The sequence below is a fragment of the Bufo gargarizans genome, chromosome 2 (assembly GCF_014858855.1).
Source record: "Bufo gargarizans isolate SCDJY-AF-19 chromosome 2, ASM1485885v1, whole genome shotgun sequence".
NCBI lineage: Eukaryota > Metazoa > Chordata > Amphibia > Anura > Bufonidae > Bufo > Bufo gargarizans.
In genome coordinates this window covers 604,347,679-604,591,471 of record NC_058081.1, presented here as the reverse complement: position 1 = coordinate 604,591,471, position 243,793 = coordinate 604,347,679, and the positions used below count along the sequence as shown (strand labels likewise).

The window sequence follows — 243,793 nt, the reverse complement described above, 5'->3', positions numbered from 1 at the left end:
AATTATCAATCGGCTCCATTCAGGAGTTGGTAGTGCATTGCGGATCCGCAATACACCCGGTCGGCACCCCTATAGAAATGCCTAGTGTTGTCCGCAATTGCGGACAAGAATAGGACATGCTCTACTTTTTTCCGGAGCTGCGGACTGGAAGATCGGGGCCACGCTCCGGAAATGCGGACAGCACACTGTGTGCTGTCCGCATCTCTTCCAGCCCCATAGAGAATGAATGGGTCCACACCCGTTCTGCATAATTTTGGAAATGGATGCGGACCCATTCTACGGACGTCTGAATGGAGCCTAATGCTCCATGTCTCTGCTGTCTGGAGCGGGGTTTGGCTCTGAAGTCGCCATCTATGAGCCCTGATCTAAATCCTATGGAACATCTGTGGAAGGAGCTGAAACATACAGTCTGGAGAAGGCACCCTTCAAACCTAACAGCTGGAGCAAAATACCTGTGGACTGGTGCAGACCTCTCATTGAGGGCTCATGCACTTGACCGTATGTATTTTGCGGACTGCCAAAAATACGGATGACGTCCATGTGCATTCGGTATTTTGCGGAACGGAACAGCTGGCCCCTAATAGAACAGTACTATGCTTGTCCGTAATGCGGACAAAAATAGGACATGTTCTATTTTTTTGCGGAACGGAAATACGGAAACGGAATGCACACGGAGTACCTTAGTTTTTTTTTTTGCAGACCCATTGAAATGAATGGTCCTGTATATGGTCCGCAAAAAAACGGAACGGACACGGAAAGAAAATATGTTTGTGTGCATGAGGCCTGAGAGTTACAGATATCGCTTGATTGCTGTGATTGCCTGAAAAGGTTCTGCAACAGAATATTAAAGTTTTTTTGTTTTTTTTTCTTACCGATGACCCATCCTCAGTATAGGTCATTAGTATCTGATCTGTAGGGGTCCAACACCTGGGAACCCCGCCGATCAGCTGGTTGAGAAGGCATCAGTGATCCTGTGACCGCCACAGCCTTCTCTCAGCTTTTCCTAGACCAAGTGATGACACATTTATGTATCATGTGGCCTAGGAGCAGCTCAGCCCCATTCAAGTGGATACCAAGCACACACACTATACAATGTATGTAATTTTTATTCATTTTTACTTTTGTCACTTTCAAGTTATATCAGTGACCATTGTGGGTTTTTCTTTCTTTAATGGAAGGGTTTCGATAATTTTGTCCATTTGTGTATCTGTGGTGTTCTGAGGAACCTCACGTTCTATTAAGTGTACGTTCACACGACATACACGTTAGAAAAAAAAAGTCTGTTATAAACAGATAAACTATCATTCCCCTTAGAATATATGTAATGGCCCCATAGTGCCCTTAGTTTCTATAATACCACCCATAAGGTAATCAGTATACATAATACCTCCTTAGTGGCCCCAGTATATAAAATGTCCCCCTAGTGCCCCTGTATTTATGGACCCCATATATGCCTCTTCTCACGATAGTGCCAATAAATTAAAAATACTCACCTCAGGCACTTGTGGGAACAGTTACTCCACACTGGACAAAGCAGGACCTGACACTCCAAGTGTGATAATATGACAATGAGTCAGGTCCTTCTGCGTCAACTGCGGAGTGAGTGTTCCTGCACGTGCCATAGGTGAGGTGAATATTTTTTTTTTTAATTACCTACCTTCTGTACAACTCATGTACATGTTTTGATGCCCATTTCTGTCTGAACGGCCTATTTTTTTAGTGGCCACTATTCACTGGCTGTTAAAAATGGCCATGTGAATAGCCCCATAAAATCCAATGGTTCTGAAAACCGCTGTGTGACCGCTGTTAAAAAAAAATGTCCATCACGCGACCGTTTTTAACTATTGTGTGAATGCACCCTTATCCTTGACATCCCTACATTCCGGTTGTGTCTTTCTGATGAGGTATCCAGGGACAGGCGGTGCTGCTCATACTGGTGCCTCATGCTGGTATTATAAGTATCGCATTCCTGGGAGCCCCTATGTGATGAGGCACTGCTCTGTGTCTGCGCCTCTGCCCAGCCACCACCTCTCCCCAGGGTCTCTATTATTTTGTTCTGCCATTGAATTTCAGTGCATTGTAAAAGTCCTATATCCAGCAATGTATTCCCAGAGATGGATTATTAGTAGAAAACTCTGTGACCCCCACAATGCTCAGAATTCATCAGCATGAAATAGATTATCTCCAACCTGCAACTAAATACATTATTTCAGTCTGGGGAGAGGATGGCCATAAGCCAGATGAATACAATCTACTGTTCCCTCTTATCAACCATTTCAGGCTGGCATGTTAATGGTTGAATGCTGCTGTCTTAGGGAACCTGCACATGGGTATGGGTTTAAAAACTAGAACAGGATGTAACTCAGGACCAGTACAGGATAAGTAATATATGTACAGTGACTCAATCAGCAGAATAGCGAGTGCAGCTCTGGAGTATAATACAGGATGTAACTCAGGATCAGTACGGGATAAGTAATATATGTACAGTGACTCCATCAGCGGAATAGCGAGTGCAGCTCTGGAGTATAATACAGGATGTAACTCAGGATCAGTACGGGATAAGTAATATAAGCACAGTGACTCCACCAGTAGAATAGCGAGTGCAGCTCTGGCGTATAATACAAGATGTAACACTTTTGTCATGTATATTCAATATTTATCAATGGATGCAGCCAATCTATTGTGTGGGGATAGTGTCAATTTAATTTACTGACAAATATCGCTGATTGTCCATCTCAAAGGTATAAATTGATTCACCGTCTGTATGGGACTGTTAAAACAAAACCAAAAATCTTTATTAGAATTGTATTTAAATGAAATAAAAGAGGCTAAATCCTTGTGATTCTTCAAAAACAGACAGTGGGAACTGGGTCCTAAATAGATAGAGTATGTAAACTACTCTGTTGCTACTATCTGAAAGGACACAGAGGTCTGATGAAGGTGTGCTTTACGGATAGTAGCACATTTACCATAGACCCAGACTAATATAGGTGTTGTATACCAAAAGGTCTGGGAATATAGGACCTAACACCCACTTAAATGAAGTAACAAAGCCTAGCAGTTTAGGCTCCTTTCACATCACAGTTTCTTCTTTCCGTTCTCCGGCTCCGTTGAGGAGGAGAACAGAAAGGACGGATTCTGCAGATAAATGAGACCTAACTGAGTAGACTTATGGGGTCCTTTCCGTTCTCCTGCCCCTCAACGGAGCCGGAGAATGGAAAGAAGAAACAGTGATGTGAAAGGAGCCTTAGCCAATATTTATGACTGCAAGTTAAACTGCTAGTGCACATATGGATACACTCAAACTATCAGCTGATACATTTTGAAAGAACCAGGGACAAGTTTAGCAACATCTGTTGCAAGCCCTGGTTTAGCAAGGTGCAGTGGCTAGACAATATACCTGTCCCCCTTGATCCTGCTGTAGTGTATAATACGCCGACATGCTGTGCCTCTTGTAGTCTGCACAGCAAGAAGCATGTGCGGGTAGCATTCGTGACCGCTAAGAAAATATCCTATCTAGCCTAATATTTAATCCCGCTTGATGCTTTTCACGTGTCCATGGGACAGACACCTCATCAGGAGCAAGGATTAGGCTTCGGGGAAATGCTAACTACCTATAGATAGGAACAGGCGGTAATCACTGAACTAGTTACCACAATACAAATACCTCCACGGCAGCGCCCAATGCCATAGTACAGCACCACTGCCATCAGAACCTGTACTGCTAAATTTATACAGTCCATTATATGTAGATGTGGTGTAACTATTTGCTAATTCAAAACAGAGCAGAAATCTGTTAGAATGTTTAGCAAAAATCTTTATTTGTAGCATACAAAATTAATTTTGGGCCTATTACAAGTGCAGTCACATGACGCTGCCTCAACAGCGCCACTTGTAATAGACCAAAGGGGTCGTCTGTCACAGTGACGGCTTCTATGAAGATCTGCCCCATTGGCTCCTCCCACTTTCCGTTGGCTGCTTTCATATTGTGGACATATTTTAGGCTCAGGATCCCGAGGTCATTAAAAGTCTGTGTTGAGTTTGCGCTGTGTGGGCACCAATCTCTTCTGCCATGTCTCCAACTGGCGCCACAAATCTTGCACCTGCTCCTGCTCTCCATCCTCTCTCCCGGGGGCCGCATGCAACAAGCCTTGTGCTTTTCTTTAATTTCAGTCCTGTCATTCTGTACAAGCGAGAGTGCAAACATCGTACTGGCTAGAAAACTTGGCACATTCAAAAACAGCAACATTTTTTTTATAATGTACAACTTGCATTTTGTAAATTTTATAAATATAGTAACGTCATTTCCATTCTCCAGTTCAAGTCCCCGGAAATGGGCGCAATTATTTACATGAGAAATACGAAGGAAAAAAGTTCTTAAAAAAACGTCATAAATAAGCCATGAATGGAAAATACTGGAAAAGTTTTAAAGTGTCTTTGATGAAACATCTCTGTGTACAACGTCTCGGTTGGCAGTTAAGTTACTCCAGCGGCAGCCGAGGTCTCCTCATCTCTTGTCCTGGGGGAATGGAGACAAAATCCTCATTAATTGTGGTTTCGCAGTATCGTACTGAACAATACCATTCTAATTACTACACACTATTGTTCGCCAAACTCTTCAAAAACATTTTATATATCTAGTCACCTCCAGCTGAGCTCCCACAAGACACTGCACTTTGGTTTGGCAGACAGCAGGGCACAGAAGTGAGAAAAGAGTTAAAGGGGTTGTGCCAAGTATTAAAGTTATCCCCTATCAACAAAATAGTTAACTGATCTGTGGGGGTCTGGCTGCTAGCACCCCCACCCATCCCAAGAACAGGGATCCAATGTTCCCGTCACAAGTACAGCACTTTATTTGCACCAGTCCTATACAGAATAAATGGAGTGGCAGGGCACATGCCCAGCCTGCTGTTCCATCTGGACAGGAACATGAGACCCCTGTTCTTGGGTGGGGGTGGTTGAGTTCCCCACCACTCAGTAAGTTATCCCCTATATTGTGGATAACCAATAACTTTCATACTTGGCACAACCCCTTTAAAAGAACAGACCAGGCAAATGCTGTTATAGTGCAGGCTCAGAGGGAGTGGAGACTAACAAGTCATCTCTTTAAAGAGGTATTTCACAATTTTACTACTGATGCCTATCCTAAGAATAGGCCATCAATATATGATTGTTGGAGTCAGACACCCCGCACCCCCACCAATCAGATGTTCTGCAGTAGCTCACGCTGGAACTACACGGCTCTGTCCATGCATGGTAGACAAATCTTGTTACTGCAGCACTGCTCCCACTGAAGTGAACGGGAGCAATGCTGCTTTAGCCACTACAGGTCCTTCTCAAAAAATTAGCATATTGTGATAAAGTTCATTATTTTCTGTAATGTACTGATAAACATTAGACTTTCATATATTTTAGATTCATTACACACGAACTGAAGTAGTTCAAGCCTTTTATTGTTTTAATATTGATGATTTTGGCATACAGCTCATGAAAACCCAAATTTCCTATCTCAAAAAATTAGCATATTTCATCCGACCAATAAAAGAAAAATGTTTTTAATACAAAAAAAGTCAACCTTCAAATAATTATGTTCAGTTATGCACTCAATACTTGGTCGGGAATCCTTTTGCAGAAATGACTGCTTCAATGCGGCGTGGCATGGAGGCAATCAGCCTGTGGCACTGCTGAGGTGTTATGGAGGCCCAGGATGCTTCGATAGCGGCCTTAAGCTCATCCAGAGTGTTGGGTCTTGCATCTCTCAACTTTCTCTTCCCAATATCCCACAGATTCTCTATGGGGTTCAGGTCAGGAGAGTTGGCAGGCCAATTGAGCACAGTAATACCATGGTCAGCAAACCATTTACCAGTGGTTTTGGCACTGTGAGCAGGTGCCAGGTCATGCTGAAAAATGAAATCTTCATCTCCATAAAGCTTTTCAGCAGATGGAAGCATGAAGTGCTCCAAAATCTCCTGATAGCTAGCTGCATTGACCCTGCCCTTGATAAAACACAGTGGACCAACACCAGCAGCTGACATGGCACCCCAGACCATCACTGTGGGTACTTTTTGGCATTTCCCTCTCCCCAGTCTTCCTCCAGACTCTGGCACCTTGATTTCCGAATGACATGCAAAATTTGCTTTGATCCGAAAAAAGTACTTTGGACAACTGAGCAACAGTCCAGTGCTGCTTCTCTGTAGCCCAGGTCAGGCGCTTCTGCCGCTGTTTCTGGTTCAAAAGTGGCTGTAGCCCATTTCCTGCACACGCCTGTACAAGGTGGCTCTGGATGTTTCTACTCCAGACTCAGTCCACTGCTTCCGCAGGTCCCCAAGGTCTGGAATCGGTCCTTCTCCACAATCTTCCTCAGGGTCCTGTCACCTCTTCTCGTTGTGCAGCGTTTTCTGCCACACTTTTTCCTTCCCACTGAGGTGCCTTGATACAGCACTCTGGGAACAGACTATTCGTTCAGAAATTTCTTTCTGTGTCTTACCCTCTTGCTTGAGGGTGTCAATGATGGCCTTCTGGACAGCAGTCAGGTCGGCAGTCTTACCCATGATTGCGGTTTTGAGTAATGAACCAGGCTGGGAGTTTTTAAAAGCCTCAGGAATCTTTTGCAGGTGTTTAGAGTTAATTAGTTGATTCAGATGATTACGTTAATAGCTCGTTTAGAGAACCTTTTCATGATATGCTAATTTTTTTAGATAGGAATTTTGGGTTTTCATGAGCTGTATACCAAAATCATCAATATTAAAACAATAAAAGGCTTGAACTACTTCAGTTGGTGTGTAATGAATCTAAAATATATGAAAGTCTAATGTTTATCAGTACATTACAGAAAATAATGAACTTTATCACAATATGCTAATTTTTTGAGAAGGACCTGTATACAATGGATAGTGCTACTCAGGAACCGCTGATCGGCCCTGCCAATCAGATATTGATGGCCTATCAGAAATGATCCATGTAATTTCCAACCTAAATCTCTGTATTTATATTCCACCTGTCAGGCCATACACTAGGCAGAACACAGCGTGTGAGTTATAGACACAGCTCTGGATGTGACTAGAGTATATAAGTATAGAGCATATATAGTTACACAGGCTAAAACTCAACGCTCGTACTATACCATTTTTTTCTTTTGTTTTCATTTAATTTGAAAGCAACTTTATGTATATCTGATCAATGCAGTAAATATCTGCAAATGTCTAATATTTAGTTTAGCAAAAATTTTACTCTGAAAAAACAGCAGATGCCGCTGTTGCTAAAGTTGGGTACATAATGACTTCAAATGGCTGACAACAGGGACAACAGATTTTATTTACCCGCCTCCCCTAGTCTGAAATGGTTGATAAAGGGAGCAATAGCTTGCCTCCTCTGCATTAGAATATAGACTGTGGTTAAACTGGTCGTTTAATCTGATACTTATGCGCCTATTTTCTTACGGGACCCTCCTTGTGTTGTATCTGCTCGGTCATATCGCCAGCAATTCCTAATAATACACTTATTCTTATGGGAGAAATTCCCCAGGATGAGAAATGTTGCCCTCTTGAAAGGAAACCATGAGTAACCTGACATGAAGAGGCCGATAAATCCATCACGTCTCCTGTCACCTACAGAAAGGTGCACAAAAAAGAGCAAATATTTCCCCTGGGAAGCAGTGTGGCTCTAGGCTTTCACGAGTCTCGTGTGATCGAGTTTCCGCTTCGGGCCTCGGACTCTCAGGATCTTTGAAGTTTGTTTGTTGAGATTTTGGTGAAGATGAGATATGGCGGCATTTACTGCTCTGCAGGGCTGAGTCACCTGTGCAGGTAGGTGCCATGTCCTGGGGTAGGAGCATGTAACCAGATCTGCTGCTCAGTACAGCCCAACCTCTATCAGCAGGGCAAAAATAAAAAATATTCTTTCAAATATTTCTAGTAGAAAATATTACCAGAATAAACTGCCTGAATGATTGTTTTTAGTCAACGTTTTCCTGTGGCCGGTAAAACACTGGTGCAGGAGCTATCAGACTTCAGAATGGCTCATCATTGTAAGAATGCAATCATTAAAGCAGAGGATGTATCTCCAGATAATTCAACAGTAGGAGTGTGGGAAAGCTGGGTGGTGAGGTCTGAGGAACCTGTAATGGTGGCCACACTTGCATGCCAATCAACTTTCCTAGAGGTCTGAATGGCAGGTCTGCCTACTTATGTGGTGATCCCTCGCTCTGGACGTTCCCCACATTTGTCGCTATTAACGTTAATTATTTTCTTGTGCTGAAAACCTGCACAATACGTCTGTGAGATCAGTCAACGCTGAAACCCTCCACAGCTCTGCTTCTATGGGGAGAGGGAGAACCGCCAATACTCATCGGGCCCCATGGAAAACAGTAAGATGTGAAATATCTTGTGAGACTGAAACCTTAGAGCAGAGTCCAGACAGCTGTAAAGAGACTCCATATCCAGAAAGAGAGGCGAAAACGCCCCATTACTACACATTGTCCACAGAACGTGGCTCCGAGCTTGTGTAGTCATCTATTTACTAATGGTTTAAATGTGCTGATCTGCACACGTGCGATCCATTTTTTCTTTCAGGGTTGAGAGGTGTGTGTCTAAGCCGTTGCAATATACCAGATATACAGCCCCCTCCCTCAACCACCAACCATTTACAGCATATAAGTCCTTCAACACCACACATGGACCGTGTCACACTCCGGATTTGTATCACTGGACAGGTCATGTATATGTACATCATCAAAACAGCAGCTGGAGGCCCAATGTAAGAGAAGCCCCCCTCCCTGCGAGATCATATGTAGACCAGTTGCCCTCTTTTAAACCATTATCTATAAAGCTGCCTTTTCGGCAGACTTGCCCCTTTCCTGTATGATCAGCAGATTTTGTGACGTACAAACCCCAAGTCTCACCTCTTTCCTTTCACCTGTTTTGCCTCTTCCAGATGGATGATTCCTGGACCCTGCGGACCCCCGGGACGAGCTGCTTCCTGATGTGGAGCAATTGCTGGATATCTGACTTCTGGACAGGAAGTTGGGTTTACTGTATGGAATGATTTCTTCATCTACAGTGATAAAGGGAGATGGAGGATCATTTCATGGACCACGGTCATTACTAGGAATAGACGTCATGTATCCAGACCGTCTGACAGTGACAGGACAGTAGATACCATACACTAAGGAGTATTTATCATGAGGGAATTTGTTTTAGTCTGCATTGGTGTAATATGCGCCAAATTTATCAAAAGTTGTGCAATATATTTTGTCTACAGACTGGACTCCAGTTTTTACACCATCACCATACTGGAGTTGACCAGATGTTATATTGTGAGAATTACATTTTTATATTATTAAAAGATTTATCTAAGGTTATATAAGCGATGCAACATAGAATGTACCCGGCAGTGATGTCCCCACAGTGAGAATTACTGTAGCGGCAATGGTTATATGTAAGGTAGAAGCTGATGCATAACCAGATATTACCTTCTCTGTGGTAAGGTGGGTGCGATGTACCCCCTCGCTGGTGTCCTGCTCCAGATCTTCTCTCAACAGAAGACGTGGCACAGGCCTCTCTCTCTAGTGACGATCCACAGTATTCCATGCGGGGGGAGCCTGGTTCTTCATCAGCAGGAGGGGGCTCTGGCGGTGGGGGGAGATCTGGGTAATTCAATAAAAATGTAAAAAAAAAAAAAAAAAAAAAAAGACATCTATACCATAAAACGATCACTTTATGTATGCATCTTTCTAAAGTGTAAATCATGTTAGGGTATCTTCCTAATATACCTGGGGTGCAATCACATTGTCCAAGTCTATTGGGCAAGGTCCTGGCATAAGTCGTATGTATCCACAACCCCCGCCCCATCACCTAACCTTTTTTTAGCATAGCATAGTGTGGCAGACTAAGCTATTCTATACACAGGCATCCAGGCTTTGTGACCTATGCTACTGACATAGAAGCTGATAGGCAATGTATGCCGCTGGTTGCCTATACACTGGCATCGTTCCCGAAATCCTCCCAACATGTAATGACTGTTCTGCCCCTCTCCCAAATATACAGTGGGATGCGAAAGTTTGGGCGACCTTGTTAATCGTCATGATTTTCCTGTATAAATCGTTGGTTGTTACGATAAAAAATGTCAGTTAAATAAATCATATAGGAGACACACACAGTGATATTTGAGAAGTGAAATGAAGTTTATTGGATGTACAGAAAGTATGCTATAATTGTTTAAACAAAATGAGGCAGGTGCATAAATTTGGGCACTGTTGTCATTTTATTGATTCCAAAACCTTTAGAACTAATTATTGGAACTCAAATGTGTTTGGTAAGCTCAGTGACTCCTGACCTACATACACAGGTGAATCCAATTATGAGAAAGAGTATTTAAGGGGGTCAATTGTAAGTTTCCCTCCTCTTTTAATTTTCTCTGAAGAGTAGCAACATGGGGGTCTCAAAACAACCCTCAAATGACCTGAAGACAAAGATTGTTCACCATCATGGTTTAGGGGAAGGATACAGAAAGCTGTCTCAGAGATTTCAGCCGTCTGTTTCCACAGTTAGGAACATATTGAGGAAATGGAAGACCACAGGCTCAGTTCAAGTTAAGGCTCGAAGTGGCAGACCAAGAAAAATCTCGGATAGACAGAAGCAACGAATGGTGAGAACAGTCAGAGTCAACCCACAGACCAGCACCAAAGACCTACAACATCATCTTGCTGCAGATGGAGTCACTGTGCATCGTTCAACCACTCAGCGCACTTTACACAAGGAGATGCTGTATGCGAGAGTGATGCAGAGGAAGCCTTTTCTCCGCCCACAGCACAAAAAGTGCCGCTTGAGGTAGGCTAAAGCACATTTGGACAAGCCAGCTTCATTTTGGAATAAGGTGCTGTGGACTGATGAAACTAAAATTGAGTTATTTGGCCATAACAAGGGGCGTTATGCATGGAGGAAAAAGAACACAGCATTCCAAGAAAAACACCTGCTACCTACAGTAAAATATGGTGGTGGTTCCATCATGCTGTGGGGCTGTGTGGCCAGTGCAGGGACTGGGAATCTTGTCAAAGTTGAGGGACGCATGGATTCCACTCAGTATCAGCAGATTCTGGAGACCAATGTCCAGGGATCAGTGACAAAGCTGAAGCTGCGCCGGGGCTGGATCTTTCAACAAGACAACGACCCTAAACACTTCTCAAAATCCACTAAGGCATTTATGCAGAGGAACAAGTACAATGTTCTGGAATGGCCATCTCAGTCCCCAGACCTGAATATAATTGAAAATCTGTGGTGTGACTTAAAGAGAGCTGTCCATGCTCGGAAGCCATCAAACCTGAATGAACTAAAGATGTTTTGTAAAGAGGAATGGTCCAAAATACCTTCACCCAGAATCCAGACTCTCATTGGAAGCTACAGGAAGCGTTTAGACGCTGTAATTTCTGCAAAAGGAGGATCTACTAAATATTGATTTCATTTCTTTTTTGTGGTGCCCAAATTTATGCACCTGCCTAATTTTGTTTAAACAATTATAGCACACTTTCTGTAAATCCAATAAACTTCATTTCACTTCTCAAATATCACTGTGTGTGTCTCCTATATGATATATTTAACTGACATTTTTTATCGTAACAACCAACGATTTATACAGGAAAATCATGACGATTAACAAGGTTGCCCAAACTTTCGCATCCCACTGTATATTAAAAATTAAAAAATCATCTGCCACTAGGGGGCACAATCTTTGTACAGCAGAATATTATATTTCTTATTGACTGGAATAGGTGGTACATACAGATTGCCACCAAGTGTCAGGAAGAGGTGCGTATGGGGGGAACGGAACAACAGTACCCTGTACTAAAGAAACACCGCACTAAAGTCTTATCAAATATATAAGGAAAATGCTCCGAATCCTTTAAGATGTCCATACTCTTTCAACAGCTGCCTGTCCTGACTTCACTTACATATACACAATGAGGTTCGGCAGAGCATGTATGTGCTATCAATGGAGAGGGAGGGGAGAGCTGCCGCCGAAAACCTCTGGCAGGGGCTTATCTCTCAGGAGAACAAAAGGACGGGGCGACAAATTTAATTACCACCAACATCATCTGTCGCAGCTCAAGTACACATTAGATTTCAGTCCAGTCCTGCTGAAAATGTCAAGTTTGGGAATGTGTATGGACGGGCTCACTATAACATAGCCTTCTGCAATGTAAAGGTGATCTGGTTCTGTTACTCCCAACGTTCAGCAGAAAAGATCTGTAATCTCCACTTTGTCACTGAATTCTCCAAATTCCCATCAGAAGGCAATGACAGCCCTGGCCGTAACTTAATCCATTAAGTGGGGTTGTCCGAGCTGCTAATGACTTCAAGATGTAACAGATAGGGCAGATAGGATTTCAAGTGATTTTAATTATTCTCTCTCCCCAGAAGTCGCTGTTACAGTTGAAGCTTTATCAGAGGAAACATTTCACCTATTGTCCATGTATGTCAGCCAGGAATGTGGGGATAAAGTATGCTGACTATGGCCATAGGCTCACCTGTAGTAATGTCCATAGCACAGCTGGCTGGAGGGCAGGCAGAACCCTCACATGGTTTTCATTTTTTATGTATATTTTAAAGAGCCTTAATTAAATGAACTGAAATGGTCTTTGACCAGCACATCCCTATAAGTGGATACGGCAGCTCACTGCATGCTGGCTCCTACACTCTTTACAAAGCTTAGAAAAATATAGTAGAAATGTATTTATTTGGGGCGGGGGTCAAATTGAATCAAATTTTCTCCCTAAATGACACTACTCACCTCCCTGCTTGGCTTCCCGTCGATAGTGAGTGGACTTAGATTTTTTTTTGCCTTTTGATTTCTGTCCAGGGGGAGTGCTGATGTCTACCGACAGGGGTTGTGCTTTTCCTGGAGGGAATAAGTATAATAATTTAATATTAAAGCAGATTTACACAGAACATTTCATATCTGATAACACTTTGCACAAAACATAAGTAACTAGTGTCACCTATCAGACAAGATGAGGTAAAGTGATACACCCATTCCTGTCAATAGAGCACCATACCCTGGTAGTTGAACTCTTGTACATAGGGGGCAGTATTATAGTAGTTATATTCTTGTACATAGGGGGCAGTATTATAGTAGTTATATTCTTGTACATAGCGGCAGTATTATAGCAGTTATATTCTTGTACATAAGAGGCAGCATTATAGCAGTTATATTCTTGTACATAGGAGGCAGTATTATAGAGTTATATTATTGTAGATAGTTATATTCTTGCACAAAAGAGGACAGTAATAGAGCAGTTTTTCCTTTGTACACAGAGCAGCAGTAGAGCAGTTCTATTCTTGCACATAGGGTGAAGAATTATAGAAGAGATCCTGTCCAGGACTGACCTATGTTGGGGTAATTGACATTCTCTGAGCTAAGCGTTGGATTCTGGCTAAGGTTCCGTCTGTGTCCATGCCGTGGCGTCTCTCCACCCTCTGTATAGGACTGTATCAGAGGAGGACTGGGGGCTCTTTGCATTGGTACAGATCCAGTTGGCATCCGCCTACATATGAAAATAAAGAAAAAGTAACATGTCTAGGTGCTGGAATAGTCAGACATAATTATGGACTGACTACTTAGTTAATGGAGATAACATATAAGTTGAGAAGAATTCTCACCTGGGATGAGGGGGAAGGTCAAACTCTTGCAGCCTTGGGATGTCCTCTGACTCATGGAGCTCGTCTCGGGGGGACGGGGTAAGTGTAGCAGTGGACTGTTGACCATACGACTGTGCCGGAGAAGAAGCTTCTCCACGAGGGGGAGGAGGAGGACAATCTTCTGGAATGTTCTCCATCAAATATGTCCTTTCTGGTAATGGTGGACACCATTCTTCTGTCTCAGAACTATGGAAAAAATAATTTTCCAACTGTAACTCCAACTGTACATAATGTTAATAAGAAATTTTTTAAAAATCTCCTACCTAACTTAATTTGCTATTCCAAATACAATATAAAATGCTGTTTCACCTGGAATATAGTATCCCCTTTCTTCACCCACCATTTACTTTCACCCGTCCTCTTTTTCAGTATTTAATATTTGTATTATACAGGAGTATGACCTGAATAATTGGTGCATGACGCAAAGGAACTGAAATGCCTAATCTCCAACTGAAGAGGTATTCAAAAAGACATGCTTTTGGGGAGGGTCAATCAACACTTTACAGGTTATGAACACCTTTGGAGGCAATTTTTGTTTATGATTGCATTTTACTCATTTTTGGCTAAAAATCATATTTTCAATTGGCCTTTATTAAAAATATTGAGCCATTCAGTCACAAAGGGTTAACTGTTTTTCTAAGGCCTCATGCACCCGGCCTTTGCCCAGCCATGGCGGTATTGAGTTCCACATACAGCGGGTCCGCAATACACGGGCACCGGCTGTGTGCACCCCGCATCACGTATTCTATTTTTTTACGGTGCGGATGGATCATGAACCCATTCAAGTTGAATGGGTCTCGATCCGTCCCAGCCGCCGCACGGATGTTGCCAGTGCATTAGGGACCGCAAATTGCGGTCCCCAATGCACGGAACAGCTGCACAGTGGCCGTGTGCATTAGGCCTAACTGTGTGATTGGTACTTTCACTTTGTGCTGGTCATCTAATAACCCTTATCTCTAAACTACTAAGAGGTCATAAACACTTATTTAAGCCACATACTTATCAGTAAGATAAGAACTGAGCTATAACGCCACGCAACCAAAAAAATAACTTTTCGTCTGCTACTGGGCAAAAACCATTTGTCCTATACAAAATCGAGTGTGCGGGTTACAAATGCGAAGTCAGAATTGTTGTAACGCGTCACAAAATTTTGCATAAGTATGCCTAAATGAATTAAGCACTTGGAAAGCATTGAATAATTTTGAACAGAACGGGTTTTACTCCAACAATTACCTGATCTACATCAAAGTTTGCGTATTAAACAGTGTATCAAAATGTAATGGAATAACAAAAAGTCCAGTTTTTCAGTTTAGAAGTCTTACTTGAGCAAAGCCCAGAAGTGTTAAAAGTGCTTCAGGCATCTGCTTTTGCGTTTGTGAACGGTCATATTTTCACATTGCAAAAACCAGCAGTAGTCCCCAATCATGTTGGGATTCTAGCGAGCTTGATACCTGTTCTCCATTGTAAAAATATTTTTATGGAACCGCTCTCCATGTTCGTCACTTAAGAATGGGAATGTAAGAAATGCACTTTCAATGACATTCGGCAGCCAAGTTGTTCATATGCTGTAAGCATGTTGTCTACTAATTCAGCATAGTTTGCAGCTCGTCTGTTCCCAAGGAAGTTCTGCACTACTAGCACAAATGCATCCCAAGCTGCAAGACGCACTCGCTTTGTCAGATTCTTGTGCTGCTGATCATAAGTAGTGTATTTGCCAGTTTTGTCACTTCAACTACCCAATATTTTTTTTTTTATAAAAAGTGACCAAAAAGTCACACACTTCAGATTGGTATAACTAAAAAGGACAGATCGTCCCGCAAAAAATGAGCCCTCACACAGCCCCATACACATAACTACTAAAAAGTTATAGGGGTCAGAATATGGTTATAAAGAAAAAAAAAATTTTCCTCAAAGGTTTTAATATTTATTTTTTGTATTTAAACGCAAGAAAAATTATACAAGTGTGGTATCGTTGTAACCATACTGACCTGGAGAATGAAGATAACAGGTAAATTTTACAGCATAGTGTACAGTGTAAAAAATAAAATAAAAACCTTTATCAGAATAGCGTTTTTTCCCAATTCTACCCTATTTGGAAATTATTTCCCGCTTCCTACTAAATGGTATGCAACTGTAAATGGTGCCATTATAAAGTACAACTTGTCCCGCAAAAAATAACCCCTCATAAGGCTATGTGAATGGAAAAATAAAAAAGTTAGGACTATGGGAAGACGGGGAGTGAAAAACGAAAATGCAAAAATGGAAAATCCCAGGGTCCTTAGGGGTTACAATCTAGATGTGTCAGGCAAATTCAGAGTTCATATTTAGAATCAGCGCGCTCATTTTAGTATAAATCACGTTTTTCTCTCAGTAGCAAAATCATTGTTGCGCGGTGTAATGAGTGTTTAAAATGTCAGACATAAGGAGCCCATCAGCTCCCAAAATGACGGTAAGGCTGCTAGTACAGCATCTTAGCTATGTACACACAAAAATTACATATTTTTTTATAAACACCAATTGAAAAAAATGATTTATAGCTCAGAATAAGTACAATGCAATAATTAAAAAAAATTGCCCCCAGCCTTTAATTGCCCGTAGCCTTTAACTTTGATAATGTTGCGCCATGCCCATTCTCTTTTACTATAGGAGTTTTCCAGTTCTTCTATACTGATATTATTATTTTTAGCATAGGAAATCAATATCAGATTGTCTGGCAGCCCCACGATCAGCTGTTTGAGGAGGCTGCGGCACTCCACTGAACACCACAGCCTTCTCAGAGCTTACCAATCACATCGCCGTCCACTGGATAGCTGCGCCTAGGCCAGTGATGGTGAACCTTTTAGAGACCAAGTGCCCAAACTGCAACTCAAAACCCACGTATTTATCGCAAAGTGCCAACACGACAATTTAACCTCAATACTACAATCCAATATAGTCCACGTACTTTATCATTTAGCTATGATAACCTGCCTACATTCAATGCGCTTTTCATAGTGCGCCCTGCGCTGGTGGATGCAGGAGAGGTCTAAGGCACATTGGTACACCATAGACTCTTTGCAGGTGCGGGTGCCCACAGAGAAGGCTCAGAGTGCCGTCTCTGGCACCCGTGCCATAGGTCCGCCACCACTGGCCTAGGCCATGTGACTAATGTATGTGATGTCACAAGCCTAGGGAAAGGCTGCAGCGCTGAGAGGAGCACCTTGGTCTCCTCTAACAACTGGTCAGCGGGGGTGCCGGGAGTCGGACCCCTGCCAATTTGATATTAAAGGGGTTGTCTCACTTCAGTAAGTGGCATTTATTATGTAGAGAAAGTTAATACAAGGCAATTACTAAATGTATTGTTATTAGGGATGAGCGAATCGACTTCGGATGAAACCTCCGAAGTGGATTCGCATAATACTTAGTTTGAATATTGTATGGAGCGAGCGCTCCGTACAGTATTAGAGTGTATTGGCTCCTATGAGCCGAAGTTATTACTTTGCGAAGTCTCGCGAGACTTCACATAATAACGTCATAAATCAATTTCTACTGTAAAAAAAAAAATCCCGAACTCGGGTTCGGTTCCAAGTGGTACCTTGGAACCAAACTTCATCAGAAGTCGATTCACTCATCCCTAATTGTTATTGTCCATATTGCCTCCTTTGCTGGCTGGATTCATTTTCCCATCATCCTGTATTATACTCTGCTCTTTTCCATGGTTACAGACCACCCTGCAATCTATCAGTGGTGGCCGTGCTTGCACAATATAGGAAAAAGCTACGGACTATGTGAGCTCCCATGGTCCCGGCCACCATAGAGGCTGATGCTTTTTACTAAAGTGTGCAAGCACGACCACCACTGATTGCAGGGTGGTCTGTAACCATGGAAACAAGCAGTGTATAATGTGATGGAAAAATGAATCCAGCCAGCAAAGGAAGCAATATGGATAATGAGAATACATTAGTAGATGCCTTGTATTACCTTTTTCCACATGATAAATGCCACTTGCTGAAGTGATACAACCCCTTTAATGACACCTTAAGATAATCGGCCATAAATAACAAAATCTTGGAAAACTCCTTTAATGACGTCTAATATCCACATGTCATACCAAAATAATACCAGTACAATACATTATTTCACTCTTGCTGTTCATTGGATGTGATCTGAGTGACAACCAGGAATATCCACAGATTGTGAAAACCTGGCTTTATTACTATGTTTATTAAAATGAATCAGACTTAAGTCCGCGCTTTACAAACAGCAGCGTCTTAAATTGCAATTATAAACAAACAGGATTGCTCGCCAGGAATCTGCTGGCTTGGCGCAGCCTGACAGACACTAGAGCATAAGCCTAGGCTGGAAGAGGCAGCTCATTTGGAAGCAAACTCACTTCATTTCCACGTCAGAGTCTTCGTCCTGGAACTGATTCAGCTCGTTGGCTGGTGGTGGTGGTGGCAACACTTCAGTCCAATTTAGAGATGGCGTCTTAACTGGTTTCCCCATCGATTTCTGTTTGCCAGGCTTATTGACTGAAACAAAACAATAACACCTACACGTAAATGAGGCTACATTATTATAGAAAATGGCATGTGATATTCAGTGATTACAGACCAAAATTCTGCCTTTAAATTGACTCATAGCAGCTGTATTTTTGTACAAAAGGGTCAGTATTTATAGTAGGAAAATTATTTTACATATGAGGCGGTATTATGTAATTATATTCTTGTAAAGAGGCAGCATTATAGTAGTTATATTCTTGTACATAGGCAGCAGTGTTATAGTAGTTATATTCTTATACAGTATTACAGCAGTTATATTCCTTTACATAGGGGCAGTATTATAGTAGCTATTTTTCAGTACATAGAGAATAGTATTACAGTAGTTATATTCTTGTACAGAGAGAGCAGTGTTTATTGTAGTTATATTCTTCTACATAGGAGGCAATATTACAGTAGTTATATTCTTGTACATCGGGGACAGTATTATAGTAGTTATATTCTTGTACATAGGAGCAGTATTATAGTAGTTATATTCTTGTACATCGGAGACAGTATTATAGTAGTTATATTTTTGTACATAGAGGGCAGTATTGTATTAGTTATATGCTTGTATGTAGGGGCAGTATTATTTATATTTCACTTATTTGCAACACTGGTGCGGTCCTGCACTCTCCATGCCCCGGGGTACAAGTGTGAAGCTGGATACTGGAACTGTTGCCAGTATTAGGGTTCATGCACACAACCATTGTTGTTTTGTGGTCTGCAAATTGCAGACCCGTAAAACACAGATACAGGTGTGAATTCCATTTTACAGAACGGAACAGCCGTCCCATAATAGAACAGTCCTATCCTTTCCTGTAATGCGAACAATAATAAGACATGTTTTATTTTTTTGCGGAGCAGCTATACGGACATGGACATGCACATGGAGTCATTTACATCTTTTATTTTTTTTTGCGGCCCCACTGAAGTGAATGGTTTCTCATATGGCCAGCAAAAAATAAAAACGTAGTGAACATGGATAAAAAAATACGTTAGTTAGAATAGTAGTTATATTCTTGTGCATAGAAGGCAGTGTTATAGTAGCTATATTATTATGCAAAGGGTGCACTTTTTTAGTTATATTCTTGAACAGCGAATGCAGTATTACAGCAGTAATTCTTACAAACAGAGGGAAGCATTACGGTGGTTGCATTCCTGTACTTTGGGGGGCACTATTATATTGGTTGTATTCCTGTACATAGGGGGCACTGTTATAGCAGTTGCAGTCCTGTACACAGGTGGCATAATTATAGTTGCTGTATTCTTGTACTTGTGACAACCATTTTTTTGCCTTAGTAGTTGCTTCGCTCATCATTATCTTTGTAAATATCTCTAAATTCTGCACATCAAAATACAATCAAATACCGTTTTCGGTCTTGTTTCGCTCAGGCTGTGCATACAGGATTCCAGACGTTCCAGCCTGGACATTCCAGGCATTGTCTTCTGACTCTGGAGAGTGCAGGTTCTGACCTCCATAGGGTACAACAGGTGTGGTGGCATAAGGAGTAGTGTGCTGTGAATAAACTCCATTAAAAGTCCTCATGTCATCGCTGGTGGGGTCAATGGTGCTATAGATTGGTCCGTCTGACACACCAGTCCCAAATTTCTCTGTTTGGGCAATGTAGTTGGAGATCCCAGCATCTGTTCAAACCATAGGAGATTTAATAAGCAGAAGATATTTGTAATTTTTTCATTGTTAATGAGATAAGACCAATCTGTAATCTGAGAACTGTAATTGTTTGAATGGTTTTTCAAATTAATATAAACCACCAATGGAGTGAAAATGAGATTTACTCTGCATGTCATAATGAAAAAGACTATTAAAAACCAATGTCTTTATTGCCTAAACATATTTCATGCAAATGCTAAATGGAATGCTAATTAAAAACGGCCCCTGATGTAAGGGTTGATTCACACAGTGTTTTCCTATGTGGATTTTGGTGTGTATTCTGCTTCTAGATCCGTATGGGAATCTGCATGAAATCAGCATTCTATTGTTTTTAATGGGAATTCGTGTTGCCAATTCATAGCTGCAAATTTGAAATACATGACATTTTACGCTGAATGGGGCTAATCAACATGCGGATATACAGCAGAAATGTAAAATGTCATTTACATATGCCGAGTGAGCAGGCAATGATTGGGAAGGAACTGTGCCTTCCTAATAGATGCCTGCTCGTCAAATACATGCAGCAATCACCTCCACTGTATGGGAACGAACAATGGTGACTTCAGCCGCTTGTCCTCATACAGATTCATTGTTTCTGGCCAGCAGATCACTGTTCACACAGCCCGATCTGCTGTCCAGAAACGACTATTTACGCTGGGTTCAGACCTGAGCGTTCTGAAAGGAGCGCTCTGTATGCGCGATTGTACCGGCATTTGCAATCGCGCATACAGAGACAAGCGAACGCCCATTGTCGCGCGTTCCCGAAAGTCTATGTACGGGAACGCGCGACAAGACGCCCCAAAGAAGCTCATGTACTTCTTGGGGCATCGGGCGTTTTACAGCGCGATCGTACGCGCTGTAAAACGCCCAGGTGAGAACCATTCCCATAGGGAATCATTGGTTTCTCCTTGTTGAGCGTTTTACAGCGCGTAGGAACGCGCTGTAAAACGCTCAGGTGTGAACCCAGCCTTAAAGTGCTGTATGTGCTTGCTTATCGAGCGATTGTCGGCACCTTTACACAGGCTGATTATCGGGAACCAGCATTCATACCCAATAATTGGCCCAATAAAAGTATTTTGTAATTCCATCTTGAAGGGTCAGCCTCAGATTTCTGCCATGGATTCCACATTAGATGTTTCAACATGAACAGACAATTGTGTGAACACACCCTAATAGGTTTGGTCACTGTGGCTACTGTTTGCCATGCAGTGCATGATGTTCTGTACAATGCGGGGACCACAATTGGGTATTTGTAGCTTACCATTATAGTATCTCTCTGAAGGGTTGTGATTTCCAGGGCAGCAGTTCACGGCAGCCTCCTTGGGCTTGCCATTTCTCAGAAGGTTGGTTGCAGGCCAGGAATCAGCCAGCCAGGGGTAGTTGGATGCACTAGTTGCCAACATGCCAGGCCTGGGGAAAAGAGATATATGAGAATCGCAAAAGCATATGAAGTCATGCTTATCCTTATATATAGAAAACCAAGCCAGACAAAAATATATAAAGGGAATCATTATAATAAGCAGCCTAGCTCTTAAATTAAAGGGAGCACTCAGAACAAAACGAATACACTAAGGAGCGACCATGACTAATTACACCAGCACTCAGAACAGGAGTGTGCCTTTAATGATTCATACAGGTCTTTGGTTGGATCCATAGTGTGTCTTACTTGCTCTATAGACCACAATTGCGCAGTTCATGTGTTTGACGTATCGTACATAATGATTTCACATACTGTATGATCTCTCACCTGGCCGTTATATGACTGGAGCCCTCAGTGTGAGGAAATGACACTGCAAAAAAAAACATATAATTAGTGTGTAATATGGTAACATCTATGGATGACGATGAGGAGTATAAGCTGACAGTTACCTGCTGGGGTGTAGGCGAAGGAGGCTGTAGAATAAAGACAAAGATAACGTTAATTTTCTGGGTGGTGTTCACACATAATGGCTCAGCTCTGAACATACAAACACGTGTGATGACTTGCCGTCCACTAATGGGCTTACTTACCTGTATAATGACTCAGCTCCTTCCTCTTCTTTCTGCGGCAGTAAATCCAGACGCTGAAGCACATCAAGATGACCCAGCACGCCCCACCGATGCCTGCAATGAAGGCTGGCTGCTTCACGACATCTGTGATCTGCTCTGTCAGACTGACGCTATCTCCGGTGTTAATGGAAATATGATCAGAGGAGGGTTCTGTGAATACAAAATAGAGGGTATAACTGCCATGCCACTAAAAGGCTTACAATCATCGCACGATGAAGAGTGGGCATATAACTGGCATACAGGAGGAATACTTACTGATCTGGATGGTGATTGGCTGGCTCTTAACTCCAAATCCGGCACTCGTGGCAGCAGCGACTTCAACACGGTACAGAATCCCCGGAACCAGGCCCCGAATAACTGTGCTGTGCACTGTGCCATCCACAGTCCTGTTTATATGATAGCGAGACTCGTTTCCTAAACACCAAATCTGTGGAACAGAATTTACCTGTGTGTTAGAACCCGTCTATAAATCAAATGTAAAATGATGTTCAGGGGAATATATACATCCATGAGCAGACTTCCCTAGAGAGGCATAACACTGCCGTAGCACTTGCGATGGAAGCAGTAACTTGTTATTACACTATACTTACCCCATAGGCTTAAAGGGATTGTCCAGGACCAGAAAAACATGTCTGCTTTCTTCTATAAGCAGCACCACATCTGTCCATGGGTGTCTGTTATTACTGCTTGGCTCCATTGAAGTGAATGGGACTGAGCTACAACACCACAACCATCCTGTGGACAGGTGTGGTGTTGCTTTTAGAAGAATGCAGCCACATTTATGGATCCTAGACAACCCTTTTAAGACCTTTTCCAATATTAAGAGTTGTTCACTTTGGGCGTGGCTTTTCACTCAGTATCTTCTTTGATAACTAGCTGAATGTGTCCTGCTGCTGAGACGCCTTGAACCAGCAGGAAACACTTGCTGAAGCATTACATGGCATGCCCTGGGAACAGCAGGCATCTATGGCATGCAACATCACCATGCTCTGGCTAATAGAGGAGAGTCCAGACAGGGGGAACTCTTCTATCATCTCCATGCAGTAAACATTTTTTGGCCTTTAAATGTATAAGATTAATTGAAAATGACCATTCTCCGCACTCATTGCACTCACCCGGTACTCCTGGATAAGGCCATGTTGGTGCTCTACAGGAGGAGGTTCCCATGTAATACTGATATTCGTGCTGTTACTGGTGCCTACTGTCACTACAGCAACAGACTGTGGTGGAGCACTGGGGACTGTGAAAAACAGAAATCATGGAAAGTTTAGAAACGTGAAGTGGAGACAAGATCTGATTTATACCTTCTAGAACCCTAAAATAGGTCATGTCTACCTTGCCTTCCATCTCAGGTATGTACTATTACACATCATCCCCTAAACAGATGTTTTATTTGGACATATTTTCACTGCAGAGAAACACAATGGTGCCCAAAATACATGACACCAACACACACAGTACAAAGCACCCCGAGCAGCACTTCCATCTAATCTATCAAAATGGTTATAATGGGCAGTGGATCATAATGCTATAGGCAGGGGCGGACTGGGAACTTAAAATAGCACTCCCACAAAAATGTTTATTTTCGGACCTGTAAAAGGTGAAAGGTACATGATGTAAACTGCAGTAAAGGTAATCTTCTTACCAGGGACTGTATTTGTGAGTTATCACCTCCCTTCGGATCCTCAGCTGTGTCATGTGACTAGCACTCCGACAGCATCTTATGTGTGGACAGGAATCCAATTTCTCTATGTATTCCTATGGGAGCCTCAATGGCAGTCTCATAGGATTCAAGAGAGGTAACTGACTTCCTGTCCTGTGTCAGCTGGCAATCAGAGAGTTGGTCTCATGATACAGCTGAGGATTAGAAGGGAGGTTATAAGTCACAAACACAGTCACTGGTAAGAAGATTACTTTCTCTATGGAGAACCAAATGCACAGGGCAGCACAAAATACTGCTGCCCCTGTCGCAGCATTCAACACTATCATTATCCTGAGGATGGCAGTACAGTTAAATGCAGGAGGGCACTTTCTTCTGCCAGCCAGGTGTGTAAGTACCAGATGCTACTAGCATTAATTAAGGCTGAGAGTGTCAGATCAATATGTACCGACCAGTAGCCATGAGGAGAACATGGGCGACCCCCCTGGGCATTGGCACACTGGGAAATTTCCCTGCAGGGTCTATGGCCAGTCTGCCCCTGGCTATAGGCTAGGGGTCAGCAACCTTCCGGCACTAAAAGTATAATAAAAGTGAATTACAGTTAAGGGCTATAGCATATTATAGTATTACATAATAATCTTACTGTATACTATTTTAGTGTATTGTGCACTTATGTGTTTCTGAAATGTAAATTTCTCACATGATATCCCCTTTTTGCACAAAAGCTTTACTCCGCGTTCCAGCATCTTATCTCAGAGTCTCATCTCCCCTGTTCACAAGCGCTGCTGCTGCTTAACGCCCGTCTGACTTTATTATTTCGGTTACAGCCTGTGCCTGAGATATTTTGATTCCTTAGTGTCAGCACCTCGGAGTGTGTGAGGTAAAATTACAGGCTATGGAGCAATCTATACTCCCCCGGGTCTCTGTTTTGGCTGAGCAGCAACAAGTTACATATTTTCACTGTTAGGTCGACAGATTCCTGAAGGGGCAGCTCACGGTTTTATCATCCTGAGGATATGACATAAGATGGGATCTGGGGTAGTCACACATGTGCGCACCAGTACCATGTTGTGTCTGCACGCCATTTCCCCGAGACTTGTCTCCAGCAAATAAACCCCAGCTGCGTTACATAACATCCCCCAAGCACAGCACAGAGATGTCTGTGACACAAGATGCACCGAGGATCTTCTTCCTCATGGACAAGGCTCATCATCCTATTAGGGTACCTGCACGCAATGCGGATTACATGCAGATTTTCATGCGGAAAAAACGCAGCATAACACTGCACCAGCAAAGTGAATGAGATTTGAAACATCTCATGTACGCTTTTCTATTTTTCCGAAATTCACCTGTTGTGAGGATTTTTAAATCCGTAGCATGTCAATAGTTTGTGCAATTCTGAAGAGTGCTTTTCTACATAGAGTTTAATGGGTTGTTAACAAACAGAAATTCCCCCAAAAATTGCATAAAAACCACACAAATCTGCCCGGTGTGCAGCCACCCATAGTCCATGGCTGCAGTATTTCTTCCCCACCGCTTACCTTCCTCAGGGGTGCGCACCAACAAGATGTCACTGTCCATGCCTTGGAACTCATCAAAATAGGGGCGGATTTTTATTTCGTATTCTGTGCCTCTCTTCAGGTCTACCAGGATGGCATTGCGCTCGGTGGGCGACTTCACATCTTGAACCACCCAGACACTGGATTTGGGCCGATACATGACTCTATAGCCCTGGATGAACTGTGCTTGGCGGTCGACCTGACAATGACAAGGACGTTAAATCAATCAATAGAAGAACATTTTGTTTTAGCTTTATATAACTGCAAACATTACTCGACAACTACAGAATGCACCGAATGTAAAATCCATTTTTAAAGTACATATCACACCCAGGGAGTCGCTGTAATAGGGATGATTTAAGACAATGTGTATTTTATTTACTATCCCATTATACCAGAACTGATGTCTTTTAAAGAGAATGTGTCGTCTAAAAATTACCTATTGTTTAAATAACGTTTTTAAGTTAATCATATTTTTTAAGAATTTTTGAATTTTACATGTATCCTGCAGTTTTTGCACTGGCCACTAAGGCTACTTTCACATTGGCGTTTCTGGGTCCGCCTGTGAGACCTGTTCAGGGCTCTCACAAGCGGCCCAAAACGGATCAGTTTAGCCCCAATGCATTCTGAATGGATAAGGATCCGTTCAGAATGCATCAGTTTGCCTCCATTCAGCCTCCATTCCGCTCTGGAGGCGGACACCAAAACGCTGCTTGCGTAAGTCAATGGGGACGGATCCGTTTTCACTGACACAATAAGGTGCAATTGAAAACGGATCAGCCTCCCATTGACTTTCAATGTAAGTCAAAACGGATCCGTTTACATTATCATGAACAAAAAAATATATATATATATTTTTTTTATAATTTTTTTTGTTCCTAGTAATTGAAACGGATCCGTTCTGAATGGATGCAATCGTTTGCATTATAGGTGCGGATCACAGGTGTGAAAGTAGCCTTAGCCTAAAAATAGGCGCCGCTTTTTGGTCTGTACAGATCACTTTACTGCCGTTATCTGCTTAGCACTACAGGCAGAACAGATATCACCTATATAAATACAACACAGGATCCCCCCTTTACAATAGGTTATATCACAGCTTATCTACTCCCTCCTGACCTCTGCACAGGTCACAGAGCATGCCTAGAAAACTCTCCTATAGAAGTCAATGAGGTCCTCTCCAGACCACTGTGTCTATGGTCTGTGTGTTCATCAAAAAATAAAAAACTGATTAGAAAAAAAAAGATATGTGTTGGGGTGGGTCCGCACTGGCTTTATAGAATTCAGTTCTAGGATGCAATGCAAAACAGAAGCCTTTAAGAGGCATTCCGTTTTGCTCCGTCCTAATACATGTCTATGGGGGCATGTCGACAGGACTATCTTTTCCATTATATATAACGGAACCAAACAAAAACGTTATTTGTCCCCACAGACATGTATTAGAACAGAGCAAAACAGAACGTCTTCCGTTTTGCATTCTGTCCAAAAATTCCGTTATAAACTCTGTTATAACAGAACCTATAAAGGAATTCCATAACGCCAATGCGAACCTGCCCTTACTATCTGGTTTTAACTGGCAGAAAAAAATTCCTTTAAAGAAGACAAGCTTCAGGCTGACAAATCGGTAAAAGACAAAACTGAATTGCTGCTTTATTCCCATGTCCCTGAATGCCATGAAGCAGATGTATGATAATGCATCTCAGTAGATTGATCACTTTTCACATTCAGAGAAGCCTAATACTGAGACGCTGTATTGCAGTGGATTTTGTCTTGCTACCTCCCTTGTCAATAAAGTTAAGAAAAACAAATGAACGTAAAGCAGAGTAATGAATTACATCCGTGGCTAGAGTTGGGGGAAGGGCGCTCGAGGGCACTTTGGGAGGTTTTGAGTTGGGAGGTTTTGGCTGGAATCTGCTTTGGTCGCCAGGGGCGACGGGTAGCAGAAATGGCGGACTCTAGCAACAACACCTGTCAAAAAAAGCTATTGACTTAAAGCATCTTATTAAAATGCCACTTCCTTGAAATCCCGAATCTGGGCCAACTAATGGGTCATTTTGGAGGACAGTGGGTAATCACTGCAATTTTCATTGTCTGTGACAGCGCAAGAGGCCTTGAGGTCGCATGACATACCCACCAAAACAGAGGAGGGAACCATCAAACCTGACAGGAAAATAGCAAACAATCATGGCGACCAATCTAATATTGAGTTAAACTTGGACAAACTGATTTATTACTATTATCGCTCTATTAATAATGTTTTATTAGAACAAACAGCAGCAGAAAGATGGAAGACCGCTAGACGTGTGTACAAGCGCTCATACTGGCGGACAGTTGTGTGACTGACACCACACAAGAACATATGATGAGGTATTGTCCGTGTCCTCAGATACCAATTGTAAGAAAAGTGGCATCCTTGAAACAAAATGAAGGTAGACGTACCGTCCATGTGACCTGCACTGTGGAGGAGGTGAGAATTATCGGCTTCTGAAGTTGAACCACCACCTCCCCGAGCTCACGCTGTACCTGGCGGTGGTCGACGCCTTGACGTGTAGGACTGACATCTACAAAATACGCGGAGACAGCAAACATTAGTAAAGAAAAAAGAAATTGGCGGACTGGACATTATCCCGTCACCTGACTCACCCTGAGTGCGCACGGGCTCAGATATCGGACTAGGATCGCTGAGGCCATACGAGTTCAGGGCTCGAATGATGAAGAGATAGACTGTGTTCGGGTTCAGGCCGACGACTGTGTGTTTCTCCATCTTTACGTTATCTGCTACCGTCTGCCATGTACTGCCCGCCGATTGGCTTCATTGTGGTCAACAAAACAGAAAATTATTATTAGTATCAAATATGAAAAATAGCGTATTAACAATCACTGTATGTGCATATGCATACCATGACATGACAGCTTATACTGAGGTAGGAGGCAGTATTACAGTAGTTAATTCATAGGAGGCAGTAGAATAATTATATTCTTCTACATAACAAACATTTTAGTAGTATTTAGTAGTATTTTTGTACAGAGGGACAGTATTATAGTAGTTATATAGGGACAGTATTATTGCATATATGGAGCAGTGTTATAGTACTTATATTTTTGTACATAGGAGACAGTATTGAAACAGTTATATTTCTGTACATATTCAACATATAGGAAGCTTTACTGTACCATGTATAGGTGTGTATATAGAAAAAAAGAAAATAAGAAAAAAGTGGCAGCACCGTCTAATGTAGAAACAAAGGGGTGCAGCGGGCCCAATTGGGAATAAGCAAACCCAGTATATAAAATTAGAAAACCGGGCAGCACTCCATATTTATTCACCCATATAGGCAATGTTTTCGGCTCAATGCTGGAGCCTTGTGGCCTGTGTGTATATATATATATGTATTATTTTATTTTTTTAATATAGTGTAATACAAAATACAGTATAGAGTGGCACATGGCAAGACATTGGGGCAGATTTACTATTGCAAATGCTTTTACCAAAAAGCAAGGATTTTAAGGATTTTAGACCCTTTTTCCCACAAGAGGGCATAATGTGGAAAGGAGTGAGGCTTACGATGCGACACCATACATCAGAACTGATCCACAAAATTCTCGTGCAAAGTAGGTCAACTTATAGGTGGTATGACCTTTACTAGACAGCCTAACGGTGCGCTAGATTTACCATAAATAATCTGGCGCTGGGTAAGACTGTCTACTTTAAGTTTACACTGTTTAAATCTTCCAGTATTAGTATTTACACTGAGCTGTAAATGACTGCGGGCATTGGACACTGTACAGCAGAGCTTATGATTTATGACAGAACATTACTACGGATCCTACTTTCCCCAATCCATGTTGGTGGAAGGATGGGGGGGGGGCACTCCAGTGATTTCTCCGCATTCGAGTCTCATCCTTTTACCCTCCTGATTTATGGTAGAATTTCACTTGCTCCGAGTTTGCAGAATATTTTCATTGCTGACTAAACTGTTCACCACCTGCATTCTCCATAAATCTCAGCAAAGAACAAAGCAGTTGTGTCAGACGCCCAGTACTGTGGGCAGCAGCACTCACTTATTGCTTCCTAAGAAGATGTTTGGAGAATCACTGACCCAAAGCTGGGACAGGACGTCTGCATCCCTGAAATCAGGATCATGTTTTACTGGGATGACACAACAGCCCTATAATAGCAACGATGGATTAAATGCCCAATGTGGAATAAAAGGAAAACAACAATTGTATACAGCTGTAGACAGGCCTAGACAGAGAGGTCAGTACTTAAAGGGGTTGCACAGGCAATAGCTATTGATAACCACTACTCAGGGTAGGTCATCAATATCTGATCAGTGGGGGTCCAACACCCAGTACCCCCACTGATCAGCTGTTTGAGCAAGCACTGCTTCCTCTTCATTACCCTGCCGGTTGTCTCGCTTACAGTGGTGACATAGTGTAATTACAAGTACTCGCTCCATTCAAAAGAATGGAGTGAATACCTGTAATTACTCTGCACTTCCAAGATGATGGGCAGTGTAATGAAGAGGAAGGTTGAAAATTCCTGCTGACCTAGTCCTGCTCACACAGCTGATTGCATTGCGATAATGTATTACCGTAGACAATGCTCCGAGAGCTAGACACAGCAGCAAGTGCCTCCTGCCCTGGATCTCTTCTTACCTATACTGATGTATTGAAACTACCTTTCAGCCTTTTTTTGAAGTAAGGAAAGCACATTTTCATTCACTTACAGCAAGCACAGATCTTAGGACAGAATAATGATCTGTCTGTACCTGAAAGCCTCAATGATGTAGGACGACACCTGCGTGTTCCCGGACTGCGGATGTGGCTGCCATGTTAGAGTGACGCTATTTTTGGAGACATCGGTGACAAGAGGTTTGGAAGGGGGTCCAGGCACCAGGTTTGGTTCTGCTGGCTGCATGTGTACCAGGGAACCTTTTTCTTCAAAGACATAATAAAAATTACATGATTAGTGAAATGAAAAAATACACAGTGAGGGGCATTTATTATGACTCTACGCCGTTCTTCTAGTGTACAAAAGTAGCAAATTTTGTGGCAAGTTGTGGTTTGCGACAAAATTTGCAACTTTTTAGCTTTTTCCGACACCCTCGTCGTTTTTCAAAAATATAGGGAGGTGGATGGGTGGGGGCGGGATGCGGGCAGGACCTCCACAGCCCAACCCATTTAACAAATGCACCATGCACTTCTTAACAAATTGGTCGGATTTTCCTCCAACAGGGTCTTTACTAAGATTGGCGTGTCAAGCACCGTCTTTAGTAAATGACTCCCAATGGTTCCCTGAAATTGCGTGTTCATAGTCCAGACACATAATGATGTGGTTGCAGGGGTCGGTGCTTCACCAAGCATGTCTAGCAGCAGTGTGTTTCTGGCGATTTCAGGCACAATCATGTAAAGTCCAGAGCCCCCCCCCCCCCCCCCCCCCATATTACACTCCTCATTACCTTGCACCTCCAAGTATCCGCTCCAGGTTGTTTCTCCAGTGGAACTTGTGGCGACACAAACGTAAACGCCGGAATCTGTTCTCTAAAATGGAAGATAAAATGGTGAATGGTGAGAACCTCAAGATTATTTCATTTCTTGTGCTGTAGGATAATAACCGAGGGTGACCATAGCACAGCAAATGCTTCCGACTAGAGCTTGACTAGTTACTTTAGCTGTGATTTTCCATGACTTTCCATGGCCCCCTGCCTACTCTTTGGAGCTCAAGCATCCTTGTGCCATGCCGTCTGAGACATGGAGGAAAAAATACCAAACTGTTAGGTAGTCACAGCTCCTTCTCTATTACTAGGGACAGTGGAAATTTGTCATGGTCTTGATTTTGCATTAATCTTGCACATAAAATACGACAGAATAAAAAATAAAAAACCCTAGTCTTCCAATGCAAAGCAGCGGGTGCAGGTTTCTTCTACAGCAAGCTCCCCCCAGTCTGATCCCTGCATCTTTTGACATGTACCGGTAGGTAACACTAAGGAACTGTGCAAATTTAGTAGAGTTATGACAGAATAATACGCCAATATTGCTAGCACCTTTAAAAAAAAAATTACAAAAAGACTTTGTAAAAGACCACAGTTGTAACAATACATAAAATTAAAGGGGTTATGCCATGACTGATGTAAAAAATCAAAAGCAGACACCATATAGTACATGATAAATAATACCTTTCTAACAAACAAAAAAGCTAGAACCTCCACCTCACATGGATCCAGAGATCTCCCCATTCACTGTTCCAATTATTTTCCAATTATTTTCAGCCTGGCAGCTTGGGGAGTGTGTCCTTTCTGCTGCAGCTCTCTCCCTGTAATTGCCAAAGCTTCTACCAGGACATATGGCTGGTGGCAGCTGAAGATTTAAACTAAGCATGCACAACCAGTTCAGTGAGATGGACAACATTTTTGCGGAAAAGGATAAGCAGCAGGTGGCGCTATACAGATAAATTTTATTAAATAGCTCACTGGCTATACTATATTTGTAATTGAATTCAATTACAAAAGTATTCAAATCCTGGAGCGGGTTTACAAAATGTAGAATATGCTTTGTGATACAAGTATAACTCCCCCCACAATTCTTCTCCATAACCCACATCATGGCATCCAACTTAAGACTCCTTTTCCTTTACCCACGAGTTATTGCAGGCTGAACCTGGCTTCCTGTGGGACCATTAACTCATGGCAGTCCTCGAATCCACATGACAAGCCTAATTTTTTTCTTCTGGGCAAAGAGACGCAGCGAGACGATGTGATGCTATTAACAGCACAGGGGACACAGGAGTTGCATTAACCTACTGACTCTAACACAACGAAGGAACAAAAATAACGCTGAGAATTTCACTCCCCACTGAATCTGCACATCAATTTTTAAGCAAATATTTAGCGTGCACGCCATGTTTTGTAAGTTATTTATGAGTAACCTTCATTTTACCCTGCAGCACGAATCCATGTAGCTGCAACCTAAACTACAATTCACGGATAGCCCTTTCTGTAGTTGATTGGTCTTTGATATACAGGACTGGTTCACACGGACTCCCTTTCTAGGCTTTTCTTAAGCATGTGTGTTTTGCCTCTGTGTTACACATGAATTCTTCCTGCCACATAAAAAAGGGTCCATTTCTATAATGTGCAGTTTAGGGTGAGGAGATCAGCAGGTGATGCTCCCCCAGGGAACTTACAGCTGCGGTTTATCTGTTTGATGTGCGGTCCCTGGAGGTCCCCGCAAAGCAGCAGGTGGACGCTACATTTACAAGTCTCATAGAATGAGCCTATGATTTCCCTGTGCAAGTGACTTGGAGCAGCTCCATTCTGTCAAACAGCTCGGGGTTTAATGAAGCGAAGGAGCCACCACTGTATAAAACATGAAAGAAGGGCGAACTCCCAATGGTGCACGAAAAAGGTGAAGCTCTCACTGGAGGCTTACCAGAAATCCCAACAGATTCAAAACTGATGGATAAGATTAATTTTCTGATCTGACTTTCAGCCCGTAAAGAAAAAAAAATCTAATAATCACAAACCTGACAAAAATAAAATAAAAAAATAAAACACAGGAAAATATTAGTTAAAGGGGTTCTCTGGGAATGATTTAAAATGGCCACCAGCAACCTGTCCTAGAATGTGGGCACGATTGGTTGTCTCCACTCGTAAAGCTGCCTAGAGGAGTGAGGGGTTGGACCTCACTATGCTCTATGCTCTCGCACTTGCATATACTACACATTGGTGAGCGTTCCTGTCAGGCTGCTCAGCCATGATGGCATATGGTAGGCAGGATCATATCTTTACCATCTAGAGCAGTGTAGTGTGTGTAGAGAGGCCACGCCCCATCATCCCCCCAGGCAGCTCTGCAAGTGCTCACATTCTAGGACGGGTTGCTGCCAGCGATTTTAAATCATTCCTGGAGAACACCTTTAAGAAAAAAAATACTGAACTGGACGTTCGGTCCTTGCTGTAAAGTCATCCGTCCTGCTCAAATTGTGCTAATACATGGCAGCCAATCTGAATGAACAGAGCTGCAGTGTAGAGCATGAAGGACAGAGCAGACAGACAGATCTGATAAGACAGAAGGTGGATTTCAGACAACCTCATGCTCCAATAGACACTGTAGCCAAGCAGGAGTCTCTGCTCGTGTGGAAAAAAGGTAAAAATAATCCCACACATAAGTCCTGACAATAAATAGCAGGTATTACCCAAAGACAATGATTTGTAAAGAATCGTTATCCCCTTCCCCCCATAATAATGAAATAATAGAATGGTAGCAGTTTTCCTCTGATTGCTGCTGTGTCTGGTTTTCTAGGCGCCCCCTCCATAGGTTGATGCTACAATTGTTATATTCCTGGGAGACGTTCACCAGAACTAGTGAAAACCTCCTCCCATCATGGAGGCAGAGGCGCAGGGCGAGGCCTGGGACTAGTACGGACGACTGCACCTGTGTGATAGCAGAACCTGGGCCGGATCGAGTGTACATACCTGTCCCAGACACAGGGAGGAAAACAAACAGTCCCCATCCCCACTGCCCCCACATAAAAGGCCCGAGCTGCCGGCTGAACATGGCTCCGATGAACACAAAAGCTTCTCGTATATTTGAACAAACATCAAACACATCTCAAACATGACAGAATGTTTGTCATTCCAGGTCGACAAGGTTGGTGGAAGTCTGTAGATCTGAAGAAGATGAAGCATGGAGGAAGTTCACACGTGAAAAGGGCAAATCATGATGATATATTTACTAAACATACAGAGCAAAGGAGATAGATATGACAGATGAGAAGGATAGATAGAAAGGAGAGCGATAGAAAAACAGACGGACACAAGATAGAGGAGATAGACAGACAGACAGATATGAGATAGACAGAAGAAATATATGAGATACATACAGGTAGATATTGGATAGAGGTATGAGATAGACAGACAGATACATATGAAATTGCTAGACAGAGATAGGTATGAAATTGATACAGTAGATATGAGATAGATAGATAGATAGAGAGATAGATAGAGAGTTATAGAGAGAGAGAGATAGATAGATAGATAGATAGAGAGATAGAGAAATAGAGAGAGAGATATAGAGAGTGATAGAGATAGAGATAGATAGAGAGATATAGAGAGTTATAGCGATAGATAGAGATATATATAGATAGATAGAGATGCACTAAAGGTTTGCCCACTTTATTTATATCATATCCTCAGGATATGTCATCGATATCAGATCGGCTGGGGTCCGACACCCGGCCCCTCCTCCGCTGCCTCTCTTCATTATTTACCTGCTCACCGTCTGCAGCAATGTAATTACACCTCCACCGTCCCATTCACTTCTTCCTATTCAAGTGAATACTCCAAAGCCGTCCCATTGAAGTGAGTGGGAGGGTGCGGTTGCGACAGCGAGCAGGTAAACAGTGATAGAGTGCACACACTTAAGTATGGCTGAGACAACAGTGGAAAGGGTGAGCAGTTTTAAGTTCCTCGGTCTGTATATAGCTGAGGATATTACTGAGGATCACACATTGTCAAAAAGGCCCAACGTCGTCTTCAGTTCCTCCGAAGACTGAGGACAGTAAATCCAGCACAGCAGATAGGTGACAGTGGAGAGCATTCTGACCAGCTGCATTATCGTTTGGTATGGCAGCGTGCTCTGCAGAGGGTGGTAACAACAGCTCAGGACATCACTAAAGTTGCCCCACCATCCGTGCCACCCACTTACAATAAGAGAGGTTTGAGGAAAGCTCATAATATTTCCTCTGACTATACACACCCTCTGCCATCTGTGAAGACACTGGAATTTCCGAGTTATAGCCATTGGATTCAGGAATAGTTTCCTTCCACGAGCTGTTAAATTGGTCACACCAGGAATACTGACTGCACAGACCGGTGCTGATCTAAACAATGCTGACTGTGTACTGAAAATAGGCTGCTGGTGCTTTGTTATCTCTATTTTCTATTACTGCACTGGAGAAGTAGCCGGATAGTGTTTGGTTATACTGTGCATCTCTGTATCAGTATAATGACAATAAGGTTAGATAGACACAGACAGGCAGAGATAGATAGATTCATGAATGATATTTCATCTTCTACTATTTGTCTTCCAGTTATTCTAGTAGAGCTGCACTTGGTGTTTCATCCCGGCAGCCGCCCTCGCCCTCACTGGTTGTAAAATATTAAACACTTTCTCATCAGATCAAGCACAGCTACAGTAAAATCATTTGCAAGCACTGTATTAAAAATGTATGCACCGTGTCTACTGCACCCAACGTGCCGGGGCAACCAGAGTTCAGAGCCTGACAGCCAGCAGCAGCCCCCGCAAACCACCATCACATAAATAACAAGCCAGGATTATCAGGAGCCCACTTTCCTCAGCCACGCACATATAACACACTGTTCACTTCCCATCATTAACATCTCCCCAGTCCGTGCCTATCGGTACATTGCACTCAGAAAGACTGCAAACCCCTTCTCTTTTATAACATTTCGTTATGTTGCAGCCTTGTGCTAAAATAAAAAAGTTTTCCCCATCAGTCAGGACACTCAATACCCCATAATGAGAAAGTGAAACAGAATTTTAGAAATGTTTTGCTAATTTTTGATAAAAAGGAAAAACTAAGCTTTCACATGGACATAAGGATTTAGACCCTTTGCTACGACACTTGAAATGTAGGTCTGGGGCCTCCTATTTCTCTTGATCATCTTTGAGATATTTCTACATCTTTTGACCTATTCAGTTGATTGGACATGATTTGAAATGACACACTCCTGTCTATATAAGGTCTTAGGCTAGGTCTACACGACGACATTTGTCGCGCGACAGATAGGGCGCAACAGTTGTCGCGCGACATTTTGTTGCACTAATGTCACGCAACAATTTTTATAATGGCAGTCTATGGTGTCGCACTGCAACATGCGACATGTTGCGACTGCGACAGTCGCAGAAAAATCCATCTTGAATGGATTTTCTGCGACTGACGCGTCGCAGTCGCAGCATGTCGCATGTTGCAGTGCGACACCATAGACTGCCATTATAAAAATTGTCGCGCGACATTGATGCAACAAAATGTCGTCGTGTAGACCTAGCCTTACAGCTGACAATGCATATCAGAGCAAAGCCCAAGTCATGAGGAGGAAAGAACTGTCTGTAGAGCTCAGAGACAGGATTGTGTGGAGGCACAGATCTGGAGAAGGGCACATAAAAAAATTCTGCTGCACTAAAAGTTCAAAAGAGCACAGTGTCCTCTAAAATTCTTAAATTGAAGAAGTTTAGAACAACCAGGACTCTCCCTAGACCTGCCGCCCCACCATACTGAAGGTCCCATGGTCACACAGAGCAGCAGATTGCGGGAGGAAGCGCTCCTTCCTGACCATCTGCTGCTCACTGGTGGAGGAGATGGCTGCCTTTACATGAAATGATCTCCTCCAGAGTAAGGGGTTATGCTAATGCCATCACTCTTCCCCATACTGACTCATTGTTTGCCAGCAGCAGATAGTGTTTACACAGCACGATCTGCTGCCGGCAAACGACGATTTTTGTGTGTGAACAAGCGATCGGATTACCCGATGAATGAGCGCTTTGTTCGTTCATCGTGTAATCGGCAGAACTTTTACATGCTGCCTATTAGTTATTATCTTTAGGATTCTCGGCCCGTGTAAAGGGCACTTAAATAATTGAGAGAGAATGGCTTGGGAAGAGAGGTGACCATTAGTCACTCTGACTGAGCTCCAAAGATCCTGTGTGCAGATAGGAGAAAGTTCTAGAAGGTCCACCATCGCTACAGCATTCCACCAATCTGGCAGAGCGGCGAGACAGAAGCACACCTTTTCTAGCACACCTAGAAAAAAAGCACCTACAGCACTCTCAGACAAAAAACAAGATTCTCTGGTTTGATACAACCAAGACTGACATTTTTGGCCTCAATTCTAAGTGTCATGTTTAGAGTAATCCAGCCACTGCTCAATATCATCCCTACAGTGAGGCATGGTGGTGACAGCATCATGCTGTGGGGGTGTTTTTTCATTGGCTGGGACATGAAGAGTGATCAAAGTCGAGGGAAAGCTGAATGGAGCAAAGTACAGAGATATTCTTAATGAAAACCTGGTCCAGAGTGCTCTGGACCTCAGACTGGGCTGAAGGTTTACTTTCCAACAAGACAGTGACCCTAGGCACACAGCCAAGACAACACTGGAGGGACTTGGGGAGACCACTGTGAATGTCCTTGAGTTGTCCAGCCAGACCCCTAACTTGAACCCAGTCAAACATCTCTGGAGAGACCAGAAAATGGATGACCATCAATGGTCCCCATCCGACCTGAGAGAACTCAAGAGGAACTGCAGAGTAGCATGGCAGGACATCCCCATGCAAACCTTGTGGCATCATAGCCAAGAAGACTGGAGGCTGTACTCGTAATTTATTTTAAGATCTCTGCTTGCTGTCAGTGTCTGGAAACATTGTTATTCACATTCAGATGCTAAAAAACAATTTTGATCAAATCCAACTGACAACAAGAAAATTCTGATACACTGTAACAAGTCCTGCACCTGTGTCAACCAGACAAGGTCAGGGCGAGTTTTCCCCCTCTGAATGTAAACAGGCATGCTTTCATTCCTGCTTTTTAATACCACGCCAAATTATAGTTTGTATATAGAATTGTTTAGAGGTGTAAAAACTCCTAGTCTGAATGTGCCTTTATTTCCATCTACAGGAAACACTCTGGTGCACATGTGAGGCCTGGGCTATATCAGCCAGTCTTGGGTGGGGCTCAGAGCTCTCTCCCTCCTCCCATTGTAAGCATGCTGGAGGTAACTGGGAGTTTGCTGCGAGTCAGAACTTGCGCTCTTGTAATTTGCCCACTGGCTCCTGATATTGCCCATACGGCACAGGTAGGTTTAGTGTTAGGTCCCGAGCTACTTGAGAAACCTTGACGCGGTGCTCAGGCACCGATATGTCCTCCACAGTAGGATATATTGGCTAAACTCTCAATTTTAACATCAGGATGAGGGTCTATTCAGACCGCAGAGTACACCTGTCTTTGTAAATGTTATTGTTATAATGCTTTCATTCCTGCAGCAAGCAGATTTGAACTTTCATTTGTTCATAAATCAGCTTAGAAGATCATTCAGAAGAGGGGACAGAGGATCTAGAAACAGAGCTGAAAGCCAGCCAGGCAGTCTGATGGATTTATCACAGAACAGCTTTCTGCAGCTGCTGTGTACTGTGAAACACATAAACCGCAGAAGACAAACATAGCAACATTTCTGTAAAACGCTAAAACTAAAATATTTGTAGCCCAAGTTATATCTGAGTCGATAAAAGAATGGATCCAAAAGTTGTCTACAGCCGTTAAGTATAAAAACTTGAGCATAAAAAAGAGAAAAAACCCTATACCAGCCAATCAGATTCCAGTTTCCAGGTCAAGAAATAAAACCAGTGATCTGATTGGATGGACGGCTTCTAGCTTCTCAGGAGCTAATCAAAGAACATGGCTCACATAAAGAAACTTCTTACATCTGTCAATTATTGTCACCGATGCAAATGACGACTAATGAGCGTCAGCATCTTATCTCCTGATCTTGAATATCATTAATATTTAAGCAAGCGGTTGAATGCTCACAGCTAATAACTAATCATGCAGATCATTAAGTGATATTTAATCAAGTGTTTATAATCAGGTTATACGGTAGTCAGTGTCTGGCGGCTGCACCACCTTGAGTGGCTGTGGATGGATATTTCGACAGATGGCAGAATATCCAAGGAGATTTTACTGTATGTCATCCAGGAACTTAACACTGACCTGCAGATGGGTGATCTGTAGTGTCCCGTTGTCCAGTATGCTGATCCTGGGGTCACTCCCCACAAGTCTTTGTCCATCCTTCAGCCAGTGTGTGCTGGGCAGGGGGTTCCCGGTCACACGACACTGCATCTGAACAACAGAGTCCACGGCCAGCGTCTGGTTGGAGGGTCCTCGGCGGATAATTGGTGGAACTCGATCTGACGTGACTGAAAACACAGAAAAAATTTCACTACTTGGGCAAAAAAAAAATTTGTTCCATTTCTCTTTCACATAAAAAAATTTCCCAATAAATATAATAAAAACTCGTCCTCTTTATGTTAGTTCTATCTGGTTCAACATGGCAGCCATTACAGCCCCTGCATATTTCCCAGCTTTCTGATTACTGCATAACCAGCCCAATCTTCTATTCCAGGCTCAGGACTTGTCACCCAGCTTTTCCAATCAGCTGCAATGCAGACACGTCAGCTATCCTCCAGTTATCCAGACCCTTGGATGCAAATCTGCTTATATGTACAGTACACTGATATACACCTGGCACAAATATTGCTGTTCCGGGCTCCAGGAAAGCTGAGTGACATAACAGGAGGCACCCAGCTTTTCCAGGGAGTGAATAAAGGACTTTCTGGGACTTTTCTTTACACCTAAATACAGAAGAAGACAAGCGTGGTGGAGTCAGGCTTCCGAATAAAGCGGAGTACACGGCGAGAGATCAATGCTTGGTTCACCCCCGATTAATATCCGGACTTAATGAACATCGTTCACTCAGCGGAATAACAAACACCTTGTACATGGCGATCAATGATTAATCAACGATCTGGTATATTACGGGCGACGTCCCCAGGAATCTCTGTTAATGGTGTTGGTTTAACAAACTGTCCGTGAAGCCGCCCTGATCTACAGCCGAGGAAGGAGAATGCATCCACATCAGCGCTTCCTCCGCCACCTAATGAAATCGTCTTCCGAGGGCGTTAATTCATTAATTACTTTCTGAGATGCGTCTGGAGCCGCAAAGGAAACGAGCGGAAACACGGGCCGCGCTCTTATTCTAGTCCAGTTGCTTTAAAAGTTGAAAATAAAAAAATAGGATCTGCTCAGAAGGTCCTATACAAAGATGCAGAATTAGCAGCAAAAAGATCTGAGGGGAGGGGTGTCTGTGGATATGTATACAGCTTGTACTATGTGTGCCCAGAATGCATTCATATACTTAGTCCAGTATTATATAAGATTCATTTTTGCCCTTGGATACCGTGCAGATTAGCTGTGCCCTCTATATTGGGTACAACTGCCTACATGCTTGTTCAGCCGACAGCTCTCTCTCCCATATCCCACATACACATGAACGCTTGGTGTGTATGTGTTTTCTATGGGAGGGAGGATCCTAGTGCGCTTCGGGGACCTCTGAGAGTCCGCTGTGGCCCACAATACAGTACAGGGGTATTTCCGGTCAAAATGAACACCTTATGTGTTCATTGTTCCTCCCTACAAGATAGTCGATTGGTAATGCAGATCCAATGCAAATGGAATATTGCCATATAGTAGATCTGACACCTGCAGGGTGACACCTAGGCTGGTGTTTATAATGGCGCTGGATGTAAGTCGATATAAACTCCACTTCTTGTGTCGGTAAAGGAGTCACCGTGTACAATAAAATAAGAATTCAATATATTTAAAAGGATTATTTTCGGGAAACCCCTTTAATTCATCATTAACTGAATAGCACAATGGCTGCCAGAAGAAGCATTTTATGATGAGTAAGCATCCCGTCCTGCCGGTAAATGACAGTGGTGGCGGTCACCCATCCGGTACATTCAACCACTGTTACTGCCTTGCAGCTGCAATTGTTTTGTAGCCATCACACTCCATCTAGTAATACAGCCTGTCCGGTGCCAGCATCACTGTAAATCGATAGAACTGACTGATTGTTGCTCAGAATGGCTGTCTTAATGGCTGGACATGAAACGAGGAGGGCGCAGATTGCTGCGCTGACACAAAAGAGAGACCTTCTGAGCTTTGTTACACCGGATGCATATTATAAATGAAGCTTACATGACCACGTAGACAGGTTACACAGATCAAGCTGGACATTTGATCCATAGGTGGCCAGAAGCTACATGTAGATATTGGTTACATCTAACAGCTCAATAAACGCGCTGCTGCTTCTACTGTCTGACATGGGGCACCTATGATGTACTTGATCACTTCCAGCTAAGAGGGAAACAGTATCACCGAGAGGGAGTATAGGAAGCAAGGTGGTGACTGTAAAACGCATTGGGCAAGACCCACCGTGTAGGTTGGAAGACAAGTAACTTTCCCTTTTGTTAATATATTTTAGTAGGTTCTGTGGCCATCATACCTATGTCTCCGTCATCCAGTTAACTCGAGCGGTCATTCTTATGACACGCAACGTTCTGAACATTAGTTTGTGATCACGAGAACAGTGGTTTGGATTAACGTGGGTTAAAAATGCGTCATTAATGCTAAAATGCCAGTCCTGGGAATGGCTTTAGTGACAAGTAACTGTACTCAACTGTAGAACTTGGAGACGACTGCCACTGCTGTAGGAGAACCTACAGAAGAGGCAGCATTAAAGGTACGTAACACTACTGATGAATGACCACATTACTATTCTTATAGGCGACATATTCCGCAGGGACGCCCTACTAGGAAGCTCATGGTGTGACAACCACCACCATTTTGGCCACTGATAAAGGTTACGTCTTAGTCATCTGACATCTTACCATCTTCCACTTCCAGTAGAGCCTTGGCCAAAATGCTTCCGGCCACACTGATGGCCTGGCACATGTAGTAACCGGAGTCTCCCGTCTGGACGTCTATTATAGTCAGTTCTCCGCTGGGAGACACAGAGAAGCGTCCTATGGTCTGCGGGGGTTGGCTGGGGAAAAGCAGGATCTGGAAGACAAGCAGAAACACTTTTATGCAATATGGCCATCCTGTAGATCTATAAAAAGCCTCCACATTTGGTCTACATGTATGAGACCGCGAGTCCTGAGCTAGGCAGGCTGCAGGGTCACACAGCGATACTCTGCTACCTCAGTCTTGAGTTATGTATCAGTAAGAGCTTTATTTAATGAGCCATAAATTATTAATCACAACTCAATCCGCAGTTTGTGCACTTCTTCCCCCGGGTCATAAAAGTCACAGGATAGGAGAACAGGATTTTTACTTTCCTTCTGTATTTGTTACAGTTGTGTTATGGATTCTGGAGGTCATTCATGAGGAGACTATAGAAATGGGTTATTTAGCACTGCTCACGGTGATGTCTTCACCAATTATCTGTTGTTACATAAGATTTCAGGTAACATCTACTACTATATCTGTACTCATAGCTGGTCCTCTCTGTCCATCCTGCAATAATTTGTTTCAGATTTCAGCCTTTCTGGACTATTGGAAGGCAGATCATCTGAATTTTCGGATCGTATATTGCAGACAGTCGGGTTAGTTTCCCATGTAACATGCACATTCCCTCTGCACTAAAAACAATTAAGAAAAGTCATTTATTTCAAGCTCCATTGTCCTGAAATATCCCTATTAATAAGATTGTGACTTCCTGGAGTCTCTGACTAATTAGCCAGAAACTTCAATGACTCATTAAAGCTTCTTTGGTCTCAATAAATTTGTCGGCCATTACGATCATTTCCATGAGGTTTAGGACCCTCCCGAAAACAGTAAAAGAGTAATTCTTCAGCAGATGATGTTCTGTTGCTGGAAAGTCTACTCAACCATTTACACCATGTTTACAGCACTCCTCCCATGCAACCTAGGTGATTTTTAGTTAGCAGGAGACTCTATAAGGGCTCATGCCTACTTGGTCTCAGTCTTGTTTCTGAGACCACATGGAAAGGTGAGCTTTTAAGATCTATTCCCATGGGGCTGTGCTGCAGGGTGGCTGTTGTTGCTATTGAGGAGGTCACCATGTAGCGCTACACCAAATTAGAGTAGGAATAATTAGCAGGAGGCTGCATAAGGGTTAATACCTACTTGGTCCCAGTCTGGTGTCTGAGACCACATGGAAAGGTGAGCTATTGAGATCTGTTCACTTGGTGGCAGTTGCTGCTGTGGTGCTGAGCCTGTGGGTTGGTGTGGCCCAGTGTAATGGAGGTTTAACCTGACAACAGTGGTGCCGTTGGGTTGCTGGAACTTGACGTCGGTGGTGGTCGCCATGTGGTGCTGTGCCAAATTAGTGTAAGGACCCAATCGAAAGAGGCAACCTAGACATGGTGACTGGTCCTATGCATTTTGATCAAAACATATACACGGTGCCTTGTGTACATGGTTATGAATTATGCTTAGCAACAACAGATCAGTCCATGGCATGTGGATGTGTGATCCAAGTCTTTACATGTCCGTTTCTCTACAGTTCATCAAGCATTTACATCTGCCACATGGGGCATGACCCAGCTTTTATATAGTGCTGAAAAGGCAAATCTACCTGGCTATGAAGTGACACATCTGCTGCTCCATAACCAAGCACACGGCCCATGTAGATGCTGTAATGGCAACTATGTTGGCGGTTATGCAGCTTTTTTTCAGAGGACAACGTAAAGACTACTTCTTAATTGTTCCGTGCAGTAAATCAGTCCCACAGAAGAGAAGCCTGAGGTCTCACCCGAAAATACACCGCACCCACAGAATCTATTAGAGAAGCAGATGGGTGAAGCTCTACACAACATTGGGTTTACTTAAGAGAGATTGTCTCATCCCAGTTGTTTACTTAAAGGAATCTCACCGTAAAAGGCGCATTCCACAGTGACATGGACCCCCCCCCACAGACACTTCCCCAGTTTATGTGTCTCTCAGTCAGTTTATTTGTTCTAGTAATGGGGCTATTAATGGGAAAGATCATTATTTGTATTAAAACATCAGGGGGTGGCAATATTTGCAAAGTAACCATGGAGGGCAATGATGAGAGTGGCATATATTTTTTTTTATAATTAAGAGATATTAGTATGATTCTTTTAAAATCTCCTATCCAGGACATAATGAAATCCAGCATCCAGTAATGCATAACATCGAATAGTCTGGCACAGTGACATAATATTCCAATAATGCATCCTGAATATTGCAAAACCCATCATACATCAAGTTCAGAAATCCTGTATACTTATTTCAATTGGGCATTCAAAGTATAGTGCAATTAAGTATATGCGATTCACACAGTACAATTCATGTAATCTCATTTTTAAAATTCCTGAATTTCAGGAACCACCAGCATAATCTAGGATTTCAAGATCAGAAGCTGGGACTAATCTGGTTAATAAAGTGATAAGAACAGATTTTTGAACGTGGCTCCTAATCTTTCATAATGTTTGATAGGCTGGCACCTTCTAAATGAACTTCTAAAAAAAAAACAATCCTGCCCTGATAATAGTATTCTGTAATATTTGAGAAATTGGGAGAATTTCAGAAAAACTGCTAATCTCACTCTGTGTCCACATCATTGTTATCACTGTGGTTAAAATGTCACGAGACAGTAAATGGGCCAAGCGCCTACATGACCTCTTAAGGTAAAGGTTCCAGCGGGTCACATTTTCTTTGTAAACACTTCAATAGAGTTGCTTCTTGGGTGGTTAATCTCTGACCTGACCGAAACACAACCTTCTCCAGCGTCAAAGAGGAGAAGGATTGCCGGGTTCTCCTGTCTACAGGCGCTGGAGGAGGCCATCTTAGTATCCAAAGCCAAAACCCCATTAGATGCCAGGGAACTTGTGAAACCACCAGGGTATGAGGGCACAAGTCACTGGATGGTGTGGTCCAGTGTTCCCCAATTAGTGGCTCCCCAGCTGTTGCAAAACTACAACTTCCATGATACCGTAATTGGGAAACTGAAAGCTGTGCTCTAATTTATCAACTAGCCTTAAGGTCCCTTTACACTGGACAACAGAGCAGCAGATTTTTGTGAGAGCACAAATGAACAGATCACCAAATAAACAAGCTTTTTGCTTGTTCATCGGGTAATCAAAGGTACATTTACACCTCCAGATAATCGCTAATGAGTATTCCTATGAATGCTTGTTGGCGATTATCTTTGTGATTCTCTCCCCATGTTAAGGGCCATTTGGTCTAAAGGCTGCCATACACATTCAATAGCTGTTGGCCAAGCAACTCTTTGGCCAACAGCTCTCTCTCCCGTCTCCCGTCTCCCTCCCAACTCCCCTATACATATCCACGTTCGGTTTGGCTGAACATGTACCAGTATATTCATTCAAAGGGGAGAAGGAGGGAAAGCCAGACACTTCTGGCAGTGGCTTATCCTCCAGATCAGGCAAAAATATTCAATTTACCCTGTATTTGTCGGGAACTCCTCATAAGCATTAGACTGGGGGCTAAACCCATGTATGGCTGCCTTAAAGGTTTTCTCCGGGATTTTGATATTGATGGCCGATCCCGAAGATTGTGGGGGTCTGTGGGGGTCCTGGCACCTATGTCAATCAGCTGTAAGAAAAGGCCGTGGCACTCCTTGAGCATTTAGGACTCTTCCTAGGCTAGTGATGTCACGTTTATCGGTCAGTCCCGTTTAAGTGAATGGGGCTCAGCTGCAATACCAAGCACAGCCACTATCCAATGGATGGCGTTGTGCTCGGAAAGCTTCAGGGAGGGCACAGAGCTCACAACAGCCCAGGTGATTGCTGCGGCTTCCTCAAAAAGCAGATTGGTGGGGGTGCCAGGAGTCGGACCCCTGCTGATCTCATATTGATGATCTATCCTGAGGAAAGGCCATCAATACGAAAATCCTAGAGAATCCCTTTAAGGCTCAGCGCACCATATGGTGCAATGTAGCATAGAAAACTAGTACAGTCTACAAAACAGCGGGGAAAATATAAGATTTTATTCAGGCAGTACCATGGTAACTAAATAAGACCATTATATTCATCTAAAGTATTGTAAAAAAAAAAATGGTGATAATTGAGCATGACGATGTCCTGAATGATGACATGGCCTGTCGAAAGCTCAGAAATATACTGCTGCTGATTGATTTCTTGTTAAAGCCTCTGCCAGGAACATCTGGGGTTTTGTTACAGTCGGTTCAGCTCTTACCACATATTTCCAGTGTCAGAAATGTTGCCAATTATCAGCACTGTAACCTGTCATATCATGTTCAGCTATTCCCATAAAATGTCAATTATCAGGGCTGGATTGTAATCGCTTCCCTGAATATCCCTTTTAGGGTCCCCACACACATGAATTTGTCTCTACCAGTAAAAAAAATATGGCAGAATAAAAAGCAGGTTTCTTATTTTTTGCCACCTGCGGTTTTTGCAGCACTTTTGCTGGAGTTTTTCTACACACAGACAAACTCCTCACTCATGATGTTCTTCTCCTATAGAGAAGGTGATGTGAAAACACCTGAAAAAAATGGCAACAGCTACAGCATGCTGTGTTTTTTAAAAGAAGCCAGAAAAGTAAAAAATCGCACCCAATATAATACGGAGGATTTTTTTTATTTATTTCCCATTTATATTTGCATTTCCCGGCAGAAAACGCTAAAAAACAAAGAAAAAAACAAAACAAAACACAAATGTGCAGAAAAACTGCATTAAAACCTAAATGTGAAAACACTCTTAAGGGTACTGTCACACTAGCGTTTTTCTTTTCCGGCATTGAGTTCCGTCCTAGGGGCTCAATACCGGAAAATAACTGATCAGTTTTAGCCCCATCAGGATGTCTTCAGTTTAGTCTTTTTGATTGTTCAGGACGGAAATAATACTGCAGCATGCTACGGTTTTATCTCCAGCCAAAAATCCGGAATACTTGCCGGAATGCCAGATCCCGATTTTATTTCCATAGGACTGTATTAGTGCCAGATCCGGCATTCAAAATACCGCAATGCGCATGCGCAGACTGAAAACATTGTGAAAAAAATAAATGCTGGATCAATTTTTCCGGATGACACCGGAAAGACGGATCTGGCATTTCAATGCATTTGTAAGACGGATCAGGATCCTGATCAGTCTTACAAATGCCATCAGTTGACATACGTTTTGACGGATCCGGCAGGCAGTTCCGGCGACGGAACTGTCTGCCAGATTCCTCTGCCGCAAGTGTGAAAGTACCCTGAGCCGGTTCCATGGCAGTCTGCTCAGGTCAAATGATATTTCTGTTGCTGGTAGCGGACAACCCATATTCATAGATCACAGCCATTATTTCCCCTTCATCCATTCACTAAATGAAAGTGACATCTGGGTAGCTTACCTGGCTGCCCTCTTTCTGCCAAAACACAGCGGGTGGTGGGTTCCCTTTGGTCTCGCACTGAAAGGTCACTGTGCGCCCCTGGACAACGATCTGGTCTCGGGGCCGTGTCACCAGCTGAGGAGGAACTGGAATGACAAAGATGTAAGTAGATGTCTCAGAATGTACAACCGTGCATGCACATCCAGGGTTCTTCACACTATGGCTTCAGGGGCTTAGATACATCAGGTCAGAAGACAGTATCGCTTAGATACACTTGCTCTGCAGCACACTCTCCCTGGAAATGATTGTATGAAGCTCTTGCCCCCGGTCAGGGCGCATTTCTCACGCTGCAGATCTCTCTCTAATGAACAGAAGAATTGATCTGTGCTGTATTGATTATCTCCGTATGAAGCTACATGGATGACTCGGGGGCCGGGGGTGATGTGAACCCAACCTGATGAGTAATGTTCATCCCTCGAAACCAAACACTAAATATCGGATATTTTATGACCAATTTTCTGCTCTTGTACAGTAATGGGGGAGGGGGGGGGGATCATTGATAAAAATTATAATGTTTATCACATTGTACGATACGATGCAGCGAGATCTCACTGTAAATAATCCCGGGTAATTACCACCTCATACGCCAAGATATGAGCGTATTCCCCGCCTGGTGAATCGCTCCCAGAAGGTCTATCTATGAATGCAGCATTTAAATATTCATGGCACCCCCTGCTTTATGTTCCATGTGAGGTATTAAGCCCCAATAAACTCGGCCGTGTCTATGTTTTATCGTTTCACCATCGGCCAGGAGGGGTAAAGACAAAGGGGCAGACGTGAAACCATTATCATGAATTCCCTGGGTTGCGGAATGCTGTATAGCAGGGGGCGAGACTCTAAGAGGAAACCAAAATCCTGATAAATTTTCACTTCGCTTCAAAGGGCCCCACAGAAGCCGCAGATCATTAATAACATCATATCAGGACTGAGCGCTTGTCTCTTCCCTACATCAAACGCGGACGGCGAGTTGAAAGGGACCTGCCTGACTCATGACACGGCCGCCTCAAGTGCTGCAGCTGATAAGGGAGCCTGGTTTACAGGGCAGCGGATGAGCAGATTATTACCTGCCGGGAATTTAATATTAAAAATATAAGCAGCAAAGGGTCTAGGAGTCCCAAAAAAAAGAAATGTTATTGTCTACTTAAAATGTACAGATCAGGATGAACTTGTGACACCCAGGTTCAAAGGGATCATGGCTGAAGGAAAGTGTCATATCTGGGCTCTTGGTGGAAGAGACCAAGGCAAACATGACAATCCACGCTATAGTAAAAAGATGTTAAGAATAGCAAATAGTGAGCGGCACCTTAGGAAGAACATACAAACAAAGAAAGACCAGTGACTTGTGCCCACAGCCCGCCCGTCATGCATGAAATGAGATGAAATGGATACTTACAGAGTGGGCCAACTGGAGCAACGTGAACACACATGAAATAAAAGAAAGCATGAGATGAGTACCCAGCGCAATACTGAGACAACACGAAATATGAACTATGAACATAAAGCTGCAAACTATGGACTGATAAAAATATGGGTGTACACGGACAGCATGTCAGGGGTTAATCTGCTGAAAATGTTCAGTTTGGATTATAATGCATCCAATGACTTGGTTCTTCAGATAACAGGATGCTCTGCTCTTACCATGAACGCTGAGAGAGCCAGAGGCCTCAGATTTGCCGACACTGTTCTCCGTAATACAAGTATACGTTCCCTCATCGTCCGCAGTCACCCGGGAGATCCGCAGCGTGTTGTCACTGCGAATCTCATACCTGCAATTCACAATCAAAAAGGAAAAGCCGCCCAGCTTTAGTGTCTGCTGCCGTTTAGCATTGCTCTACTACAATCAGTGACTCCAAGTTAGGTGCAATGTCTATTGGAGTCCGCGGTAGTATACACCACAATTCCTGTCTCGGAGGCTCAAGCTGCTCTGTCCCCATACATTACACTGGATAGACCATCACTGGCTGATCGTCGGTGGTCCGACACCCCGCACCCCTGCCAATCAGGTGCCCAAACTATGTAGTGAAGGGGACTCAATGGCAGCAGCACTGCAGTGACAAGCTCTGTATAATACACAGTTGAAGGTGCAGCGCTACACTCAAACAGCCAATTGGCAGGGGTGCAGGATGCCAGACCCCCATTGATCAGCTAGTGATAGGCCATCACTTGGTAAAAGCTGGACAATCCCTAGTAGTGAATGTAAATGGCAATAATCACCTTCCTCGGGGTAATTCTCCTTCTTCTTTCCGCCAGCGAGTGGTGGGCATTGGGTCACCTTGAACCTCACACTGAAAGTCCACCACATCATCTGCTAGGATCACCTGGTTTATGGGTCTTCTTACAAATGTGGGTCGCTCTGTGAAGAAAGGGGCAATTATTTGCTTGTAAATACTGGGGAAAACACTTTATTCTCCTACATAATGAATGGACAGGTCAAAAAATGTAAGACCCTGGGTTGTTGCCCGTTCAGCTGTTATTTCGGTGTTTCCCACTGAGGAGAATATATTACTGCATAAATAGACAGAAATGCCATCCAGGAGCCTGAGAAGGCTGGGTGACAACCCCTGTAGGTGCTGTAATGTGGTCACACTGATTGTCACCCCGTTTCCTAAATTAAGGTCTATGGGTGAGCAGGAAAGACTTGACAGCAAGGGTTAATTAGAAGGAACATGACTGAGCTTTTCCTTTCCCATCGGAAGCGTCAGGAATGTGATTTTCTCTCTTGTGGTTTAATTCTCAGGATAATTAGTCTCTATTTTCTCCTCCTACGGAACAAATGTCTCTAGTTGTGCTTTATCTCCAGCATGAATCACTTCCTGGCAATGAGTGACACTTCTTCACTCTGCAATTCCACATATTGTAACGTACCAAAGACTACAAGCTGCGCCGGTTCACTGTCTCGTTCTCCCACCATATTGGTCGCCACACACACGTACATCCCGGCGTCCAGCTTCCTGGTATTGGAGATCATCAGTTTTCCTCCCCGGATCTAAAATGTAAAGATTCATGAAATGCATAAATGCAACAATGTAACAAGATACAGCAAATAAACGCCAGTATTTATCTGTTCTCTATATGGCCCCTGCATGTCCTACAGTGTTGTAGCTACAGTGGTGACCTGTTTGATTGGTTTACAACATAAAGTCCCCACATGAATGACAATACGGACGGCTCCACACATGGCTCCGCACATTAAAACGTATGATCTCCAAGTACAAGGATGAAACTAGTTATCCTGTGTAAACTCACCGTGATGCGCTCATCCTTATCACTGATGCGGACATTTTCCTTCTTCCAGGATATAGTGGGTTCAGGGTGGCCTCTGGGTGGGATGCACTCCATTACTGCTGGTTCTCCTGCTGCCACCACCACATCACTGGGAGCCTGACGAAAGTCATCCCTTAAAACTGGAAAAGAAGAAAAATATTATTATATCTACTAACACAGCACCCACCATGTAATGCAGTGATCCCCATGTATCACAGTACCTCTGCTTATATCTACTAACACAGCACCCGCCATGTAATGTAGACACCCCCCATCTATCAGAGTACCACCACTTACATATACTAACACAGCACCCACCATGTAATGCAGTGATCCCCATGTATCACAGTACCTCTGCTTATATCTACTAACACAGCACCCGCCATGTAATGTAGACACCCCCCATCTATCAGAGTACCACCACTACGGTATGATATCCCTCCCCAATATTTTACCAACATTACAATGTAGGAAATCATATCACAGTATAACAGACCAGAGTATCATCAATGTAATGTAGTCACCACAACTGATCACAGTACCACCATTTACTTTCCCTCCTCTATATCGGAGTACCACAGCTGACATTCCCCCCTTATATCACAGTACCACCATTGACTTTCTCTTCCCTATATCCTAGTAACGTCACAGACTCCCCCCTCCCCTTTTTATATTGCAGACCACCACCGCTGACCTTCCCTTCTCTATATTAGGCTACTTTTACATCTGTGTTTTGCTGGACAGTTTTGACATCCGTCACAGGATCTCAAAACCACAGTAAAATGCTTCAGTTTTTGCCCTATTCATTTTCAATGGGGACAAAACTGAATGAACTTGAACGGAGTGTATCCGAATGCACTACCTTTCGTTTTGTTGCGTTCCCATGACGCACAAAAAAAACGCTGCAAGTGTTATTATGTGCGTCATGGGATACTGAGCAAAACGGACCTGGTATCACAGTGTAAGTAAATGGTGCCGGATCCGTTTTGTTCTGAGATAATACAATAAGATCAGTTCTGAACGGTTGCAGACGGTTGTATTTTTGACCGGATGTGTTTTTGCTGATCCAGCAAAAACGCTGATGTGTAAGTATCCTTAGAGCACCACTAGTGACTTTCCCTCCCCTATATCAGAGTATCACCATTGGCTTTCTATCCCTATATCAGAATACCATCACTGAGCCTCCCTCATCTCAGTGCACCACCACTGCAATGCAGGCACTCTCATTGCCAACATATATACGAACCAGGACGGAACACCCTACAGCCAAATTACAGTTCTCACCCCTGTTAAGGCTACCTCACCCTCCCCTTTGTTTTAGAGCAGAGCACCTGAGGGGGACACACGGTGACCCTTCCTTCCTATCTACCTCCAGACGCAGGCTCATCTGTCGCTCCCAGCAGCCGCTCGCCCCCTGATAACTGATGATTTATTCCTGACTTGTGTTCTCCACAGTTAAAGAGGAGAAGATTCATGGCTTTCATTTAAGTGTTGACACATTTAGAAAAATCTTATTAATCAAGTGGTGTCTTTTTATGGACAGACTTTAATTATTTAGCTGTAACTGCCCCCTTGATATTACACTACTGTACCAGGATAGAACGGCCACTTGGGGGGGAGGGGGAGGGGGCGGTGTATTGGACTACTGTTCAAAGGAAACAAAAATCATACTGCGGTAATTTCAGAGACATCACCCAGATTGCACCCTGGGTTATATCCTCAGAATTGGTATTCTTCCTTGCAAAGCAAATTTTTACACCTAAACAGGATTTCCCTATAAACGCTCGAAAATATAAGCCTTTGTCCATTTGGACAGATGGTTCCTGACAACCTCAATGGACGCCATTCCAGTGCTCACAGAAGTTGTCACCCAGGTTCCCACATTTGGACGGTTTGCTATGTTCATTAAAAGGGGCACATAAGAAGATATTGTAGATGTCATGAAGGATGTGGGGCCCTCAAGCTTGCCTCCTGGAAGAACGCATGTTTTATATAGTAATGGTTGACATTAACCCATGCCGTGCTGAACACAAGCACTGTGGATCACAGATTTGTATAGACTGGTCTTCCATATGACACAAGGTGGAGGGACACACCCAGCAGCCCCATGTAAATCATCACACTTTGCTTTGTTTTGCAACTGACAGATGCATTTTCATTAATGTTCATTGTCAGAAGGAGCGTTTGACCTCCGCCCCGTGCAAGCGACATCTGCCACACAGAGGGTCACATCCTCCCTATGGCCAGGACTAGTCAGGTCACTGCACATCTGTCCACAAACATCTGCAGCAACTGAGGCCTCAGATGATGGACAAATTATCTAGATCACTCAGCTAATTAGTTGTCTGCAGAGAACTTACAAGCAGGGGAAGGGAGCACTAAACTTTATTACCTCTGAGAGGAAGCCCCATGATGACAGACCTGATGACATGTTGGGGGGAGGGGGTCTAATATTACTGCAACTGCCTCATGGGAAACAGGAGCAGCAGGTTCTGTCAGAAGTCAACTGCTGCAAATCATCTCCAAGATGTACTGGGAATATGGACACCCCCTCAACCCCTCCACCAGGGACAACCGTCTCTCCTGTCAGCCTCCAGTACCTGACTGGGGTGATATTCCTTCAGCTTGATACAGGGGGCGCCACCTGCTCATTTGTTCAATACTCCATCAGCTCTATATGGGGTAATAGACATTGGTAGGCTGCTTTACTGGGATTGTCACCCATCATTTCTAGACTCTTAAATGGCAAACAGCCTACTGATAGGTCTTCAAACAACTGCATAACAAGGGCAGGCTTGCTATTCAGGAGAACACTGACTTACAGGATAAATACCTTACATATTGTGGCATTAGAGGCAGAGCTTTCTTTTCTTTTTGGAAAGAGAGCTAATTTGTACATCTTTTTTTCCCCAGAGGAACATTACATGACCTAAAAGACTCATCATACCTACTGGGCATTCTCAATAAGGAGAAATAGAACCCCTGAATCCAGTTCTTTCTGCTCTGCCCTGATATGGGGCAATTGCCCTGAAACAGATTTCTGCAGATGAGGTGCTGGCTTAGCTATAATCCTGTCTAAAGATTGAACATTGGCTTTTCTTTTTGGGAAGAGAGACAATTTATATACTTTCTTCCCAGAGGAGCATTGCATGGCCTGTAAGACTATTTACTCCTACTGGGCGCTTTCCATAAGGAGAAATAACCCACTGAGAACCTCTTTGAGCTATAAAAGAGGCCAGAATGGGATAATGACTGGGACTGTTGCTGAATGCATCTGTTGGGGCCAGTGCCTTATTTCAGGGTCCCTATTACCATTCTCAGGACTCAGAGCTGCAAACCGTCCTCCGTCCTGCACCCCAACATAACAGATTTCCTGCCAGTGTCCCCCCTCTTTATCTTCTTTTATAACGAGATCTCACTCTGTAATAATAAATTGAATTATTTAAAGCCGGGCGCTGTCACCCTGAAGCAGATAAAGCTTTGTGCCTACGATATACTGTAATTGTTCATTAAAACAAATGACACTTTCTCCACCGGCAGAAGCCGCGCTGTCAGAGTGCAAGACCTCGAAAAAGTGATTAATAAGATTGTTGCTTTCCCAGCAAATTCAGCGCAAGTGAAATTTCATCGGCGTGACAGAGAAACATGAGTTTAATTCTGCACATTAGGGGCTGAGGATCGGGATGAAGGACGCACCGAGGATTCCAATTAGGTTAATTGAAAGGACTACTGGAGTCTGCAGTAAGAAGCTGCCGCCATGACACTTACTAAGTATTCTGGGGAGTGGCTGCTGACGACAACCTCCTGTCATTCCCACCTCTAGTTCTGCCCCAATGTGTCCGAAAGAGGCTTTTATTTTGACTCCTCACAGACCAACTAGCAGGAAGGAGTCTGCTGCAGGAAGAATACCAACCCTCACCATCCTGCTCTTTCTGGAAAGCTACGCCTCACCCCTTTAATTAGGCTCCCCCTTTTGAATAGCTACTCAGGCCAACATGACGAAGGTAAAGGTGACCTGAACTTCTGATCTTTCAGACATATTTGATTCTGGAGCTGCAGAAAGTCTTTTAAGCCAGCACATACATAGTAAAACCTCTCCAAAAGACCACCTCTATGAGAATACCATCCCCTTTTCCAGGCCCGATTCCCCATAATGGATTTATATGTATATATATTATTTAGATTGGCCATCTTATTGGGTGGTCATCTTAAAGAGGTTTTTTACTATATACAAGCTTAATTTTCATTCATTCCTTTCTAGATTTAGTATCCCAAAGTTTAAAGGGATTTTCTGGGAATTTAATATTGATGGCCTATCCTCAGGATAGGTCAACATGTGGCGGTCTGACTCCCGCCCTCCCGCCAATTAGCTGTTTGAAAGGCATGTAGACTCTTCACAGCATACCAAGAACAGCGCTGCACGTTGCATAGTGGACACGATTGGTATTGCATCCAGGGCTCATTCATTAGATTGTGACTGAGCTACAGATAGGGCATGTGAACAATGAATGTGATGCCACTACCTCTTCCAACAGCTTATCGGCGGGGGTGCAGAGAGTCGGGCCCCCACCAATCTGATATTGATGGCCTGTCCTTAGGATAGATCATCAATACTGTACTCCTGGAAAACCCATTTAAATGGAGACAAGGCTCATTTTCTGACAACCAGTTTGTAACTTTGGTAAGCCATGTAACTGACATTTTATATTTGTCCAAATCAATATTTTAAATATTAAAATAACGTAGAATACTTGCTCTTCGTAAATGCACCATTATCTGAGGGGAATAAATATTTTAACCGACGTCAGTAAATTTACCAACACAAAGACTAATCGCTATAACAGATTTTTCAAATTTTTAAGGTGTTATTTTTTTTTGTGTTTTAGTGGCTAAATACAGAGAATCGGGTGCCTCAGACACATTGTCCACATCGTCTGCATTGTTCTTCTGGCAAGGAAGGAATGACATCAACCTTGCATGTTACAAAGTAACAGCGCTGTAACCATGGCAACAAGCAATGACCCCCACATACCAATCAGCTCCTATGTGAAGGACTCGAGGGCAATTCTTTTTTCTCCCTTCTTGTTTATTTCACTGGACTCTTATATGGCAGACTTAATGGCCATCATTTGCACATGTCAGAGGAAAAATCATATTTCCACAGTCAGAAAATATTATTGGCCCCTCTGGTAAAATCTGCTTATGGACAAAAGTATTGGGACAGGTACACAAGCTCTTATGACTTCCCTTTCTAAATCCACAGATCTTGGAGTTTGTATGTGGGAATTTTTGTCCATTCATCCAGAAGAACATTTGTGAGGTCAGACACTGATGTTGGATGAGAAGACCTGACTCTCAATCTCCAGTCTGGTTCATCACAAAGCTGTTAGATGGGGTTGAGGCCGGGGCTCTGTGCAGGCTAGTTAAGTTCTTCTATACCAAACTCACCCAACCAAATTTGCTTTGTGCTCTGGGACACAGTCATGCTGGAACAGAAAAGGTCCTTCCCCAAAGTGTTCCCATAAAGTTGGAAGCACACAATTGTCCATACTTTCTTGGTATGCTGAAGCGCGTTAAGATTCCCCTTCACTGCAACTAAGGGGACTATACCGACCCCTGATAAACAACCCCATTGTTCCTCCTCCACCAAACTTTACAGTTGACACAATGCTCAGCCATGAGAACCCATGCCGTGAACTCCTGGTGCACAGTTTGTGTGCTGATGGTAATACCAGAAGAGGTTTGGACTTTGCAGTTATTGAGTCAGCAGAGCGTTGGTCAGGGGCAGATTGGCCATAGACCTTACAGGGAAATTTCCCGGTGGGCCGATGCCCATGGGTCCGCATGGGCCCTCCTCACGGCCGGCCAGTGGAAGTTTTTGGGGATGTATTTTGTGATGGACGGTGGTATTTGGCTCTGTTAGGTTGGTATAATGTGCCACAATATGGTATTGCTGGCCCTGCCTTCCATCAATTTGGACCCGACTACAAAACGGGGCCACTTTTTGTATTTTTTCCAGGGCCACTTTGAGTTCCCAGTCTGCCCCTGGCGTTGGTGGCATTTAAGCACCATCTAGTATGCATATTTACATGGTCACCATTTAATGGCTGAGCTGCAATACTGCTACTCACAGTTTATAGTGGAATATCTAGGAGGGAATACAATTCACAAACTGACTTGTTGCAGCAGTGGCATCCACCCTGGAATTCAGTGATTTCTTTAGAACGAGCCATTCTTTCATAAACGTTAGTAAAGACAAAATGCATGGACAGGGGATGGATTTTATACACCTGTGGCAATGGAACTAGATGAAAGGGAATGACCACATGGTACAGACATGTCATGGCTCCAGCGGGCTCTCATTAAGCTAATGAAACTTGCGCTGTTTAGTCGGTCTGCATAGTTAATTGGTCGGTCTGTGCTGTGCGGCCATTAACAATGCACACGGACTAAACAGTGTGGGCTTCATTAGTGTAATTAGAGCCTGCTGCAGCTGTACGGCTGTGCGGTATTCGACCACAGCGCAGTTGCATCGCAACCACAAGACAACTGCACCGTGTGGTCATACCCAAACACCTTAAAGAGGACCTTTCACCGCTCCTGACAGCGTCATGCATTCCCCATGTAATAACAATTCTGGAACATCTATTCTTATGGCTCTATGTTGCCATTCCTTTATTACTTCTAGATAGAAGTTATGTCAATCAGCTGCTTCCAAGGCCGCCAGGATATTGTCATGCATTAAACGAGGCATGGACTCGCGGGGCAGGGACAAGTTTAAAATAGCTTTGCTCGTAATTAACAACTTGACCAGATCGGCTGGGGACTTCGATTTACTGTTGATTTTTAGACGTATCTGCTGGAAATAAAGGGGGGGGGGGGGTGTATCCTGATGCATAATTCAGTCCGGCTCTGCTCCGCACTACACAGGGTGCAGGTTCCCACGTACATTTAGCACTGTAAGACCCCGCAAATTCCTGGAGAGAATAAATTGGAGCCTCGGGCGTCACCTCACAGAGAGAAGGAGAAGCGCCTTGTGTCAACATGTCACCGGCCTCTGCTGTTCCTTCACCATAATTGAATTTCAGGGAAGATGACTTGACCTTTGTGTCAATAACTCCCCCCATATCAGGTCGGTCGTGCTGTGGATTTCATTACGTGGCAGTGTCCTTACACAGTACATGCAGAATATTATGGTGTGGACATACATGGCAGCTACTGCCTCTCACCAGTGTCATGGCTTCTGCTTTGAAGACAGATCAGTTATAATCTGATATGGACTGTTCTTTATTTGTAGTTGACTTAGGCTCTGTTCACATCTACGTTATTCTTCTCTGTCACAGGGTCGAAGAGTGAAAATAATGGCGCCACTGGATCCATCCCATGATGGACACCAACGGCGCGCTGTACTACTGTAGTGGGGTTCATCAGGTGCTACATGCTGCAATATTTTATCCAGCATTTGCCAGTAAGTCAAAGATGGATGCATCTAAGAGGGCCTCCAACACAGCCTCAGGGTCCATTCATAGGACCGTATGCTGGCCGTTCCCATGATGCATTGACTTGAATGGGTCCCCGATGTAGGACATGACCTATCTTTTGCAATGCGGAGGCACGGACCCATTCAAGTCAATGGGTCTGCACTACAATACAGCAGTACTCACGGTTGATGCCTGTGTTTTGTGGACCGCTGTTTGTGGTCTGTAACATGGGCACGGCGGCCATAGGGTCGTGTGACTGGGCCATTATGAAGGATCCTTCAGGTTTCTGTTATTCTAGTGGATAGAAGAGTGCTGCAGAAGGCCGTCAAATGTCAATGGAGAACTGATGCAAGTGTGAACACAGCCTATCTACAAAGGATCCGATAATTCACCTCATGTGGTAGGACTGATATTTTGCATGTTTACTGTGTTGAGTTGGTCAATAATTTTTTGGGGGATAAAGCTGACAACAACCAATAAGACCACCATTAAAGAACCCAAAGGGGTTGGCATCATCTTTCTTAGAGACCTGAACTTTTTTAGCACTACAGAACAAGCATATACAGGCAACCAGCTTTCCTAGAGATGTCAAGCGACCTAGTTATACCGTGATACAGTCACCCAGCTTTAGCGGAAACAGATATCACTGAATTATAGGGAGTCTGTCACCAGGAGAATCACCGCTAGATCAGACACAATGCCTTGTAGGTCTAGCTAAGCCTTTCACTTAGCAATCCACTGCTTCATTATGGAGAACAAGTACTTTTAATAAACATGCAAATGAGCAGTTACGTGCACTGAGGGCGGGCCTAAGCAACTCTGTGCACCTTTGCTTCTCGTGCTTCATCTGCCCAAGGCCTACTACTACTACTACTACTACTACTACTACTAACTAGAAATTTTATTTCATTGATCGGCAAGAAAAGCACAGACGTGCAGTAGAATTTTGCTGTGTTTTTCATAGTATTCATTCCACAAGGGGGCACTGTTATGTGGAATTAGGCCAATTGACCCAAGACAAGCGATACAATATACAAAGAGAAAGGTGTGTTCAGCATTACTAGATAATCTGTGTCACCGTGTAGCTCTAGTATAACTACACCTCCTAGCATGGCTTGACCTTCAGAAGCTGGATGTTGTACTTTCACAGGCCACAGATCGCTAAGGTACAGACTACGGGGGGTATATAACTCTGAGGCAGCTGACACACAGTAATAACACATAATAACTCCTGTTTGGACCCTGGATGAAGATTCAATATTTATTGGGCCCTGTTGTAAGGCGCCTCGGGTCTTGAGCTTCTAGAGATTTCACCCCAGACAACAAGGCAGAAATAATCAATACAAGAGGCTGCGGCGTCCTGAGCTTATACATAACAAAGGCGGCAGCCTGCACATGAATAACCCTGCAGCTACACCAAGTCTCCTCCATCTGCACACACGCACCACCTGTAAAACCCATAGCCACAGCACAGCAGGTGGCTCGTAATTCTGACCCCTAAAATCTGCTCCATCTTGTGGCAATCACTGCGTTCATCAAGCATGGGTCTATAATTTCCTAATGGGAACAATGCAGAATTAGTCGTGTGCAGGAACATTATGCAAAACTGCATTTTACTGCATCCCGGTTATATACCTAATGGCGGATTTATCATATTTTCTGCCGCCATTTTAACATAATGATGAATGTTTCTGCTCGCCTATTGTTAGCAACAAACAACAAAAATAAAAAATAGCTGTGAAAAGAAAGCTCCATCAGGTCAAACTTTCAGGAAATTATTGATGACCCATTCAATGAGAGTGAGAGAACAGGAGAGGTTAGTGTAACATATAAGAGGACATAAACATGACGTTGGGGCAATACTAGTAAAGGGACCGAGGACCGCGGCCAACAGAGTTTTAGGGTGCAGTCACACGACCGTATTTTCAATCTGCGTCTGATTAGCATTTTATACGGATCGCATGCACACCCATTATTTTTTATGGACTGCAAAAAATGCAGACAGCGCACAGACACCATCATTATTTTGTGGATCCGCGATTTGCAGACCGCAAAACAGATACGGCCCTGTGAATGCACCCTCATTCGTATGCTTATATAAAGGAGATAGTTTATGAAATCTAAAATCAATTACTACTACCTACTTCGCGTTGGAGGATGCTGCACTATTTTTATTTTATTTTGTAAAATGATGGACACAAGATGGAAAACCTGCCCAAATCCATTATACTCAATGGGGTCCGTTGGTGCCATCAGTGTCCGTCAAGTGATGGATCTGGCATTGCTGTCTTTTTCATTTTTCCGTTCCTATGACAGAACAGAAAAGCAGAAATGCGGATGCAGATAACAACCCAGCCTAAGGCTCGTGCACGTCTGTACTTCAGTGTGCTGTTTTTTGTTTTGTTTTTAAAGAAAGCACACTGACCCATTAATTTCTATGGGAGAAAGCACTCATCTTATAACAGATCGCGCTGTGTAAACATGATCTGCTGCTGGCAAACAACAAGACAGTATGGGCAAGGGCAATGGCATTAGCGATCACTCCTCCCCATACTCTGGAGGAGATCACTGCATGTAAATGCACCCGTCTTCTCTACCAGTGAGCATTCCCGAAAATCTGCTTGTACAGCGTCCAGTGTAAAGGGACCTTTATGGACAGGGTCATTACCCAATGGTGAGGAAATCTGGTTAATCAGGCATCCAATAATAAAACTAGATGCTGAGCAGTATCAGGCTGGTGGCTGGGGTCAAGTGTTTCCAAAAGCCTGGAAAAAAAGACCACCCTGCAGCTCGTCAGTCCCTGTGATGCCAGGCTGTCTCGTAGGCCGAGTAGAGGCTGCTCATATAATAGGTTTTACAGCAGGAGCGCGGATATTACACTCTGATCAATATGTGACATTGTTCTAGGGGAAAGACCTGCATTAGCGAGCTCAGATAACAGATGGATGCCTGGGCCCCAAGGGGACACAGCCTCTTATGAGCGCTGTGCTACACAGGAGTCAATGGAGGAATTCCATCATGGCTCATCCCAGCAAGTGGTGTGTATATATATATAGACAGTAGGGTTGTTGGAACATGAAGCAGAAGGGCTGCATTTGGTCTGATAGGGTGCATTTTCTCTAGATACGCCGGCCCATGCATCCTGTTTTCCCACTCCCCTCCCCTTAAAGAGGTTTTCAAAAAGTCCAATACTGATGACTGATAATTGGGGGAGGTTTTACTCCTGGCACCCCACGGTTCGCTGTTTGAAAGTGATGCGGCGCTCATCCGTGGAGCCTGATCTGTGGCTTTGGCCATATTCTTCATTGAGCCTGGAGCTGCTGATGAAATGGAGCAGGCATCTCAGTCCTGATGAACAATCTGCAGGAAGAGGGTCCTTAGCTCAGGATCGCTGCCGCCTCAACCCCTAGGAATTGGTGATCCAGCGCTAGCTCAGATAAGCAGCCACATCATCATAGATCATGATAGAACGCTGAGGAAGGCCTTCACTGGCCGAAACGTCCGGTCGCTATCTCTCACAAATGCGATTACTGTAAATTCCCTATGACGGAACTGGATCATGAACTTTATATGATCTAATATAAAGAAATAACTAATTGCAGACAAAAAAGACTGTGTGCCGCAATTCTCTAGCTTTTAACTCCTAGGAATGACTCCAAGAAATGCAGTTCATCTCAAAAGAGGCATGAAAGCAGAAAAAATAAATACTAAATAAATAAAAACCTATTGTGATTTATTACTGCAAATTCAGGTGAGATCATCACCCATAAGGGATGTCATCCAACTTTCCAAAGACCCTGAATGGCACTGAACACAGTACTGTAATATGGTGCTTTCCTCTCCTACTGCTCTATCTGCGGAGATGTCAGTCTTTATGGTCATGCCATAAGGCTGGGTTCACATCTGCGTCCTTAATTCTGCCAGTCTGTTCCATCGGGGGAACAGACTTCTGGAATTCACTGTACCGTGTGTACATGCCGGACAAAAAATCCTACATGCAGCAATTTTGTCCGTCTGAAAGCCGGTAAGTGTCCGGATCGCCACTGGATCCTATTACAATGAATGGGGATCCGGCGGTGCACCGGAACAGACTGCCGGAGACAAAACGGGAGATGTGAACCCAGCCTTAGATTTATGAACCAGAAAAATCAGGATGATCAGGGATGTAGATTCTGTGTTCTGTTGATAGCGCTGGGGTCAAATATCCAACAATCTATGGCAGAGCTACTGTTAATCCTACAGAATTATCTCCGGGGCAGCGATAAGAAGACACTGGCAGGAGAGGTAATAATCCCAGGGTCTGATCCAGCGCCCAGTACATGTCCCCTCCAGGAGAAGCACCTGCACCCATTCACTGCAATGAAAATAAATTATTACATTGATTGACTGTGTGAATGGCATCCTAATAAACACTGGGAGGGTTCCAGATCAGAGGGATTCCTCCTGCGGAGGCGAGGACCCCAGGCACGTGTGGACCTGACTTCATCTGCTCCATCCTATTCATGTCACAGCTCCATTGTCTGCCTGCGGTTTCTTTTGAAAGCAATACCTCTCCAAGATCAAAGGGGGGAGGGGGTGCAGAGCAAAGCCCCTCGGGGAGATCAGGGCAGAGGGGGTCTCTTCTCCAGTGGAAAGGATCTGACCACACAGGGTAAAGTAAAGTGCACAATACTGTAGATGATGAGATCATGAGGAAATGTGTGAGTGAATTTCCCCTTTAAGATACAGAGTAACACAGGAGAGATACAATCAGACTGTGAAATATGTACTGGGCATCTCAGCGCAGTACTGGAGGCGGCACAATGGTACGGCACAATCTTCATAATCTGCACACCACCCTCAGGGTCAATGGACAGACGTGTGGATTCAATTAGAGTGACAGCTCTGCCAGGAACAAAGGTGACATTGCTGGTGAATAACACAATCTTCACAACCGGTGACACAAATGCAACAAGTAACTGGAGCAATTCAATCAGGAAGAGAAGAATCACATACATCTGAAGGCGAAGATCACATTTACAGCTGTGGATATAAAGATCCATAACTACTGACACAGAGGGGAGATTTACAGACTAAATGTGCCGCTATTCAGACTCAATTTGTACTATAAAACCCCTGGTGTATCGCCTTGTACCACATTTATTAGGCGTTTTGGACACTTTTTGCATTTCACTAGATAAGGAAGCATTTCTTTGAGGGAAAAGGAGAGGCGGCTTCAAGTGTGTGAACATATGCCAACATTTTGGGGCAGAATAAGATAATTAATAGGTTATGTAAAGACGTCTCATACAGCATGAGCCACTGGGATAAAATCACCGAACCTACAGACATAAATGTACGCTGAATATTAGACAATTAGTAAACCTAGCCCAATGTACATACTCCATTCTTATCTAAGTCAGTGCTCAAAAAGAAAATGGGTCCCAAGAATGACAACACTCTGATGCACAAGAATAGGACATGCTGACACTTGGGGTATAAGGAAATGGCAAGCTGACACTCGGGATACAGGACAATGACAGCCTGACCCTCGGAGTACAGGGACATGACAGAATGACACTCGGGGTACAGGGACATGACAGAATGACACTCGGGGTACAGGGACATGACAGAATGACACTCGGGGTACAGGGACATGACAGAATGACACTCGGGGTACAGGGTAATGGCAGCCTGACCATCAGGGTACTTGGAAATGACAAACTGACACTCGGAGTACAGGGACATGACAGAATGACACTCGGGGTACAGGGAAAGGACAGCCTGACCCTCAGGGTACAAGGAAATGGCAAATTGACATTTTGGGTACAGGACAATGACAGGCTGACAATTGGGATACAGGAAAATGACAGGCTGACAATCAGGGTGCGGGGCACTGCCACTTGGGGTGTTCTATGGGTCTGGTGGCACAGGCTGGTGCAGGTACTGAGCATCTCTCGCCCTCTGAACTCCTAATTGTTTAACATTTTGAGCGTGAAATCTTAATCCTATTACTGGATGACCTGTAATCCGCAAGCGGCTTAATCATATAGGTGACACCCTGAAGATAAAGAGGATTACTTTTATCTATTAATAAGAAAAGCTTTTCAGGCACCTAAAGGGGGGAGAGAGGAAGAATAATCACCAGGAAATTAGCCCCCGCTTACTAACAATGGAGTCCAGGATATTTGTGTGCAATGTTAATAGTTATACGGCTCACCCAGTCCAAGAAATGTTAGCCTTGTGACTTTCTAATATAATTTTGAGTTCCAAGTTCTTACCATTTTCAAGATCTCTGTATGCTGTCAGTGAATGTGTATGTTCTTGTTCACATCCAGAGGCTAATAATTTGCAAGGACATAATGTTTCTCAGTGCCTAGGGTTTACTGCCATCAGTGACGGATGGTGTCGCACTGTGACTGCGATGCAACAGTCGCACAAAAATCCAACTTTGTTGGATTTTTCACGGCTGTAATGTTGCAATGTCGCAAGTCACAGTGCAACACCATTGACTATCAATATGTTGCGGCTTTTTTGCAACACATGTCGCAGTGTAGCCCTAGCCTTAGAACGCATGGTATATTCACACGCTCCAGATTTTTTACGGAGAGCTCTACAACTGAAAATCTGTTCCACATGGGACAACTGCAGAAATGTCTGCAATGAATCTGCCCTGTATGAATTTGCCCATATGTTGCTGATGTACAGAGAACCCTCTCCACCTCTGTGACAAGACCATATCCCACATCCACCTCCACCTGTCTAGACCAGATTTTTCCTTGATGGATTTTTAATTCCCCTACCTTCTGTGCATATTGGCCTCTTTAACAAGACCATTTTTATCGCAACTTTGGTTGCATCAAAAATATTTCCCATTATTTGGCTCACAGAGGATTTTTTTTTAGATTGCAGATCTTCATCTACGAGAAGTACAAGGTCTGTGGATTGTCACCCTCTAAATACTGTGGGGATTCGCTCTGGTAGTTAGGACTAGCGGATGCGGTATGGAGGCAAAGTACACAGTTCTTGAATCAAACAGCGGTGTTTATTCACATTGGTGTATAACAAAATGCAGATAAGGTGTATCACAAAACGAACATGTCTTGGTGTTTGTTCACACACAAGGAAAGTCCATAATCAATAAAAGTCACCTTTTCTCCTGGGTGTTAATTCACACCCTGTTAGCAGTTCAGCCTCATCAAGTCCATAGGCGGCCTGTTCGCCTTTAGAGGGGCCTGAGTCCTCCAGCCCGGCTCAAACCTCAAATCCCAGCACAGACTCCTGAGCTCCACTGTCAGAGGGAGGTAAATCCACACACCTGGCAATGCTGGCTGGTTTTTATGCCTGGCAAAACCCGGCCTGGAACATGGGGAGTAGTCACCCACCCAGCACTTTGACTACTCCCAGTAAGAGCCGTCCCGGATGAGCTATGACAGGCATGCTAACTCTCAATGTATCAATTAGCAATAGCTGCTGCTGCTGACACATAAAATACCGACTCTTACTTCACCGAGGCCAGGAACCTCGGTGTTATATACCTTCTATCCACGATGATTCCAGGTATCTTCTTACATACCCCCCCTTTGTTCAACACTGAGGGGGGTGAACACCTGCCATACAGTATACCTGGGACAGGGCATCCGTGTTTCCCTGCAACCGGCCTGCCCTGTGTTCCACGGAGAACTTAAAGTTCTGTAAGGACAGGAATCACCTGGTGACTCAGACATTTCTCTCTTTGGCCTGGCTCATCCACTTAAGAGGGGAATGGTCAGTCACCAGGCGGAACTTTCTACCCAACAAATAGTAGCGGAGAGACTCGAGTGCCCTCTTGATAGCCAGGCACTCTCTCTCCACTATACTGTACCTGGTTTCGGCTGGGGTGAGCTTGCGGCTTAGGAAGACAACGGGATGCTCCTGAGACAGTACAGCAGTGAGGCCTACTTCGGAGGCATCTGTCTGTACAACAAACTCCCTATTGAAGTCGGGTGTCACCAAAACCGGTGACCCACACAGAGCCGACTTCAAAGTGGAAAAGGCTTCTTCCGCCCGCTCATCCCACTATCACTGATATTCGTCCCTTCAAGAGTAGTGTTGAGCGAACTTGTGTTTTAAGTTCGGCGTCTAAAGTTCGGGTTATCGAAGTATCCCGTTATGGATTCCGCTACCACGGACCATAGCGGAATTTAGAATCCATAACGGGATACTTTGATAACCTGAACTCGAACTTTAGACGCCGAACTTAAAACACAAGTTCGCTCAACACTATTCAAGAGCTCTGTCAAGGGCGCGGCTATAGTAGCAAAGTGGGAAACAAATCTCATGTAATAGCCTATCATTCCTAGGAACGACTTTACTTGTTTAGTGGTGACAGGTCGGGGCCAATTTCTTATCACCTCTATTTTGTTTACTTAGGGTTTAATCACTCCGCGTCCAATGACACACCCCAGGCATTTTTTGGGGTTAGAGGTTAGTCCAGCTTTTCAAAGGGAGTCTACTACAGCCTGCACTTTGGGCAGGTGACTTTCCCAGTCAGTACTGTGGATGACAATATTGTCCAGGTAAGCCGAAGCGTACCGACGATGTGGTCGCAGCACAATGTCCATTAGCCTTTGGAAAGTTGTGGGTGCCCCATGCAGATCAAAGTGTAACATCTTATACTGGTGTGATGAAGGCCGTTTTATCTTTGGTAGCCTCCGTTAAGGGTACCTGCCAGTACCCTTTGGTGAGGTCCAAAACAGAAAAATACCGGGCTCGTCCTAACCTCTCAATCAGCTTGTCTACCCGGGGCATGGGATACGCGTCGAACTTAGATACCTCATTTAATTTTCGAAAATCGCTACAAAACCGCAACGTCCCGTCCGATTTGGGTATCAGTACTATAGGGCTGGCCCACTCATTTCTAGACTCCTCGATGACGTCTAGTTGCAGCATTAGTTGTACCTCCTCAGAGATGGCCTGTCGCCGAGCCTCGGGTACCTGGTATGGTTTCAACCGGATTTTGGCCTGAGGCTCAGTGACAATATGATGCTGGATTATGGAAGTGCGTCTGGGGCGGTCTGAGAACATATCCGTGTTCCTGCTGACGAACTCCCTGGCTGCCTGAGTCTGTTTAGAGGAGAGGCTGTCAGCAATCTTCACTGTGGCAACCGCTTCCCTTACATCAGACTTAGCAGCCGGAACCTCTCCCCCTAGAAAACTCGGCTGCGGGCTATCGTCAGTACTGGTCTCCCTATCCTCCCACGGTTTGAGTAAATTTACATGGTACACCTGCTTCGGCTTCTGCCGCCCTGGCTGGTGTACCTTGTAGTTTATCTCTCCAACCTTTTTAAGTACCTCGTAGGGTCCCTGCCACCTAGCCAGTAACTTACTGTCCACTATCGGTACCAGAACCAATTGCAGTACTTTATTTGCACATGGGTTTGTCGGACACTGGTGCGGAGTGACTTGGCAAGAGCGCTGGGGGACGGTGGGGACCTCAATCCCTCATCGTCCTATGTAATGTATTCATGGCAGCGTGTGATCCTGGCTCAGAGCAGCGGGACGCCCGCAGCTGCTGCAGTCACCGCCAGGCCGCCTGTTTGTTTAGTTTCCAATTACAATCCACTTTGCCTGGTAAATACATTCAGCCATCGCCAGATGATCTTCGCTCTGATCTAGTACTTGAAAAAGGGAATGAAACTTCCTTATTTCCAGCTGAAAAAAAATGTATGGAGATAAGGCGGCCCAGGGGACCGGTGAGCCACTCAGCCCAACACTGGAGGTGCGATCCTGCATTTAGGTGCCTGTAAAGGCTATGTTCACACAGCAGATTATACCTTGATTTTTCACTTTTAATGCCGCCAATCCATTTGCAGTTTAGCCCCACTGAATGGAGCTGAACCACAAACGGCTAACAAGAGGTGTCCGTCTGGACACCATACTTAAGAAAAGAAAATAAATATCCTTTCTTGGCTTGGTCACGGCTTTAAAATGGCAGCAATGTGAACGACAGCGTGGTCTGTCATTGAATACAATGGAAGGTGGAAACCACATGGCAGTTTTTTAGGGAGGAATCCATTCTAAAATACCAGCAGCAAAGTCCATTGGTGAATATACCCATAAGTTTCAAAACTGTACAGTCTAGTATACTTTGGGGGTGATTTACAAAGACCAGCTTTTTACTTCGACCGTTTCCTCTTTGCGCCCATTTTACGGTGAGGCCACGCCCCTGCCACTCCCAAGTATCAAGGACAGCGTAAAAACTATTGTGCGACAAAATATTGTCTCATGGGTATATAAAAAGTCACAAAAAGGGTTCTTGGGAATAATTTTATGCCGAAAACTGGTGCAAAGATGCAAATAAATGACCTTTGTGTTTCTCACCATTTTCAAAATCTCTGCCTGTTCTTGGTAAGCTATCCTGACCTAGTCCTGCTCACACAGCTGCTGGGCTGTTACTATGTGTCAGTGTCAGTAACAGCAGAGAGATTTGTGCTGCTGCCGTGTTAGGGCTCATTCACATGACTGTATGAATGAGTCCGCATCCGTTCCACAATTTTTCGGAACGGGTGTGGACCCATTCATTTCAATGGGGCCGAAAAAGATGCGGACAGCACATCCGTTGTTCCGATCCGCGGCCCCGCAAAAAATATAGAGCAAGTCCTATTCTTGTCTGCAATCGCGGGCAAAAATAGGAATTTCTATAATGGTGCAAATTCTAAAACATGGTGCAGTCGTGTGAATGGGCCCTTATACTGGACATACACAATTGATCGTTCAGCTGGCATCTATCCTGACCCCCATACACCTACAAATTCAGTTATATTTTCAGTTATATTCAATGGGGAGAGAAGAGAAAACATGTATTTTGCTCCCCATACACATTAGACCGAGGGTTCTGCCGACAATGCAGTAATGTGTATGGGGGGGTCCTTAATCTCACAGATGCTTGTCTTTACATTGTGACACACCATCAGCTGTGTGAGCAGCAGTAGGTCAGGATGGATTTTTTAAGCTATTGATCTCAGCAATTCCAGTTCCCATTCACTGACAGCAAGCAGAGATTTTGCAGAAAGATGCTGAACTATGTAAAAAGTGGTCTCCAATGCACCTTTAGCCCTGGTCATGTTAATTCTGATGTGCTAGCTATGCCTTTGTGCCATAGCTGCCTGGACTTATAGTGTTAGGTGCATTATGAGATTGTAAGCTCATGTGGTGCAGGGCCTGTGAACTGTTCATGTGCAGCACAGTGCAGTCCTGGGATATAAATGACTCTGTGACCTTGGACAGTTCCAAAATCCAAATCCTCAAATTTCCCAGCCAATGGATAATGACAAAGTTGTGAGGAGCCGCTGGAGGTTCCTGTAGTGAGGGGCGGTAGACGTCTTGGCACGGTCCCGGCACAGGCTTGCTGTGTGACACGTGTGGCTGGTTGGCAATGCAAAGTAAGATTGGCTCAGGAGGAGAACACGATACAGAAATCTATCATCCTGGAAACACAAAGAGCAGACATCGCCCTGGAGCCAAAGTCACCGATCTCCTAACATCTGCACCTTCCTGTTTCTCTACAGCGAGGGAGGGGAAAGGAAGAACAATCCTTTAATCCAACACCTGATAATCCACAACTGTCAGATAAGGATACATTCAAATCTCCGTTTAGGCACTGCGGTGGTCTGTCCTGGCAGAGGAACAGACTAAAGGAATTACCGTATCCGGCTTAGCCGGATACCGCTGGATCCCCATTGACTATAATGAGATCAGATGGGTGTCCAGCGGGTTTCTGGTTTAGACAAATACCGATGCATGAAATATGGCTCACCTGAAATGGCAAATCCTACAGTGCTGCGGTTCTTCAGCGCATTCACACCATGTCCATCCGGCAAAATGGTGGACACATCGAACATGTCATGTAAAGCACTTTAGGAAACTGACCTCACTTAACTCCTGAGGTAAAGATAGGTCAGAACTGACACTTCCATTGCGTTTCTCAGTAAATTCTAGCCAAGGCTGATATATCACATGACCCCCTTCCCAGTGGAAAAAAAACTGAGCTGAATTCAGTACGGTGGATTTCAAAATGGTGGCCGAAAAAGTTTTCTCCACTAAATAATACATCCTCCCTCACAATGAATAGTTTCACAAATTGGAAGTCAACTTTTTACAAATGACATCAGTTAAAAGAGTGGGGCAGATTTATCAAAACTGGTGTAAAGTAGAACTGGCTTAGTTGCCCATAGCGACCAAACAGATTTCACCTCACATTTTCAAACAGAGCTCTGAAAAATAAAAGGTGGAATCTGATTGGGCAACTAAGCCATCTTCCTTTACGCCTTCCTTTTTGATAAATCTCCCCCGGTGTGTCCGGACTTTTTCCTCGCCCAGTATACAGGAAGGATTCAGGGTTTGGCTACAGGGTGATCTTGGTTGCATCCAAGGATCGCAGTGTAGCGGTGCTAGCAGAGAAATGAATGGGGTTGCAGCGTGACTTTTTTTTTCCATTCTGAGGTCGCGGTAAACGTGCAAGTGATTTCTATGCTAGCACCACTACACTGCGATCCTTGGTCACGACAACTGTTGTGTTTCGACCAAGATGTCGACATAGCCAAACCCTTATATTTCTTCTGGATCCAGATCAGGCCTTGGCAGAACTTCCTGCAGGAAAATCTGCTTCAAAACCTCCTCCAAAAACTCTGTGTGAGCCTACCATAGTACAGGCTACGATTGTTGCCACCCAGCTTCCCCAGAAACAGATACCACTTAAGGCATTATGATTTCTGGGGATTTTTTAATTCCAGAGGTAAATGCACATCACCCATGTAAGGCTACATGCACACGACAGTGCCGTTTTTTGCAGTCTGCAAACCATGGATCCACAAAAACCGGAAGCCGGTCGTGTGCCTTCCGAAATTTGCGGAACGGAATGGGCGGCCCATTGTAGACATGCCTATTCTTGTCCGTAAAACAGGCAAGAATAGGTCATGTTATTTTTTTTTGCGGGGCCACGGAAGGGTGCAACGGATGCGGACATCTTTTGCGGCCCCATTGAAGTGAATGGGTGTGCACCCGAGCCGCAAAAACTGCGGCTCGGATGCAGACCCGAAAAACGGTCGTTTGCATGAGGCCTAAAGGTGGATTTACACAGGCAGACGAGCAGCAGATTATCGGGAGAAGTGTTCCTTACCGACAGTCGGCTGCTCGCTCAGTGGAGGTGAAGCGCTGTATTTACATGCAGCGATTACCTCCACAGTATGAGGAATCGCTATTGCTCGTCCTCGTACAGCTGAACTGTTTCTGGGCAGCAGATCGCTGTTTAGACCGCACGATCTGCTGCCCAGAAACAATAATTTATGTTCCTGTACTAATAATAATTTCATCTGATGAACGATCCGGTGTAGATTGTCGTAATGAGCGTTTACAGGAAACTTCGTTCCTGACAATCTGCCCGTCTAAATTCCCCTTTAGTTATAGCGGACACATAACTAGTGCGAGCTGCAGCCACCTGTGTGTGAACCGCAGCCGCCTTGTTAATCTTATCTTCATCCATCTGTATCATTTTCAGCAGATCTTAGGTTTTACAGTCAGGATTATCTTGTCCGATGCAGAAATGTTACAATGGGATGTAACCCAATACCTCGCCCGGCAGCCACCCCAGGGTCTTCTACCAGCTAGGTATGATGCAAACACCTTGTGTGTTACCCCAGGGGAGCTTTATGTGTCCCTACAAACCACCCATAAATCTCCCATCCCGTGTTATGTTTCCACTTCAATGTCTGATCGGGAATGGCCTCTGGCACTGGAACCAGAGACAGATTATTTACACTAATTTTACGAGTAGGATCTACGTTACAACGTTACAGAGATGGGTGGAGATATCAAGAGGCAGGAAACGCAGGATCGGACTGCGACAATCACACAGTTCCTAAGGAATTTGATGTCCATCTGCACAAGCTTCGCTTCAGCTGATAATTAGTTCTGTCTAATCCCAGAAAACATGGGGGACCCTCGGAAAGTCAAGTGGGGGCTTTCCTCTGTTGCCTTGTACTCCTGGAGTTCTGGGTTTGATTCTACGTGGAATTTGCATATTTCAATTTAGATTGTGACCTCTAATAGGAACAGGGACCGATACAAGTGAGGACAATCCCTGAACAGTGCTACGGACTATGTTGAATAGCTTCAGCTTGAAAAATCGTTCACGTTCAGATTCTCAGCCAAATTGGTCAGAGACTTGTCTGATCAGGTCCACAGATCGGTGGTATCTGGTGCGTACTGTAATATCGGCTGCTGTCGGGGCAGATGACACGCACTCATCATATTAAAACAATGCTCCCTCCCTGCACCGATCCTGAGCTGTCACACAGGTCCTGGGGACTTGGCCGGTTATTATGTGACACGTCCATTACTCTCCAGGGAACCCCGGACAAGGGCTGTTTATTGGTTTCTGGTCCAGTGGGACCTGGCAGGACAAAGGCCACAGATGGAGGGCTACTTCCTTTCACCACCTGTTAACAACAAGTCTGGTCTTTAAAGTGACCATCCCCCCCCCCCAACCAAAAAACAAACACTGGACCGTGAGGGCTGTGGGGTCCACACCGCTGTGACTTTAAATAATGCAATCAGTCATCAGTGACAAGGACGGTGTCAGGGGTGAGATTGGGGGGCGTCCTTTTATAGCAACAGTCGTTCAGAATGAAACCCAATGTGGATACTGCTGCTCATGTATCAATGTACACACAGCCAAATACTGGAGTAAATATACATCACAAAGCCAGCAGGATGTCCGATTTACTATGAAAGACTACGAACCAACCGAGAACAGCGGGTTTGGACGAGTCTGGCCGCGACTTTCTCCCCTCTCCCCATTCAATATGTGTATGGGGGAGACAGAAGATATAGCTGTTCAGCTACACTAAATGTATGTCCTAAAGGGGTTATCCAGAAATTTCATATTGATGGCCTATCCTGACGATAGGTCATCAATATCTAATTGCCGAGAGCCCCGGCACTCCCACCAATCACCTGTTTGAAGAGGCCACTGAGACTCCAGTGAGCGCTGCGGTATTCTCACAGCATACCAAGCACAGCGCCGTACATTGTAGAGTGGCTGTGCTTGGTATTGAAGACCAGGCCCATTCACTTGAATGAGACTGAGCTGTGCCTAGGCCACGTGACTAGTGTTGAACGAACTTGTGTTTTAAGTTCGGTGTCTAAAGTTCGGGTTCGGGTTATCAAAGTATCCCGTTTTGGATTCTGCTACCACGGACCATAACAGAATTTAGAATCCATAACGGGATACTTCGATAACCCGAACCCGAACTTTAGAAGCCGAACTTAAAACATAAGTTCGCTCAACACTACACGTGACCAATATGTGGTGATGTCATTGGTCTAAGAAAAGGCTATGGCACTCAAGGCCTCTTTGAACAGCTGATCGGTGGGGGTCCCGGGAGTCGGATCTCCACCGATCTGATATTGATGACCTGTCCTGAGGATCGGCCGTCAATATCAAATTCCTGTGTAACCCCTTTAAGACAAAGGTTAAGATGGTAGGAAATGTGCACAAACTTGACACCCAGGTTCAACCATGTTAGCAAATCTGGTGAAAATCAAACAAGTGTCGATTGTCTACAGGCTGGTGGTGAATACCCAGCACCATGAAACGTTTTAAAAATAATTCTGATCAATTGCACAATCTAAAAAGAAACAAGGTCCGTGGCAGGAAATGTAAATGGCAGATCAGATATCTAAAGAGGGAAGGCGATCAGACAGAAGTGGAAACACACGTACAATGAAATACACTGAAATACACTCTGTACAATTGTCTCCACCGTCTCCAGAAAACGACAATGGTTGGTGAATGTGCCAAGGTCATCTTCAGATTTCTGTACAATCTAATCTAAATCAATCAGATCTCAATTGGGGCAGAGGGTTCCAGACACCTCATGTCTGCAGCAAGCATCTGCGCTAAACCAATATTTACAGGCGGAGCAAGCAGACCTCTTCTTGATACAAACAGTTACTTTTACAGTAAATAAAGGCAGTTAATTACATCCATAAATCAGAGGACAATCCTGACCTCTCCACGTTACCAGCGTCTCTGGTGACGGATATGTTTGCGGTGGCGTTCCCTTGTTTACTGGACACATTGTGTAGACCAGGGATCAGCAACCTCCAGCAGTCCAGCTGTTCAGAAACTACAACTCCCAGAATGCTTCATTCACTTCCATGGGAGTTAGAAGAGAAGCCGAGCATGTTTGTATGCTGGGAGTTGTAGTTTCACAGCAGCTAGAGTGCCAAAGAATCTAAGAATTCATTGTAACTGCAAACTTCACAATATTCATACACTAGGGGGGCATGAATGGCGCAGTTTATGGCCAGTATATAGCGGATGTTGCAGATGTGAATCTCGCCACTGGTCCCATAAAATGTCTCCCTGGACCTAGCCGGGGACTGTATACATGTTGTGTGCAGTAGGAAACGCCGCCACCCTTCTCTATATACATTGTTATACATACGTTTCCTGAAAGTGAATTCCGGGAAGTGTGCTCCAAACAATGGAGAAAAAAATACTGCAAAGACGATTGGCTTAAGACCATAAATATCACCAGAGAAAGGGGGTCCTGACAGGTCTGAGACCCCAATATTATAGATCTGTGATCTCAGCTGAAGGACTGTAATAAAAAGTGACTTTTACAGAATGGACGTGTCAGGCGCAGGGACGGCGATGAATAGACTCCATTGCTCGGATGTTATTTCCTTTGGGAATCACTTCCAAATGACAACAATAACTGCAGTTTATTTGGCTAAAGGGGAAGTTTATATAGTGAGGGAGAATAAAACCAGCATGAGGCAAGGCTTAACATCATAGGGTTAATATTAGTAATGGGGGTGGGGCTGTGACAACCTAACTATCACCAATACCATAGCTGATAGTTTTAATATACTGCATTTGACCTGAAAATCTTAGGCCCCTTTCACACGAGAGTGACAGATTAGGTCCGGATGCGTTCAGGGAAACTCGCACCATTTTGCAAACAAGTTCAATCGGTTTCGCCTGCGATTGCGTTCAGTTGTTTTGTTTGTTCCGCGCGGGTGCGATGCGTTTTGATGCGAGTGATAAAAAATTTAAAGTTTACAGACAACATCTCTTCACAACCATCAGTGAAAAACGCATCGCACCCGCACTTGCTTGAAGATGCAATGCGTTTTTCACGCAGCCCCATTCACGTCTATGGCCTCTTTCACACAGGTGTTCTGGTTTTGACTGTCATTGCGTTCCGATGTTCAGTTTTTTCCGCGCGAGTGCAATGCGTTTTGCACGCGCGTGAAAAAAAACTGAATGCGGTACCCAGACCCGAACTTCTTCACTGAAGTTCGGGTCTGGGTTAGGTGTTCTGTTCATTTTATTATTTTCCCTTATAACATGGTTATAAGGGAAAATAATATCATTCTTAATACAGACTGCATAGTAAAATGTGGATTGAGGGTTAAAAAAGAAAAACATTTTCTACTCACTCATCCACTTGATTGCGCAGTCGGCATCATCTTCATTCTTCTTCTTTCAGGATCTGCAAAAGGACCTTTGATGACGCAATCGCGCTCACTGCGTGGTGAGTGCGATTACATCATCAAAGGTCCTTTTGCAGGTCCTGAAGGAAGAAGAAAGAAGACATGCCGGCTGCGCGATCAAGTGGATGAGGTGAGTTAATTTTTTGTATTTATTGTTTAACCCCTCAAGCCACATTTTAGTAAGCATGCATTCTGAATCGATAAGGATCCACTCAGAATGCATTAGTTTGCCTCCGTTCTGCCTCCATTCCGCTCTGGAGGCGGACACCAAAACGCTGCTTGCAGCGTTTTCACGGACACAGTATGGCACAATAGAAAATTGATCCGTCCCCCATTGACTTTCAATGGTGTTCAAGACGGATCTGTTTTGGCTATGTTAAAGATAATAAACGGATCCGCTTTGAACAGATGCATGCTGTTGTATTATCGGTGTGGATCCATCTGTGCAGATCCATGACGGATCCGCACAAAACGCGAGTGTGAAAGTAGGTTTAAGAATGCTATTATTTTCCTTTGTAACCATGTTATAAGGGAAAATAATAAAATGAATAGAACACCTAACCCAAACCCGAACTTCAGTGAAGAAGTCCAGGTTCGGTTCTGGGTACCACATTCAGTTTTTTCTCACGCTGCAAAACGCATTGCACTCGCGAGGAAAAAACTGAACTGCCTACTTGCGCCGGCTTCCCGCAGTGCACACGTGACGCATCCGGAGCAAATCCGGGACGCCCGGGTGAAAGAGGCCTTAGCTTAGGTGATGAATTTTGGTGGAGTTACCTTTTAAAGGAAAACACCATCAACCACCAGTGTCATCACTCCCAAAGAAGACAAGTGCTGGTAACATTGAAGATGGCGGCTAGGATGAAGCAGGTAGTGAGTGAGCTATACTTTTTGAATACCATTGACCTCAGAGGAAGGGAGGGGGACCAGTCACGGGTCACTGTCCTATGACTCTACATCCCGCCCTTCAATACACCATCACCGGCTCGGATTATCGGCATCTGGTTTTATATCACACTACCACAGACCTTTCATTGAGGGAACACAAGTTAATTCAGGTCACATTAATGAGTTTATGGCTTATTCAAAACTCATGATGACTGGAAAGATAATGTGGAAAATGTGCGTACAAACAGCTTACTGTGGATGCATCGTATGGAGGAAAGGTCACATAAGGATAAGAAAATCACATTTGTAAAAAGGAAATGCCTTCAAGTAATAAGAAATGTCATTATAGTAAAGACATCTCCTAGAGAGATGGTCCTTGGGTTGCCCCCTCTCCTGGTGCTCTCCTGGTGCCCTCCTGAGGCCTCCTAGATGGATAAGAGGCTGGCGGACAAGCACCTATGGCAGCCATAACAGCCTTCTACAGAGCCTAAATGACATATATATTGCAGTCTTCACTGTGGTTCTGTCTCTTACAACCTGAAAAAGGGGTTTTATTTGCGTTGTTGAACGACATTTTTCAAATAAACTGGTACTAGGGAGTCTGTCAGCAGTTTTAACCATGCTAAACTGTTGACAGCATTAGGTAGGGATTGGGGAGAGCAGGAGAAACATAACATTTGTGGAGCTTTTTCATCAAGCATAGTGTGAATATGAAGTTTTATTCTGCCAGGCTCTTCTTCTGCAAGTGTCCAGGTCGTGAAGCTTCACTTCACAAGTCCTATCTGCACTGAGCAGCTTCACAGCCCCTCTAGTCTTTGTGACAGCTGTAGTGGTCTCCTGGTTGGATGCCATGTCTGTTACTGAGAGCAGAGGGGAGTGCTTTTTAAGAACACTTTATAGAGAAGCCCCGCACTGGGCACGTGCAGGAGAAGAACCTGGCAGAATAAAACTTCATATTCACACTACACCTAATAAAAGAACCACAAAATATGTATCTGTATTACTCACTCTATGGTGTGCTTGTTTCACCTGTTCCCCTTTAGCCTGGGTTTGTAAATGTCAGTGTGTTTCTGGCATTCTATATATGAACCTGGAAGCTCAGGATGAATAGAGCAGAGCTAGGCAAGGATGATCATGGAAGTATGGAGAGCACAGAAAATGAACACAATGGTGCAATGAATATATAACACGATTATCAAAGCCACATCTGAGCACACCAAAGTGAAAAGAAAAATGTGCTAGTTTTGGGGTGTTCTTTAAATAAAGAAGATTTCTCCCATTCTTTTTTTTTCTGCTTATGGCGGGAGGGTGTATATAATATGTGATTAAACTATACATTATATTGATAATTTTTCTGTTCCTTTCTAAAACAAAAGAAGAAAGTGAAGAGTGTCATTCATCATGTTCTGGTGTATAAATACCTGGAAAAAACTTAATCCATCATCGCCTATACTTCATGTCCCGGCATAAAGAGCCACAATTAGATCTGCCAAAGGCGTTTCAAAGCAGCCTCACCCACCCAGGGCTTTGTATGTATATAATCTGCAGCCGCCGTACTGAGTGTTGTAATTAGAGGAAGAACTTCCAGCAGCATGAAGAGAATGTTGTGTGGTTAAGGCCCGCAGAGCAATGCAACCACAAAAATCAAAAGGAGCTGCAGGGGAAGGGAAGTCACAGCACTGGAAAAGTGCAATGTTAGGGACGCTCGTAGTCGCTTTCTACGTGTACATATGTTGTACACCTCTTCTTGCTGGTTACAATGACGGCTGTGACATTTGCATTTGTGTGAGGTGCAATTATTTCCAAACTCCTTGTATTTCGAAAGGTTGAATTCATTCATTCTCCGTGGATTAGAGCGGGGGGCGCTGTTGTATTGACCATAGGAAAAAATGCAGCATATAGTGGTGAAAAGGGGTACTGCAAGTTTCAAATATTTTGATACTGATCCTCAGGATAGGTCATCAATATCAGATCGGAGGGAGTCCAACTCGGGCACCCCTGCTTCAGCTGTCTCAAGAGGCCACTGCCCAAACCGGCGCTGTGGTCCCCTCACAGCTTACCAAGTACAGCGCCATACTCTTCACACAGCCGATTGACAGGGTCGTAGAGTTGGACCCCCGCCGATCTGATATTGATGATCCATCCTGAGGATACACCATCAATATCAAATTCCTGGATAATCCCTTTTTATAGAAGATGGCTTATTTTAGGTCAGCAAAGAAGGCTCTAGTTCCATTATATAAAGTCACAATATTCATAGATCCCCTTTAACTGAAGGAGCAATGGCGCTATTTCCAGGAGGAGGAGGAGCTGTAATTTGAAGATTGTTCTAAAACTAGATTTGTAAGTTTAAAGTCAACCTGTCACCATGAAAATGCAGTCCAATCATGTCACAGAACAGGAGGAGCTGAGCAGATTGATATATAGTTTTGTGGGAAAAGTCAGAAAAACTGCTGTTTTTAGGCACAGGAGTCACGTCGGCGGTGCCACTCAACGATTGACAGCTAATTCTGCATGAATAAGCATACAGGCAAGGTTGTCAATCACTGGGTAGGACCGCCCACATGACTCCTGAGCAGAAAAAGAGCAGAGGTTTGAATGAATTTATTTCATATTATGCTGAATCATTTCCTACAAAACGATATATCAGTCTGCTCCACCTGCTCTATAACATGCTTGCACTGCATTTTCATAAACCTCTATACACTTAAAAGGTTTTTTTTTTTAAATAGGAAAGGTCATTAGTATCTGATTGGTGGGGGTCTAACACCCGGGACCACCGCTGATGAACAGTTTTTTAAGGCAGTGGTGCTCGCAGTAGCACCACGGCCTCCTCCAGCTTTGCCTTGCCCATGTGACATCACGTTCATCGGTCACATGGACTAGGCACAGCGCAGCCCTATTGAAGTGAACGGGACTGAGCTGCAATACCAAACACAGTCGCTATACAATGCGGCGCTGTGCTTGGAGAGCTGAGAGAAGGCCGCAGCGCTACTGCGAGCGCCGATGGTGTCGGACCCCACCAATCAGATACTGATGACCTCTCCAGAGGATAGGTCATCAGTTAAAATATCTCAGAAAACCTGTTAAAGAGATATACCTATAAATTACAACTCCCACTCTACATAAACACCACTTTATATCTGATTAAGGGCAGCGTGAATGGTGAATGACTCTCACAAGAAGGTTAGGAGATATGAACAATTTAATGAATTTAAAATGATCATTTATCTTTTCTGTCCCTCTGCGGCTGAATGCAAATTTAAAGGGATCGCACATCAATTTCACCCACGAATGGAAATGCTGATTAATCAAATGTAAATCAGAAGTGGTTGCGGTCTCTTAAACCAGCTTTAGGGCTCATGCACACGGTCGTTGCCCAGCCGTGACCATATTGTGGCCCGCATACAGAGGGTCCGCAATACACGGACACCGGCCGTGTGCACCCTGCATCACGGATGTGGACCCATTCACTTGAATGGGTCTGCAATCCGGGAGATGCGGTGCATGTTTTTTACGGTGCAGACGGATCACGGACCGATTCAAGTTGAATGGGTCTCGATCCGTCCTGGCCACCGTACGGATGTTGCCCGTGCATTGGGGACCACGAATTGCGGTCGTATCCCCCTGTTGACAGATGTTGATTTCAGCATGGAGGGGAGAGAAAGAGACGGCCCAGGGGTGTCTCAGAGACCAAACCAAGCGACAGGGACTACTAGGTAAGTATGACCTCCACCGCAAATCGGCCACTCTTTAGAGGTCTGTCTGACTCTTGGTTAACCCCTTTAACTAAGAATTTTCATAAGGTATTTAAAGGGGTATTCCCATCTTAGAGAAAGGGGGCATATCGCTAGGATATGCCCCCATTGTCTGATAGGTGTGGATCTCACTGCTGGGACCCGTACCTATCTTGTATAGGCAGCCGGCAAAGTCCCGGAGGACACACCGCTCATGCACGACTGTCCTCCATTCATTTCTATGGGGCCGCCGAAAATAGCCGGCTCGGCTATTTCCTTCATTCCGATAAAGACGAATGGGAGCGGTGGCTACACAAGCGCAGTGGGCCCACATTTACTTCTATGGGGACAGTGCTTGGTGGTGGCCGGACTGGAGTCCTCCAACCAACACATTCCCCGATCAGTTCTCGATATAGGTGCGGATCCCAGCGGTGGGACCCGCACCTATCAGACAATTGGGGCATATCCTAGCGATATGCCCCCATTATCTCAGATGGGAATACCCCTTTAAATTTGTTTTTCTTAAAGGAGACAACACCTAGTGCAGATTTCACAAAGTGAGTATAAAACAAAATGGGGGGAGTTTAGTTTTATTTTTTAAAGGAACAAATCAGGAGATATTTTAGTGAAATAATGTAAGAAATGTATGAAAAACTCTACATATTCAAACTATCCAAGCAAGAAATGAGGTGGGGGATAATGTAAAAGAGTATGGCAAACATTATTATTATTATTTTTTTTTAAGTCAACATCCTTAAAAAAGCAAAAATGGAAGCAAAGGAGAAGCAGACAGGCATTAGTGATTAAAAAAGACATTTGTGAGGAGCAAGACTTCATTTAAAATCACTCTGACATTTCTCCATGCTGGGACAGGAGCACTTTAACACTGGGTGGTCCGAACGGCCGTAGACTCCCCCCATCCATAATGATACGGCTAAGGAGAGCAGTTTATTAGAAGCTTTGAGGACTGTCTCGGAACCCCATGAATCTTCATTAATACGCCCATGTCTTTGGTCAGATGTGACTATCATATGTATCTGCAGTGACAGAGCTGGAACACCAAAGATTTAAAAAAAACTTACATACAAATATTTAATCTAAAGGATTTTTATGTTCACTACATCCTGAATGACAAAAACAAACAAACTAGGATTATTATTTTTTTTTAATGTGACTGGTGTGCGCTGGAAGAGGGCCCAATTATTTTCAGTCTGAAAGACTCCCCTGGTTCACGCCTTTCCAGCTTCACCAAATTACTTAAATGTCTCTTGTCGGCGTAATGGAGTAAAAGTGACAGAAAAATCAATGAATAATTCCAATTTAAAATGGCCGGATGGTAGACCGCGTCTGTCTTCCATGACAAAAATATAAGATTTCCCTCAAAAAAGCTTCTGAGTGTCCATCTTTAAGTGTGCAGTTCTCAGGGGAGGCGGCCATTTGTGCCTTTAGTTTAGGTCTTTATTCTTTCTGAGATTTCACAGTTAACTACAGTACTACCACTAAGATATGAGGTGTGATGATTTCACTGCAACATGATCAGTACCTAAAACTGGCCTGGTCATTGTTCAGCAAACAAAATGGCCGTCCCCAATGTGAACAGGTGAGAAATAAATCTCCCAGGACAGCTCTGCTGACCGGAAACTCTCCTGACATGTCTGTTTTAGGCTACTTTCACACTTGCGTTTGATCGGATCCGTTCTGAACGGATCCGATCATATTAATGCAGACGGAGGCTCCGTTCAGTACGGATCCGTCTGCATTAATAACTTAGAAAAATTTCTAAGTGCGAAAGTAGCCTGAGCGGATCTGTTCAGACTTTCAATGTAAAGTCAATGGGGGACGGATCCGCTTGAAGATTGAGCGATATGGTGTCATCTTCAAGCGGATCCGTTCCCATTGACTTACATTGTAAGTCTGGACGGATCCGCACGCCTCCGCACGGCCAGGCGGACAGCTGAACGCTGCAAGCAGCGTTTAGCTGTCCGCCTTGCCGTGCGGAGGCGAGCGGAGCGGAGGCTGAACGCCGCCAGACTGATGCAGTCTGAGCGGATCCGCATCCATTCAGACTGCATCAGGGCTGGACGGAAGTGTTCTGCTCCGCTCGTGAGCTCCTTCAAACGGAGCTCACGAGAGGACAGCAGAACGCTAGTGTGAAAGTAGCCTTAGTAACTTCTTGCATTCCTCATGTAATAACAATTCTGGAGCATCTATTCATACAAGTCAGTGATGTGCCATTCCTTTATTATTCCTGCTAGAAGTTATAAATGAAACTACCAGTTTGCAATGAAGGTCCAGATGGGCGTTACCAGTTGGGGATGTGCCCCTGCACAATCTGACACGATCCAATCACTGCTGCCAGTGTCAGGCTGCGCAGTGACACATACCCAAATGGTATCACCCACTTGGACCTGCTGGCAATTCAATCACAAACTTCTAGTAGGAATAATAGAAGAATTGTACAACACCGAGTCATAGGAATTGTTATTACACGAGGAATGCAAGTAGTTACTAAAACAGACGTGTCAGGAGAAGTGACAAGTCCTCTTTAAGGCCCCATGATTTGAGTCACTGGGACAATCAAAATCAAAATGGTTTCTTCCCCTGAGAACAGGGAGCATTTCATCTCTCAGGGCAGTAAAATGTACGAAATACTAAAATCTGACAACTTAGGACCATAATACATTGCAGCAGAGCCCCGAATTAAAACCTCTCCTAGCAAAGATATCATCCTCCTCATTGCCCTATGGTCGCTGCGTTATCTCTTGCGCCTCCCTGCTCGTTTCTCTTCACATAACGCTGATTCTAGCGCAAAATAAATGGCACCGCGCTCCAATGCGTTTTATGCATTTCAATAAAAAGCATCGTGGGCCTACATGCCAAATTTCTGACTTCTCAGTTAAACAGCAGTAAAGGCATCTTTATATTGGCGCACATTTGCCGCTGTCGCCGTATACGACTATGTATATATGTTTATGGGGGAATGTGCTGAGTCAAGTGCTGGGTATAGTAATGGTTCCCTCCGTACAGCGACGAGTCAATGGACCGAGAAAACCAACGGTAAACACAATTAAGTACAGAATGGAGGGTTTTATCGCAGCCGTAAACGCAGAGGAAGAAGTAAATCATTACCAGGCTAAACGCTATTTTATCACCACCCTCATTCACAGCAAACATCCTCTGTGCGCCGCTGGAACTGAGGGGGTCCTCATAAATAAAATAAATGAAAAAATATATACAGATGTAGCAGAGCTGAGGTAGTTACTGAACTGGTCAACTACGATAAGAGAGTACAGGTGATGTAGTAGCTGTTACCTGCAGTCCTATGTAACACACAGATGCCATGATAAGTGTGTACAGAGACGACTACTACCCCCAATGACCTGGTCTCAGGTCCGCACCTCATTAATCTCCATGTGACACATCACAGCAGACAAAGGAGTCATATCACCAAGAAGCCAAAGAGGTCACAGGTCCAGAAGTCAGCAGAGATAAATATACAGTGACTGCTAAGGGCGCACTCACATCACCGTCTCGTTTTCCATTCTTCTCACCAGAAGAACAGAAAAATAGCAAAAAAAACTGACCCGTTATTTGGAGCGTCAGTTATGCTCGCTTTGCATCACTTCCGTCAGAGATCAGTTATTTTAGATGGGAGAAAAAAATCCTGCGAGGAGGAAGTGACAAAAACAGATGCAAACTGATCATAACCGGTGCTCAAATCGGATCATTAAAAAAAAATGTTTCTGTTTTTCTGACGGATCAGAAGAAAGGAAACCAAACCAGTGATGTGAATGTGGCCTAACACACGCAGCGGTGAGGAGCCCTGGCCACAGCAGGTATATGCCCAAGAAATAAGCTGCTGGCATACAGATTAAAGTGACTGTTCCATATACAGCATACCAGGTGAGATGGTCTGCAGAACATGGAAGCCGAGACCCCGCCTCATGACGCATACATACAACCCATGTTGTGGAATTTCTGATAACCCACTACTTTACCGGATACTTTCACCCTTGCGACAGAGTGATTCAGCAATCTGCATGCAAACGGACAGCATTTGTAGACGGATCCGGATGCGGATCAGTCTTACAAATGCATTGCAAGAACGAATCCGTCTCTCCAGATCCGTCATGTATTTTTTTTCACATTTTTACCGGTCTGCGCATAACCGGAAGGACGGATCCGGCATTGCAGTATTTTTAATGCCGGATCCAGTACTAATACCTTTCAATGTAAATTAACTGATCCGGAATTTTGGACGGAGATAATACCGTAGCATGCTGTGGTATTTCCTCCGTCCAAAACGCTGTTCAGTGATTGAACTGAAGACATCCTGATGCATCCTGAACGGAGTTCTCTCCATTCAGAATGCATGGGGATAAAACTGATCAGTTCTTTTCCAGTATAGAGCCCCTGTGACGGAACTCAATGCCGGAAAAGAATAACGCTAGTGTGAAAGTACCCAAGAGAACTTCAGTAGTTTAGGTATAAATCATATCAGTGGTAGCACTCTGTGCAGACCCATAGTCATCCCTCATTAGCCTCTGACTTCCCACATAGATACATCTGCATCCCAAAAATCCTTTGATTCCGATGTAGACAGAGGTTGTCACAGCCCCTCCCACATACATTCTTATATCCTGTGAGATGAATGTCTATCATCTATCAATCTTATTATAATGCCTCAGATTGCCTCCTATTTTCTTGCAGATTTGATATGATACATCCCGAGGGAGAAAATAAAACCGATCTGTGGTGTAATTGACTGAAGCTGGCCATACACATTAGTCTTCTGTCAGCCATACCTGCTGACAACTGCGGGTTTGGCCAACACTCTTAGGCCTCATGCACACGACCGTTGTTGTGTCCCGTGTTCGTTGTTCCGTTTTCTGTGATTTTCTGCGGACCCATTGACTTTTCAATGGGTCTGTGGAAAATTCGGAAAATGCACCGTTTGTCATCCGCGTCCGTGATCCGTGTTTCCAGTCCGTGAAAAAAATACGACCTGTCCTATATTTTTCACGGACAACGGTTCGCGGACCCATTCAAGTCAATGGGTCAGTGAAAAAACACAAGATTGTCATCCGTGATCCGTGTCCGTTTTTTTTCTATCATTTGCAAGGCAAACTTGACTTAGATTTTTTTTCTATTTCCTTCATGTCTGGTGATCCTCCAAAAATCAAGGAAGACACACGGAAACAAAAACGGAACAATGGAACCCCAGTTTTGCGGACCGTGAAAAAATACTGTCGTGTGCATGAGGCCTAATACGTGTGGGGAGCCCCTAACTCTTAGATGATGTCGGAGGAGACAAGAATTGGAAAAAATGAATATTTTCGCCTTAATCCTTTTGTTTTCCCGGGAGATAAGCCACCGCCAGAAGTGTCTACCCATAGGATACACTTACATCTTCAGCCTTCAATAAGGCTAGGTCTACACGACGACATTTGTCGTGCGACAGATAGTGCACAACTACAGATTTGTAGCGCAACATTTTGTTGCACCAATGTTGGCGCAACAATTTTTATAACGGCAGTCTATGGTGTCACACTGCAACATGCATCTCGAATGGATTTTCTGCGACTTTTGCGTCGCAGTCGCAGCATGTTGCAGTGCGACACCATAGACTGCCATTATAAAAATTGTCGCGCGACATTAGTGCAACAAAATGTCGCGCAACATAGTCGTCGTGTAGACGTAGCCTAAAGGTCCATCTGGGTGTTACCAGTTGGGGGAGGGGGGGTCCCTCCACAGTCTGACACTATCCAATGCTGCCAGTGTCAGACTGTGCAGGGACACACCAACTAAGAAACTGCTAGCAATCCATTCAGAAACTTCTAGCAGGAATAATAGAGGAATGGCACACAGGAATCGATGCCCCGGCATTGTTATAACACAGACATGTCAGGAGAGGTGACAGGTCTTATTTAAGGCTCACATGATCACACCTGCATTCCGAAATCTGCTTTTCTGTTGTGTCTTAGGAGCAGAAAAGGGAAACTCAAGCGGTGACGAATCTGTACATGACGGAAATAAATAGCGCAGCGTGCAGCGCTACATCTTCCATCAAATGACAGATGTGAACAGCGCCTATCCTGTGCCCAGTGGCCCGCTGGTAATGACTGTCACCTCCAGGATCAGCTGAGAGATGGTTTTCTGTTATTATCTTAAGACAATAAAAATCCAATTGATAGTGTCGCTCAGCCGGGGAGAGGTCAGACACTGCATCGGGACGACCCTCCAGACAATGGGGACCTCTGACCCCCGCAAGGCTGATGGATTGCAGCTCCTTGTCTGATGAGATCTGCAGCCAGATAACCGGACAGGAAACGCTACAAGGAAAAGCATCATTAAAGCAGCCCAGCGCAGGAAGTCCCCTTCTGCCCACTAGACGCTCTCCACAAGTGCCCATGGAATACATGCAGAAATTCTCTCATCATCTAATGACAATTAGAACTCTTTTTCACCTTATTTGCTCAATTTATCTTAGTGGTCACAGAACTGGCGATGGCGGCTTAGCACTGGGATGTGGACGAGCCCTTTACGTATATATACTCAATCAACTGACTTTCCTCTACTTTGTGATCTGCTTATTCTATGGGTCAGACAATTGGTAAATTAATCGATTTACTCTTCTCTTCCAGTGACCTAGAAATGAAATGTCACTAAACCCGAAGCCACATGTCCGCCATTACTTCTCCGCTTTTTCAGCGCCTCTTCTTCCCTTCTCTCTCTACAAACATTTACCCACCTCCCGGCTCTTTCAGACATTTTTGTCCTGAGCTGATTTATGTGAAATAAAATTTTTCATTTAACCCCGGCAAGCTCAGCCAACATAAATGAGGTCCTCAGGGGAAGTGTGGAGCAGATCTCCAGAGCTTCACTGATAAACTTCAGGGAGAGAATTGAGAGGCTCGGTTACTCATCATCCTGAGCCGTCAGGCAGACGCCACTGCAGAGCGATCAATAAAGCTCCACAATGGTCGCCTATCCTCCTCACAGGCACGAGAACAGTACAACAGATAGATACATATCGTCCCATCCATTCTGTGCTCTGTACTGGAGTCAGCTCAGATATCTCCAGATGGTAACTACTAATCCCAGCATAACCAGCCGGCCAAACACAAGATCTAGTCAATATAGGGTCTGAGATCTACCCAATACTTTCTGTTAAGGGGTTTCCAATAAAGAACATTTATCACCTATGCACAGGATAGATGATAAATGTATGATCGATGGAGGTCCAAACACTGAGATCCTCAGCGATCATGAGAACTGGAGTTCCCACATACCATGTGTGAATGGAGTGGTGGCACCATTTACTTCTAAGGGACTTCTGAATACAGCGCTCTGCTATCTCCCACAGTCCAACAGAACTGAACACAGCTGCTCATGCAGGTCCAGTACCACTCCTGGGAGCTTGGGGACCCCTGTTCTTATGATCTTTGGCAGTCCCAGAAACCATACTTTTATCGCCTACTCTTAGGATACATGATAAAGGTTATGGGGTCATTTAGTAAGACTGGCTTTTTAGACGCTGGAGCATGATGCAAGAGTCTAAATAACTTGGGCGTATCCACCACCGGCCTAAATCTACTCCCGCTCCTTTGCTGGCGTAGATTTAGATAATTTTATTACTTTTCCCTACTAGCCATTCTTGACAAACACACAATGACAACCCAAGCCAACCAGCCTGACATAGTCCATCTATTTTTAGGTGATTTACATCTACAGCCATACGTGGGGTGGCACCAAGCAGCTGAGACTCTACAAAAGCTGCCATTACACCAACATCCAACTTACGTGCCACTTCCAGAGACGCGTTTCGGCTCACTGATTCTCCGAGATAGTTCCGGGCCACACAGATATAAATCCCTTCATCAGGTTTACTCCGCCGGCCATGTACGATACGAAGAAAAAAGAGGGAACCGCTGGGCAGCAGCATGCGGTGAGAGCGAGGATCGTCCTTGTCTGTCTCCACCCGCTCACCATCTTTGTACCATTCAATAATGGGCGTGGGGCGACCCTCTGCCTTACAGTTCAGTGTTGCAGGCTCCCCTTTTGAGACAATATGGTCCGACGGGTGCTCCACTATTCTCGGGGGGAAATCTTCCAGGCGAGGCCGGGATCCTGAAACAGAAAATAACAACCATATCATCAGTGACTTCACATCATCACAGACATCTTAATATGCCCCTTTTTTCGGGCGCATCTTACTCCAAGAGGACATCCAACCCTCTGTGAGGCAAATTTATTTACCTGCCTGCATCAGAAATAAGAGCCATTTGTGAAAAGTGGAGACATTTAAAAATTAGATACATTTATTATCATCGTGGAATGTTGCAAACAATGGCAACATTGCCTCCGGCAAAACGGATTTTTATAAATACTGCACATGGTAAGTATCTAATCCTGCCATGTGTCCTACTGTGTACTGAGAAGTGTATCTAAGGGCCGCTTCACACGAGCGGATGCCGTGCGTGGCATCCGCTCCGTGAAAGAGTGCCAAGACCCGCTGCAGACTGCAGAGGCACGGAGCAGTAACATGACTGTTACTGCTCCGTACCTCTGCAGTCTGCAGCGGGTCTTGGCACTCTTTCACGGAGCGGATGCCACGCACGGCATCCGCTCGTGTGAAGCGGCCCTCACACTTGCGTTGTCCGGATCCGGCGTGTACTCCATTTGCCGGAATTACACACCGGATCCGGAAAAACGCAAGTTAACTGAAAGCATTTGAAGACGGATCCGTCTTCAAAATGCGTTCAGTGTTACTATAGCAGCCAGGATGCTATTAAAGTCCTGGTTGCCATAGTAGTAGTGGGGAGCGGGGGAGCAGTATACTTACCGCCCGTGCGGCTCCCGGGGCGCTCCAGAATTACATCAGAGCGCCCCATGCGCATGGATGACGTGTCCATGCGATCACGTCATCCATGCGCGTGGGGTGCCTTGACGTCACTCTGGAGCGCCCCGGGAGCCGCACGGACGGTAAGTATACTGCTCCCCCGGAACTGTAGACGACACTTATGGGGGATCTGTGGACGACACTTATGGGGGATCTGTGGACGACACTTATGGGGGATCTGTGGACGACACTTATGGGGGATCTGTGGACGACACTTATGGGGGATCTGTGGACGACACTTATGGGGGATCTGTGGACGACACTTATGGGGGGATCTGTGGACGACACTTATGGGGGATCTGTGGACGACACTTATGGGGGATCTGTGGACGACACTTATGGGGGATCTGTGGACGACACTTATGGGGGATCTGTGGACGACACTTATGGGGGATCTGTGGACGACACTTATGGGGGATCTGTGGACGACACTATTATGGGGGATCTGTGGACGGCGTAGTTATGGAGAGGGGGGGTATGTGCACTGTTATGGGCATAACAGTGCACAGATCCCTTTCCTCATAACAGTGCACAGACCCCCCTTCCCATAGCAGTGCCATACACAGATCCTCCCCCCCTCCCCCTAACAGCCCCGGCGCTTGCATCTTTATTTTACCTTTTGACAATGACGCTCCCGCTCCTGTAACAGCCAGGCAGAGCGGACGGCGGCGTAACGTCACTCAATCACGTGACGCGCCTGCTCCGCCCACTTCATGAATGAAGGAGGCGGAGCAGGCGTGTCACGTGAGTGAGTGACGTTACGCCGCCGTCCGCTCTGCCTGGCTGTTACAGGAGCGGGAGCGTCATTGTCAAAAGGTAAAATAAAGATGCAGCGACCGCCCGCCCGCCCGAATACCAACGAATCGGCGATTATTCGATAACTGGATTCGTCGACAACGAATCCAGTTATCGAATATAATCGATTACATCGATTAATCGTTGCAGCCCTAGCCGGAACAGAACAATGCAAGTGTGAAAGAGCCCTAAGCCCGACCTTGTGTTCTATATATATATATATATATATTTATTGTACATTGTTGCTGTTCTATATATATTGTTCCGGTTCTATGTATAGTGTATTGTATGTATATATATATATATATATATATATTGTACATTGTTGTTGTTCTATATATATTGTATTGGTGTATATATATATATATATTACACTGTTCCTGTTCTATATGTATTGTATGCATATATATATTATATATTGTTCCTGTTCTACATATAGATATTGTATTACACTGTAGTACCTTGTATATGGCTATATGGTTATGTCTTGATATTTTGGCTAGTCTTGTTTTGTTTTTTTTCTCCAACCCATATAATAACAACCTACAATATGGTAATTATGTACCATATGTGACAGGGGTAGAGTCCCCAGCAGCGCAGAGTATTTCAGAACGTATTAATCTTGCAGTTATCAGTTTTAACCATTTTAGCAAATCATTGATGAGCCTAAAATCAAATGTAATAAAGCAACATCAATGTAGAAGGCGGCAGATTATTTCCATCAGTCCCAGCTACAAATGAAATTAGGAACAGACTGCGCTAGCAGGAAGATCTTGTAGCTGAGAAACCTTCAAGCTTCGACACTGTAACAACAAGCACGATGTTTGCAATTCTGCCATATGTCATGAAATCCATCATCTCCAAATGCCGAGTTTACAGTTCTCCAAAACAAGATCCGGACTTCAAAAAAATGTTTTAATTAAAAGCTGCACAGACAGAGCGGCGATGATAAGACCCACATGTCTGCAGCACATCGCCAGGGCGGGAGCTCTCCAGACTGCAAAGCTTCTTAAGGGGGTTTGTCCAGATCTATGCAAGTAAGGCCTCATACATATTTCCGTTTATTACTGACACATGCTGTCCGCATTTTCCATGGACAGCACACGTACCCATTGATTTGATGTGTCTGTTCACAAATCTGTAATTTTTTACTGAGACATATACTACTTTGGTCCGTGATGCCGTCCAAACACGCTAATTGATGTGTATGGGTTTGTGCAAATCACAGACACAACACGGATAGCATCCATGTTGCGTCCGTGGTGCATCCGTTTTTCAGTGAAGACTGATAGGGAGATGCCCTGGAAATTAATTTTCAGCTGAGCAACATCCGTGGATTACAAATGACAAAAACGGACACACGGACCAAACATGGATCCTTCACAAACATCTTCACGGATGAAACAAGGACACTTTTTTCAAGAACTTGAAAATGACACGGAAATGTGGACGAGGCCTAAAGGGTCATTATTATATAATGTAAAGTTCTGCAAGGCTGTAATTCAATTTCTCACCATTTCAAGATCTCTGATTGCTGTCAGTGAACTGAAAACCAAAGATTTAGGAAAATATTACACTGCCCCATCTTTGGGCAGTGAAAGTGTTGATGGACGATAACTCATCCTGCAGTGCTCGTTTGCACCAGCTTGATTACACAGTGAATGTGGGAGTAATGATCGCTACCACAGTCGTTCCTCCCTCATTCTGTTCTTTTCATTATCGGCAGCACATCCCTGATTACACAGTGAGATGCGCTGCCAATAATTGGCCATCTTCCATTCTGATGAAAGACACCCATCAGCTGACCAACAAGCGATTGCTCATTCATCAGCTCCTCAATAATACGGGCCAATTATTGGGAACGAGCGTTGCAGTGCAATAGGCCTTTACATGTGGTATAGCCCAATAATTTCCAAATTAATCCACATGGTTACCCTACAATGGAGAACTCTTTCTGGAAAAAAAGCTAATAACCAGATTTGATGGAAACATTGAGGGATATTTACCAAGACTGGCGCCATTTCTGCCGTGCGCCAGAAACTGAAGTCTACGCCAGCCCATACATGAGCTACAACTCTAGTAATAGTAAATCCAGCGGGTGGCGCTAAGTCCCACACCATTCCAGAAAAGTGTCGAGAAGCTTGCACACATGTGGCGTGGCGTGGCGTGGCGTGGGCCATTATTTGCACATTTTTTTAGGCCACAGTCGTGGTGTAAACTCTTTAGTAAATGTCCCTCATTGTCCAGGCTAACCAAACTGATACAGTTACCTGCACTGATACATTGTAGCAGACTTTGGGACTGGAGGGAGATTTGTGCTGCTGATGTCTTGAGCACGTCACAAAGGATTGTATACACTGGATGGATACAACTGTAACAAACCCTCATCTGTGAGGAGTAATAGGTCTGGGCCTAAAGTTCTGATGTAGAAAAGAAAATGGTAAGAAACTGAATTGACTTTGATTCTGTTTGCTTTACAGGATTATTGGGGCAGCCACGATGCCGGAGCTGTTGTGAACGGAAAAGCTAACATCTATGGGAGCGTGATATGCACATGGGTCATTTTGAAGGGAGAGGGAGTAGATAAGCTGTAACATCACCTATTGTGAAGTGTGGGTTCTGCTTGTAATTGTGACTGTGATGATAATGAGATGACTATTGAGAAGTAATCTCTACACTACACAAGAGTCAGTCTATTGTAAAGCTCAGCGGTGGAAAACTAAGATTTCAGGATTTAGTTTTTTGTAATTTACATGTAGATAGTGGACTTTGTCTGCCTCACTGAAGTAATATATCTGCTGAGGAAAACATCCAATACTAATTTGGGGCATTCAAATGTATCCCATAGCCCCTACCATAAAAACTTGATGAGATATGTCTGTTTTAGGAACTACCTAAATTCTGAGTAATAATTATAGAGCATCTTTTCATATAATTCTACATTATTCATTTCTCAATTATTCCTACTAGCTTTTAATAAATGCTAACTTTAGCTCTAGTACCGAGCACTGCATTGTTCATTGACAGGATGGATGATGGGAGTAGGGATCATATTCTGTCGTCGCCAGTATCCTGACCTGCAGACAGTTTATGGCTGTATCTTCCTATGGCTGACTCTTTCTGTGACCCTACCGAAGCTGGTCCTTCTGGTATCACTTAAAGGGGTATTAAGCTGGCTGACATTAGCGATGTGTTAATGTCAGCTGAACATCGCTGCCCCTGCTCCTAGAGGCTCGGTTCTCCCACCTCTGGCCACGTCCTGCTACACTAGATTGACAGGGGCAGGCAGCATTGGTCTCCTACCTCCGGACCTGTCTGCAGTGTAAATCTTGCGCCGTTCAGTATTCGGCGCAGGCGCTGTGAGTGAAGGGCGCTCGCCGGCTGCCAGCTTCCTCACTACGCCTGAACAGCGCAAGATTTACACCGCAGACAGGGTCGTAGGTAGGAGACCAATGATGCCTGCCCCTGTCAATCTAGTGTAGCAGGGCACGGCCAGAGGTGGGAGAACGGAGCCTCTCGGAGCAGGGGCAATGCCCCCCTGCTCCTAGAGGCTAATTAGCATAATATAAAAGTTTGTTTTTCTTAATAACGGCGGCAGGCAGTGAGATGGCACTAATATAGTTATATTCAGATGACATTAGCACATCGCTAATGTCAGCCAGCTTAATACCCATTTTTCAGGTGACAGAAAGCCTTTAATGAGTCAGGCCACAATGTCTGCAGGCCATGACAGTCCTGGCTGAGCTGTGCTCGGCTGAAGGGGTCATTGTCAGATGGCTATTAAGACCGGAAGATTCTTGGTCATCTGCAGGGTGAATGGCTGCTCCAGGGCATATTCGACAAGCCAAGTCGCCATAACATGACCCTGGAGTGCTCCTTTATCTGCCTCATTAGCGGCAGACTGCGTCACATTAAAATGATGTATTCATCTCACGCAGAACCTGAGACTTTTACAGAAATATCAGCTTTCTGGAAGTCCACCTCCACAGCAGCAGTCATATAATAGTTCAGCTCACATGCAGCAATATTCAGCCCTCATAAGTCACAAAGATTTCAGAAATAAAAAAGCTGCCTTATTGTACTGTTCACCCTGCCGGAACCGCCCTGCCGCTGTTTCGCCGTGCCGCCGGACTGCCACTCCGTTCACATTGACTATAATGGGGACGGGGGCGGAGCTCTGGCGCAGGGTGAACAGCTTGTCGGATCCGTCCTGCCGCTAGTGTGAAAATAGCCTTAAAGGACCAGTAACATATATGATACTGTCCACTTCGATGCTGTATCTAAGGGCCCTATTACACGGGCAGCTAGAGAAGATGATTGTCGGGGAAGCATTCCCTCCCGTCAATCGCCTGCTATTACATGCAGCGATCTCCTCATCAGTATAGGGCCCTATACTCTCTCATTGTTTGCTGGCAATCTGCTGCCAGCAGACCAGGAGTGTTTAACATGTCGGCGGCATTACACTGCCAGATGATTGCTAATGAGCGGTCACACAAAGGCTCGTTAGCGATCATCTTAACAATAATCTGCCCGTAATGCCTGTAATAGGGCCTTAAGCCCATCATATGTAATATTGTCTGCTGAGCTGCTGTATCTAAGACTATCATGTGTGATTATGTCCGCTGATACCCTGTATCTAAGCACATTACATCCCAAACAAATGTGAGGCCATCATGTAAAGAAATGTCTTTGGAGCTAGTGTATCCAAGCCATCCTTTGTGAGCCCGCTTGCTGAGCCGCTGTATCTAAGCCTATCATTAGGGATGAGCAAATCGACTTCGGATAAAACATCCAAAGCCATTTGCAAAAAACTTTGTTCCAATACTGCACGGAGCAGGAGCTTTGTACAGTATTAGAATGCATTGGCTCCAATGAGCCGAAATTATTGCTTCGCGAAGTCTCGCGAGACTTCAGGTAATAATTTCATAAATTAATTTGTACGGTAAAAAAACATTTCCCAAACTCGGGTTCGATTCCAAGTCGGAGCCAATACATTCTAATACTGTACGGACTCCTGCTGGACTTCGAATCGATTCGATCATCCCTACCCATCATGTGTGATACTATCTGATGAGTTGTCATATCTAAGCTCATCATAAGAGATACTGTCTGCTGAACTGCGGTATCTAATCCTGCCATGCGTGATACTGCCTCAGAACTATACAGGACTACTTTTCTGTTCAGTCACTGCCACAAGCACAAAGCTTGAAAGGTAACTGGAAACCTGTGGCCTGCGGAGATGGTGAAGTGGAGACAATAGGTGCCGGATCTCCCAGAGTGTCATCTTGGGGGTCTTCCTGGGCAGAGGGGAGATGAGGCATCCTCTGGTATAATGGTCACTTTCATATCTCACACACTTCTATAAAGGGTGAACTCGGGCACAGGGTCAAGTAAAGTCATGAATGCAAAAGAGCAGTTAACCTCACATATTTGCAGTGGCTCCTCACAGCAGCGCGCCGGCTGCAGCCCCTACGCTGTCCGTGTGTAACCTAATAGCAGCCCCCCACTGTCCTGTACACAACAAGCCCCCTGCAACTCACGTAGCCCCATATGCCTCCAACACCAAGAAGTCACACAGAATCTGTATGGTACTAACCATATACCACTAGAGTATCTCACATTGTTCTTAAAGGGACCATGCACACAACTATTTAAATATTATTCCTAAACTTTGTTCTGAGTGAGGCATGGCAACTCTTACTCCTTTCATCTTTTTATTTCCATTTATTAGATTATCTACCATATTACAATTACATCAGAGAAATACTATATATAAAGAGGTTTTATGTGTGTTGCAGGAGATCAGCCATTTCCTCCTCCTCAGAGTCTGGTATCTGGCTGTCAGATAACTGGCTGCACCAGGAGCCTCTCCTTCTGCAAACAGATAGTTAAAGACACCACTCGAATGAGCTCTTCCTGTCAGCTGGTATCCTGACAAAAATCAAACAAATCAGCACAGGTTTCGGACTGGGGTACCTTAGGCCCACTGGGGTACCTTAGGCCCACCAGAGGAAATTCTTCTCCGGGCCTAGCCCAGATATTCTCACTAAAGGAACTTCTTGGCTCCAAAGGCAGCTCCACTGGGGCCTGCTGTGGTATTAAAGCCTGGGCTCACCGGAGGATCCTCTGGTACTCTGGTGGGCCAGTCCGATGCTAGATCAGCAGAAAATTAACCCTTGCAGAACAAAAATCCTGCAGCGGGGGCAAAATCATCTTCAGTTTACTTTCATCATTTATTTCTAGCGTTCCTTTAAGGAACCCTAGATAGCGGTCTGTGAAACTGCTATTCCTTCTGACCTCCCCCCCCCCCCCCCCCCAACACATGCTGAATTGGGAGATTGGATATAGCCGCTGTCAGACACCTCTTGCTTTACTGTAGATTTAAACAATGAATATTTCCAGTCACTGACAACAATTATAGTTCTTGATCATGGTGCGGAATTGATAGGGAACGTCGATTAGAAGGGTGAAGAACTTTATAAAACGGGAAACCCATTTAAAGGCCATACTATTGGATTTCCTATGTTTTCCATACATTGCTCATCCAGAATTGTCCCTGGAAATGAATGAATTCTTCCCCCATAGGACAGAGCAGCGAAAATGCTGATTTCCCCGCTCTGTGCACACACGGAAAAGAAAACATATAAACTAGATGTGAAATGCAATTAAGAGGAACACATTCTTCACGATAACCCCTGACACGCTTCATACTGTAATTAATGTCACACACAGATCATTTTATCATTAGGTCAGCTCACAGAGATCCGTGCTCGAGCGCCGTGTAATGTGGGTGACAGAGTGGCGAGTGAAAAATAACACTGAAAATTTTAATATCAAAATACCAAGGATTGGATCCCGGCTGTCATGGCAGCTATACTTCAAAGTCAGATTTTTAACAGTTTCTCCGAGCGACTATTACACAAACTGTAATAGGAGCTCGGTATATAAATGAATGCAGGCCTACATCACGCTCCATCTACAGGGGCTGTGAGGTCACATGCACAGAGGACATGTAATGGGTGCAAGTAGTGATGCAGTGATCAGAAGGGACTTGCAAAGTATTAAAGGGGTTGTCCTACAAAAGTATTCTACGTTTTTCAAGCCAGCTCTTGGATCCGAATACTTTTGTAATTGCATGTAATATAGCCACTGACCTATTTAATAAAATCTGTCTGTATTGCGCCACCTGTTGTTTGTTCTTTCCCTTATTTCTCTGTCCACATCACTGAGGTGATTGTACATGCTCAGTCCCATCCTTCAACTCCCACCAGCTGTCTCTACTGCTTCAACTGCCACCAGCTACACCAGAAAGGACCCCCCCCCCCCCCGAATCTTATCCACAAAACTATATCCCCATCTGCTCAGCTCCTCCTGCTCTATAACAACATGGTGCCCGCAGATAGACCATGTTCAATGTGATAGGTTTAACGCATGGCAAAACTGCTAACACCAACTCCAGCAGTTTGCCCACTGGGAAGGAGTTGAACGGAACAGTACAAACATACCCTTTGTGGAACATTTGTCATCAGGAGTAGTGTGAATATGAAGTATTATGCTGGCTGAGTCTGCTCAGGTGCCCAGGGCGGGACTTCACTATGAAGCACTCTCTGATTTGATCTGGTTCTCAGCCCCTCCACTCTGCTCTGAGTGACATATGTGGCATCCAACCAGGAGACCACTACAGCTGTCACTGAGAGGCGAGTGCCTGTGAACCAGCTCAGTGCAGAGAGCACTACACAGTGAAGCTCCACCTCCTGGGCACTTGAGAGAGCAGGATCTGGCAGAAAGTAACATCATGTTCACACTACTCCTGATGAGAAAAACTCCCCAAAAGGCATGTTTCTACTGCTCTCCCCAGTCTTCACCAAGTACTGTGAACAGTTTAGCAAGATCAAAACTGCTGACAGATTCTCTTTAAGGTATGATGGTAACATGTTACACTGTGCTTCATGGAAATTGGAAGGTAGACAAAAAAAGGAAGTCTTTGTTGTTTGAAGACTCACCGTTGGGATCAGCGATCCTTACTTCTAAATGTAATTTTTGATTTTTCATGTTAGCAACTATGTGACTGACAATCCTAATATGTTATCAGCATTGACCATCACACACAGGAGAGTCTGCTTGTTAATCAATTTCAGGGGCACCCCATTACAGTAATTAAGGTCCCCTAGTCTGTCAGCTCAATGAGGTGTACACGGTTACTGAGGCGCCAAGCTTCAGAACACTTTGTAAGTATATTCAAGCTGGGGAGGGGGCCACCGGCCTTTTCAATTACATTTTGCCACTTGGTTTTCCGGAGGAGGATGAGCAGAATACATTACAGCTTTTCTAAAAGGCAGAAAATTTACACTGAATTTGTTGCATTAACAATCCCTGCGTGTCTGATACAAAGCAATTCTATCACTTGTGCATCAGCCTTACTGACACTTCTGTCAGTAAACCGTGATAAAAACAGCACAGCTGAGCGGATGGACCGGCGGCAAGTACAAGCCTGAGCTCCAATATCCAAAGACTACTGAAATATAGTGGTGGCCTGAAGAATATACCCAGCAACAGGGACATACAGGTCAAAAGAAGGGTCACCTAAAGAGTACAACATAATAGTGGTTGGATTTTTTTTTTTTACAGGAGGCAGTATTACAGTAGTTATAGTACATAGTAGGTAACATTATATGTTTTAGTCTTGTGCATAGGACACTATTATATTAGTTATATTCTTGTACATAGGAGCAGTATTATAGTAGTTATATTCTTGTACATAGGGGGCAGTATTATAGTAGTTATATTCTTGTACATAGGGGGCAGTATTATAGTAGTTATATTCTTGTACTTAGGATGCAGTTTTATAATAGTTATATTCTTATACATAGGAACAGTATTATAGTAGTTATATTCTTGCACATAGGAGGCAGTATTATAGTAGTTATATTCTACATTTAAGCAGTATTATAGTAGTTATATTCTCATACATACGGCCCAGTATTACAGTTGCCATATTCTTGTACATAGGGGAAATATTACAGTAGTTATACTGTCATAAATAGGAGGAAGTATTATAGTAAATTATTGCACATGATGGCAGTATTATAGCCGTTATATTCGTATATATAGGGGGCAGTTGTATAATAGTTATATTCTTGTACATAGGGACAGTATGGTAGTTATATTCTTGGATATAGAGGCAGTATTATAGCCGTTTTAGTCACTGTAAATGGTTACCTTCAGAAAGACATTATTATATAACTGATTGGGTGAGCAATGCATTATACCTTATTGACACATTATGGTCCTTTACATCAGTACTCTATATATGAGAGCACGATATTATCCACACCTTCACAAAATGGTAGATTAATAATTTAATTGTAATTTTGGATATATTCTTATTTGACATTTCGTATCCACTTCTTTGTTTGACATAACATTGCTCTTGCCTCCAGATGCCTTACAACCAGGACATCACACCGACCCCCCTCCCCTCCCCGATACCACTACCTACATTCTTTCAGAGCCTTTTTGAGAAGGGGGGTCCAGGAACCTGTTTGCTAATGAGGCCCAGGCCGTCTCTGTTGTTCAGGGAGATTGAGTAGAGCTGGAGAAGACTTATTTGCATGGCAGGAGGGAAATTGTCGAGTTTAGATCCCAGGGTGGAATTCACACAAAGATGCAAATCATGAAGGCCAATTAGACAAAAGAGGATTGTGCAGGATACCTGCCTGACTTGGCCTAATTGAGTCCTTCGCTAATCCACTCGTTTGACTCACCATCTATAGAGGAAATAAATATATAAATAAAACATGAACCCGCCGTGGGGTCGGGATAATCCTGCTCTGTCCAGAATCACCGCAGTTAATCACCTGAAATTTGGGAATAATCTGGTTAATATAAATAATATTTTCAAGGCTTTCCCATCAGGTAACAACAAGCCCACAGCTGTAATTATACAAAGCGTAAGCTCCTGGGCTGCAGGAGTCTCAAGATGACTTCACTTGACCGTATTTAAGGATTATGCGCCGCTACAAACCAATGTGCTATAGGCAAAGATTATAACGAACATATATGAAATAAATGGCTATTCCTTAAAGGGCCAGTAAGCAAGTCTATAATAGTGCAGTATGTGCAATACAGGATTGTACAGCAGACAGGGTCAGCTCAGAGCTCTGCTCCATCTTCGTACAGACTGACAGTGCTGTGCTTTATATATAAACTAGCTGAGATATTTTGGACCATTCCCCAGAGACCCCCAATCTTGCATCTCATTACATCATCTACCAGCGCCTTAAATCAATGGATCAAGATGATGATAAATCTATAGACTAATCAGTGGAAGACTCCGCACCTATGTGTAATGAGTCAGGACCTTGTTGTTACTCACAAGGTGGGGAGGGGAAAAGTCACTTCGAATTTTATTTATTTTACGCATTTATATAGCGCTGACATATTCCGCAGCACGTTACAGACATTATCATCAAGCTCTCCCCAATGGGGCTCACAATCTAACCATTTAGCTTAGAGTCCTTACTGCTAATATCAATCTCATATAAAGTTTAAGTTCTCTAGTTGTCCTATAAATTATTGCTGTGAAAGCTGAATGACAAAAAATGATACAGCCACCAAAGTTGCTCCCGTTTTCTTAACAGCGACACTGTTTCTTCCTGGAGGCTGGGAAACAACTGCTGAGGAGAAGCCGCAATGGTGGCCATATTGGTAGTCCCTCACAAAGTTAGTATTTGCCCAGGAACCACTATAACTTGGATAGAAAGCTAAATAACAGATTCCACAAAAGCCACCGTTTTTGCTTGGAAATCTCTCACAGACTCTAATAATCTGTTCCGTCCCTCCCTTTTCGACCTTCTATTACAACCTCTTGCATATCACAATCCCAGCCTACAACTTCAGCAATGGGTTTCTCGAGGGATTGAGTCTATAGGGCAATTGTATTGAAACTGTCATCTTGTTTCCTTTGAAACTTTACATCATGAGTTTGGTCTTCTCAATAATTTATTTTGTCAGTGTTTGCAAATTTGCCACTTCCTCAGCCTTTCTAAACAGCTTCGTTGAACTCGCCCCTTGCTAAGTACTTGGCTGGTCAAGGGAACTTCTCTAGAGGTTTGTCTTCAGCTTTTCCCTAAAGATAACATAAATAAGTTGAAATTCATGTTGAAATACGAGGAACAACTACGTGAATCATTTTCTTTTTTGGTTTGGATTGGAAGAATGCCTTGCTTTGGGCTCATTGATTATTCTCACTGCATAAACCATGTGGACCAAAATAAGAAAATACAATTATGGAGGTACCTCGCTACAGATAAACTTGGTTCCTTAAAGGGACACTGACAGGCCCAAAAAGCATATTTAGGGGTATATATGACAGTATAGGTCTTATAAAGTGCCCGGCGCATGCGCATAAAGCAGACGCGCGATGCGATCCCGGCCAGTGAGGGTGCCGGGCACATGCGCTGAAGATGGCCGGGGACACTAGTACAGCGCTTCAGAGTAGCCGCCCAGCTCAGTAAATATTGATGAGCTGGGCGGCGCTTCAAACGGCAGTTGTGGCGAGGCTGGCTGGGCGCAAGTTGATATGAAGCACCGCCCCTTGGGCAGATTGAACACGAGGAAAGCAGGTTATAAAACTTCAGATTACTGTATTTATGAGGTGGACAGGGGCGATACTGAGATGATTCTAATACACTTTATAAGACCTATACTGTCATATATACCCCTAAATATGCTTTTTGGGCCTGTCAGTGTCCCTTTAACCTGCATGTGGTGGTTTTCCTGTATTCTCACTTCCCTCTGGAGAGAGGTAGTTCATTTAATATCACAGGTAAAAGCAATTTGCATTTCCCTTTCACCTTTAGGGAGGACGCTGGCCCCTAATAAAACAGTCCTATCCTTGTCCGTTATGCAGACAATAATTAGATAAGTTCTATTTTTTAGCGGAACGGTCATACGGAAACGGAATGCAAACTTAAGTTTTTTTATGCGGACCCATTGAAACAAATGGTTCCACATACGCAAAAATAATGGAACGACACAGATAGAAAATACGTTTGTGTGCATGAGCCCTTAGCCATATTGTGTTTGGGACTTTTGGATATTCCTGATCATGATAGATGGATTTCTGCCCATGTGCTTAGTGCTGCTCATACAGCTATTGCCAGAAATGAGCCATTATTCCTCAAACTGCCGAGGTCATTAGTTTAGCTTATCAGCATATGCAGCATAAGATTTCGTATGCTTCATCTAAGCAATACAGGTTAAAATTTCTTACTCAAAGGAGGCCGGGGTCTACAAGCTTGTAGGCCACGCACCTTTGGCAGTAACGTCACAATTGATGAAGGCTTCCTCACTATGTGTGCGTCTCTCCTTTCATTCATAAACTGTGTATAGATAGGGTCTCCATACACATTGGTATATGGTTGAGTTCAGCCCACAGTTTAAGGTGTGTGGGGAGCCGAGGACTCATCCATGAAAATGATGTTGAAGGTGAAAAGTGACTATTTTTGCCCAATCCTTTTGTTCTCCAAAGAGATAAGTCGCCACCAGAAGTTCCTGGCAGTGGCTATCTCCACTCTCCTCACGGAATACATAGACACGTTTGGCAAGCCGAACACGCACATGTATGAAGGAGCTGGGGGGGTGTAGGGAGCAGTCGGCAGTTGTCTCTACAGATATTGGCATTTATCCACCATCTTTGCATCTGGAAGTCTACTGAAAAAGTAACAACCAAGATGGTGATAGGATCTGGTTATCACTTGCAACAAAATGGCTGCCGCAAAGGAATGTAATAATGCCAATACTTCTATAAGCAAAAAACAAAATAACTGTGTGTTATTCAAAATTTATTAGGGGGGACATGCCATGCTTTAAGAACACCTAAACACCCCTTCATCACCAAGTTGGCATCTTAGACCCTCTCTTATCTGAAGACTAACAGAAGGAGAGCAATTACCCAAATTCCAGATATAGCAATAAAACAAGAAGTATTCTCGCATGATTGCGCAGAATGGTCATAAAACAGAGTGGGAGGTCAATGCACTTTTCAGTAAAACACAAGATGGACATTTTAAAGGTCCCCCAACAAGTCACAAAAAGTCTAGTTTTCTCTATGACCCTTCAGCATACCAGGGATTTACTGATTATCTGACCCTCATTGTCCCTCTGCCATGTAAATTTCCAAATGCTTGGGTCTTGCTCCATTGTCCAGGCCTGGAGGGGCCTTTCACATTCTGATCCTGCCTCCAACAGTTGCTATAGATCTCGTCTTAAAGAAAACACCTAAAAAACAGCTAATCTGTCTTGATCCCGCCGTCCAAAAGAAAAGGAGCCAGGTCCTGACAATAACTTCCCCTATTCTCTGCCATTTTCTCCTAATGCCCAATGGCCTTTCACATCTCTTGATGACCAGGCCTGGGAATTCATTTGCAAATGTGCTCACAGATTAGGGTGGAAATGTTTTTTTTTTTTTTCCTTTAAAATGCTTTTGAACCACAAAAGCAAGGAAGCAGAAAATGAAAAAAAAAATCCAAAAGTCAAAAAAGCTCCAAAAAATACAGATTTTTTTTTTTTTTTTACAAATGCTACATGAAGAAACATTGTGCCCAATCAGGTTATCGTATTTCTTCAGAGTTTCTTCCATGCCCTGGAACCTCATCAACTCTGCTATGTTACATTTGGATTCGTGAAGATTATTTATTTATTTTTCGGTTCTTGGGAGGTGACAATGTGACAGCCCGAGATGATTTATGACCTTATGGATCTGCTTCTCTTTCTTTGCTGTCAGGCAAGGTCTGACCTCAGAAAAAAATAATTTTCAATAAAACATAGGCTCCGCTAAAAGCTGACACGTTGATTTAGTGTTGGAGGGCTGGTGTCAGGCCCCATATCATGGGAGCCTGTGTGACGGGGGCGGCAGGCCAAGTTCTAGAGATTTATCATGAATTTATTTGGCTTTGTGCATCACAAAGAGCTTTTTCTGAGAGGTCTTCTGACATTTAGAGGATACCACTGGTCCTACTGTCCCATATGAAGCCCCGATAATCTGTGCAGTGACAGAGGCTCCATATTGTTTCCATTTCACCAGATAAGTATGGAGCTACTTATGTATTTCATAGGTTACGGTAACGTGCAGACTGTGTAAATGAGTCAATGGCTTCTCAATGTCAGGCTGCGTTCAGTATTACAGATGCAGCAGAGTTGCGTTCGTTATTAAAATATGTTGCAAGATCGCTGGGTGTCACTGTGATGTTACATAGGACTGCCTTGACTGATTACATAATGAAGCAGAATCTGGTTACCAGACAGCCACTCATCGATCCCTATTGATCCAGAGAGATAAGAAATATTTCATAAATCTAATGCATGAAGAACAATTCACACCCCATCGACCACTGCCCATTATCTCTTATGTTTTAGTCAATTACACTGATATAGTTGTGATATTTCCTACATTATAAACATAATGGTGTAGATTGATCGCCATGTAGGCAGAATCAGGTTGTACTCTACATAATACAGGCCCTAGAATGTAAGTCCAGCCATCATCATCCCCGTCACGAGCAGCGGAGGATACAAACCAGTATCACGCTACAAGAAAAATCCTCATCTATTATTACTATCCGGATATAATAACCTCACACCCCAACACGTGTGCCGCCGTTTACATAGCAGAAGAAAATATGTGCCCCCCCCCCCCTTCCCCAACACGCTTCCCTTATTCCTTATCTGTTGTTTGGGAGAATAGTGAGGAATGTCACAGACTCCTCGGCCTTGACCTCTTCCTTCTCTTCTCATAGTCCACAATCCAAACCGAGAAAATATCCTAATTTATTTCCATATTTCCAATAGCTTCTGTGTGCACTCCATTTTTTCATGTTCCCATCAATAGAAGGGGGTATCCTGATCCACAAAGATGGACTGTAGGAGCTGAGGTGAGATTCTTGGATCAGTAGAAAAAAAACGGACGCGTGAACAGCTCCATTGTCTTGTATGGGCAGCATGCATTTATAGGTGGCAAAGCCAATTCCAAAAGCTGGGAAAGTAGATGGCGGCCATAGTGACGGTGAGGAAAGTTCCTCAGAGGCAGATAATGCTAAGTACAGGCTGAAGAGAATGTCTACAGGTTGGCAGAAGATGCAACTCAGGGACTTACATTTAGGCCTCATGCAACTTCAATAGGGCTGCAAAAGATGCAGACAGCACTCAGTGTGCTGTCCGCATCCGTTGCTCCATTCCGAGCCCCCGTTTTGCGGACAAGAATAGGCATGCCTACAATAAGCCGCCCGCTCCGTTCCGCAAATTGTTGAAAGCACAAGGGCGGCTTCTGTTTTTTGCGGATCCGCGGTTTGCGGACCGCAAAAAACGAAACGTTCATGTGCATGAGGCCTTACTGGGAAGCACGTTCCGACATTAATGTTTCAGACGGTAATTACACTGTAATCCAGAAACTGACAGGTGGGAAAAAGTGTTTATGTCGGTTTAATCACTGGAAAAACAAGGTGCGATTTCCTTCAGTAATCAGAGGTAATTAAGGGATAAGGGTTTAACACCGCCACTGCGAATGATGCACAGCGGTGAACCCATGAGGTAATAACCCTACACCAGCGCTAATGGCCATCATGGCTGTAAAATGTAAGACTGTCATCACACTTTTTACAGACTCTAAATGGAAAAATAATCTACATTGTTAGGCTTCTTGCAAATTGCGGGCTGCGATGCACGAACACCCACTGTGGGGCAGCCGCAGCGGATCGCGGACCCATTCACTCTACATAATCCGGCCGTATCTTTTTGATGAACGGAACTACGGGACGAAACCCCACGGAAGCACATTGAAGTGAGTGGGTCCGCATCCGTGATGCGGAATGCACACGGAACAGTGCCCGTGTATTGCGGATCCGCAAATGCGGTCCACAATACGGCCATGGAGCACACATGTTGGTGTGAAAGTGGCCTTTGGCCTCTTTCACACGAACGTAAGGGCTCCGTGCCCGTGTGGCGGACCGCAAATGGACTTGAATGGGGTCCACGATCCGTCCGTTCCACAAAAAGATAGAACAAGTTCCATCTTTTTACGGAACGGAGCCTTAGGCCTCTTTCACATGCCCGTATGGCTTTTTCAGTGTTTAGCATTCCTTCTTTCACGGATTCGTTGTTCAGTTTTTTGTTTCCAGTTGTGCAACTGTTTTTGTTCCGTTTTTCCGTTTAGTTTTTCCATATGGCATATACAGTATACAGTAATTACATAGAAAAAATTGGGCTGGGCATAACATTTTCAATAGATGGTTCTGCAAAAACGGAACGAATATGGAAGACATACGGATGCCTTTCCGTATGTATTCCGTTTTGTTTGCAGACCTGTTGACTTGAATGGAGCCACGGAGTGCGATTTGTGGGCAATAATAGAACATGTTCTATCTTTCAACGGAACGTAAAAAGGGAAACACGAAAATGGAATGCATACGGACTCCGGGAGTACATTCATTTTTTTGGGCGGAACCATTGAAATGAATGGTTCAGTATACGGGCCATATACGGAACGCAAAAAACGGGGGAAAAAAATGGTTGTGTGAAAGAGGCCTTAGACACAGGTAAAGGCGGATTTACATATGCAGACAAACAGCAGATTGCTGACAGTCGACTGCTCGCTCAGTGGAGGTGGAGGTGAAGAGCAGCGATCACCTCCACAGTATGAGGACGAGGGATTGGTATTGCTATCGCTCCTCCTAATACAGCTGCACTGTTTCTGGGCAGCAGATCTCTGTTTAGACAGCACGATCTGTTGCCCAGAAACGATCATTTAGATGCCTGTACAAATGGTAATTTCATCCGATAAACGAGCATTTCGCTCATTCATCGGGTGATCGGCTGCCCACTTAGACGGCAGATTGTCGGGGACGAGCGTTCTCAGGAAAGATCATTCCTGACAATCTACCCATCTAAATCCACCTTAACTTTTATTTCACCTTCACTCCTATTGTTTTGCCTGTGTAAATGTCAGTCTTTAATGCAGCTCTGGGATTCTATTCATGAACCAGAAGGTGCATGACAAACAGGACTATAATGATCTGTAGACATCATGCCTTCTGTCAGACAAATATGTCAGCAGTATTTCCTGACAAATACCACAGTGGGATGGGTTGGCCATTGGTAAAACATTTAAATGTCCCCAAAACCATCCCAGTCCTTATACAAGAACAAAGTCTATATATTTTTTTATTTTTGAAAATGTATGTAATTTTGTCATTTACATAGCTCAAGTCATGTTCTCAGGGCATCTTTACAGTACAAATGGCAATATGTCATACCAGGACCATATGTTTCCTGGAGAATGTGACCCACCTGTAGATGAACACCTGTGCTGCTGAGAAAAGGGGGGAGGGGAAGCTCCTAATTATCAGAGGAGCACAATTACTGTATTATCTATGTAATATTATTACATTCCAGAAGCCATTGGGAAATGCATTCTGGGTAAATGGAATTCACGTTATTTGAGGGGAAGAATAAAAACTCCATTCACTTTACATCTTTAAAGGAGACCCTATAGGTTTACTCCTTTATGGCGGACGTGCTTTAAAAGCCCCCCCCCCCTCCCCACACACACCTGAAATCCACTAATAGTCACCTTGAGTTTTTTCCTTTGACCTCTGTTAAGTAAATGTCATCTCCTGGCTTTGTTATTCTAATAACCTGGGGACCCGGTGGCTGCGGCACTGTCATTACATGAGGCTTTTTCTCTAATTGAGGCCACGGCAAAATAGATTAAGAGAAGGAATCCAATCCTTACAGGAAAAAAAAAGGAGCAGCCTCCACCCTGCAACAAGCCAAGGAGATTAGAAAGGTTCTTTAAGTGAAAGCCGCTTCCCAGAATCTCTGAGCGGGTGGCAATTAACCAAACGCAATGCGACAGAAGCCACGTAAGTTTCTGCTTGATGAAACGGTTGAGGCTAAAATATGAACTGGCCAAAATGGACTTCTACGGACAATGGTACAGACAAATGCACAATCGTTGAGACTGAAATGCATTAGTATAAGGCCTCATGCACACGACCGTTGTGTGCATCCGCGTCCGTTGTGCCGTTTTCCGTTTTTTTTCACGGACCCATTGACTTTCAATGGGTCCGTGGAAAAATCGGAAAATGCACCGTTTGGCAGCCGCATCCGTGAGCCGTGTTTCCTGGCCGTGAAAAAAATATGACCTGTCCTATTTTTTTCACGGCCAACGGTTCACGGGCCCATTCAAGTCAATGGGTCCGTGAAAGAACACGGATGCACACAAGATTGGCATCCGTGTCCGTGATCCGTGGCCGTAGGTTTTAGTTTCATACAGACGGATCCGAAGATCCGTCTGCATAAAAGCTTTTTCAGAGCTGAGTTTTCACTTCGTGAAAACTCAGATCCGACAGTATATTCTAACACAGAAGCGTTCCCATGGTGATGGGACGCTTCTAGTTAGAATACACTACAAACTGTGTACAAGACTGCCCCCTGCTGCCTGGCAGCACCCGATCTCTTACAGGGGGATATGATAGTACAATTAACCCCATCATATCCCCCTGTAAGAGATCAGGGCTGCCAGGCAGCAGGGGGCAGACCCCCCCCCCCCTCCCCGGGGCAGACCCCCCCCCCTCCCCAGTTTGAATATCATTGTGCGGCCCCCCCCCTCCCCTGTTAACTCGTTGGTGGCCAGTGTGCGCACCCCCCTCCCTCCCTCCCTCTATTGTTTTAATACATTGGGGCCAGTGTGCGCGCGCCCCCCCAACCCCCCCCCCCCTCCCTCCATTGTTTTAATACATTGGGGCCAGTGTGCGCACCCCCCCAACCCCCCCCCCCCCCCCTCCCTCTATTGTAATAATAGCATTGGGGCCAGTGTGCGCACCCCCCCCCCCCCCCCCCGATCATCGGTGGCAGCGGAGTAGAAGATTTTCATACTTACCTGGCTGCTGGCTGCTGCGATGTCTGCGTCCGGCCGGGAGCTCCTCCTACTGGTAAGTGACAGCAATGCGCCGCACAGACCTGTCACTTACCAGTAGGAGGAGCTCCCGGCCGGACACAGAGATCGCAGCAGCCAGCAGCCAGGTAAGTATGAATCTTCTACTCCGCTGCCACCGATGATCGGGGGGGGGGGGGGGTGGTGTGCGCACACTGGCCCCAATGCTATTATTACAATAGAGGGAGGGAGGGGGGGGTGCGCACACTGGCCCCAATGTATTAAAACAATAGAGGGAGGGAGGGAGGGGGGTGCGCACACTGGCCACCAACGAGTTAACAACAGGGGAGGGGGGGCCCACTGGCCACCAATGAGTTAAAAACAGGGGGGGGGGGGTCTGCCCCCTGCTGCCTGGCAGCACCTGCCAGGCAGCAGGGGACAGTCATGTACACAGTTTTTTTTGTATATTCTAACCTGAAGCGTCTCCATCACCATGGGAACACCTCTGTGTTAGAATATACTGTCGGAAATGAGTTTCACGATGTAGCTCATATCCGACAGTATATTCTAACATAGAGGCGTTCCCATGGTGATGGGGACGCTACAAGTTAAAATATACCATCGGATTGGAGAAAACTCCAATCCGATGGTATAACAGAACTCCAGACTTTACATTGAAAGTCAATGGGGACGGATCCGTTTGAAATGGCACCATATTGTGTCAACATCAAACGGATCCGTCCCCATTGACTTGCATTGTAATTCAGGACGGATCCGTTTGGCTCCGCAAAACGGGGTTCCGTTGGTCCGTGATCCGTGACCGTTTTTCCGTCCGTGGGTCTTCCTTGATTTTTGGAGGATCCACGGACATGAAAAAAAAGTCATTTTGGTGTCCGCCTGGCCGTGCGGAGCCAAACGGATCCGTCCTGAATTACAATGGAAGTCAATGGGGACGGATCAGTTTGATGTTGACACAATATGGTGCCATTTCAAACGGATCCGTCCCCATTGACTTTCAATGTAAAGTCTGGAGTTCTGTTATACCATCGGATTGGAGTTTTCTCCAATCCGATGGTATATTTTAACTTGTAGCGTCCCCATCACCATGGGAACGCCTCTATGTTAGAATATACTGTCGGATATGAGCTACATCGTGAAACTCATTTCCGACAGTATATTCTAACACAGAGGCGTTCCCATGGTGATGGAGACGCTTCAGGTTAGAATATACAAAAAAACTGTGTACATGACTGTCCCCTGCTGCCTGGCAGGTGCTGCCAGGCAGCAGGGGGCAGACCCCCCCCCTGTTTTTAACTCATTGGTGGCCAGTGGGCCCCCCCTCCCCTGTTGTTAACTCGTTGGTGGCCAGTGTGCGCACCCCCCTCCCTCCCTCCCTCTATTGTTTTAATACATTGGGGCCAGTGTGCGCGCGCCCCCCAACCCCCCCTCCCTCCCTCTCTTGTTTTAATACATTGGGGCCAGTGTGCGCGCGCCCCCCCAACCCCCCTCCCTCCCTCTATTGTTTTAATACATTGGGGCCAGTGTGCGCACCCCCCCACCCCCCTCCCTCCCCCCATTGTAATCATCATCGGTGGCAGCGGAGTAGAAGATTTTCATACTTACCTGGCTGCTGGCTGCTGCGATGTCTGCGTCCGGCCGGGAGCTCCTCCTACTGGTAAGTGACAGCAATGCGCCGCACAGACCTGTCACTTACCAGTAGGAGGAGCTCCCGGCCGGACGCAGACATCGCAGCAGCCAGCAGCCAGGTAAGTATGAAAATCTTCTACTCCGCTGCCACCGATGATGATTACAATAGAGGGAGGGAGGGGGGGGGGGGGGTTGGGGGGGGTGCGCACACTGGCCCCAATGTATTAAAACAATAGAGGGAGGGAGGGGGGGTTGGGGGGGCGCGCGCACACTGGCCCCAATGTATTAAAACAATAGAGGGAGGGAGGGGGGGTTGGGGGGCGCGCGCACACTGGCCCCAATGTATTAAAACAATAGAGGGAGGGAGGGAGGGGGGTGCGCGCACTGTGCCACCAACAGTTAACAACAGGGGAGGGGGGGGGCCGCACAATGATATTCAAACTGGGGAGGGGGGGGTCTGCCCCCTGCTGCCTGGCAGCCCTGATCTCTTACAGGGGGATATGATGGGGTTAATTGTACTATCATATCCCCCTGTAAGAGATCGGGTGCTGCCAGGCAGCAGGGGGCAGTCTTGTACACAGTTTGTAGTGTATTCTAACTAGAAGCGTCCCATCACCATGGGAACGCCTCTGTGTTAGAATATACTGTCGGATCTGAGTTTTCACGAAGTGAAAACTCAGCTCTGAAAAAGCTTTTATGCAGACGGATCTTCGGATCCGTCTGTATGAAACTAACCTACGGCCACGGATCACGGACACGGATGCCAATCTTGTGTGCATCCGTGTTCTTTCACGGACCCATTGACTTGAATGGGTCCGTGAACCGTTGGCCGTGAAAAAAATAGGACAGGTCATATTTTTTTCACGGCCAGGAAACACGGCTCACGGATGCGGCTGCCAAACGGTGCATTTTCCGATTTTTCCACGGACCCATTGAAAGTCAATGGGTCCGTGAAAAAAAACGGAAAACGGCACAACGGCCACGGATGCACACAACGGTCGTGTGCATGAGGCCTCAGCCATAGAGGAACATCTTATCAAGTCCAGCAAGGTCAAAACACCTAAAGGCGTTGGCCACCTGTGACAGATGTGTAGGGGAGATGACTATATAGCACTTTGTTGATATTCTGTGCCGTTTTCTATATTTCACAAGTCATGTCCAATTGTTAGGTAACTCTTCTGTGCTGTCCACAAGATGGCCGCTGATAGAGGACAATGTGTGACCAGCCTGCTCCATTCACAGACACTGCACCTGCACTAAACTCCCAACAGTGCTGGAGCAGATGGCAGGTGCAGTGTATTAAAATGGAGGAGGACATCACATGGAGGTCATTTGCCTGGTCACATGACCTTCCATCAGCAGCCATTTTATGTAAAAGACCTCTGTGTGGACAGCACAAAAGACTTGGCAAACCAGGGGCATACCATATAAAATATAGAAAATGGCACAGGATATCAACAAAGGCTATATTAGTAAGTGCCATATCATCTTACCTTCACATTGACCAACGGTAACCAGAAAGTGGCCAACCATTTTAAGTTTCAAATACCTGATGCCTTTCAGCCTCAACAAGTTCCCACAGGTGGCTCACCAAAGTAACAATCATCTCATGTCTTTTTCCTACATGGCTGCTCATCGTCAGCTGCCCTGACCTCATTTGATGGGTAGGCCAATGTACACCGCTATAGATCCACATTACAGGTCCAATGAAGTCGTATCCAGGTCAACATTCTACAAGTCAATAATTGTAGCAGCATTGTATCTGGCTGATCCTCCATGATGGTTTTAAAATATATTGGACTTGCTAGAAAATGTGTAAGTAATGTCTGCAGGGAAATCTTACAAAATATGGGGAAATTGTTGCATAGTCAATGCTATGGACCCAGATGCTATAACTCGTGACTTGTTCTTCCCATAAAACCATTAAACCAACACATTTTCAGTTCCTTCATGAATACAATTCAAGACCAATCTACAGTTGAATGCTGCACATTCCTACATTTCGTCTCTATTTACTTGTGTTCTCATATCATGACAGTCATGGTGCTCATTCTTCACCACCTCACGTCTTCACCATTTTCATCACCTTACATCTTTGTGTTGTTAGCCAAGGTTATGTAGCATGGCATATGCTATCAAGGTCTGAGCTGTGAGAACATCCAGCAATAATATATTTTTGGCCAGTATGAGTTACATAAGACTCATGAAGCCTCCAAGATCAAGAATCTTTGGCAAATCTAGAGCTATAAAGATTTCACTTCTTAAACGTTTCTGAGAAACTTTTTATAGGCCTGTCAATCACTAGAGGATTGTTTAGGATAAGTGGGACTGACAGAATGTCTTCTGCTGTGTTGACTGCTGTTTCAGGACGTCCTGAGGTCTAACAAGTGAGGGCGTTGAGCGCAGCACATCTGACACTGGTTACCGCCTGTTACTTCTAATAAACCATTCCCGGGGACGTTTATGGAGACGCAAACAGACAACTGATGAAAGGGACATGAAAATGACTTGCAAAATATGTCATATCCCAGGAGAGAGCAGCCAACACCTTCCATGAGGAAAGTCACACTGCAACAGAGATTCAATTTATCAGCAACTTGTACTAATATGCAGAGATTTTCTTATATCAGGTTAAAGTGATCCATTTACTCTATAGTAAGGAACATATCGTAAGAGGTCAACGATAATGCTGAAGAATGGGTGGTCTGAGTAGTCAGTCAACTAGATGACTACAGCTCCCACAACAGGATGCAGACCTGGGGTGGTAGTGGTGTGGATGTTTTCTAGACCAAATAGTGGTCACCCAGATGGGAAGATTATTGCAAAGAAACAAGAATTTTCTCACCAGAATGTACCAGAATTCTGGTGAAAATTGTGCCAAAAACTAGCGTATATAATGTGAACATGTGTTTTAGACACTTCTGGGCATGTTCAGTGACTCGTTCATCAAGGGGAGGTGGCAAAGTAGATAGTGGGCGTGATGAAGATGTGACATTGTGGGCCAAAAATGCACAAAAATGTGGGCTTGTTTTAGGTAAACTACACTAACAAATAGGTGGTGTAACGGAAAGGCCTTTTTACATGGCTGATGATCAGGGCAATTATCAGCTTTTTCCCGATAATTGCCTGCTGAGTCGACTTATCAGATTTATCATCCAGCGTCAGCCTCTGCTAGAAATCTGATGCAGTTTGGGGGTGGATTCCAGCAGTTTAAAGCTGTGACCCCAAGTATGAACATTTTCCTTATTGGAGTGGTGTCTGGACAGATGTCGCAGGTAACCAGGGCGGGTGTCCGCTTGCGTTTTAGCTGCATGCAGTGGGACTAAACTAGAGCGGGTCCAGGGCATTCAATGTGAAAAACCACACTATAAACCATAAGGTTTTCCTGTTGCGAAAAACAAACATGTGAACATACCATACATTGAGTAACTATTAAATCTGCCCCATACTGTAAATAATATACTGGGGAGGTTCCAAGAAGACGAACAGGATCTACAAGGGTTTGTAACATTATTATTTTTCCTATGAAGGTGGTGCTATGTCGTGGATGTACCAATACAGATAAGTAAGCCCTGGGACACTAACTGCACAAAGGACAAAACCGCAGGAAATTAATTTTTCCCTCCTACCTTCTCATTTCCCAATACATCCTAAAGGGGAACCTCTACTTTACAAATGGTCTCCTGCCCTCATCAATGTCTCCTCTTCCAGAAACCTCTCATGCTGCCCCCAATATCTGCTCTACCACATGACAGGCGTATTGTCGAGTCGCTCACCCCTTAACCTCCCCCTTCCCAACATAAAATGACAGACTCTGCAAATGGATTTATTGGCCACAGCAGCCTTTTTATTAATAACATAAACACAATAAATATAACTAACCTTAGGCCTTCCCACCTGAAGGCCCCGCCCCAAGAACCTTACCAAGAGCCTAGAGAAATGCCAGCATGGGGAGGGTCCTTAGAGCCCTGTAAAATGACGTATAACTGCCTCTAGCCGATAAACACCAGCTCAGAGGCAGAAACCGGTAACCAAGGGCAACAAACGTGGGCCACTACCCGCCATATCACACCCCAAAACCAATACCTGCGGAGTCCAGAGCCCCCTTTGGCTCCCTCCCCACCACGCCAGAGCCACCATAACCACCAACTCCAAGGACCCACCACCGCCCAGGCCGCTATGACAAAGCCCACCAACCAACCTTTGCCTGACCAAACTTCAATCCAGAAAATTCAATAATCCGCAGCACTCGCCGGTAGTTGGTGAAAAAGCAGTGATTTATTCACTCAAGCAGCTAGAATACAGTGACGTTTCGACCTTAGTTGGTCTTTATCAAGCATTTCTTGATAAAGACCAACTAAGGTCGAAACGTTGCTGTATTCTAGCTGCTTGAGTGAATAAATCACAGCTTTTTCACCAACTACCGGCGAGTGCTGCGGATTATTGAATTTTCTGGAAGAGTTGGGACCCCCAGCCAGGATCCCTATCTGCGTGCACCATCCGGTTTGCAAGCCCTTTCACTGGTCTGTACCCAAGTGTGTGGGATGAGTAGTGCTGCCAACCCTTGAGTTTTTCCAAACTTCAATCCACTCGTAACCACCCCAGCCCTGCCACACAAGCTTTTAACGCCCCAGGACACCCGCATTAACCCAAGCAAAACCACAGCCTAAAAGAGAGGGTGGATGGGGGCTGCTGCCACACTGCTTTCCCTACAAAACGGCCCCTTTTCCCGACCTTGCTACTCCTTTTAAGCCCTAAACCCCACCCCTAGTACCCTTCCCATACCTATTCCTCCTCTTTAACCCCTTACGTCCCAGGCTCCACTCCCTTCAAGCCCCCGTCATGCCAGGCCTCCACCCAGGCTTGCAGCCCTAATTCCGGCCTGTACTGGAGCTCAATGATCCTTCCACTCCATGTTCCCAGTATTTAGCACTTAGATCGCCAACTCTTTTTAGGCACAATATTTTATTATCTGCACTATATATTATTGATTCCTTCATTTCCTATGTCCAGGCCGTGCCACTATAAAGTCTCTGAATACAAACACAAGATAAGATCACCAAAAAGATGGATTGTCCCCTTCGATCCGAGCTGTTTTGCCCTGTCCTCTCCATTTCCTGTGTACAAGGGACTCAAGGTGATAAATACACTTTTCTCATGTAACAGAATCCAATTGAATAAAAGGAGGAATGTTTCTCCCTAGTCCGGCTCAAGTTCCTAAAATGTATTAGCCTCTAGTACAAGGCTAAAGGAAGGAGGGGTAGGAGGTCACATAACTTCCAGGTTGAGAAAGTTGAGCCAATTCTTTGACTAGAAAACCCCAGTGTGACAAATAGCTGATCACAGGAGATAGAGGCCCAGTGGCGGGGGAGGGGAGGTGGATACCCCCTCAACACATGCTCTGTAAGGAGGAGGAGGGGATGAGGGGCTCTGGGGTTTGAAGCTTCTGCAGTTGAATATTTAATGGCAATTTGTCTGATGTGCTTCGCTACCTATTGTGCAGGATGCAGGTTTGGGCATGACGCTTTTGTCTGGTTTTTATCTGGGAACGTGAAGATACTTTATTTGTAGAGACCCTTAGGTTAGTGCTGGGCAGTATGGTGGAGCAGGTACAGCCTCGCCGCCGAAAAGTAAGAAAAAACAGCTATGGACGCTGGGATGCAGCAGGCACAGTCACAGGAGGAAGTGTCCCATAGGATTGCATTGACACGGTCGGGTAGATGCAGCCGACACATGGACTGCGTTTCCTGGACCGATCATGGTCGTGGGCATGAGCCCTTACACAACGGATGGTATCAAACTGCTAGGCAATGTGGCATCGATGTGCAACTTCTGCTGCCACTTGACTTGTTTTCTTCCAAGCAGGTTCCCATTATAGGATCATCCATGATATATGGCCTCATGCTCACGACCGCATTAGTTTTGTGGTCCGCAAATCGCAGATCAGCATAATATGGATGCAAATCCGTTGTTGTCAATGGATCCGTGGTCTGCATTTTACAGACATAGGGGGAGATTTATCAAACTGGTATAAAGTAGAACTGGCTTAGTTGCCCATAACATCCAATCAGATTCCACCTTTCAATTTTCACAGCTTATTTGGAAAATGAAAGGTGGACTCTGATTAGTTGCTATGGGCAACTAAGCCAGTTCTACTTTACACCAGTTTGATAAATCTCCCCCATAGTCTATCGTTTTGGGAAATGGACATATCGATGCGGAAAGCAAACAGATGATCTGAACCTTGAAGCCAATGGGTCAGAAAAAATACGGAGGCAACAAGGACTGCATCAGTATTTTGCGGATCCGCAATTTGCAGACCTCAAAACAGATATGGTTTTGTGCATGAGGCCTAGATCACATAGCTACAAGCCACAGGTGAATCATGTAATTGGGTGCTGTGCCCCAGTACCTGGCAATGCCATTTTACCCAATAAGCCCCCCATGAATCAGCAGCAACGAAAAAGTTGTTGGCCCACCGCTAGCCCACATGTATGGCACAGCTATGATCAGCGACTCCAGTTACACTGCATTTTGTAATGAGGTGTAAAGTAGCCTGAAATCCACCTCCTGTTTTATCTGAAACTCAGGCTAATGCTCTTCCCCCATGCTTTACGCTGCAGCTCGGCTTCTTCAGACTGGCTGCTGTCATTAGGCACAAGCTCAGCAGGATTTCAGCCCATGGAGAGCGAACTTTCAGTACTTCAAAGACTGAACGAGCAGTAAAGATTATCAGGAACACACCTGAATACGAAGGTGGACCTGGTATAAAACAGGCCTGAGAAACTGGGGTCACGGGGAGAGGAGAGCAGCCGTCATCAGTTCATGTTTCCAACCCCCCCTTTCCCATCCTCCTAATATCCCCTAAAGCCTTGACTCAAAACAAAACTGCTGGAAATTTCGCACTAATGGGGATCAATGTCGGTGCCAATTATGTGGCTGTTCTGGGCACTTAATGAGAATTTATGAGGGTAAAAGCGATTAGTGCGGATACATATTCATGAAAGAAGCAGCGGCTCGGCTGTCAAGACAAATCTCCGCCTGTGACATGAGGCCACACGCCAAGGACACAGCTCGGGGCACTGCCTTCAACTGCAAGTGCCACCCCCCCCCCCCCCAATCTTACCAAGATGCAGACATAGAAAAGCCATATACTGATAATAATAGGAGGTATAAGATATACAATTAGAATATGGGGGGGGGGGGCACTAATAAGAAGCTACAGGGTCATTTTTTTATTTGCGCCAAGTGCTGCTCCCTGACCATCGCTGGGTCTGTGTGCGGTTTTGGCAATCCAGATGTATCCTATGTTTTATGCTGGTTCCAGCTGCACAGAAAGGAAAGATGGCGGCCGAGCCTCAGCGCTGGATCGGGGCACTGAGTGCGGCGTGTGGGATCAAAGAGGAAGAAGCGTCTGTAATAATAATTAAATTCTCTCTTTATGACAGAGGGCGGTTCAGGTTTTTGCGGTTTATATTGCACTTTTTGCTACTTTCCCGATTCCCGACACCTCCGACTGACTCCCAAGTGACTCTTCTCACCCTAAAACTGTTACATTTGTCAGAAAGAAAAAAAAAAGATCTGTCAAGGTGTCAGTTCTGATCTGGGGGGGATGGGGGTTAGAAATTCCTACCTCAGGCCCTCAGGATCATTGAGCGGCCATCCCCGGGGCCTCCGGGGTGACATCCTAATAGCTGACATTACACTGACCCTCTCAGCTCCCTCCATGTTCAGCCCACTTAGCACCTCTGTGCCAGGCAGCCATTAATCCTGGGACTTCAACACTAGACGGTGTCAGTCTGACAGAAGGTTCTCACACTAGTCACACGCTGGTCCCAACAGGCCACAAGCCTCGGTCCTGGAGACGTAAGGCCAGACAAGTAAATGGTGGTCCGAGCTGCGCCATTCACTTCTACTGGCATGCTACATGGGGAATAAGGACCATTTGGGGACCACATAAGTCCGCCATCTTTGATGTGACTGTCATGGTTGGAAGCAGTTTCCACAGACTTCCATGCTGAGACAGCTCCAGATCCTCCATGGTAATAATAGAGTAGACGGCGTTGGTGGCCACAGGAGCACCGTGGCTAATTTAAGCCGCAATCACACATGGCAGCAACTGTACACACAACCCCGGGAGCGTCCGGCGGATTCCACACATACCTCGGCCTTGTAATCACAGCTTCAAAATCCCAGGAAAAAGACCAAAATAAAGCACACACTAGCGGCGGCCGTAATATGGAAGGAAGGAAGTCATGGGGAGAGCAGCGGGGAAGGCACACAGCAGCGCACAGGACGTCCACCTGTGTGCAGGGTCTAATCCAACTAAGCACAATGCAGCTCCATCGTACTGCCTGCAGCGGGGAGGGAGACTGTACACGCACGTCCTTACAATATACTCAGCACTGTACATGCACATCCTTACAATATACTCAGCACTGTACACGCACATCCTTACAATATACTCAGCACTGTACACACGTCCTTACAATATACTCAGCACTGTACACACGTCCTTACAATATACTCAGCACTTTACATGCACATCCTTACAATATACTCAGCACTGTACACGCACATCCTTACAATATACTCAGCACTGTACACACGTCCTTACAATATACTCAGCACTGTACACACGTCCTTACAATATACTCAGCACTGTACACGCACGTCCTTACAATATACTCAGCACTGTACACACGTCCTTACAATATACTCAGCACTGTACACGCACGTCCTTACAATATACTCAGCACTTTACACGCACGTCCTTACAATATACTCAGCACTGTACACACATCCTAACAATATACTCAGCACTGTACACACGCCCTTACAATATACTCAGCACTGTACACACGCCCTTACAATATACTCAGCACTTTACACGCACGTCCTTACAATATACTCAGCACTGTACACACATCCTAACAATATACTCAGCACTGTACACACGCCCTTACAATATACTCAGCACTGTACACACGTCCTTACAATATACTCAGCACTGTACACACGTCCTTACAATATACTCAGCACTGTACACGCACGTCCTTACAATATACTCAGCACTGTACACGCACGTCCTTACAATATACTCAGCACTTTACACGCACGTCCTTACAATATACTCAGCACTGTACACACATCCTAACAATATACTCAGCACTGTACACACGCCCTTACAATATACTCAGCACTGTACACACGCCCTTACAATATACTCAGCACTGTACACACGTCCTTACAATATACTCAGCACTGTACACGCACGTCCTTACAATATACTCAGCACTGTACACACGTCCTTACAATATACTCAGCACTGTACACGCACGTCCTTACAATATACTCAGCACTGTACACGCACGTCCTTACAATATACTCAGCACTGTACACGCACGTCCTTACAATATACTCAGCACTGTACACGCACGTCCTTACAATATACTCAGCACTTTACACACACGTCCTTACAATATACTCAGCACTGTACACACATCCTAACAATATACTCAGCACTGTACAAACGCCCTTACAATATACTCAGCACTGTACACACGCCCTTACAATATACTCAGCACTGTACACACGTCCTTACAATATACTCAGCACTGTACACACTCTTCCCTACAATATACTTAGCACTGTACACACATCCTTACAATATACTCAGCACTGTGTACACTGTATATGACTGTCTTCCTTCTTCTCAGTGCTGTACAAACAGTGTAGCTCCTCTCTGAATGTCACCGAACACAAAAGGTCAATGACCTGCAGTGCATATAGATTAGTCTCCTAGTCAAATGGATGGTACGCACATCCTTCCAATATACTCAGCACTGTACACACATCCTTCCAATATACTCAGCACTGTACACACATCCTTCCAATATACTCAGCACTGTACACACCGGTCCTTCTAATATAATCAGCACTGTACACACTGGTCCTTCCAATATACTCAGCACTGTATACACTGGTCCTTCCAATATAATCAGCACTGTATACACTGGTCCTTCCAATATAATCAGCACTGTACACACTGGTCCTTCCAATATAATCAGCACTGTACACACTGGTCCTTCCAATATAATCAGCACTGTACACACTGGTCCTTCCAATATAATCAGCACTGTACACACTGGTCCTTCCAATATAATCAGCACTGTACACACATCCTTCCAATATACCCAGCACTGTACACACTGATCCTTCCAATATACTCTACAATGTACACATCTCATTACTGCATATCTGATTCATGTTTGCAGTGCTGCACACGCAGGTCCTCTCAGTATACTCAGTGCTGTACAGCCTGGATTATGCACTGCACAGATTTTACCCCCATGAGATATTTTGGCACCAAAAGAAAAATGTGACTGTAACCACTTATGTCTCCACACAGTGATCACAGACTTATATGACAATCCATAAACCTGGACGTGGCACCAGCCCTATTTATCCAAAGCCAGCACAGGGAGTGGCAGGACACATCTGTGCCAGGATTATGGGTGACTTCAGTGGCATCAGCTTCTTATGCCATGTGCCTTGCTTTCACTGACAGTTCAGTATCTGAACTTAGCTGGTGCTGCAAAAACTACCGCCATCCCACAGGCTGCTCCTCTGCCACATACAAGTTATATGTCCAGTGGCACTGTACACACTGGTGCATTCCACATACTCAGCACTGTACACACTGGTCCTACCAACATACTCAGCACTGTGGTTCGTCCAGTGCTGCAATGTATAGACTGGTCCTTCCTATATACTCAGCACTATACACACTGGATCCTCCAGTACTGCATTATATACACTGGTCCTTCCAATATGCTCTGCACTGTACACACTGGATCCTCCAGTACTGCATTGTATACACTGGTCCTTCCTATATGCTCAGCACTGTACACACTGGTCCCTCCAGTACTGCACTGTATACACTGGTCCTTCCTATGTACTCAGCACTGTACACACTGGTCCCTCCAGTAATGAACTGTATACACTGGTCCTTTCTGTATACTCAGCACTGTACACACTGGTCCCTCCAGTACTGCACTGTATACACTGGTCCTTCCTGTATACTCAGCACTGTACACACTGGTTCCTCCAGTACTGCACTGTATAGACTGGTCCTTCCTATATGCTCAGCACTGTACACACTGGTCCCTCCAGTACTGCACTGTATACACTGGTCCTTCCTGTATACTCAGCACTGTACACACTGGTCCCTCCAGTACTGCACTGTATAGACTGGTCCTTCCTATGTACTCAGCACTGTACACACTGGTCCCTCCAGTAATGAACTGTATACACTGGTCCTTTCTGTATACTCAGCACTGTACACACTGGTCCCTCCAGTACTGCACTGTATAAGCTGGTCCTTCCTATGTACTCAGCACTGTACACACTGGTCCCTCCAGTACTGCACGGTATACACTGGTCCTTCCTATGTACTCAGCACTGTACACACTGGTCCCTCCAGTACTGCACTGTACACACTGGTCCCTCCAGTACTGCACTGTACACACTGGTCCCTCCAGTACTGCACTGTACACACTGGTCCCTCCAGTACTGCACTGTACACACTGGTCCCTCCAGTACTGCACTGTACACACTGGTCCCTCCAGTACTGCACTGTACACACTGGTCCCTCCAGTACTGCACTGTACACACTGGTCCCTCCAGTACTGCACTGTACACACTGGTCCCTCCAGTACTGCACTGTACACACTGGTCCCTCCAGTACTGCACTGTACACACTGGTCCCTCCAGTACTGCACTGTACACACTGGTCCCTCCAGTACTGCACTGTACACACTGGTCCCTCCAGTACTGCACTGTAGGTATAGGACACTTGCAGTCAGGAGATGCAGTAGATCACTGGGCACTCGGCCTCCCTGCAGCCCGTACAGACTGACCCCCATCTGTACAGAGCCCCCAACAGTCTGCAAGAACCAAAATAACAAAAGAAAGTTCCTAATAAGTCAATCCAAGAAACATCCAGAGACTGGGCACAGACCCGGGCACCCACTGACAGGGCACAGACCCGGGCACCCAGGACACCCACTGACAGGGCACAGACCCGGGCACCCAGGACACCCACTGACAGGGCACAGACCCGGGCACACACTGACAGGGCACAGACCCGAGCACCCACTGACAGGGCACAGACCCGGGCACCCACTGACAGGGCACAGACCCGGGCACCCACTGACAGGGCACAGACCCGGGCACATTAGCCACCTGCTCCCAGTGCATCTGCCCTCACGGGAAAAGTTGCGGGGTGCGGCCTCCCGGGTCCACGCGGGGCTCCTGGCTTCTTACCTAGCGCAGGGCAGACGAGCAGAGCGGGCACAATCCACAGGAAGGTCCGACATAGAAACCGCATCTTCTGCTGCTAGAGCCGAGTAATCCGGGAGATAAAGTGCTGGGGCTACTGGGGCTACTGGGGGCGCTGCTGGTCAGTCACTTCTCGTCCTGCCCCATCCATGCAGGGTCCCAAGTGCGGAGCTCAGTGCTGCTCCCTGCCCCCTCCTCATCCAGCTGGATGCTGCTGGGTCCTGGGAGCTGACACTCACTACTATGCCCTTCTGTGCTGTTCTTCCAGGCAGAAGCATGAGCGCTGCCCCGCAGTAACGCAGCCTCCCAGTGACTCCCCTCACCCAGAGCTACCCCCTCACCATTGTGTCAGGGAGCCCTCCTCCCCCTCCCTGCATGCATTTAAAGGCACAGGCACCTGCAGCCTCCCAGCACAGGAGCTGCTCCCTCCAGAGCTGCCGCTGCTGGCTCCAGCTACTACATTTGCTTTTTATTTTGATTCTTTTCTGTAACAATCATTGGACAGCTGAGCTTGCAATCTAAGGTTTTTCTTAGTATTTTGTTTACAGGTAGCACTCTGACCCATTCATTTCCACGAGGCCATGCACACATTTGTATTTTCTTGCAACTTGGTGCCACAGTCGTATGTATTTTGAGGATCCGTCCATGTTGCAACCATATTTTTGGCGGAACCATTGACTTCAATGGGTCTGTGGTCGCATTTTGCAGCAGAGTATAGGACATGTCCTGTTCTTTTGGGGAACAGACATGTGGATGCGGAAAGCACATGTGTGATGTTCCAATGTTCGTTCTGCATCCGTAAATAGAATTTTCTCACCCCCATCTCCTAGATTGTAAGCTCTTGCGAGCAGGGTCCTCATTCCTCTTGTTTTAAGACCCCCTGCACATGAACGTGTGCACCCTGTGGTCGTGCTGTGGCCCGCAAAATGCTGCAATGCACTGCAATGCACAAACACAGTCCGTGGGGCAGCCGCAGCGGATCGCGGACCCATTCACTTTAATGGGTCCGCGATCCGGTCTTTCCGCAAAAAGATAGGACATGTTCTAACTTTTTGCGCAATGGAAGTACGGGACGAAACCCCACGGATGCACTCCGTAGTGCTTCCGTAGGGTTCCATTCCGTGCTTTCGTTCCGCACCATTCTGTATCTCCTGATTTGCGGACCTATTCAAGTGAATGGGTCCCCCATCCGGGATGCGGAATGCCCACGGAACGGCACCCGTGTATTGCGGATCCGCAAATACGGTCCGCAATACGGTAACGGGAAGCACACGTTCGTGTGCAGGGGGCCTAATTGTTGACCTGTTTGTTGCTATGTTATTTATGACTCTGTTTGTACATGGACCCCCTGATTGTGAAGCGCTGCGGAATACGTTGGCGCTACAGAAATGAAGATAATTATAATTATGTCCGCAAAATACAGACCGCAGACCGCATCCCTGATTTGCGGACAACAAAATGGAGAGAGTTGTTTTCACGAGGCATTGTAGTGTAGCTCCTAGTCTTGTCCGTATTCGCAGATGAGAATAGCCCTTCCTATTGATGGACGGAAGAGAAAATAATGGAATGCACCCAGAAGCTTTTCCTATTTTGCAGATCTGTTTCTTCTGGACCGTAATTCGGACATGGCCATGTGCAGGAGCCCTAACCATATACCGTTAGTATGTCCTATCATAGGACTGGGGCGTGTTATACACTTTATATAGAATTATATAGAATGCCATCTGTATAGTGGAGAACAGACTGCCTATGGTGTGGGGCTGCCATGCTGCTTTATGCAGATTCTGATGGATACTGGTGAATGAGTGTAGCTCTGTACTGACACCAGTACAAACAGCGCCATCTACAGGTCACATAAAGTATTACCTGTTATAATAAATTGGTCCTAGACTTGAAATGTGAGGGGGGGGGGGGATTTATAATAACTTTGATTTGGAAAAACAGACTTGCACACTGTGTTCTGCTATTTTTTTACTACTGGGACACAGGTCATTAAGGGGTGAACACTGTGGGAGCGCTGGAGGGATGGGATGAGAGGATTTGTCCCTGATGGTTCCTTATGAAGAGCAATTCTTCCTTGATTACACTCATTCCTGTATTCATCATCACTGTAGGTCTGGACTGAGGACCCGAACGCGTCACATTCTATGATGATGGCAGCCATCGGTGTCGCTGGATTAAGGAGCGCATAGGTCCTGGACTGTTTCTACACTGGGACAAAAACAGGGACCACCTTTCTTTCTTCCGCTGCAGATTTTGCCACGGATCTACAGCAGAATCCACGGCAAAGGATGAAATGAATGGCAAAAATCTGCAGTGTAAATTGACATGCTGTGGATGTAAGAGCTACGCCACACGTCAATTTTCGCGCGGATTACCTACGGACTTTTGAGGCATGTGAGTGAGATTATTTGAATTTCACCAATCCTGCAGATTTTCCACCCATATTTCCACAGCAGAAAATCCACAGCATATATACATCTCGCGTAGATGTACCCTTACAGCCCCCAGACCAAAAATAAAGACAAACCCACAAGAAAAGCCCCTTTAACACAGACCCAAGGCAGACCCCTAAATGAATAGACCCCCTCAATACAGACATAGTGCAGGCCCCTAAATGAATAGATCCCCTATATACAGACACAGGGAAGGTCCCCTTAAGACCCCCAAAATACTGATCTAGTAAATAAATTCAGACCCTCTAATAGCATACACCAAACCTCATACATTTAGGCCTCATGCACACGGCTGTGCAGTTTTTTTGCGGTCCGTAAACCGCGGATCTGCAAAAAAACGGAAGCCGTCCGCGTTGCCTTCCGCAATTTGTGGAACGGAACAGGCGCCGGCAATATAAATGCTTATTCTTGTCAGCAAAGGGCGGACAAGAATAGGACATGTTATATTATTTTAGTGGGGCCGCAGAGTGGAGCCACAGATGCGGACAGCACACGGAAAAAACGGCGGCTCGGATGCGGACCCAAACAACGGTCGTGTGCATGAGGCCTAAGAAAGAGAGGTCAGGAGAGATCAGCAAGGAGGCAGAGGAAGAGCTGCAGTGTAGCCTCCTGCACACGACCGTATGACTTTTTCAGTGTTTTGCGGTCCGTTGTTTCTGCTGTGTTTCCGTTTCTGTTCTGTTTTTCTGTATGGCATATACAGTATACAGTAATTACATAGAAAAAATTGGGCTGGGCATAAAATTTTCAATAGATGGTTCCGCAAAAACGGAACGGATACGGAAGACATACGGATGCATTTCTGTATGTGTTCCGTTTTGTTTGCGGACCCATTGACTTAAATGGAGCCACGGAACGTGATTTGAGGGCAATAATAGGACATGTTCTATCCTTCAAAGGAACGGAAATACGGAAACGGAATACATACGGAGTACATTCAGTTTTTTTTGCGGAACCGTTGAAATGAATGGTATACGGAATGCAAAAAACGGCTCGTAAATGAAAAAAAAACGGTCGTGTGAAAGAGGCCTTAAAATGATACCAAGATACTTTCATACTTAAAAAGCAGATGACTAAGGCCTCATGCAATTTGCGGAAGGGAACAGGCGGCCCATTGTAGAAATGCCTATTCTTGTCTGCAAAACGGACAAGAATAGGACATGTTTGTTTTTTGTTTTTTTGCGGGGCCATGCTGGCTGCACCTTTTGCGGCCCCATTGAAGTGAATGGGTCCGCACCCGAGCCACAAAAACTGTGGCTCGGATGCGGACCACAACAACAGTCGTGTGCATGAGGCCTAAGTGGCAGATTTCTGAGGTATACTAGTAATATACAGTTATTTTCTTTATCTAAGATATTTTTAAAGTCAGATTTTTTGAATCTTTCCCTAATCAGAGTCTCATAACCTGCGACACTTAGTGCCCAATGTCCCCATTAACTCCCAATATCCCCAGGAGTCCAATTGCTTTTCTATCCTTGTTATTTTTAATTAGCAATCAGCCCAGTAAGAAATGTTCTTCCTTCAGGTGTAAATTGGCAAAATGTTTATCCACAGTGCCAGCTGGGACCTCTGCCCCCAACCACCTAGCACTGAAGAATGAGGCAGAGGAAGTAACCACTGGGATCGGCCTGCTCCTGGGCACCTGGCCCATGCTGGCAAACGTGTCCCATATTGTCAATCCTGTAGCTTTGAGGTTCTCCAAGACTGATCACCCATGACAAGCTTAGGCCTCATGCACACGACCGTTGTTGTGTCCCGTGTCTGTTGTTTTGTTTTTCTTGATTTTCTGCGGACCCATTGACTTTCAATGGGTCCGTGGAAAACTCGGCTAATGCACCGTTTGTCATCTGCGTCTGTGATCTGTGTTTCCAGTCCGTGAAAAAAAAATTTTTTTCACGGACAACGGTTCGCGGACCCATTCAAGTCAATGGGTACGTGAAAAAACACGGAGGCACGCAAGATTGTCATCCGTGTCAGCGTCCGTTTTTTTCCTATCATTTGCATGGCAAACTTGACTTAGATTTTTTTTTACTTTCCTTCATGTCTGGTGATCCTCCAAAAATAAAGGAAGACACATAGCCTTAGGCTATGTTTGCACAGTGGATTTTTGCCACAGATTTCATCATGGATTCCATTCTGAAAACTGTCCGGCATGTGCGCCAAAATTGATGTTTTCAAGCGACAGCAGATAATTTACGTGTGGCTTTCAACACTGCGCTAAGAATGGGTATATCCATTCTTTGTGTGGATTCTGCCCCAAGACCAAGGGAAGCCGCGCCAGGAGACTACTCTCAGTTAGGCCTCTTTCACACAGGCGTGTGCGCCCCGTGGTCATGCTGCGGCCCGCAAAATGCAGGCCGCAATGCACGAGAACAAACAGTGGGGCAGCCGCAGTGGATCGCGGACCCATTCACTTGAATGGGTCTGCGATCCGGCCGTTACGCAAAAAGATAGGACATGTTCTATCTTTTTGAGGAACGGAAGTACGGGACGAAACCCCAAGTATGCACTTAGGGTTCCGTTCCGTGCTTCTGTTCCGCATCTCCGGATTTGCGGACCCATTGAAGTGAATGGGTCCGCATCCCTAATGCGGAATGCCCACGGAACGGCACCCGTGTATTTTGCGGATCCGCAAATGCGGTCCGCAGTACGGCAACGGGGTGAAACGCCCGTGTGAAAGAGGCCTTAAGCACCATTTAGTCAAGCTAAACGGCAAACAGGTATGCAACACTGACATTGAAAAACTGAGGCAGAAACCATGGCGGTTTCTGCGCAGAGTATGCAGCGGATTTTGACCGTGTGAAACTCCACTGTGTGAACATAGACTCAGATACGCCTGTTTAACAGCTATCATACATAAAAGACTTAGGCCTGTTTTACATTTGCATTACGGCTGGCTGTTATGGAAGGGAATAGCCTGCCGGATCTCTCTGCATTCCAGCATTTTCGGAAGCAAACGCATCGCTGTCCGGCTCAATTCACTATAATGGGGACCGGCAGTGATCCACCTGCGTGCATCGACTTTTGTCCAGCCACTTCTCGGCATGTTTGCTGGGTTGTGGACGGATCTGCACTGATCCCCATTAAGCGTCATTCACATGTCAGTGTTTTTGTCAGTGATTTCCATCAGTGATTGTGAGCCAAAACCACAGACATAAGGTGTAAGGGCTCATGCATACGGCCGTTGGTCGCACCGACCGCACCGCAATTTTTTTTAACATCTGTTTTTTTGCGGTGCAGAGGCACAGAGAGAAACCGCATGGAAGCATTTCCCACGGACAGAAAACGTACCCATTGATTTAAATGTGTCTGTTCACATTTCAGTATTTTTTTACTGACCGCGGGGCAGAGACATGCACTACTTTCATCCATGATGCAGACCAAGCACACTCATAGAAGTCTATGGGTCTGTGAAAATCACGGACACACCACGGATGGCATCCATGCTGTGTCAGTTTTTCACTGAAGACTGATAGATTGGATATTAATTTTCAGCTAAGCAACGTCAGTGAATTACGGATGACATACGGATGGTAAAAACGGACACATGAACCAAGCACAGGTCCTTCATGGACATCTTTACGGATTAAACGCATACACGGAAATGTGGACGAGGCCTGACTGTGTGAGAGTGGCCTTAGGCCTCCAGCACACAACCATATCTTTGCTGGCTGCAAATTGCTGATCCACAAAATACGTATGCGGTCCGTATGCCTCCCGCACTTTTTGTGGTAACCATTGTAAAAATGCCTATTCTTGTGGCTGGATTAGATACGACTGAGCAGACAGTATCACACATGATAAGTTTAGATACAGCAGCTCAGCAGACAGTATCACACATGATAGACCAGCTCAGCAGGCTGTATCACACATCATAGTCTTAGGGCTCATGCACACAAACGTTTTTTTTTGCGTTCCGTATACGGGACGTATTTTGATTCTGTATACGGAACTATTAATTTCAATGGGTCCGCAAAAGATGCGGACAACACACAGAGTGCTCCGTTCCGTGGCCCCGCAAAAATTATGAGGCATTACCTATTCTTGTCCGTTTTGCGGACAAGAATAGGCATTTCTATAAAGGGCTTCCTACTCAGTTCCTCAAATTGCGGAAGGCACGCGGACGGCATCCGTTTTTTGCAGATCCGCAATTTGAGGACTGCAAAAAACGTCACCTTCGTGTGCATGAGCCCTTAGGCTACTTTCACACTAGCATTTTGGCTGGATCTGGCAGGGTTCAGCAAAAAAACAGCACACTTCCGTTACTGATAATACAACCACCTGCATCCGTTATGAACGGATCCGGTTGTATTATCTTTAGCATTGCCAAGACGGATCCGTCATGAACTCCATTGAAATGGAGGACAGATCAGTTTTCTATTGTGTCAGATTGTGTCAGAGAAAACGGATCCGTCCCAGTCTTGCTTCGCATCCCAGGACGGAAAGCAAACTACAACATGTTGCGGTTTGCTCTCCGGTCTGGGAACGCAACTAATGCTCCAAAATACATTGCGTTCTGTTCAGTTTTGTCCCCAATGAATGGGGACAAAATGGAAGCGTTTTTTTTTCCGGTATTGAGCCCCTATGACGGATCTGATTACCGGAAAATGAAAACGCTAGTGTGAAAGTAGCCTTAGATACAGATACACCTAGATTTTGTCATGTGCAGTGAGGCATCTTTGGATGCAGCGCTGTTCCCGTTCCTGAATGAAGCATTTAGTACTGTATGTATATCTCATTAGTGAGGGCGGCCATTGTCCGCACACTGTCCACGCGTTGCTGGTGGTAATACCCCACAGGGGGTTCGTTTGCTCATCGCTTGTCATTTTACTTTCCTTTTATTTGACTGTTTTCTGGTCAAACACCATGTAAAAAATAATGAACTTTAAAACCAAGGCAGCAGCCACCCCTCCCCCGTGCAGCACACAGCTGTCCTGATGTCCCTGTTTGGTTTGCAAATATTTAGACTGACAAAAGCTGGAATGTGTCTTCACCCTACACAACAATATAAAAGAAAAAACCATCTATCCTGCGGCTTCTTAGGTATATGGCAGCACTACACCTCCTCCAGGCTGGAGACGCGGGAGATGTACTGTATAACTGCATTGTAATGACCGCCATACTGCATGTCATCCAACTTTTCCAAAAAATATTTCCACGAAGCAGACAAACAGAACTTTATAAGGCAGGACGGTGGTGATTAATTTAGACCGAGACGTTCACATCTGCGTTGAGCGTTCTGTTCTTCTGATCCATCAGAAGAACAGAAACATTTAAATTAACGGATTCGCCTTATTTGAGCCTCAGTTTGTGTCAGTTTCATCAGTTATTTTTGACGGGAGAAGCAGGCAGGGTTTTCTCTCCCGTTAAAAAAATATATTGACGTCTGATGGAAGTGACACAAACTGAGGCTCAAAAAAGACGGATCCGTTAATTTAAATTTTTTTGTTCTGATGGATCAGAAGAACAGAACGCTCGAAGCAGATGTGAACTCTGCCTATTTGGGATGTTCGGTGCCTTTTAAAAATCACGTAAAAAAGAATATTGCTTCTCGGTAATGGCTTCTTATAGACAAGCTCTCTTCTGCAACAATGTAACAAATTCCTCCAGAAGTTTCTCCTCCTCTCCCCGCACTCTTTACCCTCATAAACCCTCTTCACTCATTACCTCATACAACAATGTGCCAGTGACAATAGGGGCAGTGACGTCAGTAATGAGGGAGCAGACAGCACCAGGGGTCACTCACAAAGACGCTTTTTAGACTGCAACTTTTCAGGAAATGTAGGACTGGATTAACATTGGGGGGAGGTGGGGGATAATGCTAAACCCCCACCCGGGGGAAAACAAAGTCCATGACCAAGAGCGATATAAACATCCAGGGAGTACTGTATGGGCTCATGCACACGACCGTTGTTTTTTTGCGGTCTGTTTTTCACGGATCAGTTGTTCCGTATCTGAGGTTTTTTTCCCTTTGATTTAAGTCCTCTTCTGTTCCGTTATTGCACTTAACATATCCGTATGGTTAAAGTATTTAATCAGTTTTTTGCGGATCGGAAATAGAAACAGTAACTTATCACCAAACACATGAGCAATATGGGCTAAGTATAGCATTTCTACAGTATGGATCCGCAAAATACGGATGACATACGGATGTGTTCCGTGTGCGTTCTGTATTTTTGCGGACCCATTGACTTTAATGGGGCCTCGGACCGTGATTTGCGGACAATTGGGGTACTTTCACACTTGCGTTTTTCTTTTCCGGCACTGAGTTCCGTTAAAAGGGCTCGATGCCGGAAAAGAACTGATCAGGTATATCCTCATGCATTCTGATTAGAGAGCAATCCGTTCAGGATGCAACAGGATGTCAGGAGGCAAAAGATAGAGTCTTGCCTGAATACCGGATCCGTCATTTTTTTTCCATAGGAATGTATTAGTGTTCCAGCATTCAAAATACAGGAATGCCGGATCCGTCCTTCCGGTCTGCACATGTGCAGACCGAAAAATAGGTGAAAAAAAATAAAAGATTTTCTAGAAATAAAATTAACATGACAACATGTTTTACAGCCATTTTTCATATTATGCTTTCCAGTAGGGGAGCGCTATTTTATCCATTCTAAGGCCAGTTTCACTCTGGCGTTTATCTTTTCCGGCAGGCTGTTGCGGCAGGGGACTATAATGGGGCACTGTAACCCTAAGTTCACACCTGAGCGTTTTACAGCGCGTTCAAACGCGCTGTAAAACGCTCAACACGTGAAAACCAATGCTTTCCTATGGCCCTGGTTCACACTTGAGCGTTTTACAGCGCGTTTGAACGCGCTGTAAAACGCCCGACGCATAAGCAAGTTCAGGAGCTTTTTTTGGGGCGTTTGACGCGCGTTTGGGCCATAGACTCTTTGGACAACACTGCTGTCAATCACCCAAACTTTACTATTGCAAAAAACGGGCATAAAAACGCGCGACAAAAACGCGCGTTAAACGCGCATATAAAATACGCTCAGGTCTGAACCCAGGGTAACGGGGACCAGCCGGAGTTCCGGCCGCAGCACGGCAAAAATGCCGAGAGGTGGCTGGACAAAAACCGCTGCGGCAGCACACACTGTACACTGTACTGTGCACACTGTAGTACAGATCCAGCAGGCTGTTCCCCTGACGATTCCAGTTCTAAGATGTTACTACTGCAAGATCTACCTTTAGGGTCCATTCACACATCCGTGTGTGTTTTTTGCGGATCCGCAAAACACGGACAGCGGCAATGTGCGTTCCGCATTTTGCGGACCGCACATTGCCGGCACTAAGAGAATATGCCTATTCTTGACCGCTATTGCGGACAAGAATAGGACATGTTCTATTTTTTTCAGGATCGGAATTGCGGACCCGAAAGCGCGGGTCCGCAATTCCGGATCGGGGACGCACATCGTGCAGCCCCATAGAAATGGATGGGTCCGCAATTCCATTCCGCAAAATGCGGAATGGAATTGCGGATGTGTGAATGGAGCCTAACTGTTACTTGCTTGTTGTCATCAGTTATTCTTGCACTTGTGTGTTTAAAGGGAACCTGTCACATTGAACTTGGTGTTGAGCTGCAGGCAGCATGTTATAGAGCAGGGGGAGCTAAGCACATTAATATATCGTTTTGTAGGAAAAGAGTCTGTATAAATTGTATTTAAAAACCACTCCCAAAAAATTGTTATTCTCTAACCTTTTGAAAAGGCGCATGATGTAAATTGTAGTGAAGGTAATCTTACCAGTGACTGTATTTGTTATAATCTCCCCTCTGATCCTCAGCTGTGTCATGTGACCAAGACTCTGATCTCCAACTGACCCAGGACAGGAAGTCAGTTACTTCTCTATTCATTCCTATGAGACTGACATGGAGGCTCTCATAGGAATACATAGAAAAAACTGTATTCCTGTCCACGCATAAGATGCTGTGTCAGTTGGAGATCAGAGTGCTGGTCACATGACACAGCTGAGGATCAGAAGGGAGGTTATAACTCACAAATACAGTCGCTGGTAAGAAACGTACCATCACTACAGTTTACATTATGTACCATTCTAACAGGTCAGAGAAGAAACATTTTTGTGGGAGTGCTACTTTAAAGGGGTTCTGCACTTTCAATTAACTGATGATCTATCCTCTGGATAGATCATCAGCTTCTGATCGGCGGGGGTCCGACCCCCGGGACCCCCGCCGATCAGCTGTTTGAGAAGGCAGCGGCGCTCCAGCAGCGGCGCTCCAGCAGCGCCGCGGCCTTCTCACTGTTTACCGCCGGGCCGCCCGCCCACTGACGTCACGACTTGTATCAACTAGAGTGGGCGCGGCTAAGCTCTGTTCACTTGAATGGAGCTTAGCCGCGCCCACTCTAGTTAATACAAGTCGTGACGTCAGTGGGGGGGCGGCCCGGCGGTAAACAGTGAGAAGGCCGCGGCGCTGCTGAAGCGCCGCTACCTTCTCAAACAGCTGATCGGCGGGGGTCCCGGGTGTCGGACCCCCGCCGATCAGAAGCTGATGATCTATCCAGAGGATAGATCATCAGTTAATTGAAAGTGCAGAACCCCTTTAAGTTAATTTAAATTGCTGTCCATTTTGAGTGGGGATGAGCGAACTCCTTTTAAGTCTGAAGGGGTGTCCCTTTACAAACAACTAACTAATGTTCCTGCAGACCACCATGGCCACACATCTCACGTGGCTATGATAATCTTGCACATGTCCGTTACTGCCAGTATCTGGGTACGTACAAATGATTTGACTAGTTAAATGAGTCAACAAATGTGCACACACCATTAAAATTTGTTTAGTGGTACATGAAAATTCATTGATGCCGATTTTTTTAAATATCATAATGTATGAGCCGATAGAGTAATGCAGGGATGTACAAGCCGAGGCTCTCCAGCTGTTACAAAAACTACAACTCCCAGCTATCAGCCTACAGCAGGGCAGGGTCGGAGTTGTAGTTTTACAACAGCTGGAGAGCCACAGGTTGGCCATCCCTGGAGTAATGGCACAAACCAGAGATTAACAAGGCCACCCGAGATGTGTAGCCATATTAGTCTGCCGGCTGAGGAAGAGTCCTGAGCTGTGGCGACACTCCTAAAAAAAGTCTAAATTAATTAGATGAACGTATTAATTCTCTCTTTACTAATTCTGAGCTTTGATGTCAAGGAGGCGGTCCTATCAGTGATTGACAGCCTTTCCTCTATGGCTGGGCAGAGATGAGGGCTACATTTACATGGAGCAATCACCTCCGCTCTATGGGGACAAGTGATTGATATAGTGAATGCTCGTCCCCATAGAGAATCATATAATGGGGGAGATTTATTAATTTTTGGCGCTGTTTGCGCCATAACTAATTTTCAGAGCTGGAGATGAAAGTGGTGAAAGTTGAGACCAAAATTATCCGATGTCGTACAGAGCATAATAAATGAGACGTAGTGCAGATTTGTGACATTTTGACATTAATTGTGATATTTTTATGCCGGTTTCCGGGAGAAGAGCAGGAAGTACTGAATATGGCCATCTACACAGGGGCCTGGTACTTTTGAAGAAAGTCACAATTTCGTTATATCATGCGCCTTTCCATGAGGTAACACTTGTGTGGGGTATGCTCACATCACCTATATTTGCGCCTTTTCTCTGATAACACATTCAAAAATATCACAGCCCAACTACCACTTTATTAACCACGTCCACTTTTTCAGCAGATTTCTATTTTGGAGTGGATACTAAATTTAAATCTAATTTTGGCACGTTTTGGGGTACTTTTTTGGCACAGATTGATAAATCTCCTCCATTGCTGTTTGGCAGCAGATCACTGTTTAGACGGCAATGATTTTTGGCGCTGGCACGATAGAAACACCCGATGAATGAGGCTCTGCTTGTTCATCAGATGATTGCCGACACCTTTTACAAAAGCTTGTAAATGAACCTTAAGTTGCATCCTCACAATCTGGATCCATTCATCATGAACACCTCAGTTATGTGACCCCAGTCTCACTACCAGTCTGTAGATAGGATATCAGTCTCTCCTGTGTGTCTGACCTCCTGTGAACTACAGGATTGCATCACCATCTATCACATTCTTTCTGGCAACTCTCGGACAATTCCCCCAACGAACTTAAACCTTCATTATTCCTGTGTGTGTACCCCATGAAAAGTCCCACAACCCCCCAAAAACAGAGCACTTTCATAAATGCTACTTTTCACCACCATCTGTATCAGCATTAAGTGACCTCCTCACATGACCCAGACATCCATGAAGCCCATACACTCTAATCTTTACCCCACCCATGTATAAAGCGCCATTTCAGATATCATATCTGTCTTATATAAGAGACCAGGAGTGCAGTGATATAGTAGATGGGTTCATACAATGATTAGTTGTAGAGCTATAAAACGGTGATGACTCCCACCAACTGTCTGTACTATGCGTGTGTGTATAATTTCCAGTGTTGCTCTATGATATGCTGCTTCACACGACTCTCCTTTGCCTCCTGCTTGTTAGAGATGACAGGAAGAAACCCATCACAAGCAGGAGGCAGGGTAGAGCAGTGTGAAGCTGCATAACACACGGCAGGAATACATTGAGACTGTAGTTATGAGGACAGCAGTTCTGTGTCACTATCACTTGTTGTTTAACTATCACTTGTTGGAAGGGGTATTTTTTAAACTCAACATAATTGTAGTATTTTATTTCTTTTATCTCTTTAGCTCTTTGAAATTGCTAAGCAGTATCCAAGCTTTCTCAGATTCAGCAGCAGTCTCAGGACGTATCACCACTAAGCTATAATCCTGTGTGACTGCAGTGACCTGAGCAGTAGGAAAACTGGGTTACAGTTCATGAGTGTGGTATGGGCTGCCAACATCAGAGCATCCAGAAAAGTTATGAAAGTATGGCAGATTCAAGGAGCTGATTGGTGTTGAGTAGTTGGGGTGAAGCCATGTGAGGGACCAGTGCTGTGGCTCCTGTCTCAAGAGATGTATTGTGATAATGACTCCATACATAGAGCTAGAGGCCAATTGTGAGGGAGTAAGGCAGGGCTGCACAACCTTTTCTGGTTGGGGGCCACATTGTCAGCCTAAACCAATTCCAAGGGCCAAAAATAAAAGTTAAAGGGGTTGTCCGGGTTCAGAGCTGAACCCGGACATGCATCCATTTTCATCCCTGCAGCTCCCCTGACTTGAGCATTGGAGCAGTTCATGCTCCGATGCTCTCCTTAGCCTGCGCTAAATCGCGCAGGGCAAAGGCATTTTTTGTAGATCAGGTTACGTAACGGGGCTCTCCATGGGGCTGCCAGGAATCCCGGTGACATCACCGGCACTGATGGGCGGGATTTAGCCAGTAAAACAGCTAGGGCAGCGCTAAAGCCCGCCCATCAGAGCCGGTGACGTCACAGAACACACTGTGGGCCGGAAGTTTCTGCCCGGCAGTGTGTTATTGAAAACAAAAGAGACCTTGCCCTGTGCGATTTAGCGCAGGGCAAGGGAGCGCATCGGAGCATGAGATGCTCCGATGCTAGCCTCAGGGGCAGTGGCGTAACTAGAACTGACTGGGCCCCACACCAAATTATTGAATGGGCCCCCCCCCCCCTCATGGGCAACTTCTTCAAACCCCCCCACCTCGCCCTATGCAAGCCCCAGTCCTGCAGCTAGTCAAAATCACTCACTCAGACCAGGCTCGGCTGCGACTTCGTCCGTTTCCCACACATATACTGCATATCATGTCACTGTATATAATACTATTGTGGGGGCCCTTTTAAAATTTAGTCCTCACCTCAAGTGGGCCCCTTTTGAGTTCGGGCCCCGCAGTAGCTGCGCCCCCTGCTTCCACTATAGGTACGCTCCTGCCTTTCACAATATTACAGCTATACACACTATACAATGCCAATAAAAGGTCTGTTACCATAACTACAAGAAAAATGCAAAAAAAGTACTCAAAACAAATATAAATAGGAAGAGTTTACATTTCCGTTCTTCTGATGTGGCAAATTGATCCTGCTGCATCCGTTATGCACATTTGGCATCCGTTTGAGCCATTTCTGAGTTCTGTTCTATCAGACAGAAAAAAGTACTGCGTACAGGAGTTTTCTTTCTGTCTAAAAAACGGATCTCAGGTAGAAATGGCTCAAACGGATGCCAAATGTGCATAACGGATGCAACAGGATCCATTTGTTTACAGGATTCTTTTTTCTGTTCTTCTGACGGATCAAAAGAACCGAAAATGAAATGGAGATGTGAACTCTTGCTTACTTGAATACACAGAATAAAATAGCATAACCAATTTCAAGCAAGTACAGGAATAGCATCCACTGGGCAGTGTATTTCCCCTATGCATCCTCAGTATGGGACTGACTGTATAAATATACACATACATTAATTATATAGTCTTAGGCCTGTTTCTCTTCACATATGCATTTTATGCATTGAAATTTCCACCAAATGCCTCAATTGGTGAGATAACTAGGTTCTGTTACATACATATATATTTACAGTATATTTGATAGATAGGAGATAGATGATAGATGATCACACACACACCTTTCACATACATACACTTGCCTTTTATGCAGGCTAGATGGATTTGTCAGGCTGTGGAGGATCCAGAAGAGTTTCTAACCCCCGAGCACATGGCTGGGTGTCTCCTCCTCCCCCACTCTGTCCCGACACTGACAGCAGAGCAAAGAGCACTACTGCGCTGCTAATATGACAGTAAGTGAAGAGGAGCAAAACTGGGGAGGGGGGGAGTTCTTAAGGAAGCTCCAGGGAGATTTTTTAAGGTAGCAGCATAAGCTGCTGTTATCGTCAGTGCGGTCCTCCACTATTTGCCGCCTGCTGCCTGTGAGGCCAGAAGTTGACATCATAGTACATGCAACCCTGCCCTGCTGACACCCCTGCTACTGCTCCCGGGCCCCTTCTAAGCTCAGGGCCCCGAAGCAGCTGCTTCCCCTGCTTCCCTGATAGTTACGCCCCTGCTCAGGGGGGCTGCCTGGGTGAAAATAAGGGTATGTCTGGGTTCAGCTCTGAACACGGACAACCCCTTTAAAGAGGTATTACCAACTGAAATACTATATTTTTGGCATATTAAACATACAGTATGTATCATAAATGTCTAGTTACACCTCTGGTACTCCCATCTAATGGGAGAATACATGAAAGATACATGTGAGCAGCCGTAAGACAGAGACATACATGTCTGTTACCAGATGGTTGGGGGCCGAACAGAATGGAATCTGGGGGCGTTTGCTGCCCCCCGGGCCGCAGGTTGTGCACCCCGGAGAAGGGAATGTGTTCACTGCAAGTAGATGCAAGGCGGGCCAAAAGTGATGTTCATTTGCCGAATTTGGCTGTACATGGTGGTCTGTCCAGCACAGCTCTTTAGTGTCAAGAGCTCATCTGCCTCTGGGTGATGTTCAGCGGGGCTCCTATGCTTTGTAATAAGGGCTTCTTACATGATACTAATCTAATGTACTGGACTTTAGGATCTCTCTTTTATATACAGCAGTCCCCTCAAAGTACAGTGCATTAGATAACCCTCAAGGGGTCTTACATTATACTACAAGTTGGACATCTCTTGGGGAAAGTCTTGTGCTCTAATTGAGTCACCACCCCTAACTCCTCCTTGGTCTGACTGCTGGTCACACAGAGAGTGTTAGGTCATCCTCTTTACTGTCCTGCCAGTGTACACAGACAGGAAGTTAAATACACCGGACAGGAAGTAGTATACATGGAATGAGTTTATAAAAATGATATTATGAAGACAGACAACTTTTTATTACATTTAATGGTCAAATATTGCCTGTTATTATGTGAAAAAATTGAAGAACGTGTCCCTCTAAGAGCAATTACACCCGATACCCTTATCATACAGAACAATGAGTCCTTACAGGTCACACACTGTGAATATTACCTGTGCTGCAGGTGCAGGCCAACATTCCAGTGGCATAAAACAATACCTTTATGGCTACCAGTGGGGGTTATGATTTCCCTTTCATCATTCAAAGAAAATGGTGATTCAATAAAGAAACGATGAATGGAAGGTATACCACGGCACTCTCAAAATTTCAGCATTTCAATATTTATTCACTAATTCTTAGCGACGTTTCGACCAGTGTGGTCTTTTTCAAGCAGTGTACAATGTGAATAAGGTGCAATACTTATACCCCTGAAACCCAATCACAATCGCTAAGAATTGGTGAATAAATATTAAAATGCTGAAGTTTTGAGAGTGCCGTGGTATACTTTCCATTCATCGTTTGCTGAAACGGGGTGCATACAGACTGGCACCTGGCACTGCGGGCACCACCACTACGAAATCCGTCTGTTGTGCTGCTGCATCCTTCCTTTTTCTGATTCAATAAGGAAACCACAGGGAGCCAGACACATAAAATCCATCTCCATCATGAACCATTTAATAACTGCTGGCGCATATATGGTGATTTTGTAGTAATATTTGTCCATATTGGTCATATATCCATTGATATACCTCCAGTGTATTGAGTAATTCACCTCAATGGAACCCGGCAATTGAAATGCTATCTTTAGGTTTGCAGGATTTTCCAACAGAAGATATGACAGTTGCAAGATTATAATGAAGAAGTACCGTAACTGGATTCCAAGTTTAACAGACGTGATTAATACCATACACTATAATTACTCAATGGAGGGGATGATAGCTGGGAATAATTTAAAATGTACCCAATTACAGAGAAAATTGCTAAATTACTGGGATATAGGATAACGCCCTATATATAATAAGAATAGAAAAAAAAGAGAGGATTTTCCTTCTTGACTGTAGTCAGAAATATGATGTATTTGCAGTGAGTCACAGAGGAGAAGAGTGATACTAGCTAGAATAATGGTTGTACTGATTACTAGTCAGTAGTAATTAGTGAAGTCATTAGTGAGGGGGAGGGCACACCTTTCTTCCCTTCAAAATACTCTCTGGTTTTGGGGTTCTTCTGCCTGGTGTTGGTTGAGGTTCTCTTGCTGTTGAGAGTTGCTGTGAGGTGCAAGGCAGGGTCCCTTGGCAGCTGATGATGTCGGTGCAGTATGGCAGTGCAAGAAATAATGAGGCCGAGTTAACAGCAAACAGTTCTTTACTGAAGAGCCCAATTTGAGTTCACTAGTCACAGTTTCAGCAAGCATGGACTGGCAGGTGTTACACAAGTGCAAATATCACAGATTTTACAGGTACCGTGGCTGCAGTAATAGTTAACAGGCCATTTTCCTCATATTACACTTCTCTAGATGACTTTAGCATAAACATTCAAAAATAGTGGTACAACACTTCTCAATTATGATGCAACCACAGGGTGGACCCCAATATCAGACTATGACCTGAATCTTTTTTTTACAGGTCCTTATATTCACAGTTAATGTGACCATGGCGGGATGTGGATCTTTTGGCAACTTCCACAGTGTGCTTGTAAAGTATGTCCAGGAACCATAAGACTTCATTCTCCTAAACATGGTTGCAGTAGAGCCTATACACTTTCTTTAGGCAAGTTATCTCTACAGAGCTTCTTCATGCACCACCTATCTACATTGGAATGCTATGTAAAGTTCACGTTTGTCTTCTCTCTTGCTGGTTTACACTCCAGAGCTATGGTGAGCTGCTTACACTTTGCTGTTTAGCTCTAGACTCCTCTAACTCCACCTCCCTATGGGGAGAAGGCACAGGCCCAACTAGTGAGACTGCTTAGTACACAGAAAATGCATAGATATATCATAAATCACATTTTCAACTTCTTAGGTTAGAATACACATAAAAATCCTTTTGCAGGGGACCACTGCATATGCATATATCTTTTGTTCGCCTATTTCATATTGATGTTTTTGTATTATGTGAACACATGAAAAGTAAAGTAAAGAAAAGAAAAGTACATTTTGAAAAATAACTCTGGTGCATTACGCTTCCTAGTTATACTCTCTTAGTCCTAGGTTATGGCACTCTCTTAGGTACAACTCACACTACACTTGATGCATAATGGTGCATGAAAGATGCATTCTGGTGCTTTTTTCCACCCTTACATCTCTAGATATCCAGTACATGAATGATGGCTAAAGCTCTGCTACAAGCATGGAGATGTTTTGCAAAGAACTCACATTTCATACACACGTCTATGTAACAGGCAATAAAAGGGCGTCAATTCAGTTCCCGACGCAGAACAACCCGCCACACCCCCTGACCGTAGAAGACTATCACCAGTTCATAGCCGCAGCGTGGAGATGCATGCATTCACCTTGAATCATCCTTTCCCTCTTATACACTTTATTGCATTTTCTTTAAATTTCTGACAAAGTCAGTGGTAATGAGATATGAGGAAAGTCTCAGTGTCAGAATCAGCAGAATGAATATTTTCAGTGAAAGGAAAGGGGATTCTTATCTAGAGGAATAATTAAATAGGACGGTGAGGCGTAGAGGAGACATTATCCTTTCCTGACATGCTGGAAGAAGGGGACTGGGCTTCCTCAAGGATCTCCCTGATAGGGTTTGACTGATTTCCTGCTTCTTTGAATTTTTGAGAGCAAAAGTTAATTGATCACAAGAATCTATGAACCGTGAAACGCGACAGCCAGAGAGCATGAAAAGAGGCTGATTTCAGATTCTGATGCAACCTTCCCCCAACAAAGGCCATCTTCATTGCTGCACATCCATATATTGTGACACTTGTAGGGTGTGGATGACTGCATGTCTGATGTGGAGGTGCAGCAGACGCCATATAGTCCTTAATATACAAACAGAACAATGTTAGTACATTATATATATATATATATATATATATATATATATTTATATATAGATCAGTGGTTCTGATGATGCTGCCCAGAGGAGGCAAGTTCTAAATTTGCATCTTAGTAGCCACAAAAATCCAAATGCCTTCATTACCCAGAAATTATAATGCTTAATACCATTAATCAATATCCACGTATGCTGGCATCATTAAGTGCTGCAGTGCCCTTCACTATTTTTGGCTTACTTGTCCATGGATTTGTTAGCAGTGATAAGCACCAGACAGTGCCATCATGATACTGCCACATGGTGCTGCACATAGACACGTGATCACCTGTACCCATGCTATCCCACTGTCCCAAGATAATCTATTCTAACGAAGTATAAGCCCTTAAGTTGCCATCTTGTATGAGGTTCTTCTTCACTCATCCTGTTCTGTACATGTAGGAGGTTCTGATGGAGAACTGTATGTCAAACAGTATTGCAGAAAATTGTGTTGTGAGAGGACACAGAAAAAGCAAAGTATAATCAGTAAAGTGGCCTGAGATGATCAGTAACACTTCTGCATTTGTGTCTGCAGTCTATGAGTTTCCAAGAACAGCCCTTTAAATTATAGGATACCTGCAGACCATTTCATCTGTGGATCAGTCTGAAAATGAAGTCCTATATAGAACTATAAATCTGCATTTTGATGACATCTCCATTATGGATGAGAGTCATCTCCTACATAAACTTCTTCTTGTCCCTTCCCGGTGTTCTGCAATTTAAGTGCAGTTTAATTGAACTGATTGATTCCCCAATACAGACAAATGAATTATTCAATGGATTTGACTATTGACTTGTGCCACTGAAAACTGCTGCAGACGGAGAGAATGTGGGAAATATTAAATGGAATGACCTGCTTCTGATGAATTCTGCATCCAGTTATGGTGCTCACATCTCAACGTTTTGCATAAAAAATTCCAGAAGCTTCTCCAAGGTGAGATTGAACATTAAAGCAGACGAGAAAGCCTTGGGAGGTCGTAGAGGCTTCTTTTATTGCTCATGTACTTGTTATTGGAAGCTTATTTGTTGCTTCGTTATCTACCAGCATTAGAGCATTAGAATTGGATATTAGAACCTAGTCAGGAGGTTCCCTGGCCCAGCATTTTCAATATGGCTATTAAGGAGCAATCAGATGGATTGTGGGGGAAGGGCACTCATCATGTCACATATTGAGTTGATGGGTTACTAGGCAACACATCACAAATGCCAGAGAGAGCAAGAATAATGGTGGAGGAGAAGGGTGTCAAACTAGGGTCATTATCCAAGGAAAAGTGATGGGGGGGTCACTTGGTTCGATGGAGGCCATACTGGGCTGCGTCAGACTAGAGCTTGAATTCTATTGAGTAGGAAGCAGCATAGGGGTATGAAAGTTTTATAAGCCTTAAGGTGGCCATACACAGTAGTCTAAACAATTTCAATCAAAACGATCATTCAGTGGGCGATAGGTTACAAAAAATGATCATTTCAGCTGATCGATTACAGACTATCATCATCTGAAAAGAGCTTGGTCATGTTTTAAATTTCCACCCAATAGATGGACAAAAGATCTTTCTTTAATAGGTTAAATTGAACATGTATGGCCAGTTTGGACAACCGTAACGGCAAAGATTGTTTGGTTAATTGGTGTTCAAAATCAATATCTCTCTATCTAATGTATGTGGCCACTTTCTTGCAGACACAGCCATACACATATTCATCCATAAACGTTCAGTGAAACTGACAATGTATGAACAATCTTTCTAGGAATGTTCTTTCCAAGAAAGATCTTTAGTCCATGAACGATCTTACTTTAAAATGAAGGATTTTTCCTCCAACTATCAGCTGAAAATTTCAAACATGGCCGACTTCTTTACAGACAATGGCGGTCTGTCTTCGATTGGCTATAAAGATTTTTCGCAGTCAAATTGCACCAAACAAACAATAATTTTGATTGAAATGATCTGTTTTGACCAGCTTTAGACTAATGTGTATAGGTAAAGCTCTCCAGCTGTTGGAAAGCTACAAGCCCCAGCATACCCTGACAGCTAGCCTTTTCATCAACTGGCGAGCCACAGATTAGAGACCACTGTATATTGATGAAAGCTGTAAATGGTGGCCACATATCTTGTCAATATTGAGTTGTATAAGTATGGTGTGTCTTTTCAAAATTTTCTATTAATTTATCATCTCTCTCTCGTTCCCCACATATCTTTCCATATGCCTGGCAGAGTCATTCCTGTACTTAAAGGTATTCATGCATGATCGTACATTGCTTGCTTCTCTAGATGTCTGTCCAATTTTCATGTTTCTAATGTCTCCTTATTCCTTGTGTACCTCTCCTTCACCTGCCATCTTGTCTTGTCTCTTTTTCTCTCACCTCTCTGCATATGTGTCCTTCTCTCTATACTTCTCTTATTTCCCCTACATTCCTCTATATTTTGATTTATTCCTGCTCTCTGTACACCTGTCCATTGCTTCAGTTGCTCTAGAAGTCTGTCCATTCCTTGGGACTTTGTATAGGCCTGTTCATTCCTTGAGCTTCTCTATAGGTCCGTCGAGTCCTTGAGTCTCTATAGACCTGTCCATTCTTTGGGTCTCTCTAGATGTCTGTCCATTCATTGAGTCCTGCTATGAGTCTATGAGTCAATTCCTTGAGTTTTTCAAAAGGTTATAACGTTCCTTGATCCTCTCTATAGGTGTCTCCATCTCTTTTGTCGTTCTATAGCTATGTCCACCTGGGTGTCTCTATGGGTCTATTCATTCCTTGAGTCTCTCTATAGGTTTGTCCATTCATTGAGTTTCTCTACAGGTCTGTCTTTTATTGGAGTCTCTCGATGGGTCTACTTATTCCTTGAGTCTCTCTTTGGGTCTGCCCATTCCTTGAGTCAATCTAGAGGCCTGAATGTTCTATATATCTGTCCATTTCTTAGGTCTCTTGATAGCTCTATCTGCTTGGGTCTCTCTAAACTTTCGTCCATACCTCATCTGCCCCCTCTCTTCTGTCTCTCTCTTCTAGACTTCTCACTATAATTATCTTTCCATCCCAGCTCCTGATACATTCCTTCTTACAGTCCGCCCCACGCTCTTCATGAGTAATACAATAAACATGGTCTTCTGTTACCACCATGCACCACCATGGTGACATTTTTTTACTGTAATCTTTTGGCCTTTGATCTCCTGAGCTGGTGTTTTACAGTCCATCTTCTAGACTTGGCTTCTATCTTTGTGTGTTTGCTTTGTGCACATCTGCAACGTCTAAGTTGTGGGAATGAAAATGCACAAATTAAAGGGCAAGAAGAGAGCAGGAAACAGAAACCCCCAAAGTGTCATCAGTAGTGCGCTAACAAAATGGATGTTCATTAAGGAGTTATAAAACATGGGGAGATTAGCATTCCTATTGACCTTTTGATGTTTTATTGGCCCTGGGCCCAGAAGTTATTCAGTAATCTACAAGGTGAACGCCATAAAATTAATTTGAGCTGTAAACAGACAGGTAAACTCTTCTCTCAATCCCATAAGGTCTGTAGAATCTCTGCATAATGACGGATACAAAAGTATATTGGCTATAGAGTAATATACATGAAGGAGCCCTTCCAGGAGGCCATAAAGGTGGCAGACACATATGCAGCATGACTTATGGACTAAAATGTGCCCCTCAAAATCTTTGCATTGTAGCACTTTTTAGGAGACACTTATAGCACTGTTCATCCTGAGCCTCCTTATTCAAATAGGGAATGGTATGCTTGAGATCTGCAGCAAAATCTCAACGTTACATGTGGATTTTGCACAGAGTTTGGTTGTAAAGTTATAGTATAAACCATGGCAAATAAAAAAATAAAATAAAATAATCCACAGCAAACAGGGTATATTGTGGATTTCAAATTCTGCAGCATATCCCCAAACACGCAGCATATGTTAAAGAGGACCTGTCACCTCTCCTGACATGTCTATTTTAGCAACTACTTGCATCACCATTGTTAGGGCTCTTTCACACTTGCGTTGTCCGGATCCGTCGTGTACTCCATTTGCCGGAATTACACGCCGGATCCGTAAAAACGCAAGTGAACTGAAAGCATTTGAAGACGGATCCGTCTTCAAAATGCGTTCAGTGTTACTATGGCACCCAGGACGCTATTAAAGTCCTGGTTGCCATAGTAGTAGTGGGGAGCGGGGGAGCAGTATACTTACCGTCCGTGCGGCTCCCGGGGTGCTCCAGAATGATGTCAGAGCGCCCCATGCGCATGGATGACGTGATCCATGCGATCACGTCATCCATGCGCGTGGGGCGCCCTAACGTCACTCTGAAGCTCCCCGGGAGCCGCACGGATGGTAAGTATACTGCTCCCCACTACACTTTACCATGGCAAACAGGACTTTAGCGTCCCGGCAGCCATGGTAACCATTCAGAAAAAGCTAAACGTCGGATCCGGTAATGAGCCGAAACAACGTTTGGCTTAAGGCCGGATCCGGATTAATGCCTTTCAATGGGCGTTAATTCCGGATCCGGCCTTGCGGCAAGTGTTCAGGATTTTTGGCCGGAGCAAAAAGCGCAGCATGCTGCGGTATTTTCTCGGGCCAAAAAACTTTCCGTCCTGAACTGAAGACTTCCTGATGCATCCTGAACGGATTTCTCTCCATTCAGAATGCATTGGGATAATCCTGATCAGGATTTTTCCGGCATAGAGCCCCGACGACGGAACTCTATGCCGGAAAAGAACAACGCAAGTGTGAAAGGGCCCTAACACCAACTTTGGAGCATCTCTTCTTATGATTGTATGTTTTGCTATTCCTTTATTATTCCTATTAGACATTATGAATTGCTAGCAGTTTGCAATAAAGGTATACCCGACAAGATGGATGTTACCAGTTGGGGGGGGCTGCACAGTCTGACACTATCCAATCAGTGATGCCAGTGTCAGTGTGCAGAACCCCGCCCAACTGGTAACACCTTAATTGCAAACTGCTAGCAATTTGTTCATAACTTCTAGCAGGAATAATTAAGGAATAGCACAACATAGAATCATAAGAATAGAAGCTGCAGAATTTACATTGATTTATTAATCTAGAGGTTTTTAGTTGAAACTCCCCACCGAAATCCACAGTTTAGGCTTCGTTCACATCTCATCAGAACTATACGTTGGAACCATTTCCTGATGAAAGGCTCCAACATATGCCACTGCACTGCCGGTACAATGGTATAAGTCACCCACTGGCCACAATAAAAAATAAAAATAAAATCACACCGCATGGCATATGTTATTTGTGGTGGTCTACTTCCTATATTATAAAAATAAGAAAAGGCACGCAGATGCACCCCCCCACAACATAGGCCACTCTTATAGCTACATTCATGCAGCCACGGCTGAATCTCTCTCTGCACATATACAAAATGTATTCAGCTATCGAGATGTGGACAGAGCCCAATCGATTGTCTGAGAACGTATCCTTACAAAAGGTAGAACAATAAAATAAAATTTTTTCACATAGGGAATTTTTATTCAAAATGTGTCCGAAAAGTTTGTAATAGAAAATCAGGGACTGGGAATCATTTTTAAACCTTTATGTTGGCGGCTCCATGTTCTGTGCTTCTTTTGATACAATATGTACATCATTGCAAGTATTCGCCGCACTCCCATCCTCTCTGCACATTAAGTGTCTCCTCCAGACTCAGTAAATTAGAGTCACTTTCTCTTTGTCGCTGCCAGAGATGAGATTTCATTCCCCATAACAGGTGAATAACCAATCTAACCGTCTATGAACAATGACATCTCAAATATTTGAGGAAGGTAATTATTGAACCTGCAGCAGAGTAAACAGCCCCCGCAGCATCCGCCTCTGTAGGATGATACAATGTAACATTTTCCAGGAATCCACAGTGCCCCCTCCCCAATGCTCTGATACAGGCGGCTTTCATCTCGTCTGGTAGCCCCCCTCCCCGACTGACCCCACAATGTGATTATACTTTAAATTATTCACTCTCACAGCGGAGTCTTCTGCAAAGACAATTTCAACACAGGTGCCGAGCGGCGCGCAGAGCACAGATTCGCACAGGTCGTACGTGAAAGCTGCTCCAATGTAACTCCTAGGACAATTTAGATCCAGGCAGCAGGATCGATAATAAAGATAAACTATGGAATACGATAACTAATACATTGTAAATGTGCATGTGGACCGCACTCCCAGAAATACAACGTGGGTGGGTGCGCGCCTCTGAGGGTTTGGTCCAACTCACCCCCAATGGAGAGTCCAACGCAAAAGGAGAGAATGCTAATTTTAATCCATGCACGACGTTTCGGCTGAAAACCCTTTTTCAGGCGTGCATATACAGTACATCAGGCTGTGATCAGTAATCTGTGATACAATGTGACAGTGACATAATACATACATATGTCATATGTCTGTGAAATACAAACCTAATGCGCTCACATTATAATAGTGCACGAGCGTCATACAAGGATCAGCTGAAATCTGTCACATATGGAGGTAAAGGTCTCTGGAGGTTCTCCGCACGGAAGTAATCATGGGAGCAGGGAGGTTTCTACACATCTGGTCGTTCATCCCATTGAAGAATGATATAGACAGACTCTCCCCAGACTGAAATGAATGCTAACAGGGGACAATAGATTATTGTCACTTGTCCCACAGTCACACCTTCTTCCCTGGAGACCAGAGACCTGTACAACAAATCGAGATAAGAGACGAAAAGGTGGCTGGACCCCATACCCCGCAGCTCCTACAGCCACATGACAGCCCACATGCTTACGTTTTTATGGACACTACAACTAAAGGGTGATGAAGGATCCAGGGTATGGCAGGATATACAGGAGAAATAAGGCCTCATGCACACGACCGTATTTTGTTTCCGTGTCCGATCCATTTTTTTGCAGATAGGATGCGGACCCATTCATTTCAATGGGTCCGCAAAAAACGCAGACAGCACACTGTGTGCTTTCCGCATCAGTATGTCCGTTCCGTTGCTTCGCAAAATAAATAGTGCATGTCCTATTTTTTTCTAGTTTGCGGACAAGGATAGGCATTAGTACAATAGAACCGCAAAAAAAACGGATCCGCAAAGAAAAGGGATTCCATACGGAACGTCATAAATTTTTTGGGCAGATCCGCAATTTGCGGATCGCAAAACACATACGGTCGTGTGCGTGTAGCCTAAAGGGCTCATTCAGACGGCCGTATACTGTCCGCAAAAATGTGGATCCATTTTTTTGGGAACAGTTCAGCATGTCCGCAAAAAAAAAGGCATTGCATTCCTTTTTTTTTGCTGATCTATAGACTTCAATAGGGCCATGTTCTGATTTTCACTGACAAGTATAAGACGTTTCATTTTTTGCTTAGCTGTGCAATGGAAGAAAAGGGCCCCATAGAAGTAAATGGGACGGCATCTAATCCGCAAAAAAACGGATCCGCATTTTTTCGGACAGCATACGGCCGTCTGAATGAGCCCTAAGTCATGGCTAATGCAGTTTGGCGCAACAGATATGTGAGAAAACCCTCAATGTATTTCTCAACTCACAATTACTTGAAGTGCCCCTCAAGTAAAAGAAAAAAAATCACAAAAACTGGGGAATGAATAGAAGACCTACCTGATGACCTCCTTTTCATTTGCAGATCTAGCGATTCCTGGGCTCCTCTTCTGTCATCCAAGATGCCCACACCGCTTCTTAGACTACCCGATGCATGCTGTGCATTGGTAGCCCAAGAAACTTCCCTCAGATTGGCATCAGGTAGTCTGAGAAGTGGTGCAGCCAACTTGGATGGCAGAAGAGGAGCCCAAGAATCAGAGGATTTGCAACTACAAAGATGAAAAGGAGGGCACCGTCTAAGTGTTTGTTCCCCAGTTAAAGTATTTCTTGAACCAGAGGGTCGTTTTAAAGGGGCAGTGAAACCTAATTTCCTTCTGTTGGGAAGGATGGTATTCAGCCCTCAACAGTGGGCGTCAAGGACTGGCAGATATACTTTCTAGCCCACTAGCTGGCCCCATAGAACCCATAAGCTATTAAGAAGAATGGAGATAAGCTGATTCCAGGCTCCTCTGGCACCACATATATCAGGGAACCCAATAGGAGCAGACAAGCTGAAATCCATCCTGCCCAATCCTGCCTGCCCTTGGTTGTGCTGTCTCCATACATATGAGAAATCTCAGGTCTGTGTCTTCTCATGTGACGTCCGTCATGTCTGCCATCACCTGTGATCTGCTCGCTCATCCACACATTGATTCAGCCTCCATCATGATACTATGATTACCTCCATTTTCACGGCTCCGGCCTCACGCTCCAGTTGTTTTGCTTCCTGATTTATTCTCATTATTGGCTGTGCTGATATAATGGAAGGAGATGGTTATCGAGCAATTTACATGGAGAATGGACACAATTTCACCCTCCCACGTAGGATTGTAAGTAGATTGTAAAGCTCTGGGATCAGTCTAACTCTCTGCTCAAGAAGTCATTAAGGATCTGGCTTGAGAAATTAAATAACACAAAAAGAAACGCAGCAAAATAAGAACACAAATACTGAGAGGGAGGGACTGAAAGGCATCCTGCACAATAATACTCTGTGCTGCTGGGAGAGCCTGCTCCTTCTGCTGTGTCAGTCTCAGTCTGTGGCCTCCAGGAGCGGACTGGCCATAGACCCTACCAGGAAATTTCCCAGTGGGTCAATGTCCAGGAGGCCGGCCAGGTACATAATGATCAGGTGCTCTCAGCATTAATTAATGCTAGGAGTATAAAGTACTTATGCATCTGGCCAGCGACCACAGGTACCTTCCTGAATTCAAATGTATGGGGGGCAGCAGTATTTTGTGCTGCGCTGTAGTATTTGGTTCGGCTGGGGCGGTATTTTGTGCTCCACTACGGTGTTTCTGACCCCTCCTACTTCAGTTGTCCCTTCCTACAACATGGGGCCACTTTTAGGTGGCTTTCCAAGGCCACTTTAAGTTCCCAGTTTGCTCTTGGTGGCCTCCCACAAGATCACTACACCCTGAAATACTCTGTGCTGCTGTTAAAAAAATAATAATTCCACTATGTATCTATCGATGCATGAAACGCCATGCCCTTTTCTCTTTGGCTCATCATGTGTCAGTACTTTTGTCTTCTTCAGTTTTAGGTGATATTTTTTAGGCTTTACATCCAGGAGGCTGCAGGTGCAAACACACAAACCAACAAGAGCTGTGCATAGGAAATTGTACTCGCCCCTCCGTGATTGTCTGAGGCGCTGGAAGATGCAGGTGTTACATTATAACACATTAATAAATATAGGACCGCAGAGAGATTCCAGCAGGGCGAGAAAGCTGCAGACATTATCCAGACATCAGAGATTAAAGGGCAAGTTTATGGAGAAATAACAGGCTCCATGATGGATGATGTACATTTAGTGCAATTATTAAAGGGGTTGTCTGGTTTCCCCCCTGAAATGAAGAACAGCTAAGTACTTACCTGACAAATTCCACGCCACCGCTTTGGTTCTTGTGACAACTACAGCCAAATCACTGGCCTCGTCAGGGGTAGCACTGAGGCCAGTGATTGGCTGCAGCAGACGTCATGTCATCCGGGTGGCAAAGTGGCGATACTTAGGTATTCTTTATTTCAGGTGGATCCTGGGGGTTGTCTGGTTTCCTTCTTCCAGTTTCCTAAGTTAAGGACATCATTAAAGTCAACTGAGCTAGCCCCACAAGGCATTGTGCCTGGTTTATCAGTGTATTTCCTGAAGACAGACATCCTTTAAGGTCCATTTTGTAGGCATACTCTGAATGTTTATACCTCTTTAGTGAAGGAGGGCAATGCCCATCTTAAAAGGGTAGTTTCAATTGACATTTATCATGTAGAGAAAGTTAATACAAGGCACTTACTAATGTATTGTGATTGTCCATATTGCCTCCTTTGCTGGCTGGATTCATTTTTCCATCACATTATACACTGCTCGTTTCCATGGTTATGACCACCCTGCAATCCATCAGCAGTGGTCGTGCTTGCACACTACAGATAAAACCTTTTCCTATAGTGTGCAAACACGGCCACCGCTGATGGATTGCAGGGTGGTCTGTAACCATGGAAACAAACAGTGTATAATGTGATGGAAAAATGAATCCAGCCAGCAAAGGAGGCCATATGGACAATCACAATACATTAGTAAGTGCCTTATATTAACTTTCCCTACATGATAAATGCAATTTGCTGATGTGAGACAACCCCCTTCCAAAAAAATTATTTTTAACAAAAAATTGTTCAAAATCATTTTTTGTTGCAAACGTATGCAGCGATCAAAACATAAACCATAATTTGCTAATTTGTTCTTGATTCCATCTCTCATGCTGACATAAAAAAAAACGTTGTCGCCATAAAATCCTTTGCATCTGCCTGCCACTTACAATGCCGTAGGAATGACAGCAAGCAAAACGGGCAACCGTATTCATGAAATAAATGCTCATTCTCATACAAGGGCCAATCGGCTTGCTATGTCACTGAGATGCGCTTGTTGCAGGAAGCATACCCGCCCATGTGAACGGACCCTTACCCTAGGCCAGCAGTGGCTTGCACCCGCTAGGTGCCATGAGGCCTGTGTGAGGTCCACATTCCCTCCACCAAGGTATTACATAGCTACAGTCAGACAAGCTCTTTCTGCTTTATCTCCAGATTCCAGCCCTGTTGGAAGGTGCAGATATCACTGCCATATCTGAAATTGTGGGAATTTCTACTAATGGGACCTGACAAAAAAAAAAAAACTTTTCGGTCACTTAGGAGCCATTTTAAGGGTTAGTAACAAGACAAATGGACCTGGAGGTACAGAATAAGCCCGAAAAGGATAAACATTTACAAGGTTAAGTCCCTGATTATCTCCCGGGTTGTCAGGAGCCGCTGCCTGTATAGAAAGCATCTGTTGCTGGAGCCGAGATACAGAGCAATTACAGGAGGAATTCTACCAAGAATCTCACATCCATTAGCGGAGTGATGGATTATTACTCAGCGCTCCGTACAGTTTACAGGGAATTAGCGACTCTCAGCTGGAGAATTATGGTAAAATGATCAGTAAAATATGGAGCCTTCCAGATTCCTCTTGTAACGCAGAGACGAAAAAGATGGATGGCGCGGATCAGACATCATCCATTTCCTGCTGGAGTGTGTCCATGTTATCGGTATTTAGATACTAATGGATCGAAGTTTACCGAATACCTTCATCATCCGGGAAAATGACGGGTGGGATCAAGGCAGGTCTGATGGTAAAGGTACGACAAGGCCACGCGGTGTGGTCGTACCTTCACGATTTGCTGTGTGAGGGATCCCAAGGATGGACACTTGCAAAATGGACCGGCATGACCCAATAGGGACGGATCCGTTTTTTCACACACAACAGAAAACGGATCCATTCCCTATTGACTTTCAATGGAGTTCATGATGGATCCGTCTTGGATCCATTAAAAATGCAAGTGTCAAAGTAGCCTTAGTTTCTTCAGCACAAAGTACATTGCAGCTTCAACCTTTCAAGGTGACAAGCCCTCCCACCCGCTCATTGGTTTTAGCCTTTGCTTTATGTTTTCAAAATATCAGTTTGTTATAAAAAAAATATATATACAATGAAAAAATAATAGTAATAATTACGAATGCAAAAATAAATATACTGCTACTATTTCTATATTGTACTGTTTTGTCAAAGCTTTATTTTGGCGGGGTTGTAAGGCCAGAACTTGGATTTTGGGGGGGTCAATACTGAGACGTGGTACCCCACGAGTTCATCTCTCGGTTGGAGACTCTTGGAAATTGTAATATCATTCCCCAAGCGGATCGCTGCGGCAGGCATACTGGATAAAGCTGTGGCCAGTTTAAAGCCCACTAGTTCTTTCGGTTGCTCCACAGCTTTAGTAAAATCTAGTAGGCCACATAAATATTGGTTTTGCTATTGCCTGTATGTGATGCACCCAATTCAGCGGACAAGCCTAATTTATGATGAGGTGCAGCCATGCCCTGGCAGTCCGTTCGCCTGGAGTAAAAACTACACCGGTCCCTGACTAAAGTAGTTTTTAACCAACATTTACACCTGGCGAAAATGTTAGTGAATTTGCCAGGGCTAATGTCCCCGACCCTGACATGCCCCCCCCCCCCCCCACTTCCAAGTGGCGAGGATGGCATAAAACCACAGCGTGCTGCAAAATTTTGGTGCACGGGCATTCAGTCACAAGAAAAAGGTATTGCCAGGGGCTATAGGGGAAGCGGCTGCTTTGGGGCCTGAACTCAGAAGGACCCACCTAGGAGGATGACTAAAAGATTTTATTGTCCGGGCCCCTTCAACAGTATTAGGGCTTATGCACACGACAGTATTTTGCGTTCAGTATACTGGATGTTTTTTGAGCTCAGTATGCGGAACATATACTGAACCATTAATTTCAATGGTTCAGCAAAAAATACTGAAGTGTCTCTGTGTGCATTCCATTTCAGTATTTCAGTATTTCCGTGCCGTGAAAAGATAGAACATGTCCTATTCTTGTCTGCAAATCACGGTGCTTGGCTCCATTCAAGTCAATGGGTCTGCAAAAAAAACGGAACACATACGGAAATGCATCCGTATGTCTTCCGTATCCGTTCCGTTTTTGCTGAACCATCTATTGAAAATGTTATGCCCAGCCCAATTTTTTCTATGTAATTACTGTATACTGTATATGGCATACGGAAAAACGGAACAACGGATCCTCAACTGTGTAAACCCGCAGCAGATTTATCACAGGCGCTCAAGGCTGGAGGATAAATGTGGGGCAGGTATAGACATTTTTCTTTGACTCTGTACCACCTATTGATTGGCTTACACAATTTTACACTGGAGTTGCGGAGCAGTTTTGGCGCAGAATGGTGCGACTTAGGTCACACCCCTTTCCCACAAAGCCACACCTCCTCCCCATTAAAGGGGTTTTACCGGCTTTTAATATTGATGACCTATCTTCAGGATAGGTCATCAATAGAGATGAGCAAAGTTCTTCAAAATTGGACCACTGCCAACCCGATATCGATGACCTATCCTGAGAATAGTTCATCAATATTAAAAGCCTGGAAAACCCCAGCCATCTTTTTGAATGGCGTTGAAAAAAACTTAGTTATACCACATTGCACCAGAATTGTGCCACTTTTTAGGCAATTTCTAGGCACAGACACACTAGGAAATTTGGGCCAAAATGTATTAAAAATGCTGAACTTTTCATTCAGCAATATAAGATCTGCCCTTTAACAGAAGTGGATGGAGAAATCGAGCCCCCCCTTCCCGGGTGATATTAACGTCGGCCTTGTTTGCCTCTGCATGAACTTCTCTTCTACTCAAAGTAGAATCTGATGTGGACAACAATAAAGGAGCCGCCGCGCCCGTTTGGAGGCACTTTGATGACTTATAACAATGGTCACGGATCCTCCACAGAACAGCTGTGCTGCACATAGACGCTTCTGGGATTTATTAGGATGGATGAACCGGAAGCACCTATGTGTTTCAGAAAGCCTAAAGGGGAGGGGCTTGACCACCAAAGTCGCATGACCATAGGAATGTAGAGGGGGGAGGGGGGCTTTAATTAATGCTTTTTGTAGCAATTATGAATGAATGAAAATAAACAAAACCCCTCTGCGTCCGTGCACATGTATCCGCTCCACTCACCTGATTAACAGATGTTTCTAGCATTAAAGATCTGATGCGGCCGGAGAGCTCAGCATGGCAGATGTGTCCGGGGCAATCTCTGAAAAATTAATTCTCATAATAAACATTAAATCACGGAATTACACCCCAGTACTGGGAGATACAGGCACTTCAGCACAGCGCAAAACCATCAGAGCTTCCATATGAAAGCCACTTCAGCGGCATCTGCTCGGCCTGTGTAATTACACTACGCTGGGGCTTTACAGCCATGTATATTTTTAACTTGCACGGTTGTTATTAATTAAGGAAACTGCCATTCCCGGCCAAACATAAGAGGCGCACATGTCAGTGCTTACTGACTGTTTCCGGGATCCTCTGTGCAGAGGTCAATCTGCCATGTTGCACTAATCGCCATTTATTTGTCACATTTCTCCGCTGCATTTATCAGTTTAGGATGGAAATGAGTCATTGGTTTCACATTGTGGATTAGGGGCCCAGCCTTCTGCAGAATGATTGCAACTGGCAGGATTACAATACCTTGGAATATAGAAACAGCGGCTCACCCCAAACACTCCCAAAGGCCAGGTGCTCACTTCACGGATCCACCCGAATCCAGAGAAAGTGGTGCAAAAAGTACAAATGATAGAAGGGCACTCAAAATATCCGGGACCACCAGAATGCAGATGTATATTACCACATTTAATATAAAAAGCACACGCATGAAATAAAATATACTGTAATACGATACAAACGTAGTATAAATGTGCCCTCGTGGGCATAAAACGCCTGGATGGCACCAAGCCAGCAATACAGTGATGCCACACAAATAAGTTAGTGGCCGCTCTAAACTCAGTCCTGAGTAGGTAATCTAGATCCCAGTGTGTTGTCCTTGGACATCTATATTGCTGTTGGTCTATAGATTGAATCATAATGCCGTAGATAGTGTAGCAATGGTATAACGATGAATGTAGCCCCAAAGGGCAAAGTACATTACCCCTCTTCTTCGCTTAGCAGAGATGGAAGATAGTCTGCAATAGGAAACCTTCCTCTAGGCCCTTCCGACATAGCTCGGACAGCACCTGGAAGAAGTAATGCGTCGGGTCCTTTCTCAGTCTTTTATATGTGGACTCATCATTCAACTGCCGAAGACACTCGTCCCTGTATCAAGGACCACCACAGCCCCACCCTTGTCGACTGGGCATATTGTAATATCATGTGTCTTCTGCAGTTGTTGAATCGCCTCTATCTCCTTTCTACTCCGATTGCTTCCATTCCTTGGTTTTATCTGTCTCAGTTCTCTCTCTATGTTCACCCTAAAGGCCATCATCTTATCACTTATTTCCTGCCTGGGGTATTCCCTCGATCTCTCTCTCTCATACCGCTGACGGAGAGGATATGAATGGAGAGCATGCCATAGACCACAGAACTGGAGAACCCCAAAACAAAACCTGCCCAGATATTTCAGTGAGTCTCTGGCACCATCTGACTAAGACCTCATGCACACGACCGTTGTTGTGTTCTGTTCCGCAAAATGGGGTTCCGTTGTTCCGTGATCTGTTTCTGTTTTTTGTTTCCGTGTGTCTTCCTTTATTTTTGGAGGCCCACCAGACATGAAGGAAGGTAAAAAAAAGTCTAAGACAGGTTTGCCATGCAAATGATAGGAATAAAATGGACGCGGACGCGGACGCGGATGACAATCTTGTGTGCCTCCGTGTTTTTTAGCGGTCCCTTGAATGGGTCCGCAAACCGTTTTCCGCGGACAAGAATAGGACAGGTTATATTTTTTTGACGGACTGGAACCACACACTATCCGCATTTTCAACAGCTCCATAGAAATGAATGGGTCCGCATCTGAAACGCTAAAATCGGCGGAACAGACGCATAGACAATCAACGGTCGTGTGCATGAGGCCTAAGGGCATGCATCTGCTCATAACTTTATGCACAGTCATATTTTTGTTCCGAGTCTAGTCAGTATTTTTTGCGGATCGCTTGGGGGCCCCTTTATTTCAATAGAGCTGCAATAAAATGCAGAGAGCACAGCGTGTACTGACCGCATCCGGATGTCTGTTCCGCTGTCCTGCACAAAAAATAGAACATGTCCTATTCTTCTCCATTTTACAGACAAAAATAGGCATTTGTAACACAGGGAGGGATGTGCGGAGGATGAAAATGTGGAACGCACATGGCTAGTATATGTGTTTTTCACTGCAAAATTGATACTGTCGTGTGTATGAGGCGTTAATATCTTACAGCAGAATGAGCCATGTCAGGTCGGCTGGGGCCATGGAAAATAATACTGAAGGAGGGGGGCCGGGGACGTAGAAACCGTGCACCGTTATGTGAAAATTAGCAAATTAATTGCCGCCTCTGCCGGAGCATTGCACAGATTATGCGATGACGCCTGGCTGCGCTTCATTGTGATGCGGCTGGATGTAACTGTTTTATCAGCAGCTATAAGGCTCCCTGTAATGATAATAAATGTCATCTGCTGCTTTCCTGCCAGATGCTGCTCCGAGATGGGGCGCAGTGTGGCCCGATACTGCCAGGGCTCCATGGGGAGACGGTCAAGGGTACAGGACGACAAAAAGGCACCATCTATATAATGGATATTGTGCAGTAACTTTCCCAAATGACTCGTTTCAGTGATAAAACGCCAGTGTGGTTACAATTGTAATCAAATCTGTGCTTTTATTCTGATTAAAAGATCCATTATTATTCTATTCAGCCATTTCTGAGTTAACTTCTTGTTGTGACCTATATGGATACAAGATGTTGGATGGTGACGATGAGAGCTGTCACCCAGGTTTCCCAACTTCCTCTAAGGGTCCATTCACAGGGTCATTTTTTGCTGATTGGATGCAAACTCATTCACTCCAATGGGGCCCCAAAAATGCAGGCAGCACCCTACAAAAAAATAGAACATGTCCTATTCTTGTCTGTTTTGCGCCTTTCTTATAGCCAATGAAAACAGGAAGTTCTGCATGTAAACATCCTGCCAGGATGCAGTTATGCTGAGAACAGGGGAAGGAAAGTGCTGACATGTAAGGCTACTTTCACACTGGCGTTTTGGCTTTTTGTTTGTGAGATCCGTTCAGGGCTCCCACAAGCGGTCCAAAACGGATCAGTTTTGCCATTAATGCATTCTGAATTGATAAGGATCCGCTCAGAATGCATCAGTTTGCCTCCGATCAGTCTCCATTCCGCTTTGGAGGCGGACACTAAAACACTGCTTGCAGCGTTTTGGTGTCCGTCTGACGAAACTGAGCCAAACGTATACTGACACAAAATGTAAGTCAATGGGGATGGATCCGTTTTCACTGACACAATATGGTACAATAGAAAACGGATCCGTCCTCCATTGACTTTCAATGGTGTTCAAGACGGATCCGTTTTGGCTTTGTTAAAGATAATACAAACGGATCCGTTCTGAACGGATGCATGCGGTTGTATTATCTGAACGGATCCGTCTGTGCAGATCCATGACGGATCCGCACCAAACACGAGTGTGAAAATAGCCTAAAACAGGTATAAGGGGCAAAATATGCAGTGAGTGGGGTACACTGGGCAGATTTAAAAAAATGTAATTATGGGACCAGAAAAAGCCTTTAAAATCTGCAAGCTGGGAAAACACTCCCTGCACCTCTCCTGATTCTATACTGAGCAGCTACCATGGAATATTTACTATAATTGTTGTTAATAGATTTAGCATGCAAGTCATTTACATCCACAAGTTTTACATTAATCTATAGCTTCAAGCGCCATCACTTTGCACGTGGCGATCTCACTTGTGCTTAATTACATAAAGTGATTCTAATGGGAAATCACTGAAAGCGAAAAAAGAAATCACATCGCAGAAGAGGAATGATCCGCCAGAGACACCCAGATACTCCCAGTAATGAATGTTGAATGTCTCCTCTTCCAGATGATTGACCCAAACATGGACACGGCTGCTACAGAACGACTAAAGCTGCGTTCTGCAGAGGAGGTTCCATTAGGATCCATATAAAATGTAGGACAAAAGACAGCAAATAATAATAGTAGTAATACAGCTGCATGAGCGGTGCCCAAGAGGACCATTGCAAGGGTTAATTATTGCTAAATGGGTTAAACTGGTTGTCTCACTTCAGCAAATGACATTTATCATGTAGAAAAAGTTAATACAAGGCACTTGCTAATATATTGTGATTATCCATATTGCCTCCTTTACTAGCTGGATTAAATCTTCCATCACATTATACATTGCTCATATCCAGGGGTTACGACCACCTGCAATCCAGGAGTGATGGTCGTGCTTGCGCACTATAAAAAAAAAATTCTGGTGGCCGGGACCATGGGAGCGCACATAGGCACGCATGCAGAGCAGCTTCCACTGGATATGACCAGTGTATAATGAAATGTAAAAATGAATCAAGCCAGCAAAGGAAGCAATATGGCCACTCACAATACATTAGTAACTGCCTTGTATTAACTTCCTCTACATAATAAATGCCATATGGTGAAGTGAGACGACCCCTTTACTGTCATGTATTTCATACACTGTGTATCCCACATGTGACCACCATGGAATCGGATGGTCAGGCCCCCTCTGGCTTGTTGTGGCTGTTTTTTACAGAACGGTCTGGCCCAGGCTGTCTGAAGCTGTAGCTTATGTGCCAGGCAGAAGCAAGGAGAGGAATTGATTTTTTTCCAGGAAAAACACCATTCTTGTGGAGTGAGAAACTGCCAAAGCAATTGCATTAGGAGAACTCCTGAGGGAAAAAGGACAGACATCTTCCGACTGTTTAGAATCCCAAGGGATTATGTGTGATAGCAAAGGTAACACTTGTTTATGTTATGGACTTTGCTGCTTGTGGCGAGGGTATATGGTCTCTGGCGCCCACCACACTTCTATAACGGATAAGCTACCCACTGAAGATTTAAAAAATATATATATATATAAAAAGAAAAAAACACACAGGAAAGGAAGACGCAAGGTTGGAAAACGCATCACCCTGTGCCTGCACCTAAGGCCTTATGCATGTGTCAGTGTTTTGATCCGCAAACCACAGATGCGCAAAATCCAAATACTGTCTGTGTGCATTTCAGATTTTTTTCACTCCCATCAATCAAAGTGACTATTCTCATGACATGTTCTACAATGTGCTGAACGGACACACGGATCCACACTATCCACAAAAAATGCAGATAGCTCAGGGATGAAAATTACAATCATGTACACGCGGCCTAATGGATATAATTGGAGCTGTGATGGCTGCAAGAGGAGCATCTGAAGTGCCATACAAAGCGATTCATCACTAGTCAACTCACCGCAACATGAGAAATCACAGGCGAAAAAGAGCCAGAAAAATACCAGGCGGCCTGTAATATAAGGGTGTAGTCAATTCATATGTCGCAGCTGAGGTGTGGTCGATAAATAAAAAACCCAGTTGAAAACCGCGAGTGGTTATTGCGGTCACAGTTTTTATAGGAGAAACACATTCATTTGACCTGTGTCACCTGTAAGAACTGCGCGGCCAATAAGCGCACCATGACACTGTGGTAAAACCGCAGGCAGATTTCAAATGCTATTTTTTTAATTCTGCATCATTAAAACCTGAATGACAACCACAAGGTTTTCATCTACACTGCCGCCACATCCCCAGTGCCTAGTAGCCATCCCATCTGGCCTTATCCTTAAACGTCCCCAAAAAGTGACTCCCAGCGGCCGTCTGCCTCCACATTCCCCGGCTTGGGCAGTTCTCCCCGGAGGGCGACTTATGAATATTCATCTCTTTCATTTCTATAAAATCTTTCTGTTGTCACAGGCTGATTTGAAATGTATCCTCACAGCAGAGGCCTGGAAAGACCTGATAGATTAATATTGATCAGGGGAGGGGGCCGGCGGAAAACCAATTTCTATTTGAAGGAAAGAAGATAACTCATACAAAGGAGATAAAAAAAATCAATTACCGGTAAGCCCAAAGTATAAGAATAGCCCAAAAGAGTGGAGCCATTTTATGGGCTATCGGATTACAAAGGGCCTCTTGCCCGGCGCAGTCCTGTCACATCTAGCGCTAAATACTGTGGAAATTCCCAATTTCTAGGTTACGAGGAGTGTCTGTCGCCCCCTTAAAACTACCAGCAATCATAGCTCCCATTGCGCATCACGACAAAAGCCACACTTCTAAATGGCGGATACAGTTGTGGCACATCGCTTGCTACTTTCATTTACTTCAAAAATTCCTCAGTATCAATAAAACATAAAAAATAAAACCAAGGCTCGATCTATCAATAGAAGATAATAAAACAGGAGGCACGTGACCGGCTCCTAATGAGAATGATGTCGCCGCCAGCAAGTCATTCTGACAGCCATATAAACAACCGCAGCGAAAGTGAGGGTCACACAATGGAAATGTCACAAGTCATTTTTAACTTGATGTTGTTAAATGAGCGTCCACCGGTATCACCGGCCGGGAAGGAGGCAATCGTCCCCGGGAAGGAGTCCTCCTGATCCCGCACGATCTATATTGGAATGCACGCTTAACACTATCTGAGCATTTCCAATTTCATCTGTTATTTCTACTTTTTAATATTATTTTCCAGTCGGACTATATTGTTACCTTGAGGCCTCCTGTCTGTCTGCAATGACATCAGTAGATGTCACCCCCTGGAGGAATCAATAATTAAAGGGACGTTACAGTGCAGAATATATTGCTGCAGGATTGGTAAAGGATAAATAATAAATGAACCATTTGCTTTTGTTAAATCTGCATTTTCGCCTCTTTGATTGATAATTGCCGTTTGGTTGTTTAATGACAAGCTCCTCTGGTTTGTAAAAATCCTTTGACCATTAGAGGCAGTGTTCAACCAATTTATTTCAACTGTACTCCATATAATCGGTACTGTAACTGTTTACTCGTCTTCTTCCTTTATATACCTATACAGATATTTGAAAAAGTAAACAGACGTATATTGCTTTCAGAAAGTTTTGCGTTTTTTTGGAAAGGGTTTCATATTTTGTGATGCTGTAACCTTATGCTAAAATAAAAAAAATAAAGTTTGTCCCCCATCATTCTGCGCTCAATGCCCCATAATGAGAACGTGAAAACAGATTGTTTGAAATCTGTGTTAAGTTATTGAAAAGGAAAAACTGAAATCTTGCATTGACATAAGTATTCAGACCCTTTACTCAGGACTTAGTACAAGCATCTTTGGCAGTGATCACAGTCTTCAGTTTTCTTGGGTATGATGCTGACAAGACGTTTAGAACTGAGGCCACGGCTGTTGCCCGGGCGTGGCCGTATTGCGGTCCATAATATGCGGGCACCGGCCGTGTGCTCTCCGCATCACGGATACTGACCCATTCACTTGAACGGAGGCACGGAGTGCTTCCCTGGTGCTTCTGTCCGTGCCTCCGCACCGCAAAAAAATAGAACCTGTTCTATTTTTTTGTGGTGCAGACGGATCACGGACCCATTCAAGTTGAAGGGGTCTCGATCCGTCCCGGCCGCCACACGGACATTGCCCGTGCATCAGGGACCACAAATTGCGTCCGTGTGCATGTGGCCTCAATATGAGGGTCCTTTAGGTGCTGTTTTGCAAACTCCAGGTGGGCTTTCATGTCTCTTTTACTGAGGAGAGACTTATTTCTGGCCACTCTGCCATAAACCTCTGATTGGTGAAGCGCTGCAGTGATGGTTGACCTTCAGGAAATTTCTCCCATCTGTACACAGAATCTTTGGAGCTCAGCCAGAGTGACCATTAGGTTCCTCAATTACTTAGTTTGGTGGGGGGCCAGCTCTAGGAAAAGTCCTGGTTGTTCCAAACTTCTTCTATTTAAGAATTATGGAGGACACTGTGCTCTTGGGAACTTTAAATGCAGCAGAAGTCTTTTGTACCCTTCTCCAGATCTGTGCCTCCACACAATCCTGTCTCTGAGCTCTACAGGCAGTTCTTTCCTCCTCAAGGCTTGGTTTTTGCTTTGTAATGCATTGTCAGCTGGAGTGTGTCTTTCCAAATCATGTCCAATCAGCTGAATTTACCACAGGAAGACTCCAGTCAAGATGACCAAGAGAAATGGGGGGGGGGGGGGGCCCAGAGCTATATTTCAAGTGTCATAGGGTCTGTATGTCCGTATGAAATTTTAGTTTTACCTTTTTTTTGCATGAGCGAAGCGAGCTATGGATCCAAGATCCGAAGTTGCTTCGTTTTAGCTTAATAATCAAATGCCGAAGTTATTCACGAAGTCTTGTGAGACTTCGGTTACAACTCATTTCGCCTTGCCAGAGTGCATACATTTTACTGCTGTAGGGGGACTAATCTCTGTACAGCATTAAAACGAAGTTTGGAGCGAAGCTTGGATCTGAAGCTCGCGTTGCTCATCCCTAATTATGGGGTATTGAGTGCAGATTAATGGGGGAAACCTTGCATTTATTTTAATTGTAGCACAAAGTAAAAGGGTATGAAGACTTTCCAAATGCACTTTACTCCAAATGCATCAATTACTGCTGACATCAATCACCGCCCTCTCCCTGTTGGTAACATTACAGAATTTTATATTGTTATACTGTATTATATTTGTATCCTCTGCCCGTTTTTTATGTTGGTTTTGCCTGGGCAATATAGCGGGGGAAGGTGTACTTTGTTAGTCTTCATTTTCACGTGTATTCTAGACAGACTGGGACTGTGACCTGATTGATAACAGATCCATTACTATGTTACAGTTATTTCTCTGCATCCAATACAAATCGCTATGTTAGAGCTTCCCCCTCTTTGAATTACTGCATTTAATGACTATGCCTTGAAATAACACATTGGGGCTGCAGGGGAGGACGTTAACCTGGATGACAACATATAACGTTTCACTGTTCCTTTACATGTGGACGGTAACCAAATACCCGACACAGAATGCAGGCAGATTTTATGAAGTGCGCTGGAACAGGCAGCTCTCTCCTTGGGGAAATTAGATCATTGCAGCCCAAACTTGAACAGAAAAGCGCAGTGTGGTCGTACAAATCATTCATATCAGCAAGATGGCGGCCACCGATTAGCATAAGTACATTAGAATGCGGAGGAGGAATATCTATATTCACCTAGAAGTTTAGACTAAGTCTTCTGCTGTGTCTAGGGAGGGGCACAAAGCTAGATATTAGATACCCAAAGGTAATAATACAATTAAGAATTGCAGGGGGCTGTAGCACATTATTCACACTAAGAAAAGGTCTCATCGGAAATGAGCGAAATGAAAAAGGATCAGCGGGGAAAATAGAGGAAAAAAACTACATCTGAATACCTCGGGGCTTGTGCTGAAATCCATCAACCTCAATGGCAAAAATAAAAATGAAAAGATAATAAGTTTGCCAGTGCATTCCGCCATATTCCACCCAAATACTCATAGGCCCCTTGCAGACGAACGTGCCGGATTCAGCCTGGATGCGTTGCGGGTGGGTTCATGGAAACCCGTGCGAATTCGCACGCAATTTGTCTGCGATTGCGTTGCGTTGTACAGTTTTTTTCCCCCGCGAATGCAAAGCGTTTAAATGCGTTTGGCACGCGCGTGATAAAAAACTGAATGTTGGTACCCAGACTTCTTCACTGAAGTTCGGGTTTGGGTTCTGTGTTCTGTAGATTTTATTATTTTTTTCATTATAACATGGTTATAATGGAAAATAATAGCATTCTCTAATACAGAATGCAAAGTAAAATGTCCATTAAGGGTTAAAATTAATTTAAAAAAATGACTCCCCTCATCCACTTGATCGCGCAGTCATTATCGTCTTCTTTCTTCTTATTGCAAGACCTGCAAAAGGACCTGTGCTGACGTCATCACGCTCACCTTGTGGTGAGTGCGGTGACGTCAGCGCAGGTCCTGCTGAATGAAGATAGAAGAACCTTGCAGGACCTGCGCTGACACCACCGCGCTCACCACGTCTATCTTCATTCAGCAGGACCTACGCTGACGTCACCGCAGTTCCTTTTGCAGGTCCTCCAAGAAGAAGAAAGAAGACGATAACGGCTGCGCGATCAAGTGGATGAGGAGTAATTTATTAAATAATTTTTTAACCCTCAATGGACATTTTACTTAGCATTCTGTATTAGAGAATGCTATTTTTTTCCATTATAACCATGTTATAATGGAAAATAATAAAGTAAATGGACTTTGCGTATGCAATGCGATTTTCACGCGCCCCTATTCGCTTCTATGGGGCATGCGTTGCATGAAAAAAGCTGAATATAGAACATGCCGATATTTTAACGCAATCCACAAGTGATGCGCAAAAAACATCGCTCATGTATGCATGGGTCAGGATTCAGTGCGGGTGCAATGCCTTCACGTCACGCATTGCACCCGCAAGGAAAATTTGCCCGTGTGAAAGGGGCCATAGGGGTGACCTATGTAGTAACCAGTTATGAGAGCCGTGCATACCTGTATATAGGACAAGCCTTAACCTGCCTCTCAGCATTTTAAAAGCGGTCACATATACCATCATTCTATATAGCATCGACAATGTTAGATGTTGTGGAACTACAACTCCTATCATGTCTCATCGCCCACAGCTCCAGTCTCTGCTGCTTCTGCAGATGTACAGATACATTTTCTACCCCCGGAGAGCAGATTGCTTCATGATCGCACGTCATTATAGACTGCGTGGTGCAGGCAAAGTTTCGCTTGCGGGAAGAGACATAAATATGATTAACCACCCACAAAAAAACACACAATTCCTGCTCAGCAGAAGTAAAATAAAATGTCACTAACGCAATTACATCTAAACATCTGTCAGTTTTTCTAATTAAATCTCCTTCTTGTGGCATTTTCTGCTTATTGATAGAGAATCATCTGCTCCTTTTCCCTCAGTCAGGAACATTTATTGAATCTTCATCGCAGCGAACCAATAAAATGAGTTGCGGGTTAATGTAACGATCTGTCATTCTACGGGAAGCTCAGTACATGGCAAAACCTACGCCGCTGCTCTCAGCACAATAGGGCCATGCTGCTTATTTAAAGGGTAACTCCACCCAAAAGAAATAATTGCCCCTTTGCATCATCAGTTTATCTTCAGTTCCCTGTGCAGACAATGCACATTTTTATTAGTAGATCATGAGATTCCACATGCTCAAAAACTAATCATTTTGTTTTATTTCCTGTGATAACCACCTGAGGTTGTCACTGCCACGCCCCTTTACTAGCATCACTGACTAGAAGTTATAGATTTGTAATCATAGGATCATTCTGTGCACAACTTGCTGTAGAACCCGGGGGATCAGTGTTTATACATTCATGTCCGTGATTACATCCGTGAAAAGGGTTATCTGTGAAGAATCCATGTTTGGTCCATATGTCCATTTTTGTCCTCCGTGTTCCACATACACTGTTAGGCCTCATGCACATGACCGTTGTTCTGGTCTACATCCGAGCCGCAGTTTTTGCGGCTCGGGTGCGGACCCATTTACTTCAATGGGGCCGCAAAAGATGCGGACAGCACTCCGTGTCCACATCCGTTGCTCCGTTACGTAGCCCCGCAAAAAATATATAATGTCCTATCCTTGTCTGTTTTCTACAATGGGCCGCCTATTCCGTTCCACAAATTGCGGAAGGCACACAGACGTCTTCTGTGTTTTGCAGATCCGCAATTTGCAGACCGCAAAAAAACGGAACGGTCGTGTGCATGAGGCCTTAGGCTGGACATTATATCCAGAGATTCTGCTACCAATGGTCCGTGAAAACCATGGACCAAACACGGATGGCATCCATGTTTTGTGGGTGTTTTTCACACATCCATAGACTATAATGCGGGTGAGGGATCTGTAATCATGGACAACAATAGGGCATGTTTCCGTGGTGTGACCAGACTCATGGTCAATGGAAAATCACTGATGAGTATACAGATTGAATTTAATGGTTAAGTGAGCAATCCGTAGAGAGAACTTACATCCGTAATTCAGTGACCTGTGAAAGAGGTCTTACTTGTTATTACCTTGGCATTATATAACAGGATGGGGCCACCTCAAAAATAAACCACGGCTTTTTGGTACCACTAAACCCATCTAGATGTAGAAGTAGATACAATTATGTGCAAGTTCATCTATTCCACAAAGATCCCTTCTCCATGCTCCTGTGCTGTTACTTCTAATACTTCTGACAGCAGCCTTCATCAGGTATATTACTTCCTGTACCATGACTTAATGGGATGGAAGAACCCTTCCGGCTACCCCACACCTTTCCCGCAACCCCCTCTTCCAATAAGACTCCACCACCATTTTGTTGGTAAAATATGGCCGTAAAAGGCCACCTTTATTAATTAAACATGTAACTTAAAACCTTTCTTTCAAACATGCATATTATTACAACAATAATATCATAACATTATCTTCACATTTTCTTAACATTTTCCCGCTGTTAACCCTCCAAGAGATCCTGGGAGGCAACCCCAAAACACGTCTTATTCCCGATCTCTTTTTCTCATGACTTTCCTTGCCCTTGGCCGCGTTCGCCGACCCAAGGACACCAAATCCACCAATTCCAAGTATACAGCTCCCCTAGGCCAACTTAGGCCGAACAGGAGGCGCATTAACCAGCTTTTAAAACTGCAATAGACGCGCATTCCACCATCTAACGCATCTCTTAACCATGAATTGCCCCCCAGGATCCCGCATCAGAAACTGTCCCAACATAACCAAAACGCACCACTGATCCACCACGCTAAGAAATGAACCCCTAAACCAGGGCGGGTGGGCGGGAACTGCCTCGATCTCTGCAACTCCCCTAAGCTCCTCCTTTCCCTTTCTTTTATACTGCCCGCCAAAACCGTTCTCCAACTCCACCCCCTAACTGCTACCTCACCTTCCCACACTCCCAATCTCTTAACCCTTACCTGCCTTAAGTCTCCCCCCCAAGTCAAGCCGCATTCCGCTAGGTCTGCGCCCCCGCTGCATTGCTATTCATCTCTGCTACCAGAAGTGGAAAGGAAACTTGGCAGAAAAGGTCACATGTTCAGGCACAGTGCTAGGAACCCAAACCCTCCTCATGGCCACTAGTCAGGTACATTAAGATCTGGTGCTCTCAGCATTAGTTAATGTCGGAGAATCAGGCACTTATTAACCTGGTGCTCTCCTGAATTCAACTGTATTGCTGTCCTCGGGGCAATGATACAGTTTCATACAGTATTTTGTGCTGCTGTGTGGTATTTGGGGCTTGCAGATGCAGTATTTTATGCTACACTGTGGTATTTGGTTCTGTTAATGCAGCATTTAGTACTGCACCGTGAAATTTGGTTCTGCTGGGGCAGTATATTGTGCTGCACTGTGGTATATGATTTATTTGAGGCAGTATTTTGTGCTGCACTGTGATATTTGGATCTGCTGGAAAAGTATTTTATGCTGCACTGTGGTATTTGGTTCTGCTCCAGCAGTATTTTATACTGCACTGTGGTATTTGGTTTTGCTGGTGCAGTATTTTGTGCTACACTGTGGTATTTGGCTCTTCTGGGGCAGTATTTTATGCTGCACTGTGGTACTTGGTTCTGCTCCGGCAGTATTTTATACTGCACTGTGGTACTTGGTTTTGCTGAGGCAGTATTTTGTGCTACACTGTGGTATTTGGTTCTTCTGGGGCAGTATTTTTTGCTGCACTGTGGTATTTGGTTCTGCTCCGGCAGTATTTTATACTGCACTGTGGTATTTGGTTTTGTTAAGGCAGTATTTTGTGCTACACTGTGGTATTTGGTTCTTCTGGGGCGGTATTTTATACTGCACTGTGGTACTTGGTTCTGCTCCGGCAGTATTTTGTGCTACACTGTGGTATTTGGTTCTTCTGGGGCGGTATTTTATGCTGCACTGTGGTATTTGGTTCTTCAGGGGCAATATTTTGTGCTGCACTGTGGTATTTGTTTTTGCACGATGGTATTGCCGGCTACGCCTACTTTTTGTTGTCCCGCCTTCTGTAAATTTGAACCCACCTACAACATGGGGCCACTTTTAGCTTTTTTAGCCCTGTTGTGCCCCCCTGAAACCAGGACAGACTTCACGTCATTTACCACAAAATACAATTTGGCCTCATTCTCCTGAAGCTAACTGCTGAGGACTCTGGGAAGAAGCATTATAGCCAATCTACCCATCGAAGAGGATCATAGTGTTTGGGCAGAACATGCCAGCAGTCGGGGCTGGTGCGATGAGCTGAAGTGTAGCCCACAGTAAAGTAGGATTTATGTTACTGGAGTAACTGAGCTGCCGGAGATTTGTACAAATAAATCAGCGTTGCATGACAAGATGAAGGCGGCAGCTGAAAAGATGCTGATATTGACCTTGTTGCGAGCATGAATTTATCTTTCCCTTATCTTGGTGACGGCCATTGTGCTCAGCAGGCAAGATGTACAGTATATTAAAGAAGGCCAAACAACACCGCCTCTCACAGGATATTTACACTAGATGATATGAAGGAGACACATAATACTGTGCAAATACAGACTGCATTATGCATGCCACATTCCCATATAGCCACCTAATGCCAGTTCTCTGACCTATACAGTAAGATAGGTGCTGTATGTTACGTTATAAAATTGCAGCATTATATATTGTATATTCTAATCCAGAGGCATAACTAGAAATGACCAAGCCCCACAGCAATATTTTGAATGCCCCCCCTCCCTTCCCAGCAACTTCTTCGTAACCCCCTTCTCCTGTGCATCCCCCACTCCTGTGGATAGTCAACATGGCTTTCTCAGGCCAGACCTGGTAGCTGCTCTGTCCTTTTCCTAAACATATATACTGTATGTCATGTCACTGTATATACTGTCGTTATATGTCATTGTATAATACTGCTGAGGGGGCCCTTATAAAATCTTTTAGTCCTTCTCCTGGGTGGGCCCCTTCTGAGTTTGAGCCCTGTAGCAGCCACTTCCACTATAGCTATGCCCCTGTTCTCATCTTATAGAGGTAGTATTATAGCATATTCTTGCATTTAGGGGCAGTATTATAGCAGTTATATTCTTGTACATAAGGGCAATAATATAGTAGTTATATTCTTGTACAGACAGTATAGTATTATAGTAGTTATATTCTCGTACACAGGGAGCAGCATTATAGTAGTTATATTCTTGTACATAGGATGCAGTATTATAGTAGTTATATTCTTGTACATAGGAGGCAGTATTATAGTAACAAATCTAAACGATTTCCAGCCACCGGTGTGGACAATAAGTACAAACCAGGCCGTCCCACTGACAGGTGTGTCTTTAGCACCCTTTAGGCCTCTTGCACACGACCATATGGCTTTTTCAGTATTTTGCGGTCCGCAAAAAATACGGAAGACGTTCGTGTGCATTCCATTTTTTGCGGAACGGAACAGCTGGCCCCTGATAGAACAGTACTATCCTTGTCCGTTATGCGGACAATAATAGTACATGTTCTATCTTTGAACGGAAAAACGGAAACGGAAGGCATACGGAGTACCTTCCGTTTTTTTTGCGGATCCGTTGAAATTATTGGTTCCATATACGGTCCGTATACAGAACGCAAAAAAACAGAACGCAAACGGGAAAAAAAAACGTTTTGCCTGAGACTATGGGTCTGAGTGGAGGAGGAAAACTATTTTTATGAACCCTAGGCAGGGCATGAAAAATTGGAAGAACTGGATATGCAGGAATCCAATATTCAGATTGTTTAAGAGTAATGCAGTATTATAGTAGTTACATTTATGTACATAGGGGGAAGTATTATAGTAGTTACATTCATGTACATAGGGGGCAGTATTATAGTAGTTATATTCATGTACATAGGGGGCAGTATTCTATATTTTTGTACATAAGATGCAGTATTAAAGCAGTTATATTCCTGTACATAAGTTCAGTATTATAGTAATTCTATCCTTGTACATAGGAGCAGTAAAATAGTAGTTATATTATTGTACATATGGACAGTCTTGTAGTGGTTATCTTTTACATAGTGGCAGCTTTGTAGTAATTCTATTATGGGCCATTTTTATAATAGTGCTGTTATAGTTAAGATATTTAGCTACGTTTATCAGGAGAAAAGCAATTTGGACTTGCACAGTGACAATCTGTGTACCCCCAGTGTAGTTGTAATTTCCCTTTACTCCATTGGCAGCTTACTACTCAGCAGGAGATAACAGTACAGGAGAATACTCTGCTGTGCTCTATTAGGCATGTTTGGGGGGCATTCAGAATAACATACATGGATTTAGTAAAACTTACCAAGATTTATCAAAGGGGCCAATGCTAGGTGATATATCTGTCACCCATTGACTTTCAATGTGATGGATCCAGTGCTGTGAGTGCGCTGAGACACGCCCCCTAAGCTGTGATAGAGAGAGTTGAGACACGCCCCCTAAGCTGTGATAGGGAGAGCTGAGACACGCCCCCTAAGCTGCAGCAGAAAAGACACTCCCCTGGAGCGTTCAGCCTGATAAATGTAGCAGAGCAGTTAGTGTCGAGATCTCTGGATCCATGTGAGGTACAGGGCTGGTTCTAGCTTTGTTAGAAAGAAGTTATCATTTACTAGAGATGTCCGATTTTCATTTTTACATTAGTTATGGGATAACCCCTTAAGGACTCGGCCCTATTTCACCTTACGGACTTGGCCATTTTTTGCAAATCTGACCAGTGTCACTTTAAGTGCTGATAACTTTAAAACGCTATGACTTATCCAGGCCATTCTGAGATTGTTTTTTCGTCACATATTGGAAAAATGAAGTTAAAAAAAACATTTTTATTTATAAAAAAATACCAAATTTACAAAACAATAAAAAAAGTGCTAATTTCCAAGTTTCAATTTCTCTACTTCTATAATATATAGTAATACCTCCAAAAATAGTTATTACTTTACATTCCCCATATGTCTACTTCATGTTTGGATGATTTTTGGAATGATATTTTATTTTTTGGGGATGTTACAAGGCTTAGAAGTTTAGAAGCATATCTTGAAATTTTTCTGAAATTTTCAAAAACCCAATTTTTAGGGACCAGTTCAGGTCTGAAGTCACTTTGCGAGGCTTACATAATAGAAACCACCCAAAACCAAACTCAATATTTTTGGCCCTGATTCTGTAGTTTACAGAAACACCCCATATGTGGTCGTAAACTACTGTACAGGCACACGGCAGGGTGCAGAAGGAAAGGAATGCCATACGGTTTATGGAAGGCAGATTTTGCTGGACTGTTTTTTTTTTTACACCATGTCCCATTTGAAGCCCCCCTGATGCACCCCTATAGTAGAAACTCCAAAAAAGTGGCCCCATTTAAGAAACTACAGGATAGGGTGGCAGCATTGTTGGTACTAGTTTAGGGTGCATATGATTTTTGGTTGCTCTATATTACACTTTTTGTGAGGCAAGATAACAAGAAATATCTGTTTTGGCACAGTTTTTATTTTTGTTATTTACAACATTTATCTGACAGTTTAGATCATGTGATATTTTTATAGACCAGGTTGTCACGGATGCGGCGATACCTAATATGTATACTTTTTTTTTATTTATGTAAGTTTTACACAATAACAGCTTTTTTAAAACAAAAAAAATGATGTTTTAGTGTCTCCATATTCTGAGCTATAGTTTTTTTTTTTTTTGGGGCGATTGTCTCAGGTAGGGGCTAATTTTTTGCGGGATGAGGTGACGGTTAGATTGGTACTATTTTGGTGGGCAAACGCCTTTTTGATCGCTTGCTGTTGTACTTTTTGTGATGTAAGGTGTATTTTGTATGGTGTTCATCTGAAGGGTTAGGTAATGTGATATGTTTATAGAGCCGGTCGATACGGACGTGGCGATACCTAATATGTATACTTTTTTTTTTTTTTTTACCAATTTTTTTAACTTTATTTGGGGGAAATGACTGTGGAGCATGTATGCTTGTTATTTTTTTTTTGTGTGTGTATATTAAGCCAGAATTCTGGTCAGTAAATCTTCTGCGTTGTATGAAACGTCTTTACCATGTGAGCCGATTCCTGCCTCGGTAATGATAATATCAGTAGTGACTGCCGCGATCCGTTGTAGGCAGCTGAACATTGTTCTAGTAGGACTCGCTCCACCTCAGTCATTTGTGTGCACAGAATTAATGTAGGTGTAATGTGCATAAAATCATTTTCCGGAGGTAAATCAGCGCTGGCCTCCTCTGGGCTGATTCATGGCCTCCATTACCGAGCACATTCTTATCCAGCCACTTTCTCCTGACAAATTGTTACAGGATTTATTATGTGAGACCAGGCCTGCAAGTGAGAACACACAGAGCGCACATTCCCCATAACAAAGCCTTGTATAAATGATCACAGTCCATGTGTTGGAGGAGGGGTCTCTTGGCGTTACACTGCCGGCTTTGTGCCCTGCTCTATACCGAATAGGAATTAGTGTGTAAAAAATAGATATATAATTCAGATGTTTAAATTTTTAATCGTATGTGAATAATGTACAACCTCGCTCTCTCATTCTACACATTATAATCACAGCCAGCTCAGCGCTTCCTACTCACAGTCAAGAATCAGCAGGGAAATGCCAGGTTTAACGTTTGTAGCCCATAAGTTTGCGGAGAGGGTCCTTCTAAAAATAAACCAGCAATTCTTTGCAGCTTTCTTGTGATGCTTATGGGCAGGGCCGGCGTCAGCACCCGGCACACCCGGGAAAGTGTCGGGGCCAACTGCTCCTGGGGGGGCCCACTGTGCCCACTCACTCCTGCAGCTGCGTCCTGGTCTTCATTAAACTGCCTGTTCTAAATTCTAGGGCAGCTTACCCCAGCAATGCAGACAATTTTCGCCATGTGCACTGCTGAGGTGGGCGGCCCCAGGACTCAGAACAGGGTAGGCACACTAAGGACATAGGTAACACTACCACATGATCTACACTAGTGTAATCTGTGGTTTTACATGGGACTGCAGGTAACACTACAACATTAAAACCAACACATACCTTCAGTGATACAGTCCTAACCTCAGTATCTGAGGAAAGGGATTTAGGGGTCAATATTTCAGAAGACTTAAAGGTAGGCAGACAATGTCATAGAGCAGCAGGAGATGCTAGCAGAATGCTTGGGTGTATAGGGAGAGGCATTACCAGTAGAAAGAGGGAGGTGCTCATGCCGCTCTACAGAGCACTAGTGAGACCTCATCTGGAGTATTGTGCTCAGTACTGGAGACCATATCTCCAGAAGGATATTGATACTTTGGAGAGAGTTCAGAGAAGAGCTACTAAACTAGTACATGGATTGCAGGATAAAACCTACCAGGAAAGATTAAAGGACCCTAAGGCCGAATGCACACGGCCGTGTTTCACGGCCGTGAGGGGTCCGTGGAACCACAGGCTGGATTCCTGCTGGTTGCTATGACGCCGTGCGCTTCCTGCTGCCGCCGCAGTACAGTAATGCACTGGTATAGATCATACTAGTGTATCACTGTACTGCGGCGGCAGCAGGAAGCGCACGGCGTCATAGCAACCAGCAGGAATCCAGCCTGTGGTTCCACGGACCGCTCACAGCCGTGTGCATTCGTCCTAACATGTATAGCTTGGAAGAAAGACGAGACAGAGGGCATATGATATAAACTTTTAAATCCATAAAGGGAATCAGCAAGGTAAAAGAGGAGAGAATATTTAAAAGAAGAAAAACTGCTACAAGAGGACATAGTTTTAAATTAGAGGGGCAAAGGTTTAAAAGTAATATCAGGAAGTATTACTTTACTGAGAGAGTAGTGGATGCATGGAATAGCCTTCCTGCAGAAGTGGTAGCTGCAAATACAGTGGAGGAGTTTAAGCATGCATGGGATAGGCATAAGGCCGTCCTTCATATAAGATAGGGCCAGGGACTATCCATAGTATACAGTATATTGGGCAGACTAGATGGGCCAAATAGTTCTTATCTGCCGACACATTCTATGTTTCTATACCTCAGATATAACAGCGGCAGATTGTAGAGGGACCTAGATACATGTACTGCAACTCCTACACTGACTAAACCAATAGCCCCCAATGATAATGAAAAGATACTCGCATATAATATATAGCAATATAGTGAAAACAGAAGGGAGGAGGTGGCCGTATGACCCCCTCACCCCAAACCTCTGGTAGTGGAGACCACTGAAGGTTGTCAGCCCAATAAAGTAATGGTATGAATACCTACGGATAATACATGTACATATAGCCAGAGTGATACACAATTAGAACATGATGGAACAATTGTTATATACGTAAACAAGAGTATACTGCATGCATACAGTGTGCTAATGCCCCAAATTAGCATTAGGTTCATAGTGGCATTAGCACACTGCGAGCCTGGGTGTACAGCCCATCATGGGTAACTGATTTCTGTTATTTTCAGCTATGTCTTGTTGTGTCATGTAGCTTATGCGTACATGCTTTGGTGTGTGGAACCACCATCACGCTATTGCGTGTATTTTGGTGACCGGACCCTGTTCCGGTTTGTTATTGGCCCCCATACATTGCATACACCATTACTTTATTGGGCTGACAACCTGAGTTGCTTCAGTGTGGTCTTCACTACCAGAGGTTTGGGGTGAGGGGGTCATATGGCCACCTCCTCCCTTCTGTTTTCACCTTGTCTAATATTTTTATTACTAATAAAGACTTTTGCTATATATTATATGCGAGTATCTTTTCCTTATCATTGGGGGCTATTGGTTTAGTCAGTGTAGGAGTTGTAACACTAACACATTATCAGCACTAGTGTTATCTGTGGCTTTACATAGGACTGCAGGTAACACTGCCACATTATCCGCACTAGTTTTATCAGTGGTTTTACATAGGGCTGCCAGTAACACTAACACATTATTAGCACTAGTGTCATCTGTGGTTTTACACAGAACTGCAGGTAACACTACTACATTCTCTGTACTTAGCCATGACTGTGTTATCTGTGCTGTTACATAGGACTGCAGGTGATATCTACTACATTATCTGTACTCAGAGAGTTATCACTGTGTAAAGGGGGCCCACTGAGACTTTATCACCCAAGGGCCCACATGAGCCTGGAGCCAGCCCTGATTATGGGGACCAATCAGCTTCAACTGTTTTGGGGTACACTCACATGAAGGTAAGTGTTTTGCGGTCTGCAAAAGTCGATCCTCAAAATGACGTCCGTGTTGGATCTGTTTTTTTTTTTTATTTCCGACCAATTGACTTCAATAGGCCCTGTGAACTTGCGGCCAAATATAGGACATGTTCTATCTTTTGAGGAACGGACATATGGATGCGCAAGGCACACACGTGATCCATGTGCTTTCCACATCCATATGTTGGCAAAATAAATACAGTACAGATCAAAAGTTTGGACACATCTTCTCATTCAAAGAGTTTTCTTTATTTTCATGCAAAGCAGTAATCAAAGCAAAAGGTGGCTACTTTGAAGAACCTAGAATATGACATATTTTCAGTTGTTTCACACTTTTTTGTTATGTATATAATTCCACATGTGTTAATTCATAGTTTTGATGCCTTCAGTGTGAATCTATTTTCATGACTATGAAAATTGTAAAGAAAACTCTTTGAATGAGAAGGTGTGTCCAAACTTTTGGTCTGTACTGTATTATTATTATTATTTATTATTTTATTTATTATTGTATGCTCTATTACTTTACCCCCAGGTCAGTAAATGTACGTTCTGTGATAGAAGATGGGGCAGCTGCATCAGAAGACCTGCACTTCACTGCACGATGGTATCAGCGCAACAGTTACCGGTATGTATGATAAAAGATATGGAAATCAGAGTTACAGGGCAGGTGGTTCCAGGAGTGGAAATGGGGAAGGGGGGGGGGGGGAGCATCAGTATCATTTCAGGCATGGGCGGATTGGTTATAGACCTTACAGGGAAATTTCCTGGTGGGCCGATGCCCAGGGGGACACCTGAGCCCTCCTCGCAGCCGCCAGTGGAAGTTTTTGGGGATGTATTTTGTGCTGCTGGCGGCAGTATATTATGATGGACTGTGGTGTTTGGCTCTGTTGGGGTGGTATAATGTGCCACAATATGGTATTGCTGGCCCGCCTACTTGTGTTGGCACTGCCTTCCATCATTTTGAACCCGACTACGAAAAGGGGCCACTTTTAGTATTTTTTCCATGGCCACTTTAAGTTCCCAGTCTGCCCCTGATTGCAGGATATATTGTATTTTTAATACATAGGGATTATAGTAACCATGATTTCTAGGTTGTAATTGCCGTTTACCACCCAGGACCTGCGTTTGCCTTGCTAGATTACTGGTATGGTCCCGGCAGTACAGATAATGTTAATGTTGTGAGAGGTAATATCTAGAATGTGACTGACCCTTATTTATAAATGACTTATTGTGCATTCTATCTTTATATTAATTATGCCGTCCATTATGGTCACAATATTTTATCATAAAGGGGTTGGCCCATGAAAAAATATTTTAATTTTTTTTTAAATTGGCACCTGAGTACTTTTGTAGTTATTAAATAAAATGTATCTGCATAGGGCAACTTGCTGTTTGTTCTTTCCTTTTTTCTCTGTGCCCCTCGGTAACATTGCTAAGGTGGTCACACATGCTCAGTTTCTTCCTTCAACTGCCACCAGCTGTATCTACTGCTATGGGTTAGAGGGAGAGAACTGCAGCAAAAAGGACGCCCGCTGTCAAAGCAACCCCCCGCGAGCCGGTGGAAAAATGACACACACCCTGAGCTGCCAGCTTGAAATTAATCTAGCAGTACGACTGGAACAATGAATGGGGAGATCTGTGGACCCATGTGAGGTACAGGGCTGGTTCTAGGTTTGTTAGAACGAGATCGTCATGTACTATATTACATTAATTACGGGATAACCCCTTTAATGCACACACAAAGATTAGACAGGCTACTTTCACACCTGCGTTTAGGTGCGGATCCGTCTGGTATCTGCACAGACGGATCCGCACCTATAATGCAAACGCTTAGATCCGTTCAGAACGGATCTGTTTGCATTACTATGAACAAAAAAACAAAATATTTTTTTTTTTGTTCATGATAGTGCAAACGGATCCGTTTTGACTTTACATTGAAAGTCAATGGGGGACGGATCCGTTTGAAAATTGAGCCATATTGTGTCAACTTCAAACTGATCCGTCCCCATTGACTTACATTGTAAGTCTGGACGGATCCGTTTGCCTCCGCACGGCCAGGCGGACATCCGAACGCTGGTGTCCGCCTGCTGAGCGGAGCGGAGGACAAACGGTGCCAGACTGATGCATTCTGAGCGGATCCGCATCCACTCAGAATGCATTAGGGCTGGACGGATCCGTTTGGGGCCGCTTGTGAGAGCCTTCAAACGGAACTCACAAGCGGAGCCCCGAACGCAAGTGTGAAAGTAGCCTAAGGCCTCATGCACACGACCATTGTGTGCATCCGTGGCCGTTGTGCCACTTTCCGTTTTTTTTCGCGGACCCATTGACTTTCAATGGGTCCGTGGAAAAATCTAAAAAATTCACAGTTTGGGGGCCGCATCCGTGATCCGTGTTTCCTGGCCGTGAAAAAAATAGGACCTGTCCTATTTTTTTCACGCCCAATGGTTCACGGACCCATTCAAGTCAATGGGTATGTGAAAAAACACGGATGCACACAAGATTGTCATCCGCGTCCGTGTCCGTTTTTTCCTATACTTTCAATGGCAAACTTGACTTAGATTTTTTTTTTCATTTTTCATGTCCGTGGATCCTCCAAAAATCAAGGAAGTCCCACGGATGAAAAAACGGTCACGGATCACGGACCTATGGACCCCGTTTTGTGGACCTTAAAAAAAAACGGTTGTGTGCATGAGGCCTAAGACTGTAAATTCCTGACCCCAGTAGTTACATGACATCACGCATTGTGACCGTAATCTACATGTCTTATTCGATGTGTATTTAAGTACTGTACACAGAGACCGTGTCTGTTTCAGTGCGCGAGTCGCCTCATGTCTCCCCCAGGGGTTGTTAACACTGGTAAAAGATCTATGAAATTACACTCATTCCTCTCTAATTGCTGCGCGCTCGGCCTGCACACTCCATATTTGTATTTTATGTGCCATAATAAACCTTTCATATGTAATATCTCATTTATAGTATGCAGTATCATGGACGGCTCCCTCCAGAGTTCGCTTTATAGCCCAGCATCAAAGTGACTTGTTACTGCCAGGTTCACACATTCGTCTCCTGCCAGGATCCCACCAAACACTAGAAGAGCAAGGCATGGGCCGCCTGGCTGCCCCCAACATCTCAGGTCTGGGAGATAATTGTGTTTTTGCTGGAATTTATTACCTAGTACCTAGTTCAGTAGGCGGATAGAACATACAAACATGTCATATGCAGCAATCCAAACCAAGCCAGACATAAAGACCGAGAGTGAAGAGCGAGACATAAAAACCGAAGCCCTAACTATCTACTATCTATCTATTATCTATCTATCTAATATTTATCTATTTATCTAATATCCATCTAATATTTATCTGTCTAATATCCATCATCTATCTATGATCTATCTAATATTTATCTATTTATCTAATATCTATCTATTATCTATCTGTCTAATATATATCTTTTTTCTATCATCTATCTAATATTTATCTATTTATCCATCTAATATCTATCTATTATCTATCTATCTGTCTAATATCTATCTTTTTTTCTATCATCTGTCATCTATCTACTGTATCTATCAATCTAATATCTATATATGTAACATGAAAACAGACTACTGAAACGTCGCTATACGGGTGAATAAAGGACAGCACACTTTCACTATTTTGGATCCTTTTTATATATTTTACATCCATCCATCCATCTATCTATCTATCTATCTTTCTTTCTATCTATCTCTTCTATCCATCTATCTATCTATCTACATTTTTAGACTAATTTTCCATCATTGATTTTCCTGGCGTTCCCATAGGTAGCAGAAGTCTTCTCTGCACCATTGGGAATTTTGGTAAGACAGCGCGGTGAAGAGAGACACATTAAATCAGAATGACATAAACATCAGTGTGAACAAGGCTTCGCTGTCCATTGAGTGATTCACAGTTTGTCGCTGTCCGTCATTGTCACATTTTCACAGTAATATCACTGCAGATGAGAAATGAGAAATTACAGCTCATGACGGCTCCTCTGATAGAGGCTTCCTGTTTTTTCACTTGAATTTTGATGGCCTGATTGGGGGTTTTGACACTGCAGATAAAAAATGCATTGGCCCTGGCAGGGAAAAGGGAAAGAAGCTTTAATTGGGCCTTTCCACCGTGATTCCAAGCCATCCAGATGGTTAATAAGTGGAAATGTACATACTCTGTGTACATCAAAGAGGGAGCTCAGCTTGCAAACCACACGCCCAAACATATCATTTGCTACAAATTATTCTGTTTGAAGTGCACAGCTCTGAGCCCCTTAATGACCCGCACGACTGTCACCGTCCCCGAGATGCCGGGACCCTGGACTACACGAGATGACTAGCATGCAGATGGCAAATATGCAGACCGCAGCGTCGCTCCCAGCCAAATACTCCGATTATATATTTGTCTTTGTTGTGTGCCTTCATGTAGACATTACTGTATGTATCTAATGGTACAAGTGACAACAAACCTTCTGCAGCTCACTGAAAACCGAGCAGAGAACAGTGGGAAGAACAGTGCCTACTAGACTGCCACTAATCCTCAATGCATTGTGCCATTTTGTTTAGCTCTAGGGCATGGAATCTGCCACAATATTAAGGGAACGACTCCATGGTGCAGATGGCCACACGTGATCAAGCCACAACCACCCACGGCAGCCGAAGGCGGCATGATTTTACTGCAAAAACAGGTGTCCATTGGTTACCACAAGTGGGCATGGCTTGGTCACATGCGGACAATCTCACCATGGGGTCTTACCCTCAACTCGCCAGGACTGTTAGTTATAACTTATTGTAACTCGCCAGAACTTTTAGTTACACCTTATTTTAGCTTGTCAGGGCGGTTAGTTACTTATTGTACTGTTATACTTTAGTTATACCTAGTTATACCTTATTGTAACTCACCAGGACTGTTAGTTATAACTTATTGTAACTCACCAGGACTGTTAGTTACACCTTATTTTAGCTTGTCAGGGCGGTTAGTTACTTATTGTACTGTTATACCTTAGTTATACCTTAGTTATACCTTTTTGTAACTCACCAGGACTGTTACACCTTATTCTAAGGCTACTTTCACACTTGCGTTAAGCTTTGTTCCGGCAACAGCCTGCTGGATCCGTGCTAACGTTTGCACACGTGTGCTTCCGTAAGTCCGTAATGCTTGATAAAAGGCGATTCCTATGTTAGCCCGAAACGTTGCTGCTATACGTCTGCACTTTAAAATGTCTAATCAATGATGTAAAGTTCATCACTGACTAAACAGAAAGACACAGACTGTAATATCCTCAGTATATTATCCTATAGTTATATCTGTACAACACAGAAATGAATAAATTCACGGTGGGAGCACCAATGTATTCCCAGCCTGAAGTCCCAGCTCTGAACTGAATCTCTAAATTGGGATTTGGAGCTGAAATTACCAGCTCATCACTATGCATGTCAACCGCAGAGGTCACGGAGGCCTTATTTGCTTTACAATACTCGGTGACTCTCATTAATTTTCCATGTTTGATAGTAAAAGTGCAATAATTAAAGACCAGTAAACTGTGTTTAATATATTAAGAGAAAGAAAGGAATAGTATAATAATAGGAACAAATATTGATGAAGTGAGTGACTGCGCAAGGCGAGAAATTAGTCTCGTAACTGCAGCAGACAACATGTAACCAGCAGATGAATTCCACTTAGCGATTCGTGGTTCGCTAAAAAGACGCAAACTGCAATAGATGGGAGATAAACTTTCAAAGGAAGGACATACTGCTATAAATGTATAAAAGTTTGTTACTTCACCACCCCTTTCACCATCATCTTCACATTTAAATGTAGAATTAAAGGACGAAATCTACCTCAAACTGATCTAGACAAAGATCCCTCAAAGGGTCAAGAGAGAGAATTAAGGAATATTTAGTAACTGTGTTACAATGTATATCAGAAAAATGTCCTTTTTCTCAACATCAGCTATAAAGGAACACTCCACCTTTGTGAAAATATATTTTATATGATCCATAGGTAGGTACCAATTGTGTACGCATGCACAATAGACTGGTGGAAGCTGAAGCCAGGGGAACTCTATCACAAATCCATTCATTTATCAGTGAGTAATATCCCATCACGAGGCATTACTGTGGTAGGTACCTATTATAAATCACTGATTGCGTATAGTGTATGGATGTAGCACTAGATCTCCCGAGTGGCAGCACCATCCAGGGCAGGAGAGGTAAGTTCTTTTATTCGTATTGTGTTTGATCTAAGGTCTGATTATCATTGGAAGTCTAATCTGAAGCCTGTTGAAGATTGCGGGTCTGATTTGGGGGTCTCATCTAAGGCCTGATTTGGGGTCTGATGAACATTGGGGGTCTGAACAGAGATCTAATGAAAACATTTTTTTCTTATTTGCCTCCTCTAAAACCTAGGTGCATCTTATGGTCTGTTGCGTCTTATACAGTAGAAATTTGTTATATATGACTGTGAGATAGATGATCATTATGAATCGCTATGAGGTATGGACATATTCTATACTACTGTCACATAGCTGATGGTTATAAATTATTGTGAGGCATGTACACATTATAAATCACTGTGAGGTAGGCGATTATTAAGAATCACCATGAGGTACGTACATATTATGTATCACTGTGAGGGATTGGCATATTATAAATGACCATTTAGAAAGTCCTGATCTGGTATGTCGTACTCTACCCCCATTTCCTCAGCACTGGGAAAAATCTGCAGAAATCGTCCTGCTGCATAGACCTGTTCAACTGCATGAAATGTTTAATTGTGCCAGAAATCAGAGCATCTCTGAGACCCTACTCCCTGGTGAAAGGTCAGGGAGCAGCAGATGGAAAAGCACAGCACAGCTTTACTTATTTGTGGACCTGCTGGGGCCCCACAGGGCCAGTGTGAGCTGCACGTGCCGGGATAACGAGCGGACATTTATGCTGCTTCACAGGAGAGATTAATCCGCTCAGAGATGACTGTAGACTTCATGAGCAGAATCACTAAATATCAGCAACATGCGTAGCACATTGCACAATGCAAACTTTCCTTCACACTGTTCACAACGTATCTGATGAAGGTTATACTCCAGCTCCAACAAGTGTCATTCATGGTGGGATCAAAGTAGGAGGTAAAATTTAGATTCAAATAATCAAAAGGAGGAATTAGAAATCTCTAGTGTCATGTTCTTATTGTTAAAAGGGAGGGAAAGAAGTAAGAATATAATACTATGGACAAAAAAAATTGATACTACAGTATAATACCACCCCTATGTACAAAGATATAGCTACTATAATACATTCAATATACAAAATACAGTGAGGAACAGAAGTATTTGAACACCCTGCGATTTTGAAAGTTCTCCCACTTAGAAATCATGGAGGGGTCTGAAATTCACATTGTAGGTGCAATCCCACTCTGAGAGACAGAATAAAAAAATTAAAATCTGGAAATCACATTGTATGATTTTTAAAGAATGTATTTGTCTTGCACTGCTGAACATAAGTATTTGAACACCTGAGAAACAGCAAAAATTCTGGCTCTTAAAGACCTGTTACCGTGCCTTTAAAAAGTCCCCCTTTACTCCACTCATTAATCTAACTTAGTAGCACCTGTCTGAGCTCTTTAAAGACAACTGTCCACTCCACAGTCAGTCAGACGCCAACTACTACCATGGGCAAGACCAAAGAGCTGTCAAGCGAAACTAGAGACAAAATTTGGACCTCCACAAGACTGGAAAGGGCTACGGGGCAATTGCCAAGCAGCTTGGTGAAAGTAGATCAACTGTTTGAGCAATTGTTAGAAAATGGAAGAGGCTAAAGACGACTGTCAGTCTCCCTCAGACTGGGGCTCCATGCAAGATCTCACCTCGTGTGGTATCACTGATGGTAAGAAAGGTGAGGAATCAGCCCAGAACTACAAGTAAGGAGCTGGTCAATGACATGAAGAGAGCTGGGACCACAGTTTCAAAGGTCACTGTCAGTAGAACACTACGCTGTCATGGTTTCAAATCATGCATTGCACGGAAGGTTCCCCTGCTCAAGTCATCACATGTCCAGGCCCGGCTGAAGTTCGCCAATGACCATCTGGATGATCCATGGGAGGCATGAGAGACAGTCATGTGGTCAGATGAGTCTAAAGTAGAACTTTTTGGTCTAAACTTCACTCGTCGTGTTTGGAGGAAAAAGAAGGCCAAGTTGCAACCCAAGAACACCATCCCTACTGTGAAGCATGGGGATGGTAACATCATGCTTTGGGGGTGCTTTTCTGCGAAGGGGACAGGACGACTGCACTGTATTAAGGAGAGGACCATGGGGCCATTTATTGTGAGATTTTAATCAACAACCTCCTTCCCTAAGTCAGAGCATTGAAGATGGGTCATGGCTGGGTCTTCCAACATGACAACGACCCGAAGCACACAGCCAGGATAACCAAGGAGTGGCTCCGTAAGAAGCATATCAAGGTTCTGGAGTGGCCTAGCCAGTCTCCAGACCTAAATCCAATAGAATATCTTTGGAGGGAGCTGAAACTCTGTGTTGCTCAGCGACAGCCCCGAAACCTGACAGATCTAGAGGAGATCTGTGTGGAGGAGTGGGCCAAAATCCCTGTTGCAGTGTGTGCAAACCTGGTCAAGAACTACAGGAAACGTTTGACCTCTGTAATAGCAAACAAAGGCTTCTGTACCAAATATTAACTCTGATTTTTTCAGGTGTTCAAATACTTATGTTCAGTAGTGCAAGACAAATAAACTCTCTAAAAATCATACAATGTGATTTCCTGATTTATTTATTTTTATTCTGTCTCTCGGAGTGGGAATGCACCTACAATGTGAATTTCAGACCCCTCCATGATTTCTAAGTGGGAGAACTTGCAAAATAGCATAGTGTTCAAATACTTCTGTTCCTCACTGTATACTGTCACCAACGTAGAAAAATTTAACTACTATAATAAAGAAAATAACCACACTCCCCAACATTGTTATTGCAACAAAGGACAAGCTATAGGAATTTGGAAATCAAGGAAGTAGCAGGTGTCTGTAAGATATGCAGATGATCACATTTTCAAGCACCTGGAGGCATGTAGGACGGGCATAAAAGCCAGATTGAGAGCAAAGTTTTTTGGCTCATGAAACCTCAAAAATTAGACCGAGTCATGTATGATGGCTCCTGTTCAATGATGTGCCACTTGACGTCACTGGTCTCATTTGAGAGGGACAGAATCCTTGAACTGAAAGACCTTGGTTCATCACGCCAGCAGATCATTTTGTGCCTAGCCCAAGATGTTCAACGCTGTGTTTCCCAATAGTTGGGAGAACAAAGATGAACAGAAATGACAGCAAGAGGTGCACAGAGGGGAATTTCTGCATGGAAAGATCGTCTGATCAGAAGAATGGCTTGTAGTGATCCATTCTTTACTATAAATTAAATTTGACATCACATCCCAAGTCTAGGGCGACACAAATCATCAGGAGTCCGTTTTTATCTCAGACACAATGATAGCTTGAGACAACGGCAACGCCATGAAGAGGCAGTCACAAGGGAACAGTATATCGGTCCTACCCCCCGAGATAATGGTGTGGGGTGGCATAATGTATGGTAGCCAAACCCCTCTAGTCTTTATTTCAGGTACACTAACAGCTTGCATTACATTGATTTGGTCATGGAACCAATGATACAGCTATTTCTTCAAAGTGTCGCAGGAGCTTTGGTTCAACAGGACAACGCAGGGCCGCATGTTGCTTGTGCTACTGTGAGCAGCCTACGTGGTCTAAAAGTGCTACTGTGGCCTGCAGCATCTCTGAACTTGTCTCCGATAGAGCACATCTGGGTTGTCATTGATCAGCAGTTGCAAAGAGAGCTTTCAGCTGTTAGATTGAGAAACAGCTCTCATTGTTTAAACACTATTTGTGTGTGGATTAAATTAAATGATCAGGACTGATATTCTGCTGTTTGGCCACAAGATGCCGCTGTTTCTTTAACACAGCTAATAGACTGCAGATATTTGAATATTCAAAGAAGGTGGAGTTTGAGAACTTGCTAGAAGAAGCTGTAGCCATCTTGGAAGGGAGCCGAGAGCTGAGGAACTGTGAGTGAGCAGATAAACTAAAGGATTCAGTAGTTAGAGGATCCCTCAGTGACCACAGCTGCAGCTGAGTGAAGCTGATGGTTGTCCAAGACCAAGATCCTATCCAGGGAAAGTAGGATTGTTTCCAGGAAGGCTAACAAGAGCTAAGGAACAAAAGCTGCATACTCTGCGGGACCTCATGGTTACTGGAGAGACTGGTTGTTCAGAGTTATCAGTGGATAAAGAGCAGACCCAGTTCAGTAAGATCGTGCAGGCATCTCACTACAGTATTGGCATCTAGAGACAGACCAGGCCTGTAGTTAGCTAGTTAGGGTCTCTGCTTTGTGTCAGGTCTAAAGTGTTTCTACTGGTACTACAAGGACTCCATTACTTAAAGGGGTTGTCCGGGTTCAGAGCTGAACCCGGACATACCTCCATTTTCACCCCGGCAGCCCCCCTGACATGAGCATCGGAGCAGTTCATGCTCCGATGTTCTCCTTTGCCCTGCGCTAAATTGCACAGGGCAAAGGCATTTTTAGGAGATCTGGTGACATACCGGGGCTCTCCATTGGGCTCACAGGAACCCCGGTGACGTCACCGGCACTGATGGGCGGGATTTAGCTCTGTCCTACCCAGTAAAATGGGTAGGGAAGAGCTAAAGCCCGCCCCTCAGAGCCGGTGACGTCACCGAACACACTGCTGGGCGGAAGTTTACCGCCCGGCAGTGTGTTATTGAAAACAAAAAAGCCTGTGCCCTGACAACCCCTTTAAAGGGACATTGCACATTTGAAAGCTGATAAACACCCCCCCCCCAAACTCTATCCAGTTCAGCGTTTTGCTCAGGAGTAATAATCAGGCACTTGCTGCCAGACTAGTTATGGGAGGGGGAATACTATAGAGCACGTTAAGATTGTAAACTGTTGTGTTGCACTGCAGGCTAGCTAGTACTAAGCGCCCAAACAATTGTTCGTGTTTGCTTCAGGGTAATAAAAAGCAAAGCAGTTTTAGTTGTGCTCGCCAGTAGTTAAATTACCGCAAAATTTCCCCCAGCATCCATCAGAAGGCGCTGTGCTGTGCAACACGGGGGTCTCAACCTTTGGGCTGGGTGTATGTAAATGTATTTTATGTTCTCAGCATTTTTTGTTGTGTTTATTACCACGTGTTAGGAAAATTCTGTTTTGGAAAAGCTGGTGTTGGAGTTGCTTACCTCGTTTGTGACTTCGCTGTATCCTGGGGAGCCCACCCCAGTACACGGCTTACGCAGCAGTGGATCTTGATGATTTGTGTGCCAAAGTGCATTCAGTTCCCCTGCTTCCCCTATAGCTACGCCCCTGAGTGTGGCAAAATATTCCTCGGACAGCCATTAATAACCTCATTGATAGCTTGCCAGGACATGTAAGTTCACATATTTTTGCACTTGGCACTCATACCCAACACTGAATAAACTGAGATGTTTTGAATATTTTGTTTCCATATTTTATTATTTGCATATGATTAACATGTCCATCGGTCCTGTGATTTCCATAATTCCATGACTTTCCTTTGTTGCAGTTTCAATGTTGAGGTGTGTACAATACTGCCCACGTACAAGAATATAATGACTATAATACAGCCGTCTACAAGAATATAATGACTATAATACAGCCGTCTACAAGAATATAATGACTATAATACAGCCATCTACAAGATTATAATGACTATAATACAGCCGTCTACAAGAATATAATGACTATAATACAGCCCTCTATGTACAACAATATAACTACTATAATTCTGCCTAGAATATATATAACTACTACTACTATAATACCACTGCTCCTATGTAATATAATATAACAGAATGTAATACTACCCTCTCTGTATAAGAATATAACTAGTTTAAATAGGTATTCCCATCTTGCTATTTCATCCTCACCTGCAGCCAGCTCTGCTGTTCACTTCCTGGTTTCCTGCTTCTAAGGGTCCATTCACACGTCTGCAATTCTGTTCTGCATTTTGCGGAACGGAATTGCGGACCCATTCATTTCTATGGGGCCGCACGATGTACATCCCGGATCTGCAATTCCGTTCCCGAAAAAAATAGAACATGTCCTATTCTTGTCCACAATTGCGGAAAAGATTAGGCATTTTCTATTAAGTGCCGGCAATGTGCGGTCCACAAAATGCAGAGCACTCGTTGCCGGTGTCCGTGTTTTGCGGAACCGCGGATCCTCAAAATACACAGGGACATGTGAATGGACCCTAAGGCTGGGCGGGCTTAGGCAGTGTGAGTGAAGGCCATGCCTCCTTATGACATCACACTGAGAACTCAGTCCTTGCTGGCTAGTTTATGTGGATTGTATGACATCAGTCTGGCAGCCTCTGTGATGTTATGTATTGAGCCTCATACCTCAGTTATGTCATATAGTGTGCCTCAAAGCTTGGTGGTCATGGTCATATCATATAACACATAACATATTTTGTATTACATCATCCAAGGCTCACTAGTGTCACGTTTCTCACACCTCAGTGACGTCACACATCTCACCTCGGGCCTCACAAACATTTCCGTCCCAGTTTTACCTCACTGCCCAGTCTCACACAGTCCTGGCCGCCATCCTGCAGGGGGCTATGCGACATGGGCATGGCTTCAGAGCGGTGGGGCGTGGCTACGGAGTTACGGTTTGTAGAGAGACAAGTTCTCATCTTTGGAGTAAGCGACTACACCGCTCCACGCACAGAACTGTGCCTGTGTCCCTCCACTTCTGCAAACAGAGCATGCGTGGCTCTATTTCATACAGGGGAAACCAAAAAAGGGGCTCAGTCACATAACAACCGCAGGAGCACATTGCTGGGGCAGGGAAATAACATGAAAGACAGACATGCAATGTGACAATGCACTGCAATATATAGTACAAAAATTGCATGGAAATAACAAGTGCTACACTATAAGTGCGAGATACTTGGCAAATTATTTTGTACAAAATTATTTGAGCCCGTCTGCCAAGCGTCAAGGCGTTCTCTGTTAGACGGGTTCCTACGCTAAATTCTACCTGTTAGGTGCCATAACGGCTACCATACACTTCAGGGAGTGTAGGTTCCACGTACCTGCATTGTAACCTACCTGTTGGGTGCCATGACGGCTACCATCCACTTCAGGGAATGCAGGCTGCACAGCAGGCCCACTCCACAACACCACCGGCGCCTAAAAGCCACCAAGGACCGCAGTGCGAGTCCTGGTGCTGTGGCTACAGTGAATGAAGTGGAGCAGGCCTGACTATGCACTGACACTAATTAAAATCAGCCAATAGGGCAGACAGGGTGGTCAGAACTGCCCCAGCAATGTGCTCCTGCGGTTGTTATGTGACTGAGCCCCTTTTTTGGTTTCCCTTGTAGTTTGTAATTGAGGTGTGGCTGCCTCCTCAGTCTCACATTTCTGACCACCCTGTCTGCCCTATTGGCTGATTTTAATTAGTGTCAGTGCATAGTCAGGCCTGCTCCACTTCATTCACTGTAGCCACAGCACCAGGACTCGCACTGCGGTCCTTGGTGGCTTTTAGGCGCCGGTGGTGTTGTGGAGTGGGCCTGCTGTGCAGCCTGCATTCCCTGAAGTGGATGGTAGCCGTCATGGCACCCAACAGGTAGGTTACAATGCAGGTACGTGGAACCTACACTCCCTGAAGTGTATGGTAGCCGTTATGGCACCTAACAGGTAGAATTTAGCGTAGGAACCCGTCTAACAGAGAACGCCTTGACGCTTGGCAGACGGGCTCAAATAATTTTGTACAAAATAATTTGCCAAGTATCTCGCACTTATAGTGTAGCACTTGTTATTTCCATGCAATTTTTGTACTATATATTGCAGTGCATTGTCACATTGCATGTCTGTCTTTCTATTTCATACAGGGCACATTGGAATAAAGCTTTGCGCATACGCGGCCTCCCAGCTGCATGCACGTTCATGTAATCAAAGAGCGGCAGGCCAGGGAAAAGAAGTGCTTCTTCTGCGCAAGCGCGGCCCATGGAATCGCCTGAGAAGAGGTGGCCATAACTAGGGGGAACCAAAGTGTAACACTGGGGTAGGATGGAAGTATTTTATGAAGAAAGGTGGGAATTTGCTATTATATAATATTTTCAAAAATGATCAATGGCACAACAGTAACAAATTAAACTATGATCATTGTGATGGGGATACCCCTTTAATACTGCTGCTATGTAAAAGAATATAACTACTATAACAATGTACAAGAACATAACTACTATAATACTGCCCCTACAGACAAGGCTTTAACTATCATAATATTGCCCCCTATGTACAAGAGTTAAACTACTATAAGACTGCCCCCTATGTACAAGAATATAGCTGCTATAATATTACACTGTATGTACAAGATTCTAACTACTATAATACTGCTCTTATATACAAGAATATATCTACTATAATACTGCTCCTATGTACAAGAATATATCTACTATAATACTGCCCCTATATACAAGAATATATCTACTATAATACTGCTCCTATTTGAAGAAAACAGAAGTATTGAGCAGCTCTCACCTGCCAGGGATTCCACTGGTATAGCACGGAACAGCTCCTTCACCCGAATCAGGAGAAATACGGAAGTATAGAGGAAAAGAGATTTTGTCCAGCTTGTACTTGTGGTAATCCAAGGCTTCTTTATTGAAAATTCAGTATAAAATCCAGGTACAGAAAGCAGAGTCTACATGTTTCGGGCACAATGCAATCTTAGCCCTTACTCATGACTCATGAGTAAGGGCTAAGATTGCATTGTGCCCGAAACATGTAGACTCTGCTTTCTGTACCTGGATTTTATACTGAATTTTCAATAAAGAAGCCTTGGATTACCACAAGTACAAGCTGGACAAAATCTCTTTTCCTCTATACTGCTCCTATATACAAGAATATATCTACTATAATACTGCTCCTTTATACAAGAATATATCTACTATAATACTGCTCCTTTATACAAGAATATATCTACTATAATACTGCTCATTTATACAAGAATATAACTACTATTATACTGCCATCTTTGTACAAGAACAAAACTACTATTCTACCCCATATGGACAAAAAGGGTAAATACAGTTGCTACATATAGGAATGGAGGATTAACAAGACACTAAACATGAAGGTGAATACATTGAAATGTCACAAAAGTGACAAATCCGAATAAACTCATTCTGAACAACTGGAAGTTCTCCATAAACATTGAATGATAGACACATCACATTCTGCAGTTTAAAGCCTTTTATTTGCCTCTTTGATTAAAGTCCCCAGGGAGAGATCTCTATTTTCCATTTAATATAAGCGTATAACTGGGATGGCAGGCGCACTCCGCTCAGGAATGGGATTTGTAATCTTCCATCATAGCTTGAAAACTATAAAGAGATTATGTACGGTTTAATCCAGAATATTAAGCCCCATACTGGAAATACAGATCACATTGAGGAAATTTCAGTGACCCCTTCTTAGAGGAAACACTTCCTTAGACTCCATTGTTTGCTAGGAAAACACAAAATCTATTCTCAGAGTGGAGAGATAATAATAATTACATCTGAAATCAAAGCTTTTAAGTCCTAATTGCTGTTACTGTAGAAGATGCATCGCTCAGCCTCTGAACCGCGCAGACAAAGAAGCCTATTAACACTTATTACCTGTTGCTTCAACACTGCGCTAATCGACTTGTGCAGGGTGCAGTCATTTATTCCGTTAAACAAAAGGTGTAAGAGAGATTTCTGTGTCCCAGGGCATCTCCTGTATATAATTGTATATGTACTGCTGGTATAAATTATACATCTTCTTGTATAAAGTGACATGGACCATGCTGGTATAACCTGGGCATCTCCTGTATATAATTATACTAGCAGAAGGACCCGGCCTCACACGGGTATATTTCATCTATTTCATTTAATGTTTGTGTTTGTCATTAAAAGATATCGACAATATCCACTATAACAGTGATCTCTACAGTGCCCACCCCCTTAACAGTGATCTCCATAGCGGCCTGCCCCCTCAACAGTAACATTCACAGCGCCCTCCCCTTTAACAGTGACCTCCACAGTGAGCGCCCCTTTATTAGTGACCTCCACAGTACCCTGTCTCAGTGACCTCTACAGAGCTGTTTCCTTTAAAATGTGACCTCCACAGCACCCTGCCCCCTTAACAGTGGCCTCTACAGCAATCTGCCCCTTAACACTGACCTCCATAGCGGACCGTCCCCTTAACTGTGACCTCCACAGCAGCCTGCCCCTAGGGTAGCCAGAGGTCTGGTTTTAGGCCGGATAGTCCGGCTTTTAGACTCCCTGTCCTCTGTCTGACGCAGCGCCTGGACGGACACAGGGATGTCCTTTTGAACAGCTGACCCTCAGCCAGCAGCACTGTGCTGTCTGAGCGTGAGCTGCCGGGAGAAAGTCACCCTCCCTGCCACCCCAGAAGCTGAGAGAAGTTGATTTTTACCTTCATTTTTTTTCAATCCCATCGGCTGCGGACTGGGAGGGGCGTGGCCTAACAGGCTTAGCGGGACCTGGGGGCAGGGTTTTTAAGTTCAGGGTTTTTAAGCACTATAGCTGCCAGGCATCAGTTTAATAACCAACTCTGGTCCTAGAGGACCACTATTCAGAACCCTCATCTATTGACCAGAATGTAGCGTAGCACTCACTCTGGTGGACCTGGAACTTCCATGCATTACATGGGAGGCTACTGATTTCAATAGGAATTGTGTAATACTTCATTACCCCTGTGGTGGCGCTGCAGGACACTTGTATCTAGGTTCTCCCACGGGTTACAGATGATCTGGGATTCTGGGATGCCCTACAATCAGTTTATTGTCAAAGGACTGTTCCAACAAAAAGGGAATGTCCAAAGCGGATATCTCTTTATCTGGCGGCTGGGAAATCCACCAAACTTCGAGGACTATGGTCCATTGATGCTGGTGACGGTCTCTACAGTTCTTTTCAGAATAAGCCTGTGTGGAAAGCGTTTCGTGCAGCGCCACAAGAGAGCACATCTGTCTCCTGCAGCGCCTCATGCTGTAACTAAGCAGAAGAGGATTGAGAACCTGATGTTGAAGCTCGGGTAGCACTCGGCTTTATGACGATAGGAAAGTTTGTCTTCCAGATGCAGAATTAATTCATTGCCTGTGCAGTTTAGAGCTTCAGCGCAGCCCAGCGGGTTATCAGGATAATCAGCCGTCCTCAGGCTGCGAGAATGAATATTTGATTATGGGATCTGCTGGAAGAAGGAGATGCAGAACAAACAGCCTGGGATGTAATTAGGTAACATTAGGAACGTTATCTCGCAGAGTTCTACCTCACTGCCATACGTGATGGGCGCCTCTGACAGTGATCGCTAGGACGAGTAACCGTACACCCCATTCTGGGTTATTAAGCCGCTTTCCCTGGCAGACAAACAAAGGTATCCGTGAAATGACATATCCGTCATCTCCGAGAGATGGTAAAGACTAAAACCTGCAGACTGTTCTGTGTCAGCGCTCTCCATGCAGATTCCAAGTGCAGCGCCAGATCGAAGCGTTGATAAGCCGGAGGACAGGAGCAATAAATAATTACATGCGATTATGCTGCGTCCTCTATGTACCCTTTCCTCCCAGATCAATACAGAGTGCTCAGCAGAACGCTGTCACACTCCCAGGTCTACAGCTTGGTGCATTGCCATTGGGGGACAAGTCATCAATTCATTTGTGGCCGAAATCTGGTAGAAAAAAAAGTAGCACATTTTGGCACACTATTTTTGCGACTTTTGGAAATTGGACATGGTTACCTGTATATGCACCAGATTTCTCAACTGCGACTTTTCAGAAGGTGCGATGTTATTCCAGTAGGGAGGCAGAGTGAAGGAAAAAAGTGTCCGAACATCGCTACAAAAATGTGGTTTGTTTAAAGATGCGCCAAATTTAGAAATTTGCAAACAATCTATGACATTTAATAAATTTTGAAACTACAGCGTGGTGTATTGTCACATACACATGTGGAGGGAGATTTATCAAAACTGGTGTAAAGGAAAACTAGTTTAGTTGCTCATATCAACCAATCAGATTCCATCTTTCATTTCCCAAAGGAGCTCTGAAAAATGAAATGTGGAATCTGATTGGTTGCTATGGGCAACTAAACCAGTGTTCCTTTATACCAGTTTTGATAAATCTCAACACAAGGCTACAGCTTGTTGTATTGACACCTATAGAGACAGCATAGAGTCTACAGCCTGGTGCATTATCACCTATAGAGACAGCATAGAGTCTACAGCCTGGTGCATCATCACCTATAGAGACAGCATAGAGTCTACAGCCTGGTGCATCATCACCTATAGAGACAGCATAGAGTCTACAGCCTGGTGCATCATCACCTATAGAGACAGCATAGAGTCTACAGTCTGGTGCATCGTCACCTATAGAGACAGCATAGAGTCTACAGCCTGGTGTATTATCACCTATAGAGACATCATAGAGTCTACAGCCTGGTGCATCCTCACCTATAGAGACAGCATAGAGTCTACAGCCTGGTGCATCGTCACCTATAGAGACAGCATAGCGTCTACAGTCTGGTGCATCGTCACCTATAGAGACAGCATAGCGTCTACAGTCTGGTGCATTATCACCTATAGAGACAGCATAGAGTCTACAGCCTGGTGCATCATCACCTATAGAGACAGCATAGAGTCTACAGCCTGGTGCATCATCACCTATAGAGACAGCATAGAGTCTACAGCCTGGTGCATCATCACCTATAGAGACAGCATAGAGTCTACAGCCTGGTGCATCATCACCTATAGAGACAGCATAGAGTCTACAGCCTGGTGCATCGTCACCTATAGAGACAGCATAGAGTCTACAGCCTGGTGCATCGTCACCTATAGAGACAGCATAGAGTCTACAGCCTGGTGCATCGTCACCTATAGAGACAGCATAGAGTATACAGCCTGGTGCATCGTCACCTATAGAGACAGCATAGAGTATACAGCCTGGTGCACCGTCACCTATAGAGACAGCATAGAGTCTACAGCCTGGTGCATCATCACCTATAGAGACAGCATAGAGTCTACAGCCTGGTGCATCATCACCTATAGAGACAGCATAGAGTCTACAGCCTGGTGCATCATCACCTATAGAGACAGCATAGAGTCTACAGCCGGGTGCATCATCACCTATAGAGACAGCATAGAGTCTACAACCTGGTGCACGATCACCTGTAGAGACAGCATAGAGTCTACAACCTGGTGCACGATCACCTGTAGAGACAGCATAGAGTCTACAGCCTGGTGCATCATCACCTATAGAGACAGCATATAGTCTACAGCCTGGTGCATCATCACCTATAGAGACAGCATAGAGTCTACAACCTGGTGCACGATCACCTGTAGAGACAGCATAGAGTCTACAGCCTGGTGCATCATCACCTATAGAGACAGCATATAGTCTACAGCCTGGTGCATCATCACCTATAGAGACAGCATAGAGTCTACAACCTGGTGCACGATCACCTGTAGAGACAGCATAGAGTCTACAGCATAGTGCACCATCACCTATAGAGACAGCATAGAGCATACAGCCTGGTGCATCATCACCTATAGAGACAGCATAGAGGCTACAGTCTGGTGCATTATCACCTATAGAGACAGCATAGAGTCTACAGCCTGGTGCATTATCACCTATAGAGACAGCATAGAGTCTACAGCCTGGTGCATCATCACCTATAGAGACAGCATAGAGTCTACAGCCTGGTGCATTATCACCTATAGAGACCGCATAGAGTCTACAGCCTGGTGCACTGTCACCTAGAGAGACAGCATAGAGTCTACAGCCTGGTGCATCATCACCTATAGAGACAGCATAGAGTCTACAGCCTGGTGCATCATCACCTATAGAGACAGCATAGAGTCTACAGCCTGGTGCATTATCACCTATAGAGACCGCATAGAGTCTACAGCCTGGTGCATCGTCACCTATAGAGACAGCATAGAGTCTACAGCCTGGTGCATTATCACCTATAGAGACAGCATAGAGTCTACAGCCTGGTGCATTATCACCTATAGAGACCGCATAGAGTCTACAGCCTGGTGCACTGTCACCTAGAGAGACAGCATAGAGTCTACAGCCTGGTGCATCATCACCTATAGAGACAGCATAGAGTCTACAGCCTGGTGCATCGTCACCTATAGAGACAGCATAGAGTCTACAGCCTGGTGCATCGTCACCTATAGAGACAGCATAGAGTCTACAGCCTGGTGCATCATCACCTATAGAGGCAGCATAGAGTCTACAGCCTGGTGCATCATCACCTATAGAGACAGCATAGAGTCTACAGCCTGGTGCATCGTCACCTATAGAGACAGCATAGAGTCTACAGCCTGGTGCATCATCACCTATAGAGACAGCATAGAGTCTACAGCCTGGTGCATCATCACCTATAGAGGCGGCATAGAGTCTACAGCCTGGTGCATCATCACCTATAGAGACAGCATAGAGTCTACAGCCTGGTGCATCGTCACCTATAGAGACAGCATAGAGTCTACAGCCTGGTGCATCGTCACCTATAGAGACAGCATAGAGTCTACAGCCTGGTGCATCATCACCTATAGAGACAGCATAGAGTCTACAGCCTGGTGCACTTGTTGAAAAAAGAGGATATCTGATGCAGGCCATATATACGATCTTGCCCCTCCAAGCCAAAAATATACAGAATATGCTCAGATTTCATCTAAAACTACAGCAGCTAACAGAACATTTCATACAAAAACCTTACATTAGTGACTTAAGCAATGTAGTCTTATAAGCAGCACAAACATTTACTTTGATTTCACACATTGTGAATCATGTATATTGCCATCATCAGTGGCGTAGCTAGAAATGACTGGGCCCCACAGCAAATTTTTGAATGGGGCCCCCCAGGCCCGGCAGCTGTTCCATCCGTTTTCTACACTGTCTATCCTGTCACGGTATATAATTTCATTGTGCAATACTGTTGAGGGGGCCCTGACAAAAATGTTGTAGTCCTCCTTCTCCTGGATGGGCCCTTTCTGGGTCAGGGCCCCAAAGCAGCCGCTTCCCCTATAGTTACGCCCCTGTCTATCACATGATACACACATAGCCAACCCAACCAGATTTCACTGGAGCAGGTCTGAGGCATACGATATGACCCCACCTCATGATGAGTTGATTGACAGCTGCCGTCCTGAGTGATACAAGCCTATAACCTGATACCTATAAACCTCCCGATCTATACCGTCCATCCCATCCGCCCCATCACTGCAGCCATGTAGAAAAACTGTATGGTTTGCTGACAATTGACAGGAGGATGGAAGCGATCACTGCTCCGTCAGCACCGAGGGTACAGATTATTGGCTCCAGTGTAAATGTGTCACCTCCGCATGGCTGATGTGATCGGACGCAGTTTGAGAGGAAACAATTATGTTACAAGTCAATAGCCGGGGAAGTCAAAGATCCTTAACTGTAAAGTGTCATGTGGAGGAAATAAACAATATAAAAATGTATGACACACAATACATGCAAGATGCCTGATGATGATGGGTGAAGGATTCCATGGACAATGTGTGCCTATATGTGTGATACCATCAACTGCGCTGATAAGGTGATACCATCTGCTGAGCCGCTGCATCTCAGCCTATCACGTGTGATACTTTTATCTAAGCCTATCATATTTGATATTGTACTGCCAAGTCAGGGTATTTAAGCCTGTAATGTGTGAGACTATCTGCTGTATCTCAGCCCTTCATGTGTGATAACACCTGTTGAGTTGCTGTATCGGACTCCGTTCACATCACATTAGAGCCTTCTGTCAGACGTATACTTCTGGAGGATTTCCTGACCTATTCCTTTGATGGAAGTCTCCAATGCATGCCATGCTAAAAGAAATGCATGCCATGCAATATATTTTTACGGTGTTCCTCTGCATAGAAAAATAGGACTATGCTCTTCTATACAATAAAAATGGGGGTACACCCATGTATACTAGCCTGACGGCCTGGCCTCTGTTAGCTCAGTTGAGCCCTAAGCAGGTGTGCCTAAAGGGCCCTTTACATGGGCCGAGAATCCCAAAGATAATCGCTAATGAGCGTTCATAGAAACTTGTTAGCGATTATCTGGCGGTGTAAATATACCACCGGTTTCCCAATGAACGAGCAAAACGGTTGTTCATCGGTAATCTGATCATTTGTGCACACACAAAAATTATCATTTATCAGCAGCAGATTGTGCTGTGTAAACACAATCTGCTGCCGGCAAACAACAAGACAGTATGGGGAAGAGTGATGGCATTAGTGATCACTCCTCCCTATACTGTGGAGGAGATCTCTGCATGTAAATGGGGGGATCTCCTCCACCAGTGAGCAGCAGATTGTCTGGAAGGAAAGCTTTCCTCCCGATAATCTGCTGCTGTCGCCCAATGTAAAGGGACCTTTAGGGTCCATTCAAACGCCCGTGTGTGTTTTGCGGATCCGCAAAACACGGACATTGGCGATGTGCGTTCCGCATTTTGCGGACCGCACATCGCCGACACTTAATAGAAAATGCCTAATCTTGTCCGCAATTGCGGACAAGAATAGGGCATGTTCTATTTTTTTCGGGAACAGAATTGCGGACCCGGAAGTGCAGGTCCGCAATTCCAGATCCGGGCAGCACATCGTGCTGCCCCATAGAAATGAATGGGTCCACAATTCCGTTCCGCAAAATGCGGAACGAAATTACGGACGTGTGAATGGACCCTTAGTCTATCATATCTGATAACTGCTGAACTGGTGTATCTAACATGTCCTCAACCACGATGAGATACACAATCGCATGCTGAAATGGTAGTCCTCTCCACAAAGACCCTGATAAGAGTAGGGTCACACCGAGTGTATTTAGGCACAATCCATAGCAAAGGGGTCAAATCCACAGTATATATCAGCAACGTAACTTGACATGCTGTGGATTTAAACCTTAGTAAACCACAAAATCGGTCGCGGGGTTCCCGAGAAAACAGACTTTATTATGCAAATTAAGGCTGCAGTCCGCCAAGACTGGGCCAGCGCTGAAAAGCTGAGGAGCTATGGCGATTTCATGGGATCGTCCCCTCCCCTCGGTGCACTGAAACCCTAGGTTGCATAAAGAATAAAAGTCTACTTTCTCTTGAGAAGCTAGAATTGATTAAAAAAAATAAAGATATCAACCTAATCAGCAGGATGAACCCCACCAGGCAGTATGCCTTGTTTAACAGGGTTGATTCTGCTGACAGATGCTCTTTAAAATCTGCACTGCAATTCAAGTTAGGCCTCTTGCCCACAGCTGTTAACCGTTCGTTTCGTGCATTGGGGACCGCAATTTGCAGTCCCCAATGCTTGGGCACTATTCGTGGTGCTGCTGCGACAGATCTTGGCCCATCAAAAAAATAAAACAAATTCTCCGTAGTTCCTCCGTTCTGCACCGCACCTTTCTTAATTGCGGACCCATTCAAGTGAATGGGTCCACATCCGTGATGCGGTGAGCATACGGTCAGTGCCCGCATATTGCGGACCTACTGTTTGTCGGCCGCGTGCATGAGCCTTACGTACGGATTGCGCCCCATGCGGACACACTCCGCAGCACGTGGATGAACTCTTGTTGAGCAGCACTGTACTTCTTCCACGACTGTAGCTCAGAGATTTGCTCTGATCTAAACCTATCCTGTGTGATACAGAACAATAGCAAATGCAGACTTGGGAGCGTCTGAAGCTTCTGGCAGCTCCATCTTCTCTGATGACTCCTAATTGCTCCACATGGGGTCCTGCAATGACTTGTGCATTTTTAATTACGCAGGTAGCTCAGCAATAAAGGACATCACTTGCACAAGCTAATCAATTAACTACAAATCAATGCATCTCGTTATGCAAATTTTATACATGAACCGCAGGACACAAATGTCAATGCGGTGCATCTGTGAGGTGCTGCAAGAAAGGACGGTGATTAGTGACAAGATCCAGGTTAATTTATGCAAAAAGCAATGACTATTGCGGAATCAATTAATTCCTCGCCTTAGGCTCATTCTTCTATTCTCCGCATAAGGCTGAGCTCTGCTACTTGTCCTCACATATGTGTGGAGTCTTTCATGTCCTGGTGGATCGAACAAAATGCAAGGCGTTTCAAAGCTATTTACAATCACTAGATATTCTATTTAATGGGGTGTTGCATGCCATGTTTCACTAGTTTTCCACGTATACTGCCTTCTTTAATGCATATCACGCTTGTATAGAGTAAATTATATATATAACAATTCCCTAATACACAATCATTGGCAAAAAAATATATATAATATATAAATGCACCCAGATAGAAAAGTCAGATTGCTGCAAAACTCTGCATACGGTTATGTCTCAAGCAGATATGTAGATGATTGCAGGTATGGTCTGATCAGACACTGGGTTTTGCCATAAGAGTGTAAAACTGGTTCCCCTGCTGCCCTATAAAAGGGCTTTCAGAAGCTACTTTTGGGTAGTGTACCTTCTTCTTGGTGCAGTATTTATTTATTTTTGTTAATGAGCGGACTTCTATTATTACAATAGATGTGTCACGGTCCCTCATGTGACGGGGTCAGAAGATCTAAGAGACTGGCTGCACGTGATGTGCTCTGACAGCCTCTCTATTTTCACTTGTTTCTGTGTTGTTGCTGTGTATGAGCACACCTCTGGTCTCAGGTGTAGCTCAAGTGGTCATTCCAACTCTATTTGTCTGGCCTCACCTATCATGCTATGCGGTTGATAGCTCTTTTTGGTTATGAAGAGCTGGTGTCTGGTTCTCCTCTGAGTTCCTGCTCGTCTGTATACTTTGGAGTTAAGGGTCTTTCCTTTATTTCTTGTTTGTTGTTTTCCCCTACTTTTTGGTATTAGACCTAAGGGAGTCTCCTATTCCTTCAGCTGGGAAGGAACAGGTCATTTCTTGTCCTGACACTATTTCCAGGGCCTTTTAGGGTCAGATAGGGCCCTAGGTTCCAGCGTATGAACATTCCTACCATCAAGGTCTGTTCATACTTCTAGTAGTGAGGGCTCAGTTTAGGGATTTTCCCTTCCCTCTTGTGGTCAGTGTGGAGTTATCTATCCACACCACGTCGTGACAAGATGTGATTATGAAGTGATGATTAAAGAGTTGACCAGGATTAGAAACAGATGGCTGCTTTCTTCCAGAAACAGCGCCACACCGTGTCCATACGTTGTGTTGGGAATTGCAGGTGATATGCATTTACTTCAATGAAGCTGATCTGCAAAAGCAGACACAGAACATGGACAACTGTGACGCTGTTAATCAAACTAAGCAGCTGTGTATCTCTAACTATGTACAACTCATTTATTGTGTATGGAACAGGGGCACAGACTGCCTGGGTCTCATTATAACCCCTTCCCCTCGTAAACTATTTGAATTTTTTCATTTCGCTTTTTATTCCCTGCCTTCTAAATGCTTCAAATTGTTTTTCTGAACTGATGTCCTTTAGATAGATCATCAATATCTGGTCAGTGTGGGTCCGACAGCCGGGACCCCCGCCGATCAGCTGTTTGAGAAGGCAGCAGTGCTCGTAGTAGCGTTGTAGCCTTCTCTCTTCTCAGCCTCATGGAACTGAATAGGGCTGAGCTGCGATACCAAGCACAGCCGCTATACAATGCTATACTAGCTACTGCAAGTGTTGGAGTCTTCTCAAACAGTTGATTGGCGGGAGTCCCAGCTGTCGAATTTTTTTCAGTTATGGGGTTCACCACACGTGATAAATACTTTTATATTTTGATAGTTTGGTCATTTTCATATGTGGCAATACCAATGATATTTAATTTTAAGCATTTATTTTTATATGAAAAATGGGGAAAGGAGGGGTGATATGAATTTTTCTTTTTTATATACATTTTTGAAAACTTTTAAAAACTTTTTTTAACTTTATTTTTTGTTCCTTTAGCATGAAATCATTAGCTTGCTTCAACCATAGATTGCATACTGAATATGACGTACACTCGTCAGTGGGCACCCTTTATGTTACAAGAACAGCCAAACCAGTGTAACAGCAGCTGGAGTGTCAAACGTTGCCGACCCCTGCCCCATATAGTAAAGTTTTTCTGACATAATCACCCAAAATTCTACGGGGCATCCACTTAAGGCAGTGCTCAACATGCACAAAAGATAGGCTAAGTGAAAAGCCATCACAGAAAAATCTGGATTAAATGTGGGGTGAACTCAAAGGGGTGCTCTTTTGGAGAGGTTACTGCTACAAGTCCTTGTTGTTATCTACACAGACTTTTACATACATAATACCTTACCTACATGTACCTTACAGATGTGTTCTATAAAGCGCTTAGAAGATAAAAGCTTGAAGTGGTATTCCAGCTGTTAGATACGGATGATCTATCTTCCAAGTAGGTCAGCATCAGATTGGTGGAGGTTCAACGCCCCCACCAATTAGCAAAAACAGTTTACGGATCAGAAGGTTCCATCTTCTGTGAAGTGGCCATGCCGGCTTACTGCGATTTAACTACCATTCAAGTCAATGGGAGCCCAGTTGCAGTACGTCAACGTGGCCACTAATAAATGGACAGAGCCTTCTGTGCTTCCAGGTCCATTCACGGTTTAGTTTCCAATGCTGGCTGAAATCCTCTAATGGGGACGGGGAGGGGAATCGATACTGATGACCTAGCCATAGGTCATCAGTATCTAAAAGCCTGGAATGCCCCTTTAATGCTGAAGGTTTCGCTCTGCGGTGCTAAGAAATGACCGTAGCACTGTACACCACAATCCTGTAAACTTGGGTTTAACATGGAATTGTTCTAAATATGCCATATGGATGCATTACACCGCAGTTTAAAAAGGGACAGCATATCCTAGAGACTTTCTAGCTCTGTGCTGCACTGTGTGAACAGGAGATTTATTTTATTAACTCTGTTTACTGCTAAGAGCCGGCAGCCTTAGAGAAGAATACACGGCGGCCATCATGGAACAAGCAGAAATTATTAATAAACCCGTGACTCCCCATTATATGCATGAAAAACAGGTTACACTGAACATTGTGTGTGAAATCATTAAATTATGAGCATTGCCCATGTTCTATCTGTAGAGCCTCCCCCCACACACTCAATCTACCACCATGATGTCTCGGAGTGACAGAGCATGACAGGAACATGGAGCGCTGCGATTACAGCCCTGCGCATCGACAGATGGTGGGACAACTGTATGGCAACCCTACATGTGCTCTGCAGCAACCATTTTGTAGCTCACCGTCTGCACCTGTGACAGTCAATGCTGCCATAGAATCTGAAGAGTTGAGAAGGAAAGAAAAAAATTAAAAATAAACATCATCTGTCTCTCTTTACCTTTCCAGATATTCCTGATCTGACCTGAAGTGGGATATTTGGTACAAAAGCAAATTCTAACTTCTGTGCAAAGCCTAGTGACATAGCGTTGTGTGATGCATAAAGCAGTAGCCATCACTTCTCATCGAGAAATACTCTGACCATAATGGGGAAGATTTATTAAGACTGGCATTTAATGGTGAAATGTTCCAATTTTATTATTAATAAATTCATTTCTGGGTTCACAGTAGTGATAGCATCTTGCCACCAAAATCTCTCGACATCGCAGCCGATGTGCTGCGGACTCTTCATTGTTTTTTTCGCTGCAGACTGTATGCTCAGTAGTGGCTGTGCAGAGTATTGCAGCCAGTGGGAAAAGCCGCAAAACCGCTACCAATAATGGAGAGGCTGCAGCACTTTCCCAATTGCCGCATCGCCTTCAAACAGTGGATCGGCAGGATTGCAGATAGAAGAGGCCATGAATATTCTGAACCTGGAAACCCCATAATAAATTTGGTGCCTGTTAAAGCCAGAAATTGAAATTTACTGTGATCAGGTGTAAATTTGCAGCAGATTTTTCCCACACCATTTGGCCATGCTGCTAAACCCCACCCCATACATCTTGCCACTTTTCAAATGTGGCAAGGGTAGTGAAAAGTAACACATGATAATGTAGATATGGGGTACTGTGCACCATAATTTGAGACTTTTTTTTTTTTTACATAGTTGAAAAAAAGACATAAGTCCATCAAGTTCAATACAAAACTGCTGCAAATCCAATAATACACTTTCTGCAATGTCTCTACTACAACTGATATAACTACTACCATCCTAAACATATGTAGCAGAGCAAATTCCCCCACAACACATTAGTGTATTGTCGGCTGAATATTTTCACTAGATCCTTTGGTTCTCCCAAGAGAAGAGTTGCCACTGATTGTTCAGCCCACAGCTATTGAATGTGTGTGGCCTCCTTAAACTGTAGATGTTAACCTGAAAAACTGCAACCCTCAAAGGGAAATTGACTTGACTCTCTGTTTCTTCTTATCAACCAGTAATGGTGAGGCTATGCACAGACGTTCAAGGAGTGCACGATTATAGGAAAACGTAGCTGGAAATTGGAGTACAATTGAAATAGTAATGGTATCCTAATAAATAGAGATTTAAACATCCAAGGACCTCTATACACATCTTTCCTTGTATCTGTGATGTTATCTGGAAAAATCTAATTATTTTTACATGCCAGTAAATGTTTAGGGAGGAGGGGTTGTAATTTGTTGAGAAGATTAATCAGATATGTAAGAAATTGAAACCTGTTATTAATTCTAACAATTTATGTATATTTATTCTTAATTTCTAACATTTAATACAAGGACAAACCTGAAAATCGAAATAAAACCAGTGGGATGGGAACCTAAATGTATATACAGTATATATATATATATATATATATATATATATATATATATACACTGTATACACAAAATGAAAACTCAAAATGGGTGGTCTTCTAGGGGGTGATCTCACAGAAGATAGCCAGTATTCACCATATATGGTGAAGCTAAAAATCTTTTACAGAAAATCTGTTCTAGAGGTAGTCTTTCTCAAAAAGATGGGGAGGTTTGTATGCCATAAGGTAATTTAAAACACAACCCAGAAAAATCTGGTCTAGAACAGGGTGATCTTCTTAACCTTTTGTAGACCAGTCAGGTCTAAAAGGAAAGAGTTTCCCACACTCAGTTGCTGGAAGACATGGCATAATGATCTTCTAATTTACTGCTTAAAGGGTTATTCCCATCTCAGCCTTTCAGAGCAGAGATGGGAATAACTTGATTAAGCACCGGTGTCGAGGGGTAGATTTACAGAAACATCTAAACCGGCTCTGCTTCGCTGTTTCTATGACTCACGTAAGGCCTCATGCACACGACCGTTCCGCAAAAAACAGAAGCCACCCGTGTGCCTTCCACAATTTGCGGAACGGAACGGGCGGCCCATTGTAGAAATGCCTATTCTTGTCCGCAAAACGGACAAGAATAGGACATGCTATTGTAACGGGGCGCCAAAGGCGCACTCGGTCTCCCATCAGCCGCAGACCTGCTGCTTAGCTTTGGGAGCGAGGATCTGTGTTCGGCCTCGTTCCCAGGGCGGCTTTGCTAGCTGGGAGGCTCCCTGCTCCTAGGTCTGCCTTGAGCGCCGAACTTGTCTGTCTGTCGGTCATGTGACGCTGGCCACGTCACATGACCCTCACTCCCCACTATAAATACAGGCAACCTGCTGGCTACAGGTTGCCTGTGATTTTGGTCCCTTAGGGTCCATTCACATGTCCGCAAAATGGATCTGCATCCGTTCCGCAATTTTGCGGAACGGGTGCAGACCCATTCATTTTCAATGGGGCCGGAATGTGCTGTCCGCATCCACATTTGCGGATCTGCACTTCCGCATCCGTGCTTCCGTTTCCGCAAAAAAATAGAACATGTCCTTTTCTTGTCCGCAATTGCGGACAAGAACAGGCATATTCTATTAGTGTCGGCAATGTGCGGTCCGCAAAATGCGGAATGCACATTGCCGCTTTCCGTGTTTTGCGGATCCGTGGCTCCATGTATCCGCAAAACACATTGCGGACGTGTGAATGGAGCCTTAGGCTGTGTATTATTATTGTCTCTTTATTAGAGAGGTATTATTACCTCTTCTGCCTGATCCCTGAACCTTGACGCTACCTCTCGGATTTTGACCTCGGCTTGCTTTTGGATTTTGTCTTTGCCTCTACCCTCGTACTGACATGACCTCCTGGACTGACGCTGGCTAGTTGACCCGCCTCGCACTTCCGTTTTTGGTGGTTCCTTGCTTGTTCCACCTCTCTGTCCATTCGAGTGCTACCTCTCATTGGCTGTTTGCTTCCTTGTTGTCTCTATCTCTCTGCTTGCACTTACTTAGGTCAGGGACTGTCGCCCAGTTGCGCCCCGTCACCTAGGGCGGGTGGTGCAAGTAGGGAGCTCAGGGGGTGTATCTCCGCTCTATCTTTATACCCGTAAAGCTACCTCGTGATCGCTATATATTTTTTGCTTGCGGGGCCACGGAACGAAGCAACGGATGCAGACAGCACACGGAGGGCTGTCCGCATCTTTTACGGCCCCATTGAAGTGAATGGGTCCGCATCCAAGCCGCTAAAAAATGCGGCTTGGATGCAGACCACAACAACGGCCGTGTGCATGAGGCCTAAGGCCTAAGTTCACATCAGCGCTCAGCCTTTGCTATAACGTTGCAGAAGAACAAAGAGGACAGATTCGGCACATAACTGAGCCAAATAGAGTTTATAGGCCCCATAGACTATAATGGGGTCCTTTACGTTTCTGCTCAGAGGAAGATTTTTGAAGTGGAGACAAAAGTCCTGCATACAAAAGACAAGGTACGGTGGTGTGTACGAGGCCTTACTATCCAGGAAAGCACTTATTGGCTAACCCTTTAATGACCAAGCCTTAACCACTTCCCATCTGGGCCATTTGCCCCCTTCCTGACCAGGCCTAATTTTGCAAAACTGACATATCTCACTTTATGTGGTACCAACTTTGGAACGCCTGGAAGATTGTTTTCTCGTTACACATTGTACTTCATGATAGTCATAAATTTGAGTCAAAATATTTCACCTTTATTTATGAAAAAATCCCAAATTTACCCAAAAATTTGAAAAATTCGCAATTTTCTAAATTTCTATTTCTCTGCTTTTAAAACAGAAAGTGATACCTCATAAAATATTTATTACTTAACATTCCCCATATGTCTACTTTATGTTGGCATCATTTTGGAATTGTCATTTTGTTTTTTTAGGACGTTAGAAGGCTTAGAAGTTTAGAAGAAATTCTTCAAATTTTTAAGAAAATTGCCAAAACCCACTTTATAAGGACCAGTTCAGGTCTGAAGTCACTTTGTGGGGCCTACATAGTGGATACCCCCATAAATGACCCCATTGTAGAAACTACACCCCTCAAGGTATTCAAAACCGATTTTACAAACTTTGTTAACCCTTTAGGCGTTCCACAAGAATTAAAGGAAAATGGAGATCAAATTTTTAAATTTCACTTTTTTGGCAGATTTTCCATTTTAATCCAATTTTTTCTTTAACACATCGATGGTTAACAGCCAAACAAAACTCAATATTTATTACCAAGATTCTGCGGTTTACAGAAACACACCACATGTGGTCATAAACTGCTGTATGGGCACACGGCAGGGCGCAGAAGAAAAGGAACTCCACATGGTTTTTAGATGCCATGTCCCATTTGAAGCCCCCTGATGCACCCTTACAGTAGAAACTCCCAAGAAGTGACCCCATTTTGGAAACTAGGGGATAAGGTGCCAGTTTTATTAGTACTATTTTTGGGTACATACGATTTTTTGATCATTCATTATAACACTTTATGGGGCAAGATGACCAAAAAATTGGTTGTTTTAGCACAGTTTCTATTTATTTATTTTTACAGCGTTCACCTGAGGGGTTCAGTCAAGTGACATTTTTATAGAGCAGATTGTTACGGACGTGGCGATACCTAATATGTATACTTTTTCTCATTTATTAAAGTTTTACACAATAATAGAATTTTTGAAACAAAAAAATTATGTTTTAATGTGTCCATGTTCTGAGAGCTATAGTTTTTTTATTTTTTGAGACATTTTCTTATGTAGGGGCTCATTTTTTGCGGGATGAGGTAACGGTTTTATTGGTACCATTTTGTGGGACATACGCGTTTTTGATCACTTGGTGTTGCACCTATTGTGATGCAAGGTGACAAAAATTGCTTGTTTTGACACAGTTTTTTTTTTTTTTTTTACGGTGTTCATCTGAGGGGTTAGCTCATGTGATATTTTTATAGAGCTGGTTTTTACGGACGCGGCAATACCTAATATGTATACTTTTTTTATTTGTTTCACTTTAACACAATAATAGCATTTTTGAAACCAAAAAATGATGTTTTAGTGTCTCCATGTTCTAAGAGCTATAGTTTTTTTTATTTTTTGAGAGATTTTCTTATGTAGGGGCTCATTTTTTGCGGGATGAGGTGACGGTTTTATTGGTACCATTTTGTGGGACATACGCATTTTTGATCAATTGGTGTTGCACCTTTTGTGATGCAAGGTGACAAAAATTGCTTGTTTTGACACAGTTCTTTTTTTTTTTTTTTTTTACGGTGTTCACCCGAGGGGTTAGGTCATGTGATATTTTTATAGAGCTGGTTTTTACGGACGCGGCAATACCAAATATGTCTATTTTATTTTATTTTTTCTATTTTTAAATTTATTTTTTTTATTCCTTACTTGGGGACCTTTTTTTTTTTTACATGTGAAACTTTATTTTATTTTATTTTTTCAACCCTTTATTTTTTTTTACACTTTTCGTCCCCCATAAGGTCATACAAGACCTCTGGGGGACATTTGCTTCACTTTTTCATTTTTTTTTCACTGTTGATTTCTCCTGTAACTGGGGCTGACATAGTAGCCCCAGTTACAGAAGAAATGCACCCCCCAGAGAGGCTGTACAGCGTGATTCTGTGCTGTACAGCCTCAGAGCAGGGCTGATCGAGGTCTCTGTAAGACCTCACACAGCTCCTGCACGCTCCGGTCCCGGCGGTCACATGACCGCCGGGCCGGAACAGGAAGCGCATAGCGCTTCCTGCTCTGCAGACACTGCGCTCGGTGAGCGCTGTGTATGCAGCGATCCGGGAACTGTCCCTGCCTTATCTCTGGGTTGCCCTGCTGTCACTGACAGCGGGCAACCCGATCAGCAGCTGCACGATTAGCGTGCAGCTGCTGTTTCTGAAAGGACGTTTTAAAACGTGCTTTCAGAAATAGAGGTCCACCCATAGGACGTTTATATCCTATGGGCGGACGTAAAGTGGTTAATGACCAGTCACTTTATTGTGACTTGGCACATGTGGTTCAAACACTTGTAACTTTTTTATTTTTTGGACTACCAAAATAACTTTTGCAGCTTTTTATTACATGACACAGGGCTTTTTAATATATTTTTTTAGTTTTATTAGGGGGAAACTGTAATATTTTTTTTTTTAAGCGTCATTTTTATTCAAACTATAGCTCATTATTTAAATATGCAAATGATTATAATTAGTTCCCTATATGTGTTGGATCATTTTATCATACAATATGTATAGTTTCACATGAATAGGGTGATAATTGTAATGGTTTTGGTTGGTGTGGGCGTTTTTTTCCTTTATGCATTTTACAATTATTTATTTTTATATATATATATATATATATATATATATATTTGTGGTAGAGGCTAAAGGCAACTGACGAGGAGGAGCGCCTAACCCCTGCCGTATGCTGGCTGAGTTGTGCCCAGAGCCACGAGCGTGGGTAAGCCTAGAAGGGGGCATACCCTAAAGGGGACTTGAAAGAAAAATAAAAAAAAGGGGGGGGGGGTGAACAGGAAGCGCCCAGAGGTGACAGAAACCGGCGCTTATGAGGGGTAAGACGCCTCTCCCACAAATTCAGGCTGACATTTCAGCCTTCCAATATATATACAGTACAGACCAAAAGTTTGGACACACCTTCTCATTTAAAGAGTTTTCTTTATTTTCATGACTATGAAAATTGTAGATTCACACTAAAGGCATCAAAACTATGAATTAACACATGTGGAATTATATACATAACAAAAAAGTGTGAAACAACTGAAAATATGTCATATTCTAGGTTCTTTAAAGTAGCCACCTTTTGCTTTGATTACTGCTTTGCACACTCTTGGCATTCTCTTGATGAGCTTCAAGAGGTAGTCACCTAAAAATGGTTTTCACTTCACAGGTGTGCCCTGTCAGGTTTAATAAGTGGGATTTCTGGCCTTATAAATGAGTTGGGACCATCAGTTGCGTTGTGGAGAAGTCAGGTGGATACACAGCTGATAGTCCTACTGAATAGACTGTTAGAATTTGTATTATGGCAAGAAAAAAGCAGCTAAGTAAGGAAAAACTAGTGGCCATCATTACTTTAAGAAATGAAGGTCAGTCAGTCCGAAAAATTGGGAAAACTTTGAAAGTGTCCCCAAGTGCAGTCACAAAAAACACTTAAGCACTACAAAGAAACTGGCTCACATGCGGACCGCCCCAGGAAAGGAAGACCAAGAGTCACCTCTGCTGCGGAGGATAAGTTCATCCGAGTCACCAGTCTCAGAAATCGCAGGTTAACAGCAACTCAGATTAGAGACCAGGTCAATGTCACACAGAGTTCTAGCAGCAGACACATCTCTAGAACAACTGTTAAGAGGAGACTGTGTGAATCAGGCCTTCATGGTAGAATATCTGCTAGGAAACCACTGCTAAGGACAGGCAACAAGCAGAAGAGACTTGTTTGGGCTAAAGAACACAAGGAATGGACATTAGACCAGTGGAAATCTGTGCTTTGGTCTGATTAATCCAAATTTGAGATCTTTGGTTCCAACCACTGTGTCTTTGTGCGACGCAGAAAAGGTGAACGGATGGACTCTACATGCCTGGTTCCCACCGTGAAGCATGGAGGAGGAGGTGTGATGGTGTGGGGGTGCTTTGCTGGTGACACTGTTGGGGATGTATTCAAAATTGAAGGCATACTGAACCAGCATGGCTACCACAGCATCTTGCAGCGGCATGCTATTCCATCCGGTTTGCGTTTAGTTGGACCATCATTTATTTTTCAACCGGACAATGACCCCAAACACACCTCCAGGCTGTGTAAGGGCTATTTGACCATGAAGGAGAGTGATGGGGTGCTGCGCCAGATGCCCTGTCCTCCACAGTTACCGGACCTGAACCCAATCGAGATAGTTTGGGGTGAGCTGGACCGCAGAGTGAAGGCAAAAGGGCCAACAAGTGCTAAGCATCTCTGGGAACTCCTTCAAGACTGTTGGAAGACCATTTCAGGTGACTACCTCTTGAAACTCATCAAGCGAATGCCAAGAGTGTGCAAAGCAGTAATCAAAGCAAAAGATGGCTACTTTGAAGAACCTAGAATATGACATATTTTCAGTTGTTTCACACTTTTTTGTTATGTATATAATTCCACATGTGTTAATTCATAGTTTTGATGCCTTCAGCGTGAATCTACAATTTTCATAGTCATGAAAATAAAGAAAACTCTTTGAATGAGAAGGTGTGTCCAAACATTTGGTCTGTACTGTATATATATATATATATATATATATTTTTTTTTTATTATTATTTTTTTTCTGTAACAAAAAGACCTCTGGGGGACACTGACTTTTATTTTTATTTATTTTTTTACTTTTAATTTATATATTTATTTTACTTTTAATTTATATATTTGTCACATAATTTGTCCCCAAAAAGTCCATAAAAGACCTTTGGGGGGGGACACAGACTTTTTTTCTGCACTATTTCCTCTGTAACTGGAGCATCAAAAGGAGCCCCAGTTACAGGTAAACCAGCCTCCGTGTGAGGATTTGCGAGCTAGTGAGGCTCTGCAGTCCTCTGCCCCTGACACCCCTGGCAACCACGTGATCGCCAGGTCTAATCTGCACAGCGCGCCGATCACCTGTGTGTGAAGGCAGAAGTGCTGATACACTGCTTCTGTCTTCTGCTCGACTCCCCCGCTGTCTGACAGCCGGGGACCCTTCCTGCTCCTGATACAGTGCAGGAGCTGTAAGCCTGCAATTGCGCGGCGCTCTGGGCAAAAACACAGCTGATCGCATGATCAGCTGTGTTTCTGCCAAGCAGGGCGGGGGCCTCAAACAATGGCTTTGGGGGCCGCATGTGGCTTGCAGGTTGTGCACCCCTGCTTTATGAGCTACTTTGCAAGAGTATACTTTTTATTTGAAAAAGGAAAAGACAATAGGTAGTAACTGGAAAAACGGTGTATAATGGCAACCATTTTGGATGACACCCATCTTTCCCAGAACAAATACAGTGGTATGGCTATTTAACATCTTCATTTGACTCCATTCTTTGTGGTCCCGGCAGTAATATGGTGAGAGGCACAAGACATCTGTGAGTGTGCGGCATTCCTCCAGAAGTCCGCACTTGTCCTGACGATAGATGTTCTGTTCTGTCTCTTATGCCAACCTGTTCACGTTAAAACAACAGGTGCAAAAATGAGAGCTGGACGACTGCCTGATCCATGGAGTCAATTTACTTGAATTACCTGTGGCTGCAGAACATACAATGAGATAGCAGCAGATCTAGATCACACTGTGCCGCATGAAAAATGGTTCTTATCTTGTGAAATATTGCACAGTTACATCCCAGCACATGTATTTGGCTTTCATTATAGTGTTTACCACTAATGGCTGAGAAAAATGTTGTAACTGGATTGTTTTAGTACCAAAGATTGCTCGGCTATAATGATCGTCCTAGTTTATGAAGGTGGAAACTCCCTTGTTAGGGCACTTTTACACTTGCGCCAGAGGATTCCGGCAGGCAGTTCCATCGCTGGACGCAAACTGATGGCATTTGTCAGACTGATCCAGATGCGGATCCATCTGACAAATGCATTGAAATACCGGATCCGTCATTATTATTTTTTTGCATATTTAAAGGTCTGCACATGCGCAGATCGGAAAGCCGGATCCGTTTTGCCAGAACAATAAATGTAAATTAATGCCGGATCTGGCATTCCAGCAAGTGATCAGTATTTTTGGCCGGAGAGAAAACTGCAGCATGCTGCGGTATTTTCTCCCCCCAAAAAACACAAGAGGGACTGAACTGATGCATCCTGAATTGAAAGCTCTCCATTCAGAATGCATTAGCTAAAACTGATCAGTTTTCTCCCGGTATTGAGCTCCTGTGACGGAACTCAATACCGGAAAACAAAAACGGTACCCTTACCGTCACTGCAGAACATGGGTAAAAAAGACTGTATGGAGACTTTACTGATGTCTGTGTCTTTAGTGCGACTAATCTAATGCTGTGACACTTGTAAACATCTTGGTCGTGGCAACAATAAAACGGTCCAATTAGGCGCAGAGGGCATTAGATGTGATTGTCTTCTCTGGAAAAAAAGGACCCCATATAGGATAATAAGAGAGCAAGTATGCTGTGACTATTGGGGGAGGATTACATGCACAGAAGTCCATGTTAGGTTTCACCCACATCTGTATTGGACGATCCACCATCTTCTGTTGCATATTCTGTCCAAAATACACGATAAAATAGCGCCGCATGCTGCATTTTGTTGTCAGGTAAAATGCATGGTTTTCTAATGGAAACCAGATCCCATTACAGTCAGTGCAGTCCATCAGGAGGCATTTATTTCCATCATTTGATGCGGATGGCACTTACATTTTAATTGTTCTCCTTCTATAAAAGGGCAGATTTGTGATTATGGTCATTTATTTTGCACCATTAAATTTGTTGCAATTATTTTTTAAAAAATCTAAAAATAAAATAAAAATACTCATACTCTGCCCTGGTATACACAGAGAAGTATCTAGTAAATGTAGATACAAGGACAGTGTACATGGGAATACATTAAACATGGGAAGAATATAATTGAGGTTTTTCGTCAGATTAATAGCATTGGGTTTTGTGGCTGAATGCTCTGCCTTCAGTATAGAAGGACCTGGGACCAGAAACCATTTAAACGCAGAGACAGAATATACAGGGGTATTCCCAAGCATACGGAAAGCCTTTAGTGATACCCCCCTTCATTATCATAGCACTGACTCCATAAGGACTCTATATATAGAGTCAGTCATAGAGAAAGCAGGGAATTCCCAGAAGCACTGACTATATATATGGATGCAGAGCAGGGACTCCTAAATACTGTCACTTTAATGGGCTGGTGGCAACTCTAGGCATAACTACTGTGTGGGTGCATTAAGGGGGAGCACTACTGTCATGGGGGTCTAAGGGGGCATAACTGTGTGGGTGTGGGCTTTTATAACAAGCATGGGTGGTCTTGACTAGCCATGAGGGGGGGGGGGGGGGTTGCGGGAAAGTTACTCAGGAGGGGGGCATGTTGAAAAATGTGGGACCTAGCCTGTTCTAGTTTCTCTCCTGGATCTAGATAATAGAGAGTAAAGTGTTTCTAATAATACCCTAGTTCTTCGAGTCTCAGGGCCTCTTCCTCCAATACAGAGAAATGTAAAGGGGTATTTAATGAAATGTCATCGATCAAATGTTTTTAGCCTTTCTTTAACCTCTCCATTGCCAAATGTTACCACAACATCCAGCTCTTAACTACTTCTTGCTGATGAAACACAATTTTCTGGTCTGTTTAATGTGATTGCCCTTAATGATGCCCAGGGGATGGGCACCCCATATATCTTCTGTGTGTTGTACTGAATGACCCCTAGCAGACCCCCGAATACAGAGCCATACTAGGGCTAAGGAACACATTGAATGATCAGTTAGGTGCCTGGCACTTCCTGGGGGCCACACCTCAGCTATATATAACAATTCGTAGCTGTCCCCCCTGTATGCCAGAGATGGATGATGTGGCTGCATGGAAATCTGGATTTAGATTCCTATCATTAATATTAATTACCGCAGAGGACATCCGCAGCGACAGTTAATTCCTAATAAATGAAGGTTACTGTGAAAACACAAATAATATTATCACAAACAGGCATCTGGTGCACGGAGAATAGTTACTGTATTTCCATCTTTTTAGCGCATCTTATTGTTCTATACATGTAAAGACATTCATTTTCAGGTTTTCTAAGAGACTTTGGCCCACATTTATGAGTGTACAGTATCTGTGCCTTTGGTATTGGTGTCTGCTTTGGAATACACCAATTTCCACCAGATATTAGAGTCTTTTGTGCTATGAGCGTCAGCTTGTAGAAGTGGCGTGACAAGGTGGGCATGTCTCGCTATTTGACCAGGATTTACCTGTAGATACATTTATATCATTTTAAAAACATGCAAAAAAAAAATGCGCATATCATAAAGAGATGCAACCTCTACCCCACATGGGCCCTGGGGTTGACATGTTGCATCATTTTAGCCAATGTGAGATGGTGTGACAGATTTATCAAAGCTTTAATCGGCTAAAATCATGACACTTTGTTAAAGGGGTTGTCCAGTTTCAGGAGGATCCTGCAAAAAAGAAGTGATCATTACTTACCTGGCAGATCTTGCGCCACCGCTCCAGTTCTTCGGGCCTGGTTTACATGGCTGCAGAGGTGGCGTCACGTCGACAATATGTGATTGCTGTAGCCAGTCACTGGCCTCTTCAGTGCTCCTCTGAGGCTGGTGATTGGCTGCAGCAATCACATATTGTCGACATGACGTCACCGCTGCAGCGAGGTAAACTGATACAGGCCTGGATAACAGGAGCAGTGGTGTGAGATCTGCCAGGTAAGTAATGATCACTTATTGCATGTGGATCCCTGTGTTGTCCGCTTTGCTCACCCCTTTAATGTTCACAGAAAACCCCTTTAAATGTGAGCCTTTGTGTTTCAGTTTTCTGTTATTTTTAGTTTTTTACCGCTTCTAACTCTATTTAAAGGATGGCTTTGATTTAATGCTCGTTGCTGTTAATCAGCGAGTTCACATCTGGAGCACAAACTTCTGATCAAATGAAATAAATGCAGACAAAGTAAAGTGGAAAAATTCTCCACTATTTCTAGATCTGCTTGCAGTTAGTGAAAGGAAACATTTTTGTTAATACTATTAACAGCTGAGAGTTTGTTCTAGTGTATTAGTCTATGGCTTCGTGGCCATACTGCGGACCGCATTTGCAGATCTGCAATACACGGGCACTGTTCCGTGTGCATTCCGCATCACAGATGCGGACCCATTCACTTCAATGGGTCCGCAAATCCGGAGATGCAGAATGGTGCGGAACGGAAGCACAGAACGGAACCCTATGGAAGCACTATGTAGTGCTTCTGTGGGGTTTCGTCCTGTACTTCCGTTCCGCAAAAACACGTATCTTTTTGCGGAACGGCTGGATTGCGGACCCATTAAAGTGAATGCAGTTTCCCCATGGTGGGTGTTCGTGCATTGCGGCCCGCAATTTGCGGGCCGCAGCACGGCCACGGGTCGCACACTTTTGTGTGCAAGAGAACTATGAGTTATTCCATCAGCACAAACCTCTCTGCTGTCCAGGTGGGTTACTGCGATGTATTACCCTAAGTTCACACCTGAGCGTTTTACAGCGCGTTCAAACGCGCTGTAAAACGCTCAACACATGAAAACCAATGCTTCCCTATGGGAATGGTTCTCACCTGGGCGTTTTACAGCGCGTACGATCGCGCTGTAAAACGCCCGACGCATAATCAAGTACTTGAGCTTCTTTGGGGCGTTTTGACGCGCGTTTGTGGCCATAGGACACTGCAGTCAATCACACAAACGTGCGTCAAACGCGCGTTTACTATTACAAAAAACCCGCATAAAAACGCGCTACAAAAACGCGCGTAAAACGCGTGTTTGAGAAACGCTCAGGTGTGAAAGCAGGGTCAGTGTAGGTAATATGGATAATGTTTTGTCACGCCTATCAATAAATACGGCACTCACTACAAAATATATAACAATGTACAAACATTAATTGAGAATGTAAGTATTGATGAAGCTTAAAAAATGGTGGCAACGCTCACACGGTGAAAATCAGGGATCAATTCATGATAATTCATAGACTAATGCATCACATTACAAGACAAAGCAAATGATACAAATGCAGAATGAAGTGCAAAGTACAATAAATCATGTATCATCAGGCTAAAGACAAATACTAAGCAAACCTACTGCCTACACTCAGTTACAAACAAGCAATGGCAAACAATCATGTTGTAAATAGCGACCATTCTGGTCCCTGATTTTCATTGTGTGAGCATTGCTGCCATTTTTAAGTGTCTTTTATATATACACTATATTCTCCATACAGAATTGTACATTGTTTTATATTCTATAGTGAGTTCAGGCTGATAAGATCATATAGCAACAGTGGCATAACTAGAAATGACTGGGCCCCACAGCAAATTTTTTAACGACCCCACCCCACACCCAGAAACTTCTTCGCAACCACCAACTTTCATGCAACCCCCATTTCTTTGGCTAGTCAAGATCGTGCTCTCAGAGGAGGCAGGGCAGCCGCTCTGTCCATTTCCTACATGTATATACTGTATGTCATGTCACTGTATATATTTTTACTATGTATAATGTCATTGTATAAGGCCTCTTGCACACAAACTTTTTCTTTTTTCCCGTTTCTGTTCTGTTTTTGCGGATTCTGTTTGCGGTCCGTATGCGGAACCATTCATTTCAATCGGATTTCCGTTTCGCTGAAAGATAGAACTTGTCCTATTATTGCCCGCAAATAACCATCCGTGGCTCCATTCAAGTCAATGGTTCCGCAAAAAAAACGGAATGCATCCGTATGTCTTCCGTATCCTTTCCGTTTTTGCTGAACTCTCTATTGACAATTTTATGCCCAGCCCAATTTTTTTATGTACTTACTGTTTAAACATTATTGTATGCTTTCGTTTCCCTTTGCGATCTGCAAAAAAAGGATCACAAACAGAAACCAAACAGAAAAACGGAATGGCAAAACGGAACAGAAGCGGAATTCAAACACTACTGAAACAAAAAACGGATTAGTTTAAATCATACTGTCGTGTGCAAGAGGCCTAATACTGTTGCGGGGGATTTGACAATAAAATCCGTTAGTCCTCCTCCTGGATGGGCCCCTTCTGAGTTCGGGCCCAAAGCAACCTCTTCCCCTAAAGCTACTCCCCTGCATAGGAATGTTATTTCCTTTTTCCATGTTATTTGTAAGGTTCATCTGATGAGAAGGGTCCAACAGGAATATCAAACTGGCTTCCATACCATTCCCCATCTTTGCATCCACTAATGTGAAGAGAACTGATTTATCAAAGGATCAAGATTGAGGCTTTATTCAAATGTCCGTGACAAGATGGTCAGCATTTCATCCGTGAAGACTAATTCTTGGTCAGCATGTCTGTTTTTTCCCCTCCGTGTGCCATTCATATTCTACATTCACTGCAATACTGAAAAATGGATTTCAGGAATATCTATGAAGTGCCATCAGTGGTTTTCACAGACCCATAGGGCCACCTTGATCATTAAAATTCACCACTTTTGTGGTGTTAAAAAAGTTAAAAACTGCAAAGTAGTGTGTGAGACTGTGGTTTTTCCACTGACCCACAGAGAGTTGAAATACAGGGATACGTTGTATTGTCAAAGCACCATCCGTTTGCTATGACCTCCCGGGCCGACACGCTTCCGGCAGACTTTGCATTTTCGTTTACCAGAAAGGCAGTGAGCGCTCTGCAACTTATGACAATTCCCTTTAAGCCGGGAAAATGGCTTCACAAAGTGGACACGTTTAACAACATCTGTCATCCGCAGGCAGAGAAATAATACAATTGTTTACAATAAAAGAGATGGAAAGAAAACTATGTAACTTCCTGCCCTCATCACACCACTGTGTGCACTGCCTGCAGGCCACAAGCAAACAGTCCTTCCAGGTAATGAAATGGCTGAAAACTATTTGGAAAATGAAGTTTTGATTTTTAGCACATGTTAAAACTGGTTCATGTGTTTATTCCAGATGCTAAAAAACAAAAAACAAAGCCCAAGCACTGCTTTGTTTCCAAATTCATCTGTGAAGCCATATAAATTCATATCTTATAGTATTGCCTTAGAGAGCAATTACAGACAGATGCGAGAGTTCTTCTACCCTTCAGATGTATTTTCTAGCCCATAGGGGGGAGTGCTTATAGATTATTTGTATAATTTTCTTGTACAGAAGGTGTAGTATTATAGTAGTTCTATTTAGAGATGAGCAAAATTCTCAAAAATTTGATTATGTCGGGTCACCGAATTTTCCGAAAAGATTTTATTCTAATTAATTTGTGGCGAATGGCGTTAAAAAACAGCTATTTCCTGGCTGCAGAGAGCCTGTATAGTGGTGTAGAACACTGTGCCTTGCAGCAACACGCATAGGGAGTTTGCTGTGGTAGTGAAACAATTCTGTGAGTCAGTATGACACGCAGATGACAGGCGTCGCTCTTAGAATCACTGCACACATCACTTATTAGGGCAGTCACTGGGCCAAAACTGACCAAATAACTCAAGTGTGAACTCACCCTTACAGGTCGATGTTAGCATCAGGTATAAAGAACCGGGCAGAGGCCCATAATCCTACAATAGCGTAAAAGAGCGCACTTCTTTTACACTGCCGTCAGCTGATTCCACATAGATGTCTACAGAATCTGTTCTATTAAACGCTTATACAAGTAGAGCCCCCCTGACAGAGTGGAGAGGGTGTCAGCAGTAAGTTTGTGTTGATGTCACTGATTATTCTGCCCTTCCTCTGATCCGTCAAAACAATGACCCCAAAAAAACGGATCCGGTCTGTTGAGCATCTGCTTTCACTCGGTCAGCATTTGGTCAGTAATCCATCAGTATTGCTAATGCCCAAAAAATCCAGGAGTGGATCCAAAACAGAGATGACATGTGAATGGAATATTTGCATGTCTTCTGTGTTTTGTACCCACTCCTACTTTTGGCTACCAAATCACAAGCCAATTCTGATGGGACCATACAGGCCTTACAGCTGCTACACAGACAGGATCCGTTGTGCGTCTCATTTTTCCTTCCTTCTGACAGATCAGAAGAAGGGAAAAATGATGTCAACCAGACCAAAAGGCAAAATAGTGGCCCAGTCATGAAGTGGGGAGGGAGGGAACAGCATGAGAAGTCCACAGAGTGGACAATGACATAGTGTGCAGGTGGCAGCAGCATCAGGAGACCACAGAGTGGCAAGGTGACAGAGTGGGGAGGTGGGTGACACTAACAGTACCCGCTGACGATGGTGTGTGTAAAAAGGAGCACTTGGCATCAGATGTGTGGCATCAGGCGGAGGGCGGCATCAGAATAGTAGCTGAGGCAGGTAGCCAGAAAAAAAACTGTCTCTTTTGTCAAGATTTGGGTGAGGCAGCATGGATGATCTAATATGATGCATCAGGCATTAGTGGGTGGAAATCCTGGCTGATCCACGCCTAATTCATCTTGACAAAGGTCAGTCACTCCACATTTTCGGTGTGCAAGCGAGTCCTCCTTGAGGTAACTTTGGCCCCCACCGCACTAAACACCCGCTCTGATGCCACACTACTGGCCGGGCAGAACAGCTTTTCCAGGGCAAACTCGGCCAGTTGTGGCCACAAATCCAGTTTGACTGCCCAGTAGTCCAGCGGATCTTCAATAATGGCTGGCAGGGTGCACTCCAAGTATGCCACCACCTGCTGGTTCAGGTTCTGCTCTATGTCTAGCTGCTGGTTAGTAGTTTCTTCACTATGCAGGTGAAAAAAAAGATGCTCATCAGCGACTCTAGACTCAGGCTGCTGCTGATGGAGCTGGTACTGCTCCTGCCACCCCCCCCCCCCCCATCAGCAGCCATGGCAGTGGAATGTGAGCGCAGATGGCCCCCCTGGTCAGTCCTGTGAGAGGATGGAAGATGGCGTAGATAGGCAGAGGCCAACTGACTACATAGGATTATATAAAATGGAGGGCACTCTGTTATTTGGTGTTGCACAGATTGATCAAATGCATATTTTTTAACAAATATTTATTATCAAACAATAAAAATAGAAAATAAAAATAAAAATTGAAAGTTAAAAATATAGCAGATAAAAATAATTACAAATAATTCACATAATTAGCTGAACATGTAGGTTAGTTAACTCATTCATTCTATATGACTATAAAGTTTGTCCTCCCTCTCAGCGGGTGTAAAAAAGGCCCCAATTTTGGACCAGTAGCGAGTGTCTAACATGTTGGAGAGCCAGTAGTCACCCCTTTGCCGAATGGTGACAATTCGGCTGTCACTACACAAGCAAGTGAGCATGCATCGGGCCATTTGCGCAAGTGACCCTGAGGGACTCCTTGCCTCCATCTCCACTGCATATTGCCACGGCGTGTCTGGGTCATCTGCATCATCTTCCTCATCTCTTTCCGGCTGCTCCTGCTCCTCCTCTCCTGTCACCTGTGTAGAAAAACCACCCATTTCGCTACACATTGCTTGTCCTCGAATGTCCTCCTCCTCCAGTTCAGCCTCCACAGGGCTCATGTGGCCATGAGATGTAAGCGCCACATCTCCAGTCCCCTGACCAGCCAGATTTACCAGCATCTTTTCCAGGATATGAATCAGTGGAATGACGTTGTTCATCCTGTAGTCCTGGCGACTGACAAATAAAGTGGCCTCCTAAATTGGCACAAGCAAACGGCAGGTGTCACGCATGGGCTGCCACTGGCTAACATCGAAGTTACACAGGGGAGTACCTCTGTCCGCCTGTATCATCAAGAAATTGTTCATGGCCTTTCTCTGTTCGTACAGTCGGTCTAACATATGGAGGGTGGAATTCCAATGGGTGTAAACATTGCATATCAGCCTATGTTGGGGGATGTCGTTCTGCCACTGTAGCTCAAGGAGGGTGTGCTTGGCACTGTACGAGTGGCTGAACCGCATACAAAGTTTCCTGGACATTTTTAGGATGTCTTGCAGATGGGTGGAAGACTTCAGGGAACACTTGACAACCAGATTGAACACGTGCGCCATGCAAACTAAGTGCAGAACAGCGTGACACCGCAGTGCCCTGTACATGTGTTATGTTGGTGGGGCACTGTGAGGTGTCCCTTCAGTGGAGGCTGAGGACAAGGTGGAGGATGAGGAGGCAGAGGCGGACATTGTCACAGGACCAACGGCGTCACCTGGCCAAGTTGCTGGTTTGGCTGGGCAGGAACCACATTTACCCAGAGGGCCATAAAAGGACATATATGTCCTTGACCGTAGTTACAGCTCCACACATCGGCGCTGCCGTGCACTTTAGCAGACACCGACAGCCTCAAGGACTGGCCCACCTTCTGTTCTACATATGTGTACAGGGCTGGTACTGCCTTTTTGGCAAAAGAAATGACGGCTTGGGACTCTCCACCTTGGCTTGGCGCAAGCCATCAGTTCTCTGAAAGGTGCAGAGTCCACCACTTGGAAAGGGAGGGACTGCAGTACCAGCAACTTGGCCAGGAGCACATTCAGCTTCTGTGCCATTGGATGAGTGCACGCATACTGTTGTCTCTTGGCCATCGCTTCGGTGATCAATTGCTGACGGAATGACTGACTAGGAGGAGGAGCATCAGGACCAGCAGATGATGGGAAGGACAGACAGCTTCCTTCAGCTGAGGTGGTGGAGCCTTGACTGCCTGAAATCAGGTGTGTGCCACTGGGTGATGCAGCGGTTGCTGCGGCAGGCTGGACCACCACTTTGGAGCCACGGTTCTCCCAGGCCACTTTATGGTGATGCTGCATATATTGACGCAGGGCTGTGGTGCCAACATTGGCAACCTGGCCACGCTTCACCTTTTGCCCACAGATTCTACAAATGGCCATCTTCACCTACCCCGGCAGCTTAACAGTAAACTGCCACACCGCCGAGTAAGTGATTTTACCCCCAACACTCAGCACTGACTGACTGCTACCGCCACTGCCTCCGTGAACCCCTGCACCACTACTTACCGGGCCGTAGGCTCCTGCGAAGCGGGTGGTCTACCCCGGGCACGTTTGGCTCCCGACCTCCCACTGCTGCTACCCTGCTGACTCCTGCCCCCCTACCGACTTGCTGGCTCCACCGCTGCTTCACTCACAAGCTGCCACCTGCCATCATCTTCTCCCGATGATGATCAAGGCCCTTCGTCACCCGGCTCCCAATTGCAATTGGCTACATCATCATCGAGTACTGTCTTCCCATCACTGATGTTCTCCTCATCTGTCTGAGCCAGGAGCCTGACCACTCGCAACACCAGCTCCCACGCCACTCTCCTCATCACTACTTGCCCGCCTACCGGAGGAAGCGGATGATGTCTCCTCGGTAACTTGGCTGGGCAGTAGCTGCTGACTGTCTTCTAGTAACTCGTCCTCGCTGTATAGTGGAGCTGAGCCCACAGCATATATTACTTCTCTGGCTGAGGGAACAGAAAAGGACAGAGGCAGGTCGAGGACAGGTGAGGGCACAGGGCCTGCTCCCGGGCCATGCCAACTAAGGGTTGTGTCTGACGAACCCACCGACGCTTGGCTGGGGGTGTCTGATGTCACTTGCGATGAAGTCGAAGATTGAGTCAACCATTCAATAACCGCTGGGTTGCTGGTCAAGAGACCGCTAGCTGACACTGGGAGACCCCTGCTGCCACGCCCCCTTACTATGCTGCGACCTCTGCCTGCGCCAGAAACATTTAGGCCTGTGCCTCTCCTCTGTGCAGGGCCTGTCACTTCTCTGTCTGACATACTGTTAGATCAAACAAGTAAATAAAAAGGAAATTAATACACGCCAAAAAAGGCTGTAATTTTCTCACTTCACCACACAACGGCTAATAAGTCCCTTTTTTTCGCCCCACTAATCCACACCAAAAAAAGGCTTTAGAACATATAACTGTGGCCATGAATGACAAAGTTTTTTTTGCCACTAATACAAGCCAAAAAAGGGCTGCAATTTTTTCACTTCACAACACAACGGCTAATGAGACTCCTTCCCCTCCCCTAATACAGGACAAAAAAAGGCTTTAGAACATATAATTGCACCGTACAATGGCAAAGAAGACCCCAATAACAAGAACGGTTTGCTGGAATTACAGAGGTATCATCTATTGCATACCTGAAATGAGCAGCTGTATAATGGCAATTGGCATTTTGGATCCGCAGTCAGTGCAGCAAGGTGTAATAGGATTGTTCCTATTACCCAGGCTGTACACTCCCCTATTGAACCCTGTTCTGCTTCAATGCTGTGGAATAATTCCTCCCTCTCCTTTCCCTACACTTCTAATGCTCTTTACCTGAACTTCTATTGAGCAAAATATAAGTTTTCAAGTCTTTCCTACCACTGTCCCTAGCGCATGCTGATGTCTCCCCCTGCACTAAGTACACTGGAAATTGGCTAAATCCAAGATGGCTGAGCCCATTTATAGGGCTGTGACATCACAGGGCTGGCTGCTGATTGGCTGCATGCATGGCATTGTGGGTGACCCCTCATTCCCAGAGTTCCTTGCTCCATGTCCTAACATGTACAGCAGCCATTTTAGGAAAAAATGCGATTCGTTACAACAAAGCGTGAGGAAATTCGGATTCAGTGCGAATCAAATAATTCCTGAAATTCAGATCGAATTCCACTTCGTCAGCTTTGATTCGCTCATCTCTAGTTATAGTCTTGTACATAAATGATGGTATTATAGTAGTTATATTCTTGTACATAGATGGCAGTATTATAGAAGTTATATTCTTATACATAAGGGCGGTATTATAGTAGTTATATTCTTGTACATAGGGGCAGTATTATAGTAGTTATATTCTTGTACATAATATTATATTATTATAGTAGTATAGTAGTTATATACTTGTGCATTTAACACAATATTATAGTAGGTATATTCTTGTATATAGGGGCAGTATTATAGTAGTTATATTCTTATACACAGAAGCAGTATTATACTAGTTATATTCCTGTACATAGGAGGCAGTATTACCATAGAAATATTTTTGTACATAGAAGCAGTGTTATAGTAGTTATATTCTTTTATTTAGGAGCCAGTATTATAGTAGTTTTATTCTTGAAAAAAAAAAATCACTGCAAAAAATGCACCAAAATGATACACAACTGACAATACTAGCTAATTCCTCAGGCCGATGTTAAAAGCTGAGAACTTTGCCAATATCTTCCAGTCAGGAACATATCGGAGCCCCTCATGCACCACCAGGATAAAGCTGTGAGCCACACCCACAACAGACCATGTGGCACAGAAGCAACCAGGTGCAAAGAATGTTACCAACAAATTAAAGTGGCACATTTCATTGACAAAGACAAAAAACTCACTGAAAAAAGTGGCCTAAACGGGTGAAAATGCTTCAAACCCAAACACTGTAGCGTGTCTATAACCGGGTGAGCAATTCCTCTGCATGCGGTCCGCAGACAACGGCAATCCCCAGCAAAAAATACATTTCTTACCCATTTAGGCCAGCTCCGCATGTATGTTGGTACATGCATTCCCTGGATATAATGGAGGCCATTTTGGCACCAAAGATGATAAAAATTAGGGTGGGCCCAGCATGCATGTGGAACCTACACTCCCTGAATTGTATGGTAGCCGTCATGGCACATAACAGGTAGAATTTAGTGTTAGGTTCCCGTCTTACAGAGATCGCCTTGACGTGCGGCAGACGGGCTCATATAATTTTGTACAAAGTGTATTTGCCAAGCATCTCTAATTTATAAGCATAGCATTGGCAGTTATAATGCATGTTTGTACTTTATTTGGTTTGCAGAGAGCTGTTGCATTGTATGTTTTGTTCTATGATGTATTAATTGTATATTTGTGTCAGTTCTCTGTAAAATGTCAGTCTGGGAAAGAATGGCCATGGGATAATCTCATTTCTAGCTACACGATTTGGCTCTGCTGAGTACATAGTGCCGCTGCTGCTATATTATCATATGCCTGTGGTAACATATGCATAGAGGAATACATTACTGTTCTGATGTTTTAGGTAATGAAGAGGGCCTAAGATAAATGAGACACTGGGCCACAGACTTGTGGTCCTCTCCCGGCTGCACAGTGGGAAATTGATTACAAGCGACGTGGGGCTGACGGGTCTCAGCATTACTTCAGAAAACACTAAAATATCCCATTTCTCTCTTAACATATAAATGGATTTTCTGCCGAGTTCGGAAATAATTCCTAGCAAAAAAAATCATTTCCAAGCGGTCGGGGAAGGTTATTCTTCAATAGGGAGTGATGAGGGATCTCTTGACTGTCAACTGCCTTTGTAACTGACAAATTCTTTGGAACATCAAAAGCCTACGATGCGGGGAACCTACGAGAACCTGACTTTTGTTCTCTGTGAGATGAAAGAGTTTGGATTCAAATGAATCAAAAAAGGTCTCAAAAGAAGAGGTTTCCCAGGAATGACAGGGAGGTGCGTGAAGCCCGGCGGGCGATCACAGGACACTGACATAGCCACCGACGGCTACACCTCTCATCATCCTCTTGTCACCAGCGGCTCCATTGGGGTTGCAAGACTGTTTTTCATCCTCCTGATGTCTCCAACTCTTTCTTATTTCCTGGGACACTCCTGAGAGGGAATATGATAGCTCTTTATGAACAGCCATAAGGCAACATGGACGTCAGGGGACTGTCTGCTCACTTACACGAACACTAAATCTACAGTTGGCTGCATTATAATGGTAGTGGCTGATTTCAGTGACACATATGGGTGCAAATGTCTCTGGCAGGATATGTGGCTGCAGGGACTTTTATACACTTCCTGTTACTCATCTGATTGAAGTCAGTCTCCTCAAACCTGAAATGGCTGATAACAGGGAGTAATAGATTATATTCAGCTACTCAGAATATGCAGGCTACATGTATGGTTTGTTGTCATGTATGTTTCTCAAAGTATCCCTGCAACAACCAAGTAATGTAGCAGGACTGCAATGTGTTCAATCAGTCCTGTCAGCCAGGCAATGTGCGGGTCTGACTCCTCTCCCATACAGATTTTGGCCTCAACATTTATTTACTTGAGATCAGACAGGACTCCGACTTATAGTTATCATTAGTATATGTCACCAGATAATATCCGTGAGGTCTTTGACCTGGAACTTCATTGATTATCAGACTGAAGAGGCCATCACACTGGTCAAGCGTCATTGGAGCTGGTTTGAGATTTTCAATTTGGGAGCTCCTGAATAATATTTTAATTAAACAGGTTGTCCCAGAATGACTGTTTGTCATCTATCCACAGGATAGGTGATAAGTGTCTGATCGGTGGAGGTATGACCACCTGAAACCCCACTGATCATGAGAACAGGGGTCCCATGTTTGAATGGAGCTCCGGTTGAGCATGTGCATGGACACTCAATTCAAAGCCTATGGGAGTGATGAAAATAGCCAAAAACAGCACACTGCTATCTCCAGCAGTTTTGTAGAGTCTGAAAAGTGCATAAGATCAAACGCAGCTCTATCTAAATACAGTAGACTCTTGTTCTTATGATCGATGGTGTTCCCAATAGAGCACCCCCCCTAATACGACACTTATATAATGTGGATAGGTGTCACGGTCCCTCCTGTGACAGATGTTAGAAGATCTGAGAGACTGGCTGCATGTTAGGTTATCTGACAGCCTATATGTTTTCACTTGTTGCAGTGTTGTTGAGGGTAATAACCACACCTCTTCTCTCAGGTGTAGCTTGTGGTCATTACTGCTCCTCTATTTAGTCGGGACTCACACGTCATACCATGCGGTTGATATTCTCTGCCTGGAGTTGGAAGAGCTGGTGTGTGGTCCTCATCTGAGTTCCTGCTCATCCATTTTCTATTGAAGATAAGTGTACTTCGCTTGGTATTTTGTTGCTCCCATGTGCTTGTGTTTACTAGGCCTCAGGGAGACGCTGGTTCGTTCATCTGGGAAGAAACCAGTAGTCTCAGACCCTGTCACTAATCCTAGGGCTTTTCAGGGTTACTAGGACCTAGGTTTACGATGTATGAATATTCCCACCTTCAGGGTCTATTCATATTGACAGGAGTCAGGGCTAGGTTTAGGGTTTCCTTAGGTGGTCACCATTTCCCTTTCCCTAGCCTTGAGGCCTAGTTCCTGGTCATTTTCCTTCTGTTGTCATTCTGGTTTTCCTCCCCTTCCCCTACACTGTGACAACAGGTGATACATTGTCATTTTGCGACAATGGGTTAGTCCCATCTGGGCATTTATCACATATTCAAAAGATATTTAATACAAAGACTCCAGTTAGATCGCCGGCACATCTTTCCTCTAGCGGTATATCCGCATGTTTGTCTGAGTACAGCGTCTACACCCTCGTGGCTTCCTTCCTTAAAAGCGGCATTAGTCTGATGAAGGCACAGAGTTGCTGAAACGTTACCTCCCGCAGCAACCGACTTTGAATACCTAATAAACAAGTTGCATCCAATACAATCTAACTGTGCTACAAGGGCTCTGCTTGTGAATATTCAAAAGATATGCCATAAATGTCCAATAGGTGTGGGTCAGAGAGCTGTAGCCATCTCGAGAATGGGACTTCATCTTACAGTGGTTCTACACAGGGAAGTAGACATGCATGTGCAGTGCAGTACTCTCTATTCACTTCCACAGGAGTCCAAAAAAAGCATGCTCAGTTACTTCTGGAACTTCCATAGAAGTGAACGGAGACAGACACACAGATCAGGGCCATCTCTCTATTCACACTGGCCATGAGACAATGCCTCATTCTAGAGATACATTTATGGGATTCTTGTGACAATGCCACACATGTCAGGATGGGACAACCCCTTTAAGGGTATATTCACTCACATTTCTTTATACGCTGTGCAAATCTATTTAAAAACATATACAAATGGATGCCCTTTTTCTAAAGTCTTCAATGTAAAAAAAAAAAATTAGCAGAGAGATATGCAGAGTGTACCATGTTTTTGTGATTGCCCAAACAAACAGTGACTGATAGATCTTTCATTGGCATCAATTCGTGTGTGTTTTGTCTTATCTGTTTCAAGGATCTACAAAGCAGATGATGAAACGTGATCTGAACATAGCCTAACAATCCTATTTTAAAAAAATCGCTGTTTTTGACTGCAAGTTTTGGAAATCTTCCTCTTTTACAATTTCTGCCTTCTTCAGTAATATATGTTTGTTTTCTTCATTCAGAGGCTGAAAGCCAAGGGGTTATTCTGCAGAAATTATTTTATCACTTCGTTAATAAATCTTGCACTCCCAATTGCTGGGATCCCCAGTGTTCCTGAGAACTAGGGCTACCCAAGTTCCCTCTCTGCATAGAGTAGTTTTGTGCATGTGAGTCCACCGCTCCAGTCAGGCCCATAGAAGTGAATTTGGCTGATGTGTTGCAGATTTTGCGCCTAGATTTTCAGGTGAAAAATCCGTAGCATACTAAAATAGTTGTACAAATCTTATCCACATGCCGTGGGGAAAAAAATAAAATAAAATCAGTGTAGAAGTTGACACACGTCAGTTCTTTCTATAGACTTTCACCACTCAGGCTTTTGTAGTCCCTGAACTATGGGTCCCTAAAGTTTAACGTATGTGAGAATTGCGCTTCCAGTGATCCCTTACATGAACTGTAGTCTAATCTTGTGTCATAGAAAAAAAAATACTTTTGCTGTTTTTGATGACAACGATAGGGCTGTTCAGTACAGGAGAGAAGACGACAGCAAGGATCTCAAATGGTCAGGTGTATGTCATCCACTGAAGCTCTTAAGACCCCCAGAAGCATGTCATCTTCTCTCAGATCTAAAAAAGAATAATAACTAAAGGTGGAATTCTTTAAGAGCTTTTCTGGTCTATGTGCTACAATCCTCCCCTCTTATCAGTGACCTTGCTGATTTTTCTCTGGGCTGTAGGTGATTGGGTTCTTTAGGTAGAATATCGGCAAAGGGCAGATAGGATGTGAAGTCGTCCTGAAATAATGCAATGCACAAAATGAGACATTTATCTGAATCCTGATTTGACGCTGTCTTCCATCAGATTTTTGTCATATCCCATTACTGCGGGGCTGTGATCCGTGTACAGCTGTCAGGGCTCTACACATAAGGCATTAACCAGAGAGGCAGAGGTGAGCGCTTTAGCTCCACATCATTATTAATATGTGATGTTTGCTCGGTGTCCAGCAGATGTTTGCGGTTGGTTATTATTTATGTGTACATCTCGACTCCCACGAGACGCTCGCATTACGGAGGCCAAAGCAATATAGCAATAATTCTGGTAACCCAGCACACTGGCCAGGCCTCATTAATGAGCGAGGTCACTGGTTTCCAGCACTGGTTGGTGAAAGAAGATGGTGGCGATAGTGGTAGGGTATACATTTTCCCTGTTGCATAGAAATGTTCAATGCCTCTCACTCATCATCTAACAGGATGCTGGTCTCGGACATCGGAAACCATTGTGTTGTGCTTGTAGGTGGACTCGTGTAACAGTAAAGCTATACATTACTATGGGTAACTTGTTGACAGATTCAGACGATTTAATAAGTATCTGCAAAGAATTGAATGTCTATGAATTTAAGATGGCAGCCCGCATGTGTTCGCTGGCGAACACTGCGAACTGACCATCACTGTTCCCACGCCGGACGACACAAAACTGCTGCAAGCATGGGTAAATAAAGAAGCCCGATCCGGCACCAAAAACCATGCAAGTCAATAGTGCTGGATCTGTTTTTTTTCAGACATGAAAAAAACGGATCCGGCACCCATTGACTTACAAAGGTTTTAATCCCAGATCCGTTTTTCTTCAGTTTCGATATAATACAACCGGATCCAATCAGAAGGGATGCAGCCGGTTGGATTATAATAGCAGAAGCATTTTGCTTTGGTTTTGAGATCCCATTCCGTATCTCAAGACCGGACAGCAAAAGCGCAGATGTGTATCCTTAATAAAGCAGCCATCAACAGATCTCTTTAGGGTGCCGCCACATGTGGCGGAATACATTTGTGGAAAAATCTGCATCCTAGAAATTTTGTCTACTCTAAAAATCGACACATTTCTCTGTTCCTCTGCGGAAAACATACTGGGGGAGATTTATCAAACTGGTGTAAAGTAGAACTGGCTTAGTTGCCCATAGCAACCAATCATATTCCACCTTTCATTTTCCAAAGGAGCTGTGAAAAAATGAAAGGTGGAATCTGATTGGTTGCTATGGTCGCTAACTAAGCCAGTTCTACTTTACACCAGTTTGATAAATCTCCCCCCCCCCCATTGTGTTATGGATTTTGTGAAGGCCAGGTTCACCCCAGATTTCAATGGGGAATTATAATCCACAATAAAAGAGCACCAAAATCCACATTAACCTAAAAATACACATGTGGAGTTCAGTGTGGATTTTTCCACCACGTGTTGCTTTCATTCCTCCCCTCAGTTTGCAGCATGGGCAGAATGACAATGTTGTGATCAGAGACTACAGCTTAACTGCATTTCCAATTTGAGTTTGAGGTAGTCTGAAAATGATTATACATTAAAGGGAACCTGTCACCGGGATTTTGGGTATAGAGCTGAGGACATGGGTTCCTAGATAGCTGCTAGCACATCCGCAATACCCAGTCCCCATAGCTCTGTGTGCTTTTATGTGTAAAAACCCCCGATTTGATACATATGCAAATTAACCTGAGATGAGTCCTGTATTTGAGACAGGACTCATCTCAGGTTAATTTGCATATGTATCAAATAAAAGCACACAGAGCTATGGGGACTGGGTATTACGGATGTGCTAGCGGCCATCTGGCAGCCCATGTCCTCTGCTCTATACACAAAATCCCAGTGACAGGTTCCCATTAAATAAATCACTAGAGAAAAAAAGAAAGAGTTCAGGGAATTTCCGCACATACAATCAGTGGAATAAGCCCCAATAATGGGACTCCCTTTTAAATCAAGGTACCCAATAAATATATCAGACGAGTCAGCCAGGCGCCCAAAGCGACCAATCGGGGTGATCTTTTTTGTGCAGTATAAAGTAATTGGTAGCCGTGGCAGCCTCTGAGAGAGCGATGATACACGAGTGCCACGGTACACACCCCACCCACTCATCAGACCCGGATTACAATGTTCATTAATGTCCTGTCCTCTTCCCAGCACAATCCGCCTGCCGACGTACCAATTTGATTTTGCAATGAACAATGCCATAAAGATTGGCAAGAATCTGTACGGGAAGATTTTAATTGATTTTTAATGTGAGGGAGAACGAGGCTCGTCTGTTTAATGTGCGATTATTGCAATGAGCACAAATGTTATTTCTTTTTTTGAAGGTTATGGACGCGCAGTCTGCAGTGTCAGCTCCAATGTCACCTTCATAAGTACATGGCCAGTGACTTGTATGGGGGATGCCAGATAGGGAGCAGCACAAAGCTAACATATACAGTCTCTACAGTGGTGCATGCTCAGTGCCGGATTCTGCATTGAAGGGGATAATGTGCCTGGTAAATGTGCAGTTCAAGAACATGAAGTTTCCTCCCTCACCCCATCTTTACACATCCTGTTCACGCAATCGGGTCAGAAACTGCAGCAATTCAAGGAGAAATCAATCTCTGCAGAGGCTGAAACAACCTAATGCATAAAAATGTCTCCATTATCTGTATTACACGTCAATTTCCTCACTGTATACATATTTCCGGACTGCGAAACAATACAACAAGATAGCACACATCAAAAGGACAGGGGTGATTATATACTGATATCTCTCTCTCTCTCTCTCTCTCTATATATATATACAGTACAGACCAAAAGTTTGGACACACCTTCTCATTCAAAGAGTTTTCTTTATTTTCATGACTATGAAAATTGTAGATTCACACTGAAGGCATCAAAACTATGAATTAACACATGTGGAATTATATACATAACAAAAAAGTGTGAAACAACTGAAAATATGTCATACTCTAGGTTCTTCAAAGTAGCCACCTTTTGCTTTGATTACTGCTTTGCACACTCTTGGCATTCTCTTGATGAGCTTCAAGAGGTAGTCACCTGAAATGGTCTTCCAACAGTCTTGAAGGAGTTCCCAGAGATGCTTAGCACTTGTTGGCCCTTTTGCCTTCACTCTGCGGTCTAGCTCATCCCAAACCATCTCGATTGGGCTCAGGTCCGGTGACTGTGGAGGCCAGGTCATCTGGCGCAGCACCCCATCACTCTCCTTCATGGTCAAATAGCCCTTACACAGCCTGGAGGTGTGTTTGGGGTCATTGTCCTGTTGAAAAATAAATGATGGTCCAACTTAACGCAAACCGGATGGAATAGCATGCCGCTGCAAGATGCTGTGGTAGCCATGCTGGTTCAGTATGCCTTCAATTTTGAATAAATCCCCAACAGTGTCACCAGCAAAGCACCCCCACACCATCACACCTCCTCCTCCATGCTTCATGGTGCGAACCAGGCATGTAGAGTCCATCCGTTCACCTTTTCTGCGTCGCACAAAGACACGGTGGTTGGAACCAAAGATCTCAAATTTGGACTCATCAGACCAAAGCACAGATTTCTACTGGTCTAATGTCCATTCCTTGTGTTCTTTAGCCCAAACAAGTCTCTTCTGCTTGTTGCCTGTCCTTAGCAGTGGTTTCCTAGCAGATATTCTACCATGAAGGCCTGAGTCACACAGTCTCCTCTTAACAGTTGTTCTAGAGATGTGTCTGCTGCTAGAACTCTGTGTGGCATTGACCTGGTCTCTAATCTGAGCTGCTGTTAACCTGCGATTTCTGAGGCTGGTGACTCGGATATACCTCTTGGTCTTCCTTTCCTGGGGTGGTCCGCCAGTTTCTTTGTAGCGCATGATGGTTTTTGTGACTGCACTTGGGGACACTTTCAAAGTTTTCCCAATTTTTCAGACTGACTGACCTTCATTTCTTAAAGTAATGATGGCCACTTGTTTTTCTTTACTTAGCTGCTTTTTTCTTGCCATAATACAAATTCTAACAGTCTATTCAGTAGGACTATCAGCTGTGTATCCACCTGACTTCTCCACAATGCAACTGATGGACCCAACCTCATTTATAAGGCAAGAAATCCCACTTATTAAACCTGACAGGGCACACCTGTGAAGTGAAAACCATTTCAGGTGACTACCTCTTGAAGCTCATCAAGAGAATGCCAAGAGTGTGCAAAGCAGTAATCAAAGCAAAAGGTGGCTACTTTGAAGAACCTAGAGTATGACATATTTTCAGTTGTTTCACACTTTTTTGTTATGTATATAATTCCATATGTGTTAATTCATAGTTTTGATGCCTTCAGTGTGAATCTACAATTTTCATAGTCATGAAAATAAAGAAAACTCTTTGAATGAGAAGGCGTGTCCAAACTTTTTGTCTGTACTGTATATATATATATATATATATATATACCCACACACACACTCATTTATCAAACTAGTGTACAGTAGAACTGGCTTAGTTGCCCAGGCAACCAGATTCCCAATTTCATTTTCCAAAGGAGCTGTCAAAAATGAAGTGGAATCTGACTGGTTGCTATGGGCAACTAAGCCAGTTCTACTTTACACCAGTTTGATAAATTACCCCACATATTATATATCTCTCTCTACATTATATATATTATATATATAGTACCTGTAACGGAAACCGGACGGATCCATTAAGCTGGCCATAGACTTCTATTATGAAGGAATGCAGGGCCAGCTCCAGGTTCATGTGGACCCTTGGGTGATAAATCTCAGTGGGCCCCCTTGTGGCATTTGTCAAATGTCACCATGGCATCTGAGAGTGTTAAAAAACTGAAGCGCGGGCTTTCTGCTCAGACGCGCCTTCCCCCAGTGGAGATCGGGGAAAGCACCCCGTTCTAAAAATGAGCCGCAGCCTGTACTAGGCTTCCAGGCTCATTATTAGTATATCTCAGTTCAGGCCACTAGGTGGCAGCACTAAACTGTGATATAGTAATTTCTATACAGAATAATGGAGCAATTTCCATTATTCTGTATAAGTTGCAATCTGCTGAAAAGTAAAAAAAAAAATAGTAAAATAAAAAAGTTCTGAAAATATAAAAAAAAAAAATCACCCCACTTTCCCCAAAACAAAAATAAACAAAAAAGAATAACATTATGGGCATCGTCGCATTTGAAAACACCCATACTATTAAAATATTTTTAAAAAAGTTAGCCCATATGGTGAAGGATGTAACAGTAAAAAAATTAAAAAGGCCGATTTGCTGTTTTTTCATCACTTTATCTCCCAAGAAATTTTAATAAAAGGTGATCAAGTCATACACACCCCAAAATGGTATTGTCAAAAAGACAGATTTCCCTCAAATGAGCCCCCACACTTCTCCATAGACAGAACTATAAAAAAAAGGTATGGGGGTCACTGGGGAGCAGTGGTTCTGTTAGGGTTGCCACCTTTCCCAACAAAAAATAATAGTTACACAAATTAAAAAGGTTGGTGTGTCTATTTAAGTTTTATTTAGCCTCTATTTTTTAGATTAATGTAGAAGGCTGTGAATAAAGTCAAGAACGTTAACCACTGAGCTATAGAGCTTCATGTTAACCGGCTGTAACTATATTATGGCTAAAAAGTAGTTGTTTCCCATATATTATGCATTCATATATATCAGAGGTATGAGTTTATATATATATATTTTCTTTGCAATTACACATTTATTTTGTGCCATACATTTTTTTACAATTACTAAAAATAAAAAGATACTTCTGCTGTATAGGAATACCTAATACATGAGAAACTACTATAAAGGTTTTTCTGTCACAGCTTAACATTGAGCTCAATAGTTCAGTGGTTAAGGTTCTTGCCTTTAATGTAGAAGGTTGCGAGTTAAAATCGCAGCAGGAACATTTTAAGAAAGAGAGGGTAATTAGACTTAAATACACAGGGTGTCCCCAGGCATAATGATGCCGGCCCTGACGTAATGCCTCTAAAGGCATTGCGTTATGCATTCCATCATGTAATTGCGCTATGGTCCATGGTAACGGAATCCAAAACGCAATTCAGCATATACCCGAATTTCAAAACTTGAAGTTCGCTCTTTCCTAGTCGTGAACGAAAAAGTTTAACTGCTATGGACTGGAACCATATAGTCGAGTATGGAGGCCTTGTGGTGAGCGCCTCAATCCTTTGCTGTGGAGCGACACACTGCCCCAGCTGCTGGTGGGATAATCTGCAGTAGGTCACCCCTGGTAATGATACAAGGGACACTAACAGCAGAATGCTATGTGCAAGACATCCTGCGGCCACATGTGTTGCCTCTAATAGCAGGGCTTCCAAGGGGCATTTTTCAGCAGGACAATGCTCGCCCACACCCAGCAAGGGTTTCGCAGGAATGTCTCCACCAGATTACAACACTTCCTTGGCCTGTCCAGTCTCCAGATTTATCTCTAGTTGAGTATTTATGGGAACAGCTGGGACACCAGCTTTGGCAAACTACAGGATCTACAGGACGAGCTGCAACATCTGTGAGCAAATGAGCCACAGGATACCGTACAGAACCTGTATGTCCAACTGTATCTCATCTTGTATTCCGGCTAGAGGCGCCAACAGGATCCCAGAGCCTCCGTTCTATTGTACAGTTTTCCCCAATAAACTTATCCTTTTGCTGTAATATTGTAATCACTCACATATCATCATCACATTCATATAGAGAAAGTTTTATTCCATTCCAAGAACTTCTCTGTAGTGGAGTATTTTTTTGTCAATAAGTAAATACATACATACACTATAAAATATACCTATAGCCAGAGAGCAGTGATGTAATTACTAGAAAACTTAACTACATCCATAGATCTGTGATGTATTATTACCAAGCCATATCTCTAGATCATTGATGTCATTATTAGAAAATATAGCTGTATCTGGAATTCAGTGATGTCATTACTATACCATACAGTATATGTGGAGGGATGTGATGTCATTACTATACAATATAACTATATTAAGGCCACATTGACACGACAGTGACCAAAACGCCATTCTGAGAAACGAACATTAAAAATAGTCCCCTTCTATTACATGGCGGTCGTCGATCAGTGAAAACCATCAAGATAAAACATGTGCTATTTTTTTCCGTCTGTTATTCACTGGCCGTCGAAAAAACTGCCGTGTGAACAACCCCATAGACTACCATTGTTCTTAAAATGGACACATGACAGTCGTTAAAAAACGTCCGTCACATGTCCATTTTTCACTGTCATGTGAATGTAGCCTAAGAAAGTGGTCATGTCATTGCTAGGGATGAGCAAACCCGTGGAAGTTTGGGTTCACCGGGTTCGGCCGAACTTGACCCCGAACCCCATTGAAGTCAATGGGGACCCGAACTTTACTTTATTATCTGTTATAACATGTTTATATTGGAAAATAATAGCATTCTTAAGACAGAATGCAAAACAATATGGCCATTTAGGGGTAAAAAAAACAACTCACCTCATTCACTTGATCGCGCTGCAGCACCTGTTCAGTGAAGATAGAAGAAGCTACTGCAGCACAATCAAGTGGATGAGGTGAGTTGTGTTTTTTCTAACCCCTAAATGGCCAGATTGTTTTGCATTCCGTCTTAAGAATGCTATTTTTTTTTATATAACCAGGCTTCCGCCCAGCAGTGAGCCCGGTGATGTCACCGGCACTAATGGGCAGGCTTTAGCGCTGCACTAGCCTATTCTTGCCAGTGACATCACCGGGCTCACTGCTTGGGGAAAGCCTCCGCCAAGAAGTCCCTATGGAGAGCCCCCCAGTATCACAGGGCAGAGCAAGGGCCAATTCTCATATCAGGGGGGCCAGATGGGTGAAGATAGCCATATGTCCAGGTTCAACTCTGGACCCGGACAACCCCTTTAAATATTCAGGTTTGAGGTTTATTAACATTTTGGATTGACTATAGTTGTTCTATAATAAAATGAATCCTCAAAAATACAACTTGCCTAATAATTGTGAACACAGTGCAAGTTCACTGAGCTGTGATTTCATTACTATGAAATATGACTATGGCCGAGTTCACACGAACGTGTGTGACCCGTGACCGTGCTGCGGGCCGCAATGCACAATCGCCGGCCGTAGGTCAGCCGCATCGGATCGCAGACCCATTCACTTTAATGGGTCCGCGATCCGCCCGTTCCGCAAAAAGATAGGACAGTTCTATCTTTTTGCAGAATGGAAGTATGGGATGCAACCCCACGGAAGCACTCCGTAGTGCTTCCGAGGGGTCCCGTTCCGTGCGGCCGTTCCGCAATTCCGGTTTTGCTGACCCATTGAAGTGAATGGGTCCGCATCCGTGATGCGGAATGCACACGGAACCGTGGCCGTGTATTGCGGGCCACAATACGGCCACGGATCACACACGTTCGTGTGAACTAGGCCTATATCTGGAGAGCAGTGATGTCACTACTGTAAAGTATGTGGAGAGTGATGATGATCAATATAAAATACATATATTTAAAGAGCTATGTCATTTCTATATTGTCAATTGTTGGAAATGTTTTATAATACCCATATAATGTAATAAATAATAACCTCGTCCTCTTAAATTATATACAAGTCAACTTTGAATCCGGTCTACCAAGAGCCTGTCACACATACATCAGGGTTAAACAAGTGTGTAGGAAGTGTCCTTGCTGGATGGGCAACATTCTAGTGTTTTCCTACTTCTCACCTTCTTGGCACCATCTTGTGCAATCTCCACACTCCAAGTAGGCGATAAGAGGGTGTGAAGTGATACAGATAAATGCTGTGCGTGCAGCGACAGCCACCAATCGGCCCTCACGTGTCTGTACAGAAATCTATGGAACACAATGTAGCCCCCAGTGTCACTGCCCATAGGGCAAAGCGGCTTTACTAAGAAAGAAATAACTAGTAGAATAAATAATTTTCAGAAAAAAGTCCCGCCCCCCCAACATCTAGGTGTTGATAGTTTCCATGGAAATCTCACAGCCTGTCTGGTCTCCGGGGAGACATCAATTTCAACCTCCAAGACAAGGAGGATTTCAGCTGCTTGTGTAATCAAAACTGGAGAAGAAAAGATCTCCAGAAATTGCACAAAAAGCGATATTTCAGTGTAATAGGGAGATAAAACCAGTGGCAACTCTGTGGGCTCTACACGCTGACAGCCATATATGTAAATGTACAGCATCGGCACCATTTATTTCAACAGAAAATGAGAGCAAAGCGTAATGATCAACATAGTTTATATACTAAAAATAATTGTAAATTCTTTGTTATTTTGTCTCCTCATGCATCCACTTCAAGTTCTCTTTAAACATTGATATTATTGGACATTCTATCACACTATATACTATTTTTCACTTGCCAATCACATTTTTCTTTAGTAAAACTGGCGCTATGTACTAGAATATAACTACTATAATACTGTCCCCTATATACAGTACTATAACTACTATCATACTGCTCCTATGTACAAGAATATAACTAACTACTATAATACTGCCCTCCATGCATAAAAATATAACTACTATAATACTGCCCCCTATGTACAAGGCTATAACTACTATAATACTGCCCCTATGTACTAAAATATAACTACTATAATACTGCCCCTATGTACAAGAATATAACTACCATAATACTGACCTTTATGTACAAGAATATAACTACTATAATACTGTCCCCTATATACAGTACTATAACTACTATAATACTGCTCCTATGTACAAGAATATAACTAACTACTATAATACTGCCCTCCATGCATAAGAATATAACTACTATAATACTGCCCCCTATGTACAAGGCTATAACTACTATAAGCCCCCTTTCACACGGGCGAGTTTTCCGTGCGGGTGCGATGTGTGCGGTGAACGCATTGCACCCGCACTGAATCCTGACCCATTCATTTCTATGGGGCTGTTCACATGAGCTGTGATTTTTACGCATCACTTGTGCGTTGAGTGAAAATCGCAGCATGCTCTATATTGTCCGATTTTCACGCGACGCAGGCCCCATAGAAGTGAATGGGGTGCGTGAAAATCGCATAGCATCCGCAAGCAAGTGTGGATGTGGTGCGATTTTCACGCACGGTTGCTAGGAGATGATCGGGATGGAGACCCGATCATTATTATTTTCCCTTATAACATGGTTATTAAATATAGGTAAAGGACCTTTGATGACGTCACTCCGGTCATCACATGGTACGTCACATGATCTTTTACCATGGTGATTCACCATGGTAAAAGACCATGTGATGACCGGAGTGACGTCATCAAAGGTCCTTTACCTGTATTTAATGCTCACCACAGGTCCTATTCAACAAAGGAGACACAAGGAGATGCCGGGCTTCGCGATCAAGTGGACTAAGGTGAGTTAATTTTTTATTTTATTTTTTTAACCCCTCCAGTGCTGTTTTACTATGCATTCTGTATTCAGAATGCCATTATTTTCCCTTATAACCATGTTATAAGGGAAAATAATGCAATCTTCAGAACATCAATCCCAAGCCCGAACTTCTGTGAAGAGGTTCGGGTTTGGGTACCAAACATGCGCGATTTTTCCACGCGAGTGCAAAACGCATTACAATGTTTTGCACTCGCGTGGAAAAATCGCGCATTTTCCCGCAACGCACCCGCACCTTATCCGGGCCAAAAATAAGACGCCCGTGTGAAAGAGGCCTAATACTGCCCCTATGTACTAGAATATAACTACTATAATACTGCCTCTATGTACAAGAATATAACTACTATAATACTGCCCTTAAGCACTAGACCTTAACTACTATAATACTGCCCCCTATGTACAAGAATATAACTACTATAATACTGCCTCCTATGTACAAGGCTATAACTACTATAATACTGCCCCTATTTTCTAGAATATAACTACTATAATACTGCCCATATGTACAAGAATATAACTACCATAATACTGACCTCTATGTACAAGAATATAACTACTATAATGCTGCCCTTAAGCACTAGACCTTAACTACTATAATACTGCCCCCTATGTACAAGACTATAACTACTATGATACTGCTTCCTATGTACAATAATATAACTACTATAATACTGCCCTCTATGTATAAGAATATAAATACTATCTTCCCCTATGTACAAGAATAAAACTACTATAATACTGCCCCCTATGTACAAGACTATAACTACTATAATACTGCCTCCTATGTACAATAATATAACTACTATAATACCGTTTCTATGTATAAGAATATAAATACTATCTTCCCCTATGTACAAGAATATAACTATTATAATACTGCTCTTATGTACAAGAATATAACTACTATAATACTGCCGCCTATGTACAAGAATATACCTACTATAATATTGCCCCATGTACAAGAATATAAGTACTATAATACTGTTCCTATGTATAAGGCCGAATGCACGCGGCCGTGTTCCGTGGTATGCCGGGCTGGATTCCTGTTCAGAGCAGGAGCGCACAGCGTCATTGGTTGCTATGATGCAGTGCGCTTCATGCCGCCGCTGCACTACAGTAATACACTCGTATAGTATATTACTGTACAGCAGCGGGGGCATGAAGCGCACAGCGTCATAGCAACCAATGACGCTGTGCGCTCCTGCTCTGAACAGGAATCCAGCCCGGCATACCACGGACCGCTCTCAGCCGCGGAACACGACCGTGTGCATTTGGCCTTAGAATATAACTACTATAATACTGCTCTATTTGGAGGAAATATCTGCATAATGTAGGGCATGAGATGCACTGCTCATATAATATCCTGTATTCACAACAATATGGCAAGAGGGTCAATGAAGCCAATTAAATAAAACCATATGTTTTTTTTTTAAAGGGGGGCTGTCTGGTGCACCTCACTGGTAACACTTAACTTACACAGACGTCATTGTTTGTGGAGAGAATTGTGTTGAGGTGATTGCAGGAATTACCGAGCAGTGACAGCTAATAATTTCTATGAATGGAGAGTAATGGGGGCTCGGTATTATTAGCAGGCGCAGGCGGTTCGCACTGCGCACAAACAATTTATAACCTCACCGGCTGGATCCTGTTATTGTGCAATTAAAATGAATTATTCCAGGGGGAGATTTATTTAAATGGAGCCAGATATATAAATCCACTGGAGCCTACTTGATTTTTATAAAGCACAGTACTTGCAAGAACAGTGGTTTATTACCTGTGGCTCTCTAGCTGTGGTGAAAGTACAACTCTCAGCATGTCCTGACAGTCACAGGCTCTCATGGCCGGAGTTTGATTTAGGGCTCATGCACACGACCGTATGTATTTTGCGGTCTGCAAAAAAAGGATCCGCAGAAAATACGGATGACATCCGTGTGCATTCCGTACTTTGCGGAACGGAGCAGCTGGCCCCTAATAGAACAGTACTATCCTTGTCTGTAATGCAGACAGTAATAGGACATGTTCTATTTTTTTGCAGAACGGAAATACTGACATATGGAAACAGAATGCACACTGAGTAACTTCTGTTTTTTTTTGCGGACCCGTTGAAATGAATGGTTCCGATTACAGTCCGCATAAAAAGCATGGAATCTAACCACATGGAGTCTGTATCTTCTGCACTTGTTCTGTTCTACCCCAAAACAACCATGTTAATCTGACACCTTAAGGGTGTCACATTACTAAGGTTGTCTTAGGGTAGACCATGAGGCCATTATTAATGTATAAGGCCAACATATGGAAATTAGACCGTGTACCTCAATATGTACATATGACATATGATACAATTCAAAGATCCAATCTGGAAGTGGTTATTGGATTTATATTTGCCCCATGTGCCCGGTTATGATTGCCACCTCTGCATCCCCTCTAAATCACTGGTAGTGGATGTGCAGCAGAGATCCCCTTTATATCACCACTGAGGCTTTATGAACCATGAAAAGCTTCAAGGCAACTAGTCAGTGACTGGCAGGTATTCCCACATCCCAAAGTATTCCAGCCGGATGTTTTACCGCACAGCCCTCGTGTCACAGATTGGGGGAGGGGAGCTCTCAGGAATATATTCTGCATACATAAACTAAATTGCAGCTCAATTTCCCTTTCACCCCCACCCCCCATAAATATAATTACTTACAATATAATTCAGTCAGATATTTTTCCTTTACTTAACTGCGTTCAAAATAAACGAATTAAAAGAAAAAATGAAAAACATCATTACGCTAATTATCTTCTCTTAACTGTACAAAAGAAAATTCATTATATCAATGAGTGAAATTCTAATATCTGCAGATCAGTGAGCGCACCAAGTACCACAGCGCCCCCTGCTGCCTGGACATCAGCAGTGCAGCAGAACAAAGCAGCAGGGGAGACCTTGCTGGATAAATAGGTGGGGGGCAGTTTCATCGGAATCATTTGCATTTCTCTTTGTCCACAGCCTGCAGGTATTTCCAACAGATTTACTACAGAAAATGCAGACATCTCCATCACAGAAAGAAATTGAATATA

General features: G+C 44.1%; 1 protein-coding gene across 4 annotated transcripts; it reads right to left on the bottom strand.

Moving 5' to 3' along the window:
* Positions 1–3,809: 3,809 nt before the first annotated feature.
* ROBO3 (roundabout guidance receptor 3) lies at positions 3,810–123,010 on the bottom strand. 4 transcript variants are annotated; one of them, XM_044281981.1, is made up of 29 exons: positions 122,674–123,010; positions 87,875–88,201; positions 50,425–50,582; positions 50,044–50,164; positions 49,393–49,531; positions 48,817–48,944; positions 48,572–48,583; positions 47,140–47,264; positions 41,667–41,838; positions 38,929–39,134; positions 30,611–30,692; positions 29,921–30,089; positions 27,792–27,958; positions 27,588–27,709; positions 25,134–25,350; positions 23,048–23,172; positions 22,188–22,359; positions 21,894–22,082; positions 21,753–21,776; positions 21,631–21,673; positions 21,145–21,293; positions 19,580–19,855; positions 18,064–18,202; positions 13,653–13,877; positions 13,380–13,537; positions 12,784–12,891; positions 9,470–9,643; positions 8,900–9,051; positions 3,810–4,519 (listed from the first exon to the last, which is right to left on the bottom strand). In XM_044281981.1, the coding sequence occupies exons 1-29, from the start codon at positions 122,735–122,737 to the stop codon at positions 4,508–4,510; spliced, it is 4,155 nt and encodes a 1,384-aa protein (XP_044137916.1). In that variant the 5' UTR covers positions 122,738–123,010; the 3' UTR covers positions 3,810–4,507. The 4 variants fall into 4 exon arrangements, with proteins under 4 accessions (XP_044137916.1, XP_044137918.1, XP_044137919.1 ...); XM_044281983.1 differs by having other exon boundaries at positions 9,470–9,625; XM_044281984.1 differs by lacking the exon at positions 122,674–123,010 and adding an exon at positions 118,510–118,576.
* Positions 123,011–243,793: the final 120,783 nt, after the last annotated feature.

Coding starts and splice junctions, on each gene's coding strand:
- ROBO3 (XM_044281981.1), bottom strand. CDS start 122,737: ATGCGGTTTCTATGTCGGACCTTCCTGTGGATTGTGCCCGCTCTGCTC. Junction 39,135..41,666: donor TCTACTGGAAGTGGAAGATG/GTAAGATGTCAG, acceptor CTGTGTTTTCAG/TCACGTCAGATCGAGTTCCA. Junction 27,959..29,920: donor TACATCATTGAGGCTTTCAG/GTACAGACAGAT, acceptor ACCACAATGAAG/CCAATCGGCGGGCAGTACAT.